Source organism: Prunus mume, linkage group LG2 (genome assembly GCF_029339155.1).
Source record: "Prunus mume cultivar Tortuosa linkage group LG2, ASM2933915v1, whole genome shotgun sequence".
In the NCBI taxonomy this organism is placed as follows: Eukaryota; Viridiplantae; Streptophyta; class Magnoliopsida; order Rosales; family Rosaceae; genus Prunus; species Prunus mume.
The window spans coordinates 22,586,174-22,854,794 of record NC_142699.1 but is presented as its reverse complement, the minus strand read 5'-3'; the positions used below and the strand labels follow the sequence as shown (position 1 = coordinate 22,854,794).

The following is a 268,621-nucleotide window of genomic DNA, read 5'->3' as shown; positions in this document are numbered from 1 at the left end:
GTGTTTACGTTCTTCGCTCATTCTCTACTATGTAAAGTCTAAGCGCTTGAGCGAGTTATCACCAAATCGAAGAGATGGATCAAACCCAAACAATATAAGACATCTACGTTCTTCGTTTACTTTCAGATTGCCTTAAAAATAAATAAATAAATAAATAAAGGAGACTAAAAAAACAAGTCGATGTCATAAACTTAATATCATATATGACAAAGTCAAAGCTAGGTGATATCATCACACATACATGGCAGCACAAAGAAAAGTGGGTTCAATATGTATTTGGGGATATGTGGCTAGAACGAAATAGACGCAGGCACATAAAGAGAAAAAATAAAAACAAAAAAAAAAAAAAAAAAAACAGACATAGGCAACAGGAGCATTCATGTCATGCAAATAAATATAAAATTGTGTGTATATATATATATGCTTATATGTATATATATTAAGAAGTATAGATGCCTTTGATTGAAAGAAAAAGAAGGCCAAGTCTCACCACTTTGATTGCCAAACGAATTCAAATGGTGCAAGTAACTCAAATTCGTGAGACCTTCTTGTTGACAGGAGGAGAAGTCTTTGCTTTTCAATTTGGTTAATCTCAATATCCATGAGTGCAGCGCAATTTAAAGAAGCCAAAGGCCATCAAGGCTTCTGGTGGTGTTAGGATTTCCTATTCCTTGCATGCCTCGGAGATTTCAGTTTAGGATAGATTGTGTAACTTGCAAAGGCCATCAAGGCTTCTGGTGGTGTTAGGATTTCCTATTCCTTGTATGCCTCGGAGATTTCAGTTTAGGAAAGATTGTGTAACTTGCACTCAGAGATTTTAATCGAATATTTATTGAGTCTCATAGATATTCAAGGAAATACCAAGTTACTTGCCTATACGGAGCTACACAATTATGAAATTGCTTAAGCATCAAGGCATGAGAATATTGGATTTATTTAATTTTATTTTTTGCCACACAAGATCTTGCAAATCTGGTTGGGGAATCTACATACCCAAAAGATGATTAATATCCTAAAGGATACATGGTTTCATATATATATATATAATATTGTACCCAAAAAAAAATTAAAAAATAAACACTTCAAATTGCACCTCCTACCAGTGACAAGCATATATCTGCACTGCATCGAGAAGTGGGGGCAATTTGTAGACAAAGAAATTTTGGCAAATTAAATTCCCCTAAATAATAAAATAATTAAGGTTTTGTGGATTAAATTGCGGGCTCTATGATTCACCCATGTGGCATACGACTCATCAAAATTGGATTAGTTGTCAAAGTTGACACGTGTCAACATCCGACGAAGTGCATCAAACAGCTCAAAGTGAAGACAAAATTAAAGGGAAAAATCTTCTGTGATTGACTTTTATTTAAATCAAATATTAATCAAGTGAATCAACTGAAGATAATTTGGTTAAATTTTCAAATTATCGGAATTGATTTTAAATCAAATCAAAATCCTACAAAGCAAGGTCCTAAAGAAGGAAAACCATTTAGGTCAAAAATCCTGCAAGAGCTTATAAAAAGGAGGCCTCAAGACAAAGGAAAGGAGGCTTAGACAGACGAAGCACTCAGAAGAATAAGAAAACTCTCTGCATTCTTCACCGCACTTTGGAACAACCACCAAGCACAACAAATAGGTGCCGATTCCTCGACCCTAGAAAAATCTAATCAATAAACAAGCCATGTGCTACCCGTTTGATCAAGATCAAGTCTCTACTAAACACTTTGGAGATCAAATAAGAGGATTTCATATAGAGATTATAACCCTAAATTTCATTAATACAAATTTTACTTTGTACACATGTTCTTGTCTCATTTGTCGTAGAATTTTCATGTTTACACACTCTTATCAACAGCCCCTCCAAATACATATCTTCCATAAACTAAAAGAAAAAAGTCAAAAATATCAATATGCATCTAAGCACAAACCATACATCAAACAACTTGTCATTGGTTCAAACCACATGAGAATTACTTGGCTTTATTTATAGTTGTACAACCACAACAATTAGTTCAAACTAATCCCAATCAATTGTTAATTGATTCCATTATTACTGTTCTCTATTCACATAACGGAAAACAATGAATTGGAATTTCAGCCTAGAAACTCACCTCTTGCTTAACAGAACTAAAAACAACCACCAAACAGCTCTATCTAAAGCAGCAAAATACCACCTACAAAACATCAAAAGAAGACATGGTTAAGAAAGAAGAGGAGAAAAAGGAAGAAAAAACTATATAAAAAATTGAAGAAGAAAACCACATAGGGAAAATGCATATATCAATATATGAATCAACAAAAACGAAAACAACATGAATCGACGAAAGAGAAATTATCTGAACAACAAAAACAATAAATTAGACACAACCCAAAATAAAACCAACGAAGTTCGAAACCTTACCCCTCTTATCGATTTTACTTGCTTGGCTGTGATCGGCACACCAACAAAGGGTTGAACTACCGTAACTCCACTCAACCAATAAAGTAAGTTCCAGCAAAATTTCTCTTGCAGTTTTCAAGCCAATTGTTTTCTCACTTGATAGGGAATAGATATGAGATAAAGAGATGAAGCACACATACATAATTGCTTAAAGGAAAACCGATGAGATGAAGACCTAAAGAACCGTCTAATTCACAGTGCGCCACCTCATATGCAAATCGACGACCTCAAACGAATCTTCAACACCGAACACAGATCTCCTATCGTTTTCCCCCCAACTAGTCCAACCAAGCTGTTTAGAAATGATCAACCTCTCTCTGCGAACTAACAGTCGCATCATCAAGATCGAAGGGGAAAAGGGCAAAAAAGGAAAGATAAAAAAAATTAAAGAAGAGCAATTGGGTGATTTAACTGTGTTGCAAGAGAAAAAAAAAGGGACCAAAAGCAGTAAAGCGGGGGCAATTCCGTCACTCTACTATGCTTAGGAACAGTGTTTAGTTGGATTGAGCTTTAGTATATATAAATATGTGTCAAATCACTCAACTTGGTATGATGGTATTGGAGGGACTAGATTATAAGAAAGGTAGATTGATCAAAGTGAAATGTTAAACTTGATATTTTCAATGGATTAAGATTTTCTTTGAAAATAATAATATAACATAAATATGCGAAATATGTTGTCAAAATTTTAAGTTCAAACAAAAATTCACATCATTAATGATTTCGAGTGACGGCATAGCTTTTTTTTAAAAAAAAAATTAATGAAGGCTTATTTGTTGAAATACCCTATGTGGTTTTCAAATTGTCTCAGTTTGCCGCTTGACATTTTAAATTACTCAATCTCCCTCCTGAACTTCCATTTTGTGACCAAGGTTGCCCAATTTCGTTAATTTTCATATGAAAATCATTAATTCCACTGACGTGGCATGGACATTTTTAAAATAAATATTTTTCCTTGGAGAAATTATTTTAAATGTTTAAAAATAAATTAACTTTTTAAGAAACTTAAAAACCTAGCAGCCCCTCCCAACCCCCAGCAACCACCTTCCCCCTCCCCATTCCATTGCTCTAATGTCCCACCTCTTCCCCCACTTTTCTTAATGGCAAATAACTCTTAGAACACTTGATTCTCAAAATCTGTTCTGAAAGCGAAGTGCTTTTATGATTGTGAAGACCTGTATTTTTAAAAATATATGAAGAATAAATATTTTGTTTCATATTTAATTATATATTTAAATTAGTATGCTGGGGGCGGCTTTTTCCATTAAATTAGTTGATGCATTACCATGCATTTGGACAGCTCATGCTTACAATTTGGTGACTAGGCTTTGTCTTAGCTTGAGGAGGAGTTTATAAGTTCAATGGGTGGCATAGCATTTGGAAATATATCTCCTAGCGTTGACACATATCAGCTTATATAAAAGAGTGGCGACCAAGTTATCTTTTTGTATAGATAAGATAATGGCCTTTGTTATTATCCTCTCCATTGTTACCGCCATCTTACCACCTATAAATAGGAGTGTTAATAAGGAAGAGATATCATGCAACGTGAGAGAGAGAGAGAGAGAGAGAGAGAGAGAGAGAGAAGACTAAAGAGAGATGTAAGGAAATTTGATATTGGATGAGATAGGTAAATGGTTGTCTTGCCAATTTATTTTAAGGGCTCTTATTATCGAGGTGAGTGGTTTATGTAATGTGTTCTAAAAGTTCTTATTTTGTGATAAAATATGAAAACCATGAATTATTGTGGATTTGTTCTATTTACAAATATCTCTCTATTTCAAGTCAAGCATGTCTAATTTGGTGCAACCTTTCACACTATATATATATATATATATATTGATTAGAATATTTGTGAAGTACATATTATTCATGGAACATGAGAACTTCAATGTTAGGGTATCCAAGGGATAGATGTACCACACGGGGACATAGGGCAGTGAGGCCAATAGGGGTCACGTGGTTGGTTACATGCTATGAAGGATAATCGAGATATGAAAGGATGATGTGATATTATCTGGATTGTATCTTTTCATGATATTTTTTAGAGTGTGTAAAAAGGCATTGCTTGACTAGCATATTACATAATCTACTCACTGAGCGGTGGTTGCTCACCCCTCACTCTGTTTAATTTTTCAGATGAATTAGTGGGCAAGACAAGGACTAAACCAGTTGAGACTGAATTAGATGAGAGTGATAGAGCTTTATTTATTAATTGTAAAGTTGTAAGATTTTGGAGATATTTTTATAAGAGAAGTTTATTTTATGTTTCGGCTTCTTTTTATTTTATTTTACTTTCTCACGCACCAGGCGCGAGGTTTCCACCGACCCCCGGGTCCGGGGCGTGACAGTGACACTCTACTTGTATCTTCCTAAGCTTCACGCTAATCATTCTTAATCTTCCTATCTTCCTAAGCTTCATGCTTCCCCCAGATAAGGTCTTGGGTTCGAGTCCTAGTATCTGTGTAATGTGTGTGAGTTTATTATATTGTTGCCTCTCTATCCTTGCTTATCTCTCTCTCCCACCACTCCATAACAACAACCGCCACTCCAAATTCCAGCCTACCCACCAAGTTGCTCCACCTTCCACCGCCCCCACAAACCCAACTGAAAAGGCCAAAATCTTTTTTAGATCCACTTTCTTCATATCGATGTTCATTTTTATATTTGTTAGATTGGTAATGGATCTCACAGGGGAGCTGTGGCTGGGTTGGTATTTCGATGGAGGGTGGGGCGACTGGATCTCGCATGGCAGTGGTAAATGTTGACTTAAGACGGCTGGAGATTTGAATTAGAAAGGCTTCTACTGGGTTTGTGTGGGACGATCAGTTTGGTGGTTGTGGGCGGCTAGTGATGTGGTCGGGGTATACAATGGGGTGGTGGTGCAATGCCGCCGAATAAGATGATGTAGAACTTCGGGGATGTGTTAATTCTTTTTTGGTTTTTTAAATTTTTATGTTATTTTATTATTTTACATATTTGATTTTGAATAATTTCAAGCATTTTTAATATTTAATAGTTAAAATTACCAAAATACCCATGCCACATCAGTGGATTTAACAATTATTATTTGAAAACTAACAAAATGGAAGTTCATGGGGGAGATTGAGTCATTTAAAACTTCCGAGGGTAAACTGAGACAATTTGGAAACCATATGGGGGTATTTCAACAAATAAGCCTTTAATAAAAGTGATAGTCTAAACTATAAGGGGAGGGTTTCTTACACGCACACTACAAGGTGTCATGGGGTATCAAATCTGAAACCATTGTTATGCAAGTCAATGTCATTTTCACTAGGCTAGACCCCATTACAACGAGAACCCTTTTTCTTTGAAATGTGAGCTAGTGAGAAATAAAGCTTTATTTGAATGGAAACATTTGAAAGGAATAGGACAATGCTAAATGTGTTAAAAAGAATTAGAGAAACTAAGTAGATTGATGTAGAATGTTTGGAATGGATTTGAAATGACTATTTGCAATGAGTCATTTGGAATCTATTCGTTTTCTTCATTTTCTTCTCATTCAAATCTTGGCATACATAGATTGTAGTAGTCTAAACAAACAGGTTAATCATACAATGTGATCTAAAACCCTAAATTTGAAATTAATCCATCTAAATGGACACTAAAAGTGTGAGAGCTAAAACATGGACTACAACTTTACGAAATAGTATGGGCATAACTGTTGGCATCCGAGTTACATCCGTGAGCTACACCGACTCTAATAAACTAGTGAACTAAATGCGTTACCACATCATACTGATTACCGATCTATGGCATGGTGTGGTGTGGATGATGAAATTACGGTCTTGGTGGAAATAAACTAGAGAGTTTAGGTTGAACTCAGATATGAACAAAATTAAAACCATGAGATTTTTTTCTTTTCATTTTTGGTGACTGATATTTAATTATTTTGGTGTCGGTTGTTATTTAATTATTTCGCTGTAGGTTGTTGTATAGGTATTTATTTTCATTATCCCATACTGTTCTTTTGCTCTCCTCTCACCATCAAACTTAATTACAGGATCCTACTTCAACTTTCTCATCCTAGTCTCCAAATTTTATATATAAACACCCGATTGAATATATCTATAAGATTATATATCAATGGAATTCCAAGAACTTTTCACAGTGGTAGCAACCACTATAGGCTTCATCTCTCTTTGCAAAACCTCCATCAATTTTCTCAGATGGGTTTGGGTCATGTTTCTGAGACCCCCCAAGAATCTCAAGGAGTATGGATCATGGGCTCTCATCACTGGCGCAGCTGATGGAATTGGCAGAGCCCTTGCCTTTGAAATGGCTGCAAAGGGTCTTAACCTAGTGCTGCTTGATCGAAACGCTTCAAAGCTTGAAGCTACCGCCAACGAAATACATGAAAGATTTGGTGAACGAGTTGAGATCAAGAAAATTGTCATGGACTTGGCCAAACTCAGTGGGGAGGAGATAGCTAAAGCCATAGAGGAGGAAATAAAAGGGCTTGATGTTGGTGTTTTGGTTAACAATGCAGGAGTGGCTTACTCTTATGGAAAGTTTTTTCATGAGGTTGACGATTTGGAGCTGATGGATAGCATTAAGGTGAACATGGAGGCTGCCACGTGGATCACTTGGGTAGTGCTTCCAAGTATGCTCAAGAAGAAGAAGGGAGCTATTGTCAATATTGGCTCTGGCTCTGGTTCCTCTGCCATCCCTTCTTTTCCTCTCTACACTAATTATGCTGCTTCCAAAGCGTGAGTTAATTTCTTGATTAAGCCTTTCATTTTGTTTCATAATTTGCAGTAATTTTGTGGTTGAATCTTGAATGTCTTTAGTGCATTCTATGTCTTGTAGCCGTGTGGGATTGAAGGTTTTGCATTTTTACTTCCATACGCAACAAGTTTCTCAAAACGAAAAAAGTCTTCTTCTTTTGTTTTTTGTTTTTTTTTTAACGAAGAAATTCTTCTTTTGTTTTTTGTCAACACGAAAAAAGAATTTTATCAAAAATTTGTTAGGGAATATTCACGTCGCGTCACATCATAGATGTACATTTCCAAAGTCATGAAATATTTAGACATAAATTAAGTCATAGTTAATCAAAGTAATGTACTTCGTACGTCTTAAATTTGAAATCTCATTCTTGTATTTATTAGAAAATCCATACAAAGGATCCGAATTTCATAACAAAAGCCGAAATAATCTTGACACTTTGAAATTCAAAGTTTGAATGGTAGGTGTAACTGCATATATCATGAATTTATGAGTTATGATATTATATAGGTACCTTTCAATGTTCTCAAGAAGCATAAGTTTGGAATACAAGCAGCATGGAATTGACATTCAGTGCCAGGTTCTCATTCTTTTTCTTCTTCTTTGAAATTAATAAAAATGGCTGCTTTTTTTCATATGAATTATGTAGATGTTGCTTATAATTAATTAATTAATTAATTAATGCAGATTCCTATGTTCGTGTCGACAAGGTTGTCAAGGACCAAGGCGTATCCCTTGTTCGTCCCAACGCCAGAGACGTATAGCAAAGCAAGCATACGATGGATTGGTTATGAGCATCAATGTTCGCCCTACTGGGGCCATTCTCTGCAGTGCCTCCTAACACATCCGTTGCCCGACGTCGTATTGAGTGCATTCATTTTTTGGTACTCTCAGAGGATCAGAAAGAGAGGCCAATTGAAAAACTTGCACAAGAACAATATGGCACCATGAAAATCCCTGTTGTATGGATAATATGTCAATTGTCTTTCTTAGATGCATAATAATTAATATCGTTGTTTTAAATAAACAAGTTCAAAGACAATGACTTTATTTCCTCGATTTTCTCAACAAAAATTAGCAAATAAGTGGGTAGGTAACTCTGCTAGCCGATACAACTAATAACGCCCATTTAGTGTAAAGATACTCGTCTAATTCTCTACCTTGCATTGCATGTACCCTAATCTTATTAAAAATTTCACAAGATTATGTATGTATAGGTAATATCAATTGTCTTTCTTAGATGCATAATAATTAATATCGTTGTTTTAAATAAACAAATTCAAAGACAATGACTTTATTTCCTCAATTTTCTCAACAAAAATTAGCAAATAAATGGGTAGGCAACTCTATTAGCTGATACGACTAATAACACCCATTTAGTGTAGAGATACTCACCTAATTCTCTACCTTGCATTGTATGTACTCTTAGCTCATTAAAAAATTCACAAGATTATGTATGTATGGGTAATATGTCAATTGTCTTTCTTAGATGCATAATAATTAATATCATTGTTTTAAATAAATAAATTCAAAGATAATGACTTTATTTTCTCAATTTTCTCAACAAAAATTAGCAAACAAATGGATAGGCAACTCTATTAATCGATACGACTAATAACGCCCATTTAGTGTAGAGATACTCGCCTAAATTTCTACCTTGCATTGCATGTACCATAATCTCATTAAAAATTTCACAAGATTATGTAATTGTCCTTAAATTCAATAGTATACAATTGTAATATAAAATTTTCAAATTTTAAAACTAGATGGACTTCATTACTTGCCCCAAGGTGCAAACCAAAATATACTAATAATAATTTGGCATCATTTAATTGGGGAATCTTTTGAACTATTCATTTGGCATAGCCCCATATGGCATCTGACACACGTTACAAGTTCACTTTTCACCATTAGATTTTTCTTTTTTCCTTTTTCTTTTTCTTGGGTTTGAGACTCCTTCTCCTTGCCTTCTTTAATTATTGTTGCTCATGACTCTTCCACTCATTTACTATGGAAAAGGACAAAAGCAAGTTAAGGGTTATTATTATTTACGTAAATAGTGATAATTCTTGCAAAAGGCTTGTGGTGTTTCCATTTATTGCCATAGCAACTTAAAGGCAACTACCATTCACATGAGATATGAGAAAAGAAATTTATATAGAATTTTAGTGTGGGAAGTGAAAAATATGACTAAGTATTTATTTTTAAAAAATTCTGAAATTTTATTTTATTTTTTCGATGTTTTTTTAAAAAAAATTTGTTGCTGACGTTAGACAACAACCCACGCTATTCTTGTCTTTGGGCCAGGCGTGTGGAGCTCACCAACTGCCCTGGCTGCAGTTGCCCGCTGGAAACACTTTTTGGGCCTAGGCCCCCCCTTGCCCGGGCAAGGGGTTGCCTGCTGGAACTTCTCGTACTGGTAAACCAAACCCTACCAATTTCTCCACTGAAACTCTGGCGATGGAATTCCAAGAAATTTTCGTAGTGGCAACAAGCACTGTAGGCTTTATCTCTCTTTGTAAACCCATCATAAGTTTTCTCAGATGGGTATGGGTCGTGTTTCTGAGACCCCCAAAGAATTTCAAGGACTATGGCTCATGGGCTCTCATCACTGGCTCCACTGATGAAATTGGAAAAGCCCTTGCCTTTGAAATGGCTTCAAAGGGCCTTAACCTTGTCTTGGTTGGTCGAAACCCTTCAAAGCTTGAAGTTACCTCCACTGAATTACATGAAAAATATGGTGGGCAAATTCAGATTAAGAACATTGTCATTGACTTGGCCAAGTTCAGTGGGGAGGAGATAGGAAATGCCATAGAGGAAGGAATAAAAGGCCTTGATGTTGGCATTTTGATTAATAATGCAGGGGTGGCTTACCCTTATGCAAGGTTCTTTCATGAGGTTGATTTGGAGCTGATGGAGAGCACTATGAAGGTGAACATAGAGGGGGCCACTTGGGTGACTAAGGCAGTGCTTCCAATTATGCTTAAGAAGAAGAAAGGAGCAATTGTCAACGTTGGCTCTGCTTCCTCTGAGATCCTCCCTTCTTACCCTCTTTACACTGTTTATGCTGCCTCCAAAGCGTGAGTTTTCTTAGATCTTTGTTTCATATTTTGCTTCATTTGTTTTGGTTGGAGAACGAACCTCTCAAATGCATTCTATATATTACACCAGTTTGATTAATTTGAAGCCCTTAAAGTTTTGGGAGAAATTAAACATTATGACAAAAGATGGGAGTTAATGAGTTACCATATGATCTGTCTTGGCCCTCTTGGGAAACCCAATTCATCTTAGCACCTTCAAATGGGGTCCTAACTAATTATGATGTTCCCTGCATATCGTAAGTTGTCACTTACTTCATATATTGAGTTATGGCATTGGCAGGTACATTTCAATGTTCTCAAAATCCATTAGTTTGGAATACAAGAAGCATGGAATTGACGTTCAGTGTCAGGTTCTCATTCTTCCCCCTGGATCCTTTTGACATGAATAATTGGGTGTTTTCATTTGTTTATATCCAAATAGACATATATTTTGTCTTCCAATTTGGAAATTTCATGGGAAACTTAAGTCCATCATTTGGGGAAAAAGTGCCATCTCTGTATGAAGAAGGTTGTTCATGCTGCTCCTACATAAATATTAGTCTTACCCTCCTGCCTATGCTTAATGCAGATTCCTATGTTGGTGGCAACAAAGATGACAAAGTTAAAGCCATCTTCCTTCTTCGTTGCATCACCAGAGATGTACAGCAAAGCAAGCATGAGATGGATTGGCTATGAGCATCTGTGCACACCCTATTGGGGTCACTCTGTGCAGTGGCTCATAATACATGTTTTGCCTGATGTGTTATTGAATGCCATCATCCTTAGGTACTTCGTTGGGATGCGAAGGAGAGGCCAATTGAAGGAGGCACAGAACAAAAGTAAACAAATGTAGCCAGCAACAGAAAAATTTATGAGTTGCATTTGATGCAGCATTGAAATTGTGCTCAACTAGATATTACTTTTTCTGGATGAATAAATTTACAACTAATGTATTCGTTTTTGGTTGTGTGTTGTGTTGTGTCTCGTTCCTATCGGAACTTGGAACTATCGAATGATGATGAGCCAATCTAAGCTTAGTCTCTGTTTGCAGAGAGTAGCCAAACTATGCAGCTGGTCTGGTTGTGTGGTCCGTCAACTAACTTTAATTTGGCCTTACTTCTCAACCAGGGCATAGATTGATGGCACGTTAAAATAAGTTTATTTTTCTATAAAAAGACAACAGAAATTTATTAGATAAATGGAAATAAAGAGTACAAAGGGGCATAAAGGGAGCTATTCCAATAACAATACCCATTGATCTGAGTCAATCATAAAGCTGGAACGATCTAGAGGGCTTTTACCATAATGAGATATTTAATTTTTATAAACAAACTATAAACAAACTAAAAAAATGACAGCTGGCTCTATTAAATTTAATTTTGATTATTAAATTACTTTGATTCCCTATTAAGTGTTTTGGGTTTTTTTTATGCGGTTTTGAGGTTGGGTTTGTTTTAAGAAATAAATTATAGTTTTGTAATTTAAATGAAATTAAAAACCTTTTTGTTATGTTGTAAATGGGCTTTGGGTGTGTTTCTAAAGTCTATTTCATATAGGATTTTTTTATAATTTGGACCTCTATATTATGTATAATAGAGAATCTCCCTAAAATAATTTTAATAATACCAATGTAATGAATGAAAAGTGTGGGAGCAGATATTTTCGTCTCCAATCACAGCTCGCCACGTGGAAAAGAAGATTATCTCTTTTAATTAATTAATTGAACCAGTTTATCTGGCCAATTAATTAATTGGGATAAATATCTTAATTAACATGATATTATCTTTATTTAATAAGATAATATCATTAATTAAGATATTATCCTAATAAAGAGAAGATAATGTCATTATCTCATATATTATCTCCATAAAAAGAGATAATATCATTTAATTAGATATTATCTTAGTCCGACTCGATCCCTACGAATTTGGGTAGAGAATAAACTCAGCATATTCTCTACGAAACCCTAGCCCCGAGGCTCCTATAAATAGATGACTTCATTCATCATTCAAGGTACATCTAAACCTACTCCTAATACCCGAGAAAAATACCCGAAGCTCTCTCTTTCTCCCTCTCCACTCTCCATATTTTCTCCACACGGCTCCGGCCACCACACACGGCTCCGGCCGCCCGGTTCACACCCTACATAAACACTACTCCGTACCCTTTGCTTAGCTATTGTTTTCCTACAAACACTCGAACTAACTTAGGCATCGGAGGGCCTTTGGCCAACACCCGGGTGTGGTCTATTACTCAATCTGTTTTACAGGAATCGAGGAAGAGAGAGAAGGAAGATCGAAGGTTGAAGGATCTAGAAGCGAATATTCTCCCGTGAGATTATTTGCACAAACATTTGGTGCTTTCATTGAGAGCACGAGTTATACTCAACGCGTGCTCAAGGAATCCGTTCCTCCTATTTTCCAATCCTCCGAAGCCTTCCAAACAACCATGGTTGGAAGCAAACGCACTAGGAGCAAAACCGCCGCGGCTCGATCCGAGATGGCCCAAAGCCATTCCACCCACGATCCCGCGATCGACATGGTGGCACCACCACCTCTCGCCACCGTGCCACCTACCGGACCCGCAACCGGATCTAGCAACCTCCGTGGCACTGCCGCCGAACATGGTGGACCCTCCCATCAAGGTGGGCTCGTTACCACCACCGATTTAGGCCCGGTCTTGGAGCAACTTCAAGCGTTCCCTCCATTGCCTCCACGCTCGACGCACGCTTTTGGGTACACGTCCAATGAAACCCTAGGCCATGTGCCATTGGGCTCCACACGCTTCTCTCCTCCCGATCCACAAAGTCAAGCGGATCTCAACCTGAAAGTCGACCAGCTAGCTCAGAGAATGGACGACCAAAATGCTCTTATGAGGCAGCTCATTAATCAAATAAGCATGGCTCAAAATCTTGGCCTTGGACAACCGGCGAAGAGAGAAGAATAGACGAACGCATCGGTGGCGTTCAACGGGCACCAAGCGGGTCGAGCGGAGCGGCGGACAAAGCGATGTACAACCACGTGATCGGCTTGCCGACATGTCGCAAGCATTTGCAAGCCACACGCAAAGCAACGTCGCGAAAGGCTCGGCCCACGACTTGCGTCCGTGCTCGCTGGGCCCGCAGGAAATGTGCTTCAAAGGCTAGGCTCGGGGAGATCAAGCCGACAATCACCGCAATGAGGATCGTGAAGATAGGCGCCGGCCCACTCAAGAAATATTCACGAAGGCTAGGCCCCGGGAGGTCAACCCGGTAACCATCGCAATGAGGATTGTGAAGAGAGACACTCCGATCGCCGTCAAGCCGCAGAAAATTCCTCGCATAGCGCGATCCACCAACACGCCTCCTAGGCGCGCGGACGGAGAGGACCGACCCGCGCGGACCAACGAGGAGGTCAATGCGTCGCCCGAATCGCAAAAGTCGCCAACGTGATCGACCAGCAATGCGCGCGGAAGACGTTGAGAAGCTTGTGAATGACCGACTTCGAGACTTAAAGACTAGCGGGAACCTCGAGGATGCACTACGTAAGGAGATGGACCAGCGATCTCTACTCCTTTCACCCACGAAATCGAGCGTGCTCCTCCGGCGATTCTCGCTTCGTTTACGCATTTCAAGGGAGATTCCGATCCCGAGAGCCACCTAAAATACTTCAAAAGTGTCATGATCCTCCACAAGGCCGACGATGCACTGATGTGCAAGGCGTTCGCAATGACCTTGCGAGGAACACCGGGGACTGGTTCCACACCCTGCCATCTGGGTCGATCAACAGTTTCAAGGAGCTTGCCTATGTCTTCACTAAAGAATACACTTCTTATCGGACGATCAAGAAGAATCCAGACCATCTGTTCAACCTGCACAAGAAGTCCATTGAATCCCTGCGAGACTACATCAAGAGGTTCAAAGCGGAGAGGGCAAACATTGTAGGATGTGATGACCAAATTGCGTCCTCTGCCTTCAAGAGGGTTGCTAATCGAATGTGAGTGTCGCGAGTGACCATCTATCCTCGCCAAACACTGGTAGAAGTCTTCGCTATAGCGAGCGCTCGCATTATGGGACGACGACCGGATCGCCACGAAGAAGGCGATCAAGTAGGTGCGAGCAAGCCAAGAGAACGGCAAGCGTAGATCACAGCCTCGGAGGTGCTTACGCATGGAGAGCTACACCAAGTTCACTATCCCGATACACAGATCTTGGCCCAAGTAAAAGACATGCCTTGGTTGAAGAAACCATCGCCTTTAAAGAAACCCAACCAAGAAGGATACCAGTAGATACTGCACATTACATGAAGGGCATGGTCATTACACAAGCTGTTTCGCCTGGAAAGGCACCTTGAAGATCTAGTCAGAGATGGCCATTGCACGAATTCATCGCAAGGAGGGCTATCCAGCAAATCAAGGATTGTGACGCGCTAACGATGAACCTCAACGAAAAGGTCATATGGATCAACACGATCCTAGCCGACTCCAAAAGCCCGAACTGACCACCAGGGGGCAAAAGAGAAAGATCAAGCAGGCGACTTCCGTCTCTTAAGCCGTCACTAGCTACCAAGTTGTGGAAGACGAACCTTTCATCATCTTTCAATGGAAGGAAGTTCTAAGACAATTAAATACCCATCACCTCCAAGGGTACTATCCATGAAGCTCTTCACCTATCAGCTCGACTCTAAAGGCGACCAAGCCTTCCTCACCTTCATTGAAGACAAGTTACTTTTGATGTTACTCATGGACTCATCGACACGTCTTCGGACGTAGGCCAAACGGGTCACCATCATCGACACGTCTCCGGACGTAGGCCAAACGAGCCACACACATCGACACGTCTCGGACGTAGGCCAAAGGTCATACACATCGACACGTCTTGGGCGTAGGCCAAACGGGTCACCATCATCGACACGTCTCGGGACGTAGGCCAAACGGGCCACACACATCGACACGTCTCGGGCGTAGGCCAAGCGGGTCATACACATCGACACGTCCCGGACGTAGGCCAAGCACGGGCCACTATCATTGACACGTCCCCGACGTAGGCCAAACGAGCAACTATCGCATCGACACGTCTCGGGCGTAGGCCAAACGGGTCACACATCGACACGTCTTGGGCGTAGGCCAAACGGGTCACCATCCGACACGTCTCGGGCGTAGGCCAAACGAGCCACACACATCGACACGTCTCCGGGCGTAGGCCAAACGGGTCATACACCGACACGTCTTGGGCGTAGGCCAAACGGGTCACCATCATCGACACGTCTCGGGCGTAGGCCAAACGGGCCACACACATCGACACGTCTCGGGCGTAGGCCAAAGGTCATACACGCCGACACGTCCCCGGGCGTAGGCCAAACGAGCCACTATCATCGACACGTCTTCGGCGTAGGCCAAACGGGTCACTCTCGCCGACACGTCTCGGGCGTAGGCCAAGCGGGCCACACTCATCGACACGCCTCGGGCGTAGGCTAAAAGGATCGCATACACCGACCACGTCCCGGGACGTAGGTCAAACGGGCCACTATCGCCGACACTCTCCGGACGTAGGCCAAGCGGGTCACACATCGACACGTCTCGGATGTAGGCCAACGGGCCACTATCATTGACACGTCCCGCACGTAGGCCAACGGGCCACTATCGCATCGACATGTCTCGGGCGTAGACCAAACGGGTCACACACATCGACACGTCTTGGGCGTAGGCCAAACGGGTCACTTTCGCCGACACGTCTCTGCGTAGGCCAAACGGGTCACTCATCGACATCGCGTCTCGGGCGTAGGCCAAACAGGCCACACTTATCGACACGCCTCCGGACGTAGGCCAAACGGGTCACACATCGACACGCCCCGGGCGTAGGTCAAACGGGCCACTATTATCGACACGTCTCGGGACGAGGCCAAACGGGTCACACATCGACACGTCTCGCGTAGGCCAAGCGAGCCACTATCCGACATGTCTCGGGCGTAGACCAAACGGGTCACACACATCGACACGTCTTCGGACGTAGGCCAAACGGGTCACTTTCATCGACACGTCTCCGGACGTAGGCCAAACGGGTCACTCTCATCGACACGTCTCCGGACATAGGCCAAACGGGCCACCCTCATTGACACGTCCCCGACGTAGGCAAAACATGCCTCAACCGAAGCACTCAAGCGTTCACAAGACACTATGCAAATTGAAGTTGAAAAAATAACTGAAATTTCCTTAGTAAAGTGACCAAGCGGCCAAAGTTCAACAAAAAGAAGACGATCAGGCAAGACCAATTACTCTAAATGAGAAAGCAGACTACAAAAGCTAAAAAGAGATAAAGAAGTCTTCATCTATTCCGAGACGCCAGAGATCCCGATCTGCAGCCACTTCGTCATGTCGATCACCACACTCTCACTCCACCTGCCGATCCTCAACGTCTGCCCCCACCTCCTTTTTGAAGGAGAAGAAATGTTGCTTCCTTTGTTTTTCCAAAGAAAGACTTGAGAAAGCACCAAGATCGCCACTGATGGATTTGGTCAACCAGCTCTGCACAAGAGGATGGACTTGATAGAAATTGCGTCTTTAGCATCGGACACGCTGCATCCCCTGCAGGCTAGATTTTTCAACCTTTGGATCAGCCGCTGAAGTTGCAGAAGGACCTTTCGTTCGGGCAGATGACTCTCTTGCTTTCCTAGCCTCCGCCAACCTCACTTCCAAAGGAATTTGCGACGTCGAATCAACTCCACGCTTGATTGCTCGTGACTCAACAGTTGAAACATGATGGTTGGATGGATGAGCAGACTGCCCAGATCGACTTCCAATCTTCGACTAGTACAAACGACTCAAATTTCAAAAAGGAGCATCCGCATCTCTTTGCCTCTCAACAAGTGAGCTAGATCGCGCACAGACTACTTTACGGAGCATATCACGATCTCCAAACTCATCAGGCTTGAGCTCTTGAAGACTTGACATCAGCCTTCCTCTTTTAGGGGAGTTTAGCAAAACACTCCTCATGTCCAGCAGGCAGATCATCAAGGTTCGAACCATCCTGCTTCCATCTATCGACATCCTTAGCAGGGGGCAGTCCACCAACTTTCTCCGATCGTCGCTCGGCCGCCGTGTCACCGCCGACCAATCGTCTTTGGCCGCCCGATCACGGCGACAACCAGCCTAGTCCCACCCAACTGGTCCTCGCCTTGAAAAAGAGAAGCGAAGAAAAATTTACGTGCTCGACTTACTTTGGGATGCACGGCAACTCCTCTCTTCGACAAGCAGTACAAAATTCTCCAAGATCTTTCTCAAGCTAGAAAGTAGAGAAGTTAAGTTTGCAATGTAAGAAAGAGTGAAGAGAAGCCCTGTATTTGTATAAGTTGGACAACTCAGGTCAAGAAGGAATCGCAAGCTCATTCCTATTGGGAATCCAACTCCAAGAACATCAGAAGCCTACGCCAATTAGTAATTCTATCTACAAAAAGCCCAGACGGTTGGAGGCCGAAAAAATAATTTCATCTCCTACATGCCACACAAGCGCCATGAAGTGAGGGCATTTGTGGAGCAGATATTTTCGTCTCCAATCACAGCTCGCCACGTGGAAAGAAGATTATCTCTTTTAATTAATTAATTGAACAGTTTATCTGGCCAATTAATTAATTGGGATAAATATCTTAATTAACATGATATTATCTTTATTTAATAAGATAATATCATTAATTAAGATATTATCCTAATAAAGAGAAGATAATGTCATTATCTCATATATTATCTCCATAAAAAGAGATAATATCATTTAATTAGATATTATCTTAGTCCGACTCGATCCCTACGAATTTGGGTAGAGAATAAACTCAGCATATTCTCTACGAAACCCTAGCCCCGAGGCTCCTATAAATAGATGACTTCATTCATCATTCAAGGTACATCTAAACCTACTCCTAATACCCGAGAAAAATACCCGAAGCTCTCTCTTTCTCCCTCTCCACTCTCCATATTTTCTCCACACGGCTCCGGCCACCACACACGGCTCCGGCCGCCCGGTTCACACCCTACATAAACACTACTCCGTACCCTTTGCTTAGCTATTGTTTTCCTACAAACACTCGAACTAACTTAGGCATCGGAGGGCCTTTGGCCAACACCCCGGGTGTGGTCTATTACTCCAATCTGTTTTACAGGAATCGAGGAAGAGAGAGAAGGAAGATCGAAGGTTGAAGGATCTAGAAGCGAATATTCTCCCGTGAGATTATTTGCACAAACAAAAAGTGTGGACACTTAAGCAAAAATCTATAGATTCAGCAAGTAATTCAAACTGTTGGCCAAATTGCAATTACATTTTCATACATATATAATAAAGGCCTGAGTTTCGTTTAGTTTACCCTCTAGAACCGTCTTCCACCTGCAACATTTGAAGAAATCTCCATTGGTAGGTGCGTGGTGCTGCATAATCAAAATTTTCATAAATAAGGGTCCCTCCAAGCTGCCTCTAAAATTATTATCTTTAAATATAACGACATTTATGAAGACTTTATAAACCAAAATAATGAGGATTTATAACACCTATAACAAGGTTTGTTTGGAGTCACCCCACCATTTTGTAGTAACTTTTATTCTTGGGTCAAATTTGTCATCAATAAGCCATCTTCATTTATTCTTTTTGAGGACCTTTTCTATTGAGATGTGCGATGATATATTAAATCTACACACATTATACGGATGCTAAAACTCAAATCTATGATCTTTCAAAGGGGAGCAATTGTTCTATACCACTATACCAATGGGTTCTTTGCTAAGTCATTTTCATTTTTATTATGTCATCTCCAACCCATGAGGCCAAACCCAAAATATCATAAATTTTAGCCTAATTTATCTCCCAACTCAAGAAAAGTAAGGAGCTAAAATTTGACAAAATCCAAACTTGGGGCAAATACCAGTCTAAGCAAGAAAACTTTTTGGTGTAGCCCACTCAAGGCTAATGCAACCCATGTGCAAGGAGGAATCAATGGGGCGCCATGTGTCGCATTATTGGTGCTGCAGAAGCTATTGCATGCTGGTGTCGCAACACTTCTTTTTTAACCTTTTTTTTTGTTCCAACAATAACCCAAATCAATTATCCATATTAAATCCAAGTTATTTTTACTGTTAAAAAAAAAAATTCAACGGTTAAAATAATATTTTAAATGAATCTAAATCATATCTATCCCCAAAACTAACTCCAAACTCTATAAATACACACCTATTTCTCAAATAAAATTATATTTATAGAATTTCATTTTTTTTTAGGTCAAATTGTTTTAAAAAAATTAAATTATGAAGTTATCTAAAAGATTAAAAGAAAAATAGTTAGACTTAAACTATTCTTAAATAATTTAATAAAATTGTAGACTTAAAATTTGAGTCTAAAGAGTTGGGGAAAAAACAGTTTGAGTTTGGGAAAACTTAAATAGTTTCCTTTTAGAAAGGAAAAATTTGGGTTTATGACCGAATGGGTTGGAGAATGCCTTACTTAATAGTCTCATTTAGACCTCCTTTGAAATTTGTATTTATGGGAGCCTTATAAATTTGTATTTATGGGCCGTATGGTGGTTGAGCCCTAAATAGAGTCAGCATTGGGGATGGCCTGATGGAGGAGGGAAATTTCCTTCATCTTTTTCTTCTCCTAATGCGAACAAAAAATAATTAAATGTAGTCCCTTTTCTCGCCCCGGGAACAGAGTTAGTTAAATGTGGTGGTTTTCCGCTCATCTACTTCATCCAACTCTTCTTTCTATCAATTTCAGACGCTTCTATAAATTAAATTCCATCCTTTACTTCACGCCACTCCCTCCCCTCTTCTTCTATTTCTGAGCCAAACCCAACCTTTGGGTTCACCATTTTCGTTTCAGATTCCAAGCAAAACCCTTCTAAACGAACATGGGTTTTTGTCTCCTGGAGCACCTCAAGACTCAGCCTTTCTGGCTCGTTGTGCTTTTCACTCTGGGTTCTCTCTCTGTTCTCAGGATCTCTTTAGCTTTCCTCCAATGGGTCTATGTCAATTTCCTCAGACCTGCTAAGAATCTCAAAAAGTATGGATCTTGGGCTCTCGTCACTGGACCCACTGACGGCATTGGCAAAGCCTTCGCCTTTCAATTGGCTCGTAAAGGGCTCAATCTGGTCTTGGTCGGTCGCAACCCAGAAAAGCTCAAGGACGTCTCAGATTCAATCCTGGCCAAATACGGCAAAACCCAGATCAAGACCGTCGTGGTTGATTTCACTGGTGACCTTGACAATGGTGTTAAGCGCATTCGTGAGACCATTGAAGGATTCGATGTGGGTCTTTTGGTTAACAACGCTGGGATATCGTACCCGTACGCTAGGTTCTTTCATGAAGTGGATGAGGAACTGTTGAAGAACTTGATAAAGGTCAATGTTGAAGGCACTACAAAAGTTACTCAAGCTGTTTTGCCAGGGATGCTTCAGAGGAAGAGAGGCGCTATCGTCAATATTGGGTCTGGGGCTGCGATTGTGATCCCCTCAGATCCTCTCTATGCTGTTTACGCAGCTACAAAAGCGTAAGTATTTGCACTTTTGTATTCACTGTTTTATATATCTATATATATTGGATCTATTTTTGTTCATTGTTCATTTTGAAGTGCTGGAAGTACAAGGTGATTGGTTTAGCTGCTGAAAAGGCTGTATGTTGTGACTCTTTTCAGGTATATTGATCAGTTCTCTAGGTGCCTCTATGTTGAATACAAGAAAAGTGGGATTGACGTTCAGTGTCAGGTATTATTTTTACTTCTGATATTATCAAATTGTTATAATTGAAGATGGTAGCTAGCTCACTTGGTAGGGTCTTGGGTAATTGATGCACTATTTATTGGGCAAATAAAACATGTTTACACGAGCTTAATATTAGGTAAACTGTCAACAATTGAAGCTCAATTGAGCAAACTCTTAAACAATTGAAAAAAAAAAAACCTATAGAAGTGTTGTGTCATGTGTTGCAATGGAGTTGCCCAGTATAAATAGTTTGGCCAGTTGTTGTCCAAAGTGGGATACCATTATGCAATGAAAAACTCAATCATTTCCCAACCTCAGTTGGTCTTTCCTTGCCAAGTATTAGGTAGAAATTCTCTTTCCTTGGTTTTCTTCTTTATGCCTTCATCGAGTTCACAAATTTACTTGAGGATATCAAAAAATTTGCCCTCCCACATGGTAGTTATATGTCGATGGTTAAGTAGTTTCAGAATTCTTTTTGATATCTGCTTTCCTTTTCAGAGGCCATTGATGTATCGCATTGAACTTCGTATATTATCTGATTGCATCACAGGTAGTGTAAAACCTGTCATGGAGTTGTTATTGGTAATGGAAAACTGATGCCAACACAAATTAGGATAGATGCATTGCAAATTGAAGACTTCTGAATGTGAATGACATTAAAAGGGTATGTTAGTAATGTTGACATGGTCCATAGTTGAGATGAGTCCTGTGCGTTGTACTTCCTGCCTGCCTAGGTTTCTGATCATACCCATGAGCTTTGTGGTTTAGTGATATGTGGGGTTAGAAAATGGTGGTTAAACATTTCCTAGATTGTGTGATATGTAAAAGTATTCCGTTTAGATGATATTAAATACCCTTATGCCCTGACTCTCTATATGCGCATCGCCATATTTTGGCCACTAATCTGTTGAGCATTGGATGCTTGCCACCTGGGATGATTGTTGGTATTGACTTTGCTTTGAGTTTTTTTTATCATCAACTGAGGAGTTTGTCTTTGCAGGTTCCATTGTATGTGGCAACAAAGATGGCATCTATCAGGAGATCTTCCTTCTTTGTACCATCAACTGATGGTTATGCCCGGGCAGCTCTGCGCTGGATAGGGTATGAACCTCGTTGCACTCCTTACTGGCCCCATACGCTTCTTTGGGCCGTGGCATCCTCATTGCCAGAGTCTGTTGTTGACGCGTGGCGCCTGAGATTTTGCCTGGCTATTCGAAAGAGGGGACAACTCAAAGATTCCCAGAAGCAAGAATAGATGACCGAACATTCTTATGTTATTCTGTTTGGGCCGCTTGGTAGGGAATGCTGTTTGGTGCAACGGATTAGGACTTTCTGAAAGCTGATCGTATGCTTAGACTTCAGTTTATGTTTAATGTTTTAAAATTCCATGGTCTTTGTTAATTAATGATCAACTGCTTTTTTTTTTTTTTATTATATTAAAGTTCCTTGCAAAAAAAGCAAAGCTTAATTATGTATATGCACTTGTGCTTTCCAACTTATCTCGATTACACTGTGGTGAAAACGCGTCTCAAAGTACTCCCAACGTGCAAAAACTGTCTCACGTTACCCTTTCCGCTTTTTGAAGTTCCGTTGAATGTTCGCTCATCTCCCAAAATTCCGAGCAGTAGCCCTCCCTTTGTTACTGTTCATCGCTTATTTACCCTCCAAAACTCAGAAATTTCTCCTAACCAACACAACTAGCAGCAAGAACAACTCGAGAGGTTGAAAAATCATACCGGATCGAAGAAAATGGTGCTCGGAATCGCCCGAATGAGCAATGGAGATTTTGGGTAAAAACCGCCAATTTCTTGCTTTTTTCGGTGATCCAGACGACGGTTGGCAGCGGTGAGATGTGAGGTGATAGAGGACAACGTCTGGTTCTTTTGATATCCATGTCGTCGCTTGGGGTGGCGGAGGAGGCGATGGCAACCCAAAAACGGTGCGATGAACAAGTAATAAATGGGAGGAGCTGCATTGCGGAATTTTGGGGAGATGAACGATAACGTTAGAACGGAACTTCAAAAACTGACGGAAAGGGTAACGTGAGACGATTTTGCACGCATTGGGGGTACTTTGAGACGTTTTCACCACAGTGGTAATCGAGATAAGTTGAAAGCACAGCATGTACATAATTAAGCCAAAAGCAAATAGATAGATGTTTGTCTGATCGCCCTATTTATTCTTGTTGATTCCTTGAGCTGCAGTCGTTGAAATAGCCACATAGTTTGTGCTTTATGGCTCTTTGTTGTTGTAAACTTGTAACTTGAAATGGGGTTGCGTTTCTAAAGATCCATTAATTCAAAACGACTGAGGAGAACAAAAAATGCAGTAACATAATTTAATTATGATTTATATTTTCCTTCTTTGAATGAAAAAAAAATGGCTATTTACATTTTACCAATGGTCAAATAGATGAACACTTATTTTTTTCTCGACATAAGTTGAAACGACCTGACCCAAATTCCACTTTGGAATCCGGGTCGAATCCTGTGCAACACTGACACCTAGTGCCGTGGGTCGTAAATGACCAAAATGTCTTGGAAGCGATAACACAAACTCTGGGGCCCTATCTCGTGGCTACGCAATCGTAGGTGCCTACATACCCTTCCGAGGGATCAAGCCACACGTAGTTCTTTCTGTGTTCTGGACTCAGAATCGGTTTGTTTTATCGTAAACCTCACTCTAGGGCTGACATTTCTGGAGTATCCGGGACTCCGTTTTATGATTCGTCAAATACGATACGATCCTGGGAAAGTCTAGATTAACATACTTGGACCTAACAACGATCCAACGGCTCAAACCTGCTGAACCCGGAACTCACATACTAGGCGAGATCCGTTCGGGTTCAAACGGTAACCAAAATAATATCCGTGAATTCCTACACGCTCATGACGACCTAAGGAACACTCTGGGACTGAATGGGGTCTCGACCAATCTGCCCACGCGCCGTCACGCGCGCGGCAGCGCGTGGGTGTCCTAAGCGATAACGCCTCGCCAAAAAACTCAACAACTAGGCTCAAGACTCCTATCCTAGGTATAACACCCTATTTGGAGCCACTTTTGTTCTGGGACCTACCCCAAAAAGTGGCCGGAAGCGGCTGAAATCGCGATCTCAAAACCGGCCGAACCCTAGGTTCGAAATTAACCCTCTCACGCTAGAAATTCCTCAAATCCTACTCAACCATCAGCTAGATCATGAAAAATAGCTAGAAATTCATACCTCACACGACCGGATTGGTGGCCGGAGGAGGAGAAATCGCTGGCCAAAGCTCTGAAAACCGGTCGGAAATCATGGTTTTTCCGACGGTTCGAGGCGGCAAAGGTGGGAAGGTGACCGCCAGGCTGGTCGGCGAGTGATGCGGTGGTCCCGGTCCGTCGATGGGTCGGGTGGCTGTGGCGGTGGCTGGGAGGAGAGGACCAATCGGACAGAACAGGGGAGATCGCGACGGGAGAGAGAGAAACGAGGGTTTTTAAGAAAAATCCTGATTTCCCAAAATTACCATTTTGCCCTTGAGCATATTTTGACCGTAATTTATTCGTTATAATTGATTCGAGCCTAATACGTGTCTACGGACTCGTTTCGTCGCGCTCTACGCAACGGTGTAAGTGAAACGGTCAAATTATTTCTCGGTCAAAAAGTCAATCTTTTCCTCAATAAAATATTCTAAGGGCATTTTAGTCTTTTCCTCTAATAAATTAATAGTTAAATATTAATTTTAGGTTTGGGTTGTTACATAAGTGGTATTGGCAGAAGGTAGAATCAAACTTAGGACCTCGTTACATGGCTAAATGCTCTTAAATAAGGTGCAATGAGAAAAAATTAAAACAAAACAAAATAGTGTTATATATATATATATATATATAAATTGTTTCGATTACAAATTTACCATAGGAAAAAAAAAAGGGGGCCCAAAATAGTTGAGGAGGAAATGAGGACTTGTATTAAACTTGGGCTGGGCCCAAAATAAAATCTGAAAACAGGAATTTCACCGCACAGGCCCAGGCCCGTAAGCATGTGCGAGCCTTACATACGCCCTGCGCGCTTTGGGCACCCTCCTCTTCGTTGATACAAACTTGTAAAACCTGGTTGGTTGTAGCGGCACACCCCATGGCATGCCGCCATTGAAATACCTGCAGACAAACAGGCCGCGACCAACCGAGAACACCAGGAGTCTCTTTCTCTCTCTCTCTCTTAGTCTCTCAGCTCTCGCTGGTGTCTGGGTTTTATTCGGTGGAGGCCAATGGGGAAGCACTCGAGTTTGGGCTCTGCTTCCGAGGCCACAGTGTTCATAGACACCAGCCTCGGCACCCACCTCGCCGTCACCGTCTCCCACCACGACTCCGTTTCGGCACTCAAAAGTAATGTTATTCCATTCCTTCTCTTTGTATTCTCACTCATAGTCTGATGGTGTTTAGCTCCCATTCTACAAAGCTAAAAGTTTTATTCGCTTTTGTTGCTTTGTGTAAAAAGAATATTGCTTTTGAAATACTTGTAATTGGAAAATTGGGTGTTAATGTTTATGGAGAAACTATTGTATGGTAATGTAATACGGTCACGTAAGTAATCTGGGCAAGCTCATACTATTCTGGTTAGCACAAAATACCCAATTGAATGCATTGTGTATCATCTAAGGAGTTAGGTGGGTGATTTATGGTTTAAAAAAAAAAAGTGATTTACTCACTTAAACAGTCATCATCTTCCATTTTATTAGCATCAGAACTTGAAGTTTGTGATTTTTCCTACTGTAAGTGATTGTGTAAATCCATTTGACGTGCAGGGAGAATAGAATATGAACATCAATCGTGCTTTACTAGTATGGGGAATTTCACAGTTGAAGCTCTAAAGGTATAATATATGTGCCTTCTTAATAAACTGTGTATTGTCTGAAATATAGCCTTAGTATAAGGACGACTTGTGTGTTTGCCTGGTAGGTAAAGCGGAAAGGATGCTTTTATCACCTATCAGATTCCATGCTTGTTAAAAATGCATTCAGTGGGGTCAACAAGAACTGGTTTCTGTATGCTGATGCTTCTGATGTTCCTAGAAAAAGGTTGTCCAATTTCAAGGATTCGATCCCATTGCTACTTGAGGGCAACGAACGTGCTAAAGAGAAAGTTACTACAGCTGATCAGAATGGTTCAGTTGATTTTGCTAGAGAAACTTCACAAAATTTGGAGATAGGGGTCAAACATTCTGATAATGATCATTGCACAACTTCAGTTCGTGAGACAATTAATAGGCCAGAACGTGAAATACAGGAGGACCACAGACTATGTAGTGAGGGATACAGAGTTCCCACAACACAAGAACGCAAGGAAGATGGCTCAAGGAAAGGAAGTGATGTCCAACGCAATGTCTCTTTGGAAAAAGCTTCACCTTCTGTAAAGAAAGGACAATGTAAGATAAAACAGAGAAAAAAAGAAACAGTGCATTTAAAAGAAAACGATGCTTCAGTTCATGGATTTGGTAAAGAACAGTCACATGCGGATAGTATCCCTCCTGAAATTTCACCAGGCAATCAGAGTAGAGATGTTTCATGCGATATGACGAATGAAAACAAAAATGCCACGGAAGAACCTTGCAGGAGTTCGGCTTCTACTATGGATAACAGGTCAGATTCCAGAATTCATGGGACTAATGATACATCCAAAGAAACTGAAGGTCCAGGAAAACACATCAAGAGTAGAAAGAATACATCAGTGGAAGAGGCTTCACAATCTCAGCCTGCGGCAAAGAAAAAGCGCAAGTTTGAAAGCATATCTGGTCTTGAGGATTCACTGAAAGAAAACAATGTCTTGATTTGTGATTCTAATAATGAGACTTCCAAGCCAGATATTGCATCTGAGTTCTCTTTAGGGGACAAACAGAAAAATGCAAATGCAATCTTAGATGGTGTAACTGCTGAATCTTCTGATTTGTTGACCAACAGTTCCAGCAGGAACAAGAAAAAGAGAAAGAAATCATCAAGTTCTCTCAATCAAGTAGTTCTTGCTGCTCCTTCTGAAAGAGATGTTATGGAAGAGAAATCTAAAGTTGCTGCTGCAGGAATTAATGATAAAAATTCTGGTGGAGAAGATGATATAGCATCTGTCAATGAGCAAGAGTTGCGGGAAAATGATGAAGTACCCTTGTCACTAGGTAAGTTGTGTTTGTTATATACTGATATGTGATCTGGTGTAGATTATTTTCCCATTCTAATTGAGTTTTTCAAGAACTTTAACTAGTTTAGAAGGGGGGAAGAAAAGGCCATTTCTCTGAGATTAATACTGTTTCTTTTGTAGATGTTAATAATATTACTGATGCTGGCAATGTGGAAAGCAAAAGTGTTATGGCCCAGGAAAAATTGGACAGCCATCCTCCCCTTCTTGTCAAAGTTCCCAGTGAAGGTGGAACTGATTGGCCCGAAAGAGTTGGAGAGGAGAGAGAATCATCACACAGAAAGGATTCTGTATTGGCAACGGCTGAAAAGCATAAGTTGCCCAGTCAGGATAAAAGAGATGGGAACGATGCAAATGTAATTGTGACATCTCAATTGTTGGATGCAGATGGATCTGTTACCCCTAGTAAGAAGCAAAGGAAGACCAGAAAAACCAAGGGGTCCACTGGAGAAACTCAGATTAAATCAGGTTCTGGGCTTGGAATTTCTTTGGATGGACCTCATGAAGTTGTACATGGTGACCATGCCAGTGATAAAACTAGGAAAGGGGAAAGTAATCTTTCTCAGAAAAATGTGAAAGATGTATCAGAAAAGGAAACGGAGAGTTCTCATTTTGTTAGGAAAACGGATAAACCTGATGGCAATGAGGTCGAGACCTTGGAGCAAATTGGAAAACCTCAAGAAAATGCAGAAAGTATGAATCAGAATATGAAAAATAAATCTAAGAGGAAACAAAGTGCCATGACAAAAAACCTCCTAAATTTGCAAGCAGAAGGGGAAAATATTGGCATTCTGGATCCAGCATTGACAACTGATAACAAAACAGAGGTAGTAGATAACACAAGCAGGAACAGTAAGTTGGAAAAAACAACTCCGGTTAAGCAATCAAATGGGAATGCTCTGGAATCTGATAAGGATTATGGGATTGAAACTGATTTGATCCCTGCACGATCAAATTCCATGTCTATTGAGTCTAAAGTTCCTTCTCTTTCATTAGAACATGTTCCAAATGGGAGGCCTCTTGACGCTGACGTAACTGGTAACCATCCTGCAAATGGATGTTCTAATGAGGGCGATAACGACATGGAAGTTTCCTGTGACGGCAATACAGTCAACTTTGACAAGCATCTAGTGCCTAGCCAACGACAGCATGAAGTTGTTGCTTCTGGCGAAATGCATGCCGAAGAGGTGACTGGAACTAATAGGGTAGATAATAAGCCAAAGGATAAAAAGAAGCGAAAAAAGCTGGATGTACATTCAAGCGGTCCATTCTCTGATCTGCAAAGTCCACTTAAGTCTAATGAAAACCAAGGGATTGGTGGAAAGACTGTAGCTTGCAACTCTAGCTCCATACAACCACAAGGATCACTATCCAAGGGTGATGACGTTATGCCTCAGCATGAAAAAAAGGTTCCAAAGAAAGTTCCTAAAACTGGGACTAAAGCTCCATCATCTGATGTGTCAGGTAAGATGAATTCCGTTTCTGAAGCAGCTCGAAAGCACAGTGTTGCCATGGTTTCTGGGACCAATACTCGTACAGGAAAAAAGAAAGAAGTTACTTCTGTATCAAATCCTAACTTGAAAAAATCGAACAATAAAGCTGACCAAAATAAGATGGGTAACAAGCGTCAATCAGGTGTGAACCGAACTCGTGTGGCCAGTGGAAAAGCTTCTGGTATTGATCATGGGGAAGTTGTAAACAGCTCAAAAAACAAAAAGTTGTCAGCTATACCAAGGACAATATTCAAGGATGACAGTAGTGGAAGTTCTGAAGATGAAGATGAAGTTGACGTTTCACAAGCAAGCACACAGGCTCCATCAGATTATTCATCGTCATCTAGCTACTCAGATGGGGAAAGCAATGCAGATATGAGCTCGCCAAGAAGCGGTAACTGTAAAAAGAATTCCTGTCTTGGATTATTGGAACCTGCTGCAGTTTTTAGTTTATGACTTCCTTATCTGACACATTGCATTTTTCCACAGGAAATGCTAGCGTGATAAAATCATGGTAAGTTTGTTAGGAATTATGCCTCTTTAAGGGAAAAAAAATTCTAAGTGTAATGGGGATTCTTTGCTGAAAACTAAGAAGCATTATTGTTTCTTTCGAAGTGTTTCGTTCTCATCATCTGAGTCTTTTCGTGTATTGTTCTATAGCAGCACTTCAGGCATAAAGGACCTGAAATGGACTGAATTGGCTAAAAGTTCAAGCACATTCAAGAAGGCTAAACTTACAGCGTCCCAATCACCGCCAGAGGATGATGAAATTGTTCCAGACAGTCAGCCTATCTCCTAGTCTTCTATGTTTTCTTATTTACCCTCCGAGTCCTGGAGCTTTTTTCCTTTTCATTTGCTGTAGCTGTGCAAGTGTGCAGCAGTTTTGTTACGAATCGAAGAGTTCTATTTTTCGGCCCGCAAGTAGTAACAGCTTATTTGACTATATAATCATGGATGCAACTTGCAAGCACCAAAGTGCCTTTTTGTATCACGATTTGTCTCGTAAAGAAGTAGCCAAATACAGTTTGTTACTCGTTTTACCAGGCAATTAGTAGCTCCGTTAGTTTTTAGCTTTATGTTATGCTACTAGCCAACAAAATCATGCATTGGGGCCATTACAATTGGATCCCAGCTTTGTAATCTACAATTTGTTCTAATCCTTTTTCAAATCGAAGGAGAATTTCGATTTAAGCAAAAGACAATAATTGGCTCCATCCTTCATGTTCCCATTAACCTTTTTTTTGTATGCACCATTGATTGAGCACATAGTTGGTGGCATAGTATATTCCAATTAACCAATGACTATATACAAACTTTATTAGCCTTTAAATACTCCACCTAAGAAAGGTCCTGGGTTCGAGTTCTAAGCATCCTCAGTAGTGTGTGTGAGTTTAGTATACTATCGCCCTTCTTATAGAAAAGCTCCTCAAAAAAAATACTCCAAAGTAAAAATAATCAATATATATCATCATTCTAGTACCCTGCAACATATCCAAAGTTTGAATGCCCTTTTGATTATAATTAATTAAAAATCAAAGCATATCTATCCATTAGACAATAAATTTGATGATTTTGATGGCAAATTTGATTCAGTCGATCAATTCAACAAGCATAAAATGACAAACGCATCAATTTTATTTTATTTTCTAATAGACGTCTCTATATATGCACACATCATAGCAATTCTACCAAATTAAATGAGATTTTTTTTAAAAAATTGAAGTGAATAATATATTGCAAATATTTGCAGAGAGAGAGAGGCAATATTGGGTCAATCAAGACCGTTGGATGTGTTCCCCGTATCCCGTTTCCCGTTTCATAAAAACCGCCTCCGTGTTAGCCCCAAACCCGTCAATCTCCCTAACGTGAACCAACTCAGACCTCCGAAACATCTCCACCAACGGCTTGATACTAAACAGGTCATTCGCCGAGTACTTATCCGTCCGCCTCGCAACCGCCACGTGTAGAACGCAGACGCCACGTGGCTTCAACGTCCGCTCGATCTCCGCAACGAACTTGTCCGGCAACAGCGCGTGGTCGAACACGTTGGAGAACTCGAAGTCGAAGGTGTCGTTGCCGAAGGGCTGGTTGTGGAAGTCCCCTTTCACGACCAGCGGCGGGTAGGGCACGAGGTCGATGCCGACTGAGTCGGAGACGCCGACTAGGCGCAGCGCCTCGACCTCCTGGCCGACTCGTGCGCCGATGCAGAGGGATTTGGAGTCGTTGAAGAGGAGGCTCCGGCGCTTTAGGTGCTGAAAGAATTGGGAGAAGACTTTGATCTTCCGGTCCCAGTCGCGGGTGATCCAAACTTGTCGCAGCCTAGGGTTGAGGGTCTTATTGACCTGGCGCTGGATGTAGGCTTCGTACGAGGTGTAGCCGGGTCGGATTCGGATGCCTCGGGTGGTTATGTTGGGTACGGTTGGCGGGTGGATGTCACCGGGTGCGGCGGCGGTCCAGCGGAGGTTTTGAGGTTGAAGACGGAGGACAAGAAGGAGAATGGGGAGAGTGAGAAGGAGAGAGAGAAACACGTATTTGAAAGTGAGAAGTTTTGGTTGAGTGCTGGTTTTCATGTTGTCTCTGCATGAACTTTCCAATTCGTTGAGGAGAAGGAGATGATATATATGGGGGAATAACTCTCTTTAACCTTCTCTATTGGACTATCTCTCTTCTAATCATAATACGTGTTATTTTTTCACATTTTAAACTATGTCATTAATGAGTCATACAAGTTGACTTTTTCTTTCCAAATTTACCCCTTCATAAAAATAAAAAAATTTGCACACCCTTCACTATCACAGACCTACTTGCCCTCTTATCACTGTGCTCTACAACAACCACATCCTTATGCTGCAGATATTGCGATGAGGGATTGAGTTGCAGAGATTGGAAGAGAGAAGAAGAAAACTGGTGGAGAGAAAGAAAAAAGAAAGAGAAGGAAAAAAGAGAAAAAAGAAAGAGTGAAAAAGAGAGAAAAAGAAAAAAAAAAAAGAGAGAGAGAAGAGAGATATAAACCGTTCAAATCATCACACCATTAAAAATGGGACTTCTCCGTAATAGAGACTAGTCTCTCCACACGCGTTTCCGTGCCTGTGAGAGGCTTTTTTAAAAAAAAATTAAATTTATTTTAGAATTAAAAAAAGATAATAAGTAGTTGTATTCCATAAAAACATTATCAATTATCTGATTTTAATTTTAATTTTAATTTTTTTTAATATAAAAAAGTGTGAATTTATCATATTATCCTCATTTAATTAATAATTTCAATTCTTAATGTTTGCATTAACCAATGACATTTTCTGATATTTTGAATGTTTCATCATTCTCTACATTTTGCTTTATATATACAGAAGCATCGTTACTGTAGTATTTGTTTCCTAGGTAAAGGTAAAGTAGTGAATATATAAAGGGTAAGGTCACATCCGACTTTGTTGCCAGACAGATATTAATGTTATCAAATTATAGATATGTAAATAACAAATTCAGATAACAACTTACGTGCTAAAATGTTTAGCTAGCTAGTACAAGTTGATTTGTTTTTATATGTGTTCAAGTTGAATATTAAGAGATGGATGATGCAAAGAGTTACATATGACATATTTAAACCTCCTTATTGGCTCGATGCCTTTGCCTTAATTTTATATATTTGGGTGTGGAACAAAATATAGTTAGTGCATGCAAGATGTCCTTATTGCACGAGTAAAATGGACCAAGCAACAAAACTATATGCTCACTAATTCATATGAAAATGCAACTTATTTTATATTATACTTTACTTTCTCTTTAGAAAACGGCCGGGGAAGATTATTGTAAATGAAGCAACCAACGAGAAAGGGAGACGTGGTATGGTATGTGAGTGCGCATGCAGGCAGCACGACTCTAAGTGATAAACATGGACGCTTTTTGGCTTTGTCTTTGGCTTGGGCTATGTGACCTCTGTGTGTCTGTGACCATCTCTTCTGTTCAAGCCTGCGCCTTGATCAGTTACAAACAATGAAACATCAATCAGGACCCTCCATTTCATGTGTTAAAAACGTCCAGAGAAAGCGAGAAAAGGAAAAAGAGAAAAAAGAGTTCTATTCATCGACAAATCCTCAAGATAAACCTGATATAACTCTAAACTAAATCCTCATATAAATAAGAACCCCTTCTATTGGTACTAGTCCCGGTGCTTTAATAATATTTGGTTCTATAAAGACATCGGACTAATACCAATTGAATTCTAATCTTACTCGAATCCTCGCAATCCCAAACAACTGTGATGACCAAATTCTTGTTGGATATGAACTTTATTCCAACATTTAGTTGTTTTTGCCGTTCAAGCCCCAAAAAAAGAACGAAGAAAGTGTGATTTGTGAACTATGATTAGAATTGAATTGATACAGAGTTGATAGAGATTGCTAGTATATCATATTTAATTTGTGAAAACCTCCTGAATTATATATATGATAATACACAGTAGCTACACATCAAACCCTACTGATAATAAGATATATATCTGAACACTTGGGCTAGCAGATAAACAGAGAGAGAGAAAAAAATGCTAATATGAAAAGAGAGAATATTAATTAATCCCATTAACAAAAGGTGCAATATTACAAGTAAATTGATTAACACTGTGCCATCGCACCCTTGACCAAAACCCATCTCACTAAGACCTCATCTTGTTGATTTGGTTCAAAGCCGGTTGTAGAATGTTGTACAGGACCCAAACAATGGCAGGAGCAACCACAAACAGCAAGAGCTGGCCCCTGTTGTCATTAGCAGGAGCATCAGCAGCAAGCATGGCAATTTCACTGGCTGAGGCAAGTGGTGTTGAAATGAATCCGGATGCAGCCAACCCACCAAGCCCAAGCCCCACGATGACCCCTTTGTTCTGCATGCGGTTGATCTGGTTCAGGGCTGGCTGGAAGATGTTGAAGAGAACCCAAGCTATGGCTGGAATGAGGGGTAGCAGAAGAGCAAGGCCACGGTTGTCGCCTTCGGCTATTTGGGCAATCTGTTGAGCAGCCATGGCAGGGTCAGAGGAGCTCAAGGTGGAGAAGATGGCTCCAGCAATTGCTGTGCTGGCTAAAGGGGACATGTTGATGCTGGGAATTTCAACTGGCTTTGAGGAGGTTAGGCCTTTTGGGAGGTTTTGAAGTGAGAGAAGGGAGGTGGGTTTTGTGGTTAGCTTGGTGACGACCTTGGGAGTGTTGGTGCTCATGCACTTGGCATTGATTATTGCCATTGTAGCCATGGTTGCTGCCATTGATTTAGTGCTTCTGTGGAGAGCTTGGATTGCTTGCTTGGTTGCTTGATGTTCAGGTGTGCAGAGGGATTGGTAAAGGCAGTGAGATCAGATGAGGGGCTTCAATGGTTGGTTGTAGTGGGGAAATGTGGAAAATATAGATGTGGGGCAAAGTCAGGGCAATGGGATCCAATAGAAATGTGTTATGTGGATTCTTTTCTTATCCAGAGAGTGTGATTGGTGAAACAAGAACCTCATATTCATACCCCACAACATTTTCTTATCTCTTCTTGTAAACAGAGTTTTGTTGATAGCTAAACCACAAACTTGTTAAGTTCTTTGTTAGTCATGAGGCTCTAGAATGGTCTAGATACATACATGGTCCCCTAACCTCTATTCCTTTCAAATTCAACAACTTAATTAGCATAGGAAATGGTAGATCATTTGAAAAGTTGAGAAATTTTTTAATGTAGCAAATAGTATTATTAATTCACTCATGTTATCATATGCATTTTTATTTATTAACATTATACTGTAGCTTCATGAAATATAAATCATTTTATTCATTTATATTATAACACGTGAATTAATAACATTACGTTCATCGACTCTATAACTAGAACAAGTATTCAATATCATGGGCTATGCCAAGCCTTTGAACACCTAATTTGGATCACCACGGATGGTTGTCAAATGGGGCAGTAGTTCTTGAAAGTTGAAGCATAGAAGGAGGAGAGCCAAAGCCCAAAGCTCACAACCAAAACTAATAGGTGAGAGCCAAACGACAAGTCGTTCGATAGAGATATTTTGCCGTTCTGGTCAATTTGCCACAAAGAGTCCCGTAAAATTGGAAAATGGAAAGCCCAGCCCTCCTTTCCGGTTCATCCTCATTCGCATGAATCGCATATCCAAACAGTCAGTCATCAAGAAGCAAGACATGCTAAACCCACGCTCAGCTCTTTGCACCAGCTCCAGCTTCTAGGGTTTCTAATTTCTCAAATTCGAATCCCAATCCCCTTCAAAAATGGCTACTTTATCCTCGTTTCGACCAAGCCTTGTCCTTGTCCCAACTCCGAAGCCCCCGAACCCTCTCCTCCCTCGAACTCACCACTACGGCTTCTCGCAACCCAAGCCCTTCCTCCGAGGCTCGCTCGCTGTGGCTCGGCTCGGCTTCGGCCCCGGTCTGATTCCCGAACCGGAAGACGCCGGAGCTGTCTTGAAGGAGCTGTATGACAGAGCCGAGAGCTTGCTTTACACGGTGGCCGATGCGGCGGTGTCAGCTTCGTCGTCGACGGAGAGCGTGAGTACAACGAAACAGAGCACTGATTGGCTTTCTGGGATTACCAATTACCTTGAAAGCGTTCTCAAGTTTTTGAAAGATGGGCTCTCTGCTGTGCACGTTCCCTACTCTTATGGCTTTGCCATCATACTCTTGACCCTCCTTGTTAAAGCGGCTACCTTCCCGTTGACCAAGAAACAGGTTGAGTCTGCCATGGCTATGCGGTCCTTGCAACCTCAAGTGAAAGCTGTACAAGAACGCTATGCTGGGGATCAGGTTCAAATTGCAATTCATACCATCTTTCTTTCACATTGTATAAAATGTACCCATTCATTATTGATTGAATCTTTGATGTTGATGAGCTCAAGTTATAAACTTTTACTTGTAGGAGAGAATTCAACTTGAAACTGCTCGATTGTATAAATTAGCTGGCATAAACCCTTTGGCAGGTATAGTTTCTTTCGAAACTGTAATTTCTAAAATTTAATATATTGCTCAATCTTATTATTCTGCTTTTTGTGCCAGGATGCCTGCCTACGCTTGCAACAATCCCAGTATGGATTGGGTTATATAGAGCTCTTTCAAATGTGGCAGATGAGGTACCAGCTTCGTATTTGTCTTCATTGATTCTTAGAAACTTCCTTTTTCTCCCATTATCTCCTTCAACTCTGCATAACTGTTTAACATTTCTTTTATTAAGGGACTCCTTACAGAAGGCTTCTTCTGGATACCCTCCTTGGCCGGTCCTACAACAGTTGCTGCTCGACAAAATGGAAGTGGCATCTCTTGGCTTTTTCCATTTGTAGTGAGTGTCTTCACCTTCAAGCTAAAACACTCCATTGTCTCTAGATATTGCCCCAAACATTCCATCTTACAAGTTTTTCCTTGAAACTAAGTAGCTATTTGGTTCGAACTCAAAATTCTTGTAACTGAACACTTCTGCTCATTATAGCCTTTTACAAATCTCAAATTGCTCTGTTTCCTGTTTCTGGTGTCCTACTATTAAATATGTCTTTTTATTTAAGGATATTTTCGATGCACTTGAAAGGTGATGGTTGTGATGCTTGCTTTAATAGATATCTGATTTCTAACCACCTATGATTTGTGGAATTTGGATTTACTTTTGGTGCTATTAAATTTCTCAGGATGGCCATCCACCCCTTGGATGGTCAGACACCTGGCATATCTTGCCTTGCCTGTTTTGCTGGTTGTCTCACAGTACATATCTGTTCAAATCATGCAGTCATCACAGGTCAGTGATTTCGTGGTCCAAATTGACCTGGTTAGATAAACTTAGCACTTCTAGGGTCTAATCTTCTTGATACAGTGATTTCTTGTTTGAGTCAGATTTATTATTTATTATTCTTTTTGTGTTATCCTTTTTGTTTATTAATTAACACGTGTTATAACTTTCAGAGTAACGATCCGAACATGAAGAGTTCTCAAGTTATTACCAAGTTTCTTCCTTTAATGATTGGTTATTTTGCTCTTTCAGTGCCTTCTGGTCTAAGTCTCTATTGGTAAGTAGATGTAAAACCCTTTTGTTTTATGAACACCATTGAAGTTATTTTTTGCATTTTTTGGAATTGTAGTGAATCATAAATCTGTATCATGAATACAGTGGAAACATTCTTTTTTGGAGATAGTCCTGCCTATGTTATCTTACATCTTTGAGATATTTTTTTGCAGGTTCACAAATAACATACTGACCACAGCACAACAAGTATGGCTTCAAAAATTTGGGGGTGCAAAAAATCCAGTTAGTCAATTAAATGATAATTTTATCAAGGAAGATGAACTCCAAATTCAAAAGTCTGTCTCTGAATTAAAGTTGACACAAAAGGATACCAGACAAGAAGAAAAGTTGACGCCAGAGGGTCTACGGCCTGGTGAAAGGTTAATAGTCCTTCCTGCCATTTCTCTATGTTTTTGCCGCACTTTACTATTGCAGTCTTAATCTGTTGAGATATTCCAGATTTAAAATGATAAAGGAGCAAGAAGCTCGGAGAAAACAACAAAGAGAAGAAGAAAAGAGAAAAGCTGAAGAGGCAGCAGCCAAGGGAACTCAAATAACTAATGAGCGACATGAGGGAGAAGCCAGATTACATGATAATGAAAATGGAGCTGCAGTTGAATTAGTTGTTGAAAAGAGTGAAGGACGTCATTCTCAGACTACAACCCATAGTTCCTCTGATGTTGGAGTTTCTGTGAATGGTGATCGGTCTATACAGGACTTGAAAGAAGATCACAACACAGTGTCTGTGTTGAAGATGGAAAACAGTGAAGTTTCTGCTAATTTAGAGGTTGAAAGGAGGGATGAGCAGAAGTCGGATGAGAGTCAAGGAGACGGAAAGGTATTCGGAAGTATGCTTTGACATATTGCACTCTGCATTGCATCATTATTTTAGACTTCTGATTAGTGATTGCCTCTGTTACAATTGTTCGACTTGATAAAAAAAAAAAAACAGGTGTATTATTAACATATACATACGTATGCTTGCATTATTTTGGGCTTACCTTTTGATTAGCAATTGCCAAATTTTCTATATTTTCAGGAATCTGTTGAAGTACGAACTTCCACGACCACTGTGGATACAAAAGTTTCTGGAGAAGGCGCACATCAAGTGAGAGGGGAGTGACCCACCGAAGTGTAAGCATTGTTGAGATAGCATTGGTGAGTCAATTTAATCAGATTGAAAGCAACCCTGACATTCAAAAGCAATACACGGTGTATATTATATCTGAGACAGGGAGTGGGAACAACAAGATTTTCGGATTTTTGTTGTGTAGCTGTAACAAGTTTTTGAATGTGTCCTGTAGAAAAAAAAACTGCTCTGCCTTCTGCTTCTCGGTGGCATGGCATGTATGATCTTTGTAGCAAAAATTTCCATATTTTTTGGTTAGATTAGATGAGAAGAAGGGGAAATGGATAGGAAATTAAACAGATGTGTTCGATTCTTTTTCATGTCACAACGTACGAATAAATGATATAAAATTTCAGCTCGTTACTTTGCTTCTTTCTGATAGTCTTCAGCTGGTTAATTTGGAGTTCCTTTGTCGTGTAATTTTCTCAGGCTGCCTTGTTGAGTTCCCTGTTGCCACGTGGTTTTTGTCGTTTTGACTGTATGCTGTATTTGAACTGATGACTTCATAAAAGGAGGAAAAAGAGAGGGACAAAAACAAAAAGGAAAAACGACATGGCCATAGGTTTCATCAATTAAAAGAAAGTCAAAACAAAACAAACCAGCCAATTACGCTATGTCACGTGATAACTTTTATATTTGACATAACATAATTGGTTGAAAAGAGCAAAATAATATTATTTCTGTGATAACTTTTATATTTGACATAGCATAATTGGTAGGAAAGAGCAAAACAATACTATTCCAGTTCCGTATAAGTTTTTCTGGCTTTAGAGGTTTTGTCCTCTTTTAGCGGGAGTCCTCTCTGCTGTTGGTAGTAACGTGTATATGTGATTATTGACTTAGCGTACACGTAGAAGGTAACCTACAAATGATGTTTTCTTCGAATAGAATAAGTGTGATACTTTGCATATTCTACTAAGCTAAGATATTCTCTCTCTCTCTCTCTCTCTCTCTCTCTCTCTCTCTCTCTCTCTCTCTTGATATTATAAAACTTTTCACGTAAACAAAAAATCATTTTAACTCTCTTCTTTACCTAAGAGTATAAACTCATATAATTACCCTAAATTCCATTTATTTACTACTTATTCACTTCAATAACTTCATATGTGTCAACATTTATATATTAATACTGATTAGTACTATTAATAAAAGGTACGTACTTGATTATACAATCAAACAATCTGTAAGATTCCTAGAAATTAAATTCAACTGAGATACTAAAATATTCTGCAATTACAACAATCACTTTAATTCGAAAGTTATTCATATGCATACTTAAATCATTGTTTACTCAAATCTACGTGAAACGCACATGCCTCAGTGACAAGTGTGTTATTATAATTACTATAATTATATTTATCTCCCCAACAAGTGTGTTAGTTTTAGCCTTGCTATTTATCTCCCCAAGGCTCTTGTCAAAATGACAATAATTGATGGCAACATGAATTAGTTAATTAATTAAATAGGCTGGTCTTGGACGGGCCTGGTGTAATATTCTGAGACAATCTGGATAAACAAAGCACATGAATTATGCATATAATTCTACTCTGAATATATAAATGTGGAATTTGTTTTGTGTATCCATACATATCAAGTTACAAATTATTTCAACCAGATCATTAGTTGCAATTAATGCTGCTTAATTAGCGGTAGGTAAGCTCATGCAGAATCATTGTTTTTATGGTTACTCATATGTAGTACTGGTGCTGTAAATGGTCTTCTTAATCCTCTATTTGTCAACTCTGAATAAATTGGGCTTAAATTTGTAATAGCTATTACTTACTATCTTGCTGGATTTATACAAGAATCTCTTACTAATGAAATTCTGCTTGTTCTCATAAAATAAATAAATAAATTAGCGGTAGGTGAGAGTTGAGAGCACAAATGAGTTTCTTTGTCTGCAATTATCAAACAATCCGACATGCAGTGCAGGCAGGCAAAGTCTGTAAAACCAATTGCCAAAGTTAGAATTATTAGATCGCCATTTTTATTAACCATATCATGCAAGCTATATAGCTGTCACACCACACTACTACAATGCAGATTTAGTGCATGGCACGCATTTTCATTCGGTCTGCCGTAAATCGCAATGTTTAAGTTGGATTTGGATGGAAGCTTTTAACAAATTAAAAACCGCTAATCATAATTAGTAAGGCAATCATATCCTAGCTTGCTCCCTAAGCTTGACTTCGTCTGTACAACCCTATCGCTAGCTATTCGTACTATTTCACATGACAAATTAACGCACATGCACGAAACCTTTTAATTTTGGTCGGACAGAAGAGCATTCGCTTTAACCACACTCGATTAACAATTAAGTTCCACCTTAATTAAACATCATCTAATTTTCCATCAAAAGAAGAATTAATAGATAGACAAAACACAAACAACCTCTACAACTACAAAGGGTTCATGCAGTCCCCAACACTCTTCTTTTTGATTAAGGTGTAGTATTTGTTGAACGATGTTAGAGATTAATATTTCACACTAGTAACAATGATGAGTTTGCATTTATAAGACAGATGGTGCTGTCTGTTTCACAAGAACTGCTGCATCCCCTTCTTGTATATATTCATGTCGACATTGGATGACATACGACCTATATATATAATATATCTTGTACACCTCACCTGCATCATCATTGTTTGAATGTTCCCAAATAGGATTCATAAAAAGCATTCGATCTACCAACTTGTATTTTCAGACATGTACACTTAGGTATTGGCCATCTTTCTTATCATCGATACTTACGAAATGATTTTCCTTTTAACCAATATAAACCTATATATGCATGGTAAAGTACCCACCCACCGGTGTGAGAAAAAATTTATTGTAACGAAAATATCACTGTTTTACTATTTTCAACTAATAATGCAAAGACACGTAAAAAAATTATTACGCCTCTCATTGTGCTATTGGCTAGGAATAACAAAAAACGATATCTTCGTTGCATGAAAGACCCTCTACACTGGCGTGTATTAGTCTGCACTGCACCTACTTAATGTTCATTGGTAAAGGAAACAGCAGAGAAAAGAAAAGAGTAGAACTAATATACAAGTTTACTTTAATTGGAAGGATGATCTTGTAATGGAAAGATAAATGATAACTATATCTACGGCGATTAATGGCGAGATTAAAAGGAGAAACCATGATTTTTACCTTTTAACCTTTTCCATGATGAGACCGGGTTTTTATGCAAGAATTCACGGCATGCAAGAAGCTTCTGTCTTTCATACATGTTGCATAATGAAAGCCTATGTTTCCTTGCGCCTTTGACAGCTAATTCAGTTGCATGTGTGTCTCTTTAACACCTGGCTCATTGATCGACAGACCCACCCAACGCAACCCAAGTTGCTTTCAGACGATCGATCAAGGTGTAATTTAGACCTTTTTAGGAGAGAGAAAAGAAAAGTTACCCGTCATGAAAGAATATGCTTGTAACTTAAGTTTTGAATCCCTTTCATAATAAAGCAAAAAGAGGACCGAAATGTTTTGGCATGGTAAATGCATGAAGGTCCTCATTTAACAGTTATGTAGCTTCATAGAAAAGATGGGGTTTTTTTATTTATAAAAAGGATGTAATGAGGACACTCAATACAACAACAAATATTCAGGCAGATTGGGTACTTTTCACCCTGTGATTGCCCTGTTAAATAAAATCCTTTTGGTATATATTATAGAATTGTTGACCTCTCCTCAATTATAATGACCTTTAATTTAGAGCCGCAGAGGTGAGGGTATGCTAGGTAGATTAGCACTAGTTGGTATGCTCCTGTTATGCATTGGGACCAATGGGCATCCAGACTAGAGGGTAGAAATTAATAAAGATATATATTCTTTCTGAAATTATTGTTTCAGTTGCAAGTAGTTTCAAATTTCATTTCAAGCAACAGTACGACAGTACAACACAAATTTACGTGCAACAATTTCCTCGATGCTGTCAGTGGCCTACTCGTAACGAATTTATCAATGTTGGGACTATAAAAATTTTAAACACCGCATAATCATGCTACGATCGTAATGTATGAGACTTAAACATGTTCATTTTCTAAGTGAAGTGATAATGTTGAACTAAAACTCATAAGCAAAATTACTGTTGTTATTGCTTTCACCTTGATGGAAGGAAGCACACGTTACCCTAGTAATTTGATTCCAAAACGTCTTGAACAATAACAAAATGAAATAATTAATTGTCACCATTCACCAATTAGACCTTGAAAATGATTTCAATGAGTTAAAGGTTTATAAAGGGAGACTCGGAGAGTTTATATAATCCTCTTATCTTCCTCATAGTTTTCACCTTAGTTTTCGTAAAACCATAGGATGTGATAAATCTGTTGGAGGAGAAATAATATAGAGAGAGAGTTACCATAGTCAAGAGGAAGCTGACGTGTAGGAATGAGCATACTACAAATATATAGCAAGTAAAAGCTTAATCACCACCCAAGCAAAGAGAGACCTCACCTCCCAAATCCCCATAGAAAAGAAAATAAAAAAGCTCTCAACTATTCATATTCATCCACTCTCTCAAAGCCAAAAGACCAAAATTCCTCTGCCTCTTTATCTCTAAATCCTTTGAGAAATATCTCATGCCACTCTCTAGGATAAACAGAGAGCCTTTTTGATCAAAAAGCCCACTTCTTTGCTCTCTAATTTGATCCAAGTTTTGCTGTGTTTGTCTAAGAAAAACGTCAAATTCTCTTCAATTCTTGACGGATGCAGATGGGTTTTCAGGAATCGTGGGTTGCTCTGATATGTAATATTCATTTCCTAGTTGTTGGGTCTCGATCTATAACGATGATAATGCAGAATTGAAAAAGTTTGGTTAAGCATGTGTTTGTGTTCTGTTTTTGCTAGATTCTACCTCTCCTTGCTTATTTTGGTTGTTGATCAAGTTTTCTCAATGGTTTTGGATTTTTCTAATGATTTTGTGATCTAGGTGTGCCAAAATTTTGATCTTTCTGGCTAATTCTTGGCAAAAAAAGTTTGCTTGTAACTGCAACCCCTGTTATTGGTGTTAAAAAATGGAGGTTGATTTTGCTTGCTTGGTCCATTTTGATCAGGTTAATCTGACCCGTGTCAGTTATAATGAGTTTCCGTGGATGAAATTTTCTCCTTTGATGTCAAAATTCTTTCCTTTTTTTGGTTGTCTTTTGACGGTGGGAATATCCATTCATGGAGGACTAGTATTCCTCTTCTCAAAGTTTCCATCTTTTAGTGTACCTCAAGTTTGTATTACTGTTTTAAGGTTTTGGGTTTCTTTGTTAACCCCTATTCATTTGGAAAGTCTGAAAATTTGCGGTTTTGGCTTTGGTTGAACTATGATCAAAATGGTCGGGTTGGTTGTAAATTTCCCTGGTTTCGAATTTTGCAGATGTTTGGTCTTTTGTTGTAAACGATTTTGAATCCTCAAGTCCAGTACATACCTTCTGTTCTGTTTCTTTGACACCATTTCTTATGACATGTTGATTGGACATAACTTGTTGCAATATTTGTTCTTGTAGTTGCTGTCATATAAAGAGTTTTTTTATAGGTATGTTTTTTTTTATTTGTAGGTTTGAGACTTGAAGTTTGTTGATCAATAAACATATTTGTCAAGGTAGATACCCCTGCATAGATTCTCCGTGAATAAAATTAGCAAGAATTTGTTCAAGTTTTAAAACTTCAGATGCTAATGCTGGATAATTGAGAGGAGTAATGTGGTAATTGTTGTACCAATATTTCATAATTTTCAGCAATTTAGAACTTCTCGTTTGCAAAGCTTGGCCACTGCAAATTTTGGCAGTGCCAATGGATGCCACAGCGAGCGGAACCCCAACTATACAATACCATAACATTCCTGACCAGCCAATTACCACTATTGTTGTTGCCACTCCTGTACCAACATTCGAAAGGCGGCAACGCCATTGCTTTGGGACCTCCATCCCCGGAGAATTCCCTTTAGCTGCCAACCCCTCCATTGTCCTTCATGTCCTTACTGCATGCAATTTGGATCCTCAAGACCTTGCAAAGCTAGAGGCAAGTGACCTGTTGCTCTCAAGTTTGGTAATGTATCGGTGTTTTAACTCTTAGAATTGATAATGCTGCTGGTTTGATTTTGGATGTGTGTGTTGCAGGCAACATGCTCCTTTTTCAGGCAGCCTGCAAACTTTGCTCCTGACTTTGAATTGTCCATATCAGAGCTTGCTGCTCTGGACATGTGCCAAAAGAGAGGTATATTTAAGCCAATGACAGCTGAGCAACGTCAAGAATTGAAGCAAAGATGTGGGGGTTCATGGAAACTGGTCCTGAAGTTCTTGTTGGCCGGAGAGGCATGTTTCAGAAGGGAGAAATCACAGGCAATAGCAGGGCCGGGTCACAGCATTGCTGTAACTTCAAAAGGAACTGTCTATTCATTTGGCTCTAACAGCTCAGGACAGCTTGGACATGGCACCACTGAAGAGGAATGGCGGCCTCGGCAAATCAGGTTGCCAATTCTTGATCACTCCTTAGACCTGATTCTGTAAAATGCAAGAAAAAGGAAAGAGAAATAGTTGACTTAAAAGAAAAGTTAATGGAACTCCGTTATGTTGCAGATCTTTGCAAGGCATTCGAATTGTTCAGGCAGCTGCTGGGGCTGGCAGGACAATGCTGATCAGTGATGCTGGGAAAGTTTATGCCTTCGGAAAGGACTCTTTTGGCGAAACTGAGTACGGGGTTCAAGGATCAAAGCTGGTCACTACTCCACAGTTGGTTGAATCTTTGAAAGACATATTTGTGGTGCAAGCTGCAATTGGAAATTTCTTCACAGCCGTGTTGTCAAGAGAGGGCCGGGTATATACATTTTCTTGGGGCAACGATAGCAAACTTGGTCACCAAACTGAGCCAAATGATGTTGAGCCCCATCCTTTGTTGGGCGCACTTGAGAATGTACCCGTGGTACAAATTGCAGCGGGATACTGCTACCTTCTTGCTCTGGCTTGTCAACCTAATGGCATGTAAGGATTGTCTTCATCTGTTTGTCTTGATAGCTTTGAGCATTCTGATTGTATCAAACAAAAAAAAGTTTCCTGTTTTTGGACCCCAAAAGGTGTTTGTTATTACAGTAGTTGCATTAAATGTTATGTTATTATTACTTGTTTATATGATCTGGAAACATATCAGGTCCGTTTACTCTGTTGGCTGTGGCTTGGGTGGGAAGCTTGGACACGGTTCAAGAACTGATGAGAAGCAACCCCGACTTATTGAGCAGTTTCAGCTTCTGAACCTTCAGCCTATGGTTGTTGCTGCTGGTGCTTGGCACGCCGCTGTGGTGGGCCAGGATGGACGGGTCTGCACATGGGGCTGGGGCCGTTATGGGTGCTTGGGTCATGGGAATGAGGAGTGTGAATCAGTTCCTAAGGTTGTGGAAGCATTGAGCAATGTGAAAGCAGTGCATGTTGCTACAGGGGATTACACAACCTTTGTGGTTTCCGATGATGGTGATGTGTACTCATTTGGTTGCGGAGAATCAGCTAGTCTAGGACATAGCACCGCTACCGACGGGCAGGTCTTGGTTATTACTGCATTATTTCCTATTTCATATATTACTTGAGCTGTTTTTCCTGGTTACACGAAGGTTTTGCCTCTTAACTCACATAGCAGAAAGTTCATATGTAAAATTAATTTGTGAACATAGTGAATGATTCCAGAAATCTGATACACTTGTTCTGAAATGTAACCAAATTGCAGCACATCATCTGATAGCTATAAAATGACTTGACCATCCTAAAATAGATTTGATGCTTTCCCAGTATATGTAAAAATGTTATGTTTTTGGTCACATTTACTACCACCTGTTTACTGCTTCCTATATCAGTAAGATTCACACGTTTGCACTGAAGTGTATTGTGTATCTTACAGGGAAATAGGCATGCAAATGTGTTGGCACCAGAGCTTGTGACATCGCTGAAGCAAGTGAATGAGCGGGTTGTACAGATCAGCCTCACCAACTCCATATACTGGAACGCTCACACTTTTGCACTCACTGAATCAGGGAAGCTATACGCGTTTGGAGCCGGGGACAAAGGGCAGCTTGGCATTGAGCTTGTTGCCAACCAGACTGAAAGGGGAAATCCAGAGCAGGTTGATATTGATCTCAGATAGAGTTCATCACAGTATCAAATCAATAGCTTTCCTTGCCACACCACCACCAAGCTTCTTTTATCCTCTAATTTATCATCATCATAACGCATTGCATTTGATGTTTACATTTCCATGTCTATTTTGTACATAGAAACAAAGAATTATGAAGTTTGAAGCTGTAGGGGTACATAGGAGCCTAAGACAAATGCTAAATGGTTGTTGATATCTGAAAATGTTGGCTTTGCACTTAGGCTTCAAGTAGTTGAATAGCTGATACATTTGTCAAGGTTCATTCATCTCATAACTTGTTTATCTCAATTAAATTGATAATTTATCTGCTTGGGTTAAAAATGGGGGAAACTGTAATTCAATTCATGCATCATTTTCCCTCTCCTTTTAAGATCAATGTTGGCTTAAGTTTGTCCTTTGATCAACCCAAGTCAAAATATTGCAATGCTTGCTTGGCCGGTGGATTGTTAGTTGTGGGGGCCACTGTCCACTTGGGTCACAGAAGTATGCCCCAGCTCTGAACTGGTGGGCAGACAGCTTTTGTGTGGAATGAAACATGAGGATGGAGTTCATGAAAATTGAATGTCAACTTAGATCTTCTGCCACTCATTCTGAGTTGAGTTTTGCATCGACTATTATTGGATCGGATGGCTGGGAATATTAGGCCCAAAACCAACAGAGCAAAAGAATTGGAGGCCCAGTCTTCTAGCCAAGTCCAAATTTCTGGTTCACAGGCTTTGGGCACCATGTACATATAGGGCTTGTTTGGTTTGCGGATTGAACTTATTGGGAACAAACTTCCATGTTTAATCTCACGAGATAGGAATGGAGGATGTTCATTCTCATGTTTGAGAACGGTGGGAAATGAGGACTAGAAAATGTCATTTTTTCCCATTCTTATGTTTGGTTAGAGTATTCACAATAGGCTTCCTAAATTACCTCATTGGACAAATTTTATGGAGGAATTGTAAAACTACGACTCTAATTATGCTCTCTATCCATTTTTTAAAATAAGGAGACTTCTAGAAATTCTAAATTTAAGGAAACAAAGGATTCCTAGTGGTTTCCTATAATTTCATGCTGCTTTGTTTATGCTTATTTTAAACTTTTAATTAATGCCAACTAGTTTTTTATACTATTTTTCAATAGTAATGGAACAATTATATTGTTAAAAAAATTACTTTAAAAAAATTATAGTATTTATGACTTCCAGAACTAGATAATATGATTGGAGTTCAAATTTTATAAAGAGCTCCTAAAATAACTTTTGTGTGATTTTAGTTAAATTTTATACAAATTTATAAATAAACCCAATAGACATGTATTTATAAAAAAACCCAAGCATAGAAACACACCCAAAATCAACCCCAAAGTCAACTTTTTGGGTGTGTTTATAAATGGGTTTTGAGTGTGTGTAATGATGGGTTTTGGGTGTGTTTATAAAGTGTTTTGTGTGATTTTGGGTGTTTTAGTGAAACTCCCTAAATTTTAACTAAAAAATAGAGAGCATGATTGTAAATGCTCTTAGAGCATCCACAATAGGCTTCCTAAATTACATTTTTAGACAAATTTTAGAGAGAAATTGGAAAAATACAACTTCAACACTGCTCCCTATCCACCTCATAAAATAAGGAAATTTTTAGGAGCTCTTAAATCTAAGGAGAGAGAAAAGACTCTTAGTGGCTTCCTATAATTTAATGCTCTTTTATTTAATGAGTATTTCAAACCTTTAATTAATGCTAACTATTTTTTATATTATTTTTTTAATAGAGATGGACCAATTAAAAAATAGTTATAGCATTTATGACTCCTTAAACTAGAGAGCATGATTGGAGTTTATATTTTATAGAGAGCTCCTAAAATAATTTTTTTTATGTTTTTAGCTAAAGTTTAACTAAAAATTTGAGAGCATGATTGTGGATGGTCTTAGTGCAGTATTAGGAATGAAAAGTTGCCTGTTTTACAAAAATACCCTCTCTTTTATTTTTTTAAATCATTGAAAATTATTAATATGAAGAATTTTTGAAGGATCAAAAGTGGTATTTGAAAATAATAACATGGTTAAGTTAGTCCAAAAAAACTTGCATTAAATGTTTTCTCAAGTTGTTGTGGGGGGGGGGTGGGGTGGGGGTGAGGGGAAGAGAGAGTTTCCCAAGGCATGGGTAATTAATGAAGTTTATATGGATGTTGTCTTCTAACTTAAAGGATTAACGTGGACTATCCATATGAGATTGATGTCTAAAACTTATTCCTACTAATTCCACTATTTTCAAAGGGACTAGTGGGGATAAGTTTTAGACATCAAACTCTCATGAATAGTCCTACCTAATCCACACTGTGACCAGTGTGGTTCCGAGCTCCCACTCAAGTTTTTTTATATTTTAAAAGTAATATAATGTTATGTATTTCTATATGTATATTATTTCAAATACCTTACGTTTTGATATATATCCACATGTGTTGTGGTCGAATCTATTAAGGCACAAGAATGTGCTTCAAATTGTCCATTTACTCAGTTGGTGGTGGTGCACTCTAGGTGTACATATTACCTTAATTCCATTTTCAGCATTTAAGTAAATGTCTTTATCCTTTTACTTTCATTTATTTTTATATTTCTCCATTTACTTAAGTTTGCAATGTAAATAAAGAAGTAACCCCTATTTGGATTCAAATATAAATACTAAAAAATCAAATACCCACCAAAACAAAATATGAAAAACCGATTTTAGTCCAAAATACGATTTAGGCTAAAAATGATGGCTTATTAAGTCAATATATACTTCATACTAAAATCTCATAAAATTAAGTTTTCTTATTTGATATGTAAGAAATAAAAGCCGCCAAAAATTATTGAGAAAATGATTATTCCGAACAACCATTTTTCATACTTAGTCAATATTTTTACGTAAAATATTTTTCATGTATGATATGAAAATGCATGAAGGGACCTAAAGTTTTTATTTTTTATTTTTTCTTTTTTCTTTTTTCTTTTAATAATTTGTGAATTTTTGATTTTTTCTTTCTATTAGGTTTAATGGAGGAAAAAGCTTTAAAGATATTTGCTAAATCGATACTTTTTATCTACCTCTTGCAATTTTTCTTGCTTAGAATGTATTTGTCTATCTCTTTGTCGAGGACAATTATGATTACAACCAATAAGTAATATAATTCTTGACATATGTGATATATATATATTATTTTTCGTATGTATTCGAATTTTTGATTCTTTATGATTTATAAGATGCCCCCGTACACATGAAATCCTAGTTTCGCCACTGGTTCCATATGAAATAGTCATTTAGGTAGTCTAATCCTCCATATCAAAGGTGTGTTGCACTCTTATCTAAGCTTTTTCGATGAAAATTCCCATAATTTTGTTAAAATGATTAGCTCTCCATTATATAAATTTTCGTACCTCTCTACCAGAAAAAGTTTCGTGTTTCAATTTCCCTTCTTAGAAAACTCAATCATTCAATCCAGCCGAGATCTGAGTAGATATTAACTCAAATGTCATATGGGATTGAAATTTAGGGAAGTTCAACCGATGAACACCAATGATCATAGCATCACAAGCAAAACAATGAAAAACAAAATAATGTCCTGTCAGAAATTCCAATTACTTATTGTATTTTTCCTATCGTAAATATCGGTATCTAGAGAATAGAATGAATGAAATGATATATTATCTTTTCAAGGATTAAAAAAAAAATTAATATAAAACAAGGATGAAATGCTTAATTATGGCAATAATAATGAAACTATGACTTTGTAGTTAGTCCGGTGGGAGAAAATATGATTAAAAAAATGAGGAGGAAAATGCTCACATAATTAGTTCCGCAACTTACCACATGATCCAATCATTAACTGGTTATTAATTTCAATTTATCTATTTGATAATATGAATGGGAATTTCTATTCGAAACGTCTGTGGTAGGTTATGAATTATATATACGTGATGCAGTTGATCGATCGTACTAGTCGTGTACGACTTCTGCACGACAACGAGGTGTACTTGTGCCACAAGAAACCAAGGCCCTCCTCTAATCCTCATGCCAAATATCCCATAATTTTAATACTCATCAGCCTGGCAGGAAGGATATATTTAGCCTTTTCTTCTTTCTTTTTTTCTTTTTAAGTTGAGCAAGAGCAACTTGGGTTGGCACCAACACCAAGTTCATGAAATGAAACCTTGTTCTTGTTGGTGGTGCATGTCAAAGTGTTGGTGGTAGAGATAAGATGTGTGTGTGTGAAAGAATATGGGCATGTGCAGGAGAGAGAGACCTGCGATCGTTGCGTTAATTGCAAAACGGACCAACAGAAGCAATCATGGAGTTTGACCCTCAAACTCGGAGAAGCCCTGGTCTTGAGGGCGTCTGCCTAGATATATATATATATAGAGAGAGAGAGAGAGAGAGAGAGAGAGAGAGAGAGAGAGAGAGAGAGAGTTTAGGGTTTTAATTCAATTATATAGAATAGAAGGGACAAATAAAAAATATTGACCAACGTACGGTAGTAAAAACTTAAAACCCCACCAACTACGTACTTACGTATCCCTCTTCTCTTCTCTTGAGCCATGATGATGTTCACGGGTGGCCAGTGAAAAAAACAAAAAATTGCATGAACGGTCGTGGTATGCCTAACATTGCTCTTGATTTAAAAAAAATTAAAAAAGAAAAGAAAAATAACTGCATTAATATATGAGAAGGCTGCAAAGTGGAAACACATTAATTACATGATATACTGATTGATTTGATTAATGCTGTTTAATTATGAAAGGTGCAAATGGATCGGTAATCGAATAATATCTGAGGTGACCCCTTCCGTCTCCCCTTGCACCACCCCACCACTGACGTACAGACAATGGAGGGTTACAGTACTCTACTTTTGCATGCATTTATTTATTTATGGGGCATTTGCTGCATGTGAATGTGATACTCTCGAGTACAAGTTTAGGTCCGTACGTATGGATGTGTGTGAGGAGAGGTGAAGAAAATAGAAATTAGATGATCACATAATTAATCTGCATATATACAGACTAACCTGTTTCTGAATCCAATCAGGACACATGAATGAATGTATCCAATTTTGTTTTCATTCTCTCTTTTGTTCAATGTTCTTATCAGCCGAAGATAGCACCTATTTAAATTTGAGAATTTTCTTATTTGGTGACACAAGAGCACAAGGGTCCGTAAGAAACTAAATCAATAGAAATTTTGAAAGATTATAATTTTATTAGCTTCAAAGAGTCTATGGAAGATAGTCAATTAATGAAGTTTTTCCTTGTGAGGCAATTAAGGGTGAAATTTCTGACATCGCCGCAAATTTAGCGCGCAAAGAGATCATCCTGTTTGTGTGATCTGGGCCACCTTAATCATCATGTTTATGGTGATATGTGTGCCTAATGACAATACTGTCTTGCTGACACGTGTTAAGTGGATGAACATGTGGCCGTCACCCTCATCCACTCACAACAATAATGCAATACAAATGACAAAAGAAGTTGTTTTGATGCGAAGTTATTAGGGAGTTTTATTAAAACACGCAAAATGGGACTGAAATTATAAAAAAATTCAACACTCAAAACACTTTATAAACACATCCAAAATTCATCATTAGACATACTTAAAATTCATTTATAAACACACCCAAAAAATATACAATTGTTGATTTTGAGGTTGATTTTAAGTATATTTATATGTTTAAATAATATTTATGGGTTTTTTTATAAATACATGTATAGAATTTGGTTTATTTATAAATTTGTGAAGTTATTAACCCACAAATAATGGCAAAACTAGCATGTTGTCTTTTGTTTCAAGCCTTCCACGTTGTCTCGGGTCCGGTTGGCTACCACCATTAACGGCCCCAAGTTCTCAGAATAATATCACCAGAGGTCAGAATTCAAAACAATTTATTGAAGCAGTTTGTACCGTTTCTTGAAAGAAAATAAATGATTACATATCCTCCAAATAGTGACACATAATGATCAATCATTTTATTTTATTGTTATCTCCTTCATGAGATCTAGAATAATTAATTCTATCGAACTTTTTACGGGTGGTTCCCACCACCTCATATATACATATGAGACAGAATGAGGTACAAGTTGCAAAAATCATTTCGATCCCTACCATCTTTCTTTAAAATAATATCAAAAATATAATTGTGTGTCATTTTGATTATTATATTAGAGTTTGACATGTTAATTTCTGTTTTTTTTTCCTTCCTTCAAGATAATATGATGAGAAAGAGAAAACCAACTTCACGGTTTAAATGTTAACGATCAATAACCTACATCTCCAACAACACTCTTAATATTATAGTCAATAAATATGGTACAAATAGTATTATATGTTCGGGTAAATTTTGCACAAAAATTACTCGATATTACTCCAACAATACTAATCTCCTAAACTCATAGCGCAAAAGTTGATTAACAATGGCCCGAATGACATTTGCCTTTTTTATTTCAAATTTCAACCCCGATTTAATTAAAAATTATAAAATAAAAAAACCATATCCACATTGTGTTCGGGTGTAGTGTAGTTGAGTAATCAACTACCCGCATTAACGGCCTCCGATTCGAAAGAGGGTTCAGATTTGACCCGAGCCCCGTGGGACCCATTCGCCAGGGAAAATAAGGGAACAGAGATCACATGGGAAGAACGTGACCCCCTCCCTTTTTCTCTTTTTTTCTCTCTCCAAAAAACAAAAATAGCCATGTCAGCACATGGACGGATAGTACGGAACCCCCATGTGCCCTAAAACACCCGACGACTCAATCTCACTCACTCCCTCCCTCTCTTTCTTTCTTAAAGCAAATCACCTTCTTTGCAATTTACAAAGGCTTCTTCGTTCACATTATGAATTCTGCTTATCTTAATTTCTGTGGGGTTTTTTTCAAAAAATGATAGTTTCCGTGGGTTTAAAACAGAAAAGTTGTTGTGAAAAAGATCCATCCATGGAATAATATTTATAATAAAAAAACAATAATCCATATACTATAATTAGGGAGAAGAAATTTACAGCAAAAAAGAATAAATATATGAATGAAAGGTGAGGTCTCATTGCCAATTTGCCACATGCAACAAGGCACAAAAGTCAATAGGCCTTTATGAATCCCTTCCATATAAAACATTTTCCCACTTAGAAAGAGAAGAATAGTTCAGATTTAAACTTCTTCACACAAGCCATGTACCAAATTCGCGCTACGTCATCATACACATGAGGAGTGTTGAGATTAGTCTCGTAAACGCGCGTTTAACCCTAATTAACACCTTTCGTACACATACATACGCTGATGCTAGCAAAGTTTGGTTGTATTTTGTAACATGATGTGACTTAAGAGAAAGTTAGAAAAAAATTGAACTGGCAGGCGGTACTTAGAAACAAAACTTGATGACAAGAAGAACAAGTGTGTGAATTTGAAAAGAGAGAAGGGAAAGGTTATCCATGCATTTCACCACCACATCATGCCGACAGAAGATTTCATTGAGAAGTGTCGGTGTGCAGTGTACAGTTAGTTAAATAATGCATTTTGTTTTCTTATCATCCTAGGGTTTTAGCTCATGTTATTCATCAAGAATTCTATGTTTATAATTACACTCTCTGATTAAACATTCTGTTTAGTTTTAATGCAAATTGGCCTGCAAAAATTCTTGAGGGAGAGACAGAGAGAGAGAGGTTACTTAACGGCCAAACTACTGTGTTGGGACCACCCTAAATCAGAAATCATGGACCTGGTGGACCACAAATATTTATATTGTTCAAAATTCAGGCTCTCTTAAACCCTTAAGCCTCTATATAAGCTCACCTTCTCTCTCAACTTCTTCCTCACAAGCATACTCTTCTCTCTCTGCCTACTTTGCTCTGTTCTCTCTCTCTCTCTCTTTCTCTCTCTCTGCTTTTGTTTGCAAGCAGTGAAATTAGAAATCATGGCAATGCCACTCTCTCTTCTGCTTCTCTCTCTTCTTCTAATCCCAGCCTTCACTTCCTCTTCCCCAGTTCAAGATCCTGAACTTGTAATACAAGAAGTACAAAAGTATGATATTTCGAACCGTTATAAAGTTACATTTACATATTTACTTGGGTATAAAGTTACAATGTGTCACATGTGTTTTTGTGTTTTTTGTTGTTGTTGTTTCAGGAGCATCAATGCATCAAGGAGAAATTTGGGTTATCTCTCATGTGGAACTGGAAACCCCATTGATGACTGCTGGAGATGTGACCCCAACTGGGAGAAGAATCGGCAACGGCTAGCCGATTGCGCAATTGGGTTTGGAAAGCATGCCATTGGAGGCAGAGATGGCAAAATTTATGTGGTCACAGACGCAGGGGATCACCCTGTGAACCCTAAACCAGGCACCCTCAGATATGGTGTGATCCAAGATCAGCCACTGTGGATCGTTTTCAAAGGTGACATGGTGATCAAGCTGAAGGAAGAGCTGATGATGAACTCGTTCAAGACCATCGACGGCAGAGGAGCCAGCGTCCACATTGCCGGTGGGCCCTGCATAACCATACAGTATGTGACCAACATTATAATTCATGGACTGAACATTCATGACTGCAAGCAAGGAGGAAATGCCTATGTGAGAGATTCACCTAGCCATTACGGCTGGAGGACTTTGTCGGATGGAGATGGAGTTTCAATTTTTGGTGGAAGCCATGTTTGGGTGGATCATTGCTCTCTGTCGAATTGCCGGGATGGGCTCATCGATGCCATCCATGGATCCACATCCATCACCATCTCCAACAATTACATGACTCACCATAACAAGGTCATGCTCTTGGGCCACAGTGATTCCTACACACAGGACAAGAACATGCAAGTCACCATTGCCTTCAACCATTTTGGAGAAGGGCTTGTTCAGAGGATGCCAAGGTAACTAATTAACAAGCTATTAATTAATTAATCACTTTTCTGCTGACGTGGGTTAGACTAGTTGGCTCGGGAAGTGAGCCCGCAAGGAAGTAATCACTTTTCTGCTGATGTGGATTAGACCTGTTAGCTAGGGAAGTGAGCCGGCTTCTTTGCATCCAAGTTCGAATCCCCATTGGGTATTGAAAATGGCAAGGTAATTAACAAGCTAATGATTAATTACTTGTTGTTGCAGATGTAGACATGGGAATTTTCATGTGGTGAATAATGACTATACTCATTGGGAAATGTATGCCATTGGTGGCAGTGCCTCTCCAACCATCAACAGCCAGGGCAATAGGTTTCTGGCACCAAATGATAGATTCAACAAAGAGGTGAGTTTCAATTAATTACTGCAGTATATTAATTATTGCTCAGTAAATTCTGAAATTACTGTTTTGTTAACTTAAAAAAAACAAAATGTGATTGGTTTTCAGATCACTAAACATGAAGATGCACCACAGAAAGAGTGGAGCAAATGGAACTGGAGGTCTTCAGGAGATTTGCTGTTAAATGGAGCTTTCTTCACATCATCTGGGGCTGGAGCTTCTTCTAGTTATGCCAGGGCATCGAGTTTGGGTGCAAGACCATCCTCACTAGTGAGTTCACTTACAGCTGGGGCAGGTTCACTCAAGTGCAGGAAGGGCTCGCGTTGCTGATCATCAATGGGACCCAACTTGGCCACAGAGACTAAAGGAGGACCAAAAAATGGGAAAATGAAGGACTAAATTAAAGAACCAAAAATAAAAGACCAACTGTAATTACAAGCAGCTAGCCTAGGTTTTTCATTTTCTTGTATATCAGTGTTTCACTTTAACCTTGATGTTCCTTTTTCTTCTTTTTTTCTTCTGAAGATCTCTTGGTGATCATTGTGTGAAAGGAACAAGGCCAAAGTGTTGATATAATTAAATATTAAGTGAAAGCAGAACTTAATCTTGTTTGCATTTGATTTGAGGTCCCAAATGGGGTTTTGCTCACATGGGTTGGTGCAGTGGTTAATGAATTGGATTGAGCTAAATTTGTGAGCAAATAAATGCTTACTTTACTCCATTTATGATGCCATCTTTATGCAGACCAAAAGTGGATGATTTCTCAACAGGGTATGTACGATTTTGACAGACTTTGCAGAAGCAGACCATCCAGGCCTTGATTTGATCACGTTGCCTCCCTCCATCCAGTTCAATTCAACCATAAAAAACAACCCAAGTGCCTGCAATTAATTTTTATGCCCCCCATAAATTTCCAGTTTGCCATAAATTTTGACCACCAAAGTTCATAATGACCAGTGTTATCGACTGTGCCATTCTGTATTGGAAACTGTATGGTCGGCAAGAGATTTCGTTTTTCTTTTCGAAAAGAGATAATGGGCACTTTGCAGATTTTGATTCTGATTCCGAAAACTTTAAATTTCAATTTTTTTAAATTCTATAGTAGCAAGCAACCACAGAGAAGATTGGATCTTTTATTATCTTAAGACTAAATAATTCCTATGAAGATAAAACCTCAGGTTTCAAGTTCAACACATGGCATGATTCAGCAGACACTGAGAGCAACATCCACACTGGAAAACTGACAAATCATGAGCAGGATGGGATCTTAGTCTCTCAGGACTGACATTGAGGTAGATCTAGAAAATGTGTGAAACAAAAGGCTTTCAAGCCGGCCTAGATCTCCTTCATAACTTGCTCTCGTCAAGGAGTAAAATTTTATGTAACATGTTTCATACTCATTTCTCTATCTCTTTCATCACACGCATCACATAATAATCGTGTGATGAAAGAGATAGAGAGAAACGTGTATGAAACATGAAATAGACAATTTTTTTCTTGTCTTGAAGGGGCAAGACTCGAGAGGGGTTCATTTTTTTCATCAGAAGGTACTGCCAGTACCACACCATCCAATTTGTAAGAAGTAGGCCATTCAGGATTCAACCTTGGCAGCCCAACACTTTCAAAACTTGTTCATTTTGATGCCAACAAAGCCATTAACCAAATAGACTTGTTCAGTTTCCTTGCTACTTCACTTGGCCTACCTCACCAATAGAAGCAAACCACAAGACCATATTCCGTCGTCAGGACATGCAACTTACGTACTAAATTATTGCTGCTAGTGGCAACGTCAATGTCATCATGTGTCTCGTCTATTTTCTTCTTCAGTTGGGTAGGTACTTGTCGAAGGTCCATACTCTTCATTTGAATTTAGAGAAATAAAACTTAAAGCAGAGTTTTTTTTCTGTTTATAAAAAATATCAGAATGTCCATATGCTTCATTTGAGTTTAGAGAAATAAAACTTAAAACAGAGTTTTTTATTATAAAAAAGATCAAAATGATCCGAGTATTTTTGCCATCAAAATAAAACTTAAAGGTAGACAAATACAGCACATTAAGACCGGATGTCAAATTGATGCAGTAATAAGTTAGCCCAAAAATTCAGACGTTGAACAACAAAAACAGCAATGCATTAAGGCAGAGGAGTGATCATGCTACAACCAGTGAAAACCACTCCAGATTCTACAAACAAGTTTCCTCAAGGGAGAATATAATATGTTCCAAGTCGGTCAAAATACCAAATCAAGCCACAAAAATTACATAAAATTCATTCCCAGGTAAAACGAAGCATAAGCCGCACAGACTTTTTAGATATCAGAGGGAGAAATAACATCATCTATTTTCAGTATCATCTTGACAACTTGTGTTGCCAGTAAGATTTGCTGCTGCTTCCCAATTAAAGTCTCAAACACGTTCTGCTCACGCATATCATTAGTGCCAACATCATTGCAGTCTATTCCGCAGTGGGGATTGTTCTCCTGCATACCAAATTCAAAACGATGACCAATATTAAAATGCTATTATACATGGCTGAAATTACTAGCTTGCAACAGAAAGAGGGAGAGAGTGAAACCACCCAATCAAAAAAACACTGGCTGCTGTCATGCTTCATTTACCTTAATCTGCTGGGATTTCACTGCAGATAGCGTTTCAATGGGTTGAAGACCACTGTTCTCTGCAAGTGCCATGGGGACAGAATCCAAAGCATCTGCAAATGCTCTAATGGCATACTGTGGATGAAAGAAAGATCTGATTATAACAATATACTTAATACTGTTATAAAAATGCAAACGGGAAAAGTATCTTCATACTTGCTCAACTCCTGGGTATTTATCAGCAGCTGCCTCTACAGCAACAGAGCAAGATATCTCTGCTGAGCCACCACCATAGACAATCGAGTTGTTGCGGATGAGATTCCTAGCAACACACAGGGCATCATGGATGCTGCGTTTAGTCTCCTCTATCATCATTTTGTTACCTAATGAGTAAAAAAAAAACATCAAAACCTCTTAAAAGAATGTAAAATTTTCCTTGAAGAATAACCGTAATCACAGAATAGTTAACAAAAAGGCAGACTAGTTGAAAGGTTGCAAAATCTGCTAACCATATATCTGTTTGTTTCATATGCTGATGCTACCAAAAAGGGTTCATCTTATTGACATCATTTTCACTTAATTGAGATGCTGAATAAAGTTGAAGGTAACAAGAAATAGACAAGTAAAGAAACCTACCTCCACGGATAAATATGGTCACAGCCCTTGAATTTGCACAGTGTTCAATGTACAGCATTCGATCTTTTGTTGTGCCAAACGATTTTTCACGAACTATACCGGCCTAATAAAAAGTTAAAAAGAACTTTGAATCAGGGTTTATCAAGTTTTCAAGAATGGAAAGTAAATAGATTAACTGATACCAATCAAGAAAAACTAATACATATGTTCAAAATGATGAATACTTGTTACATGATATTGCTTCTAATAAGCATAAAATAACGAACAATAATATTCTTACAGAAATATACCTTTCCTAGCTTATCGGGTGTCAATTCTTGAAACCTGGGCACAATTCTTCCGCCTACAAAACATAAATACAACATTTTGTTGGTGGACAAAGATGAAAAAATAGTACAAAAGCAACACACTGCTGAAATTATCTACCACATTTCAAGTACTAAACAGGCTTCTATATTAGGCATACCTGTAGCTATTGCAATTAGTTCCAACTCTACACCACCAACCCATCTGACAGCAGGCAAGTTCCTGTGCATCAATAGGTGATTTGCTTCATCATCAAATCCCCATTGACAGATGACCAAGGTAGCACCCACATCCTGCATATCCGGTGATTATCCGTAAGTAAAACTAGATGGCATAGTAACAACAATGAAGAAAAAGTTGCAACAGCCATTTTCTAGAAAGGAAAAACAGAGAGAGTGAGAGAGTTCACAAAAGACAACAGAAAAGTATCCTTAGTACCGAAATAATCAAATTGCAGCCATTTTCGACCAAACAAATCAAATTGCAGCCACGCATTAGAGATTTTTTTATTTTTTTATTTTAATAGCAATAACATTATGGAACTGCCGGATGAAATCTGACCTTGCATTGTTGGACCATGTCGTCAAAGTACTTCTGTTCTTGCAGACGTAAAGTCTGAAACTTTTCCACTGTATCAATATCAACCTTATGTTTTGTCTTTGGCTTCGGTGGCTCAAATGGGCAAGTCAAGATAGCAATTTTTGCATTTTCAATTCGCTTTGGCATTTGTGGATGGCTCATATCCTTGTCGATAAGAATACCATATACCAGCTCAGTATCTTCCAACTTACCCCCTACTTTCCCCTCTACTTTTATCAGATCTAGATTCACATCCTTCCTCTCTAAATCTGCAACAGCAAGAACTGCTTTCACAGCAATCTCAGCAAGGTCGCGCTTGCACCGATTCACACTACAGCATGAAATTTTACATTCAAGTCAATAATAAAATGACAATAGAAGACGTATTCATGCAACAATTCATTAAAAAATAGCAATGGTAAGGGGTGCCAATAACAGCATACTATTACAAATGCCATGAAAAACAAGAAACCATGAACTTTAACCAGTGTATACAATAATGCTAACTTTTATGATGAAAAAACCATCATTTACAGAATTGGTGAGGTAAACATGCTTTAGTAAATTATGAGTGAACCACAACATGGCATATAAGTGGAAAGAAAACCTAAAAAGTGTGCTTACATCTTGGATGATAAAGTAGTCATGCAAGTTCGAACTAGAGGCTCTATGTTATCCAGCCCAAATTCAAATTTCTGTGATATATGCTGCAAATGATCGAAAGCTATTCTAGATGCCATTTCATATCCTTCTGCAACCCGTATGGGGTGAATACCACGCTCCAATAGCCGCTCAGCGTGCTCTAAAAGTGCACCAGCCAACACAACAACTCCAGTTGTCCCATCACCAATTTCATAGTCCTGACTCTGGGATAGTTCAACCATCAACTTTGCAATTTGATTGTCGACATCCATCTGCTCCAGAATTGTTGCGCCATCATTTGCTGAAAAGACAACGCAAAGGGTAAGGTTATTTCAAAGCCAATGGTAAAACTAAAACCAAGCAGACACCAAAGCATGTATTGCAATTAAGTGTATGCTTCACCCCACATAGCCATGTCCACACAACAGGGGAGGATAGTTATGACCACGAGGACACAAAAGCGTTAATAACAAGTGGACTGGAATTATCCAGCAATCAAAGACAAACCAAAACCAACCCAGAGCTCAGAAAAACATATAAATTTCAAAGCTGAAAATTGCAGAGTAAAATAACCATGACATACTCTAAAAAATGAAGCAGTAGTTTATTCTATAAAATGAACCCCGATAACAATGAACAGAAAAGACAAACACATAGATCCACATACTAAAAAAAAAAAATCACAAATGGCAAAGCAAACAGGAACAAACTTCATATCGAGTGTGAGTTAGAGCTAGAGAGAGGGAGAGATGAAGTTACTTACTGACGGTGACTTCACCATCGGGACTCTGGAGCATCTTGTCCATGCCCTTGGGTCCGAGAGAGGTCCGGAGGATCCGAGCAACGGCTTTGCCAGCGGAAATGTTGGCTTTCTGAGCATCGAGGCCTCTCAATCGGGTCTTCTGCTCCTGCTCCCTTAGTATTATGAATGGCCGCCCATACTCATCGAATGCGAGCGCCATTTCCACCAACACACTCTCAACTTCACAATCGCAGTTCGCTTCTCTTCTCCTCTACTTCCCACTCTCTGCTTCCTCTTAGGTCTAGGACCTTCTTCTCTCTGTTTAAAGCATTTGCTTTAGGGTTTGGGTTTTGAGATTTTGACTGCGCGAAAGTTGAAGCCTTTGAGTGAGGAGAGGAGGAAATGTTTTTATTTATGGGCTTCTTCTTTTTCTTGGGCCTAACCTCAAACACCATATGGACTTGGGCCAAAATTTAAATTTGTTGGGCCCAGATAGATTTGTTTGAAAATCCAACCTTCCAGTTGACCAAGGTCAATGGAGGTTGAAAAAACGTTTGCTTCCAGTTGACCAAGGTCAATGGAGGTAAAAAAAAACTCTCAAACGTTTTTTTCAACTGAAATAACGGAATTTTCAACTGAAATTAGCTTCGCAACAAACTAGTGCCACCGGTGGCTTTGGTAGCGCAACTCCGCAACGCCCTCCACGCCCACCAATCTTCTCCTCCCAACCGGGGAAATGGGGTATATATACCCATTTCTCACCCAGCACCATTCACCACCATCGCCGATTTCCATAAGCCTGCAGTGTTTCTCAAACCCAGCAGAGAAAGAGAACCAACTGCTCGCACGCGTGTTAAATTACCATTTTACGTAAACATGGCACGCCAAATTGTTGTTGTTGCTCTTGTTCTGATGGCCACCGTGGGCTTGGCTTTTGGCGCCGACGCCCCCAGCCCCAGCGCCGGTGCCGCTGCCACCACAACCCCAAAACCTGGTCTCCCAACGTTTAGTGGTGTGCCTGTTTCCGGACCCGTAGCCGCAGCCGACGATAACCAAGTGGGAACCATGGGCGGTGAGAGCGCTGCCGCTCCTTCTCCCAGTGGCAGTGCTTCTAGCGATGGTGTCACCGCCGGCTCTGTTGGTGGACCTGTCTCCGAGTCAACTTTTGGCTCCATTGATGGTGGCAATGCCGAGAGTCCTAAGGCTAGTGCTGCCACCACCGGACAGCTCTCCGCTGGAGCAGTTGTTGCCACTGGCGTCGCCGCCTCCTTCTTCTTCTAAGCTCAAGCAGCTCCATGTATGCACGTATGCATAATGCATATCAATAATGATTCTAGGCTCACTACATTTGTTCGAGAAAGAGAAATGATATGTTTGTATTGATGTATCATTAAAGTGTGCCTAGAGTTGAATAAATGAAGCATTGCTACATCATCATCCGGCCCATAAAAAATTTCCGACAAATATGGTGAGTGTAGAAGTGCTCATAAACCGTTGTGACGGGCACTTGAAAAATTCTTTAGAAGTGTTGTGTAATTGTAATTTTCCTTTGGGATTTGAATTGACTTAAAAAGAAGGCATTATACATTAGAAAAGAAAATAATTATGGTTTGTACTTTGTAGGATGAATCTAAATGCAATTAACTAAAATCTGAAACGTTTTGAACAATTGCAAACAAGAAGAACCTTTCTTAATCCTTCCTATCCTATCCTATCCTAGACAGGGGCAACCCAGTTCTACTTCATCTACCCAATCAAGTCAAATTGAAGCAGAAAAGAAAATTATTCAGAATGGAATATCAGAAAACAAACAACAATAATTCTCGGGGCAGTGGAGGGAGGGGAGCTGTAATAAAAAAGAAACAAAATATGCAGCCAAAGCTACTAGTCTGTCAACATGACACGTGTACACAGAGACTAGTTCACAACTCCAATCCAATCCCCCATTAATTACAAACTACAAGCAGGAAAGAAAACCAGGTCAAACAGAAGGACGAGGCACGCATAGTTTCAAATACACACAACAAAGCAATTTGCCAGAGATATGCAGCAGGTTAACAACTACAGTGAATGAAACCAGGTCTCAACTTGAGTACTGTACTGAGAACCAAAGCTTTGAGCCACCTATTGCTAAAAAACCTAAATCAGATACATGTGGCGGCTATTTTCAGTCGAAAGACTACTAATTTGAAATGAAATGCGTCTTTACGCTTTCATTGCAAAGTTATTCCATCAACTGTGAATTCACATCTAGAGTTTTACAACTTCAAATTGAATAACCAACTATGAAATTTACAACAAAAATTATAATGGCAAAGCTCAAACAACAGCAGGACTAGATATACTAACTAATAGAGGAATTGAATACAACAAAAAAACAGACAGAAGAAAAGAATTCAAATACAGCAAAGACAATATGATGGTCATTCCAGCAAAGCACAATCCTTCAAGGCTTCATCAAGCAAGTAGTGCCATCAGGAAGACATGTAAAGCAAGTGGCTTCCATTGGGTGCCTCCTTCAAGAATGACGCAGCTTCTCATACACTAAAGAACATGACTAAACACCAAATCTCCAATATACATTGTCGAGAAACAATACAATTTGACTCAAAATTAAATAAAAGAAGAAGAAATAGACAATTTGATATCCATGAAGAAATGTACAAGACTACATCCAAGTGAAAATTGTACATCAGCAGCACAGCATAGGCTTCCATGAAGAGAGAAACAAACCCTAAACAATCGTTTCAGTCCCAGCTAATTTACAGTGCAGCATTGATTTACAACTCACAACCCCTAAACCCAAGTACACCTTGCGGTTACATTATACCCCAAAAAAAAAAAAAAAAGGTAAGATTCTTTACAGGAAGTTGCTTCAACAGAAACTGTGTTGTATAAATCTATGACTAATTACAATTTAGCACAGTGGCTTCCTGTTCCAATGTCTTAATGGATCAATCCCGACTCCCTAGTGCATAGAGCAGACAATGGAAGTTACAACACACTGAATATCTACAACTAAGCACATCCAATTCCGTACAAGACTATTACAACAAAAGAGGGCATTACATGTGGACCTAATACAAAAAGCCTACAATTACACAAGGACATTCAGTTCTTTACATGCACACTGACAAGTCTGCACTTAATATTTCACTAGTTGGAGAACACTCTTTCTAGATATTTTGTTGCAGGAGCACTAATACATATTTTTAAGTGGCGCTTCAAGAAAATAAGGTGAAAGTCAAAATAGTCAAAAGCTTCTTTTGCACACTTGGAAACGCATCCATGTAACACATCTTCCATCATGTGACCAGCACAGGCTGATTCAATTATGAAAAGGAGTTGCCCACTCTACTCCCTGGATATGATGATTAAAAGAAAACCCGCATGTCAATAGACATCAAATAAAATAACTTTCCAAGACATCACCTCATAATCTATTGCTGCCACTTAAATAGAACAATAAGAAGCGCAAGAGAAAAAATGAAACATAGCAAACCAACGTTGACAGTCTCTAAGCCATAGTGTAACTAAGTTCCCTATAGGTATGAGACACATCACACAACAATGACATCAAGCCCCTCCCCAAATATTTTGCAGTTTTCAGTCAAAGCTATTCATGCCAACATAACAATCAAAACTTCCAAGAGACAGACAATCAAAGTCCAAAATATATAAACATTATCATTCATTCCAACATACGTATAAATACCAGCATCAGTTAAATGTCAAGGGAAAGGAACAGAAACAATCACTTCTCCTTTTTCTTTTTGGGTATTACCTCACATCTTTCTTAACCTTTCAGCCAAAATCAAGGATAGCCTCCACTCAAAGATAAAATAAATCAAGAAAAAGAACTTCCACAATCACATAGAACACAAGAAGTTTTCAAACTATAAGTAGCACAAACCCAAAAAAGCAATTGTCTTGAAGAAAGATTGGGTAGCATAGTTATTAAACCTGTAAGATAACAGCTGCAGGAAATGAGTAGCCGATTCCCCACAGCTATATCTTTGTTGGTATGCTACTAAAAGTTACTAATTGTTTTTAAGCACACAAATATTAATTATCACAGCTAAATGTTTTGTAGAAGCAGTATAAAAGCAAGGGGGAAATGATCGTTCCCTCCAATGCTCACTGGTAGAACTTACTTCTCCCTCAAGAAGCCACCTTTGCAGGAAGAATGCAGATTCACCATAGGTACCCATGGCTAGATATACTAACGGTCAGAACTTATATTCTGCAGTCTCGAAGACATGCTAGAGAAGGTCAGTAGTCTAATTGTGTCACTCAGATGGCAACCGTCTCCTCTTCCCGTAATCAACATCCCTTGATCGAGACCGATGATCATCTTCCGGCATTGCTTTGGACCGGCTCCGAGGTCTTGAAGAAGACTGACCTCTGTCCCAGTCATCCTCATAACCCACATCACGCTCTCTCTGTCGATGGTCTCGGTAACTATCTTTTTCTTCCTTGTACCTATGCTCCCTGTGCTCCCCTCTTTCAGACCTGTCCCAGTCTTGTTCCCTCTCATCACGATGCCTCCTCTCAGAGTTTCCTGACCAGTCACGCTCAGATCCCCGTTCTCTTTCCCTCGAGGGAGCATTTGACCTTCCTCCTTTTTCATGATTTGCCTCTCCATACCCATACTCAGAAGCACCATCATCACCACCATAACTTGACTCCCTAGTTCTTCGACCATGTTCTTCTCCTGCCCACCCACCCATGCTTGGGTCATTCCACATCCCTGCATGATGCCCATCCATTCCAGAAGAACCCATCATTCCCATTCCATTAGTTGCCATTCCCCTGCCAAAGAACGCTGGGTTTACATGAGGAGCCACCCCAGCAAGTCCCATTGTATTAACAGCAGGAAATGAAGAAAGCATTCCAGGAAAAGCAGGACCTGGAAATCCTCCATAACCGCCTCCTCGGCCCATATATGTTGGATCAAATCCAGCACCCATCATACCCTGTGGATTCATCATACCTCCTACAGGACCTCCAAACCCAGGACCTGCAAGGCCCTGTCCATAGCCTCCATTAGCACCGGTTCCAACACCAGCAGGGTTCCCAGCCATGTTCTTTGCGCCCATGGCCCCTCCTCTTCCTCTCATTGGTCCTCCACCTCCAGGACCTCTGTTGGCTACTCCCTGTCCACCTCGTCCCCATCCACCCCTTCCAAAATTCCTCCCTCCGGTGTCTCCAGTTTGATAGTTCACACCTCCCCCCCTCCCAACACCATCATTCATGGGCCTTCTTCCTGGTTGCTGAGACTGAGTCTGGCCTTGGGATTTGCTTAAATAAGAAGCTCCCATCTGCTTCAAAGTCTGCGGAGAAGCAAAAGCCACAACACAAGCTCTCCCATTGAAAAGATAACCATCCATTCCCTCTTTGCATGCAGTGGCAGCAGCTGGATCATGAAACTCAACCTGACAATATCCTTTGGATTTACCACTGGCTCTCTCATCAAAAAACTTAATTTCCTTGACCCTCCCATACTGAGATAAAACACTTTCAAGCTCAGAATCAGTTGTCCACCAATGTAGTTCTCCCACAAACAGCATGGTTGAACCATTTTCAACTGGTGGCCGGACTTGGTTTTCATTAAACATTGGACGATTAGCATTTACCTTGATACTGATTTGATTAGTCGGCATCTGTGTAACTCCTGTAGGACCAGCAGTGCCAGAATTCATAGACGGAACAGACTCGAGAGCAGTTTTCCCAGTAATGTCAGAAGAATCACCACCGATATTTGGGGGCATAGTTGTCGACCCCTGAAACCCCATATGTCTGACTTGAGTATCATGACTCATCTCCATAGCCCTCCCCTTTTGAGATCCAGAAGCTCCACCCACATAACCTGTGGATCCCAGTTCTGGCTCCTTAGCCACTGGTGGCTGATCCTGTTGTTCTGGAAACTGGGCCACAGCACTAGAATACTTCCCTTGAACTGAAACCCCAGGAATTTTTGATTCCTGAGAGACACCAGCTTGAACTCTTGTTTCAGTAACATCAGTTTTCTGTGCTTGGAGACCTCCATTGCCAACACCACCAGGTGGGAGTGGTGCCTCAGACCGGTGCATCTGCAAGAAACCCTCTCCAACATTAACATCATTATAGAGATCATCATACTCATCATCTTCTACCATGGGTTCTTCATCTGCAAGCGCAGAGATGGCTCCACTTCCCTGATACTGAAGCTTCTGAGCCCCTCCATATTCCTCATCTTCATAATCTATTTGCTCTTCAGCCATTGGATCCATTTAGAACAACCAATCTATATCCGAATGAAGTTGAACAATCTCTATCTCTACCTACATGATTACAAAAGCAAGAAACAGAACCGTTCTTAGACCCAATACAGATTTGAATACATACATAACTTAAGCACAGAGAGTAAGAAACAGAACCGTTCTTAGACCCAATACAGATTTGAATACAATCATAACTTAAGCACAGAGAGTAAGAAAGAGGACCCCAAGATCCAAATAGTTGTATCACAGACATACAGCCTGAAAAGGAGGTATGAAGTATAAACTATGAGGATACTAGAAAGAGAAGTAGAAAGCTGTGATGCTTGCTGAAAAGGGAATTAAAAGAGATGTTTTAGCAACGAATCAATCAAACACAAAACAGTATAATTTCTACCATCAACCATGAGAAATCAATAACATCATCAACAGAAAACAACAGCAGCAACAAAATGTCCACCATCCACCCAGCACAGTCGTAGAAATCATAACGAATAAATTACCCTTGTCATAAAATTGCTAAGAAAATATAAATCAAATTCAAAACCCACTTTGGAAATCATAGATTCCATAACCGAACTTGGTAAATTAGACATCCCAATCATAAATAACAATCAGAGAAAATAGAACCAAACCCCACTTGATAAAATCGCAGGAAGGAAAAGAAATTCCAGATAACCAAGCCCCACAATAAGGAAAAACAGGTAAGTAGACAACACCCACTTGGCAAAAATCACATAAAAAACAGAAAACTCAAACACCCACCCGAGATTTTAACCTCAAAGCAACACAGGAAAAAAGAAGTACCAAATCTGTAGCTTAAACGTTTAATAAAGTAATCGAGAGACAATGCACAAAAGAAAAAATATATGAAAAGAATCATGGGATGAGATTCGAACATAGATTGCAGAGGTTGTCTTACTATCGTGTGCTTTGTCTTGTGGTCTCTTTAGCTACCACAGCGTCCCCTTTCTCATCAAATATTAAGTATCAACTACGGCTATTCTTTTCCTTCTTCCTCCTCCTGTTTTTGGATTTTTCTTTTTCAATTATTTTCTACGCGATTTCTACAGTGAAAACAAAACACCCATTCGGATCAAGTCTAAGTTCTCTCTCTCTCTCTTTCTCTCTCTCCTCTTGGTGGTCTGTAAATTCTAAATTGCAAATTGTAAATACGCGATAATCTTGTTATTATTTCTTTATAACAGTAAAAGGGTAAGATTTGAGGCGCTCTAAAACAAAATTGATTGACCCTCTTCTTTTTTAATAGTCAAACTTCATTCTTTTTAAAATGATAAAACGATGTGCTCTGCTCTCCACCACACAAATTTTGTTATCAAAAACCGAGTGCTACTCTCATGACTGATGACTTAAAATATAACAAATAAATAAATAAGAGTGCTGCTATTTTAATCCCTTCTATTTTTCAATCTATTTTATTTTTAAAATATATATATATAAAGCAAAAAACAAAGAATGATAAAATATTTAAAATACTATAAAATGTCATTGGTTAATCCAAATTTAAGAATTAAAATTATTAATTAAATGATGATAATATGGTAAATTTACACTTTCATATTTAAAAAAATTAAAAGAAAAAGAAAAATCAGATAATGAATTCTATTTTTATATAACACAACTATCCATTATCTTTTTAATTCTAAAATAAATTTAAAGTGCGGAGAGACTAGTTTTAAATTAAATTTATTAATCCGTTCTATTTTTCAATCCACTTTATTTTCAAAATTTTAGAATTAAATTTATCTTTTTGTAAAATGACTAAGGACTTTTACAATTAAACATTAAACATTAAAACCAAATAAGAAAAAGATTAAAAACAACTAAAAGGATTATTAAAAAATATATCAAAACCCTTCCCTCACAACGCGCATACCCCACCCTCTCGCCTCCTCCCTTCTCTCTCCTCCTCCACCACACAGAAGCGATCTCCCCCACTTCCCCAAGCACCCGCCTCTGTATTGTACCCCCCTCACCTCTCTCTGTGGGTTATTAAATAATAGCCTTAGCACTCTATTTAATTCAAATATTATCCATAAGGGATTTACACCACCACCAACCGAAGAAAACCCACAAATGATTCAAGAATCAAACACGTTTTTGGGATCGCAAAGTTAATCCAGCGCTCGAGCGAGATGAGCCTTTGCCTCCTATTGTTATCATTCAAAGCTCCTTTGTTGCTAACTTGCTACAATACCCCATTAATTTCACCGGATGCATGTGCAGCGGCGGATTCAGGAATTTTATAGGGGATGTGCAATATTTAAAAGGCTACAAATTTACAAAGGACTCAAGCAAAGCCCTGTTCCCTAACATCCAGTAGTGTGTTAAAAAAATAAGGCTAAAAATCCAAAAAAAAAATTATACAACCAAATGCCCTTAGAATTTAACCAATACTAATGTCATTCATAATTAAAACAAAATAAGAGTTTTACGTCTACAACTAATTGATTATAGTCTATATGGATATCAATTAATATGAACAAAATCTTTGTCATTGACACAATTAGTTTACCAAAATTCATATCAAATATGAACAAAATCCATGTCAATTACATATTTAATCTAACAAAAGTCAATTCCAATTAATGTAACTAAAAGCACATGTAAATTGGAGGTCATGAAACAAAAGTACACATGATTAAAAGTTGGTTGTAAATTTTGGTGAATTTTTTGGCACACATATGAGTTTTTAATGAATTTTTTAATTTAGACCAATTAGAAAGTAGACATGTGTCGGCTTGCTATTGGACAATTTAAGAAAGAATCAAAATCAGAAGCGCTAACGTCTGACGCGGAGTCTTCTTCTTCCTTGAACTGTGCCTCTGCACCTTAACTTCAAATATTGTAGAAAAACTTCGAAAATTCATAACTTTGGTTGTGGAGCTCTGATTGATGAGCCGTTTTCTCCTACATGCTCGTGAGATCGAGCCCAACAATATAAGGTAAATATTCAGGGTCTCACAATGCAGCAAACAATACAACGTCTTTGAGGCATTTAGTCAAACAATTGGTGGGCACTAGCAAATGGGCAAATTTTGGCATCCCCAAGGAAGTTTCCGGTGAGAGGAGGTGCAGCTGCACCTCCTTGCGCCTCTGTGGATCCGCCAGTGTGCATGTGTCTTGTCCTCCCAAGTGGCTCCTTGGGGTTTTTCATTTTTATTATAAATCTTTTTATTATTTTTAATTAGTTTAATCAATTTAAGTTTGAGAAGGTGGGTATCAAGTATGCCATGTCATTATTTACTACTAAATTATAATTAAAGGGTATTTTAGGAATAATGGTGAGTGGAAAGATAGGATTGTATTTTTTCAATTTTAATGATGAGTGGAAAAATAAATCTGTAGGTGAAAATAACAGTACTCATAAATAATTTATATCTTTTTTGCTCGGCTGTAAATGTCAGTTGTCAATTTGACTAAAGTAGTGTGCGACTCCTTGCATCCAAATTCGATTTCCCTTTGTATACATTAGGCAAAGTGTAATTAGGCCTAGTAAAAGAAAATGTCTTTTGCTGGGCTGAGCCAGTTTTAAGGCCCCAATAACGGCCTGATGACAAATTCATGGGAACAGTCCAATACAAACAAAAGGTACAAATGTGTTATTTTTGCTTGCTTAAATTCAACCAATGTCCACTTGTATGAATACAAAATTGATGGGACGTAATTATAGGTTTGCGGTATAAGGATTTTGACGTACCCTATTCTTTTATTTTTTCTTGTCGGATTGTGGACAAAGATGTTCAGATAATTTCAAGACAATGTAATTGACATTTTATTTGAAATAGCAGATTAGCGATTTAAACTAATAATTGTATTGAACAAAATGAATTTATAAACACAATTTGTGACAAATTTCTTGAAATTTAAAAAAGTCAAATTAGAAATTATTGTACTACAACAATCCAATTCAAAAGAATAGGCCTACCTGAAGTGTACTACGGTGTAATTATCAGTCGAGGGAAAAAAAATGAAAGGCTAATAATAATCTTGAGCAAACTCTATTCTAAGCTGAACACCAAAACTGCAATTCAGCCAGGTTCATGTCTTCTTGCCCAAATCACGATTCTCATCTCATCTCATCTGATCCTTCAGGGCCACTTTCCACTTGCCACTTGGACATGCAACACCGCAGAGACTATTTCCTATTGGTTTCTAAGAGACCTATTGCCCCCTAAATGAAATTATCATTACAAAAAAACCCCACATCCCTTACAAAATTAAGATTAACTGAGTAATTATATTACAAACCAGCCTCTATGACACCAGGAAAATATCAGGAAATGCATTACTGAGCATGTAAGAGACATTTTTTTTATCAGGAATTGCCGGCAAGTGATCCGGCCAAAATTGATGTTTTCATCAATACATACCCTTGAAAACAGGATTTGTTCTGCATATGCTCGCACCATATTCCTCATACTCTTCTTTTGTATGGCAAGCCTGTACAGAAAGAAACTCCTCAATCAACAGTCAAAATTTGGAAAGAGAACAATGATAAAAACTTGGGGCAGTTTTATATTAGCAAAAAACAAGGTGAAAGCTCAGCATCAAATGCTGTGCCTGCAGAAATATCAAACACTCGCATATGCATGGTTTCAGAGAGGAGATGGTCTCCTCAACCATGATCAATTAAGTTCCCCTTGATGCCATTCAATTGCTGAATAAAATGGCTCAAGTTATCATAACAAAAGGCACTAGAGTCCCTAGTTCTGAAATTAGTGTGGCTTTTTGGAACTCCTCCTGAAGCAACCACCAAATATAGCATACCATTTCCACACAAAAACTAGACCAATCTCTTTTCTGATCCCAAGTGTCAAATTATATGGACTTCCGCATCGTGCAAATATAATAAGATAATAATTGTTTTTATCTCCGTTTTAACTGGCAGAACTCATTACCAATAAAATTATATATTCAATTAGCAAGATATTGTCAAAAACCCAATCTGTAAAACACTGATCTAAGGGTTTCAAGCCCCACATCAACATGAAGATTATTTGAGGGTTTCAGGATGTAGGGAGAAAGTTATAGACGAATAATGAGATTGTCTGCCTACGTTAACAGAAATTCTTTATTTTTCTTTTTCATACCGCATAGAATTCAGGTGTGGATGCAAGTACAGAGCCTCCAAACCAAACTGCAAATCTCTGGATGGGATGACTAACGACATTTACTTCCACTGGCTGTGACTGCATGCCCAAACAAAAATAAAAATCAAACATATTTATTGTAAAAAAAAAAGCACATGCTGACAAGTTTATTGATAAATTATACATTGCACAACATCTGAAATAAAATTGCTTACTTTTAATTCCCCACCAACTCGAGCTTCAGATGCAAGAAGCCGGGCATCGACAATCTTCTTTATATCCCGTTGCAACCTCCTGTGGAAGTCCTTGAACATGGTTGAACCTCCAGACAACACTATATTCTGAGAATTACAGTAACAGTAACAATAACAAGACTAATCAATAAGTTGTATAAAGAAATCTTAAATGTAAGAACGAAGATCACTAAATGCATCAGGTCATAATACCATAATCTTTGGCGAAATTCACACAAGATAAAAATAAAATAAAAAACTTGCAAGTGATTCTCTGGACCTTAGAACTAAAAACATTTCAAACATCAGATTATGAACATAGGAAGAAATAAATGCTAAAGTTTAAATAAGAAAACAAATCAGAATCAAATGATTATGCAGTCAAATGAAGTTGCAAAAACAATATTTAGATAGAAGGGCATAACTGAAGTTAACAAAATTCAACCTATGTCCAAAGACCATTCACTTCAGTAATGGTTCCTGAACCCATTACAAGGCTAAGTCACCACATTTGAGACACACACAATATTACTTCTTAGGGAGTTTCACTAAAACACCCAAAATAGGAGCTGAAATTATAAAAAAACCCAACACCCAAAACACTTTATAAATACACCCAAAACCCATCATTACACACACTCAAAACCCATTTATAAACACACCCAAAAAATATACAATTGTTGACTTTGGGGTTGATTTTGGGTGTGTTTCTATGTTTAAATAGTGTTTGGGTTTTTTTATAAATACATGTCTAGGTTTATTTATAAATTTGTATACTTCTTATTGCTTCAATTAAATTATCTCATCTATGAACAATTTAGAAAGCCTACTTCACCTTATACAAAGACCTCCTAGTGTCAATTGGCGCGGATTGAATACACTTGTCAATTACAGCTGGTAAGGGAGTGGTGAAGTCATTGCTATAAATCTCAGGATTAAAGAAAACCTGTTATAATATAAAAAATTCGAGACAAATTAGCAGAGCAAATGTTAGTAACAAGCAATCATTGAGAAGAAATTCAGGAGCAATTTCCCTTCTTAATCTATATATATAAAATCCTTGGGGGAGGAGGAAGAAAGCAAACCTCTGGACCAAGAAATCGTTCATAGCCAATGTCACAAGAGTAAGGTGCGCCTGTCTTTGGTTTAATGCCTCTCCATTGCTTAATATACTTGGATGGTTCTTTATCATGCTTATTGAACTCCTGCAATCATTGGAAAAACATATTTTCTCATCAATCCATTTCCAAATTGAAAAAAAAAATTAACGAAAATAGACTAAGTGTAACATAAGAAGTTGTGAAGTTGCAATAAAATCAGTCAAGCTCATTACAGCAGGTATAAAGAAAAACTACACCCATTTGTAACAAGGTCCTGAAAAAAAAGAGGATGAAAAGTGACCTTGACAATGTCAGAACTAGTATAGCAATACATTTCCTTCACTTTGCGAGCTACGTCAAAGGAGTCTTCTGGTGGCACATTCTCTCCTCTTTCCTGCACATAATGCAATAATCATTACTACCCAAACACTTTGTAAATCTTAGTTACAGTACTCTTAACTAGCCATATAGTGTAATTGCATTAAGAACGAATTTTTGTGAAAGTTCATATACCCCATCTTGTATGGTTACCAACTAACAACCATATCACTATAATGATGTCAACAAAGGTAATAAGAATGCAACTGACAATAAGCTGCTGGACGCATACCCACATAAGTAGTAGTAAGAGTAGAAGACAGCATACCCGCATAAGCTGCTGGACGAAGAGAGTTACATCTTTCCCAGCAATAGGAACTGACTTGATGCTGCTCCCAATAACATAACCTTCTGCAACAGGTACAACATGAGTTGCTCCATCTCCAACATCTACCACAACCCCTGTCATCTCACACTAAGAAAATTGTAGGTCAATCAACGAGGAAATGATCAAGAGATACCAAAACAATAAAATAATAATAACAGACATAAACTAGCACTTCACATAACATACAGGCAACAGATAAAGTAATTTACAATTTAATGAATAGCATAGAACTCGATGAACTTCCTAACACACTTTAACATGATAAACACACACGTAATCTATAACACAAAAAAATATTCAATACCAACCTTAGACGTTGTGTAACCAGCTGCAAGAGCAAGTACCGAATTCACGGCAATGTAAAGGCCAGGAACATTGAAAGTCTCGAACATAATTTCGCCCGTATACTCGCGACTCTCAGGGGCAGTAAGCGGACTCTCAGTTAAAAGAAAATAGTGGTCTTCAGGATCACAACGCAAATAGTTGAATATGCATTGCTGCCAAAATCGCTCCATTGAATCCCAATTCTCGACCTGACCCTGGCGAACGGGATAGCTTAGATTGTAAGTTGTACTAGATCGAGACCTTTCCAGGGCCTCATCCCCTATAAAGAAATCAAGATCAGCCATTACGCCAGCATTGTGCTGCGCTAGCCAACCAGCCTTGGAGGAGGTTCTGGCCGGGTTCAGAAACGATTCGTTTAAGGCAACTACAGTCGGAACAATGTAACACGGCTCGACATTACCCGCGAACCCCATCTTAGTATACCTACAAAAATGGATGGAAATTTGCACATATTGAATAAAATTCCTTTTTGGGTAATTCTGACAAACAGGTGGTGCGTAATGCGTGCAAATCAAAATTCAATAGAAAAACACAAACAAAGTCAATTGGGGCATTCCATCGAACAGGTTGTGTGAGTAAATACGTACCCACTGCCATTGTCGATAACTACAGCGGGGCGAGCAGCCGGGTCCATGAGAAAAAGATTGAAAACGGGCTTGGATTTGATTTGAATGGCGGAGGTGGATCTGCAGCTGAGATCCAATAGAAGGCGTAAGGGAAATGATCATGGTCGTGAAGAGCGCTTTGTAGAGCGGAAGAACAGATAACCCGAAGAGGAAGCTGGTGTTGTTGACGTTGTTGATGGCGACGCAGACTTGGATCGGAAGTGAAAGCAGCGACTCAACGCACAGCTTGGTAGCTTGCAGCAGTTGGTGACTGTGATTGATGCTCCACCCATTTCAACGACGACCATGGAAACTGAATTCAACGCCAGCTCTCATCAACTGCATCATCATTGCTCTGTTTCTCTGCGTTTTTCTCCGATTCGATGCTTTTATTGGCAATCAAACAACGGCGCACCGACTGTGACCCCCCTTGCTTTCTCTTTTATCTATCTCCCTTCTCTTTTTGGCTAGTTACCTTTTGTCGTTTGGGTTTCTTTTGATATGGCGTCGGTTTCTTACCGTTAGATTTGGACACCTGGCAACGGTCAGATTTTGGCTCTGGCGGGAGTCATTATGGGACCCGCGGAATATATATAGCGAAATGGTCCGTCGGTGGTTGTAACTTGTGCATTTGTACTATAAACTTTCTCGGTATTGACGATCTTGATTCTTGGTCGAGTTCAAACTAAGTGATGTATTTGACATAAAAACCAAAAAAAGTGATGTAAAACATAAGTCACGGCATAATTCGATATATTAAATTATTCTAATGTACATGAAGAGAAATTTATCGCTATTTTAAACTACTATAGTGCATAAGATGAGAGATTGAACTCTAGTGCAAAGAAACGAGTATACTATCTTAATCAACTAACATAACTTACATTTGATTTCGTAAACATTTTTTGAACTTTGAGAAAGTATCAAGTTTAATTGTCCCTTTTTTATTGATCATCATCGCTTTTGTGGCCCATACACCAATATACTTTACATCTTGAGCTACTTGAGTAGCTACAAAAATAAAAGATGAGGTCTCGTTTGATGGAATTGAAAATGGCGGTTCTTAATATTGATTGTTATGGTGGCAAAGGGCGCAATAGATCCCTGCAAGCCTCTCACCTAGGACGACGACTATACATCATAATTATTATTTTATTTTCACTGCTTTTCTTCGTCCTAGGTTTTTACCTCTTGCATCATTACAACTTATAAGTAATTTTGTGGACAAAAGCTGCTCGAAAGCTAGGACACAGTCCACTACAACATAACCAATAAAAAATTAAAATTAAAAAAAATTGCAAAGGCCCAAACCAAACTCTCCATCGCTACCGTCGAAATTCGGCCCCTTATTTCTAACAACAAACAAATTGCATGTTTGAGGTCCAATTCGTGCCTTATGAAAATCATTACCTATGTTCTCAGTGGGTCCCACCCAACTATTCAATCAAATCAAACTAATGGGAGTGTATTCAATTGAGATTTTAATAGATTGTAATTACATAATTTTAATGTAATGGATTTCAATCGGATTTGTAATTATATGATTTTACTCATAATTTTAATATATTGCAATTACATGATTTTATTTATGATTTTAATTCGCTTAGGATTTTACTTATGATTTTAATAGATTGCAATTACATGATTTTATTTATATTTCTATACAAGCTTGAACTCTATTACCTATCATCATTCACCTAAATACATAACCTGAAGGAATATACCCAATTTTTAGGATACAGATACCCAATTTTTAGGGTTAATACAAAGATGGAAGGCACAGTAACGATCAAATGTTAGTCCAAGGAGAGTACACCGATATCAACAATGTAACTCCCAACATAGCCACACATGGGCAGAATGAATACGTTAAAGATACCGAGAGCCTAGACATAACATGCAAGAACACCACTCACCTGAGCACTCAACTATAAATGCAAAACTACCATTAACTCTCACAAGCAAAATACAAGGAGAGAATCGTATGTAACACTCTCAAACGAGTTGAAGCAAATAATACAACATAAAATTAGTTCTTCCTTTCTGTAATCAAAAGTAATTCCTCTCTGCCATAATAATATTACATAATAATCTCGTGGGCATTATCTAACTAAGGAGGCTTAAACCATACAAGCTTATCGAATTCACGCATGCGACTTATAAACCTTCATGAATTGATAATACAGTTATTACCTAACTTCATTAGAAAATCACTTGTGCACAAATTACTCAAAACAAAGATTCATCCCACCCATTATTTCACTAACAATGCTATTCCATACATCAACGGATTTATCACTCAGTGAACTAAACCTAATACATAATTCAATTAATATGCCACTACCAAAATACACAATTCAACTAAAATGCCACAACCAAAATACATAGTTCAACAAAAATACCAAAAATAAAATTCAATTAAGTCTATTTAATAGACAAAGTTCAACCAAAACACCACAACCAAAGAAGTTTACTACTATATCACACATCATACATAATTATCTCTCCTGGTCTAGTCCAGGTGTTGATGCTTGAGGTGTTGTGTGTCTTTGAATTTTTTCTGTTTGCCTCTCATTCATCTTTGCCATAATTCTCTCTGCCTTTTGATATAATATTGGTTGGATAACATGCTTTTTGTTTAAAGTCATCAAATAAATTATACAATACTTTACATGACTTTCAGCAAAATAATCTTGTTTTGATAGGATTTAAAAACTGAAGTGTTAATGGAGTGAGTGGCTGGGAGAACAACGCTAATAGAGAACAACCATGAAGACTCAAAATGCAAACAACCAGCGCTAGTTAATAGATAGAGAATAACCATGAACATATGCAAAACGTATACGAACATCGCTAGTATAGAGAACAACCATGAAATGGGAGCTCTTTTCAGATGTGTCTGTTCATCTTATCCCAAAAGAAAAACAAAGAACATGAGAATCAAGCATAAGAGGGTGAGATTTTTTATGGGGTTTGGTATTTATATCACCCACTCAAAAGTCCCACACAATACATCATTTAATAAAATACTTCAAAATCAGTAAGTTTTTTAATACCACAGTATTTTGTCTTATCTTTTAAAAGTCCTAATCGAATACCACAAGACTTGTATTTATGATTTAAAAATCCTAATTGAATACCACTAGATTTTTATTGATTACTTACAAATCCTAATTGAATACCACTGAATTTTTAAGCTTCAAAACAATCAATTAAAATCTCAATTGAATACAACCCCCTAAATATATTTACCGTTTACATTTTAGTTATAAAATAAAAAGGCAATGCAAATTGTGCTTAATTTGATCCGCACTTACTCGTCTGTCTATAAATACTTTTTTCGTTATAAATTTATGGAATGTGGATGACCACCATAACATTTATTACCTCTACTTCTTATTATTTCTTAAGAGCATCCACAGTGATGCTCTCTATTTCTTAGCTAAAATTTAGCTAAAAATATAAGAAAGCTATTTTAGAAGCTCTCTAAAAAATTTCAACTCTAATCATACTCCATATTTTGGAGAGTCAGAAATGCTATAACTCTTTTTTGATTGGTCCATCTCTATTAAAAAATAAAAAAAATAATAATTAGCACTAAGAAATAGAGAGCATCATTGTGAATGCTCTTATGCCCTTATTATTGTAATTAGTAGCTATAAATTGTGGGTTAAATATCTCTATTGTAAGCTTATAAATAGGCGCTTATCAAAGATGAATAAGATAAGTTGATACAAGTTCATAGAACAAATTCCTTGTCTTTCTCTTCCTCTTTGCTCTCTACAATTCCCCCTAATCTTATAACACGTTATCAGCACGACATTGCTCTTGGTATGTTTACTTTCTCTGATTTTTTATTATTCTTATATGAGCTAGAGTCATCACGTGGTACAGAGTTCCTTTGTACTCACCATCAGACTTCATCATGTTTGTTTAAGAAAACAAAAATTTCTTATTCTTATTACACATGAATATAATGCTATATTTTATTTACTTGTTTATTTATTTAATTTTAAGTATTATCTTAATTAATTACAGCTTTGTTATGATGAGTTTGTATTATGCAAAAGATCAAGGCCCGAAGTTCCTCAATCCTCATCATATAATTAGATTAAGACATAGAGTTTTTTTTTTAATTGAATCAAAACCTCAAGTTCTTTGATTCCAAATAATTGAGCGCGTAAAGTTCCGGTAATTTAAAAAGCACATAAGGACATGAAACTACTTGATTTTGTATTAATCAAAAATAGAATTCCATGAGGTCCACATATGTCAAGAACCTGAACCAAAAGTTTCAAGTGCATATATATTGATTTGACTATGAAGTTCAATGCATAACTATTAAATCAATTTATTTAGATCTACGTATTCAAACCTAAAGTTTCGAATATATGTTGATATGAACCTAAAGTTCATAGTTTTTCATGAATCTTAATACTATATATGAATTTGAAGTTCATTACTTATTTATGCCTATATGAACTTGAATTAGGTGGAAATCTCATTCTTAAACTTGTAGTTTTATCTACATATTAAATTCACATTAATATTGGATTATCTTGGAATTTCATAGTCTTTAATTTATTTATTTTATTCCTCGTTCATACTACTTTACTCATTTTATTTTATTTTATTTATATTGGGATATTAGTTAATTTCGTTTTACAATGGAAATGTTTTGTATTACCGCCCAAATATTGACAGCTAGAGGCGTCTATTGGAGAACTTCTTACTTTCTTTTATGAGTAGGAAGTTTATGATATCATGAATCAGAAGTTCATGAGGCCCCAATATTACACAACTATTAAAGTAGTTGAAGATTATGATATTATGAACCAGAAGTTCATTAACCGACACTGTCTTTACAATCCATGTTCCACAATGATACATAAGATTTTTATAAATTTGTAAGGATGTCGTTTAAAGACTCAAACTATGAAACGACCAGACCCAAATTCCACTTTGAAATCCGGGCCGAATCCGGTTTAAAATTGACACTGGTAACTGTGGGTTGTAAATGACCAAAATGCCTTGAAAACAATAACATAAACCCCGAGCCCCTAACTCGTGGCTGCGTCTCGATAACTTTAGGTCGCCACGTACCCTTTCGAGGGATCAAGCCACACGTAGTTCTTTCCTCTTTCCCGACCTGCAACTGGTTTGTTTACTATAAACCTCACTCTAGGGCTGACATTCATGGAGTATCCAGGACTCCATTTTATGATCCGTCAAACACTATACGATCCTGGCCAAGTCTAGATTACCATATCTGAAAATGGTTACGATCCAACAGTTGAAACTATTGAACCCAAAATCACATAATATGCGAGATCCGTTCGGGGTTCAAACATTAACCAAAATAAGATTCACAAAATCCTACGTGCTCGTGGGGACTAGGAAATTATTCTAGGGCTGACTCGTCCCCACCCTCGCTTACGCCACACGCACGGCAGCATGGTGCCTAAAGCGATAACACTCCACAGGAAAAACTCCAAACCACGACTCAAGACTTCTATCCTAGGTAAAACACCCTATTTGGAACTACTTTTGTTCTTGGACCTACCCCAAAAACTGGCCGAAAATGGCCGAACCAGTGATCCGAAAGTCTGCTGAAACCTAACTTAAAAATCAAACGATCTACGCTTGAAATCTCTGAAATCCTACCCAACCAACAGCTAGAGCATGAAAAAATAGCTAGAAATCCATACCTTACTCAACTGATTTGGTGGTCGGAGGGGAAAGAAAAGGCCGGTGAAAGTTTAAGAAAAATATGTCTAACACCGCCGGTTTCGTGGCTGATTCCGGCGACTATGGCGGCGGATCGAGGCAGCGAAGGGCTAGGGCTGGAAGAGGGAAGTGTGGTGGTTCTAACGTGACCGGTCTTGCTTGAATCGGTGACTGGAGGTGAGAGAAATCGCCCTTTGAAGATGGCTAGTCGAGCTGCCCAAAACTGACGAAATTCTGGGTTTTAAAAAAAATTGAACTTCGACATATTTACGGTTATGCCATTGAACTTATTTTGATCTTAACTCCTTCGTTACAACTCCGATTTGAGTCCACTACATGTCTATGGACTCATCTCGCTGCGCTCTACTCAACGGTATAACTGAAATCCCAAAATTCATCTTCCTAGTCAAAAAGTCAACTTTTAAACCATTAAAATATTTCTATGGGTATAATGGTCTTTTATTAGAATAAATTAATAATTAAAAATTAATTAAGGACCGGGTTGTTACAAACTATTGTATTATCTAACAGATATCATTGTAAAGCATGCTCACAAATAAAAGTTGTCATAAGATCATCTCGGTGAAAAATTGACTTTGAGACATCTTTCCATAAATAATTCAATGGGATATTTGTGAGCCTATACAACATTTAATTATGGATCACTTCACCAATTTTACTGAATGTGCCTACTAAAATAGTCACATATTTGTCTCTTGTCAAGAGGCTTATAAGCACAACTCCTATATTATCCAATATAGTCAATTTGACTCAATAATGATGGTGAGTTTATTTTCCTAAATTTTTAGACAATTTTTCCCGTCGTTAGGGGGAGAAATGACAATTCCTTAAGAACGTCATGAAATAGTGTTGAATTAGTCCACTTTTGTCTCATCAAGATAATGCATATATAAAGTTATGAATATGCAAGCATGGATTTGATATTCATGTATCACAATCCATTAATATGGCAATAAGTGACTATATATAATGCATGCCTGGAGCATGATAGAAATGTAGGTTCTAAACACTTCACTAAGTAAAGATTATTTGAAAAATTCAAGCCATATTAAAAATAACGCTCTATAGGAGGTTATGATCCACATTTTCTAAATAATCATCTTGAAAGAGTTGTTTGTCCCATAAGTGACAACATAAGCCCCTGAAGAGGCGTTAGTACCTCAAATTAATGAGATATTTATAAATTATGCATGCATATGCACATGAGAATTGTGGGATCACAAATCGATAATATATTTGGTTTATTAGTAGCTACTACAATCATCAAGGGCTATGATTATATTAAATCATGTTTCATGAATGTCGACAAGTTAAGTGATTGACCAAAATGGAAATAGGCAATTCCATTTATCACTAAATATGAAGTGTTGGATATTGAACCTATAACTCAAACACCAAATTATAAATGTTAAGTATGAAGGTTACGGATTGGTGTTTGTGAAGTGAAATAAGATCACTAATATGACATAAGGTTTTCTGATAGAGATCTGGTTTTAGTCTCTCATCCTATCGTAGATGCATCCACATTTATATAAATACAATGGTTATTTTTAACATGAAACTTATAACATGTGTTAAATGCATATTTATTGAGATTGTATGGTATATGGAAATCCTTAAAACTCATGAAATATTTAAGATATATTACTTGAAGGGACCCATTGAAGGATATAAAGTGTCACAATATTCTTAATTAAGAGTTAAGACTAAGAGTCTAAGTAGGAATTCAAATTTAATATTATTGTGATATATTCTAACTATTAGAAAATTTGTTGATGCTCCTAGAGAGTTTAATCATTTGAAAAGTGAAAAGCAGGTTGAATAGTGTGATAAATGATCATGTATGAAGATAATGTTGCTTGTATTGCTTAAATCAAAGAAGGGTTCATCAAGGGTGACATAACTTCAGAAAAAAACCAAGAGATTGGAGTTAAACAAATTCGTTCACAATATAATTTGGTGAACCTTTTTACCAAAGCTTTTTCTAAAGCCTAGATTTTAGAAGTTGATGAAAATCATAGGGAGATATTAATCAGGGGAAGATATCAATTAGGGGGAAGCATCCCAATTCTACTACATACATGACATATGCGCTTTGTACTATTTTTTCCTTCGACTAGGTTTTTCCTAACAAGGTTTTAACGAGGCAACATAAGCTTGTCCAACACCATATCAATGATCCAGAAGAAAGTTGTACTCTTTTTCCCTTATCTTCTATTTTGTCCCACTGGATTTTCCAAGCAAGGTTTTTAATGAGGCAACAATGTCATTGTATGGTAGACATCCAAGGAGAGTGTTATAAATCTATGGAATGTGAATGACCACCATAACATTCATTACCTCCACCCCTTATTGCTTTGTAACCAATGCCCTTATTATTGTAATTAGTAGCTATAAATTGTGGGTTAAATACCTCTATTGTAAGCCTATAAATAGGCGCTTATCAAAGATGAATAAGATAAGTTGATACAAGTTCATAGAACAAAATCCTTGTCTTTCTCTTCCTCTTTGCTCTCTACAATTCCCCTTAGTCTTATAACATTTTTTTAGTTTTTTTCTCTAATTTTTTTTTTGTTTGATTTATAAACTCTATTTTGTTTTTAATTTTTTATATTTTAATATATTAATGTTCCACATATTTGTCCATTTAAAAATGAAATTGTTGCATTTATTTTGAAAACTTCTATTAAATAAGGGCAAATTTTGGTTATTCAAATAATTTAACCACAAAGATTTTTTGCTTTATACATATAGAGGAAATTTGCATTCAATTTAATAAATATAACATTCCCATGCAAATCAGAAGAAGAAATCATTTTGATGTCCACTAATGCTAGTTTGGGTGTAATAACCCAAACTTTAATTACTATTTAACTATTATTTTATTAAGGAAAAATGACACTTTTGCCCTTAGACTATTTTAGTAATTGAGAAGTTGACTTTTGACCGGAGAGGAGTTTGGAAATTTTGTTTGCACAATTGCGTAGAGCGCGACGAAACGAGTTCGTAGACATGCGGCACGCTCGATTTCGAGCTGTAACGAAGGAGGAAAGGTCTATAAACCAAAAGGACGTAATGGGAATTTTAAAGTTTGTTGGTGTTACAGTATCACCTACAGAATCGGTCTATTTCTCCTTCTTCCTCGCGAGAGACCAGATTTCTGGTTTTTTCTCTCTCCGCACACACTCACCTTCGCGACGATTTCGCCGCTATCCGATCCGCTTTGAGTGAAATTTGTTGCAAAAGTTTCGTATCAATGTCCTCTACCTAACCCAGCCCAGCCCGACGCCACCGTAGCGAAACCGCCGGAAAACTCAAGGAAGTTGCGGTTTTGAATTTCAAGCTTTGTTTTCGTCGTCCGACCACCAAATCGGACGAGTGATGTATGGTTTTCCAACTATTTTTCATGCCCTAGCTGCTGGTTGGGTAGGATTTTAGAAATTTCAAGCATAGATCATTCGATTCTCAACTTAAGTTTCAGCCAGTTTTGAGGGTAGGATTCCGGCCACTTTTTGGGGTAGGTCCAAGAACAAAAGTGTTTCCAAATTGGGTGTTTTATCTAAGTTAGAAGTTTGGGCCGACGGTTTGGAGTTTTTCCAGCCACCGGAAATTTCTCAAGCCACCCAAGTTGCCAGCGCATGTGGCGGCGCGTGGGCAGTCTGAAGGGGACCACTCGCTTTAGAATGATCTCGTATTCTCACGAGCGTGTAGAAATTGCGGATCTCAACCCGACGCCGCTTGAGTGTTAAACGAACTTTTACATGGTATGCGTTATCCAGTTCAATAGTTTTGATTCATTGGATCGTGATCACTTTAAGATATGTTAATCTAGACCTTACCAGGATTGTGTAGGATTCGACGGATCATGAATCGGAGTCCCAGATACTCCGGAATCGCGAACCCTAGGGTTAAGGCTTAGAATCGTTGATCATGTGATCGTGACGAATCTAGCCGTCCGATCGAAACCAGATCCACGGGACGAATGTTCTAGGATTATAGGAACGTAATGTGGGCATATGAATAGCTTTTAATTGATGCACGCACTTCTAGAAGCCGGGGGTCAGAGTTTTATTTAAACATTTATACCGAGCAATTTTATTAATATATTTTACTCTGGTATTTGAATCAGGCACTCGGGCACCAGTTGACCCGCAGGAGGGACCTTCCAAAGGTCCAGTGAGCTCGGACCAATAGTGAGTGGACTCTTTGTTTTCATAAATGAATTTATGCAATTTAGTTCAGTATTCAATCTTGAATAAGTTTTATTCAAAGAATAGTGTTTTATAAGTGAGACATGCTTTTAAATATTATGATTTGCATGCTGCCGAGTGGAATATTCTTTAGAGATATAGTAAAAGAGAATTTTAGTTAAACATCAGATAAATGGCAGCAGAGTCCAGCTTTATCATATCTTTCAAAAACTTTGCTTATTGTTATTTTCTAAGCCACCTGAGGTACCCAGATATACAGATGTTGCCTTCGGATATGATGATGTCCATGGACATCCAGGTTGCTTTCGGATTTTATTAGTTGCCTTCGGTTTAGTCAGCATGCTTGACAGCTGCCCCACGAGTTCTATGGTACCCGGACTCGTGTGGAGCGAGGACGCGGATCGTTGACCAAGGTCCCCGAATCCGCGAGGTTGCAGCTCAGATTGACTTTGTGTCACCGAGACCTGCGAGGACGTGTCACCACTGGTGATGCGAGGGGAATTGACGGATATCAGGAATTGACGGATTTAAAGAGAGTGCACATAGGTGGTAGTTTTAAACTGATTTCAATGCTTTTAAGATTTTAAAGAGATGACCATGAGTATGATTGGCATATATTTATAAATATATGTGTGTGCTTTGATTTCAGTACAAATATAATGAAGAGAATGATTTAGTTTTGCATAACCGTTTTTACAATGGGGTTAGTATGTTCTTATGTATTTTTAAACTTTGTTTTTCGGGTCCACTCACCCTTTTAATGTTTTGCGCCCCCAGGCTGTAGACGGCATCCGAGAGCCACCACAGAACATTTTCCGCTTCCCGCTCTTCCCCATTTTGATGTAGGGTTCCTTGACTCACAACGGTTACCTCCTTTGTAAATAAACTCAGTATAGATTCTCCGATATTGCCTCGAACGATTTGACTGTTGGAACTTACTTATTTTTATATACGCAGTTGGTGTATATATTTAAATACTTGTTGACATGTGTAAATTTTGTGAACGCTCGATTTACATAGGAGACTCTCACAAATTTTCGTAGAAGTCGGATTTAAAGGAAGTTAAGTTTAAAAAAAAAAAAAAAAGGGGCAACTAAGTCAATTGTGTTCGCACCCGCCAGTGTCGATCACGAGCAGATTCGCCTGATTCCAAAGTGGAATTTGGGTCGGGTCCTGTCATTGGGATTGCTATTTTTTTTCATTTAAAAAAAAGCAACTTTTGTAGTGCTTTGAAAATAATCATTTGTAAAAGTAAAGCGGTTCCATGTTTGCTAAACAATATTTTTAAAGTATTGTTAATATAAAAAGATGTGTCAAAACCGTTTGGTAAATTTTAATATAAAATTATTGTAACTATGAATAATTACTAAAATAGACATAATGTTGAAAGTGTTATGTGCTAATCATATGGTGGTGACAATGAAGATGGAGGTGGAGATGGAGGAGTTGGTGGTGGTGGTGGTGGTAGACGATGTCATATTAAAAAAATAATGATGGTATTAAGAGAATTGAAATTTTTTATTAAAGGCTTATCGCTTATTATTTTAAAAGTTGATGTCAAAAGACCATTGTTTTTAAAATAATCATGATATTTTATTTTTACCAAATACCTTAAACTCATCAACTTTAAAGTGAAACAAGTTTTTGATTAAAAAAAAAAATCCAAACGGGACCTTTAATCTACATATAAAAAATGTATAACAAATATAGTTTGTTGAATAGCTAAGTGATAGAGATAAAATTAGAATCATCATTTTTTTTTAATATATTAGGATTGATGATTTTGGGTATGCGACAACAACGAGGTTCTAAAAAAATAGGCCAATGTTTTTCTAAAAACATCGTTCACGGTAGGTCGAAAATACACTTCATCTTAATTACTATGGTCGTAACTTTCTATGTTTCCCTCTGGAAATAACGTATGTAACATTCAACCTTAAACATGATGAGAAAACATTTTGTCTTATACTAATCTAAATCACCTGCGTACACGTAATCATTGTAATTATTGAATCTCACAAACACCTTTGCACTTTTGGAATCCCAGACAAAACAACCTCCGCCAGGTGGCACACTGGCACCGCACCCAGCCAATCACTTTCCAATATACTGATGACAAGTCAACAACAACCACTCGATAAGCACAACAGTGCCCAAGCGCCCCGAAGCTCCACCGCCCACAATCCCTCTCCCACACACGCGATCAAACCCGCCCTTTCCTCCACTTCGTTCCTCCACTTTCACCAATCGCTTTCGAATTTATCCCAAAACGCGGCCGTTCCCATCAGCCCGCGTAACGATTGCGCCAAACGGAGAAGGGCAGTAACGTCATTTCAGACGGAGCTTCATTAGCTCCCACCGGACGAATGGTTTCCCCACCCAATCACTACCTGTGCACAAATGCGCACGTTAGCTGTCGCCTGTCTGCCTCCACCACAATTATGCCCCCAAAAACCCAAAAACCAACCTCCATGCATTTATAATTAAATTGCATAGCGCCTTTAATTATTATTAATTGACACAAATGAAGCTTTTAAAGTGTGTTTAAACTTTAACCTACGCTCTAAAAAACAAAAGGTTTAATTACTGAGCAGCAGCGCAGCAGAGGTGTCTTAAATGGATCTGTGTGCGCAGCAGAGCTCTTCATAAGTCTCTCTCTGAGATTTGTCCAAGGCTACAAAGGCTACGAAGGCTACAAGCAGAGGCTCCGTTTCGAGGCCCAGCTTTATGTCATTTCCGAAACGTTTCGTTGGCGATCGGATTCTGCATTTCCATAAATCAGAGCCGTTTGATCAGCATCGGTGGATGGGATTTGCATTTGAGCGATTTGTTTGATTGAATGGTCTGGTAGTGCTCACTATGAACCCGCTGTGCTGCATTGCGCCGGTTTCGATCGATCGGGACCGGGCCAGTCCGGTAGCGGCCAAGCAGTCAAGTCAGTGCCAGTTGGGGCCCGAGGCTCGATCCGAAACGTGAGTTACGGCTCGAAGCCGAGCTACTCGGCTCAGGTCTCGTCGGCCGGTACCGAATCGGACAGGGCTTCCGTTACTGCGGGACACGAGGTTGAAGATACGATCAGCGAAGCTAGGGATTCGAAGGTGTTTGGTATCAATGGAGGCGTCAGTGGCAGCGTGGCTGGGATTTTGTACAAGTGGGTGAACTACGGGAAGGGATGGAGGTCGAGGTGGTTTGTGCTCGAAGACGGTGTGCTTTCGTACTACAAGGTTCACGGACCGGACAAGATTTTGATGAGCCCGGTCCGGGAGAAAGGCTTGAGGGTGATCGGAGAAGACTCGTTGAGGTATATGAAGAAGGCTAATTGGAGTAATAGTCGGCTTGGCGCGCCGGCGAGGCCTTGCAAGCCTTTCGGCGAAGTCCATTTGAAGGTTTGGCTTTTCTTAATCGCAAACTGTGATGCTTGCTAGTATTGCGTTTTATTTGCAAATTGGTGATTTATATTAGTAATGCTATTATTGGTACTGATATATTTAGCAACTGAGAAAGCATTGAGTTAACTTTGGCTTATCTGCGTCGTTTGGTTGAGTTTGTGTACTTGTTGCTGCACTGTGAATGGTGGCTCTGGAAAGCTACAAAAATTGTTTAATATTCCAGCACTTTTCATGGGTAAGTTTAAATATATATGTATGAGGACCGGAAATGAGTAAGATTCATAAAAGTACATTAGATTCATGGACAATGACCAGATTGGTAGTAAATTTTATTTTGTGATAACCTAATGGAAAATACCACATATTTGTGCGAGCACAATAATGTTAGTCTTCTGATACCCAATCCTCTCTCAATATTGAATAACCCAACAAGAACTCAAATATGTTTGCACGACGTTTTTGGAGTTGTGAGGTAAGTACTGTACGTAGTTGTGTTTTGCATGATGATGTACAAAAATATATGCTCATGATCTATACTTTTGAGTTATTGGTTACTGAATTTGAAGTGGTCTGGTCTACAGGTCTCTTCAATTCGTGCCAGCAAGTCAGATGATAAAAGGCTTTCCATATTCACAGGAACTAAAACTCTTCACTTGCGTTGTGTATCTAGAGAGGGCAGAGCTGCATGGATTGAGGCACTGCTGGGTGCTAAAGATCTTTTCCCTAGAGTGTTGACAAGCCATGATTTAGTACCTTCAGAAGATATAGTTGTTTCAACAGAGAAGCTAAGATTAAGATTAGCACAGGAGGGTGTTGGTGAGCCGGTGATCAAAGACTGCGAGTCAATTATGCTCTTAGAAGTCTCCGAGCTGCAAAATCGGTTGAAGACTCTTCAGAGTAAACATGTGATGTTGTTAGACACTTTGAGACAATTGGAGGTATTTCTTCCATCGTGTTCCGCTTAATAATTTGAATATACTCTAGCAGTGTTGCGTTTTACCAGATTTCCATGCATCTGGTTAGTCAGTTTCTGTTTTATACATGTGCTGCCATATGTGGTGGTGCAACGCTTCCTAGTTTGGAAAGTAAAACCCTATCTAAATTTTCTTTTGCAGACGGAGAAAATAGAGCTGGAAACTACAGTAGTAGATGAAACAAAGGAGCGTGAGTCCTACTGCGGACAGGGCAATAGGAGATTTAGTGGTTAGTCATGTTTGGAATTTCGATTATTTTAGTTTTATTGCTACTCAAAAGGTTTCGTGCACCACACTCAGTTCCTGATATATATGCAACGATATTTCATGCCACAGATTTCTACTCCGTCTTATCAGAGGGCAGTGCAAGTGACTCTGACGCCGATAATGAAAGTCAAGATGGAGCAGATGTTGAAACAGATGAAGATGAAGGAACATATTTTGATACGCATGATATGTTGTCTTCAGATGCTTTAAGGAGTGCTTCCTATCGGAGTAGGGAAGGTATGAGAAGTGATTGTGTAAATGATGGAGATTTTTATATTTTTATATTTTTATTTTAAAGGAACTTATTTTGTATACATGATTTTTTGTCTTCAGATACTCTAAGAAGTGCTTCCCATCGGAGTATGGAAGGTTTGGGCAATGGTTGTTTATATGATAGAGATTCCTTCTTTTCTGATCGATTGCATGGAGTTGAGGAGATCCGGACAGTTAAATATCCATATGTGAAAAGGAGGGATAATTTTCCAGAACCAAAGGAGAAAGAGAAACCTGTTGGCTTGTGGTCAATTATCAAGGATAATATTGGGAAGGACTTGTCTGGAGTCTGTCTTCCTGTTTATTTTAATGAACCCCTCTCTTCGTTACAAAAGTGCTTTGAAGATCTGGAGTATTCGAACTTGGTTGATCGAGCATTGGAATGGGGAAAGCAGGTTAGTTCTTCACCAGTTCCTGTATTGTTTCGAGGAGAGATGAGAATAACTGGATCAACCAAGTTTCCATCGTAAAAGTTCCAGATTTTTCTGTATCTAAACGTTGGACTTCATGTGGTGCAGGGGAATGATTTAATGAGAATTCTAAACGTTGCAGCTTTTGCTGTTTCTGGCTATGCATCAACAGAAGGTCGGCAGTGCAAACCCTTTAATCCTCTTCTTGGGGAGACCTATGAAGCTGACTATCCAGATAAAGGACTCCGTTTTTTCTCTGAAAAGGTAATGCATGTTGACAATTTTAGTGTTGATGTCTAATAGGTCCATTTACTAGATTTTTATTCCTCAAGTATGAAGAATGATAAAAGATAAAAGCAGCCCTTTGTTGCTTCTTGTTTGGACTCATCGAATTGGAAGTATCTCAGTAAATTGCCAAATGTTTAATGAATTACTGATTGTTGTCTAACAAAGGTGAGATTGCACTCAGGTGAGTCACCACCCAATGGTTGTTGCATGTCACTGTGAAGGCAGAGGTTGGAAATTCTGGGCAGACTCCAATCTCAAGGGCAAGTTTTGGGGGCGTTCTATTCAGCTTGATCCTGTGGGTGTCCTTTCCTTGCAGTTTGAGGACGGGGAGACTTTTCAGTGGAGCAAGGTCACTACTTCTATATACAATATCATACTAGGAAAAATTTATTGTGACCACTATGGCACCATGCGCATCAGTGGAAGTGGCAATTACTCCTGCAAGCTAAAGTTCAAGGAGCAGTCTATCATAGACCGAAATCCACATCAGGTTAGTTTAGTGATTGCAAAAGGAAGGATAACTGGCACAATATATTACAGCGAACATTTTATTATTTTTCCTCCCATTGGTGTGTTGCATGAGTGTATTTTTCATTCTGCTTTACACGGGAAGAAGTATATGTTTGAAGTCTCAAGTCTTAAGAGTTTACTACTTCTGACTGTCAGGGGAGGTCACAGTAATTTTTGAAAAATACAGGGGGGAGGTATTTGTATTTTCACTATAGTAGAGAGACTGTTGGATTACTCTATGCTTTTGTTATACTATTGTTTAGGCCTGATTTATGCGCAAACAAAGAAATTATAAATGGAGCTAAATTTGCCTTTGTTGGGGTAAAACGGGTATTACATGGATATGACCTTGTTCATAAAATTCCAGGTTCATGGATTTGTTCAAGACAACAGAACTGGAGAGAAAGTAGCAATGTTGGTGGGCAAGTGGGACGAGGCAATGTATTATGTGCTGGGTGATCCAACTACAAAACAAAAGGGTTATGATCCAATGACAGAGGCCGTGCTGCTCTGGGAAAGAGATAACTATGCTACCAAGACAAGATACAATCTCTCTCCTTTTGCAATATCTCTGAATGAATTAACACCTGGCTTATTGGAGAAATTACCTCCAACAGACTCAAGGCTAAGGCCAGATCAAAGACATTTGGAGAACGGTGAATATGAATTGGCAAATGCAGAGAAACTAAGACTAGAACAGCTACAAAGACAGGTATCCCCCTCTTGTTTTATGCATCATTGCATCTAATTCTGAGCCAAAAGCAAAAGTGTTTTATAACCTTGAAACTCCGAGATTTAGAACTCTAGTTCTAATTCTTCCATTTCTTACATGAAGTAATAATGTATTGAGCAACTGTTGATAATTTCGTGATGCAGGCGAGGAAGTTGCAAGAGAGAGGTTGGCAGCCAAGATGGTTTCGAAAAGACGAGGATGGTTGTTATAGTTATGCAGGTGGGTATTGGGAAACTAGGGAGAAGAAGAATTGGGAAGGAATTCCTGATATTTTTGGCCAGACTAGTGATTTGCCCTCATGTTCTGGGGAAGAGTAAGGCGTCTCTTGGCCAAGCTTGTTCTGTTAAATCCTGGGTCCTATGATTTATTCCCTTCTTCCCATTTTTCTGTACTTTTCCCCTTTGGGCCCCACTTGCTCTAAATCTGATTTGGAGGCCGTATTATAGAAAACAACTCCTTGATGCCGTAATGATAGTTTTCTTATGGTTTGTATCGTCTCCACACACACTTGGGACATTACATCGTCCATGGAGCGGCTTCTGGGCAGTGTTTAATTTTCAATTAACAACTGATTATGATATTGAAAATACAAATTTGAATACATTATAACAAGTAATTTTTTTTATAAAAAAAATCAAAATTATAGATAGAAACAGAACTTACCAAAATGCACGTTGGAAGTTGGGTCTGAATCCGTAGGAATTTTGTTTCCTACAATACATTAAATAAAAGTTGAAGAAAATTTATGCCCGAACATATTCTTGCCTTGAAAGCGTCATCAAAATCTGTCACAAGTTTTTGAATACAAAACCCTATAAACGTCTCTTTTGAGAAATGAGGCAGCCACAACTACAAACGGGCATCCTCATTAAGGACAAACAATGGCATCTTGTTCATAAATAACAAACTCTTTCAATTTACTTGTAAGTAAAAAGTAGGGGGAGAAAAGAAAAAGATAAACTGATGAGGTTCCTCATTTCCATGCTTTCTTCCCTCGGAATTGTTTGCCAGCCCGCTGCTGCTTTTTCTTTTTATCTATACGAGATTTAGCTACCTTTGCCCTCTTTGCAGCAAGAGGCATGGGTTTCTTGTGTTCCTTCTGCCGATTGCTCATACCACCCGTCTGTTGGCATTCATGAAAACACATGTTAAAGAAGTTCAATGTCGCAGCATGACCTTATTGGAACTTACTATTCACTTATTTTTTCTCTTTATTTTTCTGAAGATATGATCCCCTAGTAGTTGTATCATAGAAGGAACCAGAAAGGTTTAAAAGCAAAAGTGAGAATGGTGAGGATCTATGCTATGCCAGATACTGGATTACACAGCATATTAAAGAGGCTTTAAGAACACTAAACATGATAAATAAAATTTGACCCAAAAAAAAAACATGATAAGTAAAATGGAAATAAATAGACATCTTCTGCCAGATATAGTCCTTTTTAGTTAGAGCTAGCGATTGTTAGGAAAAAGGGAGATGCCATGGATTCTAAGCATTTGATCTAACAACCAATGCAGAAGCAACGATCTTTTGGTTAAACATGGACAAGCACAAATATTCAATTACTAAGGTGAACTGAGTACTAAATACATTAACAGTATTCTGGCAATTAGTGAGATCCAATTGACATACCTTCTTCTGCTTTATAGCAGCTCGAGCCTGGTACTTCCCTCTGTCCTCCCTCCCTGCTCTCACCAATGCCAATCTCTCCTCCTTGCTCATCCTTTTCTTCACGTGGACCTACATAGTAGACACTCAATTGGGTCAATGAAAATAAAGAAAAGGTACAACATGGCGTTTTTTAAGCTTTATAGTTTTCTTTTCCCTTGGATTTATAAAACGCCAAGGCCAGTAGAATAACTACAGGGATTTTTGAAGCAAATAATGCAGCTATAGGACTTATCAAGAATTCCAACGTTTCTAAAAACTTTTTGTCAATCTATTTATCTCTACTTAGGATGCATTATTTCTTATATGCAGAGACAGACTCCTCCGAAGAAGCATACTGAGAGCAGCGTGACCAGTAAAATGATTTAAAACTTACTTCAAGCTTTGCTGGATCTACTCGCTTAATGCTCAGTTCATCCGAATTGGGAATCTTGAATGCTGGCGATTTGGAATCTGCACCCTTTTTCAACAATCCATGCTGAGTCAAAGCAAATCTGGCATCCTTCTTTGCCTGGCAAAATGAAGAATCAAATAATGGACACGGTCTTATGACATCTACAAGAGGTCAGAATGTAAAGATTAAGAGAGATTAAAAACATTAATTTTATTCATGTCCCAAGGTTAGAGGATTACAACATGTTTCACCTTCGGCATCAACTTAAGTTCGGCTCCAACCAAACAAATAAAAACAATACAAACCTTTAATTCCTTAATCCTCTGGAAGTCCTCATTAGAAAGAAAACAATCTGTTGAGTCCAATGAAGTGTGCTCCATGTTCTCTTTGGCCAATCTTTTTAAAGCACGAAGACTTGCGTCAGCATCAGTAAGTTGTTTATCAAAATCTGCAACCTTCCTCTTTTTTGCTTTGTTATCTTTTACTCCAGTTCCACTATCTTTGGCATCATTGTTGTTGGATTCATTCTCCTCATCCTCTTCGTCTTCGTCATCCTCATCCTCATCCTCATCACCACTGACATCACTGTAGTTGTCATCTATACTACCATCACTATCTACATCTTCAGCTACTACGGAATCCTCTTCACTTCCACTGTCACTGTTAGCTATATGGTTGTCTTCATCATCACTGGAAGCAACCATCTCATCGTGATCAAGATCATCATCAGTGCCGCTTAATGAAGCTTCATCAGCATCATCACCATCCTCATTGCCATCATCCTCTTCTAGCAGTTCAACACCAGGAACATTGCTGAGTATGTTGACTTCTCCATACGCTTTTGGTCTTGCCTTTGGGTTAGTAGGGCGCCCACGATCCTTCTTTATCAGCAGTGAGGGGCAAATCTGCACGTACACTAAATAGTCAGCCTTCCGCTGCAACATGGTTCATGGAAATCCATGCATGCGAAATAAATAAATTGAGAAAGAGAGAGTGAGAGAGAACCTCTCTGAATAAACCAATAAGTGAACGGGCTGCTATTGAAACTGCTTTCTCATGTGATTTCTTATATAATGCAAGATCTTGCAGCAAATCTTCGGTCATCAACTAGATGCACAAAACAAAAAATAATTAAGGAAGCCTTCAAATAACCCATAATATTAGCAAGGCCAGAAACCAAATGGTGTAAATAGGTTGTTTTTTGGTCGAATGGTATAAATAGGTTGTTACCAAAGGAATTCGTAAACATAGTTCCCTCGTTACATTCAGTCCAACAGCTATGGCCTGGAAAAAGCAAGTGATCAGAGATATACGCAAGGCATTAAAAAAAATATACTAAAACAGAGCAGCTAATGAAGCAACACCTCTGGACGTGAGTGATCATGTACAAATTGATTCACTAGTTGTTTGAAAAGTGGTTGTATTGCATCAGGAGGAACCTGCTCACAAGAAAGTAAATCAAAGTTAACTTTAAGAAAGGTTAATTCATCACTAGTAAATGAACAATGGTTCACTTGAATTAGCAGTAGGACTTTAAGAAAGTTAATAAAAGTTAGGACAGGAAAGAAAAAGTGATTCTGTCTAGGTCCCAATCAGACAATACAGAAAATCCAACTAACCATATCATGGCAGGCCTGAACTGCTGCAGCAAGTAAACTTGTGACATCACGTTGGTGAGGCTGTGATACCAATAGTCACAATTCAACTCTCAAGAGAATAATACATTACATTCAGTGAATGGGTCAAATAATGTACCTGAATATATTTCTGAAGGAAAGGATAAAAATTCAGCAAAATCAAGCGGTGAAGCCCAATTGTGCGAGCAATTACTTTCAACATCATCATCTTGACCTTAAGTGTAATGTCCAGCATCAATTCATTAGCAATTACTTTCAACATCATCATATAATCAAAACAAATAAAAATGCAATGTCCAGCATCAATTCATTAACAATGTAAACTAATTAGATAGAAACAAGACACAAAATTCTCGCATACGTAAGTGTTTGGCTCTACTCGTTGTTATGACATAATTGAGAGCTGAATGAATAAAAAATCCAAAATTAAAAGATCCAACACAGTTAGTATTCATTTGCTATGATAGTATTCCAATAATTGGGCAAGCAATATACAACTTTCTCCAAAAGACAAGTGTACATGTATGCTGTTCTTTGTTAATTCTACAAATGTAACTATTTACCTCAAATCGTTCATTGCAGGTTTGAAGGCGGGAGAATAGCTTCTCAGCAAATCCCTTCAGGAAGAATGAACTGTCAAACATCCTTCTTAATAAAGAGAAAGATTGACAAATATGAGCTAGATGATAAAATCAGACAAACCTGTGGATCTTTCAAATGATTAAGTGGCGTATGATAATTTGAATTACTTTTTTCTGATGACAGGCGTTGCTGTTTTTTCATACTACGCATGGCACGCTGTAGTTTTGCTTTTTTTTCTTCTTGCTAGCAATTGTACCTTGATGGTGTGCCTAAAAGACAATGAAAAGAACACAGTTGATTGTACTTATGCGAGTTCTCATTAGAATTCAATCAAATGCCCCAAAATAGTGTAACTCAACCCTAGTGCCATCAACTAAACTGGTTGGAAATAACATTAAAGTAATAGTGCAAAACTGACCTTATAAATAGACTCTCTACTAAGGACTATTTGAGGTGTGTGAGGAGCTTCATCTTCGCTACTTGATGCATCACTATCATCATCTTCAAACTTCTCGTAATCCAGCAGAAATGAGAGGCAAGCAATCATTATCCTAACAAATTCAAACACAAATTGTAAGCTTTCACACACAACATTACAAATGACACAGAAACCACCCAAAAAAAAGCAATGCATACCTTGACGATGGATGAAAGCATGCAGTACAAATTGCATTGGCTGTTCTTTCATCGAACCACAACTTTCTCTGGTGAAGCTCTCGTAGCGTGATAAGCGCCCTCTTCGCTTTTGTTTCATCCTCTTGCTACAAAAGCAAAAAAAGGAAAATACAAGTTCAAGCACCAGACTAACAAAGCCCTGAAATTTTGACAAGAAAGAAAACGCATTAACAAACCCGAAGCATCTCAAACAAGACATTCTGAAGCGCCCGATTCTTTACTTCATTCTTATGTTTCTGATTCATTCTCTTAATGCTATGAACCACATGAGAATATGCCAGGTTTCTCAATGCCTTATTGCCAAAAGTCTGTAGCTCCATGAACAAAGCTAGATTGTCTCCCATATCCACCATCTACAAACACAACCAAAAAGGAAAAACTGGAATTAAGCAAGATAATTTTAGTATTTTGCACACTTTCTCAGCAACCAAACACAGCTCAACGCTAAAGTCCCAATATTTTCAACAAATTCTACAATTCACATCCGTTACATGCACCTTTCGATTCATGAGAAGAATGAGAGCTTGGGTGACGTGCAAGCAGAGCCCCGACGGAAGTGTTCGGGCGGAGGAGCGGAGAAATTCGGCGAGCTGAGCGGGGAAATGGGCCAGATGGGTCGGGTAAAAAGGGGTGACGTGAGCCAAGAACATGGCCCGATCGCCAAGGTCCTTCGCCACGGCCGGGTCATTCCTAATGCCGCTAACCGACTTGAACCCAAGATCCGCTTGTTGCTTGAAGAGCTCCAGCGACGACTTGAATTGATTATAGATCAGGTGAAGCTCCGACTCGTACCCATCCGGGTCGCACTTCATCTTCGACTGAAGCGAAGGCAAGCTCAGCTTCTCGGAGCCCGAGGCTGAGAGTTGCTCGGGCGACATGCCGGTGATGGTGCGGTGAGAATTCATTGTGGGGGTTTGGTGTTTAGAGACTAAACTGATAAACCTTAAACCCTATAAACTTAGGGAATTTAGGCCGTGGTGAGTCGGATTGGACAAGACAGGATTGGATTGGGCTGGCTAGGATTGGACCAGAATTTTTGAGTCTGTTGTTTGGTGCTATACAAGATAAAGCCTTATTTGGGTAGCAATTGCAGAGTTTTGCCCTGCTTCTAACAAACCTGCAAATTCCCCAATAGGAATACAAGATAAATGAGCATAGAGTTAAATCATCACTTCATTTAAAAAGCCTGATAAATTCAGATGAAGCCTCAAATACTCAAATTCAGTGTAAGTCTGAATCTGATATCTATCTACAAAGCAAAAGAGAGACATCTATGGTATGGAATGGAGTGTAGCACAAGAGCTTTCAACAATGAGAACAGGCATAGAGTTTTTTTTTTGTTGCATCACAAAATAAAATAGAAATTCTCAAACCATGAAATTCCCAAAACTGAAAAACCAATTACTCAATATGTAAAACAGCCAATAGAGTTTTCAAACCAAAAATAATAAACTTGCCAAAATAGCATAATTCTTTTATTTCAACTACATAGTATTATTGTAATGGAAATTTGCATAAACAAGATATGCAAACACAACTAACCCACACCCTTTGCCCTAGAAAACCCCAAATCAAAACCCAAAAAGATTCTGCATAATATTTGTTAAAACTAACCTCAATGTTGTTGCAAATTGCAATACAACCAGCAAACTAAGTTAGACGATTGCACCACACACAACTCCCACCCAATTACCGGGAAGAAAGAAGTTGAAGAAAAAAAGAGAATAGTGGGAAGAGAGCACGAACAGGAAGAAAAAAACAGACAGAAGAAGTATGGAAGCTCTGGAGTTCCCCAGCGCTGCATTGTAGTTATTGTTTGGGATTCTTATAGATGTATTTGTCCAGTCCAGTCCTAAGGAGCATGAAAGTTGAAGGCTTTTCCAGTAAAAGCACCATTTCAGCAATCAAACGCGGCTTTCAGAGTCAGGTTCTCTCTCTATCTCATACAAGTTACAACCATAGTCACACACAGGCACAATTGGAGCTAGTTTTCTCTTGCAAGTAATGGGTTGTATTGATTTTTGGATTTTATGGTTAGTTAAATATTGCTGCTCAGTTTTCATTCACATGATAATTGATTAATGTTTTGCCGCTCATGTCAGTGTGTTTCCAATGTCAAATTGGATGGTGAAGATTTTGTGTCAAAATTGCTTGATAGAAGATGGACATTACCCCACCCAGATGCCAAAATTCACCAAGTAATGCTCTCCACTAGCAAAGTATCACAACCAGGCAGAGCCTTCTCTGATGTTTCCTTCTTCAACAAAATTAACCCATATTTTAGTCATGGTTTGATGGACAAGGACGATCGAGAACCTTCTTTCTTTATTGTGAGGGATGACCTGTTGCATCCGTTGATAAATGGTAATAAAGCTAGAAAATTGGATGGATTGATTCCCCTTGTCGAAGATCACTCAGTGACTCATGTGGTGAGATTATTATGATCCTTTTAGATTTAAATTGCATCTCGGAAATGCTTGTTACTTAACTAGAATGTAATCCCTTCATTTGGTCTCCATATTCTGGTGCTTTGTTATTGGATTCTAGATACTTTTAATAGCAAATTTCCTATTCTTTATTTGGCGAATTGCATTGCATATGCAAACTTGTGTTCCACTTTCAGGATTGTTAGTCGTTAAAACTGAGTTTCCTTGAAGACCAAATAACATTCAACAGATTTTTTATTTTTTTTAGGTCACATGTGGAGGTTGTCAAAGTGCACATGCGGCAGCTGTTGGTATGTAAATTCTCGCTGAAATTACCAGATGATACTCTCCGATATGCTCTCTCTCTCTCTCTCTCTCTTCTTTTGGTTTGGTGTAATAGTTCCTATGTGGTGACTTGTGTGTTTTGCAGCTGTTTCATGTTCAGAGAGAGGACTAAAATCACATTTACTTCTACGAGGAGAGCAGCCTGAAATACTAACAGGCTATAACTTGATGTCAACAATATATGGAAACGTCACATATGTTCCAAGATCTCTTTATGCCAATAGGGAAAAGATGTTAAAGAGCCATGCTGATTATTTGGCAGGCAGCAGTGGTAATGTCATATGGTTTGATGATATTTTGGAGGCTTCTTTGAGTGAAAATGATGGTGCTATGAGCTTTTTGCAAAAGGATGCTTATAGAAGTGACCATCCTCAGAAAATCGTAATTGTTAACGAAGGTGCAGGAGATGTTGTAGCATTACTAGGTAACTTTACTGGATTTGGAATAAAGAATCATCTTTTTGGTTGTGCTTCCATGTATACATATCTGCATCTCTTGTGTGTTCTTGTTTTCCATTGGGGGAAGGGGGTTGTTATATAGTGGTTACATGTCAAGTAAGCACAATCTAGTTTTTGCACCCAATCCCCCAACATTCTTCCTTATGCTTCATATCTGTAATTCCACACATCTTTGAGGGCTTGGTGTTACTTTCTCCTAGTTTTTTTGGTGTTATTGATAGTGAAGTTCATATTGTCTTATTCGTAGGCCTGATTCGCCTAGTGCAGTACTTATCCCAGAATCACATACTTGGGAAAGAAAGGCCCTTGAAGCTTGTTGTAGATGCTGGAACTGGGACAACAGCTGTTGGTTTAGGACTTGGAGCCAAATGTTTGGGGTGTGTTCTTGTATCTAATATTTTTCATGTGTGTTGAGATGATCATCTAAATAACTGCAGTGATGCAGACTATTTTCTGTTGCGGCATTTTAAATATTGTTATTGCCTCCTGTCAGGCTCCCATGGGAGGTAACTGCAGTGATGCTGGCTGATACAATTGATGGGTATAGACGTCAAGAGAAGCGTTTGATTTCCGATTTCAAGAGGCATTTTGGTCTACAAATTCACCACTGCTTTGATGAAATAGATAGAGGACTTGTGCACTGGGTAGAACGTTGCCATCCAAGAAAGTGAGTAGGCTGTCATCATCTTCACAACTTCTGCAATGTTTCAATTGTATATTCAATCTTTATAAAATATAAAATCATAAACGATTTGTATTAATTCATGCAAGCAAATGCCAGATTCTATGTATACAACTCTTCATATGTAGTTCACTATTATTTAAAATATATATAATTCAAACCCGCCCCTAATTTCTCAGGTTTGGCAATGTTTTAGAAGGGGAGGTAGAGGCATGTCAACACATTGCACAACAAACTGGTATATTAGTGGATCCAGTGTATACACTTGCTGCGTGGGAGATGTCAACGGTCCTTCGTGAACAGGAAGCAGAAGGAGGTGCAACAGTGGTGATGCTTCACACTGGAGGCACTCTAGGCATGTTTGGATTAGCACAGAGATACAAATCTTACTTCTCTAACCTCAAAGCTGGGCTTTCCAACTAAACAGGTAGCTGAGTTCACTGGATTCATTTGAACAGTTCAAATTCATACCTTTGTATCTCCATTCAACTTTCAATTGATTTTGAGAAGTTGTAGTGAAATATTCTTAAAGGTCACTTGTCAAGGTGTTTTGAGCAGTGACTGAGTGTTAGCTTTGGTCTCAAGGGATGATTGTGTATGGGCCGGGCTAGAGATCATACCCAGACCAGAAATACAAACTACAGAAATACCTGTTTAACAAGCTACAGAAATACCTGTTTAACAAACTACAATACAAACCCAGACCATGGCCCAAAAGCATGAATTGGGCTTCTGAAATTCTTGGTAGATCTTACCTCTTGCTCATGCTTATTTGTTGTTGCATGTGCCATTCCACAACAAGGCACAAAGTCATGGCTCTCTGTCTCTCTCTGGGACTGTAAATCTGGGCGGTAGAAAAGTACTTCTTTCCACATTGGGTCTGCTTACCGGGATTAATTTTATCAATGAACATTCTTGATCATGGTGTTAATGTTATAATAAACTAAATTAACATATAAAAAAAAGCTACCTAGAATCTCTTACCCAAATAAGAAAAACACTAGGAAAGGAACCCTCCTCCCAACGCATGTATGTATAATTATAACGTGTGTATGTATGAATATGTATATTTGCCTACGTGGCAGTTGCAAAACGATTCGCCACAGTTGCAGGACACGACATGGTCCGCAATGCGCACACGCTCTCCAAGATTCTACTTGGTTTTTTTGGTCTTTGAATAATTGTGTAGTTTATATTTAGTATTTTTACACACCAACCAGAAAGAAACCACTAGCACTAAAGTTTGTGTGTTTTGTGGTGGGCTGGTGGCAAACCAAAGCCACGAACAAGAGCAGGCAACATTCCTGGTACCAAGGGGAAAGCAAAACTTGATGGTCTCCTGGACTTCTTGTCTCTCCCAAAATTCTCCACCCACTTATAAATGTAGAGCCAAATTACTTGGCCAATCAAAGTGGGGATGCTTTCTAAGAGTTCTTTTCTCAAATAGTTACTCGTATGTTAACAGGCGACTACTAACCGTTGATGCATAATGAGAATGTTCGTGGCATTTTTACGGGGTTTTATTACATTCAACCTTATCCATAGTGATGACCTTTCTTTATATTATACACTGCTTTTGGTATGGACTAAAGAATTGAGTTACAAACAAGCATAGCAGAGCAGCATAGGGAATGTCTCCATGTGTGTTGCCTGCTGGCTTGGAAACTTTTTCACCATACTTTGATAGGGAGTAGCCTCCTTAAACAAAAACATAAAAAAATAAAAAGGGGAAACATCCCTTTCACTTACTTTTTGTGGGCGTGGAAAAGGGTTCTTGATATAATGCAGGAGAGAGAGTATGGTGACCCACGAATTATGTGAAGCAAATGGGGGACACAGTAACATAACTAGTTAGCCACTATTTATAAAATAATTAGGAACTAAACGTGACCAATATAAAGCGTGTTCTTAAACATATTCGAGCACTAGTAGTAACAAAGATGGTGGATTTATCTTGAAGTAATTCTATGACATTTGCTTTAGAAACATCGACATTTTGTAATTGTCATGTTCGTGTCAAATATGTGTGGGAATTATTCACTTATGTAGAAGACAGTTATCTTAATTATCGTTAATAATATAATCTAACCTTAATTACATTGGAAATCCTCCTTCCACATTGTTATTAAAAAATGGTAAAGAAAATGTCCATTTCATTTGTGCGGGAGACATTAATATATGTAACATACTGTAATTTACCACACTCAAAAACATTGGGGAGGAGTAAAGTAAATAATGCAGATAGACCATAACGAGGAGGGGCGTGGTAAATACATAAAGGGATCATTATTATACTAAATATAAGGGCCCAAATTATTATAATAATAAATAAATAAAAACTCTACATGAAATGGACTTTAAAAACACACCAAAGCTTACTTACAATATAACAAAGAAGCTTCGATCTTCCTATAAATTACAAAACTGTCATTGATTTTATTAAAACAAATCCAACCTCAAAACCTCATAAAAAAATTCCAAAATACTCAATAAGATATTAAAGTAATTTAATAATAAAAATTAAATTCGATAGAGTCAACTATATTTTATGAGTTTTTTTGGGATATCGAAATGTTTGTGTGCCACTCAAAATATTGTAGCTTTCTGGCCCAAAAAAAATAATATAGTAGCTTGGATGCAACATGCATGTCTTATATTTAAGACAAATATAACACTAGCATAGCAGAGAGTGGAAAAAGTGGATGGGGGGAGACGAGACAAGAGCATGCAAAGTATCGAAGACAAGACATATATGCATATATTAATTTGTAAAATTGTTTGGTTTGGCTAATAATTATAATGTGGTCGTGACGGCATCGGAAGAAGTCTCATGTTGGAGTTGGACCGCTATACTGGAAAATCCGGCGCACGTGTGCCACTCTTAACTCATGCTGCATTTGCAGTTTTTTTTGTTTTTCATTTTTAAATTCCGTCATATTAGATTCATGTCTCGAAAGTAAAGAAAGCAATTTTGGTGGAAGTAATTCGAAATTTGAGCTCGTGTGGGTGGATTAACTAAGAATGGGTGAATGATATTATATCTTCATTGATTTAAATAAGATATATATAATTAAGATAAATATGATACAGTTGTATACGTGAATTAGGACAGTTGGTTATGTAATAGTAGTGAGCTCATGTTTATACTCAAGTTCAAAAGATTTAAAATTTACTGAATTCCCGATGGTGTCTGTTTGACAAATATTAAAACTTAATTAAACTCTGAAACAGGTGGTTAAATTGAGTTGTGTTATGGATTATCGCAAGCACCTTCCTTGCAGCCCTGAACCAACCATGATTAAACTCCTTTTAAACCTACAAATTAATAATTAGATTGGCAATGCCAACAAGAAGAAGCAGCAGACATTCTTGGAGGAAGCAAGCAAAGCTTTCCCTGTTTCCCATATTGCATGGATGCACTTGCAGGACCATATGCTATTATTCTCTCTCATTGTTTGACTCACAAAATCAAATCAATTCCTTTGTTTAAAAAAAATTAAAAAAAACCAAACATAAATCCCCATAAAAATGTGCATATGTGACATGTGAATAGTAAGAAAACTTTTTCAGATAGTCCTCCTATTGCCTTCCTTTATTGATTGCTAACCATGAAGGATAATAATGTGTAGAATGAAAACCCAAATCTACATGTGAGATGAAGGACATTTTATTATTTTCTTCTCTAAATATATAATAAACAAAATAAATAAAGCAAAGCATTGTGATTAGTCAAAACAGGCACGATAAAAAGTACCATGCAGCAGAGCAATAATTACGGTCCGATTTTGGCAAAATGTCCTTTTTGTGCACAACTTATTTACTTGTACCTTTACCTCCCTCTCTAGTCTTAGGCGCCCTTCCCATCCCCTTCAATCGCGCATCATCAAACACTACATTCGTCCAATCAGCCACGTGTACGGCCCGCATCCATTCTCATCCTTACCCAACGTAAATTATCCCATCACAATCCCAACATTAGTAGTTCTTTCAATTGATGAGTATTAGATTCCGCTTTCCTATTGGAGTTGTTTACTAAACTATATAGATTGAGGATAATTAGATTTTGTATTCCTATTGAAGTTGTTTACTAAATTATATAAAATTAGGGTAGGAGTGGTATTAATTACTAAAATGTCATTGTTGTTGGGTTAAAATAGATGACGAATTTGAAAATTTGAAAATTATGTGAGGATATAATGGGTTAAAAAAATATGAATTCCTAATGGGTTAGTTCTCTATAAATTAGAATACCACTTCCCACTTAAGAATTTAATTCCTCCAAAATCAGGAATTCAATTTCTAATTTTTTGTGGGCTCCATATACTTTTAATTTCTTGATGTGAAGTAAACACAAGAATCCTTTATAGTTGGAATTCAATTTTCAATGAGAATTCCAATTCTTTATCAATAAACACACCATTAATAACACTGGGGTAGTATTGTAATTTCCCCGACTTGTTTAGATGGCAAAATTACATTTTTAGCAACTTTGGTTTGAAAAAGAAAGTAGTGGAAAAGGAAAAAAGCCAAGCGAAAACCCATCTTGCTGTTATGCCTGCTTTTTCTACTATGCGTAGCTACAATTAAAATCACAGTACAGGCCAGGCCATTTTCCACACAGAAGACTCAAACAGAGAGACAGAAATACAGAAAGACAGAGAGAGAAAGCTGAGAGAGAGAGAGAGAGAGAGAGCGAGAGCGAGAGAGAGAGAGAGGTGTACTGTATTACTCGGGAAGATGAGCCATGAATTTGACCAGTGCCTGAAAACCAACTAATCCTCTCACTCTTCACTTCACCGGAAAACCACTTGTTTCCTTATTTACACTTACCCCAAGTGGTTTTCCGACTAGCGAAATCCCCCCAACATGGCAGAAACCGGTCTTGTCCGGTTTCCGGGAAGCCTAGACCCGGGAGCCCAAGAGTTCATACCCAGAAACCCGAACCAACTAACCCTCTTCGGGCCTCCTCCACCGCAACCGCTACCACCGCCTCCGCACCAAGTTTTCTATCCGTACCCGCCAATCAGCGAAGTCGTACCGTACGCGCAGTACGCTGCGCCCCCGGCGTATGCTAGTGCCGTGCCAACCGTTTGCGAGCCGATTCCACCTTCATCTGCGGCCGCGACGCGGGCTGTGCTGTTGAGCTCGGTGCCGAGTGACGTGAGCGAGGGGACGGTGAGAAGGGAGGTGGAGGGGTTCGGGGAGGTGAGGTGGGTGCAGATGGAGAGGGTGTGCGAAGGGATCGTGACCGTCCATTTCTACGATCTGCGGCATGCAGAGCGGGCCTTGAGGGAGTTTCGGGAGCAGAACATGCAACAGCAGCAGGCCAGGCTTCGCAACAACTACGCCTCCTATCCTTTCATCCCCAACACTCCGCCTCCGCTGCCGCCCAATAATTTGTCTAGCCAGCTTCTTCCGGTTACTCCAGGTCGTGGGCTCATCGCTGGTCAACCCGTGTGGGCCCAATTCGTGATTCCGGCCTTGAAAGCCGTCCCGGACGGCCATAACCAAGGCACCATCGTGATTTTCAATTTGGACTCGGCGGTCACCACCTCCACTCTCAAAGACACCTTCCAAGCTTTTGGTAATATTAACAGCCGCTAGTCTCTTTCATCTTCTGTTTGTTTTGCTTTCGGAATTTTTTTTTTTTGGTGTGTTTATATTCATGTGGGGAAGCTTCTTTTAATTCTCATGGGTCTCTTTCTTCCACTTTCTATGCCCAATAGGCACATGGTGCCCTAGATTCTTCTCTTTCTGTTTCAATTTTTCATAATTGGCTGTGTGTTTACATATTCCTCAGGGCCTGTAAAGGAATTGAGAGAGACGCCTTCGAAAAAGCACCAAAGGTTCATCGAGTTCTTCGACGTGAGAGATGCTGCGAAAGCTCTCAAGGAAATGAACGGAAAAGAAATCAACGGCAAACCAGTTGTCATCGAATTCAGTCGACCCGGAGGCCACAGCAGGAAGTACTTGAATGCGGTGGGCAACACCACCCCAACGCTGGTCTCGCCTACCAATATAATTGCACCCCTTCATTCTAACAACGCTCTAGTTAGTTACCCGCCTTCTCCATCGCGGGAACTGGTCGGAAAATTCTCAAGACGGCCCAACAGTTTGAACTTGGCGCCGCCGCCGCCCCCGCCCCGTTTGTACGCTAGCCTCTCGCCACAAATCCAATTTCCATCGAGTAGGAACAAATCAACGAATATTTGTAGCAGCAAGGGAAATGTGGGGGCTAATGGGAGCTTGAGGAGGTCGAATTCGTCGAGCGTTGAAGCTCAAATGGGAGGTTTGAATTTGGGTGGTGCAGTTGAAGAGAGCCATTTGGTACCGGGGCAGACGAAAAGGTCTTGCTCGTCTTCAAAGAAGAGCTGCCAAAACAGCCAGAACCAGGTTGTTACGAGTCCACCGCGGCCGCAGCAAGCGAAGAGCAGTAGGGGAAGGAAAGGAAGGCAAGGGAAGAAGATGGATTCTAAATTTCTAATAAAAGAAGAAGCGATGGCGGAATCCAGCAGCGCAGATACGAGGACCACCGTCATGATCAAGAACATTCCCAATAAGTACAGGTAACATTGAACATGCTGGACAGTAATTTTGTGTTGTTCTGAGTGGTTTGAATAATGAAATTGTAATTTTGTGTGGGTGGGGGGGTGTGGCAGTCAGAAGCTACTATTGAATATGCTGGACAACCACTGTATTCACTGCAACGAGCAGATTGTTGCCAACGGCGACGGTGATGATGGTGATGATGATGAGCAGCAGCAGCAGAAGCAGCCTTTCTCCTCCTACGATTTCGTATATCTTCCCATTGATTTCAAGTATGATTTCTTTTCAAATTTTTAATTAAGTTTGATTTGATTTTAGAATTCTGTTACAAATTATATGTGGGTGTTTGTTTGTTCCGGGAAATGAACAGTAACAAGTGCAATGTGGGATATGGGTTTATGAACATGACGTCGCCGGAGGCAACGTGGAGGCTGTACAAGGCCTTCCATCTTCAGCATTGGGAGGTCTTCAATTCCAGAAAGATCTGCGAAGTCACCTACGCTAGAGTTCAGGTACTTTTTTAATTTGGGTCATTTTCATTAAATGAATTAAATGCAATGCATTTGTATTTTTGGAGTAGAGGAGAGAGAGAGAGAGAGAGAGAGAGAGTAATTAAATGAAATGGAAATGGAAATGGAAATTAAATGAAGTGGAATTATTTATTATAATTGAAGGGATTGGAAGCGTTGAAAGAGCATTTCAAGAACTCGAAGTTCCCGTGCGAGATGGAGCATTACCTGCCAGTGGTGTTTTCACCGCCTCGGGACGGGCGGCAACTCACCCACCCACTTCCCATTGTTGGCGCCCAAACCCTTAATAACAATATTAATATTAATATCTCCTCCTCTTCCTCCTCCCCCGTTTCTCTCTTGCTCCCGCCTGTGCCGCCTCATCTTCACGATCAACACGACCATGATATGGATGCGCCCGTGTCTACCTGCGACTCCGACGACGAGGAGGAGGAGGACGAAGGCAGCAGTCGAAGCGGCGGCGTTTTCATGCCTGACGACGACGACGACGACGACGACGACGATGATGATGATGACGACGATGATGACGAACGAGACAGACAGACAGCTAGCGCCTCCCTAGAAATGAAAAGCTATACCTATAATACCCTCTAATAATATTAATATAAAAACCTCCACCCTGGCCTCCATGTAAATCTGTCTGTCTCATCAGTTTCAGTCTGCAAATCTCACATTGATCTGATCTGATCTAATAGCTGCCTGCCTCCCTCCCTCTAGATTAGCTTCCGCTTAATTTATGCACCAGAACCAGCCTCCATCATTTTCATTTATTACTAGCTCTCTCTAGCTCTCTCTCTTGTTCTTGTTTTTCTTTTTCAAATTTGACCAGTTGTGTCAACTGTGTTTGTATTTTAGGAAATATGTAATCCTAGTGTTTAATTAGAGTTTCTTGTTTTGCTAATTACAGATTGTAGTTTTCTAGTATAATTTTTCCTCTTCTTTCTTTTTATTTTAAGCAAATTTAAATTCTTGGATGATGGGTGGGATAAACATATTTTTAACGTATGAAAATGTATGTACATTGAACATTAATATTCAACTGTAAAAATTCAATTGTTTTTTTTTTCTTCTTCTTTTTTCACCGTTAAAATTCAAAGATCCACGGAACACAAGAGACCGATAAATGCCCGTTGAATTGTCCTTAGCCATGTCAGATGCATGACAGATGCTAAGTTTGTTGAACGGACACGCACAAAATTATGTGCAGATGTTGTGGTTGTGGATCCATCAACAACAACGTATATTTGATGTGGTGTTTCCCCGTTCAAAATTGCAATTAATTAGATCTAAGTCATCAAAATCAAATGCTTTTATTTCTATATAGGTGGCAGATTTATAGGCTTTATTTAGAACCAACGGTAGGCAATTCAAATGATACAAAGCTGAACATTTAGGATTTCGCCTCACTAGTAAATTTTTGCAATGTGAGACCTTGCTATAATTCAATGTTGGAATGTCATAACTTAGAAACACTTAGTTGTTTCTAACCCTGGCCTTATGGCGCGGCCAATAATGATATGCAACGTAAAAGTGTTATCACACGTGTTGTAAAATAATATCATCTCTATTTCATGAAAGTCTTTCTCACTACTGTCGAACTCGGCTGGTGTGAATAATAATAATTAACAAGCATAATTCAATAGAGTATAAGTTAAACCAAACTAGGTGGATTATGGTTTTCATTTTTATTTATTTGTTAGGTTTGGTATAAAAAGGAAAGGAGATTGATCGAGTAAAAGGGAACAGTACTTTTCATGGCTTCAATATACAGTTGAGGGAGGCAACATGACTCTACGAGAATGTTTATATATATATATATATGTCCTCGTAACGAGCATCACAAAGCCTAAAAGCCTGCCCTCCCTTTCTTTTCAAAACACATCACTTTCGCTGCAATAGGCCATCTTTTTTTGCCTTGAGTTTTTCTCTGGCTCGGTTATCTTATCTGCATAAAATAAAATTACCACAGATATTCATAGACATAAATATAGAGAGAGAGAGAGAGGGGCTTTGCTTCTCTTCCTCCTCTTCATCCTCCTCCCTCAGTTGTTGACAGGTAAGAATCCGATGCCACGTGGGAAAGTGCTGGAGATGAGGTGGCAGTAGAGCCTTTGACCTTGATCCGTACCAGCAGCAGGAGCTGTGCTTGTAGGGTTGCAATTGCAGAGTGGCAGGTCACTTTAAATTTCTCACCCCTCCACGTCATCAGATATAGATATGAAAAGCCTTGTTGTCCATGTCCCCTATTCCCACTCAGGCTATGTGCTACAATGCCAGAGCCAGTGAGAGCCACACCCATCGGACCATTAGTTTTGACACTCTGAGAGAGAGAGAGAGAGAGAGAGAGCATGTTTGTCCTCCACTATATATCCTTTGATTTGAACAGTTCACAGTTGAACAGTGGTCTCCACTTTGTGCACAGTGTATATATATATATATATATAGCTAGGAGATGGGAGAAAGAGTGACAGCCCATTTAATGCTGCTGCCCATGTCCTGTTGTTGTTGTTGTGGGCCTCCTTCCTCCGTCCCCTCCTTCCTCCTCTTCCTGTTTGTCAGGCTCAGGCTTTGCCCGTCTCTTTATGCTTTTTCACTGATGCTCTGGGGATTTGACACATGGACCACCTGATGCCCCCCACGTAGTACCATCTCTGGGTGCCATATGTGGTGTTGTGTTGTGTGTGCGCATCTCTCGCTGTCTTTGCCCCAACTTATTTACCTCGTATTGTTTTGTGCTGTGTATAAACTCTGCGTTTTGACCAATTCATGCATATGATATGCATGCATGCAAGACAAACTTTCACAACACACAACAAAAAACTATAAACCTAAAACTCTCATTAGGAGAGACTACGAACCCGTACAAGTTACAACAAAATCATATTGAAGTGCTACAACTTAATTCGAATTAAAAACTTAATTACTTATTTGGATATTCGAATATCAACAAACACAATCTAAGATGGCAAAGTGTGAGATACGTTGATTGTACAAAGTTGGTTGAAATTTGAGACAAACGAGAATCATATAGAGGAAGAGCTCGCCGAGACGGGGAGGATTACGTGAGTTGGACCGAAATCAACAAAGAATCAATGGAAATTCCTGTCACCGGCCGGACCTTGGTGAGTTAAAGAGAGAGGCCTTTGTGTGAGGGGTAATTATGTTGCCGCCCTCGTAACAGCAATTCTTTAGGTTCTTTCGTATTATAATTGTAATAATGAGAGAATGTAAGCATAGAATTACAGGTCTTCATCACAGTTAAAGGCCGACAAAGATCCAGTTGAAGCACACAAAATTTATAATTAACAGCAAAAGTAGTGAGCCTAAACCTAGAGCTACAAGTTACAACTACAAAAGGTTCTCTGTCCTTTCCCAAGTATATATGATTTGCGGCAACCGATGAATTTGTATATTTTGTAGTAATTGTTTAGACTTTAGTTTAGGGATTATGTTGACCGGGAACAGGGAAATGCCGGTAGCACAGATGGTCAAAGATATGGCAGCCCACCATGGTCCAATGGAAACTGTGGCATGCGTGCGGCCCTGTGAGTCTTTTTGAGCTGATCAAGGCCACAGGGTTGGCCTCTTCAACACCTATCTTCTTAGTTTAATCGAATCTGTTTTGGAACCCAATAAACTTATTTTTTGTTTCCTTAATTTATAAGATTAACACACTTGATACGATGCACAACTTCAGAAAAACACTTGTACGGCCGTTTGCATTTTCTAGGATCTAGGACGATGACTGTCTTTATATAAGCTTAAACTGCGTCCAATTTTTTTATTTTATCACATGGTAATTAAGATTTGCATTTAAATCCTTAATTTACCATAAATTAGTGAGCATTTGTTTAGTGGTATTTGTTTTGTCATGTTTGACTCATATGGATAGCTAAAACGACTTGTGATGAGTTTCAATACATAATTAGGTGTGTTTAGTTTTATTGTGGCGGTATAGATTTGCCGATCAGTAGACTCATTTTAGGTAAGTTGGAAGAGTGGACCTAATTTGTTGCAGCAGTTGTCCTTTATGGATGGATTGGATCAAAGAATACTTGCTACATGATTTTGAACTCAACAAAAACATGAACGGGCTAAATTAGCTAGTTGGGCCTATACAAATAAATAAATAAAATTCAGAGCGAAGCCTGTGTGCTAGTTCTTTGATCACATAATCATGTGCACGTTCATCAAACTCTCAACCTTTTATTTCATATTTCAGCACCAAACAAACATTTATTTTCATCCAAAACGAAAGCGTAAATTCAGTACACCACACACTGTATATATAAGCACCTAAGATTCATATGCCTCTTTTAGGACAAAGCTTGATCACTGATAACTAAATTGGCAAACGAAATCTACTAAACTATACTATATCATGCGTATCAGCAGTACATAGCATAGAGCTTTAGAGTTCATCCTTGAAGGAGGAGGAGCTTCTTCTTTTTGTGTTGCTTGGGGAAGACTTCATGGGGTAAGAGGGATCTTTTGCAATTCCACACAGCCCTTGTTCTGCATCAACTCCACGTTGGATCCTTATGTATCCCTTCTCTCCCCACTCTTCTCCCCAAGAGTTCTTCACAATCCAGTACTTGGTCCCATCCAGAGTTGCTCCATACCCCACAACTGCCACGCCATGGTTTAGCTCTGTTCCACAGTCCCCATTAAACACACCCTGCAAAATTAATTAACCCATGATTTAGCTCTCATCCTTGTGTTTAGTTAACTAATTTGAAAGCAGTTGTATTTTTATACCTCTGAGTAAAATTGGAAGTCTCTGCCACCAGCATCTATTGCAACAGATACAGGTTGGTTTGCAACAGCTTTCATCAAGGCATTTTCATTGTTTTCGGGTACGTTTTCGTAGCCATCAATTTGCACCAGAGGAGCATTCATCATCTGCAAGAACCAAAACAAAGCATGCCCATTTTTTTTCACATGCATGAAGGAACATGATATTTTATTGATGTGGGGTAATTAGTTGGTTCTTTCTTCACCTTGGTTGAGTCACAAGGCCCATCACTGGCTCTGTAAGGGTAGTTCTGCTCTGTTGTTATGCCGCCATTTTTCTTTATGAAATCAAATGCCTTTTCCATCAAGCCACCGTCGCACCCTTCGTTGGGGTCTCTATTGCAGTCAACCAGCTCTTGCTCAGACAGAGAGACTAGGGCCTTGGTTTTGATTTGATTGATACCCTCCACTGCAACTACAGTTGAAAATGCCCAGCAGCTACCTGTAACATCAACAACGTGCAGTAAATTTTAATCATCTCTTGATTTTGATCAACATGAAAGTTGTAACATTTATTCATGAAATGGACTGCATATTTTCCCCATCAACTAGCAATCGTAACACAAAATTTGCATAAACTTTCAAAATATTTCAATGAAAATTGTCACATGAAAATCTTTGGTCATGTACGTATATCTGAGACTTACCGCATTTGCCTTGGTCTTTAACTGCAGTGACTGCTCCATTCTTCCTCCAATCAACATTTGGTAGAAGATTGTCAGTGTTCTCATGTGTAAAGGCAGTTTCCCTTTGGCTGCCATGCAAAGACCTGTAGTGGCTAACTTTTGAGCCAGCATAGGAACTCACAAACTCATGGTTGGTCATGCCTGCAAACTTGTTCAGCTTCAGCTTGTAAGGCTTGCTCATCTGGTTCACCTTGTGCACATGCTTCACATTCTCCTTGAAGACATTGAAGCGCTTTTCCTTCTCTCTGAGGCCATGGGAAATTGTATGGTGGCTCCTCCACCTCTCATACAAGTCCCAGAGACTCTCTTCAGAGGCCAGGTCCTTCTCCTGAAACTCAAAGCTCTCAGCCAGGCCAATAACAAGAGCCAAAAACAGAGCAACCAAGATGATCTTCCTCATGTCAATCAATCACTCTAACAAAGGTTTCCTAATTTGAATCAAGAAATGTTGGAGTTTAAGGAAAATGGGTTTTGAGAATTATGGGAGATGAAGCTGTTTGATTACTTTGATCAATGCAAAGCATACCCTTTATAGACAATTTTGGTTGGTAGGGATTGATTGGCACTAGAGCTCTACATGAAGAGTGTACGTAGCTTGCCATATTGGGCGAGGTCTCAACTTTATAGCTTTAGACATAAAATCTGGGGAAAAGATGACATTTTGTTAGAAGTTGTATATATTTTTGGAGGTGGGGTTTGTATTTTGTTGGTTTATATCTACAGCCTACATGCCATCCACGTTACCTTGTTTAACTTGTTTATATATGGTGACACATGGGTTATGTTGTGGCACGATTTCTTGCAAGCCTATGGACTTTCCTGTCTTTGTTCAAAACCGAAAACTTTTCCAAAGGTTGGCTACTTGGGAGTAAAACTTGCGTGATTCTTTATCTTCTGCACTTTGTCGATTTTCTTTTTTGGTGTATCAAAGATTTTTATGTCTAATACCTAATTTTCTATTATTATTTTGGGCAGCTACTCAAGGATCGATCTAGACTTGTACTTGTCTGTGTGTAGTGTTTGATATTTGATAATATAATGAGATGGAACCATAGTATGAAATATTGATATTATTGCGATAATGTCGGAGACGATAATTTCCTACACGCTCATGCATTATTTGGACAACATATCGTGATGAGACCGAAAAATAAATGAAAATGTTGAGAAATCACGCTCTTGCACACATAAGGATTCAAACCCCTCCATTTCCCAACCACCTTTTGAGCCTTATCCAACCCACTGCGGATAAGTTTGTGAACATATCTACGACGTGTAATATTTGAGTAATGCTACACTTAACACATTTTTATCATACATTTTTATACCACATGATGTGGCATGTCCATATTATATGCCACATCAATTAAATCAATGAAGTGTATTTTAATTAAGACAATTAGAAAAACAAATACCGGAATAAATCATAAAAGAAAAGAAAATATTAAATAATTTTAATTGATATGGCTATCTATCTTAACTGCTACATAAGATGGTATACAAATGTGGTAAGAGTAACATTATTCGTAATATTTATAAGGTTTAAAATGTCTACAAGCTAATATTATCTAGGATAAATTTCCATATAAAAAAAATTCTCTAAGGATAAATTTAGGCATATGTTTAATGTTATTTAATATTTTATTATGGAGTTGTTTTTTTTTTTTTTTGGGTTATATATTATGGAGTTGTATTATTATCAATATTGAGTTTTAATATTGTACATTATACGTGATACTAAGTTTGAACTTTAATAGGAATCCTTTCTATGTGGTACTAAGTTACTCATACATTTTATTTTTTTTTTTTGTCAAGCTCATATATCTTATCATATAAGTGTAATACATTGTAGTAAATTATTATAACTAAAAATTTATGGTGTGTTTAATTTTCTTTCACTAATTACTACATATTTTCTAAAGTTACAGTGTTTGTCAAGTCTCTACATAATCAACTTAAATCACTCAAACCCACCATACCATATATTTCTTTCCAGTTTTTTGTGATAAAATAATAGACAATTGATTAAGTAAACATCCTCTAAAATTTCAATAAAAATTTTCAAGTTTTTCTCACAATTTTCGTGATTATTATTCAATTTTTATTGATATCAATATTTCCTCACTATTTCCATCGATATATCCGTGTTTTTGGACCACTGATATTTCCGAAACTCTCGATATTTTAGACCTTGGATGGAACAAACATTTTAAGGTTATCTGATTATACAATACTTATAAAGTGGAACCATATCTCCAAAAAAGAGAGAGGTTAAAGTGGAACTTATTGTTAGCAAATAATCTATTATTAGGGATGTTTATAAGCAAAGATTACGCATATAATTTGCGATTTAGATTGACAAATTTTTGGGTAAAAAATTTAGAAGATTAATAATTTAACTCAATAATATGGTAGACTATTTGATGAAAGAACATTTGTTTTGGACATATTGAGACCTTGACTTGCATTTGAGTGGTCTCAGATTCGAATCTTCATGACACATTAGTAGTGCGTATGTGAGAGAAACTACCCTCCCATTTGCTTATAATTTTAAAAAATGAAAATAAGATGCATCCACACATGAAAATACGATGAAAAATGAAATCCAAATCCACTAATTTTCTTTTTCCATCATATTATTCTGATTGTTTTAATGTGTAGGATGTGTACGCTAGAAAATTGTTGTGGATGATTTGACTAGCCACCTTAGATTGAGTGAAAAATAAGAGCACTGTAAGTTTTGCAGGCCAGCCAGGAATTTCCCATCATTATAGTAGTGTAACCTATAATGAATGTAGATCAAATTTCGGATGTTTGGCTGTGCCTGCCTATGTTATTAGTAATGGTTGGTAAATTTTTAACATTTGGTTTGCCAACAAGAAGAAAAGTAAGCGACAGAACAACACAACATCTCCAAGGAAACTCACTTAAACGCAACCCCTTGTTTCTGGCTACCTTTTAACATATGCCATGTACAGTTATCAAGGGACAATAATTTGCCCTTCTCTTTGACTTGTCAAAACAGTTGTTCCCTAAAAAAAAAAACAAAATTAAGCTGATATAAACAGCAAATGTGTACAAATTTTCCCTTTTAATTTAATGGACTGCCCAGTAGATTCATCTAAGCAGCAAATGCTAATATTTTGATTTCTCAGCGTTTAATGCTGTGGTAGGAAATGAAACTGACTCTTTTCGGTGCAGAGTAGAGGAGGAAACTGACTTTTGGAGCCAAATATTCTGGACTGAGTAAAGCCATTAATAGTAGAATGATATGTACTTCACAACTGAACCCCACAATTCTAAATTCTTATAAACAAGTTGACATCTCTTTAGGGTAAGCATTCAAAAGTTATTTCAATGGGATTGTTGGCATTTTGTGCCTAAGCAATCAGATAAACTAAGATCCGATTCCTCTCTTGTTCTACATCAGTAACATTGACTATTGGTTTCTATTACTGTAGAGGCAACAGAATGGCAGCAAAATTGTATCTAGTTTGTATAGGAGGCCAATGACATTATATAAATACATGAAAGGCTCGAAGAGTATGTGCAAGATGTTACAATACCACTGGCACTATATGTTTGTATATATCAAGAATGAGTATAACCATCCATTTGGGTTACATTTGAGACAGTGAATTTTCCTAGTGAGGTCTGTGTTGTTGTTTGTGGCCTGCAATACGGGGAGCAAAGGAAGCCTCTTTGGATATGCCGACGGCATAGACAGGTTACTGTTGTTTTTTTGGGACTTTGGGTAGCATAGGAGATGGCTCCATGACCCCGTTAACCATGGTAGTTCTTGGTGGGATGATCAATGAGTATGGACGTTCTATTCCCTCCAATGAGACTGTGAATGAGATAAAGAAACTAATAATACATTCATAGAGACAAAAAAGGCATGTTAATGGACATTTTCTTGGATGGTTGTTCAAGAAATGGATTGCTATAATGTTGAAAATGCTTCAAGATGAAAATTTATACCATGTAAAATTGTTAACACAAATTTCCATTTCCTAGCACACACGGAAGTCAACGTCACAATCTCCTCCTAGCAATTAGTCTTTCTTGCTATAAATCGGATTTCTTGCTGTAAATAGGATTGTATTCATGTCTATATTATTTCCTACCTTAAGTAGATATCCTGTATTAGTATAAATAGGAACTTTGTGTAATCTGTTTAATACAAGGAAATATATTTTCTACATGGTATCAGCCTAACTAGGGTTTCCTCCCTCTCCCTTATTCAATCCAATCCTCTCCTTTAGGTCCACCTCATGGCTTCGTTTGAATCCAACATCTCCCTCCCTAGCTGTCACACCCCAATTTATTTATTTATTTATTTATTTTTGGGGAATGTGAGGTAAAAGAAAAATTAAAACTAAAACTTTAAATATCAAGAAACATGAAAATTGAACATAAACTTTGTTGAGGCCCAAAAAATCCACGATTCGGCTCAAATAAATTCTCGGCCAAATCGATACCTTACAGAAAAGAAACCCAATTTGGGCACGCGAAAGTTCATCATATGCGCTTGCACACATGCCACGCCAAGCAACACGCACACGCTAGGCAAGGAATTATTATTCCGCACCTAATCACGCCACAAGCTTAAGTGGGCCCAAGCCACGCGAATGCCTTGGGCTTGCTGAGCGGGTTGTAGTATGGATGGTTACTGAGCATTCACGGGGCCCATTAATGGTCCAAGGAGTGGAAGTTTTAGGCTACTTGGGAGCACCAAAATTCAAGCTCATTCCTTGAGCCCAAAAGCATGAGAGAAAACCTAGTAGCCATCACCTTAAGAAAACCTAATAGCCCATAAAATCCCACATCAGCCAAAGCTTCCAGCAACCTGACAAAATTAAAAGGAACTCATAAGCGCTGGAAACAAAACAACTCAGCCCAGCACCTTATAAAATATCCAACGTTGTACATCTCTATTAAAACCAGATCACAGCCAAACCACCAAACCAAGCAAACCCATGTGCTAATCACCTTTTTGACCAAGCACCCTTACCCATTCTTTCCTCTTCAAACTTTGGTGAGAAAACAAGAAGCAAAAGTGGGTGGCACCTCACCCACATGGAGAGTCCAGCTGCTTGAGGACCTTGGAACCACAAAAAGCTGCGTGCCTATGGGTTCAGGCTAGAGAAATTTCACCAAACTAGATAAATGGAAGAAAGTGAAGGAAAATAGGAGAGGGTGGCTTGATAATATTAAGTCTTCTAGCCCCTATAAAAGGAGAAACTTTCTTCCCAGCAAAACAACTCACAATGGACATAACAGACAAGAACAAATTGAAGGCAAGCATCCACTATGGAATCCTTCAATTTCATGCTTTGTTCCTCCATTCCTCTTCCTCTCTTTCTCAAAACCCACATCCAGAGAGAGCAAACATCATCTCTCATCTCTGGAACCCTTCGATTTCAAGCTTTGTTCTTCCATTGCTTCCATTTTTCTCCTCTGTCAAGCCACCCAGAAGCCTGACGAAGCTTTCATCAAGCTGCTGGAAATCTGCTAAAGACACCCATGCTTCCATATTTTTCCTCTTTTCCATAAACACACATCTGGAGAGCAACTTTATCTCTCACCTCTAAAATCTCTGCAATTTCGAAACCCAAGCCTTCTCCCTCTCTCTCATGCTAAACTCGCGAATGCTCAGCTCTATGCCACAAGCTTCTCATGTCAAGCCAAGAATTTATCTGTAAGCGATTGTTGGTTTCATTGGCGAAGAATACCAAATGTTTCTTGAGGCTTAGCTACCCTTTCGAAATACTCTTGGAGCATGATCCTTAAACTCAGACTCAAGGAGCAATTTCACACATTTCTCTTTTTTGGCAGCCTAAGCCCTGCTGGAATAAAAAGAACCCTACAAACTTTTATTTAAGTCAAAGTAATTTACATTGTACTATTACAAGCAAAATAACAAGAAAGTAACAAACTTTCAACAAAAAACTCAAAACTATCCACAACTCATTCTTCTTGTTTCCTCAGCAAAAACTAAACTTCAGATTCAAAGCCTGCAATAGATTCAATAAGGGGTGAGCATTACATGCTCAGTAGGGGTCCTATGTCTTATGTGATTAGTGAGATTTATAATGTACAATTTATGCAATACATGAATGAACTTCATTTCTACCCAACCCGTTAATCTATATAATAGGGCAAGCAAATCAGCATGTCCCATACCATGCATTTTACCACTGTGATTCCGAATGCCCCATTATATAAACTAACACCCATTTCAATCATCCCATAATTCCCCTTGTGCTAGTTATCTTGTCTACACCATTGATCTCCAAGCCTAAATCACTCAATCAACAATTATATCTCCGATTTCCTAATCTACTGTGCACACAAGCTCGCCTGAACTTGGTCCCTACAATGGTTAGACTCAACTAAGATTCTTCCCATTATCCTCTTTTCCATAATTTCTTTATCAACCCAAAAATTCCAACCACCACTGTGTCTAAATTAATCAAATTATAATGATAATTGACAAACACGTATGCATCCAATATCAAGGATAACAATCAAATAATATAACCAAGCATAATATAGGATTTACAATATTTAATTAAATCAATGTATGCAAAACTTCCCCAAGAAAAACCCCTACCTCAAATCCAAAGCTATTGTATAACTTCCCATTTGTAAGTTCAAATACTTTGAGCTTCTTCAAAACCTCACCACACTTAGTTCTCTTATTTTCTTTTGTCTACGATTTTTTTAGGAAACTACTATAACTTGAAGAACTTATGATTCAATAACTATTAGTTAGAACTATATATAGTAGGTTAGAGTCGGTAAAGGAAATATGGATGAAGCTTAACATTATGCCACCTAACTAACCTAGGGATCTCTAGACTACATCCTAGGATTTATAGACTATATGGGTGGCTTGAAGGTAAAACTGCCACCCCATTTAGTCTTAGGTGTTGGCTTCCGGAGAGTGCTTAGTGAGCACTTGCCAATTACATTTATATATATATATATATATGAATATCTATTGTTCTTACACCTCATACCAAAACATATCACCTCATGCTTCAATTGGTTTTGAAGACTCCCTAATGCAACATGTCACTTAAGAGAAAGCTTAGTAAGCACCAATACCTTTCTAAAAGCTTTTGTGTGTATAGAATAAATATTAAATGAATTGCTATAGTTAAAGTCATACAATGAGGTTTGATAGGCTATAGCTAGATTCACATAGCTTACCATAAAACTAACTATATATATATATATATATATAGTTTTGAAAACTAATAATTATAAATAATTAATTTTATGAAACATTAATATACATATTTAAAAATACGGGGTTTTACACTAGCACCAACTCTTCTCATTTTATCAAGCTTACTGACTCCAACTATCTCATTTGGCTTCCCTCGCCAACTCAAACCGTTTTTAGTTAGTTATGACCTCTAGAAATTTATTGATGGCACTCATAAACAACCTTCTGCCCAAACCTCCACTTCTACCACCGTAACACCCACAACCACCACCGCCACTCTTACCCAAACCAATCCTGCCCATGCTCAATCAACAAGACCAACCTGCCCATGCTCAGTGGTATCAACAAGACCAACTCATTGTTAGCTATATCACCAGTACACTCTCTGAGTCCATTCTCTCTCTCACCGTCGGCTGCATCTTTGCCTGGTATCTCTGAGAGTGTCTCCAACGCCACTTCTCTCAATCCAGTATGGCCAATGAACTTGCTTTTCGTTTTCAACTCATGGATATGCAAAAAGGCTCTCAACCCATTGATACTTACCTTCGTTATGCTAAATCCCTTGCTGATTCACTGGTTGCCATCAATTAACTTGTCTCCCCAAAGAACTTGTCACTGCTATGCTCCGGGGTTTAGGACCCGATTACAAAATGCCCGTCATGGCAATTCTCGCTTCGACTTTGCTGATCTTCATGCTCGTTTGTTAGCTTTCGATGCACATGCTCCTTGAATCTCTCCTGATCAAAACACAACCCTAATGGCCACCCAAATCTTTTCCTTATACCACCAGTCATACTTCCTTCAATTCTTACCGTGGTGGTGGCTTCTCCAGCAACAAGCGTGATGGCCGATGGCTAGCGTGGTCGCGACCGTGGTGGTGGCACAACTTCTCATCTTCCTGGAGCAACCGTGGAATGGCTCCCATTAGCCCTAATGGCATAATCAATCATGGCCTCATTTTGCTCCAAGTTCTAGACCTCAAAGCAACTGGCTTTCCTTTCAGGCCTCCTGGGCCCAATCGCCACTTCTAGCAAACACTCTGCTCGGCCCAACTCAGCTCTTGGTGTCTTGGGACTCGCTTGTGCACCACTTGCAATACCAACCAACATACTACTGCAACATGTCCCCATTCACTACAATGGCCCAATAATTCTTTCCTTCCTTTGCTGGGGCTCAATTTATGCAGCCACCTGACTCCACTTGGTACCCTGACATAGGTGCCACTCATCACATGACTGGTAGTCCTTCTAATCTCTAAAATCAACATCCATATCAGGGTAATAATTCTGTATTTCTTGGTAATTGATATTCTCTCTCTATCTCTCATACTGTCTCTCTTCCTCTTCCTTTAGGTTCTCACAAAATTTCTCTTCAAAATGTCTTTTGTCTTCCTTTCTTCATACTAATCTTCTTTCTGTTGCCCGTTTTACTCGTGATAATTTAGTTTTCTTTGTTTTTACTCCCGACTTTTATCAACTCTTATAACTTACGTATTGGTTCGTTACTCTTTCAGGGCCCTTCTAAAGATGGTCTTTACCCACTTTCCCTCTCCTCTCACTCATCCACCGTCCCTCGTGCCCTTACTTCCGTGCACTCTCCTGCTTGGCATCGTCGTCTTGGCCATCCATCCCATCTTGTGCTCTCTCACTTTACGCCATCTCTAGGCTTTAAAGTCTTTCATGCTTTTTGTAAGGATTGTGCACTTAGCAAATCCACCAAATTATCCTTTATTAGTAATAAAACTTTTGCCCCATATTCGTTTTATTTAATTCACTCTGATGTATGGTTGTCCCCGATCATTTCTTCACTGGTTATCGCCATTATGTCTTGTTTATGTCCAGATGACTTTTTCCGTTACTTCTGGATCTATCTTATGCATCTTAAAAATGAGGTCTTTTCTCACTTTCAAACCTTTCTTGTCATTGTTAAAAATCAATTTCACACCACTGTGCAAATCCTTCAAAATGACAATGACACTGAATATGTTAATAATGTTTTCCCTGATCTTTGCAGTCAACTAGGAATCCACCAATATTTCTCATGTCCCTACACTCCCCAACAAAATGGCCTAGCTGAACATAAACATAGACACATTACCACCATGATTCGTACCTTTCTTACCACTTCTCACACTCCCTACAATCTCTGGGTCGAAGCTGCCCTCACTGTTGTCCATCTCATCAACCTACCTACTCTTAATCTTCAATGGGACACCTCATACACTAACAAACAATTTTTATTGGAAACATTCCTTTAATGAATTCCCTGGGAACTTCTATAGTAAATGGAATATACAGAATTTTAATCAATCAAATATTGCAAATCCGGTATCTATTGGAATTGGACCATAGAATTTCTGTCTATACCGCATCATAATATCAGATTGGGGAGGAAGATTGGAATTAGAGATTGATAGAAAAGCCAAGATATGGGCTCATGTGAGTAGGAAACAAAAATATCTATTCTAGTTATATCATCAGCTATGGGTTCAAATCTAAGAGAAATTCTAGAGAATGTTTGCTACCCTAAGATTTTCTTGTCTTTCCTGAATGATAAAGAGAAAAAAATTGGGTCAAAAGAAAATGCCATTTTGGAGTTTTATCAACAATTTGCTTGTGTAGGCGGGGATCCGGTAGTTTCTGAATCCTTATGTAAGGAATTACAAAATAAATTCTTTCAACAAAGATGTGAATTAGGAAGGGTTGGTCAACGAAATATGAATCGAAGACTAAATCTTGATATACCTCAGAACAATACATTTTTGTTACCGCGAGATATATTGGCAGCTGCGGATCATTTGATTGGAATGAAATTTGGAATGGGTACACTTGATGATATGAATCATTTGAAAAATGAACGTATTCGTTCTGTAGCGGATCTTTCCAACATCCTCCATCCTACTCTCATGTCTAAGTGTTCGGGTGTTCTTGTTTTCTTTACCTTGGACCATATACTGAAAATAAACTCACCAACCACACCCTTGAATGTGTTATCCTTGCATATAGTTCTCACCACAAAGGTTACCGTTGTTTACATCCCTCCACGAGTCGTGTTTAAACGTCCCATCATGTTTTATTTAACGAAATGCATTTTCCATTTGAGCATTTACAGGTATCATCTTCTTCATAGTATGTGGATATTGAATTCCACTCATTATGCCCTCCTCCGCACTTGGGCTTGAATCGATCACTCCTGCCCCAGACCCAAACCTAGACCCAGACTCGCAAACGCATTTCACCTCCCTACGCACTTTTCCAGTTGCTACAGTCATAAGCCATGACCCTAACCTCGCCGTACTCCTAGTCCACTCCACGACACTTCTTCTGTGTCGGCCCAGCCATTGCTCCAACCTTATTCCCGACACCCTCACATACACGTTCTCCATTTATGCATGCCCTAGTTCCAACAGCTCAAAACCCCTAATTCCGGTAGCTCAACCCCCAGTTCCGGCACCTCCAACCACCAGTTCAGCAAACAATCTTTCACTCCTGCCCTATTCCTCATATGCACCCACCTTCAAGATGGTATTCAAAGCCCAAGCTTCATACCAACAACACTGTTAAATACCCCTTCTTGTGCCTTATTAACTGTTGTTGGTCATACTGAACCTACTTGTTTTTCACAGGCCACTAAGCATCCTGAATGGTGTGACTCAATGACTGAAGAGATAAATGCACTTCTCAAAAATCATACATGCTTTTTGGTTCCTTCCTCTCCTTCTCAGAACTTGGTTAGGTGCAAGTAGGTTTTTGGGATTAAGCGTCACTATGAAGACTCCATTGAATGCTACAAAGCTCGTCTAGTTGCCAAGGGTTTTCACCAACGTCCGGGCATAGACTACGCTGAAACCTTTAGTCATGTTGTCAATCCTTCCACCATTGTCACTATTCTCAGTCTTGCAATTTCTCGTGGTTAGTCCATTCGTCAACTTGATGTCAAAAATGCCTTTCTTCATGGGTTTCTTCAAGAAGATGTCTACATGGCTCAACCCTCTGGTTTCATTAATCTCACTCGTCCTTCTTATATTTCAAGTTCCACAAAGCACTCTATGGCCTCAAACAAGCAACTTGTGCTTGGTTCCATCGCATCGGTACTTTTCATCACTCTATAGGCTAAACTGAGCCAAGCTGACACTTCATTATTTATTTTTCAATAGGCCTCCCATACCATCTTTCTTCTTCTATATGTCGACGACATCGTGGTAACTGGTAATGATTCCACTCATCTCTGACAATTCATCTCTTTTTCATATGGCCACTTTGACAGCAAAGACCTTGGTCTGCTCAGCTATTTCTTAGGTTTACAAGTTCTTCATAAGGATGGTACTCTCCACATCATTCAACTCAAATATGCACATGAACTTTTACAGAAAGCCAATCTTCTCAACTCCAAACCCACATCTACTCTATTGGCTGCCAAGGTTCTCCTTTCTGTCTCTGATGGTGCTCTCATCTTTAACCCAACCGAGTATCGCGTGCTTGTTGCCAATTTATAGTATTTCACTCTTACTTGCCCTGACATATCTTTTTCCATCAACACTGCTACTCAGTTCATAAGTGCCCCTCGCACTCATCACCTTGTTGTCGGCAAACGGATACCTTACATCAAGGGCACTATTGATCTCAGCCTCACCTTCACTCTTCAAACTGCCGCAGCTCGCCTCATCTCTTACTTTGATGCTGGGTGCCCTGATTCTTGTCGATCGACCACTGGATATGTGATTACTCTTGGAACTAACCTCATCTCATGATGTTCCAAGAAACAGTACACAATCTTGCGCTCTAGTACAGAATCAGAATATTATGCCCTCTCTCATGCTTGTGCTGAAACCACTTGGCTCTGCTTCTTTCTTCATGAATTGAGTGTGCGTTTTCGGTTCCCGAACCAACTCTTTTGTGACAATCTCAACACCACGTGCATGGTTGCCAATCAAGTTTTCCATGCCCGCACACGTCACATTGAATTGGACTATCACTTTGTCCGTGAAAAGGTTGCTCTTGGAAGTCATCAAGTTTGCTTTGTTCCTTCTGTCGACCAACCCACGGACCTGTTTACCAAAGCCCTTCACAAACCACGCCATCAACATATGTCTTCCAAACTTTTGCATCCTGTGACGCCCAGTTTGCAAGAGGGTGTTAATGCATCTTTCCTTTCCTAGCACACACACAAGTCAACTTCACAATCTCCTCCTAGCAATTAGCCTTTCCTGCTGTAAATCGGATTGTATTCATGTCTATATTATTTTCTACCTTAAGTAGATATCTTGTATCAATATAAATAGGGACTTTGTGTAATCTGTTTAATACAAGGAAATATATTTTCTACAAAAATATATAGCAGATTACCTCATAACTTGTGTATTGTGTGATGATACTTCTTTCATTAGATGTCACAAGAAATCTAAGAGAAGTATAATAACTGCCTAATTACAATTTATTCATTTTAATTGTTTAGCCAACTAACCTGCATACTTTCCTTTTTTATAGTACTCCCTGAATCTGTTGTATCTTGCCATTGAAGTTGGAATTTCTGCGTTTGTGGTACGTATCTATGTAGCTTAAGGCTTTTCCTCTGCATAAACAAGGAAGAATACAATGCAATAATAGTTGCAAGGTTCTAGCAAAAGTGGCTTTAGATTTGCTCTGCTTTTGATCTACAAAAAAAACTTGTACTTGGTATTTGGTAAAAGGCATAAGAAACACCTAAACATAGTATAACAATACATAAATTTAATAACCGGTTTATGATATACTTATCCTGAAGACATATCATTCATATTTTGCAGAAGGAATTTGTTGGACAAGAACTGCAGAAAGGCAAACATCTCGAATGCTGAGAATAGAATACTTGAAATCAGTCCTCAGGCAAGATGTTGGTTACTTTGATAACCAAGATGCTGCTTCCACTACCTTCCAAGTCATTTCTACCATCTCTTCTGATGCACATTTGATCCAAGACACTATAGCTGAGAAGGTTTTCAATCCCTTCTCTTTCTGATTGTGTGTGTGCAAGTGTGCTTGTTTCCCTCCTGCCCTTACTCTTTTGTGCTGACATCACCTATATTTCCTTTTTTATAGATTCCCAACTGTCTGGCTCAGTTATCATCCTTTTTCATTAGCCTGGGAGTTGCATCCGTTTATTCATATGTTGGGGAGCGTCAAACACTAGATAGATTCAGTAGTGCCCTTCAGAAAAGTATGGAGCTTGGTGTAAAGCAGGGTTTGATAAAGGGAATGCTGATAGGGAGCATGGGAATGGTTTATGCTAATTGGGCTTTCCAGGCTTGGATTGGTAGCATAATCATTATCGAGAGAGGAGAACAAGGTGACCTTATTTTCGCTTGCGGAATCTGTGTCATCTGGGGAGGACTGTGAGTTTCTTTTCTTTTTGCTGAATTTCTTTACTTTGTCATCTTTTAATTCATCAGAAATCACGAGTCTTTGTATCTTCAGGTTCATCATGAATGTGCTCCCAAATCTCTCTTTCATTTTGGAGGCAACAAGTGTTATTGCTCGGATGTTACAGATGATTGAACAAGATCCTGCTATAGACACTCGAAAGAGAGGAAAAGTTTTAGGACATGGCAAAGGAAAAGTGGAGTTCAAATAGGAGTACTTTAGTTATCTATCGAGAACTGATACCCCCGTTCTTCAAGGACTCAATCTTACCATACTGGCTGGAAAAACCGTAGGTTTTGTTGGAGGCAGTCATTCTGGAAAATCTACAATCATTTCAATACTCGAAAGATTTTATGACCCTAACAAAGGGAAAATTCTGCTTGATGGATATGATATAAAGAGACTTCAGCTTAAATGGTTGAGATCCCAGATGGGACTTGCTAATCAAGAACCAGTTCTCTTTGCAACATCTATAAAAGAAAACATTTTATTTGGAAAAGAAGGAGCTGCAATGGAGCATGCGATAAGTGCAGCTAAGACAGCAAATGCACATGACTTCATCATTAAGTTACCTGATGGATATGATACTCAAGTAAGACAAATTTTTTTAGTCCTTTAAATCAATACATTATCTTATTACAGTTACTAATTTTGACTAGTGTTGCTTTAGGTGGGCCAATTTGGAGTTCAGTTGTCTGGAGGGCAAGCAAAGGGTTGCTATAGCAAGGGCACTGCTTAGAAATCCAAGAATCCTTCTGCTTGATGAAGCCACAAGCGCTTTGGATGCACAATCTGAAAGTATAGTGCAGGAAACACTAGACCATGCTTCGATCGGAAGGACAACACTTATTGTTGCTCATTGGCTTTCCACAGTTTGCAAAGCGGATTTGATAGTGGTTCTTCAATCTGGGAAAGTAATTGAGTCAGACTCCCATGAGGAGTCGATGCATATGAAAAACGGAGAAGGTGAAGAAGGGGTGCATACAGCAAAATGGTGCACTTGCAGCAATTAGCCATGCAAAATGATGAATGGCCCCAGACATCCAGCCGAAGATATAAGCCACCTAAAAATGATGACCAGTGTAAGACCTTCACCAATTAGCATAAGACCTTCACCAATCAGCATAAGATCAAGCTGGCAAAACAGCCCATCCCACCAATTCAGCTCAGTATATTCCTTAAGCGTTGCAGATATTTCCCAAATGCACCTTTATGGTAACTTCAACTATGTAAAGCAAGAAAATACTTCTAATCCTCCTCCATCCCAATTGCGTTTGTATCAAATGAATGCACCTGAGTGGAAGCAAGCATTACTTGGGTGTCTAGGTGCTGCTGGCTTTGGAGCTATACAGGCATTTCACTCCTATTGCATGGGATCAATTGCCTCAGTTTTCTTCCAAAAAGAATTTCAGGGAATCTGAAGTAAGAAGGGCAGCAAGTCTTGCCAATGCTTATGAATTTATAAGGTACTAACATATATATCTTCCTTTCTTATTGAAACTGAGGCACACAAATTTTTTTTAACTTTTATTTGTTCTTTAACAAGGCATAGTCTATATATAATCCAGTGGTATGAAAGATGGATATCAAACTTAATGTGGAGAAAGAGGGGTGCAACTCTCAGGGGCTCAAAAGCATAGAATAGCACTTGCTCGAGCGATACTCAAGAACCTGAGAATTCTCCTATTAGATGAAGCAACCAGTGCTCTCGATAGTGTATTGGAGACTCTAGTCCAGGAAGCGCTTGACAAGATGATGGCTGGTAGAACATGTGTAGTGGTAGCTCATTGGCTGTCCACGATACAAAAGGCAGACTCCATTTCTGTGATAGAGAATGGAAAGGTTGTGGAACAAGGTTCACACAATGAGCTACTTGCCATTGGACGTGGAGGAGCATATTTATTCTGCTTCAAAACAGCCCCTCTGCTTAACAGCTGAGTTTTTACTCCACTCACACAAATGGAAATGGCATAGGAGATAGATTTAATATGTAACGCTTTAAGGAAGGAATGCTATGTTTCAATAAGAAGTAAGGGGGCATGACCAACCTGGAAAGGTTGAAACAAACGACCTGTCGTTGGACAACATGTTTATATATTGTTTTGATGATGCCTTTTCTTTTTTTAAGTCAGCAAAACTCCTTTGGGATGAGCCTGAAAATATACAAGCAGATGCTAGCAAAATCTAAGATGCGTTATTTTTTTTTGCACCAAAATCTGAGATGCGTTTTTTTTTGGCCAATCATTAACTCAAAATGTGTTCAAGGACAAGGGGCATACTTCCAACAGCACAATCTAGTAAGTTTGGCTCAGAGTTGATGATGAAACTTAAGAATCAAAATTGAGTTCCACATAATCTACTCACACGTGTCAAATTAATATGCATCTCAAAGATTCACCCAGGCCGGTTGATGACCCATGTTTGAAGAATTTTCCTTTGACTTTTTGGCCTGACATGTTTGAAGAATTAAAAAAACTAAGAAAAGACAAAAACATTTTGTCATGTTATATTTCCCAATGTTGCATGAAGGCAAGAGGAATGCCAAGAAAACCAGAAACATAGACAGTTGGAATTTATGGAAACCAACATTTCGACAAGTCCTTAGTAATCAAACAAAATGCCGACTTATTCTAAAACGTGCATTAAGTTATTAGCTATATATGATCCATTTGGTATCAGTGAAGTTGAAAATGTCATAAAATACAACAAGGGAAGGCCACCTCTAGTAAGTTATCTTATCTCTTAACCATGGTTTTTTTGTTTTTCGTTTTTGGGTTACTAACTAAGCCAGCCACTAAGCTATCTCATCTCTTAAACAATGTGAATTTTATTGCTATTAATTAGCAAGTGATTGGTGTGATTTGTATTCTGTAGCTTGTAAGATGAGGAAGAAGGGAGGGCTTTTCAAGTATGCAGATGGTGTGGACAAGTTGCTGATGGTGTTTGGGACTTTGGGCAGCATTGGAGATGGGTTGATGACACCTCTTACAATGCTTGTTCTCAGCCGTGTGATCAATGAATATGGAGGTGGACAAGGCACTCTTACTTTCTCCAATGCCATTGTCGACAAGGTTAATTTGCTAGTTTTATCAAACTGTCCTGTCCTCAGACTATGAATTTTGGTTGGTTAATATATTTCCATTTTGAATGGCCAAGGCTAACAAGGTGCCAACTCGTTTTCTTTGATTCACAGTACTCACTCAGGCTGCTCATTGTTGCAATTGGAGTTGGAGTATCTGCTTTCATTGGTATTATGTCAACTTTAAATTTCTATTTTTGTTTCTCTTTCAGGGGTTGTTTGGTGCTTCGGTTTCTTTAGTATCTACAAACATGATAGGCTTCTAGAGCTCTGAACCTGCAACACTGGGTTTTCTGGTTTTAGAGTTGTCAAATCATCTTGAGTGAACATAATCTGCAGACTATATAGTATATACACACTTGAGTGAACATAAGTTGAAGAACCACATACCATTTCCAGTGATGCATATTATATATACTTGTCAACATTGGTAACTTGCAGAAGGAATTTGTTGGACCAGAACTGCTGAGAGACAGACATCTCGGATGAGAACGGAATACTTAAAGTCAGTCCTCAGGCAAGAAGTTGCCTTCTTTGACAGTCAAGCTAATTCTTCCATGACCTTCCAAGTCATTTCTACTATCTCGTCTGATGCCCATTTAATCCAAGACACAATAGCTGAAAAGGTTTTCAATTGCCTTTGGCATGCCTTGTTCTTCTTCTTTCTTCTTCATTTTGTAAACATGTATTGATCACCTGTATTTCTCCTTTTATGTAGATACCGAACTGCCTGGCTCACCTCTCATCATTCCTCTTCTGCTTTCCTGTTGCCTTCGTGCTTTCTTGGCGGCTGGCACTGGCTGCTCTTCCGTTCTCGCTCATGTTTTTGATTCCTGGAATTGGATTTGGGAAGGTGCTCAAGGACTTGGGAGCTGAGACAAACGGTGCCTATAGGGTTGCTGGAGGGATTGCGGAACAAGCAATCTCATCAATCCGTACAGTTTATTCGTATGTTGGGGAAAATCAAACACTAAAAAAGTTCAGCATTGCTCTTGAAAAAAGTACAGAGCTCGGCATAAAACAAGGTTTCACAAAGGGACTGCTCATAGGGAGCATGGGAATGATTTATGCCGTTTGGGCTTTTCAGGCTTGGGTTGGTAGCAAACTTGTTACTGAGAGAGGAGAAAATGGTGGTCTTGTTTTTATTTCTGGAATCTGTGTAATTCTGGGAGGATTGTAAGTTACTTTTCTTTATACTTCTTTTCTATATGCAACCACATGTCTATCACTTCAGGTATATAAACATATCATAATATATCAGTATATGCATGCGTGTTTGAACTTATGTATGTCATTTGATATGAACTGCATTCAATTACCTTGATGTTTCTTGTGTGTTATAAGACTCTTGTAAGAACTGATACGCCTCTCTTTCCCTAGGAATCTCCTCTCTCTTTTTTCCCCTCATTTGTCTCAACTAACGGCTTCAATCTTCTATTTTCAGGGCCATTATGAATGCGCTTCCAAATCTCTCTTTTATCACCCAGGCTACTGATGCTGCTACCAGAATACTTGAAATGATTGACCGCATTCCTGCCATTGACTCTGAAGATGAAAGGGGAAAAGTTTTAGCATATGTGAAGGGCGATATTGAATTTAGAAAGGTTGATTTCTGCTATCCATCAAGACCTGATACCCCAGTTCTTCAAGGACTCAACCTTAAAGTCCAAGCTGGTAAGATGGTGGGTCTTGTTGGAGGCAGTGGTTCTGGCAAGTCAACAATCATTTCTTTACTTGAAAGATTTTATGATCCGGTAAAAGGAGATATTCTTGTTGACGGATACAAGTTAAATAAATTTCAGCTGCAATGGTTGAGATCCCAGATGGGACTGGTCAATCAAGAGCCAATTCTCTTTGCAACATCCATAAAAGAGAATATTTTATTTGGAAAGGAAGGAGCTTCAATGGAACATGTAATAAGTGCAGCTAAGGCTGCAAATGCACATGACTTCATTGTCAAACTCCCCCTAGGATTTGACACTCAAGTATGCCACAATATTATACTCATTCCAAGTTTCAAGCAAAACTAGTATTATTCAATGTAGTCATTGCTATATTTGAATTGAAGTTTTTTACCTCTTACTTCAGGTTGGGCAATTTGGAGTTCAATTGTCTGGAGGACAAAAGCAAAGGATTTCTATAGCAAGAGCAATAATCAGAGACCCAAAAATTCTTTTGCTTGACGAAGCCACAAGTGCTTTGGATGCGCAATCTGAAAAAGTTGTGCAAGAAGCCTTGGACCAAGCCTCACAAGGAAGAACAACAATTGTCATAGCTCACCGCCTCACCACAATCCGCAAGGCTGATTTGATAGTGGTTCTTCAATCAGGTAGAGTGGTGGAAATGGGATCTCATGAAGATTTGGTCCACAAGAACGATGGAGAAGGTGGAGCATACAGTAAAATGCTGCAATTGCAGCAACAAGCAATGCAGAATGGTCCTGACATTTCCTATCATCCAGAGGATATTATAATCAAGCATCCACGAACTCCACATACACCAAATAGTGTAAGATCAAGCTTGCAAAACAGCCCTGCACTGAGGAGTGCGAGATCAAGCTGGCAAAACAGCCCGGTACCAAGGAATGTAAGATCAAGCTGGCAAAACAGCCCGGCATATCCAATCACCCCAATATTCTCCATCAGCATTACAAACTCCTTTCAAGCGGGCCAGTATGATGAATTTGACGATGAAATGTCACAAGACAGCTCTTATCCTTCCTCTTCTACTTGGTGTTTATTTAAAATGAATGCACCTGAGTGGAAGCAAGCAATACTAGGGTGTCTGGGGGCTGCTGGCTTTGGATCTATTCAGCCAGTTCATGCCTATTGCTTAGGAACAGTTGTAGCAGTTTACTTCCAAACAAACAATTCCACCATCAAATCAGAAACCAGATTCTACTGCTACATCTTCTTAAGCCTAGCAGTTTTCAGCTTCATTGCTAATCTCCTCCAACATTACAATTTTGCAGTTATGGGAGAGCGTTTATCCAAAAGGGTTCGAATAAAAATGCTCGAAAAAATTCTCACCTTTGAGATAGGGTGGTTTGATCAGGATGAAAACACAAGTGCTGCCATCTGTGCACGGCTAACCACTGAAGCAAACATGGTTAGATCCCTAACTGCAGATCGTATATCATTGTTGGTTCAGGTATTTTCAGTGCCTCCATAGCTTTTGTGATTGGACTGATAGTGACATGGAGGATAGCCATTGTAATGATTGCGATACAACCTTTGCTCATAGGAAGCTTCTATTCAAGGAGTGTTCTAATGAAGAGTATGTCTATAAAAGCACAGAAAGCACAGGCTGAGGGCAGCCAACTAGCTAGTGAAGCTGCTTTCAACCACAGAACTATCACTGCATTTTCCTCTCAGAATAGGATATTAAATCTGTTTGGAGATGCAATGAGAGGGCCTAGGAAGGAGAACATCAAACAGTCATGGATTTCAGGTTTTGGTCTGTTCAGCTCCCAATTCTTGACAACAGCTGCAATAGCCTTGACTTATTGGTATGGGGGGAGGCTAATGAATCAAAATTTAGTAACGGCAAAACACCTGTTTCAAGTTTTCTTCGTCTTAATGAGCACTGGTAAAAACATTGCAGATGCAGGAAGTATGACTTCTGATCTAGCAAGAGGGGGGAGAGCCATCAAATCAATATTCTCCATCCTAGACAGAGAAAGTGAAATTTCATCAGAAGAGCTTGAAGGGATAAAAAAGACCTTCAAGGGTCACATAGAACTAAAGAATGTTGTATTTGCTTACCCAGTCAGGCCTGACCAGATGATCTTCAAGGGCCTGAATCTCAAGATAGAAGCTGGAAAAACAATGGCACTAGTGGGACAGAGTGGTTCTGGAAAATCCACTGTCATTGGCTTGATTGAAAGATTTTATGACCCACTAAATGGATCAGTATCCATAGATGGATGTGACATCAAGCTCTATAATTTGAGAAAGTTGAGGTCACAAATAGCTTTAGTAAGCCAGGAGCCTACTCTTTTTGGAGGAACCATCAGTGAAAACATAGTCTATGGTAAAGAAAATGCAACAGTAGCTGAAGTAAGAAAGGCAGCAAAGCTTGCCAATGCTCATGAATTTATAAGGTACGGCTACATTTTTCTCCACATTAACATCTAAATTGTTGATCCTAATGAAAATGATTTTTTTTTAAAAAATGTTGCAGCTCTATGGAAGAGGGATATGAGACTTACTGTGGAGAAAGAGGAGTTCAACTATCAGGAGGGCAGAAGCAGAGGATAGCACTTGCACGAGCGATACTAAAGAACCCAACAATCCTTCTGCTGGATGAAGCAACCAGTGCACTTGATAGTGTGTCAGAGAATTTAGTCCAGGAAGCACTGGAGAAGATGATGGTTGGCAGAACATGTGTTGTTGTAGCTCACAGGTTGTCAACTATACAAAAAGCAGACTCCATTGCTGTGATAGTGAATGGGAAAGTAGCAGAAAAAGGATCACACCATGAGCTACTTGCTATCGGACGTGGCGGTGCCTACCATTCTCTGATAAAACTGCAAAGCAATCAGTCTCCACACCATTTGTCCATGCAGGTGTAAGTTGAGGACGGTCCATGTAATTCCTGTGGTGGAAGTTTTTGGTAAAGCAGTAGAAATTACCCCAAAAAAAATAAAACAAAAAAGAAAAAGGCAGATATATGGAGCTGCATGAACGCGTAGAATCCCATGGCTTTCAAGTTCAACATGAAGACCGGGAAACTTCCATAATTATTAAACAAAGTTTTCCTGAATTGATGAAACACAATAAGGTTGATGATGTTGTCATGTTTTTTCTCTGCAAATTCTCGCAATCAACATTTTGTCTTGACTACTAACAAATTGTTTTCTGCAATCAATTTTTCCAGTCAAACTACTGGTTCAATATTTCACCAAAAATAATTGTTTCAATGCTCATTTGCTTTTCCTCGGATCTATAGGCACATAATTTATCAAGTAAAAATGCATAGCTCCTTAAATATAAACCAAAAACATAAGGCACATAAACGGGGCATATGTTAACTTTAAAACGTAAAATGACAAAGTATCTATGATAATTAATTGATAAACGCGAATTCTTAGTTAGATGCAGAGATGGGAATAAGTGACAATTTCTTTTGTGAAAATGTATACTGAAATCAGTAAAGGTACAAGATATTTTGCTATGATAGTGGATTAAGCATCATTTGAACCATAAAATTTGGGCAACTTGACAAAACTTCCGCTAGACCAAAGCATCCTGCGCCAACCAAAAAAAAAACCAAACCAGAAACTAAAGCAAACCAACTTCAAAAACCCCAGAAAAGAAGGGGACAAACTACAAAAGCCATCAAACAGGAGGAAGCTAGCCAGAATTAGGAGATATAAGACGCCATTCATGAGTCACAGGAATTCTTTGTTTTTCTTCTATATTTCCCAATGTTGCAAGGAGGCAAGAGGCAAAGCCGAAAAAACAAGAAACACAGAAGCTGGACTTGTGAAGACATTTCTACACCAGTCTCATGTAATCAACAAAATGCCAATTTATTCTGAAACGAGTATTAACTATAAGCAAAGACTTGCCCACTACCTATTGGTGTAGTGATACTTCTCTTCTCAATGTTAGAAGAGGTCCCAAGTTCCAATCCGCCCTTCCTAAATTATCAAAAGAAAAACTGTAAGCAAAGATTTTAGTCCAAAACTGAATGATTACTGTGAAACCCCATATTTTTAAACATGTATATTAATATTTTGTAAAATTAATTATTTATAATTATTAGTTTTCAAAACTATATATATATATATATATATATATATTAGTTAGTTGTATGGCAAGCTACATGAATCTAGCTATAGCCTATCAAATCTTATTGTATGGATTTAACTATAGCAATTCATTTAATATTTATTCTATACACACAAAAGCTTTTAGAAAGGTGTTGTTGCTTACTAAGCTTTCTCTTAAAAGTGACGTGTTGCATTATGGAGTCTTCAAAAAACAATTGAAGCATGAGGTGGTATGTTTTGGCATAAGGTGTAAGAATGATAGATATTCTTATATAAATAAACGTAATTGGCAAGTGCTCACTAAGCACTCTCCAGAGCCAGCACCTAAGGATTAATTGGGGTGCCAGTTTACTTTCAAGCCACCCATGTAGTCTATAAATCCCTAGGATGTAGTCTAGAAATCCCTAGGCTAGTTATGTGGCACAATGTTAAGCTTCATCTATATATTTTTGCTGACTCTAGCTTACTATAAATAGCCTTACCTAATAGTTCTTGAATCATAGGTTCTTCATAGTTGTGTTAGTTTCCTAAAATTTGTATTAAAAAAAAGAGTGAAAACTAAGTGTGGTAAGATTTTGGAAAAGCTCAACTGGGAGTTGTACAATAGCTTTGGATTTGAGGTAGGGTTTTTCTTGGGGAGGCTTTGCATAAATTGATTTAATTAAATATTGTGAACACTATATTATGCTTGGTAATATTATTTGATTATTATTACTATATTATGCTTGGTAATATTATTTGATTGTTATCCTTGATATTGGATGTTTACGTGTTGTCAATTATCATCATAATTTGATTAATATTGACATGTTCATATGTTGTTGGTGGTAGCTGGAATTCTTGGGTTGATAAAGAAATTATGGAAAAGAGGATAATGGAAAGAATCTTTTGTGTAGTTGAGTCTAACCATTGTAGGGACCAAGTCCAGGCGAGCCCGTGTGCACAGTAGATTAGGAAATCGGCGGTATAATTGTCGATTGGGTGATTTGGAGATCAATGGTGTAGACAAGATGACTTGTAAAAGGGGAATTATGGGATAACTGAGATGGGTGTTAGTTTATATAATGGGGCATTCGGAATCACAGTGGTAAAATGCATGGTATGGGACATGCAGATTTGCTTGCCCTATTATATAAATTAATGGGTTGGGTAGAATTGAAGTTCATTCATGTACATTGCATAAATTGTACATTATCAATCTCACTAATCACATAAGACATAGGACCCCTACTGGCATGTAATGCTCACCCCTTATTGAATCTATTGCAGGCTTTGAATTTGAAGTTTAGTTTTTGCCGAGGAAACAAGAACGGGTTGTGGATAGTTTTGAATGTTTTGTTGAAAGTTTGTTACTTTCTTGTTATTTTGCTTGTAAAATTACAATGTAAATTACTTCAACTTAATTAGAAGTTTATGTTCAATCTTCATGTTTCTTGATATTTAAATTTTTAGTTTTAGTTTTTCTTTTACCTCACACTTCCAAAAAATAAAATAAAAAAAAAAAAATTGGGGTGTGACAATTACTTTTAAAAATATGACATTATATGCGGACTCACCAATTCATTTGAGGACAAAAATATATATATAAGGTGCAGTGGAACTTAATCAACAAGAAAAAAATATGTAGACTACAATAGAAAACTAGAGTCTGACATGGATTACAATCTCCAACTATAAATATATTTCATATCAGAAGTTAAAATGTCAGAAAATACAAGAAGGTAAGCCTAATGTTATCTCATCTCATAACAATAAAGCCTAATGTTAATTGCATGGTGGCATGAAATTTCATAAGATGGAGACTTAAGGTTTTGCTCTTTGTAAGTGACACTGTCCTGCATGCAGCAGCTTGTAAGATGGCGAAGAAAGGTAGAATTTTCAGGTATGCAGATGGTGTGGACAAGTTATTATTGGTTTTGGGGACTCTGGGTAGCATTGGAGATGGGTTGATGACACCGTTGATGATGCTGCTCCTCAGCCGTGTGATCAACGAATACGGAGGTGGTACTTTCTTCAATGACATTGTGGACAAGGTATGCAAAATCATGGAACTAATTGTCATGGCTTTCAAACTGTCCTGAGGTATTGAATTTTGGTTAGTCTTACCAGTTCACATGGCTAAGAAAGTGCAACACATTTTCTTCACAGTACTCACTCAGGCTGCTCTTTGTTGCAATTGGAGTTGGAATATCTGCTTTCATTGGTATTATGTCAACTTTGAGCCTTATTGGTTTTTGTGGCCAAGTCTTTACCCCTGAAAACATGTATTTCAACCACACTCATTTGATTGTATCATTTTGAATGTTGTGTGATTAATGTTATTGACCTGTCAACATTCAGGATTTGCAGAAGGAATTTGTCGGACCAGAACTGCTGAGAGACAGGCATCTCGCATGAGAATGGAATACTTCAAATCAGTCCTCAGACAAGAAGTTGTCTTCTTTGACAAACAAGCTAATTTTTCCATGATCTTCAGTCATTTCTACTATCTCTTCTGATGCCCATTTAATCCATGACACAATAACCGAGAAGGTTTTCAATTGTTTATGGGCCTTGCTCTTCTTCTTCTTCTTCACTCTCTAATCTTGAATTGATCAACCTGTATTTCCTCTGTTTTTGTAGATACCGAATTGCCTGGCTCACCTCTCATAATTTATCATCTGCTTTTCATTTGGATTTGTACTTTCTTGGCGACTGGCAGTGGTTTCTCTTCCATTCTCGCTCATGTTTATCATTCCAGGATTTGTATTTCGGATGGTACTCAAGGACTTGGGAGCTAAGATAAATGGTGCCTATGGGGTCGTTGGAGGTATTGCAGAACAAGCACTGTTTGTTCATATGCTGGGGAGCATCAAACACTAAATAGGTTCAACATGGTCTTGAAAAAAGTACACAACTCGGCATAAAGCAAGGTTTCTCAAAGGGATTACTGATAGGGAGCATGGGAATGATTTATGCTGCTTGGGCTTTTCAGGCTTGGGTTGGTTGCAAACTTGTTACTGTTGAAGGAGAAAAAGGTGGCCATGTTTTTATTTCTGGAATCTATGTAATTATGGGAGGATTGTAAGTTTCCTAAACTCAACAAAAAGAAAGAAAAAACAAATAAATTTTCTAAGTTTAAAACTCTTGTAAGAATCAACGCACATCTTCAATCTTGTATTTTCAGGTCCATAATGAATGTGCTTCCAAATCTCTCTTTCATCACTGAGGCGCTGCTACCTGGATATTTGAGATGATTGACCGCATTCCTGTTATTGACTCAAAGGATGAAAAGGGAAAAGTTTTACCATATGTGAAAGGAGATATCGAATTTAGAGATGTTGATTTCTGCTACTCAATCTTAAAGTCCAAGCTGGTAAGATGGTGGGTCTAGTTGGAGGCAGTGGTTCTGGCAAGTCAACAATCATTCTTTGCTTGAAAGATTTTATGATCCAGTGAATGGAGACATTCCCTTGATGGACACAAGTTAAAGAACTTTCAACTGCAATGGTTGAGATCCCAGAGGGACTGGTCAATCAAGAGCCAATTCTCTTTGCAACATCCATAAAAGAGAATATCTTATTCGGAAAGGAAGGAGCTCCAATGGAACACCTAATAAGTGTATCTAAGGCTGCAAAAGCACGACTTAATTGTTAAACTACCTCAAGGATATGACACTTAAGTATGCCACAATGTTCTACTCATTCCAAGTTTCCATCAAAAGTAGTACTATTTATAGCTATATATGACTAGAGATATTTTACCTTTCACTTCAGGTTGGGCAATTTGGAGTACAATTGTCTGAAGGACAAAAGCAAAGGATTTCCATAGCAATAATCAGAAACCCGGAAATTCTTTTGCTTGATGAAGCCACAAGTGCTTTGGATGCTCAATCTGAAAAAATGGTACAAGAAGCCTTAAACCAAGCATCAGAAGGAAGAACAACTATTGTCATAGCTCACCGCCTCACCACTATTTGCGAGGCTGATTTGATAGTGGTTCTTCAATCAGGGAGAGTGATTGAAATAAGATCTCACGATGAGTTGGTCCCTGAGAACAATGGAGAAGGTGGAGCATACAGCAAAAAACCATGCACAATGGTTGCCCTGACATTCCCTATACTGTACAAGACATTATAGACCACAAAATGAAGCATCAACAGACTCCACAGACACCAAAAAGTGTGAGATCAAGCCTGCAAAACAGCCCAGAGTATGCGGTCATTCCGGTATTTTCCCCCAGTATTCCAAACTCATTCGAAATGCAGCAGTATGATGACTCTGACTCAAAAAGTTACCGGACGGTTCTTATCCTTCCTCCTCCCCTTGGGGTTTATTGCAAATGAATGCACCAGAGTGGAAACAAGAAATACTAGGGTGTCTGGGAGTAGATTTGAACAAATGCGAACATATGAAGGTATTTTTGGGTTCTTGTTAACTTCATTGGGTGATGAGGAATTGAAAAATTGTTGTGTGAAGCTTGAAACTACTTTAAGAAATGGTGAGTCTTTTGATGTTGTTGCAAGTGATTTGTTTTCAAAATTACAGGTGCTGCAATTGCTTTTACTAGCATAAGTAAACACAACACTTGAAATTGTAGAGTTTGTAAAAGATATGGACTATTTTCCAAATATTTTGGTTGCCTATAGAATACTATTGATTGTACCTGTGACTGTAGCATATGTAGAAAGAAGTTTTCTAAATTAAAATTATAGAAATCTTACTTCAAGTCTACCATGTCACAAGAAAGGCTAAATAGGATAGCAATTTTATCCATTAAAAAGGATAAGTTAAAAAAGCTTGAATTTGAAAGCATCTTTGAGGATTTTGCTTTTAAAATGCAAGAAGAAAATCATTTAAATATTACCTTTTTTAGTTGTGATTTTGTTGTTTTTCACCTTATCTTGCATGTGGTGATGTTGATGTTTTGCTGGTTGATAAGGATGCAAAGGGATTTTAAGTGGGCTGCTATTGTTTGCTTTGGCTATTGAGGATGCAAAGGCATTTTTGTTTTGCTAGTTGTTGAGCATGCAAAGGGATTTCAAGTAGTTTGTTGATGTTTGCTTTGGCTATTGAGGATGGAAATACATTTTTGTTTTGTTGGTTGTTGAGGATGTAAAGAGATTTCAAGTAGGTTGATGTTGTTTGTTTTGGCTATTGAGGATGTAAATACATTTTTGTTTTATTGGTTGCTGAGGAAGCAAAGGGATTTCAAGTAGATTAATGTTGTTTTGCTTCGGCTATTGAGCATGCAGAGAAATTTTTGTTTTGTTGGTTGAAAAAGAACTTATTGAATTGTTGCAAGTATTTATCTTGTTTATACAATGTAGCGTTTTATTATGAATTTTTATATATTAAAATTTGAAATGATATAATTTATTTATCTTGAATGTTAAAATTTTAGTTAATTTAGATAGATTAGATCTTGATTGAAAAATGAAAGTGAATTAAATTTAAATATATAGGAGCATGAAAGTGAAAAATTCAGGACCGGCACTGTGCAATAGTTAAATCAAATATCACAAATATGGGGGGAGAATTTGATCAGTTAATAACTTAATATCTTTGTTTACAATTCATCCCACAATAATCCAACCGACCAAACCCCACTAGTACTCGGAGGAATTGGAGTGGAGACGGCGGCTAACAGTCCTGTCTTGTCCTGTCTCGCGAGGATGTGAGATGGAAAGTCTTGCTCGGGAATGCCCGTCACATGATTTGACATAAAGCTCTAATGCCACTTTTTAACTCCACAGCTCTTTCTTAAAATGTAATAAATATATAAAGAAAAACTATTAATTAGAATGATTTGATTAACCTGCTGCCACTAATTGTTCCACTCCAAGGGGACAATTCAAGTTTAATCAGTTAATTAGATGCTAAAAAGGAACTAATTAAGCAGATATTCGTTGATCTTATTAGTTTGGCATGAGCTTTATTTGTAATTTTGCGGTCAAAGCTATAGTTGAAGACAATAAAAGGAATCTACTTTGCTATAAATCGATCCATATACACTGCCCATGGTCAAACCAAAAATATTTTGACTATTTATAATCTGTTACCAAACATAAGATAAGAAAGCTGGTTTGCTAAAACATTGCCAAGAAACTCATCTCCTACTCCTCCTGGGGTTTATCTCTCTCGCATATGATGTCAACGAAGTCTAATCAATGAAAAAAAGCTTTTAGTTGCAAACAAGAGGTCTTAGATTTCAAACCTCTATAACGTTATTTGTGTATTTATATGAGAAATTTCCTTCCACTCTAATTTTGACTATGACTTGTACTTTAAAAAAAAAAAAAAACTATATGATGGATTGTGAAACAAGATGGCAGGAGAATATTCACAAAACATTTTTTTTTTATCATTTTAAATTTTGGGGTACTAATATTTACTAAACTTTCAGCAAAACAAGAAGATGCATCCACTTGGTTTTGAGCATATAGAGAAGGGATCTTGGCGCTCCAATTCTTGCTAAAATTGACTCATATTTTGCAAGTGGGGTATTAATAATTATGGACTATATTCTAAGCAATGAGTCAGCAGATGACAAAACATGATTAAGAAAGAAACTAATTTATAATTTGAATTATCCATACTTAGTACTCCGACCGTATATAGTGACTTTGTATTTTCTTGTATAGTGACTTTCGTTCAACCCAAAGTTTCAAACATTGATGAAACCTACTGCATATTATTATAAACTTTATTCGGTCTCAGTTGAAGTAGATGTAAATGTCCTCTACATTAAGGCTCTTGAAGCATCTATAAGGTTGTTCATATTAATGTCGTAATAAATCATTTAAATTGCATATCAATTTACTTCTTTCTACTCTAGATATTGCTCGACTCTTTACCTGTAAGGAGTCATTTTTTTCTTATAGGCAGATTACAGGAGAAATAACGCGAGAACAAGACTGTAATTTATGTACAAGAAGAATGGCTCCTCAAGTATTTTCCTCTAATTTTACGTCATTAGCATGATCATGGTGACAGCTCACGCACACACTTGGATAACCGAAGCCAACTTGGGCGAAGCAGACCCAGTTTTGACCAGCAATATCTCGCTTTACGGCTTTAGCATATTCCTTCTCCTTCTTTCAAAGCCCCCAAAGATGACAATGGGCAAAGCCAGCCTCTTCCTTGTTGTCCCCAGTCGTATTTCGTATAATTCGGTCTGTAAAGCTAAGCAAGATGGACCCCACTTCCTCACCCCCTTTAGAACTACCAAACTAGCCCTACCGGCAAACTCCTCCTTTGTGAACCTTTGAGCTTCGTACCAATTTTCTATTTTCCCATTCTCCACCTCCACGTGGCACCATCACCCTCCAAAGTCCAAAATTTTATTTCTATATAAAAACCACACACAAGGCTCCACTCAGCTTTTATATCGGCCGAGTCAGTGTCACAGTCTCTCTACCTCCAAAGCCGGCAACGGATCATCATGAGGGTCCAATCATGGCTAGCCATCTGCTCCACAACTCACGACTCAATCATTCCCTTCTCTAAAACCGAGCCATCGCCGTCGTCTCGGCCGAAACTCGGAGGTTCTGATACCAGCAGCTCCTCCGATTTTCCCAGTACCAGTACTAGCGACACCTCCAGTAGCAGCCTCCAAAGCAATCTCTCCCTCCAGACGCTACCATCTCTCCCCTCCCTCCAGAAGCTTTCCCCTCTCGACGCCCTCGACCTCTCCGTCTCCCACCTCTGCTTCACCACTCTCACACCCCGACAGCCCTCTCTCCCGATCACCTGCCTCGCGGTGCACCGCGACCTTCTGTACGCCGCATCGGGCCACGAGATCAACATCTACGATCGAACTGCCTGCACGCATCTTGAGTCATTCAGCGCCCGCGATGCCGGTTCAGTTAAGGCCGTTAGTTTTTCTGACGGCAAGGTGCTCACTTCGCACCAAGATTCTAAAATTAGAGCCTGGCAGTTGACGACGGCGACTAAACGGCACAAGCTTTTAACCGTCCTCCCAACCTTCACCGACCGCCTGCGCCGCTTCGTCCTCCCCAAGAACTATGTCACCATCCGCCGCCACAAGAAACGGCTCTGGATCGAACACGCTGATGCCGTTACCGGCATCGCCGTTAATAATGGCTTGATTTACTCCGTTTCCTGGGACAAGAGCTTGAAGATTTGGAGGGAGACCGATCTCCGCTGCGTTGAGTCCGTTAAGGCGCACGAGGACGCCGTGAACGCCGTGGCGGTCTCGAACGACGGGACGGTTTACACCGGGTCGGCGGATCGGCGGATCCGGGTGTGGGCGAAACCATTTGGAGAAAAGCGCCACGTGCTGGTGGCGACTTTGGAGAAGCACAAGTCAGCGGTGAATGCTCTGGCCCTAAACGACGACGGATCGGTGCTGTTTTCTGGGGCTTGTGACCGTTCAATCTTGGTGTGGGAGAGAGAGGACAGTGCGAACCACATGGCGGTGACGGGGGCGTTGAGAGGGCACGGAAAAGCTATACTGTGTTTAATCAACGTCGGGGACATGTTGTTGAGTGGGTCCGCTGATCGGACGGTGAGGATGTGGCAGCGTGGGGGAGACGGGAGTTTTAGCTGTTTGGCGGTTTTGGAGGGGCACGTGAGGCCGGTGAAGTCGTTGGTGGCGGTTGCGGACGGTGGTTCAAACGGTGTCGTTTCAGTTTACAGCGGAAGCTTAGACGGAGAGGTGAAGGTGTGGCATGTGTCGATTTCGAATGGGAACAGTGAGAATATTAATCCAGTGTGTGAGTTGAAAATGTAAGAAAATAATTACGTACAGCAAGTACCATAGAATCTACTGCGGCAGTAGCCCCGCCGCAGCCGACGATCATTATCTGATATTTTTTTCTGGATGTGATTTGCTAGATTTTATATTTTATTTTTGTGAAGATGTGATTTGTTAGATATGTAGATACCATAATCATTGGTTTGTTTAATACAGACTTGTTTTGGTACGTTGAGTGAAGATTTAGAAATGTGAAATATTATATATCTAATGAAGAAGATGTCATCACTTTATCTGATCGACTGAAAGAAGCATATTATATTCAGTATTTAACGGGAAGAAGAAGAGAGAGCAAGTCCTCAGCCGATGAAGACAAAAAACAACTTTGCGAATTCCATGTGTTTTGCTGCATAACACCCTCCCAAGAACGCGATTAATTATACAACAACCGTCCTCTTTTCAATCTTTGATATGATACCCGAGATTACCGCCCCGCCAGTTTGTAATTATTCTGGATTGATATATGCGTCCATAAGAAAAACAGATTAACAAGCATATGGCGTTCATTTCTATCCCAATCCACGCATGGCATATCTAGCTAGCTCCATGCATTGTGCCTTAATTTGTTTCCACGCATTTAATTAAAAATGAACTTAGTACACTTGCACGTCATTACTAATTAATTAGGGAATATATACAGAAAGTAGATGCGGGGAAGGCAAGTTGTTCAAGGTGCTCGGGTCACTCCCATTGCACTCAAGTTCGAGTCTCTTTTTTTTATATATATTAAAATAATTTTTTAGACTAGTGTTTGTATAAATAAAAGAATAAATTAAGTAAAATAATTTTGTTTCAGCCTTTGATGCTTAGGTAGTGGTTGGTTGAGCGGTTCATCAATCTCGGTTTCTTAAATACAATGGTACTGGACAAATTCCCAAGTATATCATTTTCTCCTTTGTCCTATCGAATAATGAAACTTAGTAAATGCGAGCTGTCTCCTCATTGTGTCTGAAAAGAAGGGCGATTTAAACAGCACCAATTTGAAGTAATTAATTTAGATTGAAACTTAAGTTAAGAAATAATTACTAGAGGACAATCCTCCATGTTAAATCATTATCGACGACTAATGTGGACTGATTCAAAATCCTTGTAATTAATAACGCAATGCATTTTGGATTGGATTATGCATAGACTATTATCAATTATGGGATTTTGAGTCTCTGCATTTAGTTATCATGCATTTCATAAAATTTGGTCCACTCTACTCCAATAATCTAATGGTTTCATATTATACCACATCATATTAATCTAATAGTCCGGATTTTATGAAATGCACCAAAATGCATGATAGATTAATGGAGTGGACCAACTTATTAATCCTCACTATCAAATTGCCAACTTGCGCCCCCCCACAAAACCTCATCCACTTTCCCTTTTTCATTACTGTTTCAATAAAAATCAAGCAGATGGTTCTTGTAGACAATGACATTAGAAAAAAAAAAAGAAAAAGAAAAAAAGAAAAGAAAAAAGAAAGCCAAAAACACGCTGGTAAGGCTCTCCACTATAGAATATGGATAATCAAGAAATACTTTTTATTGTTTGAAATTCTTATCCATAAGAGTAGCCATGAGGTCCCAACAGTATACAAAGAGCAGCCTTAGTATTCTTTTTTGTCCTGGTTTTTTGTTTTTTGAACCTTGCATGCAAGGAAAGGAAACAGGTCACGGTCTCTTTCAATCAAGCTCTCTCATATGTGTTTTCGACAATTAAAAAAAAAAGGCTCTCTCATATGTGAAAACTATCAGCTGTCTGTCTGCAACAATCCGCCTTGGTATTATTTAATATGGGGGACATAAAATTATAGCAACAAAGAAGAAAAACACATAAACAAAGACATGAGAAGAAAACCCAAACGTGAGCTTGGGTTTCATTCAAAAGACGTCTCTCTGCTCACTGTTTTCTGCGCTTTTGATTCAGTTTCAGAGTTGACCAATATAATTGTTGAAGGGTCAAATTCACTTATATGATCTGGTCTTCAATTTTTATAGTCAAATTAATGTACTGCAGACGGCACTAGCTTGTTTGACTATGTTAATATATAGGTCATATATCTGAGCCTATTAGAGGACGCCATGTGGCCAAGTGAGGTTGGGGCATTCATGTACCGACCCGACCAGGTTGACCACTCCAGGTTCACTGTAAAGCACTAGTATACTAACCCAACCAAATTTCTGTTAGACCAAGTCACTTCACGCACTTAATACCAGCATGAGGGCTGAAAGAGAGTGCTTAATGCGTTTCACATCCAAGTCAGGTGTCGTCTTACTACTTGGTCCCTGATAATCAGCATAGTAACTAGTGCCCATAACCATTCTCTGATCACAACATTGGAAATGGTTGAAGATCTCTCATTTTGCTAGATTTAAGGAGAGATGGTCTCCCCTTCTCCCTTTATAAATACTCTTCACCTACATTGAGACAAAGGTAGTACCCATTCTCACCCAGAAACTCTGTATCCATTTCCCTACTTCAAACCAGCCTCTAACTTAGCCATTGAAGGGGGTTTGACTGGTATCACACCAGTTTCCATTTTTCTGATAGTCTAGCTACTTGAAGTGTGTAAGTTATCCTAGAAGACCGATTCAACCCAACAACCCAGGATACATTTTGGTCCTGACCCGAGTTAGGCCCCAGTCCAACAGGAGAACCATTCTCCCTATCAACAGACTAGATAGAGAACTACTGTCATTAATAATAATGATTCATGCAAAGAGAGAGAGTGAGTCTCAGTGAGAAGTTCCTAATTAATTTTAGTGTTACAGTGTTTGAATAAAACGGGCAATATGCTAAATGACCTAGCTTCAGCTTCAAGTCACCCACCAGCTAGTTAATTAGGTTTTAAGAAACAAATTAAAATTAAAATATGTCAAAGTTCGCATACAGGATCAACAAGCCCCTATAGCTCAGTGGTAGAGCGTCAGTCTTGTAAACTGAAGGTCTGTAGTTCGATCCTGCATGGGGGCATCTTTTATTTTTTATTTTTGACATTTTACACGTTACTTGCGCTGCCGGGCTTAACTTTACCTTAAAAAAGACCTCTGGCTGGCCTTACCAAAATGAATCCATACCCATAAAAGGTTATGGGCTATGAATCATCTATGCATATCCAATAAGACAAATTTTAAAACTGACCAATTTAACTTCTCTCATTTACTTTTAATCTTTCAATCAATTCCATCCAAGGGATTTTTTTTGTTTGTTTTTTTTTCTTTTGACTGAGCGATATTTAACGATGTATAATCTGTGTGGAGGAAAATCAAACTCGATTGCAAAAGATCGGACGCATTACCTTAATTGGCCTAATCCAGATATATTCCAAAGGTTTATTTGTATCGATAATTTTAAATGACGGACGCAGTGATCAAATTTTGGGTATGTTTGAAAGTTCTCAAAACTTGTCGACAACTCTGTTCCTTCTGCTACTAATATAAATTTAAAATTTGGGTTCATCTCTACAAAACTAAGCCCAATATAATCATCCCTGTAATTTAGTTGGGCCCATTGCAACATTACACAACTACAGAAGAAGCCCAGACACACACGAGCACCCAATGCCAGAATGGCATTCTCGATATATTATTAACATAGAGGGGTACGTTTATGCGTCCAATCCGCCAAGCGCTTCTATAAATCCCGCCCTACCAATCCCCAACCCTAACGCCGCTCCTCCTCAATGTAAACATTTCGGCTTAGATTATTTTCAGTAGAACTAGAACAAATTTAGGGCTTTTTTTTCTTCTTCTCTTTCGAGTCGCTTTCGATAGGCGTTACGTTCATCGGCTGGTTTTCAAATCCAGAGGGACGTGTCAACGGAAGCGTAGATTCAAATTCGATCCCAACCCAATTTATCAAAAACAGCCTACGCATTGTAGTGTCGTTAATGGTTTTGGGCCGATTCGGGTCGTGACATTTTCGTCTGTAAATAAATTCGTTGCTTCTTATGGTGAACGCCCTGTGAATTTCGATTGGTTGGGGATGTTCAAGTTTCCGAAGCATAGATTAAAAATCACACCAGTATTAAACAGCACCGTGCATTTTGCACTGCGCTACCTGTCTCCTGGTACAGTTTTTAATTCTCGTGGATTAAAATTAAATAATAATTTATGGGTGAGCAGTGATGATGAACAAACCCTTGGCTGTAGTTATGATCTGGTCTTAGACAACCAGAAGCTGATTAGTAAGGGATATGTCTGAGCTCACTTGTCATTTCTTGTTTTCTTATCTCTGCTTGCAATAGTTCTTCATCAGATCTCCAAGGGATTTGAATAAATTAACTTGCAAATGAAAGTGGTAATCAAATTTTATTGATACTTATAATAATAGTATGGAACATTAACAAAGTAATGAATCACACACCATGCCCCTGAAGCACCATAGAGGCTATGCTAGGGACCTTTTACAAGCTGTAATTATTATCAAAATAGTAGCAAAGCAGAAGAAGCAGCAGCAGCTGCAGCTGATGGGGTAGGGTTTGGGCGTGATTTCACTCAATCGGTGCAGCAGCGGAACATGGAAAACCTTTCCATGAGACGGCCGCATTCAGCGCAGGCCACCGTCTCAGGCATGATTCCGGTTGCAGGCAAAATAAGATTAGTGCAGTGATGGGGAGCTTGTTTGAACACTCCTTCTAGGTGTTCATTCAGCGCCGGGATGAACCCTGCGTTGGCTGCCCTGATCTTCCAGTCGGTAAACTCCTTCAGGCTTTTCAACATGTGGTCTCCATTGGCCTTAGCCATGTCTGCTGAGGGAATGCCGATCACAGCCCACCCACGGTCGCTCGATCCGAAGCTCAGCATTGATATGATCCCCTGCATTATAGGATCATTTTTCAAATTGTCTGTCTTGAAATGGGTTGTTGATTGCTCGCTCAGAAGTTGTCCTTTGGATTGCCACATGCTCTCGAGACGAACCCAGAAGTACCAAATGGTGGTGTTCCACTCAAGAGCGTGGCTTAGATTCTCAGCTTGGATGATGCTCAGGATCTGCTTCGCCACTTTCTCCTTAGGCTTGCTCCTCCCCACGTAAAGCAATTCCAATGGAATCCCTGCTTCAAGAGCCACACTTTTTGCAGCCCTTGTGAAGTTCCTGATCCACTCTATGTCCTCTCCACCGTACAAGCAAACGTACTTCCTCTCTGTGATCTGAAACAGATACCAAATTTTTTTTTGTAATGTTAGCTGACCAAATTACAAGTAACAGTTTTAGATATGCATATGATTGATGAGTATTTGTACCCAAGTAAATATATTAGGATGTAAGTTGATCTGCCAAAAGCTCAATCCTCCAGTTCTCTTCGTCCCAGAGCAATCTCTCTTTGGTGCTTGTGAAAGGGTAGGCTAGGCTTCCCCAAATACACATCATGTGAATAGCATTCTGGTGCACTATTTTGCCTTGAGGGTCCATGACAACTAGCAGAGGCTTCTTCACAAAGTTCCATTTCCTCTGGTCCCTGATGTACCGGACCACAATAGGAGACACCACCGAAGGGTGGAACACACTGTACCATTCCATATTATTTCTGAGGTTCTCAAATTGCTGGTACTTGGCTGCAGTCCACTCATCCGTGATTGGAACCCACACAATCTCGAACTGGCTCTCTGGCCTTCCCAGGTTCTGCCGTTTTTCCATGTACATGTTTTGGACAATCATGTACTCGTTCCCTTGGACAACGTCTAGGTCACTGATGAACAGAATCACTACCTTCCTCTTGAGCACATCAATGTCAACCTGTTTCAATTTTTTAAAATGAATTGGGGTACAGACATTGCAAACTTGGTGGCTTCTAAATGAGAAGAGAAAGATAGATTTTAAAGCAAACCCTCTTCTTGTTGAGGCCGTCATAGAGAGCAGGCTGGTCATCCTTGTAAAACAAAACCCTTAGAGGCTTGCTGTTGTCAATGTGTGGTGATTCTAGAATGCGTGCAATTGCATTGAAAGCATCCTCGTCTTTGATCTTCTCTGCATCACATACCATTGATATCTAGTTAGCCACAAACACATATACAGGACAAGCCATGTACTCTGTTTTGTTTTTAGGGTAAAACTCACGGATGATTTGGTTTAGTTTGTTGAGATTCTCCTGGAGGTGGTTGAATATGTTTTCGAGCTTATGCGCCAAAGATGATAGTTCCCATGCCTCTGTTACGTATCTGATACACCATGTGGTCAGTTGAGAAGGTACAAACAGTTTCATTCTGGACAAGATTGTAGCAGATTATAAAACAACTTACTCTGGGTCGGAGCCTGTGATCCCCAAAAGTTGGGATGCAGCAACTACGATACTCCGAATTGTCCAGTAAACAGCAGTGGGGATATGAGCGGTGGAAGCTGCGGATTTGATTTCGGGGGTCAAGTGGGGATCATTCTGAAGCTCTTGTAATTGAATAATGCTCCTTGTCACTTTGAGCACGGCCTTAACCAGATTGTTGTAGCCGTCAAATTTAGGCTTCAAGATTGTCCCAGCACGTTCCAATATCTCTTGCAATTGCTTAAGCTGTCCAACAGCTTTGGCCAGTGGGTTGGAGGTGTAGAGCTGAGCCACAAGCCAAAATTCACCATCTTTCACAGCAAAAGCTCCCAAGGCAAGCACCACCTTTTCATCCCAATCATAGTTTTGCACAATGTTTAGTATATCCATGGTTGTCTTGTTTGCATCTTCCCCAGCCAGCGACTTGCATAATATCTGTCTCCCAATACATCAATCAACAAAATTTATATGCACATGGGTTATGTTATGCTGTGAAACTATCAATCTGAATCTCACTTACCTCGCAAGAAATTGCATTAAACACGTGGTTTGGAACATCGAAGCTTTCACTAAGGGTGCTGAGGCTAGCATGGAGGGTCTTCTCATGTTCCAAAGCATCCGCGTGTGTAGCTGCCGGTACCAGTGTTCCCTAATTATAATACACAAACGAGGTCAACACAATACAAGAGATGAACAACATGTAAATAAACTGAATTGTCATCCAGCTAAGCTGCATATTCTTCGTACATATAATTAATCAACAGAGGTTGAAGAGCAATCAAGTGAAATGACACAAAATTACAATTAGGCATGGACGTACCGGCAGCACAATGGCGCCATGGGTGTCAGGTTTCATTACACGAGACAGAATGGCCTCAATGGTTTGGAGAATGTTCTTGACTGCAAGAGAAGACACCTCGTAGGGACGGTCATGAGACTTATCAGTGAGCAGAATTTGGTTCACCAAAGCATTGTCATCTGATGTTGACGAAAACTGACGACGGCCATCTCTGGGAGCCGGAGCACGAGCACGGTTGTCTCCTCTGCTTACTGCAGTGAACTTACTCTGAGGTACAAGGGCCATTTGCAAAGGGAAGGCTCTAAGCTTCTCTGAGAGGGAAAATTGGTAGAAGAGGAGAAATGGTTTGGGTTTAGGTGTAGCCAGCTAGTCCTTATATAGTTGATGCATGTTAACAGATAAAAAGCTGCTACCTTGCTTGCGTTGGGGTTTAAATCATAAAGTGGGTTGCTAGCCTATATCAGTGGAGAGAATATATAGATACTGATCTTCGGATAAGGGGCTCCGGCTCTTGTCGCCATTCAAAATATTTTTTCACCTTTACGAAACTCGAGTCCAGATATTCTTACTCCAGGAATATTTTTTGTTTGCTGCAGCCAGTCGTGAGACACATGTTTTGTTCACAGTTACGGTTTACATTGAAGAGTTTGCCTCAAGCTACATCATTGAATGGTTTTTTTTCTTTCTGTTTTTCCTTTTACTATGCATGCTGTCCTCCTAGGATTCTTGAACGTTGTTGTTTTGTTCCTTCTTTATTTAGATAGTTGGGCCTCATTTTGGACCTTCTTCTACTTCTGAGCTGAAACGAGATCTTGAATATCCACTCTCTTTGTTTAGACCCTCAATTTGGGCCTCATTCGGCATTTCCCGTTTTGGTCAGATTTTTCTCATGGTAAGGCTCCATATAGTTTTCTGCTGAGAATTTTTCTTGCAAAAGTTTGTGTATCGGATTTAGCCAAATAATTCCCCCTAAAGAAATAGGGTCAAGAATTACATATTACAATATCATTGATGAAAATATTTTTGCTCATCATTTTAACTTAAGGTGTATTGTTATTATACTTAACATGTGTCCATAGGTAACTTTTTACTTTGTATATACACATTGGGTTAAAGTGGTGAGCAAAAATGCTCGATCACTAAACTCGTTAAATTAAACTAATTTAATTTTGAAATGGCAATGATTAAGCTGGAAACTTGTCCGCTATAATCAGCCAAAACCGAATTGAAAGATACAATTCATCAAAGGATAATTAGTTGAGAACTTTTAAGACGGAATGAACAATTCCTAATATCAAACTGTGAGAGTAAGTCCCGAAAAAAAAAAAAAAAAAAAACCTAAAGTAATGAACTAAAATTGACATTTGGCAACAGTCTCTCTCTGCTGTTGTGCGTAATGGTATAAGCCTGCGTGTTCCTTTTGTTTCGATATGTGTTGAGACTCCTTTTTTCTTATGCATTTATCAAATTTTCTTTTTCTTGATAGTCAATTTTTTATATTATGAATCATTGACCAAAATTTTACTCCATTCATTTACTTCAGTTTATTCAGGTTCTATTAAAATCATGAGCCGGATAATTTGAAGTACTTATAAGTAGGAGTGGGTATGGTCTGGATTGGATCGATTTCACCTTCAAATCGCGACCGAACTAATTATAATATAACAGTTTGATTCGGTTTGATTTTGACAAAAAATTATGAAGAAAATCAAACCAGCCAAACCAATATATTTAAAATGGTTTGGTTTGGCCAGTTTGTGCCCAAGCCCAATTATCTTTCCTTTTGCATTTTTCAACATTATTAACCCAATTACAACTAGAAAAATATCACAACTTTACATACTTTTTTAATTTGATAGCGTATCAAACCATCCTAAAACTCAACATGCCATAAAACTTCAAATTTCAATAACTAATATAGCTACAATTTTAAATATCAACAACTATAAAGGTCCATCTAACTTCAAATTCAACATTCACATATATATATATATATATATATATATATATATATATATATTTATGATCCTCAAATAAGCTTATAACTAATATAGCTAATACAATACTCATTAAGATCATCAAAAAACATATCATTTGACCACCAATTGAGTTAGAAATTTTAGTACTTTTTGATGTTCATTGATTTTGTCAATTAGATGTAATTTCGATTTATCTAATTTTGTAAATGATCTATGAATGAAGACCTAAAAAATATATGGTTTGGATCATTGGAAAAATTGTAGAGTATCCCTCAAATAAAATTATTTGAGGATCCTCATATATATATATATATATAATTATAGGACTACAAGTGTAAAAGAAAATATAAATACATAAATATATAAATAGAGGGTCTAATTATTATCTAATTAGAGGACTGCACGTGAAAAATAAAATATAAATAAATAAATATATAAGTAGACGGTCCGGTCCAGTTTAAGTCGGTTTAAAAAATTTAAAATCAAACCAAACCAACCAATATACGGTTTAATTCAAATTTTGAACCGCTTAAATTTTTCTTAGTCAAAACCAAACTAAACCGATAATTACAGTTTGAATCAGCCAGTTTAATTAGTTCGGCTGGATTGATGCCCTACTTATAAGTTGTAAAGTGAAACTTTTTATAATTTTTGAACATAAAACAAGAATAGATGAGCCAGTGGAGTGTCTCATTTTAATCTAGAATCAGACATTTTGTAGGTTCTGCGGTTTGTTTGTCAATGTCATTGGCTTCTTTGCAAGGCAAATAGGACAGCAAATTAAAGAATCAAGATAATATCTCTGTTAATTCTCTAAATTAAACAAATTGTTCATTCCTTTTTGAGATATTCATATACCCATTCTTAGTACTAAAACTATTATTAAATTCTACACCATTTAATTTTTATAAACATGCCAAAAAAAACCCAAAAAATGACAGCTGTATTGAATTTAATTTTGATTATTAAATTACTTTGATGCCCTATTGAGTGTTTTGGGCTTTTTTATAAGGTTTTGGGGTTGGGTTTATTTTAAGAAATCAATGTCAGTTTTGTAATTTAAAAGAAGTTAAAAACCTTTTTATTATGTTGTAAATGGGCTTTGGGTGTGTTTCTAAAGTCCATTTCATATATAGTTTTTTTTTATAATTTGGGCTCCTATATTGGGTATAATAGTGAATCTCCCTTCTTTTTTCTCCCCTTCCTCTACTTCTCCGTATATATTGATCTTGACATGCAATGTGACCATGAAAAGTAATAACATATATAGAGAAGTAAAATGAAAGCAAATTAAGAAGGAATACTTGAAATTTATTGATTTCAATAAGATGGCATCATAAGAAAACACACACTAGGCGGCACCTAGCTAAAGCACCACCTTAATTTAGATGTCACGTTTATTATCATAAGTAGTAGAAACTCCATAATGGAACTCCTCAATATATCATAAAAATCACTCTGGTGGTCTGGTGTAATGCAACAAGCTCATGTAGATCAGTCAGTGCAGCAGCGGAACATGGTGAACCTCTCCATGAGCCGGCCACATTCAGCGCAGGCCACGGTCTCAGGCATTAGCCCGGTAGCGGGCAGTATGAGATTGGTGCAGTGATGTGGTGCTTGTTTATACACCCCATCCAAGTACTCATTCAATGCAGGCACAAAGCCTATCTCATTCACCCTTCTATTCCACAAGTTAAACTCATTCAAGCTTTTGAACATGTGCTCCCCATTGGCCTTGGACATGCCAGCTGAGCCTGTCCCAATGACAGCCCATCCACGGTCACTCGAGCCGAAGCTGAGCATTGATATGATCCCCTGCATCACCGCGTCGCTTTTCAAGCTGTCGGTAAGACGACCTGATCTCAGAGCCTCTGTCTGAAGCTGTTGTCCCCTAGACTGCCACATGCTCTCCAGACGTACCCAAAAGAACCAGATGAGGTTCCACTCGAGGGTGTGGCTTAGCTTCTCAAATTGAATGGCGGTCATGATGTTCTTCACCACTTTCTCCTTTGGTTTGCTCTTCCCCACATACAGCAACTCCAACTGGATCCCAGATTCCGCAGCCACTTTTTTTGCTGCCCTTGTGAAATTCCTGATCCATTCCATATCTTCCCCACCATACAAGCAAATGTACTTCCCCTCTGCAATCTGAAATTCATCATCCGAAAAATTAGTCCTCTTGACAAAAACAGTCTCACATGGACTATTTCATGGTCAGAATATATGATTTTGCTTAAACGCGTTATTCAGATTGACAGTTTGACAACGTATACATATATAACAATAGAACGTACCCAGTTAATGAGATTTTGATCGATGGAGTCAGCCAAAAGTTCAATCTTCCAGGTCTCTTCCTCCCAGAGCAATTTCTCTTTGCTGCTGGTGAAAGGGAAGGCTATGCTTCCCCAAATACACATCATGTGAACAGCGTTGGTGTGCACTATTTTGCCTTGCGGGTCCATTACCACAAGCAGAGGCTTCTTTTGAAAGTTCCATTTGTCCTTCTTCCTGATGTACCTGATCACAGTTGGAGAGACCACTGAAGGGTGGAACACTGTGTACCATTCCATGTTTCTCCTAAGCTCCTCAAAGTGCTGGTACTTGGCATCAGTCCACGTGTCCACAATTGGAACCCACACAACCTCGTACTGGCTCTCTGGCCTTGCTGGGCTTTGCCGTTTTTCCATGTACATATTTTGGACAATCATATACTCGTTTTCATTGATGACGTCAATGTCTGAAATGAACAGGATCACAGTCTTCCTCTTCAAGACATCAATATCCACCTGTTTCATGCATTCATGGGGGCATAAGGAGGTTGGTTAATTAATTGGGAGCACAACATTATTGAAACCAGGACTTAATTTGACATGAATTTTCTGCCAAATGTGACTATTAGTAACTTGAAGTCATGATCCAAACTTGTACTTCCTTCTTAAAATTTTTTTTGTCTAATTAAGGTTTAGTTGACCTGATGATATTGAAAATGATCTTGGTTGACCAATTCTAGTTGATTATATATATTGTGGGGATAGAAGAGAAGTGAGGTTTCAGAGCGAACCCTCTTCTTGTTGTAGCAATCATAGAGTGCTGGCAGATCATCCTTGTAAAACAAGACCCTCAGAGGCTTGACGTTATCAATGTGTGGTGTTTCTAAGATGTATGCAATGGCAGCCAAGGCTTCATCATCTTTCTTCCTCTCTGCATCACACCATTAAAAATATCTTCTAGTTAGGCATGAATAAACAAATAGGACAAGCTACCTCTAATATAAAAATTAATTAGACTCACTGATGATTTCATATAATCTGTCGAGGTTCTCCTGGAGGTGGCTGTGTATGTTTTCGAGCTTATGCGCCAAGGATGATAGTTCCCATGCCTCTGTCAGATACCTTATAGAAGCCAAATAAAAGTGGAACACAATGAATTTATCACTGTCTTTTGGCAAATAAAAAGAATTAATAGAAAAATATTGTCAGGCTCTGAATATGAACCACTTACTCGGGGCCCATGCCAGTGATCCCCAGTAGTTGTGATGCAGCAACCACAATACTCCGAATCGTCCAGTAAACAGCGGTGGGGATATGAGCAGTGGTGGCTGCGGATTCATGTTCGGTGGTCACGTGCGGATCACGCTGAAGGTCATGCAACTGAACAACGCACTTGGTGACTTTGATGATGGCCCTAACCAGATTGTTGTAGGAGTCAAACTTGGGCTTCAAGGTAGTCCCAGCACGTTCCAATATCTCTTGCACTTGCTTAAGCTGTCCAATCGCCTTGGCCAGTGGGTTGGTGGTGTAAAGCTGAGCCACAAGCCAAAACTCACCATCTTTCACAGCAAAAGCTCCCAAGACAAGCACCACTTTCTCATCCCAATCATGGTGTTGCACAATGTCCAATATCTCCATGGTTGTCTTGTTGGGATCTTCCCCAGACAGCCACTTGCCGAATATCTGTGATCATTTAACCCACTTATAATTTTGCAAGATCAATTAAAGGAACAAGTTAAGCATAATGCAGATTGTTTTGCACTCATACAAATTATCTACGATCACATGAACATCACATTTAATTATAAGCTTATATAGTATATGTAATATAAACCTCGCAGGAGATGGCATTAAACAGGCCGGTTGGAACATCGTAGTTGTCTTGGAGGCTACTCAGGGTAGCATGGAGGGCCTTCTCATGTTCCAAATTTAGAGCATCATGTGCACCTACAGCTCCCTAGTTCATTCATACCCCAAAAAAAAAATATCAGAAACAATTGAGCATGATTAGTAACATCGTAATTAGTAAACCCTGATGATCAAGATGAGCAAGTGACATATATATAATCAGGCATGGACGTACCGGAACCAGAAAGGCACCATGGATGTCAGGTTTCGTGACACGGGCAAGGATGACGTCAACAGTTTGAAGAATATGTTTAAGAGGAACGGACTTGACATCATAGGGACGGTCACGAGACCGATCAGTAGCCAGAATTTGGTTAGTCAATGCACTGTCATCAGAAGTTGCTGAAAATTGGCGGCGCCCATCTCTGAGCAGAGGAGGTCCTCCTCTGCGTGTTGTGGTGGGCGGCTTATAATAATTCTGAACAGCAGGTGCAAATGCCGGATTATAATTCTGAGCAGCTGGTGCAAAGGCAGGATTATAACTCTGAGCAGCTGGTGCAAGGGCCGGATCATAACTCTGAGCTACTGGTGCAAGGGCCGGATTGTAATTCTGAGCAGCTGGAGGTTCCGTGTTGTACTTCTGAGCAGCCGGTACAGGAGCCGTGCTATAGTTCTGAGCAGCGGGTTGAGGTGCTGTGTTATAGTTCTGAGCAGCTGGTAGAGGGGCGGTGTTTAAATTTTGAGCAGTTGGTACAGGGTTGTTATACATTTGAGGTGGTGCAGGGGCCCTATTAAAATTCTGAGGGGCGAGGGCCATTTTGAGGAAGGTTGAGACTGTGAGCTAGGTGTGAGGGGAGGGGGAGAAGAAGAGCAAAAGGCTTCTGTGAGTGTGTTGGTTTTGGTTCAAGCTAGGATAGCTAGGCCTTATATAGTCGATGCATATAGAGAAAAAGAAGAGGGCCAAACTAATGTGCTATAGCGTGCTTGCTGCTACCTTGCTTCCATTGGGGTTTTATCCAAAAAGTGCCAGTAGAGAGAGAGTGGAAGAAATTTATAATATTGTTTTTTGAGACAAGGGGATGGATATTTATGTGTTTGGTCGCCTTCAAAATCTTTTTTCACCTACACGAAAGGTTAGCAATCCTTATATCTATTCCTACTCTAGGAATAATTTTTAATTATGGCTGTCGAGAGAAACATATGTTGTGTTTCTTCAATGTTACTTTGAGAGTCCATCTTAGGATAACTAGCTTCTTCTTATTATTATTCTATTATTATTATTATTATTATTATTATTATTATTATTATTATTATTATTTTCTTAGAGGCTTTTCCCAACATCTAAATATCAAATATTAAATTTGAATTTTAGTTGGATATAATAGAATTTTACATTCCACTTGATGAGAAATTTTTATATGTTCCGTGTACAATCCAATACACATAAGTCATGTCGAATTATTTTCCAACTTATTGCATTGCTTTTATGACTTGTGGCTTGCTGTATTGGAAATATTTCACATGTCCTACGTCTATTGGATGGTACACCAGTCACGTGGTGTACCTAGACCACCCAAAAATTATTCCACCCGATATGTCAAATTAAAATATTAATTTATTACATATTGTTTATTGGTTTACAACTAGGCACATTAAGGTGTTGTGTGGTCCGACTGGTTAATTTGTTCTTCCTCTCTAAAAAAAATCCTAACGGCACTCTGGTCCCCTTTCTCCTTGCCAACAACCAACAGCAAGGAAGCTAAAGGGGAGGTGGCCACTGGCCCTCCTCTCCCCTCCGCCCATCTTCCTCTTCTTCTCCTCATCTCCCCTTCTTTTTCTCTCATCTTTTCCCTTCCTCTTATCCACTCTTCTCCTCCCCTTCCCCTTCTCAGATAGTCTAGATATGTTTGGATCTAGGTCCGTTTGTCTGTTTGTTTTGTTTGATTATTTTTATAGTGTTTTAGGTGGATGTGTTGTCTTTGTCTTAACAGCGGCGAAAGTAGTGACGTTGGATTATGTCTCTCCTTCAGAGAGTTGTGATACCTGGTGGTTGATGTTTTGTTTATGTTTCAACAGTCGCGGCAGCAGTGACGCTGGTGGTTGTTGTTGGAATGTGATACTCTTCTCTACTTTGCGATGTTTTAAGAACTATGCTTGGTCATAAGAGGTTTTTTTGTGTGTCCGGTTTTGAGTTGAAGTGGAGTGCTTCTCAGGGGCTATTTTACTGTTGCTTATGTGTTCTTATTGCGTGTTCTCTCCGAGTTTGTGTCTTGCAATTTGTGTCGGTGTCAAAGGACTATGATTTTGCTCATAGAAGGCTTCTTTTGACAGTTGGGATGTTCAGCGGTCCTCTCATGTGGGTCTATTGTGTTGGTCTATAGTTGCGGTTCTCTTTGGAGGTCTATATGTTAGTTTTCGTTTTTGATTTGTTCTTTTATTGTAATGGTCCAAAGTGACTTGAATTTGACTCTCTTGTTAGTCCATGACATATGTGATACTCTTTCCTCTCTTGGAGTTTGTCCCATGAGGTTGTCTTAGAAAGGTTTTAACGAGGCCACTTTGTCATATCCTTCTTTGTACGTCTTTGGTTCTATGAATGAATTCTCTTTCTCAAAAAAAGAAAAAAAAGATCTAGACACATTAATTGAAAAGTAATAATAAAATAACATCACAAGGTGAAACAACAAAAATTACAGCAAGAGAGAGAATGTTATTCACGTAGGATTTAACATTTCGGTTGGAATGAGTCTGAGCATCTTTTTCTACTGATTAAAAATGTTAAGTTGGAGATGCTCTAAGAGAGTGAGGAACCAACCAAGAAAAGAATTTAGAATACGGAAAGAAGAAAAATCAATTAGAAAGTTCATTGGCTTCATGATGCATTTCACCGTCGATAATTCTATTAGAGTAATAGAGTGGCCTTGATTAATTTTCACGAGTATACTTTTGAAATAGTTTGGTGCCTTTTGTACTCAAAAGTATAATATATTGGATATTTTTTACCATTGGATATTTTTTACCAAGAAACGCATATAAGTTGGTAGCCAACTGAACGAATGGAACCTTGGAAGGAAAAGAAAATGAAAACAAATCAAGAATTGAAATAAAAACACCTGCGTTCATGAAGCTGCCTGAACTTTTTTCTTTTCTTTTAAGTGTGTAAGATTCCAAAACTTTGGCCCTGCTCCTCAAGAGGGACCAGGTGCCTTGCTTACAGTTTCCAAAGCAATGATTTGTGGTTTGGTAGGAAACAAAAAGTAAAAGCGTCGGGTATATACTATGCATGACAAGATAAAAACAGAGAAAAGGCTATATGCGAGAGGAAAAGAGTAGTCTCCTTGGGGGGCCCACATTCTCCCGCAACCCAGAAAAGCACAAGGTTCATTAAGTTGGGCCCACAACATACAAAACTTGGAAAAGAATATCCACACCCATAAATTTGATCTTCATACTCCAGTTTTCATGAAATTTTGAATGATATTGCTTGAGTAAAAGATAAAATTTTAAAATGTGGACCTGGTTGTGCCCAAAGCCTCTTGTATATGTCTTTCTCAGTAGGTGCGGTTGCAAATGTAGTGCCCTAGTCTTACTGTTGGATTCTGGTTTTGTAGTTGTTATAGGAGAATACAAATATATGGATGAACAAATGTGTTAGCAACACAACCTGTGAGAATTTAATGTATAATTTATTCACAGACAAACAGGAAAACCATCATTTTGGAGCAATTACATCATTTGTAGACAACAAACTTCTTCATAGGGTGCTTACACTGGCCACAAACTAACCCTCCTTCTCCTTGTTCTTTACCAGGGAGAGTGACTTCAAAGTGACCACAGGGCTCAGGAAGAACAGATGGTTCAAGGGCATGTCTAAGTGCACCCAAGAACCCCAACTCTCCCACATTTTCACCCCACTTTGGAAACTTGTTTAAGCATTCCATAAGATTTGGCCCTTCAAGTCTGACTATATCCTGCATCATGGAATCAGATCCTCTCCCTATTACTGCCCAATTCTTGTCATTGTCATCAGCATCTAGCAGTGCTGACACCTCATCTAGAACATTGTCAGTACTATTCGCAGGCTTTCCTAGCCGGAGTTTTGATCTTCTTATACCAAACGAAGCCAGAAGAAATGTGTTTTCATGGGAGGCAATGCACTGCTTAGTTTTTTATAGCTAACTGTGGCTGACATGTTCCTCATGTCTTGTTGGCTTGAGTTCCTCTTGCCAACATACACCATCTCAAGCTGCACTCCTGCGCTTTTGATAATCTCCATCTTGGCAGTGAATTCTACCATCCAGTCTATGCTGTCACTTCCATAGATGCAAATGTTTCTGCCTTCTTCTACCTGAAATCAATGCAATGTTATGAGCTTAAGCACACAAAAAAGGAAAAAAGATTAAGCCAATTAGTATATGGAAGGGCACACAGTTTAAGACTCATACCCACTTAGTCAGCAAGAGGTCAATTTCATCCATTATAAATTGCAGTGTCCAATTCTGCTCTTGCCAAAGTTCTTCTTCTCTTGATGCTGAAAAAGGGTATGCCTTGGGACCCCAGATAAATAGCATGTCAATTGCATTTAGGTTTGTGACAGTCCCCTGTGAATCCAACACAACCATAACTGGCTCGTTTTTGTAGTTCCATGCTTCTTTTATAAATTTCACCACTGCTGAGTTAAGAAGCCAGGGTTGCCTTACTGAGAACCAAGGCAAAGAATTTGATAAGTATTCAAAAATTGTCTCTTCGGCATCAGTCCATTGATTGGAAACTGGAATGGGGACCCATACAATTCTATAACTGTCCTCTGCATTTTTTGTGTGAGGATGATTATGTGTTTGCTGAACCAGCAAGAGTGATTCCTCTATTGAAAGAAGCTCTGGCTTTGAGATCATGAGTATGACTACTTTGTTCTTCAGATCAGAGACACCTAGCTATTAACAAATCCAAGTGAGACTGTAAACCAGTAGAACTTACATTTGTAAGAAGGGAAAACTAGTTTCAATTTTGGCACTCTAGATAGAGTTCTGCCGAAAATAAGGGGATCAGACGAGGTAATACTTACTAATGGTACATTAGGCTGTTCTAATTTTTAATATCATATTAGATGTACCATGGCTAAGTGGAGTAAGTAGCACAATTGGTACTTTTGCATCCCAATTTCTTAATTGTTTTATGTTTGATGGCATCTAGTACTTGGAATATTTAGAAGATACCCTCTGATCAGGATAGGATATTTAAACATGCCTTTGCTTGTGAGGAGCAATCCTTGAGTGGCAAGTCATCCCTCAAGGCAAATAACAAGCGAAGAACCTCTTGATTGTCCACTTGGGTCTCCTTGAAGATATCCAACAGCTTCTGATATAGCTTTGTCTCTGCAAGTTATGCCAAAAATGTCATGGTAAATGGCAAGTGCTGCAAGAGTATGCTCAATCCAGATGTAAACATGACTGGTAACCTGTTTGTTGATGGCACACTTCCACCTGCTGTCTGAGGTCACTGTAAATGCTGCGCAGCTGATACACCAAACTTAAGAGCTCCCATGATGCAATTATTGCTGAATCTGAATACTTCAATTAGAAATAATTCCTTCATCAGTATAACAGTTTAAGGCAAATTCATTTGGTAGATGTTAAGTATATATCAGCATTTCAGGTAGCATAAACGTAAGTTGGAACACAAATTCAAGCAGTTAAACAAAGTAAATCTTGTAAACAATATTTAATCAGAAGTTCAGCATATTTTAATTGGCTGATCAAAGGGAAGGAACATGAACCTGCTCAGATTTCATGGCTGTTGAATCTGTGATTTGAGAAGAGCATATCAAGATGCCTCTAATGATCCAGTAAACAGCTATATAGATTTGAGACTTTGTAACAGCCTTTGTCTCATCATCCAGCTCCACATGTGAAAGCGGCAGTTTCTCAAACTTGATGATACACTTGGTTACATCCACCATTGCATTGACTAACAAACTCAAGGCCTTAAATCGAGGCTTTAAAGGACTCGAATCAGCAGGCAATTTCTTGAGCATTGCGACTGATATTGCCAAGGGGCTACTAGAGTACTGCTGCATTAGGAGCCTAAATTTGCCATAACTTGCTACGAAAGATGTAAGTACTAATGCCACTTTTGCACCCCACTTGTAATTTCCAAGCAAATCAAACAAAAGCATTGTCCTTGCATGTAGACTTCCTTCATCGCAGCACTTGCAAAGTATCTGACATGTTAACAAATAGATGGAATTAACTGGCATCCTCCTGATGAATAAGAGAAAGATCGAGATAGAAGTTGAATTACCTCGTGCGAAATTTTACAGAAGGTCTGTCCGAGAGCCTCTTGTGATCCAAATTCCATCTTGCATACATGAGTTTTTTCAGTGGCATCAAGAACCTGAAAGTAAGTGTTTGATGAGATGAAAAGCTTGGGATGGAAGGTCATGATGTTAATTACAAGTGTTCTACAGTTCATACATTTTTTAATTATAAAGAACACTAAAATGCAAGCGCAGTGCAGATCAATGGCTAACTAGATTATGATTAGAACAGATAAAGCAAGTTGATTAAAAACAATAACAGATTAAAAAGTCATGACCTGCTATGTAGTGTGAGTGATGAACTAGGATACTACAAGGTGAAACCAGCAATACCCTTCTCCTTAAATCCAATGATTTCGATTTTGTGGGGAAACATATGCAGTACATTCTATATCATATCATTTCTAATTTGTGCTGAAACATGAAAGGGAAAGGAAAAAAAAAACTGAGAGTGACAATGTGTTAGAAATGAGCAATTACTTGGGATGTGGTAGTACAAAGCATGATGTCCTCCACTGCACAGAGCAACAGCTCAGAATCAAGATGACGGCCATCGGGATCGTGGCTAAGGAGTAGCTTCTTAATTAGAACTTCTTGTGATAAAGATGATACGGAATTTGGCAAGAAGGTGTCACTTCCAAGCAAATCCATGGTCAAAGTGATGGTGAACCAAGAGAAAAGCAACGCATGAGTAAAATATTATGAGCTTCTCAGCTTTATGCAAACACGAGAATGCACCTACTTAAATTTGCCTGAACATTTAGTTCTCACTGTTTGTGGTACAAAGCCTACAGTATTTTTTTTTCTTTTCATATGTGAAGACCCTTTGAAAAAAGTTTGTGTTCATGATTTGTTTGGACACCCGAATCAAATTCAAAGCCTTCCTCTTTTGCACTTTTTTTTAATTAGTAATCTTGAAGAGGCAAGAGCTTCGCTTATTACAGAAAACAACCGAAAGTGGATCATCAGAACAGTAAGAAATGTGATTAGTGAAATATTAGCTGTGTCTGGAAACAGCATCCCAGAAAGAAAGGGCCTTCAGCCTTCTAGCTTTTTGCTGCCAAGGGAGTGAAAAACAAGCCCAATGTGTGCCCTGTAAATTTAATAAATATTGTAAGAGCATCCACAATGGGCTTCCTAAACCATCTCCTTAGACAAATTTTAGGGAGAAATCGTAAAAATGCAACTCCAACCACACTCCCTATCCACCTCCTAAAATAGAGAGTCTCCAGGAGCTCCTAAATCTGAGGAGAGAGAAATGACTCCTAGTAGCTCCCTATAATTTAATGCTGCTTTATTTAATGAGTATTTCAAACTTTTATTTAATGCTAACTATTTTTTATTTTATTTTTTAATAGAGATGGACCAATTAAAAAAGAGTTATAACATTTATGACTCTCCAAATTAGGGAGTATGGTTGGAGTTGAAATTTTTTAGAGAGCTCCTAAAATAGGTTTTTATATTCTTAGCCAAATTTTAGCTAAGAAATAAAGAGCATCATTGTGAATGCTCTAACTCCCGATCAATTATTTGTGAAGCAAAAGAGGTTACTTAAATGCAAATGATTTACTCCTCCAGGCAAGGTTCTAAGTTCGAGTCTTGGCATTGATATAGTGTTCATGAATTTAATATATCATCACCTCCCTCAATAGGAAAGACCCTTAAAAAAAAAAAGTGACTTAAATTTATCGAGCTTCAAAGGCAGATTAAGTTAGTGCCATATTAGTTGGTGAAAAATGCATATGCCAAATTACAGTTTCACCTCCAAAGTTACTTCACTAGCACGATTGGTAGATATTGCTTTTTCAGCTTTAAGTATACGCCTTTATTTGGCTTGTCTTTTAACCTCAGTTACTTTGTAGTTGAACTTAGTGACCAATAAAAGAGTCCAGATATCCAATGCTGGATGCCCTTTTTCCCATTAATTACTAATCTAAAGAGATTTTGCCAGATTTTCAGTCTTTGATTTGAGATAAACGCTTTTGGTGGGCACTTTTTGCATTAGGAAAATTCTACAAAAGATGAGCGGTGTCTCTCTAGTCCTTAGTGCTTTGAAAATTGGTATTTGAGTTAGGGTACATATTTTATTCCAGAAGAAAAACAATGAAGAATAGAAAAAAGTAACAAAAATAAAATATCAATTCAACAATAATACTAGAGTCATCAATTATTATCCTAACTTTTAATTATCAACTGACGTAACACACGATATATATGACAATTTCTTACGTCAATAATTGTTAGTATCTTTAGTCTTAATTCAATTGATTTCTTATGTGTGTGCCACACGGTGACATCCCATGGCAATTCAAAAATCTAAACCCTAGTGTTGGGAAAGCAAACAGGTCCAATCTAAGGATTGAAAAAGCAGCTGATTGGGATATGAAAAAGCAGCTGAATGGCTTAAATAATCGAAATCAAGAGCAGGGGTTTTCTCATCTTTATGTTTAGTTAGCACATTTTATTCGTTTCCAACTATAATGATATGCCATTCTCAGGTTGAACTTGAAGTACCAGCAGTGCAGGGACAAAAATTCTATGCATGTCCAAAGTCCTTTGTTAGACAGCTACTCATCTAAAAAACATAAGCTATTAAGAAAATAGGTCAACAATGTATATCAAATTTACGACCCTTTATTTTATCCGTCACTTATTAATCTGAGAGATTTTGTTAGATTGGGTCTTTGAGATAAAGCCGTTTTGGGAACAATCCTAGTAGGGTTTATATTTTTAAGGTTAATGCCTTAGAAATCAATGGAGGCTGGAGCAGATAAAGTTGAGAACTCAGCCAGAGAAAACCAAAACAAAAACCCAAAAAAAAAAAAAAAAAAAAAAGATTATCAATTGGCTGGGGAAAGGACATGAGAGGATTCAAAGACTGGCGTGGGCATGTTGGTATTGTTGACCAAAAACAAAAAATCCTGGTGAGATGATTCCAAGAGTAGTTGGTAAAGCAGAGGATTTTGAATACTGTACATTTAAAACATATGGTTAGTTCGCCTTCATTTCTATCCAACTCATCTCTTTTAATACCTCAACTTCTAACCCCACTTTATCCCCTGCTAATTTATGAAGTCCCTTCATGAACATGTTAGTGTTTATAATTGTAGTTTATATAAACAACTAACCTCAGAACGCCCAATGTTTCTTTGCCAAGAAAACAGCTGATTTAATCTGCATGTGAGTCAAAAAAGCAGGTGGCATCATTAATTAAATTTGTTCCTTTTTCATATCAATGAAGCTGACGACCATTGAAACTTCATTTCTGATACTCTTCTCATCCTTCACTATTTAACTCTGCTAATAATCAAAGTACTCATACAAATAATGACGAACTTGCTTTCTTTCTCTGCAATTCTGAACTTGGTCGGTTTCTGGGATGTGGCTATTGCCTTGTTGGTTCTGTTCATAATTAGCTGCTTGCTTGAGAGATTCACCAACAAGGGCCCAATGCTATGGCCAGTCCTGGGGATTATGCCTTCAGTTTTTCTCAATGTAAACAGCATGTATGATTGGGCAACCGTGGCTCTGATCAGAGCAGGGGGCACTTTCTACTTCAGAGGAATGTGGTTTGGTGGGGCACATGGGATCATAACCATTGATCCGTCCAAACTTGAGTACATGCTCAAAACAAGGTTCAACAACTTCCCAAAAGGCCAACGCTACAGGGAGAGGTTCCATGATTTGCTTGGGGATGGCATTTTCAATGCAGACGATCAAATGTGGAAGGAGCAGAGAAGAGTAGCAACTACAGAGATGCATTCGAGCCGGTTTGTGGAGCACTCTTTTTTGTCCATGCAGGTTTTGGTGCACGAAAAGCTGTTGAAGTTGATGGACGACGTGGTGAATTCTAGAAACAGTGTTATTGATCTCCAAGAAGTGCTTCTTCGGTTTACTTTTGACAACATTTGCACTGCAGCTCTTGGTGTTGATCCAGGGTGCTTGGCTCTTGACTTTCCCCAAATTCCCTTTGCCAAAGCCTTTGAAGAAGCTACCGAATTGACTCTCTTCAGATTCATGTTGCCGCCTTTTGTGTGGAAGCCCATGAAGCGTTTCGAAATGGGATACGAGAAGAGGCTCAAAGAATCAGTTCGAATTGTGCATGAGTTTGCTGACAAGGCAGTGACAGAGAGAAGGAATGAATTGGTTAGGCTTGGCGGGTTAAATGATCGTTCTGATCTCTTGTCAAGGCTCATGGAATACACTCATCAAAACCTGGAAGGACAAGGCACCCAAAAGCGCTTTTCGAATAAGTTTCTGGTAGATTTCTGCATAAGTTTTATTTTAGCTGGGAGGGACACAAGCTCTGTTGCATTGGCATGGTTTTTTTGGTTAGTGCAAAAAACCCCAGAAGTGGAAAAAAAATCCTCAAAGAGATGAATGAAATTTTAGGCCAGCGGCGCCAATGCAGTAATATTAAAGAACCAGCTGATCATGATGCAATTTTTACAGTGGAAGAACTAAAGAACATGGTGTATCTACAAGCAGCATTGTCAGAATCGCTGAGGCTCTACCCAGCAGTGCCAATTGACATCAAAGAGGTTGTGGAAGATGATGTGTTCCCTGATGGTACCGTGGTGAAAAAGGGAGGTGGGGTTCTCTACTCCATGTTCTCAATGGCCCGAATTGAGTCGATATGGGGACAAGATTGCTTGGAGTTTAGGCCTGAAAGATGGATTAAAGATGGGGTGTTTGTGAGTGAGAATCAATTCAAATACCCCGTGTTTAACGGGGGTCCAAGGTTGTGTGTGGGGAAGAAGTTTGCTTACATGCAGATGAAGATGGTGGCTGCTGCTATCCTATTGAGGTATGAGGTTAAGGTTGTTGAAGGTCATAATGTTGTTCCAAAATTGACCACCACACTTTACATGCAGAATGGGTTGCTTGTGACTCTCAAGCCTAGGTTGCTCACTAGTACTGTCTAATGGATAATGGAGCAGAGCAGCCTTTTTTGGCAACTGGCAAGGTCCAGGAATAAAATTGATATGGTAAAGGTCCTCAGGGTAGGTAGGACCATGAATCCATGGTTACTACAAGATTTCTTTGTTGTGTTTAATATCCTAGCTGTACTAAACTCAAATATTAATAATGCAACCATGGCAGACTGGCTTAATTAATAACTTATTAAGCTTTTATTCATTAATTTCTCATCCTAGGAAACACAATACACAACAGGTGACATGAATTGGAGACATGCAGACATGATCTTTCTTTCTTTGATATGTAGTGTGTGAGCCCTGACTTTAGAATTACATTAATTTCCTTTTCTACCAAATAATATTAGGTTTGCATTTATCAATTTTTACATGGTCTAATAAAACTACATAATTTTACACAACAGCCCAGGTTGAACAAATACTTTATTTCTATACAAATACATGCGGCTTTTGACATGTATGGACATATTAAGGCCCTAAATTTTTCTTTCTTGAGCGCACCAGTCCCTTTCTTTGCTTCACTAAATAGTTAGTCGTGATCTTCATCCCAAGCATATCTGCTACTGAGTTGATCTAGAATATGGGGCTTGAAGACGTCGAAGTTATTGTGCTATCGACAAGTTTGAACCACTGGCTTTCGGGGTCGCACGAACTATCTCTGCCTAAGCATTTGCAGGAACTTGTGACAATGGTGTTGCTGGAGTCTACATCTAGGCAAACATCAGTACCATCCAATGTCTTAGATGAAAGATGCAACCCAGAATCTGAAATGGTATCCCATTGTGAATTAGGGGTCGTGCAAATAATCCCAACTTGTGCTGGCTTCTCCAGTTCATCAACTTGTATGCAGAAATACGTTCCTTTAAGAGTTAGGATCTTCTTGGATGAATAGCTCCAGGCTCCAGATTGAGAGCATGAACCTAACTTCAATGGCCCAAGCCATCCAACTTTTAGGAGGCAGAGGCCCGTCGCTGGATGGAAAATAATTTTATGCAGCCTGGATTGAGATAAGCCTGGACCTGCAAACAACAAACACATTATTAATCTTACAGCCTGAAAAAAAAAATTATATGAAGTATATGATTTGAATCTCTTCAATAAAACAAAGAAAGAGCTGTGCCATATGTGGGCATGTGGGATTTCTGACCGTTGATGAACCGTTTGAAATCACAACAAAGAAATCGAAGCACGCTATACCTTGGAAAGGAGATTGAAGAACAGAGAGTCTCTGAGATAAGCTTGAATTCCTGACATCACTCCAATCCCAGTTCAAGACTCCATAATACTCATTCATTCCGAGGACCCCATCCTTCAAATAATAACTCCCATCCAAAGTCCAGAGAGCAAAATCCACATCAAGTTCAGCTGCAGTAGCCATGAAGCAGTTTAGGTACCTATTGTCATTCACATTGGTGCCCCTCTGGTCCACCCCAAACTCGCTCACAAACAATGGGAACCCTTTTTCCAGCAAAAACCCTGATTGTCTCTTCATGTTATTTACAACTGACCCACACACTTGGTTAGGGTTGCCACTCTTCCATGCCTGCCCATCTGAAAACCCATACCAATGCACCTCATATACTGTTTTCCCAGAAAATGTGAGGCTCACTGGCCGGTCGGCAAGGAAAGATAAGTCTTTGTCATAACTCAGGCCAGAGAGAATCACAAGCACATCTGGGTTTGCTGAGTGCACTGCCTCAGCTCCTCTTTGCATGTACCTACCACACATAGTTCACAACGAATACTATAATTAATTAATTTACCTTTAATTTTTCTATTTGTTGATACAAGTCATAGTCTAAAACTAATCTAAACTAATCTAATCTAAGGAGAGGGAGATTTGAACTTGGTGCAGGAAGCAGGCACATTGCTCTGGCCAACTGGCATTCATGGTGGGTTCCCATCTAACTGGGCCTGAGACTATGCCCATTTATGCTATTAAACCCTGTATTTAGCTTAGCCCACCCATCAAGCCCTCTACACGTTTTATTGGGTTGGATGCATTTACAACTTGGAATGAAATGGCACTTACTTGTACCAATCGTCAACATTCTGTTTGGGGCCTCTCAGCTCGTTCCTCAAGCTCATGCCCACCACATTGGCCACGCCTTTGAACAATGTGGCCATCCGAGTAAGGCCCTTGATCCAAATGTCAGGATTGAAGTACTGGTCGCCAAAGAAACCATTGCCATCAGAGCTGCTGCAGCACCAACCAGGCTTGCTTACTTGATTGTCCAGTATAACCATCACATTGTTCTTCCCAAGGCTAGATACCACCGCCTACAAGTGAAAATAAATAAATAATAGTCACTCATTATCCTTTGCTTTAACTTAATAAACCCCACAATAATAAAACATCATTCTTTCTTTATATAGCAATATAGTATCATTCTTAAAAAGCCTGTTAATCATTTCTAAGCTGATAAGAAGCTACTGAAAAAAATTTAAACTGTCGGAAAGGGCTTGCCGCTCAAATGGTTACGGGCAGTTACCTGTACCTAAAGTCTGTGTGTTTGAATTTTCCATTCTCATATCACTTGTATGGGGAAAAAAAAATATCTAAAACTGTCGTGTGAAAGCATTTTTTGTTCTTTATTTTTTTGCATGGTGGACGGATTTAGCAGGCTCTAACAATTGATGTGTAATTGTTAGGTGGACCCCCTAAAATTCTATTGGTGTGTGAAAGCAGAAAAACTGATGTGAAAGGGCAACTATAATGGTGGCTGGCTTATAAGATACAATTAAGGCCGGTGGTTACTGTGTAATTAACTGATGAACCTTAGTTGATTTTCTTTTTTAATTAAAGAATTACTCTTTGTTATTCCCGTCACTGACAAAAAATATATTATTTTCTAGCATAATAATTGAACGATGGAGTTGAGACTAGACACTTGGAAAAAGAGATTGGTGTGTAAACGGTGTAAGCCGTTGATCTTGTAGCTCTTCATTTAAGGCTATCCTAATTAAACTAATCGATAAGTAAGCCGTATAACTTAACTTGGAGAAAAGCTCCTGTTTGTGGGGCCCACGCAGAATTAAGAAAATAAAATAAAAAAATGAAGAGAAATGCAAATGAAGATTCCTTCCGGCATTCTAAAAAGTCTACACTTTCTTTTCCTTTGTTCTGTTTGTTTCCCGAGAAAATCAGGGGCACGAACGTACCTGGTAAGCTTGTATGAGGGTGAGATCGATGATGGAGGGATTGTTGGACTGGAGACCAGCAATGGATTCGCTGAGGCCGAGGCTCTGAAACGACTGTCGAACAGTGACAGATGCCAGCGTATCATTGGTTGCCAAGAAGGTTGGCCACGTCAGCCTGACGCAGTTGAAGCCCAACGACGCGATGCGTTTGGAGATGGCGTCCACCGGCTGCTTGCTCAGGCCTTCGGCGACGACGGGTTCGAGATGCGACACCCAGTTCACGCAGGCCAGCTTCACGCGCTGCCCGCTCTCGTCGACGATCCACCGTGAGCTGGTGGAGAGTGGCACAGCTGAGACTGTTGCAGGCAAGACCGCGACTGTGAGAAGAGAAGCGATGATCGCGAGGAAGGAGAAGGATGAGATGATCGGGGTAGAGCTATGAGCAACCATGGTTGGGGTTTGTTGTGCTGTGATTATTGTTCGTCTGTGGATGATTTTTTGAGAAGTTATGGGAACCTATCTTCAATTTATATAGTACTAATTCAAGGCCCACCACACCCATGTATTACAAATAATATAATGTTTTCATACCACAATGTACCATCAATGTACTGATACAAATAATATATATAATATTACAAGGCTTTTAAAAAACAAAATAAAATCCAATAATAAGGGAAAACAAACAAGGCTTTTTACTGGATTTACATTTATTTTGCTTTATAGCTACTGACAAGTTTGAAAAAAGTATTAACACTGTACATAATATCAAGAACAGATCGTGGTGTTATATTATTTTTTTCATTATTTGTTTATATTTTATTTTATTTTTGGCCAAACGTAAGAAGGGTCGGGGAAAGACTCACGTACAAGGATACTATAAAGACTTGAATTCAAAGACAAATTGATAGCACCCCAAAGTCTCGAAAGATTCCAACAAACACTCGATTAGTATCATTTGTTTTGATCATTGATATGGATGTGTTCTGGCTTGATATAGGTCCATATAATATTTATAAAGATTCTTTTCTTAGTCTTTAAGATTAAAACTTGTTTTCCACAATTCATTCGTTAAAGTGTATTTGAACTTTAATATGTGGAAATGTGCATACAATACGAGGATTTAATTGTTGGGAGACTTTGGAAAAAGCAAAAGGGAGAGAAATTTTTTAAAAGAAGTCAAAATGGACAAAATTGCCCTTATTTATTTTTGGATTTCTAAGTAATCATTTATATTTATGTCTTTGATTTGAAAGTTGAGAGGTTTTTCTGTCTTTTTGAAAAAATTTGGCTTTTTCCAAAAGTGAAAGTTTTTTTTATGGCTAAAACCTAAATTTACTATAATGGTTTTAGGAGGTCATATTGCCCATTTTGCACAGGGCCCTAAAATCTAAGAGACTCGTAAGCGACTCTCAGTACGATTAATTAGGACTTAATTGAACGAAGTAGGATTTATTAAGGGTGGTGATTTTCCCACTTCTCTTTTGTCCACTTACACTTTCTTTTGTTTTTTTAATAGTTTTTACTATAACAAAAAAAGGTGTGTAAGTGAAAAAAAGACGAGTGAGAGAACATACAATTTTTAACAAAAAGAGTGTAAGTAAATAAAAGAGGAGTAGGAAAATCAGCTCTCTTTGTTAAATCTACTTCACTGGTAGGCTAGTAGTTTGGTGGATGAATGGTGATGATGTTAGCAGTTTAATTAGCCAGATTAAGGTGGGGGGTAGTTTTGGGATGACGAATGGTATGTTTCTTTTTGCACTGGTCACTGATCATGTTTCATGTGTTATTGGCTTTGTTGATGTTGGAAACACGCCAAGTAATAGATTGAGGTCACGTATGAGCAACAAAGGCCAAAGCAACAAATGTAAAGACCAAACCCATTCACTTAAGGAACGAGGAGCCATAAAATAATTGTCATTTGGACTTTTTGGACTTTGGCATCCTTAAAAGGCAATGCACATTATAATGTTTTAATTCCTTTCAAGATATCATCTTTATGTTACACGTAGGCTGTCCACAGTCCCAGCATATAAATAAACCAAACCAACAATGAGCTTAAATTGTCTTCGGTTTTTATTTTTATTTTTCATTTTTTTGATATTTTATGGAAAATACTTTCCTCCCCCAATCACAAGTTGACATATATGTGAGATTTTTCTTTTGGTATTTTTGATGAATTATTTTACGTGGATGTCAAACTGTGATTTGCGGGATGCTTCCTTCCAGAGAAGGAGCAAGCAGTGTCCATATTTTATTTAGTATAATAAAAAATTGATGTTGGGTGCACACATCAAATTGTTGCGTGAATATATCGTACGGATCAGGGCAATGGACATCACCAAGGGCCCAGTTTTAGGTCCACCGTGTAGGGGGATATTGCAAAAGTAAAACTCCAAATGGAGGACATTGATATTTTTGCAAAAGTTCAGGGGTCAATATCTGTTTATGTCGCGTAACTTAACCGCAGAGAAGAGAGAGGACCCTAGAAACGTTGCCTTCTTTCCAACGGTCCTAAATTCAACGCCACTGTGTGGAAGTTGTTATTTTAGAGTGTCGAAGACAAATGCGAACGCGCGAACTGAGTTTCTGCAACCTGAAATTCGAAAAAATAGTTCGCGGGTTCTAGCCGCATCCGCTCTCAATCTCAAGACCAGCCGTTTACGATCGCTGGTTCAATTCAAAGTACTCTTCAGGTTAATTTTGTATTCTCAAAGTTCAACGTCAAAATTCGGCTTGTTTCCACATTTGGCGCCGATTAGGGTTTTATAACCCAGTGCTTGTTATACTTGGAGCTCTGCGTCGGAGTATTAGGCAATGTAAGATTTGTTCATAACGTGACATAGTTTATTCTCTACGAATTATTTTAATCTTTGGATTTTTATGTTACAATTTAATCGCGATTGTTTGTGGGGGATTTATGCATTTAGGGGAGCTTTTAAGTTGGAGCTTCGTTGTCCCCAAAAAGTTGATGGAATTGCATTTGACCCTGAGCCTGATTGGAGCTTCGAAGCTCTACTATCGGAGATAGATGAATTGGAAAGAAAGATCAACAGCTCTTCTAAGGTTTCAGTGCCTTTTACTAAAGAAAGACCACGGTATGTATGCATTTGTGCCTGTGTGTGTTTGTGATTTTCCCTCCAAGAAGGAGTAACAGTATTATTTCCTTTCATGTGCTTTCCCATTTGCAACTTTGTTTAGAGATATATCCGATTCAAAGAGCAATGGGAGGACTTCTGCTAGCCCATTTGTTGTGCCTGTCTTCGAAGATGAGATGGACAACATTGACAGTGAAGATGAGGAGGCTCATGATCAAAGTTCTGTGGCAGTTAAACGGTTTAATTTTGTTGATCTTTATCTCAGGTATGCAATTAAATTTCCCACTTTTGTTCCTTCATACAAAAGCCTTTTTTGACATCTACCCTTATTTTGTCATCTTCCTTTATTCTCTTATCTAAATGTGAACTTGATCATATAAGCTGAGTATGACATAAACCATTGAAGATATCATGTTTTTTTCCTTGTCTTTCTGGCTATTTATTGAAGTTTTTGCGTCAATGTTATAGTAATTTTTTTTCATCCATATTTAACGATATGATATATGGTTTCATTTCTCTCTTTCAGTGACAGTGATGACTCTGGTGATGACTCGTCTCTTGAAGCCCAACCCGGCCTGATGGAGAAGGGTGAATCAGGGGAAAGTATTTTGTTCGAGCTATCCCGTGAACATCAGTTCAGAGTGAAGGTGTGTAGCTATGGATTTGGTGATGTCTTGGTGTTGTTTCACTTTTTTCTATATAAAAAAATCTATTCTAGTTTCTGAGAATTATTTCTACGCAGTAGATTTAGGTATGTGGATTTTTAGTGTGACACATTCCCTCGTTGTTTGTGCTATTGAAACAGCTACCCCTCATTTCTGATGGTAACCCTCTTACTTCTCCTTGCCCAAAACTTGTTTTGGTTACTACTTACCCAAGGAGATAAATTGTTGATTTTACGTTAGAGATGCATTAGGTGCAATTTATGTTTAGGTTTGAACATAGAGACGAGGTTTAGTTCAGTTATTAGAGGTAGTAGAGAAGCTCATGCTTTATTATGTGTGAATGTTGTTGTCTGTGCATCAACGCATGCATGTGTGTGTGTGTGTGTGTGTGTGTGTGTGTGTGTGTGTGTGTGTGTGTGTAGACGAGGTTTAGTTCAGTTATTAGAGGTAGTAGAGAAGCTCATGCTTTATTATGTGTGAATGTTGTTGTCTGTGCATCAACGCATGCATGCATGTGTGTGTGTGTGTGTGTGTGTGTGATCTTTCATCCTTGGTGTAATGAAATTTTAACTGGCTTGATTAACAGGAAGAAATCAGGAACCAAATATCAGCATTAGAGACAGATCTGAAGACTGAAAGTCAAAAGTCTATTTCTGCAATCTTTCGAGTTGAGAGATATAGAGAAGAAAGATGTGAAATGGAAAGAAAACTTGATACTCAATATCAACGCAATATGTAAGATCGAATGTTTCATTTCTTACGGTACCTTATTTGAAAGATCCTACTCCGAAAAGTTCTGTTCATGGACTATCTATTCTGAATTTTTTTTTTTTCCCGACAACAATAATAATCAAGTCTTAATATCACTCTTTAAGCTTTCTGATTCTGTTCTGTTCTGCAATGCTGTTGGAGCGTCTTTTAAATGTCTACCCATATATTGTTACTAAAATTGTTATTTTTTTCTTTTGGACATTGGCCAGAATATAACTTTACTTGTGATCAGTTTTGTTTGGAATTTTTTTTTTATGGGACATAATATAAAATTTTTTATGAAGGAGAACTTAAAATCTGAATGCTTAATTCAACTTTCATTTATTCTTTCTTGGTTTCAGTAATATCTCCGTTCATCTTTTTTTTACCAGTTAATGTAATTGATAATTACAATTATTAAATCACCTGCAGAGCAGAAGCACTTAATAATCACTTGACTGCTGTCCAGAGAGACCTTGAAGTCAGATCTCAAATAGAAGAAAGAAAAATAAGAAGTGATGCAGCTTATGAAGATGCTAAAAGAAAGGAAAAAGCTCTGCAAGAAGAAAAACTTCGACAAGAACGAGTGAAAGCAGAAGCTGAGGTCTTTTTGTTTGGCCTTTTTATATCATTACTGTTTTGTTTGTTAGTTTCTTTCTAGATATGGTGTGCATGCAATGGCCTCATTATGTTACTGCTTTAGATATTCTTTGTTGATGCGTCAGAAAGGTTTTTTTTTGTTTTAAAATTGCATTTGAAGTAAAAGCTGTTCCAGTGAACTTTGGGTAAAACCAGGGTTCCACCCCAACTTGCTCATTGTATATGCTTTTCATTGCATTTGTCTTACATGCTTGACTACTAACCTTTGCTATCTCAATCAATCTTGGTTAACTAATTCTACTCATTTGCGATGCAAATTTTTTCTTTCCTTGAATTCATGCTGAATTCCTCTTTAGGCATGTATCCTGTCTTTGATACCCCATAACTGGTTCCCACTTCCCAGACATCGTTTCTATGGTGATCTTGATAGCTCTGGCCAATATAATTTTTTTTTTCAAAAAGAAAAGAAAAGAAGAAAGTAACTGTGGTGCATATGCTGGAACTGTTAGGTAGATTTTCACTGAGTTAGTTAAAAAAGAAAGAATTTTCTGTATGCAGGCAAAAAGAGCTGAGGAAGCAAAAAGAGCAGAGGACGCAAAAAGAGCTGCTTTGGAAGCTCAGAGAAGAACAGCTAAAGAAGCTGCAGAAAGGGAAGCTTCTGAAGCCTCAAAGAGGGCTGATTCTGGATCGGCACAAGAAGGAACTTACAGACCTCAGATAAATGCTTTGAATGCTCAATCCAGCGGAAAACCACTAGCGGCAGGTATTTCTCCTATAAATGGGAAATAAAAGAACTTTCTTGCACCTATTTTTTTAATGGCCATTTCAGTTGTTTCTTTCCAGAAGTTTCCCACCATCTGATACATGAACTGGGCTATTTAATGGCAGGTAATATACTCAAGGCTGCAGAAAGTGCTCTGAATCTAGAGCAGGGGAGACTACAAAAGCTTAAACAGTTTGATGATGAAAACCAGGCACTGAGATTACACTCCAAAGAGGTCTGCTGGCACCCAAACATTAAGCCTTGAAGGCTTTATTCTATTGGTTTTGTGAAACAATGCTTCTGTTTTTTCTATTTGTCTACAACTTCCTGATGTCTAATAGAATTGATTAATTTAATATCTATGTTGTTTGAATTTCTAATTCTGGAACTCAATATTAGAATGCATGTTTCCATTGATTCTGTCCTTTGTTCGGTAATGTATCGTTTGCTTGTTGATATTATTACTGTATATTATTTCTTATTATTACTGATGATTATTGTCATGATCTTTTCTGGTCATTGTGATTGTATTGCATCCTGTTTGTGCAATGTTTGGATAATTCATGTTATTCTAATCTACTTTTCAACATGTTTTTTTCTCTTCCTTTATGTTAGTTTGTCATGCCATGTCTTTTCTTTTTGTTAGGATTTCAGGAAGTATGAGAGGCAAATTTCTAAGTTGGTTCAGCAAATTACAGGAACAAAAGACAGTGTCAGGTCAGGTGGATCCCTTCAATTATTTAATGTGGTTTGTTGAAATTTGTTTTGTCTTCTATTTTTTCTGTGAGGTATCTACTTTTGCTGGTAGAGGACTGGGAACATGAATAATGCCTTATGAGTTTTCTCCATAAAGCACCCTAAAATCTGGTCAAGCATGAAGTTTGCTACAAGTTGAGATGTATGTGGGCTAAGAGCCCACTCCTTCCCTCATTGTTTATGCTTTCTTTTCTCTTTTCTCCAATATTAACAACAAAGCCTGTCCAAACTATGTGGGATCGGCTGCTAAACTCTAGTCTTCCATATGTCCTATCTAATACCATATTTTCATTTAGTTCATGCACTATCATATCTTTCTCAGTTACCTTTCTTTTTTCTCTCAGAAAAAAACTTTACAGTGGTCATAAAACTGAGCCATGTTATATATCGAGGTTATTTAGTTGTTTATAGTTGAAGCTCTTAAGCATAATGCAAGGACAAAATTTACATTCTAAGGTGTACCTCTTTTCAGACAAAAAGCAGGTGAACTAGTCAATATCTTTAATGATGCTCGCTGCCCTCAATCTATCAGCGTTGCAGCATTTGCGAAGAAGGTAATTTTAATTGTCTGAGTTCAGTAGACGAAAGCTGGAGTTTACTATCTAGAATTTGAGAATTCTTCATTTTGTTTAGTGCAGATACATATGTAAACAATATAAACGCTAAAAATAAGTATGAACAATTGTCACTTCCCACTAGAAAACCATGTAAGCCCCCAGTTATGTATGGCCATCTGATGGCAGGATTCAGTTTTTCTTTGTCTAGGGTATTTCTTGGAGACCAGGTGGAGCCAATCTTGAGAAGCTTTGTCATTCCCCAAAAAAAAATTTCCTAGTCATTACATGTTGACTGCAGCTATTATTCTTTTCTAACATTCTACTCCCTCTTATAGGACAAGTACTAATGTTTATGCTCATTGGTTGCTTATTTGGATATTGCAGGTTGTTTCCAATTGTAAAACCCCACGTAATGCTGCTTTTGCATGTGGCCATGTCATTGTTCTTGTTACTTCAAAGGTACAGCATGATGAGAGGGCAGGTTAAGGAAAGAGACTAATTTCTTTTCATGTGTGTGCACGTGTATGCACATTCGTGTATGTGTTTAATTGACATCTCTATCATTGAAATAGTATTCCTATAATGATATTATACCAATTTTACATTATAAAAGAAGCAACTCTTCACAGTTGGGTTGCTTAATACTCTCAGTTGATTCATTAGTCTGAAAATCCTACTGGCTTGATCAGTCAGGTTGGATGAGACACCATCCAGGGGACTATCCTTGAATGTAGCTGCATATGTCTATCGAGTTGGCATGGGACATTGATTCCATATAGTTGACTTTAACTCAGGTTCTGTCCATGGAAGGCTTTTCAAGTTGTCTTAATAGATCTTAATGATCAATATATGTGTTATAACATGGCTCTCCATCAAGCTAATGTTGAAGTTTCTATTGTGAGCTGTGAACGCCAGTTAGATTTGTATTAAGCTAAAAAAATTTAGAAATCATTGATCCATGCCACATTTTTGTGTATGTGAATCAGGTTCCGACTGCAATGGATCTTATTCTGGCTGAGTTACACAGAGCTTGCATCTATACAGTTCCAAAGCACTATTCACAGGTGATTTAATCCTAACTCACTTGTCCCTTTTCTGAAGGAGGAAAAGGGGGTCGGGGGGGATCCTAACCCCACGTGGTTGATTAAAAAACCATTTAGAATAAGCTTGCATATCTATTGATCCTTACCCAACTTGGTTCATGAATAACTGGGTGTGTAGAAAAGTTCTTTTTTCTTTAAATTCTATGAATTTTGTGTATAATCCATTAAAATTTATCTGGGAAATCACTCTTTCTTTGTTAGAAAGCATTAAGAGGAGGTTCGGAAGTGTTCAATCATTTTAGAAGATTTAGGTGTAATTTTAGATCTTAGTCACGAAATATATGTAAAAAACCTACTTTTTTTTTCCATAGTCGCACAATAAGGAGTAGGTATGCTGAACTGGCATTCAATCCTTGGATCCACAATTTACAAGTGCATTCATTGTTAATCTGCAATTGAGATGAGTTCTGAGTATGAAAGTAGGGGCCATGGGATGCTGGAGTTCACAAACGTTGGGGACCATGAAATTGCAAATTTAATTTTTATGAACTGTTCCTTTTGGACCTTTGACAATTTTTCTAATATTCTAGGTGGAATTTATTTTGCTGGAAGTGCATCTCTTGTTATTTCTACTGCTGTTTTTTATGAGTTATGATTTTTCACTGCAGTCCGCATTTGAATCAAAAGAGGCATACTATAAAGCTATTGGATTCCAAGAAGATGAAGGAAAGACTGAGAGTGTTGACAATTATTTGGCACGATTAGAGTCATATATGAAACTATATGGGGCCTTGGTTCAGGTTTGACTCTATGAACTTAATGCTTGAAGTTTGAAATGTTTCCTTGGCATCTTAAGCTATGCTTACTAAGATCACAAGCTTTGCTGGTATATCTTCTAACTAAGAATGTTTTAGCAGACAGAAATTTATGGGTTCCAAAATGTGCATGGCCTGAAAGAAGGTTGGGCATGGCTTGCAAGGTTTTTAAATGCTCTTCCTGCCAACAGATATACTGCTGTTGCACTTAACGCATTCCTACATGTAAGTTGATATGGAAGTTAATATTGTTTGTAGAAAAGAAATAGGACAAAACCTTTTCAACCAAAAGTATTCAATGTTTTAACAGATGGCAGGGTACTCTCTCTTCAAAAAGTACAAATCTCAATTCAGGAAGATGCTGAACATCATCTCAGACAACTTCCTGAATGCACTAAGAGAACGAGGAGATTCAAATCTGAACCCAGTCATTGCAGAAATCGATGCCTACTTAAAGGACAACAAATTTCTTTGTGAGCCTGAGGGAAGGAGCCTGGAGGGCTCCTTGCTATCAGATGTTTATGTGCCTGAATCAGATTACTACTAATTGTATTTGTACGTATTTATAGGTCTTCTGGTCTTGTGTGATTCCTGGAGAATGTGTTGAAGAAAGTTTTGTTGTAAGCCGTCAAGACATATTGTACTCTTGGTGGTTATGAAAAGTGTACAAGGAAACGTGAATTTTTTAGGAAGTAAAACCAAGTTATTGTCATAATTTGAACAGGCTTCCCCATGGGGGATTTTGTATTTTGGGGCTTCATATTGATTCTCCACTGACTTATATATCTCCTTTTTTGTGATTGCTAAAATTGAAGTTTTGAGCATCTAGTATCAAACACGCATTCTGCGGGTCTCCAGTGGCCTGTTGGATTTAAGCTACAAGTGAAACCCATCGGGTCTCGGGTTCGAGACTGGCAGAGAGAGAAGCAGAGAGAGAGGTTTCAAGAAATAAAAAATTAAAAAAAAATATTCCAACCCACATTCTTTTTCGGATCTCAAAATTACCGTCATACACTCACTCTTTTTTTTTCCTTGCCAAGTTCTAATCTGTTTTCAGAATATGATAGTCGAAAGACAAAACCTAACCTTCCGTTTGTACGAGGGAAAATAACTTGGAATTTAGTTAAAAGTCAGGAATTTAAGGGGAGAAATTGACAATTCCTTTGTTTGGCAACTTAAGTGCGGAATTTATTAAATGACGCGTGGGAAAAATCATGGATATTGAGACATTAAATTGCCGAGTTTAATTTTTACCAAAATATGCGTCATTTCACAATTTCCATAGTGCGGGAATTTTTTTTTTTCTAGTGTGCCAAAACTTACATAAAAATAAATAAATAAACAACACCAAACTTTTCATTTTAAAAAAAAACAGCGCCAAAATTCATTTCACAATTATTGTTTGTAAAATGATCTCTTTTATGGTTACGCTAATACAATGATATTATGATAATTTTCGTGTTAAAGAGCCTTCACATGATTGGGATGAAGAAATGTGATTTTATTTGAACTGTATGTAAAATGGAAAAGAAGTTGATTGTATTGATGAAATTCCGAAATAGCAAAAGTGCATTCAAAAAGTTATGTAAAATTTTAGAAGAAAATGGTGGGTTGGTTTGAACAAGAAATATTTCAAGTGAAGAATCTGTAGCAATATTTTTGAAAAATAATTGCTCACAACTTGAAATACAGAATCATTGGTTTTGACTATTACTGTTCAATCGAAACAATTAGTCGGCAATTTAACAGAGTCTTATATGCAAGGATGAGAATTAGTGAAGAATATGTAAAATTCCAGCCAAGTATTGTTGGGAGTTCCGAAAGAAGCAAATGGTAGTTGTTTGAGGTACTTATATAACTAGAAGAAAAAAAATATTTTTATTTTATTTTTCAACTAGTTATCTTAAGTTTCATACTTATACTGTTTTATATTTCATGTTTAGAATTGTCTTGGGGCATTTGATGGAACTCACATTCCGGTAATAGTGTCGGTAGAAGAAAGACCAAAATATCGAAATATTTAATTTATGTCATTTACAATTTACATGAGCTATCCAAACATTGAAATTTTGAATTTATGTCATATACAAAATTCGACATGCATAAATACCGGAAATCTAAATTCTGTCATTAGAATTCTTTGTAATTTGCAATTCCTTCATCTAATCGGAGCATAACAGGTCCTCCTAGCCACCAATCCCATCTTGCCATGGCCCAAGAATCACATCAACCAGGACAGTCTGCTCCTGCAAATCCAATAAGTTTCCAGTTTTCAGCAAACCTCATCTTGCATTTTGTTTTCTGATGATGAAATTATACGACAAAATGATAACAAAGCTCTTTGATGGCTTACCCTTCTTTGTGCCCCGAGTACATCATCAAACATGAGCATTTGCTCCAGTTTTCACTGAACAAGACACATTGCTACTACTGAGAGCGGTACCAAATCTCAAAGATGTGCATCAAACCTGACTCTAGCTAGTAGAGTCTTATTCTAGTTTGGATCGAACTCCGGCAAATGGGGCACAATTCAAGGTATTCTCCACAGTCACAACAAGTCTGCCACACAAAGAGGAGGGCCAAAATTAGAGAAGCAAAATCAACAATGTCAACATAACAGTTTACTTGTAACTCAAGGTTATGAAAAGCTTGCATTCTTAGAGAAATTGGTCTACCTGATGCCCACAACCAAACGCCATGTCTTTCGGATTCGTAAGACAAATGGGGCAAACCTGTAGGAAAAGAAAGAGAATAAATAAATTGCAAATCTGAGAGAAAATTAATAATTAAACCTGGCTTCATGGGAAAATTGTTTGAATACCTGACTATCATATCCTGTATAAGAAGGTGTGCTGGCTCCTGCATTATCATATCCAGCATAAGGAGCTGTCCTCTGCTGAAAACTGTTTGAATTGCTGTAAAGTTTTGTGTTGCTGCTGCCTGAAGATACTGCAGCATAATGGGGTGGGGGAAGGGGAACCCTGTTTGGATAATTTCCATTGCGTGTTCTGCTTATTCAAGGCAATGGATTTTCATGTTACTAAAGGTTCAATTCATCAATTTGGCAAAAAATTACAGTTAAAGCTTGAATTTTTACCCCAATATGCCAAGCTCTAGAGTTGCTATATATTGAGAAGGTATTTCCATCAGGGCTGAAAGAGCAAATTCTGTCTGCTTTCTGGATAGATCCACCTTCTTTGACATGATTTCCGTAAAATTCACAAACTGCATAAGGAAAACCAGTCCTTTAGAATTACGCACATGTGAAAACCATGAACATATCAAGCTAGCTATCTTTTCGAGAACTAATTGACACCAAAACATTGCTGATCACCTGAAAATTATCGAATGCTCGAGCAGGGATGTTATCGTCGAATTCCCTCATCATGTCCCAAGGGCCATCTCCAATCCCCACTAGGATTATAGACAAGGGGTACTCACTGCAAATAAAAAGGTAAGGTATACGAATTATGAAAGTATGGATCAGAAACCAAAAACCAAGTTATGAAGGATTTCCCCGAGTGTATAAAAGGACATGTTTCTAGAAAAGTTTACCTTGCTTTTACAATTGCATCGATTGTCTTTTTTTCTTGTGAGCTGAGCTGACCATGTTTTGTGTCAACACTTCTTGTCACCTAAGACAATGACAATTTTGTGAGGCTGATAGGAAGCATGAGACCACCTCATGATAGAAAAATGCAGTTCATTTTTAAAAAGTAGGTTAAAATCAAATTACCTGGCCATCAGCAATGATCAGCAAAACATGGTACTGGCCTCCGCTTTGCTCAACAATAGTCATGGCCATCTCAATAATCGGTGCAAAAGATGTAGGCCCTGCGATAAGGAAACAAAAGAGAATAATGAACAAAAGTACAGATCAACCATATTTTGGCCAAAGCCTAGTGTAATGACTAGAGGCTAGCAGCAGCACCTGCAAGTCGAAGATGGGGAACAATTTCTCGATATCGTGCCAATACTTCCTCAAATCCGTTACAGTATTGTTCGTCCTGATAGAAGCTAAAGACATCTTGATCATGTGTAGATGCTACAAGAATATACAAGAAATTTAAATCATTCACATGGTCCAAATAGTATGGTTCCACTAGAAATAATGCAGGAGAGGAGACAACGTTTTGCGTTCAATTACCATCTCCAAACCCAAAGCACGGAATTAGATTATCTTCATCGAAAACAGATAATGTTTTCCCAATAATTGATATTGCTTGTTCATAGGGGTTTTGAACATTTCCAATGTGATGCAAGCTTTTCCGGTTAAATGACCTCGAACCTGTTAAGCAGGAAACAAAGCTTAAGCATATTGCATTTGCCTTCAAACGATGATGCTCTTTGACCAAAGAACTTTTTAGCATCAAGATGAGACTAACCTGTCCACTCATTGCTTTTCGTGAAATCAATACCAACAATCAAATTAGAAGACTCAAGGCCAGCTTGTGCAAGAGCAGAAGTAACCTGTGGTCAATCAAAGCCATGTTCATCAAAAAGCTGAATTTCTAGAACAGAGACAGGAGAAGTAAGGACTTGAACTTGAGCAAAATACAACTTTCAAGGCATGGATTGGATTGGATGTGATTAGTCATATATAAAAATAAAAAATGAAAAAAAAAACCCAGAAATTGTGATAAAGCCAGCGATAGGCATCTCCTCAGTTTAAAAATCAACACAATAATTATAGGGAAAAAAAAAACTTTGTATGTGTCAACTTTGCCAAAGCTAGATATTAATATGCCGGAGATTTGTTTTTTTTATCATCTTTTAAGATTGTAAAGTTCTAACCTCATCCAAGGAACGGTAATTATCAGCTATCTTTGAGTATTTTCTATCCAACCTCCTTCGTGGGTTGGGCACTGTAAATGGCTGAGACACATGGTTAAAAGATGGTGAAGGTGCATAGTGACGCTGAGGGGTACAGTAGGGGTTTTGTGGAGGGCGTGATGGCTGTGGATACCCATACTGATCCCATGAAGAAGAAGAAGCAGTTGATCCACTATGCGAAAACTGCCTCGAGCTCGAATCTTTCGAGCTTTTGCCTCCCATCAGAAGCAGAATCTACAAAAACCCTTGTGAATAATGCAGCAAAGTCTATACGTTCTTGTTTTTGGGCTCTGCCTCCAAAGCTAAAGAAAACAGAACAAGGCAACCAGCAAGGCAGTTCAAATGTCAACCTGCATATGAAATTATTAAACACCATGAAGGCCCTCCCTCACATGAATATAATAACTGCATAAAAAACTAAAAGCTGTCCATGTTTAGTGCAATGAGGCTGTTAAAAAATTACCCACAATATAATATGTATGTGAAGCTGCTGCCTTTCTCTTTCTTTGCTTGTTTGTTTTTTTTTGGTTTCTTTGAAAACTAAAACTTGGATTATGCATAAAACTCTGTAATATATGAGTATATATATAGGAAATTAAAAATGAATCTAGAAGGACGAGAATTGAGCAAGAAAATCCCTTATGGAGAATAATTATTATCAAGACCAAGAACATTTGAATTAGGCAGCCAAAAGGGACTGATTCAAACAAACGCCGACCATTGAAACCATTAAAAAACTATATATAATGTCTACCATTCAATTTTTCCACCAAAACTCACAATCAAGTCAGCTGCAGCAACCACATCAAGAAACTCCAAGGCAATTCCTGGAAGAAAATATGAAAACCAGGATTGAAGGGTCGTTATCGTCAAAAATTAATCAGTGCCCAGCACTTGTTCAACAAGGAATAAATACGTGTCTCGTAAAAACCTGAGATTTGGTGATGTGTGAAAACTACATATCTACGTAACCTGGCCTCCAGGGAAACCAGGTATGTTCAGTCAACTACTCTTCTTTTGTTTACTGTTTTTAATATGAAACATGGAGCAAATCATCCACTAATGTAGTGGTTTGGAACTTCGGAGCAATTGCTCCCTTTAGAAAAAGTCCTGAGTTTGAGTTCTAACATCCGTGTAGTGTGTGCGAGTTTAGTATACTAGCGTCCCTCTCAATAGAAAAAGTCCTAGAAAAAAAATAAAATGAAACATGTATATTAAAATAAGAATCCATTATCCATAATGATAATGATATCCATGTTATCATAATCCAGAACATTTAATTATAAGCTGATAACTTTTATATTTGGGGAGAGTGTGAACAGGATTGAAGGGTCGTTATCGTCATTTTCAAGTAATTAATAGCTGGATGATCAATTTTCCAACCTTATGAATACTTGTGAAAAATGAATCAGAATGTGCTTGATTGGAAAGCTCAACAAGACAATGCAACTGGGGATGTTTATTTATTATTTATTTAATTAAGATGGATTCTGAGAACTATAAATAATGAACACCTTGCTGCTGAGTAGTTTTTTTCATTTAAATTTTTTATATTATTTTGTTTTTTTGGTTTTTCTTGAATTTTTTTTTTACAATAATTTTTCATATGTAATTTGAAAATTATGTGTGAATGCTGTGGGAAAATGCAAATTATCCTTTGAACAACTCAAGGGGTTTGGAAACAGTCAATTTGGTATGGGTCCAAAATTGTTGAAGCGTGAGGTCCAACTTCTAAAATAATTAATAAATAAAGTTTAATGGTAACTTGGGGGATTACGAGGTTGTGACTTATGATCTAACTTGGCGGAAACACTTCTCTATTTTCTTTCCGTTACTCCTTTACCTACTTGTGCCGGGAAGGAAAAATCAAATTAAAAAACTCAAATGCAATGATAAATACTTTTACTTACTTGAGCTGCAAACCTTTGACTCTATTTCTATCCTTGTTTGATAAGTGACATAATGGATGAGATAAGAATGAGGAACACTGAAACGGGAGTAAGAAAGTTTTTCTCGGCACTAAGATTTTCGAATAGAAAATGACAGATTTCTCAAAAAATACACAACTATGCAGGAAAAAATACATATGGGCTCAACTCTACTTCCCTTTTGGTGTCAGGCCCATTTTACAATTAATTTTGATTTCAGACCCATTTTTCCAAGTCCACTTACTCAAGGCCAGCCCAGGAGGTAGGCCCTACTCAATGATCGGTCTTACTCTTCCTGATCTGTGATGTTTCGAGTCCACGAACATTGAAATACTTGTCATCTTCTTCTTCCCACTACTTACTCACGGTACTGAAGAAGCTTCCACTCTCTAAGTCACTCACACAGCTTATGCTAGACGAGCGCCAATCATGTACTTGATTGATCATGCCGACCGCTTACGTGGCAGCATCACAACCACGGTTGCACATACACCTGCGGCGGACCAAACAACATTAGAATTAGGATGGGAAATAACTTTCACATAGCAATCGCCACGTACGCATGATTGTCTCTCGGATTAATTAACATAAAAATTAAAACAAAAAAAAACAAACTTTAAAGGCAAAAACAGAGGGAGACTGGTTGGTAGTGATCGTTGTCGTCTCTGCTACGCACCGTCGCTGGGTCTGTCTTCTCCTCCTCCTTCTTCTTCTTCTTCATCTAGTTTACAGGTACGAATCACTTTTCTCAATCCCTCTCTTCGAAGTAACAACAACTTCCACTTTCTTGTTTACCGCCAAAATTCCCAACTCATCAATCCATAAATTTGTTAATTCCATTACCTATTCGGATTCCAATTCGAAATCCCTAGGATTTTCGAATTTTATATTTGTAAATTACGCTCAGTTTGGTGGAAATCGGAATGAGACTTTGCTTGTACAACCGGCGATAGCAAAAGTTTGGAAATTTGGGAAATACCAAATGGCAAGTGCTGGCGACGAAGACAACGATGCGGTGCTTAGTGACGTGGAGGGCGACGATTCAGTGCCGGTCGCGATTAAGACTCCATCGCCAGACGAAATCTCCGCGGAGCGATTCCGCGAGCTCGTCGCCGAGCTAGATCGCGAGCGACAAGCTCGAGAGGCGGTGGAGAATTCGAAATCGGACCTGCAAATTCAGTTCAATCGATTGAAGGCTCTGGCGCACGAGGCCATAAAGAAGCGCGACGAGTGGGGGAGGCAGAGGGATGAGGCGTTGCGTGAAAAGGAGGAAGCTTCTAAAACTAACGAGAAGGTCTCGTCGGAATTGGCCGAGTCGAATAGGGCAAAGGACGAGGCTTTGCAGCAGAGGGATGAGATTGCGAAGCAATTGGACGAGGTGGTGAAGGAGAGGGACGGTTTGAGGTCAGATATTGGGAATTCAACTCATATGCTCATGTCTGGAATCGATAAGATATCGGGGAAGGTTAGTAATTTTAAGAATTTTGGGGTTGGGGGGTTGCCAAGGTCGCAGAAATACACGACAGGATTGCCTGCGGTTGCTTATGGAGTTATTAAGCGAACGAATGAGATTGTGGAAGAGCTTGTTAGACAGATTGATTCCACGGCCAAGTCTAGAAACGAAACGAGGGAGCAGATGGATCAGAGAAATTACGAGATTGCCATTGAGATTTCTCAGCTGGAGGCCACGATTGGTAGTTTGAGAGAAGAGGTCGCGAAAAAGACCTCCATTGTTGAGAAGTTAGAGAAGAGTATGGCAGAAAAGAATGGCAAAGTGTCGGAGATTGAACGGGAGATGGAGGAGAAGTTGAGTAAGGCTGAGAGTGAGGTTTCAGAGTTGAAGCAGTTAGTTGGAGAGTATGATGATAAGTTGACGAATTTAGACTCGAAAATGGAAGCACAGAGGCCTTTACTCTTTGATCAGTTGGATTTGGTTTCGAAAATTCATGACCGGCTATATCATGTTATGAGAATCGTTGATGCCAATAATTTGGATCAGTCGGAGTTTTCAGAGTCCCTGTTTCTCCCTCAAGAAACGGACATGGAGGAGAACATACGTGCAACTTTGGCTGGGATGGAATCCATTCATGAGTTGACCAGGATTGTTATTGAAAAGACGAGGGATTTGACTGAGGAAAAGAACCGCGAAATTAAGAGTTTGGATGAAACAGTGAGTCGGTTAGTTAAAGAGAAAGAACAAATTGGATCATTACTTAGGAGCGCATTGTCAAAGAGGATCACATCAAGTCCATCTTCTAAAACGAGTGAATTGTTTCAAGTTGCAGAAAATGGTTTAAGGGAGGCCGGGATAGATTTCAAGTTTAGTAAGCATGTTGGGGATGGGGAAGTGGATACACTTGAGACAGAGGAGGATGAAATATATGCGTTAGTAAGTAACTGTTACTTTTAGTCTGTTTGAGTGTTATTTTGAATTTGATATGTTTTCAAACCCTATTTTGTCATTGTTGATGTATTAATGTGTCATATTTAGGCTGGTGCTTTGGAGAACATTGTTAAGGCATCTCAGCTTGAGATCATTGACCTGCAGCATTCTGTGGAGGAATTAAGGTACTCTGTTGTGCCCAAAATTAGTAGATTTCAAATAAATTCTGATGTGCCATAACTTGAATTTTCATTTATACTAGTAAACTAGATATGCTTTTATGTTAACTTTGTCCTGACATGGTATTGTTATGTTACATTTGCTGTTTACCGTATTAAGGGCAGAGTTGAGTTTACTCAAACAGCATGTTGAGGCTCAAGCTAAGGAGCTCGACTATAGATTGCGTAGAATTGAGGAACTTGAAGAAAAGGAGAGAGTAGCGAATGAAAGTGTATGTTATTTGTGTTCTATTGACTCTTTTGTTGTCTGATATGAAATGATCTTTAGCATATGTGAGCAAGGACTTTGTAGGAAATTCTGCTCACGAACCAATTTGTGGAGTAACGTAAAGCCATTCTGTGTGTAGGTTGAAGGGCTGATGATGGACATTGTTGCTGCTGAAGAAGAAATTGCAAGATGGAAAGCAGCAGCCGAGCAAGAAGCTGCTGCAGGCACAGGTGTAGAACAAGAATTTGTGGCACAGGTATGCTTAAAAACTTGTCCTGATATAATTTTCTTGATTTGTTTACTCTGATATTTGCTTTCAAATGATATATATCTTTGTGGAAGAAAGACCAGTATAACTAGGGGCTGAGTTGATTTAACTTAGGACATTGTTACTAGCCCATATAATTGTATAAAGCAGATCGATTAGCTATGAGGTCTGTTTTGGGAGTTGAGGACTCTGGTGGGATTTGGCTGAGTTATAGGTTCAAATATATACGAAGTAAAGTGTTTGTGAATATTATTTGGTCATGGAAGCTGCGGCCTGATTGTGAAGGAAAAAGTTCGTTTTATATGACATAGTCCATTGTCATTCTTCAATTAGCATGTTCCCGAGTATTAATTAGTAGTGACTATGGTTGGAACCTGCAGTTGTCGGCGCTTAAGCTTGAACTTGAGGAGGCAAAGCAGGCGATTGTGGAATCAGAGAAGAAACTCAAGTTCAAAGAAGAGACAGCTGATGCTGCCATGGCAGCCAGAGATGCTGCTGAGAAGTCATTGAAATTGGCAGACTTGAGGGCATCCAGGCTCCGGGATAGAGTAGAGGAGCTTACCCGTCAGCTAGAAGAATTTGAAAGTCGGGAAGACTCGAGGAGGGGCCTGAGTGGACCTAGATATGTATGCTGGCCATGGCAGTGGCTTGGGCTGGACTTTGTGGGGGTCAGTCGCTCTGATACACAACAAGAGAGTAGTTCAAATGAAATGGAGCTCTCTGAACCTCTTCTTTGATTAACACATTTTTCCCCCTTCTTTATACTTCATATTTTGTGTATTTATTGTGATCTTTAAAAATTAGAACAGTTAAAAAGGAAAAATCGCATAATCTTCTGACACTTCTACTCTTCAGTTCCCCCTTATTTTTAGAGATAATGTAATTGATTGTTTGATTGTTTTTGCATAGCTACTTACAACGTGAGTGAATCCTTAGTATACATGCTTCTTCAGGGGGATGTTTCTCTAATTTTTTCTCTCTGATGTAGTTTCTAATCCAAATTCTTTAGTCGAACCTTTTTCTTTTATTATTTCATATTCCTGTTAATTTATGGTTACACACCAAGGCTCGATAAAAGTTCGTATGGAAAGGGAAATTACTCGGAGTAGGAGATTGGCTTTTGGTTTGTTTGGATGAACAAATCTTAAAACATATATATATATGTGTGTGTGTGTGTGTGTGTGTGTGTGTGTGTGTTTACATAAGCACAGCCATATTTAAAGTTTATTTTGTATAATCATAACTAGCAGAGCATACAGAACTTCCCAATTCCTAAGCCATATGTGGAAGAGAAGCTCCTCTAGCTTATATATGTTTCCTGAGAAAACTTCAATGGGACAAGTTGGAGAGCAGTTTTCTTAGCAATGGTGAGGGAAAGGCCACCAGTTTCTTCCATGTCGATATCTTCCTCCTTCATTCCATTAGGCAACTTCCAATCAAACCAGTAGAGAAGATTTGCAAGTCCAAACGCTATTGTTGTTGTTCCCATGTACATCCCAGGACAAACTCTTCGACCAGCTCCAAATGGCAGAAACTCGAAATGCTGCCCCTTATAATCAATAGAGCTGCCATCAAACCTTTCAGGGATGAATTCTTCTGGGTCCTTCCAAGACTCGGGGTCTCGTGCAATTGCCCAGTCATTGACAAATACCAGTGTTTTGGGGTCAACATCATACCCTTGGATTTTAAAATGGGACATGGCTTCTCTTGGCAGAATCAATGGAGCTGGGGGATGCAATCTGAGGGTCTCTTTGATTATCATCTTGAGGTATTCAAGCTCATCTGTATCTCCTTCCCTGATTTTTCCTTTGTTTCCAATGCATCTTCTAACTTCTTCCTGGGCTTTCTTCATCAGTTTGGGTTTCCTAGCTAGCTCTGCCATCGCCCACGTCATTGTAATTGCACTGGTATCTATTCCACCTAAAAATAAATTCTGATTCACAAAGTATCAAAGTATAAGTTAAATATTCCACCAAAACCACACACACAAAAAAGTACGTAAAATATTCAAGGAACTAATTTTCTATTTAAAATTGTCCAGCTTGAAATTTCGCTACACGTGAGGGCAAAAGTTAGCGCTTACCATGAGGACTGCCTTGATGTTATTATGACCAAGTTGAGCAGCTCCAAATAACCCAGTTTGCTCCCTCACTATCTTAAGCAGCACATCAACTATGTCTTCATGATCTTGCTCCCCTACTGCCCTCCCGGCCCTGAGATGATCATCAATCACCTGCTGGAAAAAACCATCCAACTCATTCCAAATCCTATCAAACTCTTTATGCACACCGGAAACCCTGTCCATAATCCACCCGATAAAAGACGGAAAGTAGTCGGCTCCAGACAAGCCTCCAAGCATGGTCTGAATGTCATGAATCAACTCAGGAATATTTGTATCATGCTCGAACTTGCTTCCTTGGAAACTTGTCCCAAACACAATCCTGAAAATTATACTGGCAGTGAGAACAAACAGTTTCTCAGTGAGATCAACTGGAGCACCAGAAGATGAGGAAGAAGAGAGTGAATTGACCAATTTTGCCACCTCTTCTTCCCTGACAGACCAATACGACTGGACCCTCTTCACGCTGAGGAGCTCAAGCACGCATATTTTTCTAATCTCTCTCCAGTACTCGCCATAAGGCGCAAATGCCACGTCTAGATAGTTGTATGTGAGCCTGCGGGAGCCGGCCGTGGTGGGTCTGGTGCAACAGAGGAGGTCATTGGTTTTTAAGGCCTCTTTGGCAGCCTCAGCTGATGAGATTATGAGAGTTGGTACGCGACCGAGATGGAGAAGCATGACCGGTCCATAAGTTTTGGAGAGTTTCCAGAGAGATTGGTGAGTGGAGGAGCCAATTTGGTGCAAGTTGCCTATGAAGGGAAGCTTGGGAGGGCCCGGCGGAAGGTGCCTTTGATGTTGTTGCCTATTTTTTTTGAGTGAAAGAAAAAGCAGGAGGATAAGAAATGGAAGGCATATGAGTATAAAAGGCATTTGGAGAGCTAATGAAATTTGTGTGTGAGATCTTCTCCATCTTCCTTGTATAAGCTGGTGTTTTGTAAGTATCTGGGTATAGCTAACCCCACTACTTCTGTAAGAGATATGGATGGAATTTATCCCAAAAAAGAGGCAAAAAAGCTTTAATTTTCAGAAACTCTATTGAATTAATGCATACAATATTATCATAGTGTCGATAATTGTTTACTTATCACAGTGTATCTAATTTCGTCTGGAAAGTCAATTCCATATATATCCTTAAACCTTTGGTTAAGATAACAACATGCATGCATGAGTCATCACCTCTCTCTCTCTCTCTCTCTCTTACAGATGACGCGTGTGTGTGTATATATATACAGACAAACTTCGTCTGCATCGGATCCTTGTTTGAATTTGAATATTGACAAACTGATGACTCCAGTCGGTCTGCTTGCATACGAGTGCGTGCGCCAAACGAAAGGGAACTCAATTCAGAACTACTTCTTTTGTTTTTTCGGTCAACAATAAATTCAGGAACTGCTTCTACTTGGAACCAGAAAAAATGAGTATATACATGCCACAGGAGTCAAGAATTTTTTAGCAGAGGTACAATACAAAGAGAGTTAAATAAAATAAAATAAAAGAAAAAAAACCGCATATGGAAAATAAAAACGTAAAATTCTTGTCTTGCACGCACACTTGATAAAATTAGGTGATATTAAATTGGTCATTTATAAAGAGAACTCTCAATTCCACTTAAATAAGGAATTGTGCAAGCCCTATTAAAGCTCAAGCAATGGCAAGTTTCCTTTTTCTTTTCTTTTTTTTTTTTAAAGCCTTGGCCATGATTTTTTTTTTTAAAAAAAATTAAGATAACATGCAAGGTTTTTTGTTGAACACCTACTATGCAACTCCAAGGAGGAGGAGAGGTGAAATTTGCAGCACTTATGATGGCTTTTCAAATGAGGGGAGGTGCAGCTGCACCTCATTACGCCTTAATATAGGTCCGCCACTGCATGCTGCATGCATGTGAAATTGTCAATTAATAATCCAATTAAGCCAATCCATTTGTACATGCATGTAAGCTCTTAATGTGTTCTTTCCATTTGTGAGCAAAGATTTGTTCTTGGTTGTTTTGTGTAATAAGCATGTAAGTGTCTTGGTTGCATTTGGGATTTGGATGTGAGGTGTAATTCCTAGGTTAGGTGAGAAGTGTTAATCTCTTTTGGTACTAGTGGACTTTCTTCAGGTCTTTGAACTAGATGTAGACTAAACACGGGTCGAACTGGTATAAATCCTTATGTTCTTTAGATCTATGAATTGCATATTTGCCTGACATATTTTATATTTGGCCAACTTGTGAAATCTGTTCTTGTCACTCACAACACTAATAAGCATGACAAAAGATTAGGTAAGTGGAGAAGAGGAGGAGGTGAAATGGTATTTGCCCTACATACTGGAAGCCTTGTCTTAAGGTCTACGTTGTTTATTAGTTCCGCAAATTATGAGTTTGTCTTGGTGTGGTGGTGACATGTAGGGGTGGACACGTTCCGCTTCGGTCTGATCCGAGTTTCCCCCCAAATTGTAACCGAAACTAAAACTTACACACGATCCAATTATGTTTGGTTTTCATAGAAAATGTCTAGAAGAACCAAACCTATGCGGTTCTGGTTTGGTTTGATTTCTAGTTTGGAAAGATAAAAATATAAAGAGGTGATAAAAAGAGAAATAGGAAGAAGACAGAAAGAGGTGGAAGAGATAAAAGATGAGATAAAACATATAAACAAGAATATAAATGGAAAAAAAAAAGTGAAAAAGAGAGAAAGACAAAGCGCAATAATAACGTCTATGATTTACCGAAAAGAAAAAGAAGTTGGATATAAATTGGAATTAAGACATTTGGGTATTAATACAATATTTAGACATTACTTGGAGTTACTAATGTGATTTAAATATTAGTTAGGCTTATTAATAATTTTAAATATAAATGAAAAAGTAAACTTAATATAATCGGTTTGGTTCGATTTAGACTAGTTATTTTAAAAAAAGAATCAAGATGAGAATCGATCCAAAGAGTTGCGGTTTGGTTTTTGAGCATAGGTTGTCTTTTTAGGTCAACAGGATTTGTTTTCAGTTTGTTTTCGACTTGATTTGACTTCTTTTTTTTTTTTTTTGGAGACTTGATTTGACTTGATTTGTCAATTCAAATGACCACCCTTAGTGACATGTGTTTGAATCAAAACAGAAAGTATCCTCATTTTCCTACAACACATGACATGATAATGACGTCCTTATTTTCTTTAAAAATGTACGTATTATCAAATATTCAATATTAATGGTGAATATTTTCTAGAGGAGCTAAGAGTGATCAATGTATAAAACGGTGGCCTCAAACCAAACACGGTGCACCTTTGTCGTATACTACCCAAACTCGCACCAAAGCTTATCAAGTTTGATTTTAGTTATCCTAAATTTGTGTTTGGTTCATGGAATAGATTTGATAGGAAATTACTTCCCATGTCATTTATCAAGAGATAAGAAATGGAAGATTCATTTTTCAAGTTTGGTAATGCCGGAAAAGTAACCGGGATATATCACTTTATTTTTTGGGAGTTTCACTAAAACATCCAAAATGGGAGCTGAAATTATAAAAAAACCCAACACCCAAAACACTTTATAAACACACCCAAAACCCATCATTACACACACTCAAAACCCATTTATAAACACACCCAAAAAATATACAATTGTTAACTTTGGGGTTGATTTTGGGTGTGTTTCTATGTTTAAATAGTGTTTGGATTTTTTTATAAATACATGTCTAGGATTGGGTTTATTTATAAATTTGTATTATTTCTTTTCCCATGTTTGTTTTTAAGTAGAAATGGAAAACGAAGTTTGTATAATTTTTCAATTACAACCGTATTAAATCAAATAAAAAAATACATTTAATGATATATTATAATTCTAAATTGTTAATGGGGACAAAATGATCATGAAAAATGTGCATTTAATGTTGGCTCATTTTCCCATAAAGAGGGAAACCAAAACCCAAATTAGGAGGAGGGCTTTACTTTTCTCTTACTTTCTCATGTGTCGGGCAACTATTTCCCATGTCTGGACTTATCAAACATGATAAAGCAATTGATTTCCCATCTCAAAGCCTTCTTTTCCATGAACCAAGTAGAGCTTAAGAGGCTTGTAACTCAAGTGGTTAAGAGCATTTATTATGCATTCTAGATCTTAGGTTTGATCCCCTCTTCTAATATTGCTTATAAAAGAAAACTAAAAAGTAAAATCTAATTTCAGTTTTCATCCAAAAGAAATCCCAATTAGCACTTTTCATTTTTACTTTTTTATAAAATTAAATTAAATTAAATTATAAGTGGTAAACACCATTCGAACTAACACATGTCCTCTAAAAAAGTTAGGGCTATGTTTGTTTTGGTTACATGGTCTAGAAGGCCGAAGCAGAGGAAAAACCAAACAAAAACTGCTTTGGGCTGCTTTGAATTGCATAGGCATGGCAGTGGCTTGGGCTGGAATTTGTAGGGGTCAGTCGCTCTTTCTGGATTGATTTGGTTTGTTTTTGTTTGTTTCAGAAGAAAATTGGAAAACTTTGGTTGTTATTATAGCTGATGGGTGGGTGGTTGGGAATTTGACGGATTTGGTAAAAGTATTGGGTAAAATATTCAAGATTTATACTTTATCCGCATTTGTTGAGGGTTTTTTATTTTATTTTTATAATCAAGGTAATTCGTTCTATTAAAATGAAAAGGATTACACAGTTAGAAAATACAAAAATAAAAACCAGCCTAACACTAATGGAAAAAAAGAAGCTGCATAAAGGAAAAACCTAAAAACAAACATCCAGCGCCTGTAAGATCTTCTCCATCTTTCTTATATAATTAGTTGGCGTTTTGTAAGTATCTGGCTATAGCTAACCCCTACTTTTGAAATAAATATGTTTTAATTACTTTCCAAAGTTGATGGAAATTATTGATCACATTAGGATTTAGGCCAAAAAAGCAGGCAAAGTATTCAAGAGAGCCGACTAGGATGCTTAATATCTTTTGTAATTGATTACATATTAGGATTTAGGCCCACCACGATTTCATTGTCAAGATTTATGGTCTTGTTTGTCATACTGGAAGCCTAATTTTGAAAGAAATGCAGGGGAGGGATCGATTAGTGCATGCTAATTTCCTAATATATAATGGTAGTTTCCATGTGCATGCATGTATACAATATTATTATTAGTCTCTATAATTGGTTTACTTGTCAATGGATGATGATGGTGTGTAGCTAATTTGTTTGGGAAATCCATGGATCCGTCGTATCGGTTGTATGAATCCTCTCTCTCTCTCTCTCTCTCTCTCTCTCTCTCTCTCTCAGATGATATTCAGACAACTTAATTTCTATATTTATGTCGGCATCAGGGTGCATTGGATCCTTTGTTGAATGTTGACAAAAATGACTCCAATCGGTTGCATGCGAGCACGGATGGCCACCTTCCAGCTGAGCTCCAAAAGCCCACAAATTGCTATGAAACTTGAAACTTTGTTCGTTCAATTCAATTCAGGAACTGCTTCTACTGGGAACTTGGAAAAAATTGAGTTATACATGCACGTAAAATTGTGAATTAATCTATCCGTCTATCATACATGCAGGTGGCAGGCAGATACGCAAGTGAAAAGTTTCCTAGTAGTCGCACCACAGGAGTCCCTTTATCTTCACCACTACTATCCTACTTCCAGCAGTTTCTTCTTCATAATGTAGGACAATTTCACCTTTATATTCTCACAGGTCCTCGTACGGGTGGCAAACTTTGCTTAACACATGAAAACATATATTAGGTGACGTCGTGGAGCACGCAGAAGCGGAGCCAAGATTTCACATTAGAAGGGGGCCTTTCACAAAATTTTAAAAAATAATTTGAATAGGAGCGTTAAAGAGCTAACCACTTAATAAGTTAATTCGACATGTCATTTGATATAAATTAATAATATATACATTCGTTATAATTATAATTGTAATGAATTTATTTATTTATTTTTAGAAACATGAATTTCATATTTTAAATTCATCTACATTATTAAAGACTGAACTTAATAATTTATATTCCAACACAGAGAATAATAAATAAAAAAGTTCATAAATCTCAACTAAGGTACCCAACTCTATGAACTCATACATGAAAAAAACGGAAATAAAAAATTCACAAAGCTTAAGTTGAACAAAAGATAAAAAGAAAGAAATGTTGTAAATTTAAGAGTTTTTAGTGCAAATATCATAAACTAACCTAAAAAATTTAAGGGGAATAAGCAGGTGAGAGATCAAGAAGTTTATGGTTAATTTGTAGACAATGAGAACTGAATATAGGAAATCCACATCCAGTTACTTCACATTCATGGGAAGTAATTTGGTTACATGGACGAGCAAGAAACAGAAGGTGGTCGCCTTATTCAATGCAAAAGCCGAGTTCAAAGGTATGACCAAATGAATTTGTGAGCGCGCACGCTGCACGCAAGTCATGGCATAACAAGGTTTGAAAAATTCTGTTGACATTTTCAGCATGCTGATGTTGAGGCCTAAAAAATCTAGGGTTGGGCCCAAATAAATTCTCGGCCTAGTGCGACACCTTATTAAGAAAAACCCGGTTCGGAGCACGCAAAATTCATCATGCACGCTTGCACGAGCCACGACCACGTGCCATGCCAAATAAATATGCAATCCATTACGCTAAGAATTAAAATGAGCCTATAAAAGGCACTGGCTCTACAAGCCCATGCTAATTATTCCATCAACATCATGTCTTTTTTCAAAGACGATAAAATTCAAGCACGCCAATCGACATATCATGTCATGCCAAGCAGAAAATCATTATTTCACACCTAGCCACGCTACAAGTTGAAGTGGGCCCAAGCCACGCAAATACCCGGGCTTGCTAAGTGAGTTGTGGCATGGATGGTAACGAGCTTTCATGAGGCCCATTGATGAGCTGAGAAATGGAAGTTTTGGGCTGCTTGATAGCCCCAAAACTCAAGCTCATTTCTTGAGCCAAAATATGTAGATAAACATAAATGAGAGAAAAGGGGAGCCAAATACACTAGAAAATTAGCACATCACTTAAGGAAATTAGCACATTCCCTGAATGGGCTAACCCATCACTTTAGCAAGGCCCAAGCAAGCCAAGAAAAATATCTATAGTCTCCAGCACTTAGCTGGAAACATGAACCACGATGAAAAGCCAAAATGTTTATGTCTGTAAGCTGCTGAGAGGCTCCAGCACATGGGCAAAAACAAACATTAAGGTAGAACACGCAAAGAACCAATGGGTATTAGCATGCGCAGAGCAAAAGCACCCTTCAAACCAACGCCCTTACCAATTTATTTCTCCTACCAGCTCTTGCCATGGAAGATGGAAGGAAAGAAGGTGAGGAGATAGTCAAAAATAGGAGTTCAACACTGAAGCAGCTACGAGAAGGCCTCAGAGCTCCCAAAAATCTTGTCTTTGTGTGTTTGGACAGAGGAAGATTTCACAAAATGGGGTGAATCGAAAGGATAGGAGAGAAATGAAAGGGGAGACTTGCAAAATTGGAGAGAAACCATTAAGGTTTCTTAGGAAAAAGGGCCATCTTCTACCCATCAAAGACAACCACACCAACTACTTCACCACTAGCTACAACCCATATCCAGATAGCAAGCATTATCTCTTATCCCTGAAGCCCTGCAATTTCGTGCCCTATTCCTCCATCTCCTCATATTTTCTCTTCTGTCAAGCCATTCCAGTCCGACCAAGCTTTTGTCAGCTGCCAAAAAATTGCTCAAACTACCCAATTCTCGTCTCTCTCTCTCTCTCTCTCTCTCTTCAACGAATCTCATTAAAATCTCTTCCCCCTTGCTTTAAACCTCTGTTTCTCATAGGAAATCACAACTCTTTATCTCTCTCATGCTAAACTCATGAATGCTCAGCTCCCATGACGCAAGCTTCTCATGTCAAGCCAATAATTTATCTGTAAGCGACTGTTAGTTTTATTGGTGAAGATAACCAAAGTGCTTTCTAAGGCTCAGCTACCCTTTCAAAGCATTCTTGGGGTCTGATTCTTGAACTCAGACTCGGGGTAATTTTCACACATTTGGCTCTTTATAGCAGCACAGCCCGCAGAGTGTTGTAACGAAAAAGCCCCATAGTTGCATGCAAGGGCAGCGCAACCCATGGCATGAAGAGTATAGCCGCGCGACTATACTATTTATTTAAAATACAAAAAATAAAATGTAAAAAACCTAGTATAGCCGAGCAGCTATATTGTTTACATATATTATGTAATAACCCAAACCTTAATTAATATTTAACCAATAAACTATTAAGAAGAAAGGACACTTTTGCCCCTAGAATAGTTTAGTACGGGAGAAGTTGACTTTTTGACTGAGAAATAATTTGACCTTTCTACTTGCATCGTTGCATAGAGTGTGACGAAACGAGTCCCTAGACATGGAGTGGACTCGAATCGGAGTTGTAACGAAGAAAATACGGTGAAAATACGTAGGAGGGCAAAATGGTAATTTTGAAATCAGAATTTTTTTTAGAAACTGACTCTCTCTCTCTCTCTCTCCTCCTCGCTCCTCTCTCGACCAGCAGCCCCCCTGTTTTAACCCGTCACCTTCAAACCTCCATAACCACCGCCACACTCCACTCCGACCGACGGATGGACCCAATCGAACCATCGCCGCTTCCTCTTCCTTTCCCGACCGGTCCCTGCCCTTGGAACCGATATTTTTCGTTGGAAAACGCTCGAGATCACGCCGGTGTTGACATAATTTCCAAGCTTTCGTTTTCTGTCGTCCGGCCTACCAAATCGGACGAGTAAGGTATGGTTTTCTAGCTATTTTCCATGCTCTAGCTGCTGGTTGGGTAGGATTCCAGAAATTTCAAGCGTAGATCGTTCGATTTTTCAATCTAGATTTCAGCCGGTTGTGAGAGTGTGATTCTGGCCACTTTTTGGGGGCAGGTCCAAGAACAAAAGTGATTCCAAAATGGGTATTTTACCTAAGTTAGGAGTTTGGGCTGGCGGTTTGGAGTTTTTCCTGCCGCCAGGAATTTATCAAGCCACCCACGCGCTGCTGGCGTGTGTGGTGGCGCGTGGGCAATTTGGTGGGGACCTCACTCAGTCCTAGAATGATCCTTGTATTGTCACGAGTGCGTAGGAATGCACGGATCTTAATTTGGATAACGTTTGAACCCCGAACGAATCTCGCATCTTGTCTGATTTCCGAGTTCAATGGTTTTGAACCATTGATCGTGCGATTGTGACCAAACCAACCGTCCGATTGAGACCAGACTCATGAGACTTGTGTCCTAGGTTTAAAGGAATATTAATGTGGGCATATGAGTAACTTTAATTGGATGCACACACTTCTAGGAGCCGGGGGTCAGGGTTTTATTTAAATATTTATATTGAGCAGTTTTATTAATATATATTATTATGGTAATTGAATCAGGCACCCGGGCACCAGTTGACCCGCAAGGGGACCTTCAAAAGGTCCAACTAGCTCGGACCAGCTGTGAGTGGACTCTTTGTTGTCATAAATGAATTTATGCTATTCAGTTAGAGAATTTGATCTTGAATATGTTTTATTCAAAGATTAGTGTTTTATTAGTTGATATATGCTTTTAAATGTTTTGAATTCACATGCTACCGAGTGAGATATCCGTTATGGATATAGGAAAAGGAAATTTTAGCTAAATAACAGATAAATGGCAGCAAAGTTCCAGATTTAACAAAAATTTAGTTATTTATCATATTTTTCAGAGATTTTATATTTTCTTAAGCCATCTTAGGTACCCAGTTATAGAAACAGGTTGTCTTCAGATAAGACGATGTCCACAGACATCCAGGTTGCCTTCGGTAAATATGTTGCCTTCGGATATGACGATGTCCACGGACATCCAGGTTGCCTTCAATTTTGTCAGCGCGCTTGACATTTGCCTCATGAGTTTCGGGGACGCCGACCGCGGGAGCGTGAATGCGGATCAGGTGATTAAGGTCCCCAGATCTTGCGCTCGGGTTGACTTTGTGTCACCGAGACCGCCAGGAAATGTGACGGATTATCGAGGAATTGATGGATATCAGTGAATTGACAGAATTAAAGGGGTACACCTAGGTGGTAGTTCTAAACTGATTTAAGTGCTTTTAAGAATTTAAAGATGACTATGAGTATGATTGGCATATATTTATAAATATATGAGTGCATTGATTTCAGTATGTATATGATTAAAAGAATGAATTAGTTTTGTACAACTGTTTTTACAGTGGGGTTAGTATGTTCTTACGCTATTTTCTTAAAACTTTGTTTTTTGGTCTACTCACCCTTTTAAATGTTTTGCGCCCTCAGGCCGTAGACGTGCATCCTGAAAGCCACCACAGAGTAGTTTCCGCTTCCTGCATCTCCTCAGCTTAGTGTAGGGTCCTTGACCCTCCAAATGTCTTCTTCTTGTAAATTAATCTGTATAGATGCTCTGATATTGCCCTTGGGCTCGAACTTTACTGTTGATTGTATATATATGCATGCTGGAAGTTGGATTGTGTATATATGCTTGTTTTGACAGGTGAAATTTTAGGGATTGAACAAATTACAGGAGAGACTCGCCGAATTTTCGGTAGAAGTCAAGGCTAAAATGAAGTTAAGTTTGTAAACTGAAGGGCAACTGTGTCATTTTTGCTCAACACTCGCCAGGTGTCGATCACGAACAGGGTTCGGCTCGGATCCCAAAGGAGAATTTGGGTCGGGTCCTGTCATATTATATTGGCTATACTATTTATTTAAGCGGTACAGAAATTAGAGAAAAAGTTATTAAAAAAAGGATCTACTAGAGTATAGCCGCATGACTATACTAGATATCCAACTAAATTGGCCCAAGTCTTGCTTATGAATTATTTATTCAATTATTTATATATAATTTTATTGGTCGCCGTTACTGCTAGACCATAGGATTACGTTGCTATCTAGCCACCTTTTTTATTTTAGGATAAATATCCTAAAACTAATATAATATATTATATATAAAGTAAAGGGCAGATAATGGTAAAATATTTAAAGTACCAGGAAATGTCATTAGTTAATGCAAATATTAAGAATTGAAATTATTAATTAAATGAGGATAATATGGTAAATTCACATTTTATATTAAAAGAAAAATTAGATAATATATCATATTTTTATGGAACACAACTACCTATTATCTTTTTTAATTCTAAAATAAATTATTTTATTTTTTTTAAAAAGCCTCTCACAGGCTCTGAAGCGCATGCAGAGAAACTAATATATTATAATATCATATATCATATATGATGTGTGTGTGTATATATATATATAAAATTAGAAAAAATTGACTGGGGGTCTGAGACCATCTGGTCCCTTAGTGGCTCGATCTGGGAGCACGTGTGGTCATTGGGCTTTTACACGTGGGCAAATCTGCTCTAATACTATGAAGGAAGTTGAAGTTTCACATAAAACCAACTGGCAATTGGCAGTTGCGGACCTAGGAAAATTTTAAAGAAAGGGCAATATTTAAAAGGGTAAAAGCTAAAAAAAACAAACAAAACTACCAACTAATACCATCCATATTTCGTAGCTACATGTACATGACCTTCATTTTTACCCTTCCACAAGCCTCAGACTCCTAGTTCCTACCAAAGTTTTGAAAGACACTACCCTTTTGGTCTCTTAAGGTCAGGTTTACGCCTTGAAGCATTGAGGCGTAAGTCTTTCACGACATGATTTTTTTATTCTTCTAAGAAATATGTTTAAGTTCTCATATTAGGCTAGGATAATGTAATGTCAAATAACTAAGATGTTCCAAAAAAAAAATATTAATAAAGGTTTTACTACATACAAAAGGCACCATTGCATTTAAAATAAAAAAACTTAATAATATGATTATGAGAGAGTACTATTGCTCATGATGACATGACTTGAAAGGAAGGGATGGAGAGCATCCATCGTTCCATTCTTTATTTTTTTAATTTGGTGATTGTTCCACCAAACATACCTTTTTTTTATATCCTGAGAAGGTTCGAGCAAAACACATCGTTTCATTTTAAATGAAACTCATATACTAAGACGACATCGTTTTAATGAGAAACCCAAAAGGAACAGCACACATCTTCTTCCTCGTGCAACGTCTCTGTGCCATAAAAATAAGTATGCAATTCTAACTAGACACACATCCGAAGGAGTCTTATCATAGTAGATGCGATTTTTAGCTACCAAAACAGGAAAGCCTTTTTGAGACATTTAATCGAACAAATGGTGAGCATCATCAGAGGGGCAAATTCCGGCCTCTCCAGTGATTTTCCGGCGAAGGGAGGTGCAGTTGCACCTCATTGCGCCTTAATAGATCCGCCACTTGAGGGAGTAACCCCAACGTCTTAGAGCAATTCCACCGATGAGCTGACCCCAAGGCCGGAGGGGGAATGGCGTTCGAGAGGAGCCTGTGCTCGGGTTGGGAGTGGGACCCACGAAGACGGGCCTAGCCTCGTGCCGCTTTAGCCCGAGGGTTGATGACGCCATGCGCAATGTCATCGCGGGTTTAAATTTTTATCGTTGGCACGCGCATTGCACGCGCCAATCTGTAAAAATTTAAACTCGCATGCGCCGACGCCGACCTGCAAGCTCCAACAGTAGAAGACAGTGTCATGCCCCAAAGCTCTGATCCGCTTCTCCTCCTCCAAGCCAATGGCTGTCATTTTTTTGGCAATAAAATTATGAAAAAAAAATCTAATTTTAAAAAAATACTAAAAAATTCTGATTTTTTTTCTTCTATAAATACCTATCAATACCCTTCACTTTCAACACCAATTCTCATACATTTTCTTCTACTTCTACTATTATTCACTCTTTATACTCAACGTTTTCCTCTCCTTCACCTTGTATTTTTAGTTCTTATATTTATGGCTTCTTCTATCGAAACTGAAGGGACGTGGAGCACCATGGAAGATGTTTCCTTGTCTGAGGCTTGGCTCCAAGTTTGTCATTGTCCCGTGTCAAGCAATGAGATGAAATTTTTTCATATGTGGAAAAAAATTCATGCCGAATTTTGTGAAAAAATTCCGGAGTCGACTCGTACGGAAATGACATTTTCTAATAGGTGGAAAATTCTCAATAAAAAGTTGGGAAAATGGAAAGATGTCTTGGCAAAAGCGATGAACAACCATAGAAGCGGGAAAAATCTAAGTAACGAGGTAAGTATTTTGTAATTTTCGTTTTATTAAGTTTAATGTCCTAATATATATATATTTAATATTTATTGCATTTTCAATATTTTGTTAATATTTCTTGCATTTTCAATATTTTGTTAATATGTCTTGCATTTCCAATTGTTTCTTAATATTTCTTACACTTCCAATTATTTGTAAGGTTAATTGCATTTCCAATATTATTTTTTTTGTTACTTGCATATCCAATATATTTTAAATATTTCTTGCATTTCCATTTTTTTAAAAATAGATTATTCAAGCACTGATGTGGTTTGGTGCAACTGAGCAAGGCAAAAAAAGTTTCAACCATTTTGAATATTGGGAGGTGGTGAAATATTGCAAACGCTTCAGAATTATTCCCACGGGTCCTGCCATTGTGTTAAACGAGACGCCACTCTGTGATTCAATGACATCGGATTCACTTGTCGATTCCCTTATGAGTCAAGACTTACCCATCAAAAAGGAGCCGAGGCCCATTGGCCGAAAGGCTGCGAAGGCAAAGAAAGCGGGTCATTCGAGCAATAATAATTCAATTTTTTTGAAGAAATTGCAAGGCAGAACACCATAAGAATTGAAATGGAGCATAAACGCCAAGAGAACGAGATGACAATTCAAGCCGAGTATGCACGAGAAAGGGAGTGTTTGCGCAAAAAAGATATGTACAAGACGGATCGGGAAACCATGGCGATGGATACAAGCCATATGTCCCCGAAAACAAAACAATTTTGGAAGCTAGAACGAAGGGATGTTATGCGAAAAGACTTTTCCAAGATGAGCCTAGCAACACAGATTGGTTAAATGATGAAAACCATTAAATTAGTTGGCATACCTTTTATGTATTTGTATTTTTCATGTTTTCTATTAAAGTAGTTGTAATTCATGTATTTTATTTTAGTAGTAGTAATTTTTAATGACTTATATTAGATTTCTTTATTTAATAAACAAAGCATTCAATAAAATACCTTTTTATTCAACATATTCCATACATCAAACAAAACATAATTAAAATAAAAAAAACTACAAACAAGGCACCACAATAATAACAAACCACAACCAAACCATAATAAATAAAAAACAACACAACCAAACCATAACTAAATAAAACATAACCAAAGCATCTATGCTCCATCATTCATCTTCATTGCCTTTCATTGCCCATAGATGCTTCATCAAGTCAACTTGACGCATTTCATGAATATACGAAGATTGCATCTTTGTATATCGATCTATCATCATGAAACGATCATCCTCACCAATGGTTCCAGCTCAAACGGTTCTCCACTTGGCCCTTTGGGCCTTTCATAAATCCATGTCAAGGCCATGTTCATTGGATCTGGTTCGTAGACCTCTAAAGCATCATAATCGTACTCATCCTCCACAATTATATTATGGAGGATGATGCAAGTCATCATAATGCTTCTGAGGATCTCATCATCAAACATACGAGCCGCTCCTCGAATAATCAACCACCGAGCTTGAAGGATGCCAAAACACCTTTCAACATCTTTCATGTATCCTTCTTAATAGGTAGCAAATAATTTTTGCTCCTGGGATCGGGGATTCGGAATGGATCTGACAAATGTAGTCCACCTCAGGTGGATGTCGTTAGCTAGATAATACCTCGTCTGGTAGACTGTATTGTTGACTTGATAGGTGATATTGGGGCATTGACCTCTCAAAACATCATTGAAGATTGGAGATTGACCCAGCACGTTGAGGTCATTTTGGGATCCGGCAACTCCAAAGAAAGCATGCCAAATCCATGTGTTGAAGCCAGCAACGACTTCAAGGATGATACTTTTTTGGCCTTTTCTATATTCATAATCACCTTGCAAGGCAGTTGGACAATTCTTTCATTGCCAGTGCATGCAGTTAATGCTACCAATCATTCCTTGAAATCCTCAAGTTTCGGCTTTTTGTAGAAGCCGTTGGAGGTCCCTGGGAGTAGGTCTACACAGGTAGTCCCTAGTGTACAGAGTTTCAAATGCATCACAATCTTACCAAAGCCTCCAACGTAGTGGACTTCCTTATCCGGGCAATCTCATCCACCTGATCAGCAGATGCTCCATATGCCAACATTCAGTATAACAGTGTAAGCTTTTGCTCCGGAAGAAGTCCCAAAACCCCAGCAGCATCACACTTTTGAACAAAGTATGTATCATAATTGCAAATATCATGTATGACTTTATTGAACAAATGAGGTTGCATTCTAAATCGCCTTTGAAAATCAACATCAGAGTACAAAGAAGTTGGGATAAAATAATCTTCCAAAAGATTCTTACCCCGAGAATACCTATGTCTGTCCACATTCCGGCGGCGGCCGACTTGTGAACCACGGCGGCGACCTTGGTTCCCTTCATCTTGCAAAGCAATTGCTATGACAACTTGTTCATCGACTTCTCTCTGCAACTCATTGATTTCATATGTTCTACGGTTTCTCTAATTTGTTTCTCACTCTTCCCTCTCCAAGCATCTCCTAAAATATTCCATTGAGAATGAATAGATTATGAATTCTAAACTCTGAGAAATGAAAATATAGAAAGATGTGGTGTGAGAGGTATGAGCTGAGTCTCTAGTTTTATAGAAAATTTTGGCAAGATAGAGATGTCACGTGACTTGATTTGATTGGATGAAAATCTTATCTAAAATTTGAACCCTAAAATTTATCTAAAATTTGAATTTTGAAATTCATCCGAAATTTGAACCCAAAAATCTTATCCGGAAATTTTATCCGATTATGAATAGTCTTGACACGTAGGAACCTGGAAATCTTATCCAAATTAATTATTGAGGTAAAAAAATTTGTTAAAAAACAAAAAAATGAATAGTAATTGCCATTTGTCATGGCAACGAGTGGAAATACAAAATACTATTTGCAAGGTCAGCCACTATTTACGTGAATAGTGGCTGCCATAGCTCCCACCTTGCCATGGCTAAGGGCAAATGGGTGGAGTTGTTCTTATGCATCCTTTTAGGGTTTGTTTAATTTTCCAATATGAGACAATTTCACATTCACATTCTCACAGCCTGCACAACTCAAAGGAGCAAGAGAAAATCAATTTGAACCATCATAATCTGGATAATCAAGTCTGCATATCCTTTTGTTTTTTGTTTTTCGTTTTTTGTTTTTTTTGAGATAATCAAGTCTGCAAAACCAAGGGAACAGGTTCTTTTTTTATTTTTGGTAATCTAGTCTGCTACATAAATCAAGTGGAATCAAAACCAAGGGCATCGATCTGGATATGGGGGAGTTTGAAGAGAGAAAGGAGGGAGGCTTCAATGGCGGCAAGGAGAGGACGGAGACTGCTGATGGCGAGGTGGGTGGCTGGGGCCTCGACTAGCTGATGTGTTTCTTTAAATTGCTCAGTTGTTTCTTATTTTTCTTAAAGCTAACAGTGTTAAATTGATGTTAATGGTTTGACCAAAAAATATATAAATGTTAGTGGAAGTACGCATGTCAACATTTTATACAGAGAACGTGTAGGATTCATATTCATACTACCCAAATTCGCACCAAAGCTTATCGAAGTCTAATTTCCACTACCAATTTTCTTTTACTTTTTAATAAAATAAACAAAATTAAAAGTGCTAAATACCATTCGAATTAATACGTGTCCTCCAAAAAAATTGCGCTTTGCGTGTTTGGTTACATGATCTAGAAGCCAAAGTAGAGGAAAAATCATACACCAACTGCTTTGAATTGCATTGACTTAAGAGCATCGGCAATGGTTAAGATCAAATCAATTTTATTGCATGAAATTGAACTAAAACAATAAAATTTTACTTATAATGATGTGATTTAGTTCATTGCAATAGGGGATGCTACGTGATGATTTCAATAGGCTAAATCATAGGATGGGCCTACATGCTAATTAAAAGTAGAAAAATACAGCAATTAATGCATTATGCCATTAAGAACATTTGCAATGGTTGTTCAATATTTTAATGCTATTGAACAGTACAATTACAAATAAAACTGTAGTTCAATTCAATAGATACCAAAATAATTGAACTATTGAACAACCCTTGTGGATGCTCTAAGTAATGCTGACATGGCAGTGGCTTGAGCTGGAATTTGTAGGGGTCAGACGCTCTGGACTTCTTTGATTATCACTTTTCCCCCATCTTTATACATTTTATTTTCTGTATTTATTGTCAGCTTCCAAAATTAGAACAGTAAAAAATAAAATGGCATAAAAATTGGAATGGAAAGGGAAATTACTTGGACATTGTCTATTTGATGTTTTAACAGTTGAATGAATCTTTGCCTTGTATTACTTTCTCTTGAAATTTCTTTTGTGCTGTTATTCTTCCTTTGTTTATTGGATGAATAAAATCTTAAACATTCAGAAACACAAGCGCACATGTAAAAGCACCGATATTTTATCATCAACCCAACCAAATCTTTCTTTCTTAAAGTTCGTTTCTATATAATCATAACAAAAAGAACATCCCAAATCCTAAGTTATGTAGAGAAGCTCCTCTAGCTTATGTTTCCTGAGATATTTTCACGGGGACAAGGTGGAGAACAGTTTTCTTCGAGATGGTGAGGGCAAGGCCAGTAGCTTCTTCCATGCTGATATCTTCCTCCTTCATCCCATTAGGCAATTTCCAATCAAACCAGTAGAGAAGATTTGCAAGTCCAAGCTCCACCGTTGTTGTTCCCATGTACATCCCAGGACAAATTCTTCTACCAGCTCCAAATGGCAAAAACTCAAAATGCTGCCCTTTATAATCAATGGAGCTGCCATCAAACCTTTCTGGGACGAACTCTTCTGGGTCCTTCCAAGACTCAGGGTCTCGTGCAATTGCCCAGTCATTAACAAACACCAGTGTTTCCGGGTCGACATCATAACCTTGGATTTTGAAATGGGACAAGGTTTCTCTTGGCAGGATCATTGGAGCTGGAGGATGCAGTCTGAAGGTCTCTTTGATTACCATCTTGAGGTATTGAAGCTCATCTGTATCTCCTTCAGTGACTTTTCCTTTGTTTCCAATGCATCTTCTGACTTCTTCTTGGGCTTTCTTCATTAGTTTCGGTTTCCTAGCTAGCTCTGCCATCGCCCACTCCATTGTAATTGCACTGGTATCTATTCCACCTAAAAACAAATTCTGATTTGCAAGTGTCAAAGTAAGTTTAATTATTCCATCAAAATAAAATCCAAAAAAAAAAAAAAGTAAGATAATTTACAGCGCTTACCAAGAGAACTCCCTTGATGTTGTTATGACCAAGTTGAGCAGCTCCAAACCCAGTTTGCTCCCTCACTATCTTAAGCAGCACATCAACTATGTCTTCATGATCTTTCTCCACTTCCGTCCCAGCCCTGAGATGATCATCAATCACTTGCTGGAAAAGACCATCCAACTCACTTGAAATCCTATCGAACTCTTTATGCACCCCGGAAACCCTGTCTATAATCCACCCGATCCAAGACGGAAAGTAGTCGGCTCCAGACAAGCCTCCCAGCATGGCCTCAGTATCATGGATCAACTCATGAATATTTTTAGCATGCTCAAATTTACTTCCTTGGAAAGTTGTCCCAAAAGCAATCCTGAAAATTATACTGGCAGTGAAAGCAAACAGTTTCTCAGTAAGATTAACTGGAGCACCAGAAGATGAGGAAGAAGAGATTGAATTGACCAATTTAGCCACCTCTTCTTCCCTGACAGACCAATACGACTGGACCCTCTTCACGCTGAAGAGCTCAAGCACGCATATCTTTCTAATCTCTCTCCAGTAGTCGCCATAAGGCGAAAATGCCACGTCTAGATAGTTGTATGTGAGCCTGCGGGAGCCGGCCGAGCTGGGTCTGCTGCAACAGTGGAGGTCGTTGGTTTTCAAGGCCTCTTTGGCTGCTTCAGCCGATGAGATAACGAGAGTCGGTACGCGGCCGAGATGGAGGAGCATGACTGGCCCGTACTTCTTGGAGAGCTGCCATAGAGATTGGTGAGGCGAGGAGCCAAGCTGGTGCAAGTTGCCTATGAGGGGAAGCTTCGGAGGGCTTGGTGGATAGTGCTTTTGTGGGTTCTTATGTTGTTGCTTGTTCTTTCTGAGTAAAAGAAGAAGAGGGATAAGAAGAAATGGAAGGCACAGAATAAGTGGGGTGATGAGAGCCATTGGAGGTCTTTGTCGGTGCTCTTTGTTTCTGTGAGAATTATTTCCTTTCCTTGTTTCTTATATAAAGCTAGCTAGCCAGACGTAGTGCTGATTAGTCATAGTGCGACTAATACTGCTGATTAGTATTGCCAAGCATTAGCCAGACATAATGAAGGTCATTGTTATACGTATATTAATATTGCTGCTTAGTCATAGTGCGATTGGAATTTACCGGCAGCAGGTAAGAAAATGGTAACTAGAGGACAAAAATTGGGATGTCTGTACCGACCATAGCTTAAAAGGATGCCAATTGCCATCTTTTTTTATTGATTGCATATTTAATTAGCACCACCATGACTTCGTTTTCGAGATTATTATGATGTTTGCTGTCCAATTGCAATGCAAGGCTACTTTTCAAAGCAATCCATGGCCATGGGATCGATCGATACATGCACATATATATGCTTTCCGTGTGCACGCACGCAAACAATTATAAATGACGTGGTTTTACTTGTCAAAGAATAATTATGGTACACCAAATTCGTGTAGCCAATTTGTTTGAAAAGCATATTGCAAATTGCAATCCATATCCTTGATCCTTTGATTAGATCCAAATGCCGTAGAAAAGTCTAAATTTAAGAAAACAACATGCATCACTAATTTATCTTCTTCTTTTTTATATATAAATACGGTATCCAAATAAGTTTGAAGTGTCTATTTATGTCTGCATTAGATCTCTCTTAAATTTTAACAAAACTTATTCACGTCAATTCATTGAATAAGCATGCGAGCCAATGCTCATCTGCCTTTCAATCGAGCACCAAATGCTCACAACCTTTAGTCAATCACAATTAATTTCTTGAATATTGATAAAACTAACTCATGTCGGTCTAATGGATAAATATATGAGCCAATGCTTGGTTGCCTTTTAACCAAGCACCAAAAGCTCGCAACCTTTAGCCAATAGCAATTAATTTGTTAAATCTTGACAACTGACTCTTGTCGGTCTGATGAATAAGCATGCGAGCCAACTCTCGACCACCTTTTAACCGAGCGCAAAGCAAACTTTTGCTAATCACATTGGTGCATGTTCAGTAGTAGCAGGGCCATATTTTTGGAGGAAAAGGCGAAATGGTATTTGCCCATACCCGAACTGAAGTGAAACCTTATCTTAAACCTCGTCTGTTCCTTGAAATGAGTTCTTGTTTGTGGGTCCTGCTGTCGAGACATATGTTTGAAATTTGAAGCTATTAGCGTCATGTCATGGGCCCATTCGGATAGTATTTTCTGATGACATTATAAAGCGTTAATGCGAAGATTTGACAAATATGAAATGACGAAAACAAGTAAATTTTAAATGATTTTTTACATCTAGTTATTTCAAATTCATTCATTTGAAATGTAATACATTAATTATTTCAAATGCGTTCAATTTAATATTTTCTAATTTTTCTAATAAATTTAGACGAACTATTAAATCCAAAACATTTATTTGAAATTTCTCCACCCATATGGAGTCAAAATTTAAAACTCTAAAATAAAATTAAAATTGCTAGCTCACAATAACTTACAAGTTACAATTTCTTTGGTGAATACTTGCAAGTTACAATTTCTTAATTTCAAATACTAATTAACACGTGTCATCCAAAAAATTTGGGTTTTGTTTGTTTTGGTTACATGGTGTAGAAGCCCAAATACAAACTGGTTAAGGTCCTACCGCATGGCTTTTTCAATTTGGGCTTGTGGCCCATAATTTACAAGCCCATCCGTCACTTTTACCCTTTTGTATGTGCAGCCCAACATTAAAAAAAAAGAAAAAAAGAATTTAATAATGTTCCAAACACGCCCTAAAGCTCAACTCAACCAGGGTTTAAATTCAGCCACATAATTAGTTACGTGGGGTCAGCAAAACAGCTCAGCATGCCAACCAACAGTGCAGATTAAGCCCCAGAATCGCATCCGACGACTCGCGGTAGCTCACAAAGAACAAGGGTTAGGGCGTTTTCCCGTTCGATTCCTTCGTTTAATCAGAGCGATTTCTGTTCAATCAGTAAATCTAGGGTTAGGGATTTGAATCGGATGGAGATGGATTATGTGACGGAGTTCCCTCTCTCCCACATTGATCGGCGTCCAAGGAAGAGGCCCAGGATTGCTTGGGACGTCCCTCAAGGTCACCCAAAGGTGCAATTTTTACCCTTAACGTCATCAACTATCTCATAATGAAGGTCCCTTTTTCATTATTTATGCTATAATTGGTTATCTCGTTTTTCAAAATTATTTTTCTAATATTTTGAATTCATCCCAGTTTACCTTTTTATTTGTGTTAAAACATTTTCTGGGTAGCAAATAATGATAAAATTATAGGTATATCGGGGTAGACTGTAGAAATGATGTCATTTTTCAAAGTTTCGCGATCTGTTAGTCTGGCCTGGAAAAGTCTGATCTTGTATAAGATATTGCCTTAGACATAAATTTATTTTGCTTGGGAAAAGTTGATGTTATAAAATTATGGGGTTTAAAAATTTGGAAGAATTGAAATTTTCATGATCTGGTAGGTTTGTCATATTAATATTATTGGCAAATAAAAGTTGGATATGTTCCTGTCTGGTGTTATATGTGTGTTATTTATTCTGCATAAACTGTGTTTCTGTTTGATTCCTCAGACAATATGATGGAAAATCAATGATAGATTGCTAAGGGTTTAAATTTTTCTATTACTTTTTGTATAGTGGAGTATGAATAAATGCTGGAGTATGAATAAATGGCTATGTGTAGGCTCAGTCAGGAATATATTATGAGCAAGATGTTGGAAATGGGACAAGCTTTGGACCTCCAAGGGTACTCCCAGACCATCCTAGTCTTTTTGTAAAGGGATTGACTCAAAAAGGCTCTCCCCCATGGCGAGATGATGACAAAGATGGGCATTACATGTTTGCGCTGGGAGAGAATTTAACTTCTCGCTGTAATTACATTCAATCACCATTGAAAATTTTTCTTTACATTCTTTATGTGTCTATTCTTTTTAATGCTGTATTTTAAACTTTCAGAACTTAAATCAATCTGATGTGCTTCCATCTTTTCATTTTTTTCCTCAATGTTTATTTCCAATGTTTGAAAAAATAAATATACTTAAAAGAAAAAAGTTCCGGGACATATTTTTTTGGGACGTTAGGGTTGCTCTTGAATTCGAAAACATATACATCGAAAGAGTTGAAGTTTTTCCTTTTGGTCCCTTTTTGTTCTTTTTTTTTTTTTTTTCCTTACTGTGTGCATATAAACATATTTTAGTCAAGTTTAGAATATTTGTTTACTTTAAGACACAACATCTATTTGTTTCTGTTGATATAATCTTTTGTAAAATATTTCCTTAATTTCTTGTTTCTGTACTTGCAGATAAGATTCACAGAAAAATTGGTGAAGGTTAGGTTTCTTCACTGGCTTTAGACCTGTGTCTGGATGAAATTTTGTTTCATCAATCTGTCTTCTCATATTTGGGCTCTTTGCATTATGTAGGAACTTTTGGTCAGGTTTTGGAATGCTGGGATAGGGAAACAAAAGAGATGGTAGCTATAAAAGTTGTCAGAAGTATTAAGAAATATCGTGAAGCAGCAATGATAGAAGTTGATGTGCTACAGTTGCTTGGGAAGTATGACAGAAATGGCAGTCGGTGAGTATTGTTTCCTGATGTGCTTATTTCATTTGCTTCTTAGCAGTTGTAAAATGAAATTTGGGTCAATTGTTAAGTGGCTTTATTCTTTGCAGTTGTGTTCAAATACGGAACTGGTTTGACTATCGTAACCATATATGTATAGTAAGTATATGCTTGATTTTTGATAACATGATTCCCCAACTTCACAAATATTTTGGGGGTTAAGACTTTGTTGGATTTAAATGGTCTTAACAGGTATTTGAGATGCTTGGACCAAGCTTATACGATTTCCTCCGGAAAAATAATTATCGCCCATTTCCGGTTGATCTTGTCCGCGAGCTTGGCAGGCAACTGTTGGAATGTGTAGCATGTGTGTAGTTGGACTTCTGTTGTTGCTCTTATTCCATTCAAAGTTTATAGCAGCAATTGTACCATTCCATAAGTTTTTACCTTTCCTTCTTAATTAATTTACTGGTAGTTTCTGCTTTGTTTTTTTTTTTTAAAAAAAATTTATTTAAAGTAAAGCTTATTCATGTGACATGTATGAATATCTTCTTAGAATCTGTTTGGATGTCTAGTATGATACCATATAGAGGTTGTAGCTGGACATTGAATTCAATAAAAGTGCATCGCTATTAAGTTCTTATGCCTTCTCTGGCTGTAACATTTTGCAGTCATGCATGATATGCGTCTCATCCATACTGACTTGAAGCCTGAAAACATACTTTTTGTGTCTTCAGAGTATGTTAAAGTACCAGACTACAAGGTATGTCCGCTTGTTATGTCATTGCTTTGTAGTTGGTGTTTTCTTTTCTTTTCTTTTTCCCTCGTCACCCCTTCCAATGTCACATTATCAATGCTTTCACCTTTTTTACCTGCATTCTTTTAATATTGTGTCAAATATCCTTGAGTCTTCAAGTTTTTCCTTTGTTGTTGCAGTTTACATCCCGGTCACCAAAAGATGGAACCTGTTATAAAAGGTTGCCAAAGTCTAGTGCTATCAAGGTCATTGATTTTGGCAGCACTGCCTATGACCATCAAGAGCACAACTACATTGTCTCGACAAGGCACTACCGAGCACCGGAGGTTATTCTTGGTATGCTAATATTTGCTCTCCTTTTCCATTTAATCATTTCCTTTTTGAGTATTTGTTATTAATTTATATTTTAGCATTCATGTGATTGTTTATATTTACAGGTCTTGGATGGAGTTATCCATGTGACATATGGAGTGTTGGTTGCATCTTGGTAGAATTGTGTTCTGTATGTCTTTAATTGCGTTCTGTATGTCTTTAATTGCATTGGTTTGTTTGCTAAATTTCTGGATTATATCAAAGTCTATAAAAGAAGTTCTGATGAAAAAAAAACAAATGCAATTCTTTTCAGGGAGAAGCGTTGTTTCAGACACATGAGAACTTAGAACATCTAGCTATGATGGAGAGGGTCTTAGGTCCATTTCCACAGCACATGTTGAGAAGAGCAGAGTATGTGCTTCTTGAAGAGTTTTATCATAATTTTGATATATTAAGGTTCAGATGATGTTTGTTCGTCTGTATTCACCACCTTCTCCTTTGCTACTTTTGTATTTTTTTGGTTTAGCCGGCACGCTGAGAAGTATGTCAGGAGGGGTAGATTGGACTGGCCAGAAGGTGCAACTTCACGGGAAAGTATTAAAGCCGTTTTAAAGCTACATCGTCTCCAGGTATATAGAATTTGTACTTTTTCTAAATATATTAAATTCTTATGTTTCGAAACATGTTCACGAACATTGTTGCAGTAACACTTTAAAGTCAACAAATTTATATTGTCTTTCGCAGAATATAGTTATGCAGCATGTAGATCATTCAGCTGGGGATCTCATCGACCTCCTGCAAGGTCTCCTTAGATATGACCCCTCCAATAGGCTAACTTCTCCTGAGGCCCTCAGGCATCCGTTCTTTACCAGGGATCATTTCAGGAGGTTTTAGTGCCAAATTCATTCTTGCAGTGTTAGTAGGTTTAATCGGAGTGCATTGTGAAGTTGTGCATTTTTGAAGAGCGGGGTTGCTTGCTCTCCTGAATGTTGTTATTTCTTGGCATACACAAGCATAAAGTGCTGGCCAGCAATTCTCAATTTCTGTCATTTCACTTTCGGGTGAAAGCTTCTGTAAATATCCTCTGTCATAATTTTCTCCTTCGATTTTGTACCATGAAAATGAAATGTAACAAGTTTCCCATACAATGAGGTGATCCGCTTTCTGAATAATGTTAGCCTTCACCATTAGCATGTGCATGTGTTTGTTTAAGTTTTCTTAGAAAATGAACATATGGCTGTTACATTCTACTGAATAATACTGTACTTCACATATTGCAATAAATTTCGTTTTTGTTATCTCTTATGAATTTTTGCAAGTGGCAAATTTTGGACTGGTTATATTTTTGCGTCTTGATATTGAATTTTGAGTAGGGTTTTGAATGATCAGATTCTGAACAAGAAGAGAAATTACAGTACATTACAGCTAAGACACATCAAACCTGAAATTCAAGTACCATACTATCAGGTCGTTGGAAAAAGAGTGCTTTCACTTATCAAATGCTCGAAACGTCAATATAAATGCTTCCTTAGTGTACGAAAATCGAAACATAATCTGAAAATAGAAGAAAATGTAGACGAAAATCCAAATGCTTCCTTAGTGTTTTGTCTTGCATTTTCTACTAACCAGAACCCCATCAGGAGGTCTGGTGAACACAACTTTGCAGTCACCATATAACCAATAAGAGTAACGTAGGATATTTCCAAAATTAGCACGTGCTCTGAAAGATCCCTTGACTTCAAAAACGGCTCTATTGGTCTCCATCTGCTTCTGAAGCCTTTGGCTCTCTAACAATCCAAGACGGACCTGACTAACCACCATATGAACATTTGCAAACATGGACTCTCTCTTGTGTGCAGAAAGGGTTCTATGTATTGGGTAGCAATTAGGGTATTTCCATAATAAAGATCAATGATCAAGGAGCTGAAGTCCACGCTCACCTTCTTGTTTGGATTGGTGAAGTTCGCTAGCACAGTAAGGTCAGCATTGAGCAGATAGCCCATGTCAAGGTAGGCTGCATTGAGGGTGGCAGTGGAGACATCGAATTTCGGTGTCCGGGGGCGAAAAATAAGATAGACTATGAGAACCACTAGGCCTCCTATGATTATGATAACCCAAAAAATTGCACAGAAGATGGCTAATGACCATTGAAAGAGGTTGGTTTGTGGAGTATGTGGCCTGAGCAAGCCATGCGAGGGAGGACGCTGGCCATGTTGTGGCTGTCCTCGTGTAACATGTCCCCGAGGATGCAGTTGGTCTTCATGATCATGGCTTGACAGTGGCAGGGTTTGCTGGCTCTGACGCTTTGCCGGAGGTTGTGGGTCTTCATTATCTTGGTTTGCAATGGGCACCGGGGGGACTAGCGGCTGGGTTTGCTGGCCTGAATGGTTTGGCTGTGGATGAGGATGTTGGTCTTGAAAGTGTGGATGGAATGACACCAATGGACCTAGTGGCCGAGAATGCCTGCCTGAATGCTTTGGCCGGTGACGACGGGCTGGCTTAACATCTGGTGGTGGTTCAGGGTGGGGTTGTTCAGTCCAACCGGGACCGAGGCTCACAGGGCCGGAGTGCTGGCCTTGGTGCTGTGGTTGTTGCAGTAATGGAACAACAGGAGGTGTTTGGGGATATTGGTCTGGACCTTGTGGTTGAAAGGGTCTGACAAAATGAGGGTTGGTGTCATCATGGGTAGGCATGGTAGCATGGACAAGTAGTAAGCAAGGAAGAAGAGCTGAAGATCGAGGGATGAGGAATAATAAGGAATTGGAGGCCAACAGGGAAAGAGGATGACTTGAAGAAAACTTCAAGGATGATTTTTGGAAAGGCAAAGAATCAAACGTAGTTAAGCATGGGAGGCAAGTAATCTTGGTACCAACTTTTTTCAAGTGGTTCTGTTTCTGTATTTTAGAGTGGCTAGGCTGGGCCAATGCGAACGAATACATTATACAGGTTCTCCACCATATCGGATAGATTATCATCGGATTTGGGATACCCTTTACAAAAGAGATTAGAACGAACATTATCACCCCTTTTTTATTTTGCTGAATGAACAAGAAGAAGAAAAAATGCCACGCTTTGTTTGGGGTTTTGGGGTTCTTTCCCCCCTGTTACATAAAATAAAAAAAAATTAAAAAAAATATTGCCACGCACAACTCGAAAGAAAAACAACAAAACTGAAACAAAAATCCAAATACTAACCACTAAAATCCTGCTTCTCTTTGTCAATAAACAACTCAATGTTAAATTGTTTATGACCACAGAACATCTTCACTCGTTCAGAGAAGATGTATTGTGATTCAGAGTCGAGCTACAAAAATGCCACAAGTATTGAAAAAGCAACTTGTCAGCACTTCCATTATGATTGTAATAATTAATAGTGATTCGTTAGAACTTGTAAGTTCTCTCCACTTTCTTCCATCCTCGACACTCCAGCTTGGCAAAGGAAACCCGAGCTTCTATGCTTTAATCCGCTTTTATTCAGAGCAGGACATGGCCATAAAATTTAGCAGCTCTTTCTTGTCAATCCCTATATACAAAGGAAGAATACAATGGCCTCATTCATAATTCTGCCTCAGTAGACCACACCTAACCTCCACACCTCCCTCCAAAGAGGAACACAAAAAAAGGAGGGAATAGTTGCAGTAGGTGGCACTCACTGCATATCACATAAGAAGCCATACCCATGCCCAAATTTGATCAATAGTGTTCTCACGCTAACGTTCTCAAAATGGATCTGCAGCCTCTGCATGTCAGCTATAATCCCAAGAACGGTCATTGTGCATCCTAAAAAATAAAATATGAAACTTTATAAGGGATTTAAGCAGCAGAGAGAGACATTAAATGAGAAGAACAAGGAGCAGAAACAATATGAGAATTGTTACTTGCATGTCATTCAGCATATTCATATCCTAATGTCTAGGAATGCAGCAAACATCACAGCAGAGACAACAGAACACACAAATTATTATCCCTACTAACCTGATACTCAGACTGACAAAGCAAGAAGTCAAAAGCAAATTCATGAGCATTAAATGTGACCACTTGCATCATCCCATATTATTATTACTTCAAAAATAAAAAGACAATCAAAATTCTAGATTGCTTCAGAATTATATTGGTAGATAACGCCTAAGACTAGACATGCACCTAACACTTGAGGGTTGACTTCATAGTCCAGAAAGTAAAAGGGATACCACATCACTATGTAGTTCTGAAATCTTCATAACGTGTCTCTTTTGTTTATTTTCATTAGACGAATTTGGAGAGATTAACAAGGATGAACCAACCAATAACAATGTGCTCCGAGAAGAGAATCAAGGTAACCAATTACCATGAAGTAGTCTGGTTCTTGCAAACCCACTCACATTACCTCATACCTACTGTTCTAAACAACAGCAGTATCAGGTTATATGTATGTATTACAACCAACAAAGAAAAGAATAAAGTAGGTTAAAGTACCATTTACCATTGTAAGGAGAAAGAATGTGTCAATTTAGGGAGACAAATCATACAAGGATAAGCATAAAGCTCTGAAAAACATCTGGCTCAAAAAAATCCAAGGTCCAATCCTGCACAGCATGAGCATAAAGAATATTACTGGCCGATCACAAGAACATGGTGAGAAGACATTAAAAAAAATGAAGGGTACAGATTTTTGGAGACAATTAATAATGAAGCAATACTAACTTTAAAGTTGGTGCCTCAAATAGAATACCGTAACAGCAACGAAAAATTTCACTGTTTCAGTTTTTCATGGGATGAACTGCGTCTTCATAAGCACAAGACAAATGGATATATTCAGGATATCTAATTTTCTATTCAGCACACAATGAAACGGTTAAACTGCCCCCTTTTCCATCTTCCCCCAACCCCTCACCCAATCCCTTCTATACTGTTTGACACTCACAAAACAGCAATAAATTCATCTATAGAATACTCATCTACAGAATACATACAGAAATAAACAAAAGCTCATAAGCTCATACCTGAGTTCTTTTGCAGCTTGCCAGAAAGGGCACAAGATAGAAACAAGACCAGGCTTGATGAGGTGTAACCGTCAACTAACAAGTGCCTCTAACAATGGACTCTGCAACTCACCAAAAAATAAGATAGCATAGTCAATATCATACCATTTGTAACAACTTTACACAAAGCTACACAACCAACCTCACAATCCACTACACCAATGAAACCATCTTTAAAAGTAAAAGCGGTTGGCAGCATCACAGGTTTAACGATTCATCAATAATAAGAACCAACTTATAGCACTAGAAAATAAGAATCAATATAGCTTCAGTGGTGCGAAGAAAAATTAAATATGCTATTGAGTAAATGGAATACCAGCGCTGCCAGTGGTGTAAATAAAGCTTTTAAATACTTTCCCATTAACAAATCATTCAAGTAAAACACTTAAGCTACTCCATAAAAATAGCATGGCACATATGGATACATGAACAGAAAAAATACAAGGGTTTATATACCATACTGACCATTTTGCATTTTCATGCCATCTTTTGAATGGATGGCATTAACCAGTCTCTCAGAGACAGCTCCATCAAGAGTAAAGCCCTTCTCCATCATCTGATCCCATACCCTACAAGCCACTGAAAGCTTATTTTCCCTTATGAGACCTCCAATTATCAATTTAAAAGTTACCTCATCAGGACAACATCCTCGATTCTGCATTTCCTCATAGAGATGCATAGCTTCACTCACTCTAGAAGCCTTGCAAAGCCCATTAATAAGAGCATTAAATGAAACAGCATCAGGGGCGATGCCCTTCTCTAACATATCACTGAAAACACTATAAGCCATTGCAATCTTCCCACTCTTACATAGGTGATCAACTATTGTAGTGTAAAATATCCGGTCAGGCAACAGACCCATAACTGTCATCTGATCAAGAAGCTTATTGGCTATATCTGAACTACCTTCTCTTAAAAAAGCTTCTATAAGAATAGTGAACGTCACCACGTCTGGCATGGTGCCCTTTTGACCCATTTCCTCAAACAGTTTATAAGCCCTTCCAGTACGGTGTGCCCTGCAAAATGCTGTGATGATGGTATTATATGACACAACATTACACAGCCCCTTTGGCTCCATTCTAGTCCTCATCAACAAATATGCCTTATCCGCTCTATTAGCTTGACAAAGGCCCTTGAGAAGCTGATTGTAACTATGCACGTCAGGTTCCATACCACTCCTCTCCATTTTCTTCATCAACTTCTCAGCTTCCTCCAACATGAACTCATTACAACAATAATTCAATAACACATTGTGAGTAACCAAATCCGACTCGCACCCATTCCTCTTCATAAATGACTTGATTGCCTGTGCCTTATCAATTCTACCAGCTCGACAAAACCCATTAATCAACGTATTATATATCAAATTACTAAACTTGACTTGACCCTTCATTTCACCTATTACAAGGTTATATGCCAAATCAACCTTCCCACCATCACACAATCCAACAACAAGCGCTGTACACGCAATATTATCGGGCTTGAACCCTTTCCTAATCATACTAGTCCAAATATCAACTGCCTTATCAAATTGTCTAGCTTTACACAACCCATCAATAAGTATAGTATATGATACAACATCAGGCTCTCTTCCTTTATCAACCATCCTATGGAACACTTCCAGAGCAAAATGTGCCCTATTTTCTTGGCACAGAAGATTCAAATATATATTGAAAGCCCAAATGTCAGGCACAGCCCCAAGCCTATCCATGTCTCGAATAAGTTTTTCAATGAGAGTGAAATTTCTGATCTTGCACAGCCCAGAAATGAACCTAGAGTAAGTAAATGCGCTTAAAGAGAAGCCCTGTGGCACCATTTCGTAGTAGTAGTGCTCGGCGAGATCGTAACGCGAATGGCGGACCAATACGCCGATGAAGCGATTGTAGTCAATGCTAAATACGCGGCAATCGGAGCGGGTCATTTCGTCGAACACTTGGAGAGCTTGATCGATTAGACCAGTTTTCACGTAGTAAACTATGCGACTGCGGAATATGAGGCGGTTAACGCCGAGACTGCGATACATATCAGAGTGAATGCATAGCAAAGACCATACATACGAATAGGAACTTAATGCATAGGAAGGTACGGTATCAGGCAGACAGAGAAATCAAAGCCTAAAACCCCAAAAATGGTGAGAGAGAGAGAGAAGGGACGAACAGGTACAGGTAAAGCTACAGCGGAAATGAAATTGCTACCCGAAAATGGTGGTATAGCCATTCGAGAGAAGGTATAGCTAAGCTATGGCAGCTGCCAAGCCCACCTGGTTTCAGCAATGAAGATGAACTCAGTAAGTCGCGGGCAAGAGAGATGGGTCGAGTAAGTGGCTGGTTTTGTGGGCCCCATGCCAAAACCCAATGTATTCTAAACTGGGCTTCAGATTGGGCTGCCTTACTTGGAAATTTAGTGGGCTATATTGGGCTTTAGAACATTGGTTTTTTTTTTCTCATTAACGTTCTGAACTTCTAAGTGGAAGAATTCAACTTACGATCTCTATCAATATATTTTCTTGGATATTGCTTGCCTCCTTTCTTGTAAGGAGATACTCCTCCTTCCCTATAAAGAGATACTCTTCTTTCTTGTGAATCACATATGCAAAAAGAATTCATCAAAAACACAAAAGAAAAACTTATGCACGCATATCACACTACTATTGACAAGAATGTAGGAACTTCTACTTACAAAGTAAGAAGGGAAGTAATTGGTACTTAAGTTATCAAGTTATTTAACTTTAACTTTTAGACTGATGTCACATGTCTGTAGTAGGTTGTATTAGGCCAATCTCGTTTGCTTGCAATTAGTTTTAAACGATAATAAATAAGTATGTTATATGTACCATATTTATTAACCATAACCCTAATACGGTTATATTCATCCTCATATTATAGTCAAAGTTTGACTCTTATCACTTTACATATGTGGAATTTTCGAAATATATCTTCAACAATACAATATACATACAAATTACAATGTCATATTCTCTTCTAAAGTCTTTTTTTCACTTGGCACTACGTTACAAATAAAAAGAGGTCGTCCATGATTATGATATATTAGACGCTTATTCCATCATCCCAACTCACACACAAGTGGAAAACCATGCTTCCATCTTATCTACAATTTGGACAATCTTCAAGTATTAATTTTGTCACATATTCTCAGAAAAATATATCTTAGAACTTAGAATTGATTGGCTCAGCATTTCCTAGGAGTTATCCATGACATGATATGTAGTTTTATTTGTCCCTTTGTTATAATGAGGCCACCAGGGTTAAGTTAAAAGACCACTACGAAATACAAATACAACTTTGAGCGGGGGACCGGACAAGAAAGAAAAAAAGGCAATTTGATTCTTTATTTTCTTTCTTTCTTGCCCACCTTTTTTGACCGTTATTTTTCTATCTTCTGCCAAAAATTATTTATTTATTTCTCCTGGTGCAACCGACGTTGACTGCAACTGGAAGAGTCTTGCGTTCACATAAAATTATAATGCACGTCCATTTCTCAACCCCCCCCAAAAAAAAAGAGAAATAAAAAAAGGACGTCGGCCATTTTTGTATAAATGGAGCACACTGGACAAAACATGCCACTTGATTGAACAAACATGCAGTAGGGTTTGTTAATTTTGTCTTAATTAAATCCTTGGTCAAATTCAAACTGCTGCTGCTTCTTCATCTCAGTAGGTTAGAAAAATGTGAAAGCCCCCATACAGCACCGTTGTTGACCAACAAGGCTTTGTTTTGGTCACTTATATTTTTTTTACAATTTGCCATGAGAATAGAACCAATTGGCACCTCCTAGCTACTTGGGTTTATGGAGTTTTGGGGGCTTGTGTTTGGGGCTTCTATAAATAATGACACTTTTTTCTTCTTCTTTTCTAAGATTTCGGTTGGGAATACTCTTAGAATAAATTATATCAATTAATTAGCGGCAGTCCGAGAAAAGCAAAGAACAAAAATAAACCTAGATCAACAAGTCATTAGTTTCTGTTGTTTACTGTTAGGTTCAAAGATTGATCCATCAAGATATTGTATTAGATCAAACTACTAGAATGTATGACTAGGAATTATAGTGTTTTATAATGTGATTTGAATGCTTAATTAGTTCCTAATCTCCTTTCCAACTTTCCAGCCATCTTCGGATGACTTCTTCATCTTTCGTTTTTGAAACAAAACTACTAAAATACACAAACATATTTGAGTGCAATGTTTGAAGAACTTGGCCCTCACTATAGTATAAAGTGCAATATTTGATATTTTACTTGTTTCTGAAACTGAAAGCACATGTTACACATTTTCCATGCCTCTTAGCTCAGCTAAAAATCACTTAATTAATTAAAACTTTTGATCAAACTTATAAAGTAAAAAACCACTTAGAGTATAGTGTTAATTAAAAAATATTCACTTATATCATAATAGTCTACAAGACTACCGAGACTTGAAACGGTACCTAACACAACACTATTGTGCTGCTTGCGGATCCGGATCCTCTGTTCTAATTTTCTCTGTCATGATCTGCTTTACTTTTGTTCTCCATACGCCACCTTATTAAAATTTAATCTAAGGGATTTAAAAGTTGACACATCATCCTAAACAAAAACTGAATTTACACCTAATTAAAAAGATAAAAAAAACATGACACCTAACTAATGGGATATTTAACGTCCAAAAAGCTCTTTTTTTTTTCTTCTTCTTCTTGTTCCGTCCTCCTCTGTTTTTTTTTTTTTCCTCCTTGCTTCAAGTTTTGTCCTCTTCTCTTTATTTACGTTCGTATTCATATTACCTTAGCTTTGGTTAGTGTGAGTATATTGGCAAGGCTACTGTGAAGACGTGAACTTGAAGTAAGCAGGATTATTTGGCATGCATTTCGTTTTCCTTCATCCCTCATACATTCTCTTATTTATTGGTTCATGCTACATATGCTTTCATTTATTGGTCTCTGCTGCATGCGTTGCTTCTTTCGTTTTTTTCGTTTTCTTTTTTGGTTCCTATGTCTGCAACAATTCAAAATTTCCCTCTTTCTCAGTGAGACTAGCTAATTGGTTTTCTGTGTGTGGCGCTTTGAATTGGATTTCAATTAATGTTTTGGTATATCTACCTCCATCCTTCATTTTTAATTTGTAAATTTAAATTTGACTGTTATCATTGTATGATAGATTAACATTATTATATTTGTTTTATAGATTGAGAATGAAAGGTTCGGTGGCTACAATTTGTGAAGATAATTTAGATTATAAGCCCATACGTGATATGGAATTTCTTTCAAAACAAGCTGCATATGAGTTTTATAATGAGTATGGGCGAAGAGTAGGATTCAGTATTAGAAGAGATTCACATAACAAGAATAAGAATACTGGTCAAATAATTTCAAGAGTATTTGTTTGTTGCAAGGAGGGTTTTCGACCGAAAGATAAGCGAGATTATTTAACTAAAAGTTCTCGGGCAGAAACAAGGATGAGTTGTAATGCTAAAATAGGCATTAAGTTGAATAAATCTAATGGTAAGTATTGGGTTAGCCATTTTATGGAAAACCACAATCATCCTCTTGTAAGACAAGAATGCACTCATATGTTACTGCTTCGTAGAAGAATATCTGCTTCACAAGCTACTGAAGTAGATTTTTGACACAAGAATCTGGCAAGGAGAGGGAAAAAAAAATGACATAAAGAGATAAAATAAATAATTTTTTTTAAAAAAAAAAACAGAACGTGAATAAGGAGAACAAAAAAAAGCTGGACTTTAACTACTGTTAGTTGGGTGTTAGGGGTTTTTATTCTTTTTTACTTATGAATAAATTGGGGTTTTGTTTTAGGATGATGTGTTAATTTTTAAATCTCTTAGATTAAATTTTAACGAGGTAGCGTATGGAAAATAAAAGTAAAGTAGATTATGGCAGAGAAAATCAGAGCAGAGGATCCGAATCCGTACCACTAACGTATTTAAATACCATGCAATAATTTCTACAAATATCCGCTATAAATATAAATAATTATAAATTCATGTATTCCCCATAATATCGGTCTGAACTCTGAACTATACATACATACATAAATGACATCACAAGACTCGACATGCATGCTTGTTTTGTTAGACCATTCGTGAATGATGGCGTGGCAGTTTGACCCATTCCTTCTCCAGTCTAAAAACCAACCCGCCAACAACCCCAACCAAGTGACTCAGTCCAACTCGTTCTCTCCAAAATTCAGTCTCTTCCTATCTTTCCCTTCTCTCTGTCTCTATGGGGATTCAAAGTCTGTCACAGACAAGCACCAAGCGACCCTTCAGCTGAAGAGATATTTTTATTTTTCAAAGTTTCAAGTAAGTCTCTCTTCAAAAATATCGACTATATAATTTTTAACTAAATCCCATTAACTATTTTCTTCTTGTCTCTATTGGTAGAATCTAGGCGCCCCACTTGAGCTGAGCTAGGGTTTACTCAGTCGTTTTCGTGTTTGAATTTCCTTCTTAATCAACTGTCTAGATTGAAAGCTGTAACCTTTACTCTGAGAGAGAGAGAGGGTGGTCAAGGGTTTTAGGTGAGAAAAAGAGCAGAGAGAGAGAGAGAGAGAGAGAGAGACAGATGCTGAAAATTCAATACCATGCTATTTATTCCAAAAGTTCAACTTGATGGCTTCTATGTCATTTCCCGGAAGAATCCTTTAATGGGTACCAATTAGTTTTTAGAATTGTTGTCAAACCACTTTGAGATGTTAGGCGAAGAAGAGAAAAACCGGCTAGCCGGAAATACCCGGAAAACGTATTTGCGGTCGGTGTCGTGGTCTGACCGCTCACCCTCTAAACCTAACAATCCATATCCAAGGCCACAGCTGAATAGTAAAGCGAGGTCTTGCCTACCTCCACTTCAGCCCCTTTCAATAGCTAGGAACACCGTTCAGGAGTGGCCAAGGGCGGGTTCTGATGATCTTGGGGTATGGCCTCAACCCCAAACCCCAAGAGGATCAGTTAAACCCCTTCCGAATTTGAACCCAGAACAACCTGGGAGAGAATTTGAGTTTAAGAAGGATAAGCTTGCTTTTTTCGATAAAGAATGCTCGAGAATTGCTGATCATATATACTTAGGAAGTGATGCGGTGGCTAAGAACCGTGAGGTTCTGAGGAAGAACGGGATCACCCATGTGCTCAACTGTGTTGGGTTTGTTTCTCCCGAGTATTTCAAGAATGATCTTGTGTACAAGACACTTTGGTTGAAAGATAGCCCGTCGGAGGACATTACAAGTATACTCTATGATGTGTTTGATTATTTTGAAGATGTTCGAAAGCAAGGCGGGCGAGTTCTTGTGCATTGTTGTCAGGGAGTGTCTCGGTCAACTTCTCTGGTCATTGCATACCTCATGTGGAGAGAGGGCCAGAGCTTTGAAGATGCATTTCAGTACGTGAAGGCTGCCCGAGGGGTGACTAACCCAAATATGGGTTTTGCTTGTCAACTCCTGCAGTGCCAGAAGAGGGTACATGCTGTGCCTGCAAGCCCAAATTCCATGTTAAGGATGTACCGGATGGCCCCGCATTCATCATATGATCCTCTTCATCTCGTGCCAAAGACGTTAGGCCATCCAGGTGCACAAGGACTTGACTCTCGTGGAGCATTTGTTGTGCATGTTCCATCGGCTTTATACGTCTGGATTGGAAAGGATTGCAACACAATGATGTCAGATAATGCAAGGGCAGCTGCCTTTCAGGTCATCCAGTATGAGAGGGCAAAGGGTCCGATTGTGGACATCAATGAAGGTGAAGAACCTTTGGAATTTTGGGACGCTCTTTCCAGTGGGGTCTTAGCAGAAGATCACAGCAAGGCAGATGTGAAAAAGGTAGAAACTTTTTCTTCTGGAGGCGATAAGGTTGCTGCATCTAGGTGTGTTCCTGTGGGTGAAAGGAAGGTTGTTGAATATGATTTGGATTTCGAAATTTTCCATAAGGCAATTGCAGGAGGGGTTGTCCCACCGTTTTCAGTATCTAATACTGAATCAGAAACTTGCCTTCCAGCCAGAGAAAATGGATGGGGTAGATTGCGGCAAAAGTTTGCTAGGGGCATTATGAAAGATTTGGTCACGTCTTCTGAGCTGAACTGTAACACTAGCCCATCCAGTGATGAGTCGGATATGGTTGTGGAAACTCATAAAGAAGCAGAAGACCCTGTTTCCCTGATTGAGCCTTCATCGCCATTATCAGCATCACGCCACTTTCGTAGCTCACCTGATTCCTTTGAATGCTTTCCAAGTAGCAGCCCATGTAGGATACGAGATACTTTTAGAGAAGTAGAATGCTCTGTTCCTTTTACTGAGAAATTATCATTACCTACAACTCATTGTCGTTCACCGGATTCTTTTTCTTGTTTTCCTGACAGCAGTCCTAAGTTCAGCTCCAAATCCCCAACACTGTCCCCTTCAAACTCTGATTACTCTAGTTCATTTACCTTTTCACCATCATCTTCTAATTGGTCGGACTTGTCATGTTTGTCTTCTCAACAGCCTTCACCTTCTGGCTTGGAATCTACGGATCCATCTTATATTAAGAATATTTCCTTGGCAGATAACTCAAGCTTACTTTTCAAAAAATCTCCTTCACCTGAAGAGACATTTTCTGCTAATTTTACTTTGGAAGTGGCAACTTCATGTTTGCCATGTAAAGGGAATTCCCCCTCTCTTGCAGAGCGCAGAGGGAGTAATCCTCCACCTCGAATGTTGGTACCATCAGTGGATGAATCGCCTGAAGTTCCGAGGAATTTGGTACGATCATGGTCCTTCTCTTTACCTGACATGGGTGATGATGCGATGGACTCTGATGGCAACCAATCTGAAAATGAGAGCAACAGAGAAGAGCAAATGTTAGATGTGGACATTGGTAACCCTGAAAAGGAATTGCAATGTGAAATGATCAGCCAAGCTGCAGAAGTGATCAACCCAGTTTTTACCGTAGGGCACAGCTTCCTTGATCGCATGGGTTTGCCTATGAATGCCCCTGTACAGGTATTTTGCTTTGCCCATTTTTTCTTTGTTTGTTCTCTGTTTTTCATTATTATTAATTTATTATTGCTTAGTTACTTCGGAAATATCTAATCATTATATAATTAGTGCACATCCTTGAATTAGATTGGTTCTATAACATGTTGCATAGCAAATAAATCAACTAAATCTAGCATCATATAAAAATCTCTACCAAGATAACTGTTGTTTAATTCTTGTTTTCTAAGTTACAGTATAGTTTACAAGTTGTTTTTTCTTAGAAAATATGCCCAACCTCTAATATGGGTATGCCAAAAATCTAATATGGTTACACTCCCCTGTGGTTTCGCTTTGTAATTTCCTTTTCCGCATTAAAAAAAAAAACTCATTAGTTGGTTTCTCTTTCTATTATTTGATGTTTGTTGCTAATCTATTTTCTTGGACCATGTTGATGATTATTTGTTGTTTTTATTTAACATACACTTAAAATTGATATCCGGTATTTGCAGGCATGTTTAAAGCAGAAATTGGAAGGATTTGGGTTCATGATCTTCCAAGCCAATGAAGGAATGTGGGGATGAAACAGTTGCAGATTTTGCAAGGGGAGTTGGCATCCCGGCAGTGTAAAGTGTTTCATATCTGCTTGTGCGATGTTGTGGAGTGGTTACAGAAAATATGTACAGAGAACAAATCAGCTTTGTGCTGATAGGAATTATTTCTACATTTTTGTTTTCAAGGCAGATTAAATATTGTCACAATTGAAATAAGTGAATTAAGTATATTTGTTCCTCCTGTACAGCACCGAAGGTGTTGCCATTTAGGTTGAAATGAAAATCAAACTCATATTTTAAGATTGAAATTGAGAAAATGGGTATTTTTATGATGGGTTATTTGTAGCAATGGTCCCTCAACTATACTCGGAGTTACATTTTGGTCACTCAACTCAAATATTAGTTGTAGAGGTCATTCAATTGGGTGTTGTGTTGCATCGTTAGTCCCTACCGTCAAGTCTCTCAAACGGTAGGGACTAATGGTGCAACACAACACTTAATTGAGTGACATTTGTAACTATTTTTGGAGTTGAGTGACTAAAATGTAACTCCGAGTATAGTTGAGGGATCATTGCTACAAATAATCCTAATTGAAAAGTCACATTTGCCCATCAATAATCTAAGAGATGTTTATCACGTCATCATTTTAAACAAAAAAAGTCACAGACTTGACAGTATGGACTAATAGTGCAACATAACACCCACTTAAGCGACTTCTACAACTAATATTTAAGTTGAGTGACCAAAATGTAACTTCTAGTATAAGTTGAGAGACCATTGCTACGAATAACTTTTTTATGATTGAAATTGAGAAAAGGTTCATTCATTGATGTACCTAGATGCAAGCTGAACCAGTTTTTCTGACTCCTTATTCTAATTTTAGAAGAAGCTTATTAATTAGCTCATTATAACTAGCCATTGGCAAGATTAGGGGCAAGCTTTGATGAAGTCGTCAATTAAAAACAAAACCCATGACATGTGAGACAGAGAGAGAACCTTGATAAACAACCAACGACCTCACATCGCATTACATACACCTCAAATAGTATTCTTTTACAACCAGTCGTATTCTATTTCTTCCGTCAAAGTTCCCAAAACCATGGACTCCAGCTGATCTGACTGAGAAACCAATAGGAGACATCTTACCCCAATGCTATTAGGGATCTTCCTTACAGCCCACTTTGCGTTCTTAAACGAGCCACGACTGGACCCAATGCGCTACCTCTCAAGCCTCTATATGACCATGAGTTCCTTACCGAGCCCTCATTTCTACACCAACCATCCGACTGAGACAGCTCTGCCTTCTTGGCATTCAATGCCTGGCTGATTTCATCCCATGCGCTTACTTTTCCATTTTCTACAAATGTAAACAAGAATGCACTATACATGTAAACGAATCATATTCAAAAAAAATTATTAAACAGATTCTGAGCATGGAAATCCAATTAGTACCTTGTGGTGCAGCACGAATTTCCATGTTATTGTTGAGCCTGGGACCTGATGCAGCATTTTGATCGCCAGTGACTGCCTTTGCTGTGTTCGGGTTGCCATGCTTGACAATGCGGACATCAATAAGTGAAGAATAATCTACCTGCAAGGATCATTACCTGTCAGATGCTAGCAATCAAAGATGTGAAGCAGTTGTTGACAGCCACTGCTAGGTGGAAAAAAGATGGTCGTACATAACTACAACAAGGGCCGCAGGATACCAATATTGGCCATCAATATAACTAGATCATGCAAAAACCCCAAGCCTCAAAATGAAATGTGAAAAATTTAGTATTGGACCAGGGGATTGATATTTCATACACCAGCCGTGGAGTTTCAAATGTCGAGCGGGGGTTAACCGCCATATGAACTTGCAAAAGCGAAGGTGGAAGAATATACATTGGATGGGAATGCAAATGGCAATTGCAAATCCACCTATCTGTGCAGTTGAGCCTCCACCACTAGTGTATGAAAATGTTAGCCCTAATCGAAGTTGAGAGAGAAGGCTGAAACCATTTTGAAATTATTGCTACATTATAATAGTTCTAGAGAGACCGCACTAAAAGTACCTCTAGAGAGCCATCTTCCCCGTAAAGGGATGCATCTGGTAGTACATCAGATGCCTCATCATCTGTCTCCTCAAAAACAATGGGATATCCTGGAACCTGTACTAGCATAATCTTATTTGATTGAGGGTCGTACCATGACACTTTTCCAACCTACAGGGACAAGTAAATCTTTTATGGTAAATTTTATATCCACAAAGAGTTAATAGACATTTAAGAGAAGAAATACTCATACACGGTATGAGGAAACTTCAGGGGTCCAGCATGCTGATAATTCAATCAAACGATATGCAATTTGATCACCTTCCTGCAAGACATTAAATGCGAAAGGATTGAATTACTTGATATGGAAAACATTTTACAGGGCTATCTGGCATTATATCAATTTATTCACTCCGAACGTGGTCCAGAATATTAACTAAATGTTCAAAGACATTCAAGAAATAATCAAGCAGCTAAAAGGTGTGATAGTACAAAGCCAACTGTCAATAAATTTATTTCTTTTATTGTTTCCTACAATGAGGGAAACCAATATCCATGAAAGCAAAATGAAAATTAGGAAAAAAACAAACCTCAGGTAAAGTGGTACAGAGCTCAAGCTGATTGAAGTCTATGGGATCATCTACAGGAATCTCTTTTTCACTACCCAATGTTTCAGGCGATTCTGGGTTCAGATCTTTGTAGTCACTTTTTCTTGAATGTGGTGTTTTCTCCATACCCCATTTTTGACCCTTCTTCTTGCTGGTTATTCCATTCCACTGAAAAGTTTCCTGAAGCATGCAGGACATACAATTATAAGTTTGGAACCAATAAATTCCGAAACCAAAACAGAGTGCAGCATGAAAATCATGGACCTCATTGGATTAAGTCATGGATGTTTAAAGAAGAAAAACATACCACTGGGGTTCTATTCTGCTGAATAGGATGATCTGCATCCACTGGAACAGGTACATACATCAGATAATTAGAGTCACAAGTATTTCTTAATCTAGCACATGAACTCATAAAATAAATTGCTAAACTCAAATGCCATAAGTAATTGAACTGTACATCGGAAGATTCCGATACACACACACCTTTTCCAAGGTTTTCAAACCGAATATGCCCAGGCCTAATTACTACAGGAACAATGTCATCCTCTTTATCATTGTCTGTGCTTGGTTGCACATGTACTTCATTATTATCTGTTTTCGGTTGCTCATCCCCTTCATCAGTATCTGTGTTTGATTGTTCATCCTCTTCATTGTCTGTGTTCGGTTGTTGATGTTCTTCAGGACATCTCTGATTACTTTTGCCAGACAATTGCTGATTATCTGGTTTGAGCAATTGCCTCTTATTGAGCTGGAAATTGGAACAGTACAGCCAAAATATTAGTTCAGGATAAAAAGTGGCCCTACTTGTGAAAAAGCAGATATAGTTACTTCAGAAGACCCACTTAAGATGAAGAAAAAATACACCTCAAAGGACATATAGGTACTGCAATATACCAACTTATGATGGCAACCCCCAAAATTTGTACATACGCAACATTCATAATGGGCAGCTGAATATTTTTGTGACAGATTTCACTATTTTCAGTGATTGTATACACATGTGCACGTGTGGATGCATATGTGTGAAAGAGGAATCTATATCTACTTATCATTAATAAACACCACATTACCTCCTCCTTCTCACCCTTCAATTTTTCCCTCAACCATTGCCTTTTGGCCTTTTTACGTCGAGCACTTCTACTAGGAAACTGATACACAAAAAGATAAAAGGATTTCACAAATCTAAACTTATAATTGATATCAGAGAAATGTATGACAAAGATTCCTTTAACAACATCAGAATCTCCATGTAAATCAAGATATGCAAGCTGTGGCAGTCATATATCTTCGGCCAAATTTTACTTCCTGAGGTAAAAATTCTCTGGTAATTACAGATGCCAAAAACTATATTGTTGCAAATTAATACAGTAAGATGACAACAACACATACAATTCAGATAATGGTGGCAACTAATACCTTTTTACTTCCACCAGGTGTATCAGATGAAACCACACCTTTTACTTCCTTCTCTTGAAGCTGACAGGACCTATAAAGCACAATTTACGGAAAAGAATAAATGAGCAAAATGGAAAGTACTAGATGTTTACAAAAATTTGGCAACATAAAATTCCAATAGCACGATATAGCATGGTTTAGTTCACCCAAACCTAGACTAAAGTGTAGGACTTAAGAAACATGCATAAGAAATATTGCATGTCGTCATCATATAACAAGGCCAAAACGCTACCTCTTTCCATTGGACGTAGATTTACATGTTTTATTGGTTCTTTTATCAGTTTGAGGGTTGCTTAAATTATCCAGTTCATCCTCTCCAGCAAATGACTTGTCCTTCTTGGAACGACTCTTTCTGGGGAGGACACGAGACTGATGCTTCTCTGCATGGACATCATTCTGAAGGTCTTCTGGAAAACCTGAACATTCTTCAGTCGTAGCAGATTTAATTCTCTTCCTCCTGAAAGATATAAATGTGGTCACATCACATACCTAAGAAACCAATGTGTACATAACCACATAACACACAAAGCTTCTATGTACTAAGCAAAAGATGCGTTGACCGCATACAGTTGCAAAATCACCAGATAAATCAAGTAAAATACATACTTCGAGCTCTGAGGTTTATTTGAAAGCTTCCTCTTCTTGGAACGTCTGCTTGAACCGGTCTCGGGTGCATCTTCTACAGTCAACGGATCTTCCAACTGGTAAGGTTCATCCTCTTCCGATTCACTTTCATATCCTCCGGTCTCCTTTTCAAATTCCTCATTAGCCAGAAGCTTTATACCTGTATTCAGAGGCCGCCTCTCCACAATCTCTTCTATCTCAAGAGAGTCTGTCCCATCATCAACCAAGGCAATTTCAGACAATGTGCCCCCCTTCCTTTTCACACTGTGTAAAGAAGAAAAAATTGAAAATACGCACACCAAATAAAACCACATACTTTGATAATAGAAGTGTAAACTGACCTGATAATATCTTTATCCCTGAAAATGGAGGTGGACTCAAAAGGCGGTAACACAAACCCATCCATCTGCGAGAAACCAAAAACAGAAAACTTGGAGTTGAAATTGCAAAAGGAATTTCTTTTTGTTTGAGAATTAGGTTAGGGAAAGGAGATGCTTACGGAGATGAGAAGCCCATCGGGGCAAGAAGCGTTGAGGTCGAAAGCGTGAAGGAGATGGGCGGCGAGGTCTGAGATGGTGCGGTGGTGAGGTTTTAGTAGAACCCAGCTTCGCTTGAGTCCCTCTGTCTTCTGTGACTTGCTCAGAATGTGGCGCTCCTTGAATGTGACGCGAAGCCTCACACTCGCCGTCATCGTCGTCATCAAAGCATGAGAGAAACTCAGAAACAGACGGTAAATGGATCCTCTAGCTTCTTAAACCCTCGGTGGGGTTTTCAGAGCTCTCTGCTAACAGGATCCTCCAGCTGGACAGTTGTTCTGCCAGTGATACTGGGCCTGGGCCGCTGGTTCATACTGGGTTTATAGGTTTCTTATTTTAGAGTAATGATTTCTCACTCCAATTTTATCCACTTACACTCTTTTTTTAATTATAAAATAGAGTGTAAGTGGATAAATTGGAGTGAGGAAATCAACACTCTTTATTCTCACTCTTTTTAAATAAAAAAAAATTATTATGAGAAGTACTATTACTATAGTACTTTTTTTCAGAAGAAAAAAAAAACAAATACTGTAACTATAGGAATGGGAATGCAAAAGAACACCATATGAATAGGAATGGTGGTTGTGAGATTTTGCTGAAGATGATTCCATTGCAATGTAGTATTGGAATTATTACATTTGTTTACATGTTTTTTATGCGAGCGATAGTCTAAATTACTTTAAATTAATCTAATCAAGTGGGAAAGGAATCGAACTTAGATATAATGAAGTAGTCTCACTACTTTGATTAACTGGTCCAACCCACATCTACTACTTATTTACATGATTTAGTTAAAAAATTGAGCCCCACAAAAAAGAAAAGAAAAAGTTAAAAAATTGAGCAAATTTTGTAGCGGATAAGCTGGGGTTTTTGGGACTTGGCAAATGAGATGATTTGCTACATGTTTGATATTCCACCATTTTGTTGAAGATTTGTGTAGGATCTCTAACCCATGTCGATTCTTGTTTTTTGTTTTTTTTTTGTTCTTGGTTTCAACTCTTCTTATAATTTTTTTTACCAATTAATTTAGAATAGGGAATGCCATTTATAAAATTATAATGTCGTTTGTAATTAGCCTAAGTGAAACATATGCTAAATTTGGCTAAAAAAAAGAAATAAAAAATCAAGGAGAGAGAGAGGAATGAATGAAGAAACATGAACCACTACATTGTGTTCAATAAGAGTGATATTGAGAGTGACCATGGCGCAATGTGTCAAAAAGGAAGATGACCCCGAAAGGCCAAAGCCTCATTATCTACCAAAGACGCAGGGTTTAAAGCTGCACCACATTTCTTGCACGAGCTTTATCTCCTTGGCTCAAAATGACGATAAAATGCCCAATAATCCATTTATATTTTTTCAGTGGCTCTGCTGCTGCCATTGCATTTCCCGTAGTGCCACATAATGTTCTCCCTCTCTCTCTGATCACTCATATTTATGTGTCAGACTACACTTGTAAACTTGTGAACTTGTGCTGCGTCTCCTTTTCTTAGCAGAACAGAACATACCTGGCTTTTCCTTGGCTGCCAAAGACTTCGCCGCCACCCCTTTTCTTAGAGAGACCAACCCAACTTCACAGGTAAGAGGCTTCTGATTATTTTTCCTTATTTTTCTCTGTTATTTTGGACTTTATTGAACCCCCAAATTCATAAATGTTTGAAAGTTTTTGGCTATAGTTGAAAGTTTTTAAAAAAACTGACATTTATGAATTTGAGTGTTAAATTTTGGCTATTTTTGATAAAAACTCGTTAATCTTCTAAATGGGGTTGATGGTTTTTTTTTTTGGTCGTTAACTTGAAGTTTGATTTGTTGGTGAAGATCTGTGATCGTTGTCTCATTGGCCCTTCTGTAATTTTTAACTCTTAGCCATTCTCATCGCTTCTTTTCTTAGTTTTGTCCACTTGGGATGTCGTTGTTTGGGTAATTCTGAAAAAAAAAAGACATCTTGTGTTATATAATCTTTAGACTTGCGATTTGATGTCTCTGATTGCGCTTGCTCTTATTGCTTTATTTCTTAAATATTAAATAGCTTTCGCAAATTCAGGTGTGATTTTGCTTTGCGTTGCATTTAGTATTATAATCAGAATGATTCTTCCCTCCGGTGAACTAGTTCATAATTAATATGCAGTGTTATTGTTTTGGCTAAATGAGTTCTCGCTTGGAAAAACATACTGAATTTAGAAATAAATAATGAGTTCTGGGATTTAGGTTGGTTGATGAGTGGGTCGATATTCAAATTCCTATCTCCACACCATAGATTTTATTTTTTGAATTTTGAATATTGGCTTTCCTTGCCATTCTCATAAATTTTTCTAAAATCTTCAGGTTGTGTACATAAATTTGCTGCCTTGCCTTCTCCTTGTATTGGGTAAGACCTGTGTAAGAAGGTAAAACTATCATCATGCCCCCTAAGGCATTGGACTACGAGTCACTGAATGAGAATGTGAAGAAGGTTCAATATGCTGTTAGAGGCGAGTTGTATCTTCGAGCTTCTGAGCTTCAGAAGGAAGGAAAGAAGGTATAGATACCAGTTCCCTTTGGGGTTTTCTTGGCATTCACACTTGGAAAATTGGCTTGCAATGCTTCTGACCTGTTATCAACTTAACTTATATAGTTTCTATTCCTGCTGCCTCATTATTTCAGTCTCTTGTATGCAGATTATTTTCACAAATGTTGGAAACCCTCATGCTCTAGGACAGAAGCCACTGACTTTCCCTCGCCAGGTCATCATACTCACTTTTTTCAGATTGAATTGTTTGAGTTGCTAACTCAAGTTGCCTACAATACTTATTTTGACCAAGCAAATCTTCTGGTACAGGTGGTTGCTTTATGCCAAGCTCCATTCCTATTAGATGACCCTAATGTAGGACTGATCTTCCCTGCTGATGCAATTTCAAGAGCTAAACATTATCTTTCAATTACTGCTGGTGGTCTAGGTATTCATCTTACATGACTTTCATGTTATGTTATCATGGGAAAAAGGATTGGACTATAATCACACACCTGCTAAATAATCTCGATGGGGCTTTTGAACTTTTCTTGTTTTGTTCAAAAGCGAGATAAATTTTTTATGTTATGAATAGTTGTGGCAATTCTTAGGTTTTTCCTGAATTTTTTTATATCTGTTGTTGCACCTTCTAACTTGCTATTGCTGATATGTGTATCTTCGATTTATTTTTAAAAACATGACTGCTTGATCCCTGTTATCTGCAATAAGCATAGCCGAGAAGTTGTTCCATAGGTTTGTGAAAAGTTAAGAGCTGCACTTATGAACTCAAAATGAACAATTTTCCTGCACGTTGTATATCTAGGTGCTTATAGTGATTCCCGAGGTATTCCGGGAGTTAGGAAGGAAGTGGCAGAGTTCATTGAGAGACGTGATGGATATCCAAGGTGATGGTTGCTAGATATCAAGCCTTACCTTTTTGGTTTTTTTTCAGAGGCAATAAAGTTGTTAATTTGGTTCTGAAGTTGTGACTTAAGGTGTTTTATTTTTGTGGCCCAATGACAGTGACCCAGAACTCATATATCTCACTGATGGTGCCAGCAAAGGTGTGATGCAGATCTTGAATACCATCATCCGTGGTGAAGGAGATGGGGTAATGTAACTTCCTAAATGACACAGAAAAATTAATGTCCTCATAAATAGAAAACAGAGACGTGTATAAAATATTCTCTTTTGATTTAAGTTCTTGTTTTGGGTACCACCAGGTTCTGGTTCCAGTCCCACAATACCCACTCTATTCGGCTGCAATATCTCTGTTTGGTGGTTCTCTTGTTCCGTATTACCTTGAGGAAACAGCAAATTGGGGTCTTGATCTTAATAATCTTCGCCAGTCAGTTGCACAGGCTCGCTCTAAAGGAATTACTGTTAGTATGCTTTTCCTCTGGCTTGTTTATGGAAGAATGCAGGGAATCTGTTTTGAAACTAAGACTAAACTAGATGAATGGATGAATAGGAGCGGCCGACAATCTGAATTGGCATTTGGCATACCCTTTAATATGTTAACTGTTTAATCTTCAATGTGTGGATTTCATTAAGTTTAGAGTTGTTTTAGCATGCCTTCGGAACAATTTACTGTCCAACATTCTCCTCTTTACCTCCAGAATTTAGTGTTAAATGTCAGTTTCTTCTTATTCCTGCTTTTCAATAACAGTAGCGGCTATATGTCGTGCTTTTTACTACCAACTAAATCTGTAGTGCAATACAATCAGGTGAGAGCAATGGTGATTATAAACCCCGGCAACCCCACTGGTCAGTGTCTTAGTGAAGCTAATTTAAGAGAAATATTGAACTTCTGTTTCCACGAAGGCCTAGTCTTGCTCGGGGACGAAGTTTATCAGCAGAATATATACCAGGATGAACGCCCCTTTATTAGTGCAAGAAAGGTAAATATTCTTGAGCTTTTAGAATTAACTGCATGAGCCTTTGCCTGTAGTTTCAGCTGAAATAAAAAGTAATTCTTTAATCCTGACAATACGTGTAGGTGTTGATGGGTATGGGGCTACCCATAAGCAAGGAAGTCCAGCTTGTTTCTTTCCACACTGTGTCCAAAGGATACTGGGGTGAATGTGGACAGCGTGGTGGGTACTTTGAGATGACAAACATTCCTCCACAGGTTTGTGCCTCCATTAAGTTATCTATTGACATTGCATACTTTTCCAAACATGCTTCCGACTGTCAGCATTAATGAAGTTATGTTCTTACTTAGTGTTGCTGGCCATTCTTGTACATGCAACATGGTTCTGATAGGGTTTATGGTTTAGCATTTAGACTTGAATAAAAATACAAGAATGGTATAAAATTTGTGAAAGGAATGGATTAAATCAAGGAGAAGATTTGATCTACTAGAGGCCTCCTAACTTTCAGATTAGTATATGTCAGCAAATACTGAAACTATTGAAGCTACTTTTTTCTTGCCACATGATAAAATAGTGTTCTTGTTTGATGTTTTCCTTTCAAATTAATCTGACCATCTTTTGACTTTCGTAGAATGGAATGATTCAAACATCAGCATGATTCTTCAATTCAGTATTTAAGTTCCAAATCTCATTGTTATGTTTGTTTTCATGATATCATGTTGCAGACGGTTGATGAGATATATAAGGTTGCATCAATTGCACTCAGTCCAAATGTTCCTGCACAAATATTTGTGAGTGAGCACTAAATATTTTATGTTCTGCTATTCTATGTGGAAGTTGACACCCATCCCTCTGTCCGAAATTGTTTATCTAATTTAGAAAATTACTGTCTATTTACAGATGGGGCTAATGGTCAACCCTCCCAAACCTGGAGATATTTCATATGAGCAGTTTGTTAGGGAAAGGTATGCCCTCTAAAAGTATAGGTGAATGTTTTTACTCCTTTAATTAATTGGAAACTGAACTGTAGAAACCAATCTGCTTTTCCATGGTTAACTTAATCACAATCGCTACTTAGATTGTTGCTAAGCTTTCACGCAGCTTTTACCATCATTTTCATGTAAAGGATTTGATCTATATCAAAACCTTTCGAAAAGTATCATATACTTTAATAATAAAATAATAAAATTTAAGCCCCATAATCTTCAGATACAATGAACCAAAATGATAATTATTGGTCTTTCTTAATAAGTTCAGAAAAGGGTTAGAAATTTGGAACATTAGTAATGGATGAATGGTGTCAAGAGATGTCTTCTTGAAGCAATAGATAATGGTGATTTTTTAATTATCAACTTTGCAGCAAAGGGATCCTTGAATCTCTGAGGAGAAGAGCAAGGATAATGACTGATGGATTTAACAACTGCAGAAATGTTGTCTGTAACTTCACAGAAGGTAAAAAGTTGATTTAAATAAATATTACTGGTTCTTACAACTCTTTGAAGTTCCTTGATTTTTTATGGCTGTTTATATGAATTGATTTAAGGTGCCATGTATTCCTTCCCTCAAATACGCTTGCCACCAAGAGCAATAGAGGCTGCTAAAAGAGCTGGAAAAGTTGCTGATGTTTTCTACTGTCTCAAGCTTTTGGAAGCCACTGGCATTTCCACTGTCCCTGGATCAGGGTTTGGACAGAAAGAAGGGTAATAAATTTTAGCAATCTTCCATTCTAGAGTATGTATGAATCTCTGATGCATAGAGTCTATTGTAGTAAGTTACACTGCCATAGAAGAGGGACACTATTTAGTTATGTTTCTACTAGCTGCAAATAATGCAACAGTTTGTAATCGGTTTTTTTTCCTTTTCCCATGCAGGGTCTTCCATTTGAGAACAACCATCTTACCAGCTGAGGAAGACATGCCTGCCATCATGGATAGTTTCAAGAAGTTCAATGATGAGTTCATGGAGCAATATGAAGATCACAGAGGCTATTCGAGGATGTAAAAATCCAGCAAATCAAGTTTTCTCATATCTCCAGCTTTTGATGTATAATATACTCTGCAAAACTCTCTTCTTTTATCTTAGGCACCGAAATTACTTTCACCTCTTAACATATTAAATGTCTCTATTTATAACTCTGCTCTCCAGCCTCTAATGTAAATTGCAGTAAATTGCAGAGGACTGAAAATTCCAACTTTTAAGCTAGAATGGGACCAATAGTGATGTGACACTTCATTAAAGCCTTTTACCCTACTCTTCATTTGGGTCCATTAGCTTTTGTCTTTCTTTTTCTACTCTCTTGCTTGGCTAGTGTGTGTGTATATATATATATATATATATATATATGTTTTTTAATCTCTCCAAATCCAAACCCATTGAGAATTTGGGACATTGCGTTTTGGTTTCTTTATCTTTTGAGGTGAGCCTACCAGCACAGTTGCCCTATGGCTTGGAGGAACACAACTTTTCTCTTTTCCTCCATCCTAAAAAAAAAAAAAAAAAAACTTTTATCTTTTACATGGGAGTAAGTACTGTTTTGTGTTTGTGTTAAAAGCATGGAGGAATGGGGACTCTGACATCTTAGGTTGATCTTGATATGTCCATGAATTTTATGTGACTTCAATCAAAAGTCTATGAGCATCGAATATGGAACTTGGAAAGGTTGATTTTGGATGTGAAAGTCAGTACTTGTTTTTCTTTTTCTCTTATCTTCTTTTACTTTCCTTCTTTTCGACAAAAACAAACAAGCTGATGCCCAGAAATATTTCAATTTTCACGAAAATGGTTCCAAGTGTAGGTTGCTAAATTGCTCAAAATGGAGTCAGATAAGAAAAATCAAACATGTACTAGAGACTAATATAGTTGTACAGATTGAACCTTTATGTCTAGTCACCCATCCAAAGTTGAAAGAAACCGTGTGGAAGACTAGGTTAAATTCCAAGGCCACAGACCCACAACCCAACCCTGCTTTTGTGTAAAGAGTCCTCCTTTTTTTACGTAGAAGCAGCGAGTCATTCTTTCTTCCTTAAAAGTCAAAATTTGATGTATTTATACAGATACCACAAAAATAAAATATAAAAAGATAACAATTAGAAAAACAAATACTGGAATAAACATAAAAGAAAAATATATATTAAATCATTTTAATTGATGTACACATAATAATGTGTGTATAAGAGTAGCATTATTCTTTTTATTATAACAAATTCTGATTTGTTTAAAATGAATTCAAGATTTTTTTATTTATGAAAACTCATATTTTTATTGGTATTTAAAAAAGAAAATACAAGTTATATTAAGAAGGGATGAATCAAATCTAGAACTTGACCTACCAGTTTTCTGCGTTTATGATGTATTACAATTGGACACGTCATCTGATTATGTCCAGCATATCTATTTTACCATTATTTCCAATCAAAGAAATAAAAGATAAAATGGAAAGTGGCACGCAACCAAAGATAAAAACGGAAATACAAGAGGGGCGGGCGTCTATAAAAAGAGGGGAATATTTGAGCAACGTTGGTGATCCCCAGACCCCATATATTGGCGCCAAAATCCAAGTCATTCCCCTTTCTGCCCCTCACTCACCGTCGGAGCAGCGATCCTCTACCCCCGGACCACCCTGCACTCTGCTGCTCAGGGAGACAAATAAGTGCATGCCCCACCCTACCACGCCAATCCCACATGGACCCCACACTCATGTGGGCTGTGGGCCACCACCTCACCACTGTAGCCCGTCCGCGGACCGCGGTCAGCTATTTCCACGGGCACCCCTTCACCTCATCCTCTCGTATTTATTTTCTCTTCCTCTCATTAATTTAATTTAATATTTATTACTTTGCTTATGTCACGAGTTTCCTGGGGTTCTTTTTCTCTCTCTCCCCCTCTCTCTCTCTCTCTCTCTCTCTCTCTCTCTCTCTGTGACTCTATCTCTGTTAGACTCTGTGACTGATTTGAGTGATTGGTATAAACAGAACATCGAAACATTACTCTTCCACATTTAAAGCGCAACCTTTCTCCTCCCTCCCTTTTCTTTTTTTTCCTTTCACTGAAACACACAAACCAAAAACCAAAAGCCTCTTTCCAGTTTTCATCTTCCTCCTTTTTCTCTTTTACCAGACTTTTCCACTGGTTTCATTTTATTCCCTCCTCTGTTTCTTCATCCCCTTTACGCATCAGAGAAAGAAAAATAAAAAGAACCCATCTTTATTTATTCGATCCTTTGTTCTCTCCTATAATTATCTCACTGGGTTCGCTTCAATTGGTCCACAAAGAAATGGGCTTTTCTGGGAAGTCTCAGCCAGCTCCTGTGGACATAGGCTTGGATTCTGAAACTCAAAAATGGGTTATCGCCGGAATCCCATTACGGGCTCCGTTGAAGCCGCTGTACACAAACCCCGTAGAGACAGAACGGGATCACGGCGGCGATGACGTGGAGGAGTGTTCGACGACCCCGACGGGTGAAGAAGCCAGAATTCCGACGAGGCTGACGTGTCCACCTCCTCCGAGAAAGAGGAAAGCAGCTGCTTCGAAATGTAATTATGGCGCTGGTGTTAGGGAGTTCTTCACTCCTCCCGACTTAGAAACTGTGTTTATACGCCATGTTGAAAGGGCCAATTGACTTTGGAATTGCAAGTTCAAAACTTTTGGCTCCGTTAATGATTTGTTTCTTTTCTTTCCTAATCTTTTAGTTTTTGTTGCGTTTTTTCGTCCCTATCCTTTTGGGTTTTCACTTTTTCATTTTTAGTCTGCAGTCAGTCATGATCTTTAGGATCTTTGTATTGGGAAGGTAGCTAGCTAGGAGATAATTATGTATAGGTAATTATTATAAATAAATAAAAGATCGTCAATCTTAGCTTTATTGGTTAATGAACCCTCGTTTCATTTGCATGCTTCTTATTAATTTGCTCCGAGTTTCCTTCTTCTGTAGACCGTATCTGCTGAGTGAGAGATTGCTCTGTTTTCTCGTCTCTTGTTCCTCGTTCAACTTTGATATCTTTATTTAAGAGTTTATTTTCTTCTGTTCATGATCATGCGCAGCGCAGGCATGACAAATCGCAGTCAAAATGTTGGTAAGTAAGCATCCAAAAGTTGTCAAAATCAACAATAGAGGGCAATAAATTAAATCCCTTTCAATGGGTTAAAAAGATAAGGTGATGCAGTTCCTCTGTTCCTTTGGCTGACTGATCGACTGACTAACCAAAACTATGCCCCACAAGAAGCCTTTGGCCATGGCCCCAGCTGGGCTTTTCAGCTCTGCCATCACCTTCCCTTTACACTTAGAGTTTGGTCTATGCATGATCTAAGTGCCCCCACACGCCATGACTGAAGACTGAAGACTGATGACCGCCCACCCACCTCGGACTCTTTATTATATTAGTGGGGAAGGGAAGGAAAGGGAAGGTTCTCGCTTCCTCTCTCTCTCTCTCTCTCTAGTGCTATTCTGATAGATAGCTCTCATGGTAGAAGACAAATCACATGTGGAAGTGGAGAGAGGGGAAAATTAGGAGAGGATCCTATGTGAAGTTTGAACGGTCCTTATTATTTTAGCATTTTCTCAAGCTCAAGTTTTGCAGCACCAATAATTGAGGAACGCACTTATTCTATCTGAATGTAATTTAAATGGATTAAAGTTTGCATTTTGCAATAGAATATAGAATGTTCATGGAAAAAGCAAGAAAAGAAACCCAATTGTTTTTAGGCTCATAGCAAAAGTACATACTGAAATAAATAAGCGCCAATAAGCGGTTCACCTAGGGGAGGTTTTCTTGTGTGCATGGATGAACAAACAAAGGTGGATCACAGCAGTCTCTGATACAATAAGGTTGCAACACGTCTGTTTGGGCTTAGACAGCAAATGCTAATTGGGAGGAGAAAACACTTGTGTGAAACATGAATAATATTATTTTACTATTTTTGATCAATCAGGTGACAATTGAGGATAACAAAAAGATTATTAAGTTTCATACAAATTTTTCTGAATCGGCGTTTTGGCATCTGCATGTTGGATTAGATTTCTTATTATTTTTCTTGTGTTAAATATTAAAACCCCCCATTATTGGAGACCACATGTATACGGAGTGGATTAAAATTGTAACCCAACCCTTGCATTTATCAACTTTGCTCACTTCTATTATTGAAAAACGACAAGGGAACGAAGTATTATTAATGAGTGATTATGCTAGAACGTGCCAGAGAGACCGTTTAATAAGTTACCAAATGTTTACTTAACCCGAACAAGTGATTATTAATACACTCAACTAATCACGATTCACAAAACAGCAAAACCCTACGTCTTTATATCTAAGTTTTTATTCATCACACCCCCAAAGTTTTGACTTTCAACAACACATCAAGCCATAAAAGCATATCCAAAAACCAGATCAGTATGCAGCTTCTTTTAGTTTTTAATTGTCAATTTGTAAAACAGTCTATGTGCAGCTGATCCCTGGTACCCTGAGCTGAAAGCCTCGAGATCTTTTTGTGGGGGCGGCACATGCCACCTTCTGCGACCAATCTCTTTCCTCGAAATTCACAACTTTATGTGTAACTCTGATTAATATGCTACGAAAATTATACATAGAAAAACTCAGTGATTGGGTGGCATGTGGGGGGCCAATTTCACTCTCTGGCGACAATGGAATTAGTACTTAGAATTCATGCTTCAAAATCTAGCAACATTTTTTTTTTTCTTAGTGGGATTTGGGAGCCACCATCATCACCAAACAAAATGCGCAATCGTCTGCATGTTGGGCGTGGCAAACCCTCCACCGGCATGTTTGACTCTCCCCCCATGCCCATACAAATCTTTGGTCATACATGCACCATTTTCGAGTCCTACTTTGTTGGTATTTGAGACTAATTATAATAATGTGAGTATGTAACTCAATAGGGCATCAAGTGTAACATTCAAGCTTAATAAGAGGAAGGCGTCAGGTTTACTTGCAACCAATGAGAACAACAAGACAGGGAAATATTTTCCATAATGACTAAGGTGAGCTGTAGCTCATGGATGTTTTTGGGTGGAAAAAATAATAATATCAAACCTATATATTTTGCTTGTTTTAAATAAAACTCAATATGTATTAATCTGATAAAGTTTAATTTTTTTTTAAAATTATTTATGAATTTAGTTGCATTGCAGTAATAAATATACATATTGAAATAGGTACACTTTCAATTTTGTTGTTGAACATATTTTCATTTTGATAATATATTTTTGTTGTTGCATTTAATATGTATTTGTTTTATGTTAAATTTTATTGAAAACTAGTCAATGGAGCTATGAACTAACGTGGTTTATATTATTTAATGTACACTTTTATTTTTACAAAGACTATAGAAATTGTAAGTACCAAAAAAAAATGTTTATTAGATTTTACCCTAATCCTTAGCTAGCCCATCAGTTGAAAAATTCCTAATTCCACCCCATATTTACTTACACATAATAAATCATTTAATACACGGATTCCACCTTAAAATTCTTAATCAAATCAACTAAAAGGGGTAGTTGATCTGATTCTTATTCTTTGTTTATCTCATTCTCATACGTCTTATTTCCGTTACTTACGTCGTTAAACTCTCGGATTAGAAGGAGAAACCAACCATGATGGTAGGTTAAACAATAAAAAGAAGAGGTGAAAGGAATTTGTTAAACAAAAAAAAAAAAAAAAAAAACCTCCAATTGCAAAAGATGGCTTGGTGGCTAAGTGGGCCATCGTTTGAACGAAGTTTTCCAAACACTTGGGCCTGAATAAACCCAGCCGAAGCCCAAGTAATAACCGAGGCAATCAACAGGCTCGCTCCTGATTGGCCCATATTTAATCAAATGAGCAAAAACATCCATCGACGTTGTCGGACGGCCGTGACTCTGCAAATGGATCGGTCTGCGAGACTGTGACTCTGCAAATCCTGATAAATGGAGATGAAGCAGACGACATGGCCAGGCCGATCGGAGGGCCGTCGTTTCACGTCCTTTCGGTTATGGAACACCAAGGGTAAAAAGCACCACGAGCTCCACCCGACGAAGCACAGCAATCGAATGTCCGGCAGAAGAGCATCGTCCTCATCTTCAAAGGACGGTCGCGATTTCTCGGCGCTGCCGTACGAATTGATAATGATAATCGGGGTTTCGCTGAGCCACCCGAACCTCAGAGCGGCGTCGTTGGCGTGTAAGTCGTGGTACGAGGCACTTCGGCCGCTGAGACAGGCGATGCTGTATATGAGGTGGGGAAAGCGGTTCAAGCACGGCCGAGGTGGGGTCCAGCCCAACATGGACAAGGCTCTCGACGCGTTTCTGAAGGGCGCGGCTCTGGGGTCCACCATGGCTATGGTGGATGCCGGGCTTATATACTGGGAGAGAGGCCTCAAGGACAAGGCCCTCGCTTTGTATCAGAAAGCTGCAGACCTGGGAGACCTGGCTGGGAAGTGCAATTTGGGAATTTCCTATCTGCAAGGTTTGATTTTCCCTGGTTATTTAGTAGCAAATGTATTGCTTGTCATAGTCATGATATTGAAATTTAGAGGCTTTGAACAGAGAGTGATAGAAATTTGATTCTTATGGAATTGGAATTTACTCATATATCATATTCGGTTTCAAATTGTACATTTGCGAATCCATTAATGTAAATTCTTGAATGTTATACCTTTATGAGCTCTTTTGCTTATCCACGTCTATAATCCAAGTGTTTTGGTTGGTTGCTTTTTATGTACTTTTAACTATCATTGAGAAAAATAGTTGCCCTTCAGCTGGTTAGAATGGCTAAGTAGGATCATTGAAGTTGCCCCCAAATCAAATTTAAGGTGAGATTCTAGAACTTACCCTGTTGATTTGAAGAATAGTTAATGTAATTATAATGAAGAACAATAGTTTCAGATGATTTAAGTTTTACTTTGTTAATGCGTTATGAAATAAGATGTTCTCCCCCCCCTCTATATACATAACTTTGATCAGATTATTTTGAATACACTAAATATAGGAGCGTGTTGCACATGGATTTCTCTTCAAATGCTTTCCTTTCATTATTTCCTACAATCAATACATTAGATGCACAGTTGTAATTAAATGGTGGCAATTTCTTTTTATATGATGTTGTATGATATGATAGGCAGAGTTGGATTTCCTTTCATCAGGAAGTTTTTTTGTTTGCATTGAGTGTATAGTCTTGTTTGTGCGTATGAATATTATTATCTGTGCAGTTGAACCTCCAAATCCAAAGGAAGCTGTAAAATGGTTATATCATGCATCCAATGAGGGCCATACCCGTGCCCAGTACCAGCTTGCACTTTGTCTGCATCACGGCCGTGGGGTTGATCGTAACATAAAAGAGGCGGTATGCCGTTATATCCTAACGAAATGCAGTTGCATTTTGATTTCCAGCTATAAAGTCAGCTATTCTGAATGAGAATAGCATTAGGATTGTCTGCTCCTCTATTGGCCCAACGTACTTCCATATTCAGAACTTTAATTTGGTAAGTTTTCTTTTCTTCATACAGGCAAGATGGTATTTGAAGGCTGCGGATGGTGGTTATGTGCGTGCCATGTACAATGTATCACTGTGCTACAAATTTGAGGAAGGGTTAGCGCGCAGTCATCGCCAAGCAAGAAAATGGATGAAGAGAGCAGCCGATCGTGGGCACAGTAAAGCTCAATATGAGCATGGACTCGCTCTTTTTTCTGTATGTATCATTTATTGCATTCATGAAGTTATTTTTTTGGCGGGAGCCACTGGTTTGATTGTAGGGCCAAATAATCTTGCTGCCAGGATTCATTATTCTGCTCTTTATGATATGTGGTAACACTATGTTGATATAAACGAATGCCATTTGTATACCTGTTAAATATACCCTTGTAGCATTTGTATCATAATTTATTCCCATTTAGAAGCAAGAAAAAAGGTACTTTTATTGTAAGTATTTAATTTGTTAAGGTAGGCAGATGGAGGTTTTTAACGGTAATATCTGCAGGAAGGAGAAAAGATAAAAGCTGTAGTCTACTTGGAACTTGCTACCCGAGGTGGGGAAAGTGCATCAGCTCATGTCAAGGATGTGATTCTTCAACAGCTTTCAGAAACTTCACGTGATGATGTAATGCTTCTTGTCGACCAATGGCGTGCTTTGCCCTCATCTTCCTGATGGTTGGAAAATCATCCCTTCAATTCATGCAACCGTTTTGGGCTGTATAGTTGTCCTCTTTCGGATGAGTGATGGTAGTTTCTTATATTAGATATGGAGAAGATCTGTATATTTCTGGAAGTGTTGTGTTATTAACAACAGTTCTTGTATGCACTTTTCTAAAAATTTGACGTTATTGGCGTAGAAGTATTACTGTTGCCAGAATACCAGTTTTAGTTGTGCATGCTTATTAGTGCTATTGCACAAACTTTGCAATGTTAACTTCGGAAGAGAGTTAGTAATGATCTCAAAAGAGTGCGATCAGGGAATTACTTGTGTCTATAGACGTTTTTCAAAGTCCAGCCATGTTGCTTGTATGAAGTGAATTCACAATATCAATCTGACAGTTCCAGGACTTGTTAAGGATAGTCAGGATTCACCTTGCAGATATTCAATGGAGCAAATGATCCCTCAGGTATGATTATTCTTCCTACTACTTACTACAATGTTCATAAACATCCTACTGAAAATTGTACTAGAGCCATTATCTGATTTCTTCTGTGATTAGGGCACGTGTTGGAAATCCTGCTAGTTGACTGACAAGATCGGGTCCTCCTGTATTGATTTTGGAGTTCCAGAAGGCAAACTTGAGATTTTTGCCCTTTTTTTTTTTGGTCAAGAGAGAATAGAACCTTACGAGAAAGGATGCAACTGAACTGAGGATAGAGTTCAGACCCCCAAAAAAAATAAAAATGAGGATAGAGTATTATTTTCATATAAACAAGTCATCACTGTTTTTTTTCCCAAGAACAATTAATTGTGAACTTTTGCATTTATCTTATAAATCAACTATGTTTGTATGAACCCTGTTTCCTTCCATTTCAAAATTATCAAACCGATCCTACTACTGCATTCATAAATCAATTAACTTTCAGAAACAGTTTAGAAAACAAATGTTCTTTCATTGTAGATCCAGGAACGCTCAACCTTAGCTGAGTGCATTCGAAGCGGTATGTTGCGCCTAGGAAGTTGATTAGAATTGTCAAAATAAACCGAGAACCCAAAACCATACTTTAAAGTGAAATTCTAGCTTTCCCAGAACCCTAAGTATGTGAAACCCTAACAATAGGTTCGGGAGTAGTCCCAAGTGTGTCCAATGACCAAGACGGTCTCCGAAGACATCTGGTCAACCGAGCCAGCATGCCCACCAACTAGGTTAATTGGGCTCGTGGGGCCCACGACCTCCGATTTCTGATTCGAAACTTCCTATAGGTCAACTAAGGTCTACTGACTACGTCCCAAAAGTTTCATTCTATTAAAAAAAAACTTAAAGTTAAATGGGCTGGTGCTTGGGATTAGGCATGGGCCTGAACACAACTCGTTTCGTTGTGGACTTGGGCTTTAGGCAGGGCCGTGATCCATGGTTTTAATAAATGGGCACGTCATGACCCGATTAATTATATGGGCCGGCCTGACATGCCAAATAACTTAGTGGCACAAATTTAAATGGGTCACGCATTTAACACCTCTAGGTTGAACATCAGGCATGAGTGGACTTGGATATGCAAATTTGATCCGGCTTGCAGGTACTGGCCATCGCAGTAGAAGTAGTGGACTTTGGCCTGTTAGGCCATGCTTCATGGATCAATGTCGGGTAGGACCCACATGCGTGACAACATTTTTCTATTTAGCACAAGTAGACAAGGTCCTTAGCAACATATTGGGTCGTTAGACTTATGCAGACTAGGCACAAGTTGGGCAGCTTAACGCACATGGTCAGGTCCGTAGCAGATACGGGCGTCTAAAAAAAAAGCGGGTTGGTTTCTAAACACGCCGTAGACCCCTTGTTCCTAGACCCATAAGCATGTTCCTCATATCAAGTCTAGCTAGACCCTGCTCTAAGTGATCATCACCACCATTTTTATGCTATGCATATGAATTTGATCGTAAGGCATTGTTTGGGGCTTTAAGGCAGTGAAGGTGTTTAGGGCTTGTTTGGAAGGAAGGAAGAGAGTGAAGTTGTGGTGCTGATGGAGCGAAGGGCAGTGCTAGTGGCAGTTAGAGGTAGGGGAGAGGAAGCCATGGCGGAACCTTAATGAAGAAATGATAATATCTTTTTTTGTCGGAAATGCATAAATGTACTCAAGTGTGCTTCTTTTATAATGGATATTGGCGGGCCTACTCACTTTAATTCAATAATTAATTATTTACACATCGAACAATGATTCATGTTTCGCAAAAGAACTTCATTTGAAAATAGACATTCTAATCTAAAATATATCTTATATTTGCAACAATTGCGTCCTTCACCTCATTGTAGTTGTTAATCTTATAAAGTTAGTTTAATATGCTTAACATAAGTTGAAAAAACAAATTTAAAGTGAAAAAACATAACGTTGAATAGGATGGTGCTTGGGCTCAGGCACGAGCCCGAGCACACCCCGTTTCAATATAGACTTGGACTTTGACTTGGGCCGTGATTAATGATTTTAATAAATGTCCCAACATGGCATAGGTGATTAATTATATTACAAATTTATAAATAAACCCAATTCTAGACATGTATTTATAAAAAAACCCAAGCACTATTTAAATATAGAAACACACCCAAAATCAACTCCAAAGTCAACTTTTTGGGTGTGTTTATAAATGAGTTTTGAGTGTGTGTAATGATGAGTTTTGGGTGTGTTTATAAAGTGTTTTGGGTGTTGGGTTTTTTTATAATTTCAACCTCCATTTTGGGTGTTTTAGTGAAACTCCCTAATTATATTGGCCGACCAACACGACACGAATAACTTAGTGGCACAAATTTAAATGTGTCGGGTAGACATGATCCTTTTAACACCTCAAGGTAGAACATCCATTATGAGTGGACTTGGATCTCCATATCCAACCCGAGTTGTTGGTACTCGCCATCGCAGTAGAAGGAGTGGACTTTGGCTTATTGGGCCAGGCTTCGCGGATCGTCGTCAGGTATAACCTCCATGAACGTGGTGACATTTTTGTATTTACCTAAGTAGACAGGGTCCTTAGCAACATCTTGGGTCGTGAACCTTGTGCATAGTAGGCCTAGGTCAAGCAACTTGAAATCAATGATGGTTTTGGTGGTGGGTGGGCAATAGTCGATAATGGTGGACATGTCATGCTTTTCAACCCTGAGCAGTGGTGGAGCCACTCCTAGCCCTAGCCCTAGCCCCTCCTGATATTTTTATCTCTCCTATATTATATTATATATAACACATAGAATTTGTAATAAACAATTTATAATATAAGTTATAGTTCCCTTTAAAACAAATTAGACATGATTAAATTATAAATATTTAGCTCTAAACATGTAATTATTGAATACTTAGGTGTTTTATATACTTGTATTTTCTACTTCACCCCCCTAGCCCTTGAGCCCGAACATGGCATCCTTACATATTTGCACTAATTACATCCTTCACCTCATTGTAATTGCATATCTTCTAATGTTAGTTAAATATGCTTAACATAAGTTGAAACAAAAAAATTTAAGTAAAAAAACTCAAGGTTAAATGGGCTGGTGCTTAGGCTCAGGCATGAGCTTGAGCACATCCCCATTTCAATGTGGATTTGGAATTTGGGTGGGGCTGTGATCAATTGTTTTAATAAATCGCCTAACATGGCACGACCCGATTAATTATATGGGTTGGCCCACATGAGATGAATAACTTAGTGACACAAATTTAAATGGGTCAAGTCGGCACGACCCTTTTAACACCTCAAGATAGAAGATCGAGCACGAGTGGACTTGGATCTCCATATCTAACTCGACTTGTTGGTACTCTCCATCGTAGTAGGAGCAGAGGACTTTGTCTTGTTGGGCTAGGCTTTGCAGATAGTCATCGAATATGACTCGCATGAGTGTCATGATGTTTTTTGTATTTAGCCAAGTAGAGAGGGTCCTTATCAACATCTTGGGTAGCAAACATTGTCAATAATGGGCCCGGGTCGAACAACTTGAAATCAATGATGGTTGTGGTGGTGGGTGGGCAACAGTCAATAATGATGGACACACCATGCTTGTAGCAATTGCGTCCTTCACCTCATTGTAGTAATTTATCTTCTAATGTTATTTTAATATGTTTAACATAAGTTAAAAATAAAATTTAATTAAAAAAACTTAAAGTTAAATAGTGCTTGGGCTCAGGCATGTGCCCAAGCACATCCTTTTTCAGCGTGGACTTGGAATTTGGGTTAGGCCATGATCAATGGTTTTAATAAATAGCCCAACACAACATGTCCATATTCTTATTCTCGTCGTAGAACAAGAACTCGGTGTCCAGCTAATCAGATTCTTTTTTCCTATGTATGTACCGCCCAGTTTTGATTTATAAATCCACATTCAAATGGTGGGAGTAAAATAGAGGACACCGATCCGTCGAGTAAAAAATGCCCATATCCTTTGGTCTGGGTCGAGTCACCCGTCCAGGAATGGATACTATTATGCGGTATGCGCTCGATGTTTTCTTCTCCGGGGTTCCGGTGGTCCCCGACGTTGTACGGCTCCCTATAGAGGAGCTGATGTGAAATGGCCTTGGACAACATCGTAATGAGATGCGTTTTGGAATTGATCGTAGAAGGAGGAAGTGGTATCAGTGAAAATCACTGGAATGTACGTACCAGCTGGTGCATTCTAATTCCAGAAGGGTAAAGTGAAGGTGGGGGTCCCTGATGAGCTCCCCCATGATCTTCTATGGCGTCCTTACATATTTACATATTGGGTCGCGAACCTTGTGCATATTGGGTCCAGGTCGAGCAACTTGAAATCAATGATGATTATGGTGGTGGGTGGGCAACAATTGATAATGGTGGATGCGTCATGCTTTTTAACCTGAGCATGGCTTCCTTACATATTTGCTGCAATTGTGTCTTTCACCTCATTGTAATTGTTTATCTTCTAATGTTAGTTTAATATGCTTAACATAAGTTTTTTTTTATTATATAAAAAAATAATAAGTAAAAAAACTTAAAGTTAAATGGGCTCATGCTTGGCATGAGGCACAAGACCCAAGCACATCTTGTTTCAATATGGATTTGGAATTTGAGTTAGGCCGTGAACAATGGTTTTAATAAATAGCCTAACACAACACGACTCGATTAATTATATGGGCTGGCACGCACAAGATGAAAAACTTAGTGGCACAAATTTGAATGGGTCAGATCAGTACGACCCTTAGACCTAAAGGTAGGACACTCAGCAGGAGTGGACTTCGATCTCTATATGCAACCCGACTTGTTGGTACTCGACATCGCAGTAGGAGCAGTGGACTTTAGCCTGTTGGGCAAGGCTTCACAGATCGTCATTGGGTAGGACCTGTATGAGTGTCATAACATTTTTGTATTTAGCCAAGTAGACATGGTCCTTAGCAACATATTGGGTTGCGAGCCTTGTTCATGTTGGGTTCGGGTCGAACAACTTGAAATCAATGATGGTTGTGGAGGTGGGTGGGCCACAGTCGATAATGGTGGATGCATCAGGCTTTTCAGCTCGAGCATGGTGTCCTTACATATTTGCACTAATTGCGTCCTTCACCTCATTATAATTGTTTATCTTCTACTGTTAGTTAAATATGCTTAACATAAGTTGAAAAAAAAATTGAAGTAAAAAAACTTAAAGTTAAATGGGTTGGTACTTAGTCACAGGCACGAGTCTATGCACATCTTGTTTCAATGTGGACTTGGAATTTGGGTTGGGCTGTGATCTATAGTTTTAATAATAGCCCAATACAGCACGTCCAGTTCTTCTTCTCGTCGTAGAACAAGAACTCGTGTCTAGCCAATCAGTTTTTTCTATGTACCGCCCAGTTTTGATTTATAAATCCACGTTCAAATGGTGGGAGTAAAATAGAGGATCCTGATCCGCCGAGTAAAAAACGCATATATCCTCTTTTTTTGGTCTAGGTTGGGTCACCCATCCAGGAATGGATATTATTATGCTGGATGCGCTTGATGTTTCCTTCTCTAAGATTCGGATGGTCCCCAGTGCTATACGGCTCCCTGTAGAAGTGCCGATGTGACTTGACCTTGGACACCATCTGCTGGTACATGGTGGTTAGATTTTCCTTGATTTGCATGACGTCATCCACGTTATCATCGGTCTAACTGTAATTAAGATCCAGGAGATTTCGGAGCTGATGCTTTGCGTTTGAAACGATCATGCAGGTGGAAGTTGTATTAGTAAAAATCGCCGGAATATACATATTAGCTGGCGCATCCCAGTTCCAAAAGGATAAAGAGAATGTGGGGGTCCCCAATGAGCTCCCACATGATCATCTCGAGCATGGCATCCTTACATATTTACATATTGGGTCATGAACTTGTGCATGCTGGGCCCGGGTCAAGCAACTTGAAATCAATAATGGTTGTGGTGGTTGATGGGCAACAGTCGATAATGGTGGACAGTTATGCTTTTTAGCTTGAGCATGACATCCTTACATATTTGCAGCAATTGCATCCTTCACCTCATTGTAGTTTTTTTTATCTTCTAATGCTAGTTTAATATGCTTAACATAAGTTGAAAAAAAAATTTAAGTAAAAAAACTTAAAGTTAAATGAGCTTGTGCTTGGGCTGAGGAATGAGCCTCAAGCACATCCCGTTTCAATGTGGATTTGGAATTTGGGTTGGGCCTTGAAGAATGGTTTTAATAAATAGCCTACCACAATATGATCCAATTAATTATATGAGCTGACCCACACGAGATGAATAACTTAGTGGCACAAATTTAAATGGGTCGGGTTAGTACGACCCTTTTAACACCTCAAGGTAGAACACCCAACAGGAGTGGACTTGGATCTCCATATCCAACCCAACTTGTTGGTACTTGACATCGCAGTAGGAGTAGTGTACTTTGGCTTGTTGGGCCAGGCTACACAGATCATTATTGGGTATGGCCTGTACGAGTGTCATGACGTATTTGTATTTAGCCAAGTAGACATGGTCAACATCTTCGGTTGGAGTCTTGTTCATATTAGGCTCGGGTCGAATAGCTTGAAATCGATGATGGTTGTGGTGGTGGGTGGACAATAGTCGATAATGGTGGATGTGTCATGCTTTTTAGCCCGAGCATGACTTCTTTTCATATTTTCACTAATTGTGTCCTTTACCTTATTATAATTGTTTATCTTCTAATGTTAGTTAAATATGCTTAACATAAATTGAAAAGAAAAATTCAAGTAAAAAAAACTTAAAGTTAAATGGGCTAGTGCTTGGGCTCAGGCACAAGCCCAAGCACATCTTGTTTCAACGTGGACTTGGAATTTGGGTTGGGTCGTGATCAATAGTTTTAATAAATAACCCAACACGACCATTCCTGATTAATTATATAGGCTGGCTCACATAAAATGAATAACTTAATGACACAAATTTAAATAGATCGTGTCAATAAAAACCTCAAGATAGAAGAGTGAGCATGAGTGGACTTGGATCTCCATCTCTAACCCGACTTGTTGGAACTTGCCATCCTAGTAGGAGCTATGGAGGCTTGTTAGGCCAAGCTTCGCGGATCATCATCGGGTATGACCTGCATGAGCGTTATGAAGTTTTTGTATTTAGCCAAGTAGATAGGGTCTTTAGCAACATCTTGGGTCGCAAGCATTGTGCATAATGGGCCCGAGTCGAACAGCTTGAAATCAATGATGGTTGTGGTGGTGGGGGGCAACAGTCGATAATGGTAGACACGTCATGCTTTTCATCTCGAACATGGTGTCCTTACATATTTGCAGCAATTGCGTCCTTCACCTCATTGTAGTTCTTTATTTTCTAATGTTAGTTTAATATGCTTAACAAAAGTTGAACAAAAAAAATTTAAGTGAAAAAACTTAAAGTTAAATGGGTTGGTGCTTGGGCTTAGGCATGAGCCCAAGCACATTTTGTTATGTGGACTTGGAATTTGGGTTGGACCGTGATCAAGGGTTTTAATAAGTAGCTCAACATGACATGTCCAAATTCTTCTTCTCGTCGTAGGACAAGAACTCAGTGTCCAGCCAATCGATTTTGCCTATGTGTGTACCGCCCAATTTTGATTTATAAATCCACGTTTGAATGATAGGAGTAAAATAGAGGATCCCGATCTGCCGAGTAAAAAGCCCCCATATCCTCTTTTTTGGTATACGTCGCATCACCCGTCCGGGAATGGATATTATTATGCAGGATGCACTCGATGTTTCCTTCTTTGGGGTTCGGGTGGTTCCTGGCGTTGTATGGCTCCCCGCAAAAGAGCCAGTGTGATGTGGACTTGGACACCATTTGCTAGTTCATGGTGGTTAGATTCTCCTTGATTCACATGGCGTTGTCCATGTCATCGTCGATCCTACTGTAATTGAGATCCAGGAGCTTCGGGGCCCGATGCGCTGCGTTTTGGAACTTATCGTAGAGGGAGGAAGTGGTAATAGTGAAAATCACCGGAATGTACATACTAGCTGGCGCATCCTAGTTCCAAAAGGGAAAAGAGAGAGTGGGGTCCTTGATGAACTCCCCCATAATCTTCTCGAGCCTGGCGTCCTTACATACTTACATATTGGGTCGTAAACCTTGTGCATACTCCCCATAGCAGGAATATACTTGGATTTCCATATCCAACCCGACTTGTTGGTACTCGTCATCACAGTATGAGTAATGGACTTTGGTTGTTGGGCTAGGCTTCACGGATCGTCATTAAGTATGACATGTATGAGTGTCATAACGTTTTTGTATTTGGCCAATTAGACTTTTATCCAGGTGATCATTGTGGTAACCAAATTAAATCAAAACTCTAGGTCAAATAATTCATTCCATTTGAGGTTTATTTGACCTAATTGGGAATTAATCAACTTGATTGGGAGTTACTCAATTTAATTGGGGATTACCCAATTAAATTGAATGTTACCTAATTGGGTTGAGAATTGATTTGATTCCTACCACGATTCCTAATTAAATGAGAAGTTACCTAATTAGAATGAGATTTGATTTGATACTTACCACAATTAGGGATTTGATTTACCCTAATAAATCAAATCCCTAATTAATCAAATCAATTCCAAATAGAGGAGGAATAATTCCCTTCTATCTACGGAATTATTCCTTTGAAACCCTAGCTTCCGAGACCACTATAAAAAGATAGCCACACATAAGGGTTGAGATACGTCTGAAATCCCTACTGAAACTCTGCAGAAAATTCCTCACAAACCCTAGCACCTCATTTCTCTCTCTCTTTTACATAAGGCTCCGGCCGCCCGGTTTACACTATAAACACATCTCCGTACCCTATTAGCTATTGTTTTCTATACGATTCAATTGAACTAATTTAGGCATCGGAGGGCCTTTGGCCAACACCCCTCGGGTGTGGTCCTCTTATTGGTTCTATTTTGCAGGGAGAAGGAGGCGGCGAAGAAGAAAGGGGAATCTTTCCAATCGAATATTCTCGTGGGGAAATTTGTACACTCAAATTGGTGCTTTCATTGATAGCACGTGTTATACTCAATGCGTGCTCAAAGAATCCGTTCCTCATATTTTCCAATCCATCGAAGCCTTCCAAACAATCATGGTTGGAAGCATGAAGACGAGAGGCAAAACTGCCGCGATGGCTAAATCTGAAACGGCCCCAAGCCATTCCTCCCACGATCCCGCGATCGACATGGTGGCATCACCACCTCTCACCACCGCACCGACCACCACCGCCGAACATGGTGGAACCTTCCATCAAGGTGGGCTTGTTACCACCGCCGACTTAGGCCCGGTCTTGGAGCAACTTCAAGCGTTCCTCCCATTGCCTCCATGCTCGACGCACGCTCCCAAGCACACATCCAATGAAACCCTAGCCCGTGTGTAATTGGGCTCCACACACTTCTCTCCTCCCGATCCACGAAGTCAAGTAGACCTTAGTCTGAGAGTTGACCAGCTAACTCAGAGAATGGACGACCAAAGCGATCGATGAGGCAACTCCTCCACCAAATCAGCTTGGCTCAAAACCTTGGCCTTGGACAACTGGGCGAAGAGAGAAGGATGGACGAACGCACCGGCAGGTAGCTCAATGGGTACCAGCAGGTTGAGCAGGAGTGGGCGGACAAGGCAAGGGACAACAAGCTGGATCGGCCTGCCGACATGTCACAAGCATCTGCGAGCCCTACTCAGAGCATATTAAGTTTGAGGAACAACATGCGCGAGATGCTAGGCCCACGACTTGACGTCCACTCCCGCAGGGAAATGTACTTCAAAGGCTACGCCCCAGGGAGGTTAGCCGGACAACCATCGCAACGAAGATCGTGAAGAAAGACGCTCAGCTGTCCACTCGCAGAGGAGCATTCACAAGAGGCTAGGTCCCCAGAGTGGTCAACCGGATAATCCTCACAATGAGGACCACAAGGAAAGGCGCTTTGATGCTCACTCTCGAAGAGGCGGTTCTCGTCGACAAGCTACGAAGAATCTCTCGCAAGCGCAGTCCACCAACGGGCCGCCTAGGCAACGCAGACGAGAAGGTCGACCCTCGTAGACCCACGAGGAGGTCAATTAGCATCGCTAACAAGACCGACTAGCAATGTGTGTGGAGGACGTAGAAAAGCTTGTGAATGACCGATTTCGAGACTTGAAGACCAGTGGAAATTTCGAAGATGTACTACGTAAGAAGATCGACCGGGCAAACTCCACACCTTTCACGGCCGAAATCGAGCAGTCGCTCCCGGCGATTCTCGGCGCCTTCGTTTACCCACTTCAAAGGGGATTCCGATTCCGAGAGCCACTTAAAACACTTCAAAAGTGTCATGATCCTCCACAAGGCCGACGACGTCTGATGTGCAAGGTATTTGTAATGACCTTGCGAGGGGCAGCCAAGATTGGTTCCACACCCTACCATCTGGGTCGGTCGGCAACTTCAAGGAGTTGGCTTACATCTTCACCAAAGAGTACACCTCTTACCGGGCGATCAAGAAGAACCACGACCACCACAACCTGTGCAAGAAGTCCGACGAATCCCTTCGAGATTACGTCAAGAGATTCAAAGCGAGAAAAGACCAACATTGTAGGATGTGACGATCGGATCCCGTCATACGCATTCAAGAAAGGTTTTCCAGCTGAACACGACTTGTACTGCGTGACTATCACTCCTATCCGGACTCTGGCAGAGGTCTACGCGACCGCGAGAACGCTACACGCTCTGGGATGACGATCGATCGCCGCAAAGAAATCTACAAAGTAGGAAGACCAGTCGACTAGACGGGCAGGCCAAAGAAGCGATGAATTTAGCAACAAGAGTAAGGATAAGTGCAGGTCACACCCACAAGGAGACTCTGCGGCAGGAGAGAACTACACCAAGTTCACCATCCCCATACATCAAATCTTAGCCCAAGTGAAAAACAAACCTTGGGTAAGAAGATCGCCACCCAAGAGGGATACTAGCAAATACTGTGCCTTCCATGGGACACACAGGCACACTACCAACAACTGCTTCGCTTGAAAAGCACACCTTGAAGAACTCGTGAGAGAAGGTCACTGCACGGAGTTCATCAGGACAGTAAGAAATGTGATTAGTGAAGTACTAGCTATGTCTGGAAACAGCATCTCGAAAGAAAAGGGCCTTCAGCCTTCTAGCTTTTTGGTGCCAAGGGAGTGAAAAACAAGCCCAATGTGTGCCCTATAATTTAATAAATATTGTAACTCCCGATCAATTATTCTTCAAATGGAGACAATTTTTCGGTGGTCTAGAGAACCCCCCAAGTATGGTAAGTTACTATAACCTAAATATGCCTTCTGCATTATATGTTACAATATATTATGTTTGCAAATGTGTGGTCCTCTTATTGACAATGAAGTTTTGGCTTTAAGGTTGAAAAAAAATGTAAGTTGGAGTCTTTATTATTGTCTGTGGTCCCATTTCCGTCGATTTGTCATGGAAGTGATTTCACACTTGCACATGCCTACACTTACTTTGTCCTCATTGTCATGGAAATTGTTTGTAAGCATGCCTTTGTGTAACGTGGTAGATAAAAAAGAGCTGTGTACTCTTGAACTCCACCATTTTGGTATGTTGGAGAATGGCATGTATAAGGGAGGCAAAGTATGCTATGTTGACAACTGTATTCATGACTATCTGTCATTATTGTATTTAAAGAAAATTGGGATAGATATTGGATACAAAGTTGATATAACACGAAGGGTTACAAACTTAAAAGTTTACTATAAGGGGCCTGCAAAAAGTGGCCATCATGTTGTAAATGATAGTTGTATTCCGGGGTTGGTTGGGAGCATTTCATCAAATCAGGTATTGGTGTTGTATTACCATGATCCTACTCATAACAACGAGCTAGAGAGTGAAGATAAAGAGCAACAACAACGTAGTGAAGATGTTGACAATGAAGATGAAGATGAAAAGGAAGAGGAAGAGGAAGACGAAGAGGAGGAAGAGGAGGAAAAAGAGGATGTTATTGTTGACAGTGATTATGAATTAAGTGAATAAGAAGAAAATGGTAATAAAGAGGCTGCATCAAGAGCACAACCAAGGAACGGTGCACCAAATGTTGAATATGCACAATGTTTTAAAGAGATGAATGAAATACCTCTTAATGAAGTTACAGGGGAGATATCAGATGATGATGAAGATAGTGATCGACTTCCTTCTGATGGTGATAGCTCTGGTGGTGAGGAAGATGGTCAAAAAAAGACAAGCAAAAGGAAATAGAAGAGGCCAAATTTTAGACAGTTTAGGAAAAAAACTGATTTGAGAAATCCAGAGTTTAGAATTGGAATGCAATTTTCCAATAAGGATGAACTCAAGGAAGCTATAAAGGAGTATGTAATTGTGCAAGGGAAGAATGTTAAATTGGTGAAGAATGATAATAAAATGATTCAAGAAAAGTGTGCATGTCACACGAAATGCCCTGTTATTCTGTTTGCTTCCAAGATAGACAAAGATGAGCAGACATTTGCCATAAAGACTCTCTCCTTAGAGCATGAGTGTACTAGAGTGGACAAACTGAAAAATACTAATTCAAGGTAGCTGTCAAAAAGGTTTGCTGACAAGATTAGGAAAAATCCTGGGTGAGATGTAGAGGCATTCCAGTATGAGGTATTAGAAAAGTACCATATGAATGTTTCAAGGCATCAAATTTATAGAGCAAAGAGCTTGTCCAATGTGATCATTGAAGGCAGCTATGTGGAGCAATATGCGAGGCTATGGGACTATGCAGAAGAATTGAAGAAGGCTAACAAGGGCAGCACTATGATTATAAAGAATAAGATGAAGGGTAATGTACCTGTGTTTGAAAGAATTTATGTATGTTTGGAAGCTTGTAAGAGGGGATTTTTGGCAAGATGTAGACCTCTCATTGGTATAGATGGATGCCATTTAAAGGGACTTTACACATAGCAAGTTTTAACAGCCGTTGGTGTTGATGGGAATAATGGAATGTACCCAGTTGCTTATGTTGTTGTAGAGGTGGAATCAAAAAGTAGTTGGATTTGGTTCCTTGAACTTTTGATTGAAGACTTAAAAATTGAGAATGGGAAAGCTTAGGTGTTTATGAGTGACAAGCAAAAAGGTCTACTACCTGCAATTGAAACATTGCTTCCAACAACTGAGCACATAATATGTGTTAGGCATCTCTACAGCAACTTCAGGACAGAGCATGCTGGCCTTGCACTAAAAAACATTCTCTGGGCTTTGGCAAGAGCAACTGCCATTCCATGGTATGAAGCAGAAATGGACAAAATGAAATAGCAAGATGAAGAGGCGTGGAAGTGGGTTATGAAAAGACCAGTCAAAAATTGGAGTAGATCTCATTTTGAGCCACATTCTAAGTGTGATCTGTTGTTGAAAAACCTCTATGAATCTTTTAACTTTTGCATTTTAGATTCAAGAGACAAGTTTATCTTAACATGTCTAGAAAGGATTAGAGTTTATATCATGTTAATGATGGCTAATAGAAGGATTGCTTGTATGGTTTGGAGACATCCAGTTGGGCCTAGGATTGTCAAGATCATTAAGAAGAACAAGTTGGGAGCTAGTCAATGCATTCCTAGATTAGCAGGTGAGAGCAAATACCAAGTGAGCCATATGTATGGGAGAGAGTATGTAGTGGATCTAAAAGCCAAGACTTGCTCTTGTAGAAGATGAGATTTGTGTGGGATCCCATGTTCTCATGCTATTTCTTGTATCTTTCAAAAGGAGGCAAATGTGTTTGACTATGCACATGACTGCTATAAGAAAGAAGCCTACTTGAGTTCATATGAACCTATAGTACACCTAATACCATCCATGGACCAGTGGTAGAGAACTAATTGGCCTCCAGTTAAACCTCCTCCATATAAGAAGCAGCCTGGAAGACCCAAGAAATCAAGGAACAAAGAATCAGCTGATGTTGAAGTACCTGCTCTAGTTCCTCCAAACCATTTGCCCCCATTTTACAATTCACCACTTACTAAGCTGAGAAGGATTTATGTCAAGATAAGATGCTCTATTTGTGGCCAGGAGGGACATAATAAGACATGGCATGCCAACCAAGGGGCAGCACATGTATTTGGATTATATTTTCTGTAGTTTAATTTCCTTTCGTTATTATTTAATTTAATTAGTTTTTTGTTTTTGTTTTTGTAGGCCTTTCCTAATCCGCCCAACCAAGGAACAATTGGCTCTTCTACAGTCCAAGGGGCAGCTCAGGTATTTTAGTTCAAATCTCTTTAGTTTAATCCCTTTTTGGTCTTTAGGCCCAACCAGTTCATATGACCCTCTTTTTTTTGTTATTGTTTAGTTTATTTTTGTTTAATTTTATTTTTTAGGCCCAGCCTAATCAGCCCAGCCCAACTAGAGGCAGAGAGAGAGGTAGAGGAACTACTATAAGAAGAAGAAGATGATATGGGAGATGAGAAATGCCAAATGGAAGAGGAAATGTAAGTGACAACTCTGTCATGCTACTTTGGTTGGTTAAGTTGGTCAGAAATTTAATTCATGTACTTTAGTTAGTTAATATTGTTCCATTTTATTTTAGGTTGGAAATGGGACAACAGAAATGCCAAACAAGCCATCGTCATCACAACCACTCCCATCATCATCATAGCCACTCTCTTACACTGGAGCTACATCATCATCATTGTTTGCATACATGCTAATTTGAGACTGTTATTAACAAAACTTGATTTGCACTTACTACCAGGTACCTTATGCAATCATATTTTAACCAAAAAAAGAAAAAGAAATACATAATTAATCAAGTGTAATGGATCATCAATCAAACAATGAAATAGATACATTTATTATCATTGTTTCTTTTCTTATGAAGCCAGTTTCTAATGTTGATTTATCCCCATATTTTCTGAATCAAATGTCTACCCTCTACTACCTGGTCAGGCCTATGGTTTGGGGTTTGATTCTTCAGGGCACTTATCTAGTTATTTTCTTGAGTTTCTTGCATACCAGTGATTGCCCCAGTTACATTACAAAGCGACTGCATTACATTACACAACTAATCAACCAGCCACATTAGAAAATTGATGAAATAGATGCGCATAAGAATTACTGATAAATCTCCTCAACTTTAACATCATCAAAGATTATCTTGTTCCTTTCTGTTGAACCAAAAAAATTACCAGGTTGTATTGGTCAAATCCCAGGTCCAACAAACCGTATCTAATCTAAGTTGATAAGTGCTCAAAACAAAACAAACTTGCTGATCAGATAAAGGAAGGAAATTCAAAAAAGAAAAAGAGGAGAGTTTGACCAATAGTGGGCACTCCCATAGGAGATTGGTAGTTCCGTTTTTGAGGCTCAGCTTATCATCATGTTTTCAAATTAAAACATTCTATCATGGGTGATCAATATAAAGACAGTAAGAAAAGAAGAGAAGGGGGAGGCTTCAGAGGAAAAAAAAAAAAAAAAAAAAAGGAAAAAAGTGCTCGCAAGGCCACAAAGGCAGAGAAGAACAGCCGAAAGGCTGGGGAGAAAAAAAAGACAGAAGCAATCAAAGATGCATCTGCAACAAAGCTCCTCTCTTGAGGTCCTCTATGTTGGGTGGCAATCCTTTAATCAATCAAATGGATGGCAATCCATGTGTGGTGGCAACCCTTGAATCAAATTTCTTGGATGCAAATTCATGGGTGAGTAACGCTGAAACCATTTGGATGCAAATCCATGGGTGAGCAACCCAAAAAATCATTGGATATGAAATCCATTATTGGGTGAGAAACCCTAAAATTTATATGGATGAGAAATTCTTATGGGTGAGTAACCCCGAAATTATTGGATGATAAATCTATCATGGGTGGAAAACCAATAAATTTCCATTGGATGATAAATCTATTTTTGATTTAAAAAAACCCCATGAATCAAATATAGGGATGAAGCATATACGGGTGAAATACCCTTAAAAAAATATTCTATGCCCAAGCTGCAGAAAAGATGGTGTTCCATGTGTCGAGGAAGTGAAAGACGAGGGCAAGCAATTTCCCAAACCAAAAAAATGTTGGCTTTTGTTCAAATTGTGGAGCCATGATATGCTGTGCAATAAAGAAAAAAAGTGCCACAAGACAAAAGCACCATTTTGGCACTCTCTAATTGCAACCACAGAAAATATCTATTTGCTGGCAGAGTGAAAATAATAAATCAGGGCTGGGGTGTTTAGCCCACCGTCAAAAACAGCCAACTGATGATCTTTCTCATAACCCAAACAAGAAGAGATCACACTTTCTTTTCTTGGACGGGAAAGTAAGCCAAAAAAAAAAAGGAAAAGCAGCTCACGTATGTCAAAAGCTCTGCGACATGAGACATGCCGACTCGTTAATGATAAAGAAGTCAACAAATTGGTTTTCACCAACAAAGAAGTCAGCAAACTCAGTGACAATGATGAAGCTTCATCAGCAACAAAAGAAAAAAATAGATAAAAAAAAAGGAGAGAAGCAGATGCATCAATTATCAGAGAATGCAAGCAAGAAAGCCAACTCAAATGACAAAAGGCAAGTAATATGATTGGTGAACAGGTATTTATTCAATAGCTTAAACACCACTTCACCTGATATGGCATTCAAGAGTCCCCAAGCCAAAAGGCTCAAAGCTTCAGCAACAAACTCACAGTAGCTAGCTTGTACTGACGCCAAGACGTCAAAGAGAATGAAAAAATAGTAAAGGCGTGTTTGTTTGAGAGGGCCTATTCCTTGTAAATGTCCAGTAAGCTCAAGAATATGCTCTACAAAATAAAACAAGCATTGAGCTTCACACAGATAGAAGACAAGGCGAAGGTTTGAAACCAAGGCTTTTTCAAGTCCCTCACGTCACTTTTGGTGCTAGCAACAAACGAAAGCAAAGTGTCTAGGCACTTGTGCCCCTTTGTATTCCAAGGACGAAGACGTGAGTTCATGACTTACAGCACCAAGCTAAGCAAGTGTACAAGGGTGTCAGCGAAGGTTCAAGA

The 268,621-nt window shown here is 38.6% G+C and overlaps 37 protein-coding genes, 2 non-coding genes and 6 pseudogenes across 55 annotated transcripts; 27 read left to right on the top strand and 18 right to left on the bottom strand.

Moving 5' to 3' along the window:
- The first annotated feature begins 6,423 nt into the window (after positions 1–6,423).
- Positions 6,424–8,219, top strand: LOC103321888 (very-long-chain 3-oxoacyl-CoA reductase 1-like). Its single transcript, XM_008223743.2, has 3 exons — positions 6,424–7,173; positions 7,700–7,769; positions 7,877–8,219. The coding sequence occupies exons 1-3, from the start codon at positions 6,551–6,553 to the stop codon at positions 8,138–8,140; spliced, it is 957 nt and encodes a 318-aa protein (XP_008221965.2). The 5' UTR covers positions 6,424–6,550; the 3' UTR covers positions 8,141–8,219.
- A 1,333-nt stretch (positions 8,220–9,552) lies between these two features.
- LOC103321887 (very-long-chain 3-oxoacyl-CoA reductase 1-like) lies at positions 9,553–11,231 on the top strand. Its single transcript, XM_008223742.3, has 3 exons — positions 9,553–10,269; positions 10,571–10,640; positions 10,859–11,231. The coding sequence occupies exons 1-3, from the start codon at positions 9,650–9,652 to the stop codon at positions 11,120–11,122; spliced, it is 954 nt and encodes a 317-aa protein (XP_008221964.2). The 5' UTR covers positions 9,553–9,649; the 3' UTR covers positions 11,123–11,231.
- Positions 11,232–19,836: 8,605 nt separating this feature from the next.
- On the top strand, positions 19,837–22,440 carry LOC103321886 (very-long-chain 3-oxoacyl-CoA reductase 1-like). Its single transcript, XM_008223741.2, has 3 exons — positions 19,837–20,767; positions 20,912–20,981; positions 21,979–22,440. The coding sequence occupies exons 1-3, from the start codon at positions 20,130–20,132 to the stop codon at positions 22,231–22,233; spliced, it is 963 nt and encodes a 320-aa protein (XP_008221963.2). The 5' UTR covers positions 19,837–20,129; the 3' UTR covers positions 22,234–22,440.
- Positions 22,441–25,040: 2,600 nt separating this feature from the next.
- Positions 25,041–29,670, top strand: LOC103321935 (uncharacterized). 2 transcript variants are annotated; one of them, XM_016791378.2, is made up of 6 exons: positions 25,041–25,337; positions 25,757–25,824; positions 25,911–27,117; positions 27,261–29,024; positions 29,120–29,144; positions 29,294–29,670. In XM_016791378.2, exons 1-6 carry the CDS (start codon positions 25,220–25,222, stop codon positions 29,427–29,429), a joined length of 3,318 nt encoding a protein of 1,105 aa, XP_016646864.2. In that variant the 5' UTR covers positions 25,041–25,219; the 3' UTR covers positions 29,430–29,670. The 2 variants fall into 2 exon arrangements, with proteins under 2 accessions (XP_016646864.2, XP_008222008.2); XM_008223786.3 differs by having other exon boundaries at positions 29,291–29,670.
- Positions 29,671–30,247: 577 nt separating this feature from the next.
- Positions 30,248–31,412, bottom strand: LOC103321885 (S-adenosyl-L-methionine-dependent methyltransferases superfamily protein). The gene has a single exon (XM_008223740.3). It carries the CDS (start codon positions 31,198–31,200, stop codon positions 30,406–30,408), a length of 795 nt encoding a protein of 264 aa, XP_008221962.2. The 5' UTR covers positions 31,201–31,412; the 3' UTR covers positions 30,248–30,405.
- A 1,764-nt stretch (positions 31,413–33,176) lies between these two features.
- PSBY (photosystem II BY) lies at positions 33,177–33,994 on the bottom strand. The gene has a single exon (XM_008223738.2). It carries the CDS (start codon positions 33,876–33,878, stop codon positions 33,279–33,281), a length of 600 nt encoding a protein of 199 aa, XP_008221960.1. The 5' UTR covers positions 33,879–33,994; the 3' UTR covers positions 33,177–33,278.
- A 746-nt stretch (positions 33,995–34,740) lies between these two features.
- On the top strand, positions 34,741–38,153 carry ALB4 (OxaA/YidC-like membrane insertion protein). Its single transcript, XM_008223737.3, is given in 10 exon segments — positions 34,741–35,412; positions 35,525–35,585; positions 35,662–35,735; positions 35,837–35,941; positions 36,282–36,312; positions 36,315–36,388; positions 36,553–36,656; positions 36,826–37,032; positions 37,112–37,490; positions 37,692–38,153. Coding segments are annotated over 10 exon segments (1,650 nt in total). The 5' UTR covers positions 34,741–34,881; the 3' UTR covers positions 37,776–38,153.
- A 4,065-nt stretch (positions 38,154–42,218) lies between these two features.
- Positions 42,219–46,235, top strand: LOC103321882 (Regulator of chromosome condensation (RCC1) family protein). Of its 2 annotated transcripts, XM_008223734.2 has the most exons (7): positions 42,219–42,537; positions 43,337–43,380; positions 43,517–43,799; positions 43,898–44,247; positions 44,357–44,758; positions 44,925–45,309; positions 45,663–46,235. In XM_008223734.2, exons 3-7 carry the CDS (start codon positions 43,572–43,574, stop codon positions 45,903–45,905), a joined length of 1,608 nt encoding a protein of 535 aa, XP_008221956.1. In that variant the 5' UTR covers positions 42,219–42,537; positions 43,337–43,380; positions 43,517–43,571; the 3' UTR covers positions 45,906–46,235. The 2 variants fall into 2 exon arrangements, with proteins under 2 accessions (XP_008221956.1, XP_008221958.1); XM_008223736.2 differs by lacking the exon at positions 43,337–43,380 and having other exon boundaries at positions 42,223–42,537.
- Positions 46,236–53,709: 7,474 nt separating this feature from the next.
- On the top strand, positions 53,710–55,757 carry LOC103321881 (Pectate lyase family protein). Its single transcript, XM_008223732.2, has 4 exons — positions 53,710–53,934; positions 54,040–54,777; positions 55,010–55,148; positions 55,251–55,757. The coding sequence occupies exons 1-4, from the start codon at positions 53,828–53,830 to the stop codon at positions 55,470–55,472; spliced, it is 1,206 nt and encodes a 401-aa protein (XP_008221954.1). The 5' UTR covers positions 53,710–53,827; the 3' UTR covers positions 55,473–55,757.
- Positions 55,758–57,250: 1,493 nt separating this feature from the next.
- On the bottom strand, positions 57,251–61,025 carry LOC103321880 (T-complex protein 1 subunit epsilon). The gene is made up of 9 exons (XM_008223731.2): positions 60,664–61,025; positions 59,883–60,201; positions 59,241–59,589; positions 58,840–58,972; positions 58,664–58,716; positions 58,374–58,476; positions 57,954–58,120; positions 57,759–57,872; positions 57,251–57,620 (listed from the first exon to the last, which is right to left on the bottom strand). The coding sequence occupies exons 1-9, from the start codon at positions 60,860–60,862 to the stop codon at positions 57,450–57,452; spliced, it is 1,608 nt and encodes a 535-aa protein (XP_008221953.1). The 5' UTR covers positions 60,863–61,025; the 3' UTR covers positions 57,251–57,449.
- A 373-nt stretch (positions 61,026–61,398) lies between these two features.
- On the top strand, positions 61,399–62,230 carry BCP1 (homolog of Brassica campestris pollen protein 1). The gene has a single exon (XM_008223785.3). It carries the CDS (start codon positions 61,519–61,521, stop codon positions 61,921–61,923), a length of 405 nt encoding a protein of 134 aa, XP_008222007.2. The 5' UTR covers positions 61,399–61,518; the 3' UTR covers positions 61,924–62,230.
- Positions 62,231–63,255: 1,025 nt separating this feature from the next.
- LOC103321878 (RNA-binding (RRM/RBD/RNP motifs) family protein) lies at positions 63,256–68,073 on the bottom strand. Of its 5 annotated transcripts, XR_016124178.1 has the most exons (4): positions 67,825–68,073; positions 67,062–67,163; positions 64,797–66,965; positions 63,256–64,003 (listed from the first exon to the last, which is right to left on the bottom strand). XR_016124178.1 is itself a non-coding variant. In XM_008223730.2 (2 exons), the coding sequence occupies exon 2, from the start codon at positions 66,912–66,914 to the stop codon at positions 64,932–64,934; it is 1,983 nt and encodes a 660-aa protein (XP_008221952.2). In that variant the 5' UTR covers positions 66,915–66,965; positions 67,825–68,072; the 3' UTR covers positions 64,490–64,931. The 5 variants fall into 5 exon arrangements, 1 of the variants encoding a protein (XP_008221952.2); XR_513410.2 differs by lacking the exon at positions 67,062–67,163 and having other exon boundaries at positions 67,802–68,073; XR_513409.2 differs by lacking the exon at positions 67,062–67,163 and having other exon boundaries at positions 67,825–68,072.
- Positions 68,074–70,767: 2,694 nt separating this feature from the next.
- DIS1 (Actin-like ATPase superfamily protein) lies at positions 70,768–75,478 on the bottom strand. Its single transcript, XM_008223729.2, has 9 exons — positions 74,988–75,478; positions 74,364–74,823; positions 73,996–74,142; positions 73,651–73,743; positions 73,335–73,454; positions 73,085–73,195; positions 72,232–72,357; positions 72,017–72,115; positions 70,768–71,366 (listed from the first exon to the last, which is right to left on the bottom strand). Exons 1-9 carry the CDS (start codon positions 75,032–75,034, stop codon positions 71,286–71,288), a joined length of 1,284 nt encoding a protein of 427 aa, XP_008221951.1. The 5' UTR covers positions 75,035–75,478; the 3' UTR covers positions 70,768–71,285.
- A 12,208-nt stretch (positions 75,479–87,686) lies between these two features.
- Positions 87,687–92,296, top strand: ORP1D (OSBP(oxysterol binding protein)-related protein 1D). Its single transcript, XM_008223727.3, is given in 10 exon segments — positions 87,687–87,923; positions 87,926–88,350; positions 88,935–89,291; positions 89,469–89,556; positions 89,664–89,831; positions 89,928–90,262; positions 90,386–90,541; positions 90,747–91,055; positions 91,443–91,787; positions 91,952–92,296. Coding segments are annotated over 10 exon segments (2,457 nt in total). The 5' UTR covers positions 87,687–87,823; the 3' UTR covers positions 92,126–92,296.
- Positions 92,297–92,550: 254 nt separating this feature from the next.
- LOC103321875 (ARM repeat superfamily protein) lies at positions 92,551–98,075 on the bottom strand. The gene is given in 16 exon segments (XM_008223726.3): positions 92,551–92,931; positions 93,442–93,549; positions 93,854–93,988; positions 94,177–94,776; positions 94,877–94,978; positions 95,102–95,155; positions 95,236–95,310; positions 95,491–95,550; positions 95,627–95,722; positions 96,072–96,125; positions 96,211–96,320; positions 96,323–96,359; positions 96,509–96,641; positions 96,727–96,851; positions 96,942–97,118; positions 97,263–98,075. Coding segments are annotated over 16 exon segments (2,424 nt in total). The 5' UTR covers positions 97,671–98,075; the 3' UTR covers positions 92,551–92,781.
- Positions 98,076–98,293: 218 nt separating this feature from the next.
- On the top strand, positions 98,294–101,231 carry LOC103321874 (Pyridoxal-5'-phosphate-dependent enzyme family protein). Of its 2 annotated transcripts, none has more exons than XM_008223725.3 (7): positions 98,294–98,692; positions 98,868–99,194; positions 99,460–99,502; positions 99,622–99,960; positions 100,242–100,371; positions 100,488–100,661; positions 100,856–101,231. In XM_008223725.3, the coding sequence occupies exons 1-7, from the start codon at positions 98,597–98,599 to the stop codon at positions 101,097–101,099; spliced, it is 1,353 nt and encodes a 450-aa protein (XP_008221947.2). In that variant the 5' UTR covers positions 98,294–98,596; the 3' UTR covers positions 101,100–101,231. The 2 variants fall into 2 exon arrangements, with proteins under 2 accessions (XP_008221947.2, XP_088903160.1); XM_089047034.1 differs by having other exon boundaries at positions 98,295–98,692; positions 100,873–101,111.
- Positions 101,232–105,267: 4,036 nt separating this feature from the next.
- TEL1 (terminal EAR1-like 1) lies at positions 105,268–108,674 on the top strand. Its single transcript, XM_089047591.1, has 5 exons — positions 105,268–106,260; positions 106,477–107,242; positions 107,336–107,494; positions 107,593–107,734; positions 107,897–108,674. Exons 1-5 carry the CDS (start codon positions 105,543–105,545, stop codon positions 108,344–108,346), a joined length of 2,235 nt encoding a protein of 744 aa, XP_088903717.1. The 5' UTR covers positions 105,268–105,542; the 3' UTR covers positions 108,347–108,674.
- Positions 108,675–111,938: 3,264 nt separating this feature from the next.
- LOC103321873 (vignain-like) lies at positions 111,939–114,102 on the bottom strand. The gene is made up of 4 exons (XM_008223723.2): positions 113,194–114,102; positions 112,753–112,988; positions 112,511–112,654; positions 111,939–112,430 (listed from the first exon to the last, which is right to left on the bottom strand). The coding sequence occupies exons 1-4, from the start codon at positions 113,630–113,632 to the stop codon at positions 112,164–112,166; spliced, it is 1,086 nt and encodes a 361-aa protein (XP_008221945.2). The 5' UTR covers positions 113,633–114,102; the 3' UTR covers positions 111,939–112,163.
- A 2,657-nt stretch (positions 114,103–116,759) lies between these two features.
- On the top strand, positions 116,760–128,288 carry LOC103321932 (ABC transporter B family member 15-like; annotated as a pseudogene).
- A 334-nt stretch (positions 128,289–128,622) lies between these two features.
- LOC103321931 (putative multidrug resistance protein) lies at positions 128,623–133,117 on the top strand. The gene is made up of 6 exons (XM_089044460.1): positions 128,623–128,722; positions 129,742–129,938; positions 130,159–130,176; positions 130,665–131,122; positions 131,391–131,931; positions 132,035–133,117. Exons 1-6 carry the CDS (start codon positions 128,623–128,625, stop codon positions 133,115–133,117), a joined length of 2,397 nt encoding a protein of 798 aa, XP_088900586.1.
- Positions 133,118–133,335: 218 nt separating this feature from the next.
- LOC148919848 (putative multidrug resistance protein pseudogene) lies at positions 133,336–134,519 on the top strand (annotated as a pseudogene).
- Positions 134,520–137,544: 3,025 nt separating this feature from the next.
- On the top strand, positions 137,545–140,633 carry LOC148919847 (putative multidrug resistance protein pseudogene; annotated as a pseudogene).
- A 2,332-nt stretch (positions 140,634–142,965) lies between these two features.
- LOC103321872 (Transducin/WD40 repeat-like superfamily protein) lies at positions 142,966–144,648 on the top strand. The gene has a single exon (XM_008223722.3). It carries the CDS (start codon positions 143,145–143,147, stop codon positions 144,453–144,455), a length of 1,311 nt encoding a protein of 436 aa, XP_008221944.2. The 5' UTR covers positions 142,966–143,144; the 3' UTR covers positions 144,456–144,648.
- A 2,723-nt stretch (positions 144,649–147,371) lies between these two features.
- Positions 147,372–147,443, top strand: TRNAT-UGU (transfer RNA threonine (anticodon UGU)). The gene has a single exon. It is a non-coding gene; the product is annotated as a tRNA-Thr (tRNA).
- Positions 147,444–148,409: 966 nt separating this feature from the next.
- Positions 148,410–148,547, top strand: LOC148919846 (small nucleolar RNA snoR137). Its single transcript, XR_016124852.1, has one exon. It is a non-coding gene; the product is annotated as a small nucleolar RNA snoR137 (small nucleolar RNA).
- A 214-nt stretch (positions 148,548–148,761) lies between these two features.
- On the bottom strand, positions 148,762–151,868 carry LOC103321928 (protein SIEVE ELEMENT OCCLUSION A-like). The gene is given in 8 exon segments (XM_089046338.1): positions 148,762–149,620; positions 149,714–149,740; positions 149,742–150,206; positions 150,298–150,437; positions 150,528–150,628; positions 150,710–151,161; positions 151,247–151,375; positions 151,547–151,868. Coding segments are annotated over 8 exon segments (2,232 nt in total). The 5' UTR covers positions 151,811–151,868; the 3' UTR covers positions 148,762–148,966.
- Positions 151,869–154,794: 2,926 nt separating this feature from the next.
- On the bottom strand, positions 154,795–158,536 carry LOC103321871 (protein SIEVE ELEMENT OCCLUSION B-like). The gene is made up of 7 exons (XM_008223721.3): positions 157,858–158,536; positions 157,609–157,731; positions 157,006–157,457; positions 156,796–156,896; positions 156,566–156,705; positions 155,799–156,290; positions 154,795–155,652 (listed from the first exon to the last, which is right to left on the bottom strand). Exons 1-7 carry the CDS (start codon positions 158,437–158,439, stop codon positions 154,999–155,001), a joined length of 2,544 nt encoding a protein of 847 aa, XP_008221943.2. The 5' UTR covers positions 158,440–158,536; the 3' UTR covers positions 154,795–154,998.
- A 2,737-nt stretch (positions 158,537–161,273) lies between these two features.
- LOC103321927 (protein SIEVE ELEMENT OCCLUSION C) lies at positions 161,274–164,858 on the bottom strand. The gene is given in 8 exon segments (XM_089046341.1): positions 161,274–161,736; positions 161,739–161,970; positions 162,068–162,556; positions 162,870–162,997; positions 163,081–163,192; positions 163,399–163,842; positions 163,923–164,015; positions 164,419–164,858. Coding segments are annotated over 8 exon segments (2,052 nt in total). The 5' UTR covers positions 164,590–164,858; the 3' UTR covers positions 161,274–161,353.
- A 2,313-nt stretch (positions 164,859–167,171) lies between these two features.
- LOC103321926 (cytochrome P450 86B1 pseudogene) lies at positions 167,172–169,035 on the top strand (annotated as a pseudogene).
- Positions 169,036–169,196: 161 nt separating this feature from the next.
- Positions 169,197–172,528, bottom strand: LOC103321869 (Cellulase (glycosyl hydrolase family 5) protein). The gene is made up of 4 exons (XM_008223720.3): positions 172,038–172,528; positions 170,908–171,155; positions 170,073–170,593; positions 169,197–169,894 (listed from the first exon to the last, which is right to left on the bottom strand). The coding sequence occupies exons 1-4, from the start codon at positions 172,464–172,466 to the stop codon at positions 169,449–169,451; spliced, it is 1,644 nt and encodes a 547-aa protein (XP_008221942.2). The 5' UTR covers positions 172,467–172,528; the 3' UTR covers positions 169,197–169,448.
- A 1,963-nt stretch (positions 172,529–174,491) lies between these two features.
- Positions 174,492–181,872, top strand: GLE1 (nucleoporin GLE1-like protein). The gene is made up of 15 exons (XM_016791760.2): positions 174,492–174,835; positions 174,947–175,114; positions 175,218–175,379; positions 175,641–175,761; positions 176,366–176,514; positions 176,962–177,133; positions 177,688–177,892; positions 178,018–178,127; positions 178,539–178,609; positions 179,121–179,202; positions 179,590–179,664; positions 180,192–180,269; positions 180,917–181,048; positions 181,166–181,288; positions 181,374–181,872. Coding segments are annotated over exons 1-15 (1,887 nt in total). The 5' UTR covers positions 174,492–174,833; the 3' UTR covers positions 181,611–181,872.
- A 1,185-nt stretch (positions 181,873–183,057) lies between these two features.
- LOC103321867 (E3 ubiquitin-protein ligase RGLG5) lies at positions 183,058–186,513 on the bottom strand. 2 transcript variants are annotated; one of them, XM_089046340.1, is made up of 13 exons: positions 186,364–186,513; positions 185,858–186,246; positions 185,449–185,533; positions 185,211–185,351; positions 184,995–185,108; positions 184,800–184,897; positions 184,619–184,698; positions 184,398–184,503; positions 184,161–184,288; positions 183,885–184,071; positions 183,739–183,795; positions 183,417–183,622; positions 183,058–183,309 (listed from the first exon to the last, which is right to left on the bottom strand). In XM_089046340.1, exons 2-12 carry the CDS (start codon positions 186,116–186,118, stop codon positions 183,542–183,544), a joined length of 1,338 nt encoding a protein of 445 aa, XP_088902466.1. In that variant the 5' UTR covers positions 186,119–186,246; positions 186,364–186,513; the 3' UTR covers positions 183,058–183,309; positions 183,417–183,541. The 2 variants fall into 2 exon arrangements, with proteins under 2 accessions (XP_088902466.1, XP_088902465.1); XM_089046339.1 differs by having other exon boundaries at positions 186,360–186,493.
- A 1,920-nt stretch (positions 186,514–188,433) lies between these two features.
- Positions 188,434–191,936, top strand: LOC103321866 (paramyosin). The gene is made up of 5 exons (XM_008223715.2): positions 188,434–190,213; positions 190,316–190,392; positions 190,547–190,658; positions 190,794–190,910; positions 191,303–191,936. The coding sequence occupies exons 1-5, from the start codon at positions 188,807–188,809 to the stop codon at positions 191,657–191,659; spliced, it is 2,070 nt and encodes a 689-aa protein (XP_008221937.2). The 5' UTR covers positions 188,434–188,806; the 3' UTR covers positions 191,660–191,936.
- Positions 191,937–192,136: 200 nt separating this feature from the next.
- On the bottom strand, positions 192,137–193,929 carry LOC103321865 (cytochrome P450 71B37-like). Its single transcript, XM_008223714.2, has 2 exons — positions 193,006–193,929; positions 192,137–192,855 (listed from the first exon to the last, which is right to left on the bottom strand). Exons 1-2 carry the CDS (start codon positions 193,909–193,911, stop codon positions 192,223–192,225), a joined length of 1,539 nt encoding a protein of 512 aa, XP_008221936.2. The 5' UTR covers positions 193,912–193,929; the 3' UTR covers positions 192,137–192,222.
- Positions 193,930–210,518: 16,589 nt separating this feature from the next.
- LOC103321864 (cytochrome P450 71B36-like) lies at positions 210,519–212,347 on the bottom strand. Its single transcript, XM_008223713.2, has 2 exons — positions 211,354–212,347; positions 210,519–211,265 (listed from the first exon to the last, which is right to left on the bottom strand). The coding sequence occupies exons 1-2, from the start codon at positions 212,269–212,271 to the stop codon at positions 210,642–210,644; spliced, it is 1,542 nt and encodes a 513-aa protein (XP_008221935.2). The 5' UTR covers positions 212,272–212,347; the 3' UTR covers positions 210,519–210,641.
- Positions 212,348–214,192: 1,845 nt separating this feature from the next.
- Positions 214,193–218,269, top strand: LOC103321863 (serine/threonine-protein kinase AFC2-like). 2 transcript variants are annotated; one of them, XM_016792452.2, is made up of 12 exons: positions 214,193–214,431; positions 215,026–215,212; positions 215,644–215,670; positions 215,764–215,917; positions 216,013–216,061; positions 216,155–216,269; positions 216,574–216,665; positions 216,839–216,995; positions 217,097–217,146; positions 217,285–217,382; positions 217,498–217,600; positions 217,716–218,269. In XM_016792452.2, exons 1-12 carry the CDS (start codon positions 214,330–214,332, stop codon positions 217,863–217,865), a joined length of 1,284 nt encoding a protein of 427 aa, XP_016647938.1. In that variant the 5' UTR covers positions 214,193–214,329; the 3' UTR covers positions 217,866–218,269. The 2 variants fall into 2 exon arrangements, with proteins under 2 accessions (XP_016647938.1, XP_008221933.1); XM_008223711.2 differs by having other exon boundaries at positions 217,097–217,161.
- A 170-nt stretch (positions 218,270–218,439) lies between these two features.
- On the bottom strand, positions 218,440–220,136 carry LOC103321862 (proline-rich receptor-like kinase). The gene is given in 2 exon segments (XM_008223710.2): positions 218,440–218,830; positions 218,833–220,136. Coding segments are annotated over 2 exon segments (1,419 nt in total). The 5' UTR covers positions 219,989–220,136; the 3' UTR covers positions 218,440–218,567.
- A 6-nt stretch (positions 220,137–220,142) lies between these two features.
- On the bottom strand, positions 220,143–224,163 carry LOC103321861 (Pentatricopeptide repeat (PPR-like) superfamily protein). Of its 6 annotated transcripts, none has more exons than XM_089045507.1 (6): positions 222,458–224,163; positions 221,954–222,054; positions 221,655–221,736; positions 221,434–221,536; positions 220,649–220,751; positions 220,143–220,494 (listed from the first exon to the last, which is right to left on the bottom strand). In XM_089045507.1, exons 1-2 carry the CDS (start codon positions 224,013–224,015, stop codon positions 222,029–222,031), a joined length of 1,584 nt encoding a protein of 527 aa, XP_088901633.1. In that variant the 5' UTR covers positions 224,016–224,163; the 3' UTR covers positions 220,143–220,494; positions 220,649–220,751; positions 221,434–221,536; positions 221,655–221,736; positions 221,954–222,028. The 6 variants fall into 6 exon arrangements, with proteins under 6 accessions (XP_088901633.1, XP_088901634.1, XP_088901631.1 ...); XM_089045508.1 differs by having other exon boundaries at positions 220,354–220,494; positions 221,427–221,536; XM_089045505.1 differs by having other exon boundaries at positions 220,354–220,494; positions 220,625–220,751.
- Positions 224,164–228,154: 3,991 nt separating this feature from the next.
- Positions 228,155–231,813, top strand: LOC103321860 (uncharacterized). The gene is made up of 2 exons (XM_008223707.3): positions 228,155–230,969; positions 231,455–231,813. Exons 1-2 carry the CDS (start codon positions 228,693–228,695, stop codon positions 231,524–231,526), a joined length of 2,349 nt encoding a protein of 782 aa, XP_008221929.2. The 5' UTR covers positions 228,155–228,692; the 3' UTR covers positions 231,527–231,813.
- A 680-nt stretch (positions 231,814–232,493) lies between these two features.
- LOC103321859 (sphere organelles protein-like protein) lies at positions 232,494–237,040 on the bottom strand. Of its 2 annotated transcripts, none has more exons than XM_089045250.1 (13): positions 236,722–237,040; positions 236,564–236,628; positions 236,205–236,486; positions 235,831–236,055; positions 235,560–235,629; positions 235,214–235,291; positions 234,627–234,891; positions 234,448–234,479; positions 234,123–234,320; positions 233,786–233,857; positions 233,554–233,703; positions 232,949–233,087; positions 232,494–232,853 (listed from the first exon to the last, which is right to left on the bottom strand). In XM_089045250.1, exons 1-13 carry the CDS (start codon positions 236,920–236,922, stop codon positions 232,666–232,668), a joined length of 1,965 nt encoding a protein of 654 aa, XP_088901376.1. In that variant the 5' UTR covers positions 236,923–237,040; the 3' UTR covers positions 232,494–232,665. The 2 variants fall into 2 exon arrangements, with proteins under 2 accessions (XP_088901376.1, XP_008221928.2); XM_008223706.3 differs by having other exon boundaries at positions 234,448–234,488; positions 236,722–237,039.
- A 929-nt stretch (positions 237,041–237,969) lies between these two features.
- Positions 237,970–243,387, top strand: AOAT2 (alanine-2-oxoglutarate aminotransferase 2). Its single transcript, XM_089045751.1, has 14 exons — positions 237,970–238,337; positions 239,084–239,276; positions 239,416–239,481; positions 239,577–239,694; positions 240,070–240,151; positions 240,270–240,357; positions 240,470–240,628; positions 240,974–241,147; positions 241,246–241,377; positions 241,846–241,911; positions 242,021–242,085; positions 242,481–242,572; positions 242,664–242,820; positions 242,992–243,387. Exons 2-14 carry the CDS (start codon positions 239,160–239,162, stop codon positions 243,119–243,121), a joined length of 1,446 nt encoding a protein of 481 aa, XP_088901877.1. The 5' UTR covers positions 237,970–238,337; positions 239,084–239,159; the 3' UTR covers positions 243,122–243,387.
- Positions 243,388–244,671: 1,284 nt separating this feature from the next.
- Positions 244,672–245,986, top strand: LOC103321857 (cyclin-dependent protein kinase inhibitor SMR6 pseudogene; annotated as a pseudogene). Its single transcript, XR_016124655.1, has one exon. The product of XR_016124655.1 is annotated as a cyclin-dependent protein kinase inhibitor SMR6 pseudogene (transcript).
- A 2,974-nt stretch (positions 245,987–248,960) lies between these two features.
- Positions 248,961–251,455, top strand: LOC103321856 (F-box family protein). Its single transcript, XM_008223700.3, has 4 exons — positions 248,961–249,573; positions 250,316–250,449; positions 250,613–250,795; positions 251,084–251,455. The coding sequence occupies exons 1-4, from the start codon at positions 249,036–249,038 to the stop codon at positions 251,249–251,251; spliced, it is 1,023 nt and encodes a 340-aa protein (XP_008221922.2). The 5' UTR covers positions 248,961–249,035; the 3' UTR covers positions 251,252–251,455.
- Positions 251,456–256,956: 5,501 nt separating this feature from the next.
- LOC148919845 (polyphenol oxidase latent form, chloroplastic-like) lies at positions 256,957–258,221 on the bottom strand (annotated as a pseudogene).
- A 5,545-nt stretch (positions 258,222–263,766) lies between these two features.
- LOC148919844 (uncharacterized) lies at positions 263,767–266,275 on the top strand. The gene is made up of 7 exons (XM_089044459.1): positions 263,767–263,872; positions 263,954–264,215; positions 264,336–264,466; positions 265,073–265,266; positions 265,387–265,458; positions 265,816–265,878; positions 266,207–266,275. The coding sequence occupies exons 1-7, from the start codon at positions 263,767–263,769 to the stop codon at positions 266,273–266,275; spliced, it is 897 nt and encodes a 298-aa protein (XP_088900585.1).
- The last annotated feature ends 2,346 nt before the right edge of the window (positions 266,276–268,621 follow it).

Coding starts and splice junctions, on each gene's coding strand:
- LOC103321888 (XM_008223743.2), top strand. CDS start 6,551: ATGGAATTCCAAGAACTTTTCACAGTGGTAGCAACCACTATAGGCTTC. Junction 7,174..7,699: donor AATTATGCTGCTTCCAAAGC/GTGAGTTAATTT, acceptor GATATTATATAG/GTACCTTTCAATGTTCTCAA. Junction 7,770..7,876: donor GAATTGACATTCAGTGCCAG/GTTCTCATTCTT, acceptor TAATTAATGCAG/ATTCCTATGTTCGTGTCGAC.
- LOC103321887 (XM_008223742.3), top strand. CDS start 9,650: ATGGAATTCCAAGAAATTTTCGTAGTGGCAACAAGCACTGTAGGCTTT. Junction 10,270..10,570: donor GTTTATGCTGCCTCCAAAGC/GTGAGTTTTCTT, acceptor TGGCATTGGCAG/GTACATTTCAATGTTCTCAA. Junction 10,641..10,858: donor GAATTGACGTTCAGTGTCAG/GTTCTCATTCTT, acceptor TGCTTAATGCAG/ATTCCTATGTTGGTGGCAAC.
- LOC103321886 (XM_008223741.2), top strand. CDS start 20,130: ATGGGTTTTTGTCTCCTGGAGCACCTCAAGACTCAGCCTTTCTGGCTC. Junction 20,768..20,911: donor GTTTACGCAGCTACAAAAGC/GTAAGTATTTGC, acceptor GACTCTTTTCAG/GTATATTGATCAGTTCTCTA. Junction 20,982..21,978: donor GGATTGACGTTCAGTGTCAG/GTATTATTTTTA, acceptor TTGTCTTTGCAG/GTTCCATTGTATGTGGCAAC.
- LOC103321935 (XM_008223786.3), top strand. CDS start 25,220: ATGGGGAAGCACTCGAGTTTGGGCTCTGCTTCCGAGGCCACAGTGTTC. Junction 25,338..25,756: donor CTCCGTTTCGGCACTCAAAA/GTAATGTTATTC, acceptor TTTGACGTGCAG/GGAGAATAGAATATGAACAT. Junction 27,118..27,260: donor TGAAGTACCCTTGTCACTAG/GTAAGTTGTGTT, acceptor TTTCTTTTGTAG/ATGTTAATAATATTACTGAT.
- LOC103321885 (XM_008223740.3), bottom strand. CDS start 31,200: ATGAAAACCAGCACTCAACCAAAACTTCTCACTTTCAAATACGTGTTT.
- PSBY (XM_008223738.2), bottom strand. CDS start 33,878: ATGGCAGCAACCATGGCTACAATGGCAATAATCAATGCCAAGTGCATG.
- LOC103321882 (XM_008223734.2), top strand. CDS start 43,572: ATGGATGCCACAGCGAGCGGAACCCCAACTATACAATACCATAACATT. Junction 43,800..43,897: donor AAGACCTTGCAAAGCTAGAG/GCAAGTGACCTG, acceptor TGTGTGTTGCAG/GCAACATGCTCCTTTTTCAG. Junction 45,310..45,662: donor GCACCGCTACCGACGGGCAG/GTCTTGGTTATT, acceptor TGTATCTTACAG/GGAAATAGGCATGCAAATGT.
- LOC103321881 (XM_008223732.2), top strand. CDS start 53,828: ATGGCAATGCCACTCTCTCTTCTGCTTCTCTCTCTTCTTCTAATCCCA. Junction 53,935..54,039: donor GTAATACAAGAAGTACAAAA/GTATGATATTTC, acceptor TTGTTGTTTCAG/GAGCATCAATGCATCAAGGA. Junction 54,778..55,009: donor CTTGTTCAGAGGATGCCAAG/GTAACTAATTAA, acceptor TTGTTGTTGCAG/ATGTAGACATGGGAATTTTC.
- LOC103321880 (XM_008223731.2), bottom strand. CDS start 60,862: ATGGCGCTCGCATTCGATGAGTATGGGCGGCCATTCATAATACTAAGG. Junction 60,202..60,663: donor CGATGGTGAAGTCACCGTCA/GTAAGTAACTTC, acceptor TTGTCTTTTCAG/CAAATGATGGCGCAACAATT. Junction 59,590..59,882: donor ACTACTTTATCATCCAAGAT/GTAAGCACACTT, acceptor TTCATGCTGTAG/TGTGAATCGGTGCAAGCGCG.
- BCP1 (XM_008223785.3), top strand. CDS start 61,519: ATGGCACGCCAAATTGTTGTTGTTGCTCTTGTTCTGATGGCCACCGTG.
- LOC103321878 (XM_008223730.2), bottom strand. CDS start 66,914: ATGGATCCAATGGCTGAAGAGCAAATAGATTATGAAGATGAGGAATAT.
- DIS1 (XM_008223729.2), bottom strand. CDS start 75,034: ATGGACCCGGCTGCTCGCCCCGCTGTAGTTATCGACAATGGCAGTGG. Junction 74,143..74,363: donor CTGGTTACACAACGTCTAAG/GTTGGTATTGAA, acceptor CAATTTTCTTAG/TGTGAGATGACAGGGGTTGT. Junction 73,744..73,995: donor TCGTCCAGCAGCTTATGCGG/GTATGCTGTCTT, acceptor CATTATGTGCAG/GAAAGAGGAGAGAATGTGCC.
- LOC103321874 (XM_008223725.3), top strand. CDS start 98,597: ATGTATTTGTCCAGTCCAGTCCTAAGGAGCATGAAAGTTGAAGGCTTT. Junction 98,693..98,867: donor AACGCGGCTTTCAGAGTCAG/GTTCTCTCTCTA, acceptor CGCTCATGTCAG/TGTGTTTCCAATGTCAAATT. Junction 100,372..100,487: donor CTTGGAGCCAAATGTTTGGG/GTGTGTTCTTGT, acceptor GCCTCCTGTCAG/GCTCCCATGGGAGGTAACTG.
- TEL1 (XM_089047591.1), top strand. CDS start 105,543: ATGGCAGAAACCGGTCTTGTCCGGTTTCCGGGAAGCCTAGACCCGGGA. Junction 106,261..106,476: donor AGACACCTTCCAAGCTTTTG/GTAATATTAACA, acceptor CATATTCCTCAG/GGCCTGTAAAGGAATTGAGA. Junction 107,735..107,896: donor TCACCTACGCTAGAGTTCAG/GTACTTTTTTAA, acceptor TTATAATTGAAG/GGATTGGAAGCGTTGAAAGA.
- LOC103321873 (XM_008223723.2), bottom strand. CDS start 113,632: ATGAGGAAGATCATCTTGGTTGCTCTGTTTTTGGCTCTTGTTATTGGC. Junction 112,989..113,193: donor TAAAGACCAAGGCAAATGCG/GTAAGTCTCAGA, acceptor TTGATGTTACAG/GTAGCTGCTGGGCATTTTCA. Junction 112,431..112,510: donor ACTTCCAATTTTACTCAGAG/GTATAAAAATAC, acceptor TTAATTTTGCAG/GGTGTGTTTAATGGGGACTG.
- LOC103321931 (XM_089044460.1), top strand. CDS start 128,623: ATGGCTGGTAGAACATGTGTAGTGGTAGCTCATTGGCTGTCCACGATA. Junction 128,723..129,741: donor TGGAAAGGTTGTGGAACAAG/GTTCACACAATG, acceptor TGTATTCTGTAG/CTTGTAAGATGAGGAAGAAG. Junction 131,123..131,390: donor TGTGTAATTCTGGGAGGATT/GTAAGTTACTTT, acceptor TTCTATTTTCAG/GGCCATTATGAATGCGCTTC.
- LOC103321872 (XM_008223722.3), top strand. CDS start 143,145: ATGAGGGTCCAATCATGGCTAGCCATCTGCTCCACAACTCACGACTCA.
- LOC103321871 (XM_008223721.3), bottom strand. CDS start 158,439: ATGGCCCTCGCCCCTCAGAATTTTAATAGGGCCCCTGCACCACCTCAA. Junction 156,706..156,795: donor CAGATTATATGAAATCATCA/GTGAGTCTAATT, acceptor GGTGTGATGCAG/AGAGGAAGAAAGATGATGAA. Junction 155,653..155,798: donor ATCAAAATCTCATTAACTGG/GTACGTTCTATT, acceptor GATGAATTTCAG/ATTGCAGAGGGGAAGTACAT.
- LOC103321869 (XM_008223720.3), bottom strand. CDS start 172,466: ATGGTTGCTCATAGCTCTACCCCGATCATCTCATCCTTCTCCTTCCTC. Junction 171,156..172,037: donor CCCTCATACAAGCTTACCAG/GTACGTTCGTGC, acceptor TTTCACTTGTAG/GCGGTGGTATCTAGCCTTGG. Junction 169,895..170,072: donor TCTTCAATCTCCTTTCCAAG/GTATAGCGTGCT, acceptor TGTTGTTTGCAG/GTCCAGGCTTATCTCAATCC.
- GLE1 (XM_016791760.2), top strand. Junction 178,610..179,120: donor GGAACAAAAGACAGTGTCAG/GTCAGGTGGATC, acceptor ACCTCTTTTCAG/ACAAAAAGCAGGTGAACTAG. Junction 179,665..180,191: donor TTGTTCTTGTTACTTCAAAG/GTACAGCATGAT, acceptor TATGTGAATCAG/GTTCCGACTGCAATGGATCT.
- LOC103321867 (XM_089046340.1), bottom strand. CDS start 186,118: ATGGGAGGCAAAAGCTCGAAAGATTCGAGCTCGAGGCAGTTTTCGCAT. Junction 184,898..184,994: donor TCCCCATCTTCGACTTGCAG/GTGCTGCTGCTA, acceptor TCCTTATCGCAG/GGCCTACATCTTTTGCACCG. Junction 184,289..184,397: donor GAGCATTCGATAATTTTCAG/GTGATCAGCAAT, acceptor TTCCTTATGCAG/TTTGTGAATTTTACGGAAAT.
- LOC103321866 (XM_008223715.2), top strand. CDS start 188,807: ATGGCAAGTGCTGGCGACGAAGACAACGATGCGGTGCTTAGTGACGTG. Junction 190,659..190,793: donor AGAGAGTAGCGAATGAAAGT/GTATGTTATTTG, acceptor TTCTGTGTGTAG/GTTGAAGGGCTGATGATGGA. Junction 190,911..191,302: donor AACAAGAATTTGTGGCACAG/GTATGCTTAAAA, acceptor TGGAACCTGCAG/TTGTCGGCGCTTAAGCTTGA.
- LOC103321865 (XM_008223714.2), bottom strand. CDS start 193,911: ATGCCTTTTATACTCATATGCCTTCCATTTCTTATCCTCCTGCTTTTT. Junction 192,856..193,005: donor ACATCAAGGCAGTCCTCATG/GTAAGCGCTAAC, acceptor TTTGTGAATCAG/AATTTATTTTTAGGTGGAAT.
- LOC103321864 (XM_008223713.2), bottom strand. CDS start 212,271: ATGGCTCTCATCACCCCACTTATTCTGTGCCTTCCATTTCTTCTTATC. Junction 211,266..211,353: donor ACATCAAGGGAGTTCTCTTG/GTAAGCGCTGTA, acceptor CTTGCAAATCAG/AATTTGTTTTTAGGTGGAAT.
- LOC103321863 (XM_008223711.2), top strand. CDS start 214,330: ATGGAGATGGATTATGTGACGGAGTTCCCTCTCTCCCACATTGATCGG. Junction 215,213..215,643: donor AGAGAATTTAACTTCTCGCT/GTAATTACATTC, acceptor CTGTACTTGCAG/ATAAGATTCACAGAAAAATT. Junction 217,601..217,715: donor TAAAGCTACATCGTCTCCAG/GTATATAGAATT, acceptor TGTCTTTCGCAG/AATATAGTTATGCAGCATGT.
- LOC103321861 (XM_089045507.1), bottom strand. CDS start 224,015: ATGTATCGCAGTCTCGGCGTTAACCGCCTCATATTCCGCAGTCGCATA. Junction 222,055..222,457: donor TGGCATGAAAATGCAAAATG/GTCAGTATGGTA, acceptor GGTGAGTTGCAG/AGTCCATTGTTAGAGGCACT.
- LOC103321860 (XM_008223707.3), top strand. CDS start 228,693: ATGTTAGGCGAAGAAGAGAAAAACCGGCTAGCCGGAAATACCCGGAAA. Junction 230,970..231,454: donor CTATGAATGCCCCTGTACAG/GTATTTTGCTTT, acceptor CGGTATTTGCAG/GCATGTTTAAAGCAGAAATT.
- LOC103321859 (XM_008223706.3), bottom strand. CDS start 236,922: ATGACGACGATGACGGCGAGTGTGAGGCTTCGCGTCACATTCAAGGAG. Junction 236,487..236,563: donor AGGGATAAAGATATTATCAG/GTCAGTTTACAC, acceptor TTCTTTACACAG/TGTGAAAAGGAAGGGGGGCA. Junction 235,292..235,559: donor CACCTGGTGGAAGTAAAAAG/GTATTAGTTGCC, acceptor TTTGTGTATCAG/TTTCCTAGTAGAAGTGCTCG.
- AOAT2 (XM_089045751.1), top strand. CDS start 239,160: ATGCCCCCTAAGGCATTGGACTACGAGTCACTGAATGAGAATGTGAAG. Junction 240,629..240,973: donor CTCGCTCTAAAGGAATTACT/GTTAGTATGCTT, acceptor CAATACAATCAG/GTGAGAGCAATGGTGATTAT. Junction 242,086..242,480: donor GAGCAGTTTGTTAGGGAAAG/GTATGCCCTCTA, acceptor TCAACTTTGCAG/CAAAGGGATCCTTGAATCTC.
- LOC103321856 (XM_008223700.3), top strand. CDS start 249,036: ATGGAGATGAAGCAGACGACATGGCCAGGCCGATCGGAGGGCCGTCGT. Junction 250,450..250,612: donor ATCGTAACATAAAAGAGGCG/GTATGCCGTTAT, acceptor TTCTTCATACAG/GCAAGATGGTATTTGAAGGC. Junction 250,796..251,083: donor ATGGACTCGCTCTTTTTTCT/GTATGTATCATT, acceptor TAATATCTGCAG/GAAGGAGAAAAGATAAAAGC.
- LOC148919844 (XM_089044459.1), top strand. CDS start 263,767: ATGAATGAAATACCTCTTAATGAAGTTACAGGGGAGATATCAGATGAT. Junction 264,216..264,335: donor CTGAAAAATACTAATTCAAG/GTAGCTGTCAAA, acceptor TCAAATTTATAG/AGCAAAGAGCTTGTCCAATG. Junction 265,459..265,815: donor TGAGTTCATATGAACCTATA/GTACACCTAATA, acceptor TTGTTTTTGTAG/GCCTTTCCTAATCCGCCCAA.